At 41.2% G+C, this 232,742-nt stretch overlaps 34 protein-coding genes and 2 long non-coding RNA genes across 47 annotated transcripts; 23 read left to right on the plus strand and 13 right to left on the minus strand.

Moving 5' to 3' along the window:
- The first annotated feature begins 3,715 nt into the window (after positions 1–3,715).
- On the plus strand, positions 3,716–5,714 carry LOC102703769 (BAG family molecular chaperone regulator 1-like). The gene is made up of 2 exons (XM_006652364.2): positions 3,716–3,971; positions 5,114–5,714. The coding sequence occupies exons 1-2, from the start codon at positions 3,716–3,718 to the stop codon at positions 5,341–5,343; spliced, it is 486 nt and encodes a 161-aa protein (XP_006652427.1). The 3' UTR covers positions 5,344–5,714.
- Positions 5,715–7,407: 1,693 nt separating this feature from the next.
- On the plus strand, positions 7,408–14,686 carry LOC102711697 (kelch domain-containing protein 4). The gene is made up of 20 exons (XM_040522973.1): positions 7,408–7,587; positions 7,849–7,935; positions 8,770–8,838; positions 8,984–9,116; positions 9,211–9,257; positions 9,689–9,775; positions 9,872–9,933; positions 10,213–10,255; positions 10,352–10,432; positions 10,850–10,969; positions 11,104–11,209; positions 11,345–11,408; positions 11,941–11,983; positions 12,240–12,455; positions 12,533–12,694; positions 12,849–12,974; positions 13,583–13,735; positions 13,918–14,004; positions 14,109–14,177; positions 14,262–14,686. Exons 1-20 carry the CDS (start codon positions 7,456–7,458, stop codon positions 14,364–14,366), a joined length of 1,992 nt encoding a protein of 663 aa, XP_040378907.1. The 5' UTR covers positions 7,408–7,455; the 3' UTR covers positions 14,367–14,686.
- A 2,906-nt stretch (positions 14,687–17,592) lies between these two features.
- LOC102711972 (very-long-chain 3-oxoacyl-CoA reductase 1-like) lies at positions 17,593–20,424 on the plus strand. The gene is made up of 3 exons (XM_006653474.3): positions 17,593–18,250; positions 19,147–19,216; positions 19,951–20,424. The coding sequence occupies exons 1-3, from the start codon at positions 17,622–17,624 to the stop codon at positions 20,206–20,208; spliced, it is 957 nt and encodes a 318-aa protein (XP_006653537.2). The 5' UTR covers positions 17,593–17,621; the 3' UTR covers positions 20,209–20,424.
- Positions 20,425–21,151: 727 nt separating this feature from the next.
- On the plus strand, positions 21,152–23,902 carry LOC121054138 (kelch repeat-containing protein 3-like). The gene is made up of 8 exons (XM_040522974.1): positions 21,152–21,200; positions 21,457–21,672; positions 21,750–21,911; positions 22,066–22,191; positions 22,800–22,952; positions 23,135–23,221; positions 23,326–23,394; positions 23,479–23,902. Exons 2-8 carry the CDS (start codon positions 21,529–21,531, stop codon positions 23,581–23,583), a joined length of 846 nt encoding a protein of 281 aa, XP_040378908.1. The 5' UTR covers positions 21,152–21,200; positions 21,457–21,528; the 3' UTR covers positions 23,584–23,902.
- A 2,861-nt stretch (positions 23,903–26,763) lies between these two features.
- On the plus strand, positions 26,764–29,658 carry LOC102712253 (very-long-chain 3-oxoacyl-CoA reductase 1-like). Its single transcript, XM_006653475.3, has 3 exons — positions 26,764–27,484; positions 28,381–28,450; positions 29,185–29,658. The coding sequence occupies exons 1-3, from the start codon at positions 26,856–26,858 to the stop codon at positions 29,440–29,442; spliced, it is 957 nt and encodes a 318-aa protein (XP_006653538.2). The 5' UTR covers positions 26,764–26,855; the 3' UTR covers positions 29,443–29,658.
- Positions 29,659–31,584: 1,926 nt separating this feature from the next.
- Positions 31,585–37,761, plus strand: LOC102704049. The gene is made up of 6 exons (XM_006652365.3): positions 31,585–31,748; positions 31,831–31,898; positions 32,590–33,010; positions 33,301–36,609; positions 36,755–36,815; positions 37,263–37,761. Exons 1-6 carry the CDS (start codon positions 31,619–31,621, stop codon positions 37,402–37,404), a joined length of 4,131 nt encoding a protein of 1,376 aa, XP_006652428.2. The 5' UTR covers positions 31,585–31,618; the 3' UTR covers positions 37,405–37,761.
- A 424-nt stretch (positions 37,762–38,185) lies between these two features.
- On the minus strand, positions 38,186–42,693 carry LOC102704328 (uncharacterized membrane protein At3g27390-like). 3 transcript variants are annotated; one of them, XM_006652366.2, is made up of 10 exons: positions 41,871–42,693; positions 40,861–40,969; positions 40,573–40,765; positions 40,370–40,506; positions 39,795–40,083; positions 39,523–39,629; positions 39,297–39,444; positions 38,890–39,088; positions 38,574–38,814; positions 38,186–38,461 (listed from the first exon to the last, which is right to left on the minus strand). In XM_006652366.2, the coding sequence occupies exons 1-10, from the start codon at positions 41,962–41,964 to the stop codon at positions 38,212–38,214; spliced, it is 1,767 nt and encodes a 588-aa protein (XP_006652429.1). In that variant the 5' UTR covers positions 41,965–42,693; the 3' UTR covers positions 38,186–38,211. The 3 variants fall into 3 exon arrangements, with proteins under 3 accessions (XP_006652429.1, XP_015692058.1, XP_015692057.1); XM_015836572.1 differs by having other exon boundaries at positions 39,363–39,444; positions 40,370–40,765; XM_015836571.1 differs by having other exon boundaries at positions 40,370–40,765.
- A 2,767-nt stretch (positions 42,694–45,460) lies between these two features.
- LOC121054288 lies at positions 45,461–46,101 on the minus strand. Its single transcript, XR_005811694.1, has 3 exons — positions 45,993–46,101; positions 45,876–45,922; positions 45,461–45,697 (listed from the first exon to the last, which is right to left on the minus strand). It is a non-coding gene; the product is annotated as an uncharacterized LOC121054288 (long non-coding RNA).
- Positions 46,102–46,292: 191 nt separating this feature from the next.
- Positions 46,293–48,371, minus strand: LOC107304026. Its single transcript, XR_005811695.1, has 3 exons — positions 48,161–48,371; positions 47,849–47,935; positions 46,293–46,356 (listed from the first exon to the last, which is right to left on the minus strand). It is a non-coding gene; the product is annotated as an uncharacterized LOC107304026 (long non-coding RNA).
- Positions 48,372–48,678: 307 nt separating this feature from the next.
- LOC121054198 (putative F-box/FBD/LRR-repeat protein At5g56810) lies at positions 48,679–50,678 on the plus strand. The gene is made up of 5 exons (XM_040523222.1): positions 48,679–48,708; positions 49,104–49,767; positions 50,054–50,064; positions 50,161–50,317; positions 50,665–50,678. The coding sequence occupies exons 1-5, from the start codon at positions 48,679–48,681 to the stop codon at positions 50,676–50,678; spliced, it is 876 nt and encodes a 291-aa protein (XP_040379156.1).
- A 3,557-nt stretch (positions 50,679–54,235) lies between these two features.
- Positions 54,236–62,131, plus strand: LOC102712805 (anaphase-promoting complex subunit 2). The gene is made up of 17 exons (XM_040523026.1): positions 54,236–54,524; positions 55,293–55,382; positions 55,745–55,976; positions 56,952–57,229; positions 57,345–57,416; positions 57,835–58,076; positions 58,430–58,846; positions 58,941–59,142; positions 59,261–59,375; positions 59,461–59,546; positions 59,722–59,841; positions 59,914–60,002; positions 60,063–60,144; positions 60,865–61,056; positions 61,174–61,242; positions 61,332–61,500; positions 61,578–62,131. Exons 1-16 carry the CDS (start codon positions 54,342–54,344, stop codon positions 61,452–61,454), a joined length of 2,592 nt encoding a protein of 863 aa, XP_040378960.1. The 5' UTR covers positions 54,236–54,341; the 3' UTR covers positions 61,455–61,500; positions 61,578–62,131.
- A 53-nt stretch (positions 62,132–62,184) lies between these two features.
- Positions 62,185–65,773, minus strand: LOC102713076 (elongator complex protein 3). The gene is made up of 9 exons (XM_006653478.3): positions 65,225–65,773; positions 64,698–64,767; positions 64,413–64,585; positions 64,103–64,277; positions 63,805–63,971; positions 63,472–63,691; positions 63,281–63,385; positions 62,865–63,017; positions 62,185–62,440 (listed from the first exon to the last, which is right to left on the minus strand). The coding sequence occupies exons 1-9, from the start codon at positions 65,719–65,721 to the stop codon at positions 62,282–62,284; spliced, it is 1,719 nt and encodes a 572-aa protein (XP_006653541.3). The 5' UTR covers positions 65,722–65,773; the 3' UTR covers positions 62,185–62,281.
- Positions 65,774–65,949: 176 nt separating this feature from the next.
- LOC102704606 (26S proteasome non-ATPase regulatory subunit 6) lies at positions 65,950–68,744 on the plus strand. Its single transcript, XM_006652367.1, has 8 exons — positions 65,950–66,214; positions 66,357–66,471; positions 67,096–67,186; positions 67,283–67,428; positions 67,524–67,743; positions 67,818–67,926; positions 68,058–68,226; positions 68,306–68,744. The coding sequence occupies exons 1-8, from the start codon at positions 66,070–66,072 to the stop codon at positions 68,478–68,480; spliced, it is 1,170 nt and encodes a 389-aa protein (XP_006652430.1). The 5' UTR covers positions 65,950–66,069; the 3' UTR covers positions 68,481–68,744.
- A 295-nt stretch (positions 68,745–69,039) lies between these two features.
- On the minus strand, positions 69,040–72,828 carry LOC102704882 (serine/threonine protein phosphatase 2A 57 kDa regulatory subunit B' theta isoform-like). Its single transcript, XM_006652368.3, has 2 exons — positions 71,042–72,828; positions 69,040–69,688 (listed from the first exon to the last, which is right to left on the minus strand). Exons 1-2 carry the CDS (start codon positions 72,212–72,214, stop codon positions 69,338–69,340), a joined length of 1,524 nt encoding a protein of 507 aa, XP_006652431.1. The 5' UTR covers positions 72,215–72,828; the 3' UTR covers positions 69,040–69,337.
- Positions 72,829–76,686: 3,858 nt separating this feature from the next.
- Positions 76,687–80,688, plus strand: LOC102713354 (plant UBX domain-containing protein 1). 2 transcript variants are annotated; one of them, XM_006653479.3, is made up of 8 exons: positions 76,693–76,904; positions 78,056–78,164; positions 78,252–78,320; positions 78,437–78,510; positions 78,611–78,740; positions 79,039–79,143; positions 79,502–79,712; positions 80,311–80,688. In XM_006653479.3, exons 1-8 carry the CDS (start codon positions 76,764–76,766, stop codon positions 80,312–80,314), a joined length of 843 nt encoding a protein of 280 aa, XP_006653542.1. In that variant the 5' UTR covers positions 76,693–76,763; the 3' UTR covers positions 80,315–80,688. The 2 variants fall into 2 exon arrangements, with proteins under 2 accessions (XP_015691713.1, XP_006653542.1); XM_015836227.2 differs by lacking the exon at positions 80,311–80,688 and having other exon boundaries at positions 76,687–76,904; positions 79,502–79,716.
- A 3,868-nt stretch (positions 80,689–84,556) lies between these two features.
- On the plus strand, positions 84,557–90,754 carry LOC102705153 (glucose-6-phosphate 1-dehydrogenase, cytoplasmic isoform). Of its 2 annotated transcripts, none has more exons than XM_006652369.3 (16): positions 84,557–84,669; positions 85,853–86,068; positions 86,417–86,502; positions 86,796–86,844; positions 86,914–87,094; positions 87,262–87,410; positions 87,496–87,564; positions 87,897–87,955; positions 88,452–88,488; positions 88,658–88,729; positions 88,881–89,028; positions 89,166–89,261; positions 89,753–89,823; positions 89,960–90,075; positions 90,218–90,263; positions 90,381–90,754. In XM_006652369.3, the coding sequence occupies exons 2-16, from the start codon at positions 85,892–85,894 to the stop codon at positions 90,549–90,551; spliced, it is 1,527 nt and encodes a 508-aa protein (XP_006652432.1). In that variant the 5' UTR covers positions 84,557–84,669; positions 85,853–85,891; the 3' UTR covers positions 90,552–90,754. The 2 variants fall into 2 exon arrangements, with proteins under 2 accessions (XP_006652432.1, XP_040378864.1); XM_040522930.1 differs by lacking the exon at positions 84,557–84,669 and adding an exon at positions 84,775–84,795.
- On the minus strand, positions 89,750–93,218 carry LOC102705426 (cytosolic Fe-S cluster assembly factor NBP35-like). Its single transcript, XM_015836590.2, has 3 exons — positions 93,091–93,218; positions 92,883–92,984; positions 89,750–92,051 (listed from the first exon to the last, which is right to left on the minus strand). The coding sequence occupies exon 3, from the start codon at positions 92,026–92,028 to the stop codon at positions 91,156–91,158; it is 873 nt and encodes a 290-aa protein (XP_015692076.1). The 5' UTR covers positions 92,029–92,051; positions 92,883–92,984; positions 93,091–93,218; the 3' UTR covers positions 89,750–91,155.
- A 1,676-nt stretch (positions 93,219–94,894) lies between these two features.
- Positions 94,895–97,629, plus strand: LOC102713626. Its single transcript, XM_006653480.3, has 2 exons — positions 94,895–95,136; positions 96,425–97,629. Exons 1-2 carry the CDS (start codon positions 94,908–94,910, stop codon positions 97,384–97,386), a joined length of 1,191 nt encoding a protein of 396 aa, XP_006653543.2. The 5' UTR covers positions 94,895–94,907; the 3' UTR covers positions 97,387–97,629.
- Positions 97,630–98,457: 828 nt separating this feature from the next.
- On the minus strand, positions 98,458–101,972 carry LOC102705712 (F-box protein SKIP14). The gene is made up of 3 exons (XM_006652370.3): positions 100,316–101,972; positions 98,791–99,529; positions 98,458–98,695 (listed from the first exon to the last, which is right to left on the minus strand). Exons 1-2 carry the CDS (start codon positions 101,195–101,197, stop codon positions 99,050–99,052), a joined length of 1,362 nt encoding a protein of 453 aa, XP_006652433.1. The 5' UTR covers positions 101,198–101,972; the 3' UTR covers positions 98,458–98,695; positions 98,791–99,049.
- Positions 101,973–109,260: 7,288 nt separating this feature from the next.
- LOC102713902 (trihelix transcription factor GT-1-like) lies at positions 109,261–113,236 on the plus strand. The gene is made up of 5 exons (XM_006653481.3): positions 109,261–109,896; positions 110,475–110,513; positions 110,880–111,008; positions 111,430–111,657; positions 112,619–113,236. The coding sequence occupies exons 1-5, from the start codon at positions 109,368–109,370 to the stop codon at positions 112,822–112,824; spliced, it is 1,131 nt and encodes a 376-aa protein (XP_006653544.2). The 5' UTR covers positions 109,261–109,367; the 3' UTR covers positions 112,825–113,236.
- A 445-nt stretch (positions 113,237–113,681) lies between these two features.
- On the minus strand, positions 113,682–115,079 carry LOC102705998 (mitotic spindle checkpoint protein MAD2). The gene is made up of 6 exons (XM_006652371.3): positions 114,854–115,079; positions 114,720–114,735; positions 114,418–114,548; positions 114,094–114,318; positions 113,890–114,011; positions 113,682–113,772 (listed from the first exon to the last, which is right to left on the minus strand). Exons 1-6 carry the CDS (start codon positions 114,924–114,926, stop codon positions 113,716–113,718), a joined length of 624 nt encoding a protein of 207 aa, XP_006652434.1. The 5' UTR covers positions 114,927–115,079; the 3' UTR covers positions 113,682–113,715.
- Positions 115,080–117,286: 2,207 nt separating this feature from the next.
- On the plus strand, positions 117,287–120,991 carry LOC102706275 (glyceraldehyde-3-phosphate dehydrogenase 2, cytosolic). The gene is made up of 12 exons (XM_006652372.2): positions 117,287–117,370; positions 117,465–117,488; positions 117,586–117,686; positions 118,253–118,368; positions 118,453–118,552; positions 118,657–118,803; positions 118,925–118,985; positions 119,070–119,167; positions 119,788–119,930; positions 120,046–120,129; positions 120,210–120,299; positions 120,615–120,991. The coding sequence occupies exons 1-12, from the start codon at positions 117,367–117,369 to the stop codon at positions 120,658–120,660; spliced, it is 1,014 nt and encodes a 337-aa protein (XP_006652435.1). The 5' UTR covers positions 117,287–117,366; the 3' UTR covers positions 120,661–120,991.
- A 2,249-nt stretch (positions 120,992–123,240) lies between these two features.
- On the plus strand, positions 123,241–125,715 carry LOC102714179. The gene is made up of 3 exons (XM_015836556.2): positions 123,241–123,637; positions 124,359–124,750; positions 124,833–125,715. The coding sequence occupies exons 1-3, from the start codon at positions 123,376–123,378 to the stop codon at positions 124,902–124,904; spliced, it is 726 nt and encodes a 241-aa protein (XP_015692042.1). The 5' UTR covers positions 123,241–123,375; the 3' UTR covers positions 124,905–125,715.
- A 2,195-nt stretch (positions 125,716–127,910) lies between these two features.
- Positions 127,911–134,786, plus strand: LOC102714732 (ATP-dependent DNA helicase Q-like 5). Its single transcript, XM_040522966.1, has 21 exons — positions 127,911–128,900; positions 128,972–129,091; positions 129,171–129,224; positions 129,479–129,591; positions 129,785–129,997; positions 130,107–130,185; positions 130,282–130,335; positions 130,407–130,481; positions 130,581–130,634; positions 130,768–130,907; positions 130,985–131,111; positions 131,743–131,841; positions 132,084–132,139; positions 132,228–132,330; positions 133,105–133,233; positions 133,475–133,653; positions 133,779–133,803; positions 133,888–134,003; positions 134,092–134,282; positions 134,382–134,459; positions 134,559–134,786. The coding sequence occupies exons 1-19, from the start codon at positions 127,971–127,973 to the stop codon at positions 134,174–134,176; spliced, it is 2,751 nt and encodes a 916-aa protein (XP_040378900.1). The 5' UTR covers positions 127,911–127,970; the 3' UTR covers positions 134,177–134,282; positions 134,382–134,459; positions 134,559–134,786.
- A 4,637-nt stretch (positions 134,787–139,423) lies between these two features.
- On the plus strand, positions 139,424–143,531 carry LOC102706556 (uncharacterized membrane protein YuiD-like). Of its 2 annotated transcripts, XM_040523294.1 has the most exons (6): positions 139,448–139,690; positions 141,068–141,224; positions 141,732–141,782; positions 142,361–142,453; positions 142,960–143,045; positions 143,193–143,531. In XM_040523294.1, exons 1-5 carry the CDS (start codon positions 139,590–139,592, stop codon positions 143,026–143,028), a joined length of 471 nt encoding a protein of 156 aa, XP_040379228.1. In that variant the 5' UTR covers positions 139,448–139,589; the 3' UTR covers positions 143,029–143,045; positions 143,193–143,531. The 2 variants fall into 2 exon arrangements, with proteins under 2 accessions (XP_040379227.1, XP_040379228.1); XM_040523293.1 differs by having other exon boundaries at positions 139,424–139,690; positions 142,960–143,325.
- Positions 143,532–144,447: 916 nt separating this feature from the next.
- LOC102715015 (malate synthase) lies at positions 144,448–146,672 on the minus strand. The gene is made up of 4 exons (XM_040523693.1): positions 146,232–146,672; positions 145,804–146,129; positions 145,392–145,722; positions 144,448–145,318 (listed from the first exon to the last, which is right to left on the minus strand). Exons 1-4 carry the CDS (start codon positions 146,607–146,609, stop codon positions 144,641–144,643), a joined length of 1,713 nt encoding a protein of 570 aa, XP_040379627.1. The 5' UTR covers positions 146,610–146,672; the 3' UTR covers positions 144,448–144,640.
- Positions 146,673–151,024: 4,352 nt separating this feature from the next.
- On the plus strand, positions 151,025–156,035 carry LOC102706835 (kelch repeat-containing protein At3g27220-like). Its single transcript, XM_040522920.1, has 7 exons — positions 151,025–151,388; positions 152,283–152,462; positions 153,145–153,374; positions 153,549–153,719; positions 154,139–154,244; positions 154,605–154,811; positions 155,167–156,035. Exons 1-7 carry the CDS (start codon positions 151,167–151,169, stop codon positions 155,329–155,331), a joined length of 1,281 nt encoding a protein of 426 aa, XP_040378854.1. The 5' UTR covers positions 151,025–151,166; the 3' UTR covers positions 155,332–156,035.
- Positions 156,036–161,323: 5,288 nt separating this feature from the next.
- LOC102715300 (probable inactive receptor kinase At1g27190) lies at positions 161,324–163,623 on the plus strand. Its single transcript, XM_006653484.2, has one exon. The coding sequence runs from the start codon at positions 161,380–161,382 to the stop codon at positions 163,258–163,260; it is 1,881 nt and encodes a 626-aa protein (XP_006653547.2). The 5' UTR covers positions 161,324–161,379; the 3' UTR covers positions 163,261–163,623.
- Positions 163,624–167,393: 3,770 nt separating this feature from the next.
- Positions 167,394–170,305, minus strand: LOC102715577 (DNA-directed RNA polymerases II and IV subunit 5A-like). The gene is made up of 4 exons (XM_040523778.1): positions 169,980–170,305; positions 169,676–169,855; positions 169,450–169,563; positions 167,394–168,013 (listed from the first exon to the last, which is right to left on the minus strand). Exons 1-4 carry the CDS (start codon positions 170,175–170,177, stop codon positions 167,888–167,890), a joined length of 618 nt encoding a protein of 205 aa, XP_040379712.1. The 5' UTR covers positions 170,178–170,305; the 3' UTR covers positions 167,394–167,887.
- Positions 170,306–177,713: 7,408 nt separating this feature from the next.
- On the plus strand, positions 177,714–183,596 carry LOC102707112 (cyclin-dependent kinase G-2). Of its 3 annotated transcripts, XR_423421.3 has the most exons (9): positions 177,714–179,503; positions 179,594–179,722; positions 179,835–179,970; positions 180,125–180,213; positions 180,313–180,424; positions 180,515–180,621; positions 180,705–180,882; positions 180,955–181,334; positions 182,695–183,596. XR_423421.3 is itself a non-coding variant. In XM_006652375.3 (7 exons), exons 1-7 carry the CDS (start codon positions 178,041–178,043, stop codon positions 180,799–180,801), a joined length of 2,133 nt encoding a protein of 710 aa, XP_006652438.1. In that variant the 5' UTR covers positions 177,714–178,040; the 3' UTR covers positions 180,802–181,206. The 3 variants fall into 3 exon arrangements, 2 of the variants coding, with proteins under 2 accessions (XP_006652438.1, XP_015692066.1); XM_006652375.3 differs by lacking the exon at positions 182,695–183,596 and having other exon boundaries at positions 180,705–181,206; XM_015836580.2 differs by lacking the exons at positions 180,313–180,424; positions 180,515–180,621; positions 180,705–180,882; positions 180,955–181,334; positions 182,695–183,596 and having other exon boundaries at positions 180,059–180,150.
- Positions 183,597–186,282: 2,686 nt separating this feature from the next.
- Positions 186,283–191,876, plus strand: LOC102716127 (sister chromatid cohesion 1 protein 2). Of its 3 annotated transcripts, XM_040523322.1 has the most exons (15): positions 186,283–186,419; positions 187,455–187,878; positions 187,966–188,009; positions 188,082–188,128; positions 188,435–188,499; positions 188,586–188,714; positions 188,804–188,941; positions 189,053–189,294; positions 189,388–189,571; positions 190,034–190,170; positions 190,253–190,662; positions 190,799–190,835; positions 190,928–190,952; positions 191,035–191,167; positions 191,452–191,876. In XM_040523322.1, exons 1-15 carry the CDS (start codon positions 186,293–186,295, stop codon positions 191,563–191,565), a joined length of 2,256 nt encoding a protein of 751 aa, XP_040379256.1. In that variant the 5' UTR covers positions 186,283–186,292; the 3' UTR covers positions 191,566–191,876. The 3 variants fall into 3 exon arrangements, with proteins under 3 accessions (XP_040379256.1, XP_040379254.1, XP_040379255.1); XM_040523320.1 differs by having other exon boundaries at positions 186,291–186,419; positions 187,966–188,128; XM_040523321.1 differs by having other exon boundaries at positions 186,291–186,419; positions 187,966–188,128; positions 189,056–189,294.
- A 647-nt stretch (positions 191,877–192,523) lies between these two features.
- Positions 192,524–194,794, plus strand: LOC102716408 (pentatricopeptide repeat-containing protein At4g38010-like). Its single transcript, XM_006653487.3, has one exon. It carries the CDS (start codon positions 192,657–192,659, stop codon positions 194,436–194,438), a length of 1,782 nt encoding a protein of 593 aa, XP_006653550.1. The 5' UTR covers positions 192,524–192,656; the 3' UTR covers positions 194,439–194,794.
- A 138-nt stretch (positions 194,795–194,932) lies between these two features.
- On the minus strand, positions 194,933–197,307 carry LOC102707577 (protein FLOWERING LOCUS T-like). The gene is made up of 4 exons (XM_006652376.3): positions 197,050–197,307; positions 196,287–196,348; positions 196,132–196,172; positions 194,933–195,527 (listed from the first exon to the last, which is right to left on the minus strand). The coding sequence occupies exons 1-4, from the start codon at positions 197,239–197,241 to the stop codon at positions 195,298–195,300; spliced, it is 525 nt and encodes a 174-aa protein (XP_006652439.1). The 5' UTR covers positions 197,242–197,307; the 3' UTR covers positions 194,933–195,297.
- Positions 197,308–201,419: 4,112 nt separating this feature from the next.
- LOC102716965 (pentatricopeptide repeat-containing protein At1g06710, mitochondrial) lies at positions 201,420–206,485 on the minus strand. Of its 2 annotated transcripts, XM_006653488.3 has the most exons (4): positions 203,534–206,485; positions 202,644–202,885; positions 202,337–202,537; positions 201,420–201,684 (listed from the first exon to the last, which is right to left on the minus strand). In XM_006653488.3, the coding sequence occupies exons 1-2, from the start codon at positions 206,417–206,419 to the stop codon at positions 202,844–202,846; spliced, it is 2,928 nt and encodes a 975-aa protein (XP_006653551.3). In that variant the 5' UTR covers positions 206,420–206,485; the 3' UTR covers positions 201,420–201,684; positions 202,337–202,537; positions 202,644–202,843. The 2 variants fall into 2 exon arrangements, with proteins under 2 accessions (XP_006653551.3, XP_040379425.1); XM_040523491.1 differs by having other exon boundaries at positions 201,420–202,537.
- A 93-nt stretch (positions 206,486–206,578) lies between these two features.
- LOC102707861 (uncharacterized protein ycf20) lies at positions 206,579–208,596 on the plus strand. 2 transcript variants are annotated; one of them, XM_015836263.1, is made up of 2 exons: positions 206,579–206,777; positions 207,725–208,596. In XM_015836263.1, exon 2 carries the CDS (start codon positions 207,757–207,759, stop codon positions 208,222–208,224), a length of 468 nt encoding a protein of 155 aa, XP_015691749.1. In that variant the 5' UTR covers positions 206,579–206,777; positions 207,725–207,756; the 3' UTR covers positions 208,225–208,596. The 2 variants fall into 2 exon arrangements, with proteins under 2 accessions (XP_015691749.1, XP_006652440.1); XM_006652377.2 differs by having other exon boundaries at positions 207,737–208,596.
- Positions 208,597–219,133: 10,537 nt separating this feature from the next.
- On the minus strand, positions 219,134–221,028 carry LOC102708147 (serine/threonine-protein kinase OXI1-like). Its single transcript, XM_006652378.3, has 2 exons — positions 220,564–221,028; positions 219,134–220,454 (listed from the first exon to the last, which is right to left on the minus strand). Exons 1-2 carry the CDS (start codon positions 220,995–220,997, stop codon positions 219,500–219,502), a joined length of 1,389 nt encoding a protein of 462 aa, XP_006652441.2. The 5' UTR covers positions 220,998–221,028; the 3' UTR covers positions 219,134–219,499.
- Between the last annotated feature and the right edge of the window lie 11,714 nt (positions 221,029–232,742).

Genomic DNA, 232,742 nt, shown 5'->3' on the forward strand with positions numbered 1-232,742 from the left:
CATAAAGATAACTACACAAAAACCACAAATCTTAAAGGGAAAAGAAACATTTCTAATCCTTAGGAATCCATCTCGCATAGGTATACAACTTATCTCTTACAAATACAAACTCAAACTTTTTAACCTTGAACTATATTCAAATTTAACTCGTCATTCCATACAAATACAACTTATTTCGCATGTAATATGGAAAATTCACCCATGTGCATGGTTCCTAGTATCTCACATGATATATTTGATTGTTTGGATCTCGATTTTCTCCAAGCCTAGTTTCAATCCATCAATGACAATACTCTCAAAGCCTCAAGCCACACATACACAGATAAACCAAAAAAAAAACATATCGCCGAGCACAAGTTATTTCTCAACTTAACTCACATTAACACACAGACAATATATTATATGCGCTCTTATCCATCGAGAATTCAACAAGAAACACAACACAAATCGAAAACTGAAACTGTTTTGAAAACCCCCGATCTAACCGTCAAGTTGGCTGGTGTGATTGGTACCGTTTATCTGGTCGGACCAGTTCACTATACTGAAAAATAATCAAATCAATTGCTCATTACTTATATTTTAAATCAAGACAGTGATGCCACACCAATTTTGCCTGACAACACGGTGTATTTCAGTATCTGTGCTGAAGTCTGAATTCTGAAACTCCCTGCATGTTTTCAGCACGATACCATATACTGCTGCATTTCTGAACCTTTTGCTGTCCATACGACCACACACGCACGAGACTCCACACGCACAATCTACCAGTCCCACCTGCGTGAGCAACGTTCTCTTTGTTATCCTGCACTGGGACCAGGTAAAAAAAAAAAGCTACCCATCCACTGATCCACACCAAACAACTTTACCTAGCCAATCATGCTCTTGAGTCTCAAATTTTTCTTCTGTACCTCTCGTCCTCTCTGAAGAACTCAAGAACATGTATCACATGGGCCTGTGGATCCTCGATGTGTCTGAACATCAACCGCGCGCACGCACGGGATCGACCAGATGAGACGAGCAGAGCAGGCAAGATCGTCGCCACATGCGACGGGGAATCTCAATCCAAGCTAGGGTAGTTGCAGCATGTGGGTTTCAGTCTCTTTCAGAGGCTCATGAAGAACAATGAAGGAGATTCCCAGGCATTCAGGACAAAGAGACCTTGGCATTCTACCTTTGAATTACATCCTGCAGACACACGTCCATTCTGCAATTTTTTCTTCTTCCTTTGGCCGGTGAAGCCTGTTCTCCGGAGCTAATCATGGATCAGGACAGGGTGAGTTGGGGGTGTTCATTGCATCTGGAGGACAGATGTCAGTTTGGTTGATCCATAATTAGGGCTTGTCATCGATTTGATGACTCAGCCGGATGCTTCTTACCTGAAAAAGAATTTGATGGCTGGGCGTTGAATTTCTTTTTTTTTTTTTGAGAAAGCCCGTGCCTTCATAAACCGAAAACAGAATTTTCAGTACAAACGGGTGACTGGATTATATCCAGCACCTCGTCAGCCCACACAGAACACTCGTTTAAACATGAATGAATGAAATAAGTCCAACTATTGGGCTTTTGATCATCTTAATATCTTGATTCCATTTTCTAAAAACCTTAATATCTTGAATAACTGAAGCATCGAATCTTTTCTTTAAAGGAAAAAAGATGAGTGTTTTCAGTTTTCTTATTCTCAATGAATTGATTTTTTTAGCTAGGAGTTCATGAATTGAAACATCTTGCAGTATAGATAGATCACACAAAGAATCTTTTTTTATTGTGTGAAGTACTTATATTAAGGATATTTATTTATTTTTGTGTGTTCATGGCTAACTGTTACTTCGGATTTAAATTTACTCATAGTCATTCCAGTTTCATGATTCTTGATGTTCTAGATAAGATTAAAATTAAACTAATAGAAATTTGACTATAAAAAAAATACTTTGATGACAATAGAACTAGAACATGATGTATAGATTAAGTGTTTTTTTACCATCCTTTAAAAGGTTTCTCTAGGTACCATATTTTTTAGCGTAAAAATTTAATATATTGGGATAAGTACCAGAATTTTGCACTAAAATTTATGTTACTTTAAGATACTTTTTTAAAAATGATAAAAAACTCCATAGATTAATCTTATTAAGTACCCTCACAAAAGCACATATTTACTTATTATATATATATTATAAAGGAAATTATAGTTAAATTTTGAGACTGTATTATACAAAAAATCTAGAATTTCGGAGCAGGAGGGAGCATAGATATAATTTAGTTTTTTTTTTGGTTAGTGCAAGCCAGCCTATGTCAATACGTGTATGATTGTCACACAAGTATCAAAACAGTACACCTGTGTCACGAAAAAGAAGAACCTAATCTATTTCAGATGTTTCAGACAACTCCAAAGCCAAAGCCCTAAATAAACATCCCAAGCCCCTACATATGCCCTTAACCACCACTTCACCCCCCCTACAAACTGGAACCAAAACAAGTATTAGTACTACAACTTTGATTAATAATAACGCTAACAGCAATAATGAGCACACGTACGAAACACATCAAGAACAATCAATCATCAGGCTATGACCTGACCCCCATGATCACCATCCTTTTTTTCTGCCGTGTACAAGCAGGCGCGAGACATAAGCCGGAAAACTTGTGATCAGCCGCCATTAGAATAACCCAAAGTAGGTTCATGGCCTAGCCCCGACCGTCCTAATTATCGTGCTTTGGAAAGGAGATTAAGCTAGCTAGGCAGGCAGGCTAGCATGCCCATGCGTTTTGCCAACTCCCATGTGATTGCATTTGGCATGCCGGATGATTCTTTATCGTGGCATGCAACTCCCAGGCCTTTTCACCCACTTTACCCAGCAATGCACCAACCAGAATGCCAAGCTTCTTTCCGAGTTGTATGGCCACAGAAAATTGACACCAAGTTTGATAGAACCAAGGATCTGAATCTGACTGAATGCCCCCCTGATTTGAAGAGAAAATATAGGAAATTAAGGGATTGGAGTTTTATATGATATTTTTCATATGTGCCCCTTCAAAACACATGATTGCATTTATATTGAATTCTATAAAATTTCTATGGAACACCTCATTCTATACAAGTTTTTTAAAGGAAAGTTAGCATGAGATCTTATATGAACTTTCCTTTAAATTTATATCTCTCCTCTAATTCACGTATTTTTCCTATGATTCATTTAAACATCGTTCCTGCATTTCAGAGGGGGGCGAAATGTTGGACTATAGGATCTTTTAATCTACTGAAAAATGCTGTGAGCTATGTGCATAAGTTCTACTATCATTTTTCATTAACTCGACTACTACATGCCTAATGGTAGAGCTGACGAGGAAGCTGGAGCATTAAATGGGATCCGGGCCCACATGCCAGCCCCCGTGGTTTCGTCTTTCATGGAAGCTGTCGAGCTCTGGCTTTGGTAGCTAGCAGCCTTGCTGCAGCGGCACAAGCTGTTCCATTTTTGGACTTTGCGAGCGATCGTCTGTCCCAGTGTCCCCTCATTGGTGCCTTTGACAAACAGCCGCACGCTTCTAAAGCTTTGTCCTTTTCATCACGCCCCATGACTCCCCTCCTCCTATATATACACCCCCCACCCACCGAGCTCTGCTTCCACGGCACCACCTGCTAAGCTAGCTCCTCCTACTGCCCGCCCGCCATTGCTGCAAGAACCGAGCTTTTTTTCTTTCGAGCGAAGCGACGTCTGTGACAATGGTCAAGCTGAGGTACTCCAAGAGGCTGTTCAGGAGGAGCTCCTCCAAGGGCAGCACTGACAGCAGCAGCAGCAGCGACGGCGATGTCGGTGGCCGGGGCGCCGGCGCCGGCGCGGAGATAGAGTGGGAGGTGAGGCCGGGAGGGATGCTGGTGCAGAAGAGGGACGGGAGAGGGGGCGTGGAGGTGATCGCCGTCAGGGTGGCCACCGGCTTCTCCTGGCACGATGTGTCCATTGGAGCTACCTGCACTTTTGGTGAGTATCATGTTGATTAGCACAGGCTCCTGTTCTTGATCAGACCAAAGTTGCAATATTTATCATCTTTGCAAAGATAAGATAAAAGTTTCTAAGTTTTCATGTCTTTCTCTAGTATACCGTGCATTTTATGGTTGATAGTAGAATGTTGGCATTCAAAAGTTGATTCGGTCATGATTCCTTCCGGGGCTTCTCTCAAGCAGTAACGCACATATTTTTGTGCTAAAGATGCATGAATATTCTCCAAGTTTTTTTTTTCTAAAGCACGATAAAGACTTGAGGACTGAGAGTGGCATGCAGTCATGAACATTGCACAACGCCACTTCTTTTTTCGCAGCTCACTTGTTGGCTTATTGAAGTGTGTAGTACATCAACATGGTTTAGTTTGCACTTTTGCAGAGCAATGCATCAGTAAAGATATGCAACTGCTAGTTCAGTTGCTTTTGGTTATAGATACTGATGATGCTACATGTAGCGTATTGCTAATCTGTTTTAGTTGGAGTTTAGTTTTGTAGCACGACCTAAATGCAAATGCTTAGGCTGTAAGCATTTGCCGCCACTGTTCAGCTTGCCCAGCTCTGACAAGAACTATAAAGCACTCACCTTGTACACACCGACACCCACTCGTTCCACCAAACGCTTCTCCCAAGCGACCCTTGTGAGCTCTTGAGGTTTATTTACCACATAAATATCACATAAGACAAAATGTAGCTATTAACAAAACTTGCAAGGTCAGTCACCAGCTTCATAAATCAAACAAAAATACTGACAAGAGAAGAGCCAGTACCGTGTACTGTCTCACCTTCTCCTTCCCAGCAACTCCACAGAGCCCAGAATACTAGAGGTTATGGTGGGTGCTCTTGCAATAGAAAACACAAAGAATGGCGTGGACATGTCTGAATATTGATCAGAGATGGCGGCCGTCTACCTTCACTGCCAGCACCACATGATGCACATAAGAAGGAACCTGACCTGAACCTTCCTGCATCCTGTTTGCTACTTACAGAAAACATAAGCAAGAACTTAAAAATAAAAATTGCCTGTTCGTTTGTTAGCACAACAGCAGAACAAAAACCTAATTGTCGTGTGCTTCTTTGGAATTGATCATCGGGATGTGACTTGTGATGTTGCATTTTGTGCAGGGGAGCTGAAGGAAGTGGTGTCCATGGTGACAGGGCTGAAGCCCAGGGAGCAGAGGCTGCTGTTCAGGGGGAAGGAGAGGGAGGACGGTGACCACCTCCACATGGTTGGTGTGAGGGACAAGGACAAGGTGCTCCTCCTTGAGGACCCTGCCCTCAAGGACATGAAGCTCCGGGCTGCGCTCGTGGCCCGGGCCGTGCAGAGCCCGTATCAGAATTTTATCCAAGTCTAGACCCAACCTAGCCCAGCCCAGGCTGGTCCAGCCCGGTCCATCTTATCGAGCTAACTGTTAGATCGATCACACACCATCAGCTCTGATCAGGTCTCCAAAACCTTCCTGTTTGGAAGTGACCTGATGCATGGTGATTTTTTTTACTGTTGCTGTTAATCAGCAGTGAGTACCACTCCATGGGAAAGGGCAAAGGGGCCTCTCTCTCGTGTGAGAGCTAGAGTACTGGCCTACCACTCGTTATATGTCCCTAATAGCGTGATTTGTGTCATTTCTAGGTAGTTTGCAATGCTTAATGTGGCTGTTTGTGGGCTCCTTTATGACAGCAGTGTATCTCTGATACGTGGAATGGATCAGTGTCTCATGCATGTAACAATGCACCGTTGTTATCAAGAGATTACTTCTGCTTCTTATCACATCCTCCACGGTAATAATGGAACCATCCTTGAGCTTAAATGATTTAGAGACCTTTTAAGGTGCTTCTTCTTACCTACGGGGTGGTACAAGCTATGGATAAATCATAGACATTGAAGTTTTATTTTTTTATATAGTGATAAATATATTTCTAACTCCTAAAATTAATAAAACATTAATAGCCATAAAAGCCTTCCAAAATAAGCATAAATCCAGATATTACAGATGCAATAAAACTATAATTTCAACTTTTATCGGCTAGGGTGTGTTTAGTTGCTCGTATCGCCCTAGCCTGACCCATCTCTCCCATGCAGGATGAGTGTGGCCTGGCTGTGAGGGTACGCACACACTTGTTTGGTTGCTTGTATTGGATTAGCCTGGCTAGCATGCGATTTTATTTGGTTTCTCGTACGAGAGATATAGTAGATAAGAGATTTTGTTTGGTTTATATGCAAGGGTACATATATATTTTTTCGGTTAATATGACCAATTGATGAAAATGTCCTACTATATAGACAAATTAAAATTTATCAAACCCTAAATTCAGAAAAATCATTATAATATCTTGTATCCCATATAAAATAAATATTATTTTCAGAAAATCATTGGAAAAATCAGGCTAGAGGAGGAGGCAAGAGGCGGCCAACCGACCACCAATGGAGAAGGTGCGGCTGCCCGCGGCGACGGCGACCACGAAGGCCATCAACGGAGGCGGCAACGGCAACCAACAGGGCAGCAGTAGCAGATCTAGCGGCGGCAACCATAGACGAGGGGTGGATCTAAGTGGTGAAGGCGGCAATCGACGGGGCGACGGATCTGGTGACTATTGGCGGAGGGCGCAACCAATGGGGCGACAAATCTAGCAATCGACGAAGCGGATTTGGCGATGGCAATCAGTAGATCTGGTGGCGGCAACCAATGGGTTTGGCAACTGCGCGGCGCGCGGCAGTGGCGACAACCGACGAGGGTGGCGAGGGCAACCTACAGGGTGGCGGCGACTAGGGGCCTATGGTGACCTTGGCATGGTAGCAGCTACCAGCTAGGAATGCCCCGCAGCTACCCGGCCTCTTCTCCAACAACATGTTTGTGACGACGGTGTCAGTGCAACACCACAAAGCCTCGCCAGAACGTATCACCCGCTGTGTCACGTCTTGAGCTTTTCTTAGCTAAAATTAATTAAATAAATTATCGAAAATAATTTGTTTAACTAAGTTCAGAAGAAAAACCTGGTGTAATTAATTAAATTAATTGAAAACTGTTTGAAATATTTTAAAATGTCCCAAAAGCATTTTAAATAATTAACAGGATTTAAATTTAAATTTTAGCAAATAAAATTTTTTTTAATAAACTTAATAAAAATCGAAAAAAAATTAAAGGCAACATTTTTTTCTTTTTCCCTCCTTCCTTTTTTTTTATTTTCCCCTTCTTTTCCTTCCCTCTTTTCTTTTTCTTTTTTCCTTTTTTTCTTTTTCTTTTGCTCCCTTCTCCCCTTCTCCCCTTGGCCCAATCCCTGTCCTCTGTCCCGCCCGGGCCTGCCTAGAGGCCACGGCCCACTCCTTCTCCCCGGCCCGCTCGGCCCAACGTAAAATGTTAGTACTCCCGCACGAGGGTTTTAGATTTAGGCACGCCGCCTCCGCCTCCGGCACCGGCAGGAAGCGAGCGGGTGGAGAGAGAGAGCCGGAAGCCGTCGGCGGAGGAGAGATGGGGAAGAAGCAGAAGAAGCCGGGGAAGGGGAAGGAGAAGACGGAGCGGAAGACGGCCAAGGGCGAGGAGAAGCGCGCCCGCCGCGAGGCCCGGAAGGTCGGCGAGGAGGACGACATCGACGCCATCCTCGTCCGTGCCCCTCCCGCCTCTCTCTCCTGCTCCGCTCCCTCCCTCTCTCCTTTGCGTCAACACCTCTTCCCGCTTGCGTTCTAGTTCGATCACGTTTCTCAAGCGTGCCCATGTGCGGTTTTGCTTGCTCATTACATTCTTCTTCTGGTGACTGAAAAACTAAAAACTGGAAGAATTTTTTCGGCGTTGCCTCGCACCTTTTTTTTCCCATCTGCTGTTGTTGTGCGTCGCTGTTTAGACTTTTGTAAATTTTGCTTTCAGAGGAGCATTCAAAAGGAGGAGGCTAAGAAGAAGGAGGTACATGTGGAGGAGAATGTCCCTGCACCATCTCCCCGGTCTAATTGCTCGGTAGGACATTTTACAGCTTCAAGTGGCAGATAAAGAAGTTGATCTTTCCTTAGTGTTGTGATTATGTAGTTCATGTGGACTAGGTATCATCTCTATCCTTCATGTTTGGGTGCTTAGAATTTATCTAATCCAGTATGATTAATATTGAGGGGAGATGGATTTTCTTTTATGAAATAATTTGATCAAATATGGTCATCTTTTGGTTATACAGAACAGATTGTTTTTCGGTTGAGGAATAGGTGGTGTCAATTTATAATTCTTTACTTCATCGTAAGAGCAAGGTCAAAAGTGAAATAGGTTGCGAGCTCCAATTCTGTACAAATCATTTATAGCTCACTCTGCAGCCTCTGTATGCAATAGCCAGCTATACGGTCATATTAAAATAATGGGATACACCACCGATAGCTCCTGCACAAGCACCCGCTAAGCTCGTTCGTTGGCCAGTAGCTTTGCCTCTTGAACTCATGCCGTTGGCTGTCATTCCTCCCGAGCTCACTTTATCTATCATCGTTACTGATTTCGTCCCTAGGAATGTGCTGTAGCCAAGTGATATATTTGTCGCCCACTTATACTCTCTCCTGCCCTCTCTCCTCCAGCTCTGCACCATGGCCAACATGGTTTCGCTGTCGCCGGTCCAAGCTGGACTATTGTACTTGCTCTAAGTGCTTTTTTCATGGCAAAATTTGTTAAAATATAGATGCTCGTTTTGTTTGTTGGTGTTAATTGTTGTGAAAAGTTTTTGTTGCTCTACAGAGATCCTCCTATAATTGTTAACGTAAAAATAACCTGCATATGACCTTTCAGCTGACCAAGTTAATTTTTTCTGAAATGCAGCTTACAATAAATCCATTGAAAGATACAGAATTGATTATGTATGGAGGAGAGTTCTATAATGGCAGCAAGGTGGGAAACATATCCTCCATGAACTGTACTGCTGATCGAATAAGCTATGCTCATTTAGAGTTCTCTTTTTTCCTAACCTCATTTTAGAAGTTTGAGTACTCATGTATATTATATCTTTTTCCCTTGCCACAATCTGTTTTTGCAGACCTTTGTTTATGGTGATCTTTATCGCTACGATGTAGAGAAAAACGAGTGGAAGTTGGTATCTAGTCCTAACAGTCCTCCTCCACGAAGTGCTCACCAAACAGTCGCCTGGAAGAATAACATATATATGTTTGGTAACATAGCTTAACTTTGGCAAGGCATTCTATGAGTTAAAGTGCCATTTCAGTGTACAAGATTCAGTGTTTGTTATTCTGTGTAATGTTTCAGGTGGGGAATTCACTTCACCAAACCAAGAACGCTTTCATCATTACAAGGTACAAGACTAAGTCTGTCAATCTATTTCTTATGACTGTTTTTAGTTTGTTCTATTGGTACAAGGCATTTGCATAATTCATATATAAGCAGTAACTTCATAAGCAATATATATGGCATGATTTCAATTTTAAACCAAGAGATAGCCAGATAGGTACCGAGACCCATCTTTTGACATAATTATAAGCTGAAATATTACTAATGAAGATTAATTTGCAGTTTTTATGTTATTTATGAGTTAAAATGCTGAGGATGCAGTTTGAATCTGCACATCATTTTTTAAATCCCTGACCCCCTCCCCCCCCCCCCCCCCCCCCCCCCCCCCCCCGCGCTCGCGCTCTTTTCCCTTTCTGATATGGTGCCACTTTTAGATGAGCACATCAGCACATATAAGATGGGCACTCATTACTTCTGGTCTGGTTTTGTACTGTAGGACTTTTGGTCATTAGATCTAAAGACAAATCAGTGGGAGCAAATTCTTGCAAAGGGTTGTCCAAGTGCACGTTCAGGACACAGGATGGTTAGTAGTTTTATGTTAAAACTAGTCAAACTATAATGCTCCCTTAATATTTTCTGTTCTATGAGCAGTACCAAACTGTGTGCTATTTTTTTGCAGGTCCTGTATAAGCACAAGATTGTGCTATTTGGTGGTTTTTATGACACGCTTAGGGAAGTTAGGTTAGTACATTTAATTTTATGTGACTCTGTGACCTGGTAATCTTGTTATTATTAGTGTAACATTTTGATTTGAGCCATGTCTAGAAGTACTGGAGTTATTATGTTCCAACTGCAAGTATACACCTGAAAAATGATGTAGCATTCTTACAGCTGAGCTGAAAGCTGATCATCTACAAAGAATGAACTGGTGTGGCATAGAGTATTTTCTGACAAATAATTCGACATTACTCGATCTGATCTGCATTTGTTATTTTGTTTTGTAATAATGTCCATGTGCAGGTACTACAACGACTTGCATGTTTTTGATTTAGATAATTTCAAGGTGAGTACACCATGTTAATCTTTCGTTTAATGCTGCTAGTAGTAACACGTAAAGCTTTTTAGTTCAATGCACTCACTGGGAATATTGGTATTTTAGTGGGAGGAGATCAAGCCTCGCCCTGGGTGCTTGTGGCCAAGTTCAAGAAGTGGTTTTCAGCTTATTGTATACCAAGATCAGGCATGTCTTTGTTGCTTTGAAGCTAGGACGTTGATACTTTATAAATAGAGTTTAATTCAACTATAAACCAACTTTGCAAATAGTTAATCTGTTAATGTGTCAATTTTTTTTTAATTATTTGCTATTGGAAATCTTCTTATAATTAACCTTCTGATGTGACAAGTAATGCTCTTTAGGCTATCAGTTTACATCACAGTAAGTTGTTTTGCTATGGCATGGTATGATAAGAAAGGACTGTATGTTATATCTATAATTTATATGTGATGGCATTTTGATCACTTGATGTGTGTCTCTTTGTTCAACAAATTCAAGACTTTACTCTGGTAAAACATTTATGGTACAATAACTGACTAGATGTCATTTGTCTATGCCTTGTCTTTGATTACTTGTGTTTACAAGAGTATTAATTTCCTGTAGATATACCTGTACGGTGGATATTTTAAAGAAGTAGTTTCTTCTGACAAAACTGCATCAGAAAAAGGAACAGTTCATGCGGATATGTGGGCTCTTGATCCTCGTACTTGGGAGTGGAATAAGGTCATCTCTTGCAATTTTTGAAATCAAAGTATCAAATTCCATCATGATAGTTTATCAAGTTTTTCTTTAAACCCAGGATATGGCCACTTAGTAGTTTGCATATTAATACCTTTATTCACTTGAATTCTTAATAGGTTAAGAAAACTGGGATGCCACCTGGCCCCAGAGCTGGGTTTTCAATGTGTGTTCACAAGAAAAGGGCTGTTCTTTTTGGTGGTGTGGTAGATATGGAAATTGAAGGTTACTTTCAGCTCAATTTTGCTCTCTGCTAAGATACTTAGGTTATTTTACTGAGTATTTGAAATACACGAAACAAGTTCCTTTTCTGTAGAAGTTCTCAAGGGCTAACTGTAAAGCCCAATTTTGTGATTTCAGGGGATGTCCTTATGAGCATGTTTATGAATGAGCTGTATGGTTTCCAGTTGGACAACCATCGCTGGTATACTTCAATACTCCATTCTAGTTTCTTATATGCAACTTCAATATTATATGTTTTTATGTAACATAGGCTATCTTTATCCCTGCTTATTTTGTTCCTTGCTGTTTTGGTATATTGTTGGAGTGACTTTCTTTGTTACTATTTAACTAGTCAGTCCAACTAACTAATGTAACTTTCCTATTCCAATTCCTAGTATCAGTAAGCTGAAATTTGCAAATTGTTGTTCTTCTAATTAGATTTGGAATTACTTAAGGGTCCAGACATTTCTTGATTAATTGATACTTGTATTTATTTGCTATCTTGTGGTTATCTAGATAACATAACTGCTTTGAGAAATACACAATACTCTTGGGATCCCTTCCAAGCATATTCTTCTGTAACGTTAGTTTTGGTTGAAACTACTGAACCACAACTCACATATTCTCCAATTTTAAACATTGACACTGGTGCATAGATGTGAAATGTTATGCTTTCTATTTAGTTTCACATTTGTGTTTCTTTGTTGAACAGAGTATTTTCATTGCTGTATCAGGTATCCTTTAGAGCTCAGGAAAGACAAGCCTGCTAAAAATAAGGTGATTCCTCAAATGTCATCGTATGACCAGCCATCTCCTGTTTATGGCTTATAGGTTTTAGGTACTAGATACAGAGTATACTCTGCAGTAATCCATTTTGATAATTCGGACACAGACTAGGCTAGATATGGAATGTCTCTTATTTTTTTAATAAGAAGCGCATGTATGATATGTCGACATAGTCACATTGATTATAAAGTAATGCTTGGATCATTCTTAAAGCATGTTACACTGATTTTTTTTTTGTCATGTATAGACAAAGGATATCAAAAGAAAAGAATCATCAAATGATGCAGAAGCTAATCTTGGTAATGATGAGGATGAGACTATGGAGGACTCAGAAACTACTGGTGGACAGTCTGTGCATGGAGTTTCCAATCACTTGACCAAGAGTCTAACCTTAAATAAAGTTGGCTCAGGCAATAACTCTGACATTCTCTCTGATTCAACAACACAAGAAATACTGCCAGAGGTGTTGCAACAGTTCTATTAGATGTTGGCATACATTCTAATGATCTTTTGTTTCTCATTAGCTTTTGCTGCTTACAGGCAGTGAAACCCAGTGGTCGGATCAATGCATGCATGGCTGTAGGGAAAGATACACTCTATTTATATGGAGGAATGATGGAATTGAAAGATAGAGAAATTACTCTTGATGATATGTATTCACTTAATCTTAGCAAACTAGATGAGTGGAAGTGTATCATACCGGTCAGTTGCAGATTGGTCCTTTCCTTTTTGCCATATTGGTATTTAATTAACGGTGCTATTTATTTTAATCAGAGATAGCAGAAAATTATCTGTTATCATTTTCAACTATTCCCATTTGTTTCTGAGCTTATCCATGCTCATCTTTCTTTTGTAGGCATCTGAATCTGAATGGCTAGAAATTTCTGAGGATGAGGATGATGAAGATGAAGGTGATGATGATGATGATGATGACAATGATAGTGGGGGTGACGCTGATCAGACAGATGAAGATGATGAAGAGGTATGCAAGCCCCCTCCCAGTCATTCAATAACCCTTTTTACGAAAGAAAGGTGTTCTTGTTGCTATCTAAATATCTAATATTTCCTCCGTTCCACATTATAAGACTTTCTGGGGTTGTCTAGATTCACATGTGTGCTAATGAATCTAGACACATAAACAAAACATATACATTGATATGTGAATGGATCTAGTCAAATCTAGAAAGTTTTATAATGTGGAACTAAGAGAGTAGCTGATTCGCGTGGGCTAACAAGGTAATTCCTCGCAAAAGTATTCAAGGTTCAGTCACACATGCTTGGAACCATCTGGTAACCCTGTTCACTGGGAATCCTGATGAGATTCATGATTAGATTGTTCTAGACAAAATCTTGCTAAATTCATGTGGGCGAAGACTTTCTGATTCAGGCATGTTTACATTTTCTCTATAAAGTAAAATACAGATTTTTCAGACAAGGCTGTTTTAATAGACTTGATGTGTTCCACAATTTTGCCACAGACAAAATAGTCTCTCTGGCCTGTTCGATTAGAAATTAGGATTTTGACTAAGACGCTGCATGATGGTTCTACGATGTGGTTATTAATTTCTACTGCTAAATCTGTCTTTATAGTCTGATGAAGATGCCGAGAAGAATGTCGATATGTCCAACGCTGTATCTATAATAAAGGGAGAACGTAAGAACCTGCGAAGAAAAGAGAAGCGTGCTCGGATAGATCAAATCCGGGTTATGCTTGGTCTTTCTGATTCTCAAAGGACTCCAATGGTAATGTTGTGATCAACCTTCATTGTTTTATATTTTGGTTATAGATTTGTCTGAAGAATTCCTGACAAAGACATATATAAATTATTTACTAAGAGGAATTTTTGACCGATAATTTGTTACCTACAGGCTTAAAGTTAACAAATAAAACCATATATCACTTATTTCCATGTTTGTACTTTTAGCCAGGAGAGTCACTAAGAGATTTCTACAAGAGAACAGATAGGTACTGGCAAATGGCTGCATACGAACACACCCAACACACTGGAAAGGTTAGTTTCTCCTCTTAAAGTATCCTCATTGCCCATACTGCATTGCATTATGTAGCTTGCAGATTGTATTAGTTCTGTATTTATTCATGCTTGTCTGATGCCAGGAGCTTCGCAAAGATGGTTTTGATCTTGCCGAAACTCGATACAAGGAACTGAAACCCATACTCGACGAGGTAGATTGACATAATGTGCATTCTTTGAAACAAAAATGGTATTCTGTCTTCTACATGTAACTCACTATTATTCGTCCTCTTCAGCTTGCTGTGCTCGAGGCTGAACAGAAGGCTGAGGAAGAGGCTAGTGCTTCGACTAGTTCCAAGAAGGACACAAAGAAAATCAAGCCGAAGAGTGGCATGAGATAAGCTTTGGTTATAAATGAAGTGTGCTTTAGGCCCGCTTTTTCATCTGGGGATTTTTTTTTCCTTGTGATCCCTGATCCATTCGGATGGTCAGCTCTACACAGGGTATATACATTGTATCTGGGCAGATGGGCTTATAATCCATGGTCAAAAATTTCCAATGTAGTTTCAATCCACTCGTAAACATTCAAGAAGAGTTTATACGCAAATTCTATTCATCGTAATTTTACTACAAGCCCGAGTTCTCTGCTGTGTGCAGCGATGGTGTTGGTGTTTGCCCGTTGGCATGCATTCTTTTGTTCCATTATCCTTGTCGCCGTTTCTAAGCCTCGTCATTCATAAGGTGATTGTTTGCCTTTTTCCATTAGCCATATTTACAAAGATTATATATATATATATATATATATATATATATATATATATATATATATATATATATATATATATATATATATATAAAAGGGTGTTTCGGACAAGGGGGCTACATCGAATGTTTGGACACTTATTATAAATAGTAAACGTAGACTATTAATAAAACTCATCTATAATCTTGGACTAATTCGCGAGATGAATCTATTGAGCCTAATTAATGCATGATTAGCCTATGTGATGCTATAGTAAACATGCTCTAATTATGGATTAATTAGGCTTAAAAATTTTGTCTCGTGGATTAGCTCTTATTTATGAAATTAGTTTTTTATTAGTCTATGTTTATTACTTTAAATTAGTGTCTAAACATCCGATGTGACATGGGACTAAAAAATTTAGCTCCATCTAAACAACCCCTTAATCTAAAATTTAAATTTAAGGATAAAAATAAACTACAATAAAAAAAACTTTAAAAAACTTCAAGTCAGTTCTAAATTCGAAGTTAAAATATTTAACTGTTGCCCCATGTGCTCGTGTTATAGTGCAAGCGTCGGAATGTCCTCTTGTACCGTTCGTACGGTGCCGGTGATGGCGTGATGGCGGTGGTTAGCGAGTAGCCGAGCAAACCCATCGTCCAGAGACCAAACGGTTCTCCACGGGTAATCGATGTGTTTTTAAAACTTAAAAACAAATTTTAGTTTGCCTGGTGGATCTGAGTTGATAATAACAGATCATCCGTGAACCAATCCACAGCCATCCCTATTCGGACGAGCGCCGAGTAGCGGTATCCGGCCACGAGGCGAGTTCCGTTTTCGTTGGCACGGAAAGGAAGAGGACGATCGGTTCGACATTTCGATGCGTGATAAAAATGTGATGTTTTGTGCGCGAGCACTGTTGTGGAGTACAAAAGAAAGAAAGCAGGAGGCTTTTGATATGTTCTCAAAAAGAAAAAAGGAGGTTTTTAATACGGTGGCGTGCCTGCCATCTGTGGGACTTTGACCACCCCAATTTACTTCGGCTCATCAAACCTCAACAACCCATAACTGCACCACCTGTCCGCCCAACCGAGCTGGTCCCGGTCCACCACACATCCGTATGGGCCACTCACCCATACATGCATCTCATGTGAGGAGCTGGAACTTGGAACAAGGAGTGTTCGGCCTTTTGCAGTGAGGTGCTCATGGCTGCAGAGCTGAGACAGTAGACTGTTGCTACTCGTATTTTCCATGTTAGACAAGGAGTATTTGCTCTCCTACTATAGCAAACGATTTTGTTCTTTCGAGTTTTTTTTCTAAACTTTGAGTGAAACTAAGGGGTGATTGCTTAACTTTTTAGCGAAAAAACAAATATATTTAGAAAAATAATGAATAAAAATTATATTATGTGTTCTTATCGATGTAAAAGTTAAGATTAAAAAATATACTGTGATGAAAACCCACCAAATTACCTCAAATTTAATGTTTAAAATTTAAATTTTGACTTATTAGCATAAAAAACAAGTGTGCTAGTTTTTCTACGCATACCATAATAGTTTGACAATATACAGTCTCTCCTCATTTTGCATGAGAGATAAAGAGTACAACGCAAGTCCCCATAACATGTGTGGTGAGAAAATGATTGCATGTACAAGCACATGAGAATACAGTATGTATTTATATATTATTAATATTGCATGTCATTGCATAAACAGTACAGAAAAATATATACCGTGCAATTGCGTACACGGGTTTTGAAACTTCTACCTGAAAATTGAAAATTTATGGAGAGATATATTGTGCAGAGTGCATTGCTCGTTTGAAATGTAGGATTTTCGAAACACTGTAAAAGGAAAAATACAATAAAAATATATGGAGAGATATATCGTGCAGAGTGCATTGCTTGTTTGGAATGCATGATTCTCGAATCACTGTAAAAGGAAAAATACAATATTAGAGTGTCCTATCAACCAAAATCCTATAGACGGATAGAAAAACTATGAAAACGACTGCTTGGGTCGAGCACACGAAAAACACATGAATTAAAATTAAAAGAGAGTCATAAAATTTTTGTAAGAGGTTGGACCTCATGTAAAAATCCTCCAAATTTATATATTTTGAGGCATTTCTAAGGAATTTCAAAGAAATTTAGAAGATGCATTCCTTTAGGCCAAAGGGCCATACAGGAATTTTTCTCATAAAATCCAAAGAAGACCGTTTTATAATATAGAACTATATATATATATATATATATAGTTGCCTCAACTTTTTTCAAACGAGGTCTTAAAAAAAACTTTTTCAAACAACAAACATAGTTTTCTAAAAAATAGTAACATAAACCTTAGACCATGAATATTTTAATTTATGTCCCTATCACACATGGAATTTCTATCGCAGAAATCACTTTTTTTCATGATGCACTTCACACACATCTCTATATTTTTATTTTTTAAACCCTTTTAATAAATATAATTTTATTACTAAACCTCTTACTTTTTATCACCACGCAACTCATTCTGCTACGGTGGAAACACGCTCACACATCAACTAATCACCGTGACGTGAACAAATGGTTTCAAAGGTGAAAATATTTAACCGAAAGATTTAGTAATAAAATTATTTATTAAAAATGTTTTAGAAAACAAAAAATTCCCCATCTCCTGATCTCCTCAGCTGTTCCACGGTGGCGTGTCCATTCAGCCGAGGTGGCACGCCAACCCCACCCAACTCTACCCACGGCAGCTGAGCAGCAGGCCGCCTGCCAGCCCGGCCCGCCCTCTCCTCCTCCCCGCCCCGCGCGCGCTATATCTACACTTCGAACAGATCGCGCTTCGCCTCGCCTCCCGTCGCGGCGCACCCCCCCCCCCCCCCCCCCCCCCCGCACGCGCTTCGCTTTGCCGCCGCGGTCTCCGGAATGGACGTGCTGTCGACGCAGCCGGCGTGGGCGCTGGCGCTGGCCGGGGTGGGCCTCCTCGTGGCGGCGGCCGCCTCGGCGCGCCTGGCGAGGTGGCTCTACGCGGCGTTCCTCCGCCCGGGGAAGCCCCTGCGGCGGCGGTACGGGGCGTGGGCGGTCGTGACGGGGGCCACCGACGGCATCGGGCGCGCCATGGCGTTCCGCTTCGCCTCCGTCGGGATGGGCGTCGTGCTCGTCGGCCGCAGCCCCGACAAGCTCGCCGCCGTGTCCGGGGAGATCAGGGAGAGGCACCCCAGGGTCGAGGTCCGCACCTTCGTCCTCGACTTCGCCGCCGAGGGGCTCGCCGCCAAGGTGGAGGCGCTCAGGGACTCCATCCGGGGGCTCGACGTCGGGGTGCTCGTCAACAGCGCCGGCATGTCCTATCCGTACGCGCGCTACTTCCACGAGGTGGACGAGGAACTGATGCGGAACCTCATCCGCCTCAACGTCGAGGCACTCACGCGTGTCACCCACGCCGTTCTCCCTGGCATGGTGGAGCGCAAGCGCGGCGCCATCGTCAACATCGGCTCCGGCGCCTCCTCCATCCTTCCGTCCTACCCGCTCTACAGCATCTACGCCGCCACCAAGGCGTGAGTACTCCTCATTTCTTCACTTTAACTCTTCACTAGTAGTAGTAGCTACTTTTCTCTATATGTTCTTGATTACTACAGTACTACTATACTACAGTTCTTACTTTTTTTAAACGAATTCTTAGTTGTTTTGACATGGACCACAAGAATGGGGACTGGCACAGTTAGAATGATTAAAACCATACTAAACCCCTTTTTCTTTTTTTTGTCGCATGTTCACTAGTTAAATCTATTAGTACATAATTATGCTTTGATATTGTGAGTTAGTGGGCATTATATCCACCAACATTTTAGGAGAAACCTCCAGGAGTTTATATCATAAGCAATTTTACAATTCTTGAGTAGGTACCGAGAGATACTAAAATTTTAATGTAAAATTAAATACCAAGACGTACCTTCTCAAATACTATAAAATTGCTATTATATCATTATATGCCAATCTTATTTACATGTTGATGGAAAACTTGTGGAGGGAGTAGTAGTTGCTTGATCGGTGGCTCTTTGTTTGATAGCGTGTATACGCTGACTTTTCAGCCTCTTTGTGATGTCGATTTTACTTTTGAAAGCAACATATCTATTTAGTTATCCACATGGTTCTCTTTTTTACATGCTTTTATGTGTTCCACTATTTGGAGGATTGATTGCCAAAGTGTTCATGACAGTATGAGAGAACATTTAAAATTTGGAGTGAAGTGTGAATTGAAGACGATACAGTACTTCATCACAGAAAAAGCATCGATATATGTTTTCTTCCATGTGGCCAATCTTGCATAGATATTTGCTTCAGCACAATTGTGTGACACCGAGCTGCAACTGGATATAACTGAATTCAACTTTAAATGGGATCATATGTCAACTTGAGCGATTCATTCAACCGTTGTTTTCAATCTTTTCAGGTATGTTGATCAATTCTCGAGGTGCCTCTATGTTGAGTACAAGAACAAGGGCATCGATGTGCAGTGCCAGGTACGAAATAACCATCCTTGCCGGCTCATGTATTTCTCTAAATTTACCACCCTGCATCTGCTATCCAGTTTTTGATGCATCACAATAAGCCGGTGTTGCTATCAGTACTCTTTTGTGTATGGAGTACTTGAAGTTTCTATAGGACATGTGATAGGTCATTGGCTACCTGAACTATGAGTTTTCTCCATGGCAGGGTTTTGTCGTACTGTCCTAAGTTGCTAACAGAAAAACTTGTACTGAACTGTGCTGTGCTTGCTGGGATGGCTACGGTGATGATGACATAACGTTCCAACAAGAAACTAAAATCTTCATGACTGAAAACTAAATGCACTGCTACTATGCTTTCAATTCTCCAACTGCTCCTAAGGCAAACCAACATTTGCATGTGGAAGAAATTAATGGGCATGGCAACTGGCATGACTTCGGTTTCATAAAAGCAGTAGGAGGATAGGAGAAATTCACATATTGCTATCAGGCAATTTAAAACTAATCTGTTGGCCGACCTCTACCTGTTTTCGTTTTCGCATCGCAGCCTCGCTGTTGCTGTCGGGAATGTTCTTATCTGGCACCATTTAACAACTGTTTTAAGCAATTAGCAGTGCGGTATTGATCAATTATGTCTCAGCTGCTGCATCAGGATCGCAAAATGTTCCACCGTGCATGGTGATCATGCGCGCATGACACACGAACGAGCAGACTGACTGACTGAACGGTGTGTTTTTGCTGATTTTCAGGTACCCCTGTACGCGGCGACGAAGATGGCGTCCATCAAGAAGGCGTCCTTCTTCGCGCCGTCGCCGGAGACGTACGCCCGCGCCGCCGTGCGCTACATCGGGTACGAGCCGAGGTGCACGCCCTACTGGCCGCACGCGGTGCTGTGGTTCCTCATCTCCGCGTTCCCGGAGCCCATCGTCGACAGGTTCCTCCTCAACATGTCCGTCGGCATCCGCAAGAAGGGCCAGGCCAAGGACGCCAGGAAGAAGACGCTGTGACGAACGACAAGAGAATCGAATCGAGTGATACTGTACTTTCTCCTCCGTAGCCTCCAGGCGTTGCGCGTTCACCCGTCTTTTCTTGATTAATTTCTCCTAATCACGGCGACGAACTGATAGTTGGTTTCATGTAAGATTAAGAATTTAAAGGCCATGTGACACGGACTCGATCTGGCTTTTTTTTTTTAAATAAAGCGCTCTTGCCTTTTGCTAACATGGAGCAACTGGTACACCAGAAAACCTGGTGTTTTTTTTTGGCGAGAAAAAGCGAGCAGATTGTCGGACGGACTGATCCGGTAGAAAAACGAAGGCGCGTTGCCCTTCGGTTTTTCCTTCAGTTCACTGCCGGACTTTGGTATGCTGCCCTATCGTTATGGGTTAGGGTTCATAGGGTAAACACCGCCAAGAGAATAGCCGGGCAGCGACGGCTACAAGGGATGAGAGAGGGGCTCTGATTGGGAAAGACTAACTCTGATTCATTGCTTGATTAGATTGACGATACAATAGATAGTGAGACTTAATCCCTAAGTAACAAACTTGATCTAATCTAACTTTACTCTTAATTCTATCTTATCTCCGGTGCTACAGTACCGCGTGTACTGTTTATCCGCCTGGGGGTTGGGCTCATGGGCCTCGATCCCTCGGCTCCTACCTATAACACTACATCCCTCCTTTCGAGCAGCTCACCCTCGAGCTGCAGAACTACTAGATTGACTTATACGACTCTCTAAATAAAACCTAATATAACTTAAACCTTTTACATCTCGACTGGTGACACAACTATAACTAAAAAAATCGGGTGTTGGTGCCAGCCCGCGTCTTCGTGGCAGCTAGAATCGCCGTCTTCGCCTCCGATGACCCCAACAGCTAGATGTGAAATGTTATGCTTTCTATTTAGTTTCACATTTGTGTTTCTTTGTTGAACAGAGTATTTTCATTGCTGTATCAGGTATCCTTTAGAGCTCAGGAAAGACAAGCCTGCTAAAAATAAGGTGATTCCTCAAATGTCATCGTATGACCAGCCATCTCCTGTTTATGGCTTATAGGTTTTAGGTACTAGATACAGAGTATACTCTGCAGTAATCCATTTTGATAATTCGGACACAGACTAGGCTAGATATGGAATGTCTCTTATTTTTTTAATAAGAAGCGCATGTATGATATGTCGACATAGTCACATTGATTATAAAGTAATGCTTGGATCATTCTTAAAGCATGTTACACTGATTTTTTTTTTGTCATGTATAGACAAAGGATATCAAAAGAAAAGAATCATCAAATGATGCAGAAGCTAATCTTGGTAATGATGAGGATGAGACTATGGAGGACTCAGAAACTACTGGTGGACAGTCTGTGCATGGAGTTTCCAATCACTTGACCAAGAGTCTAACCTTAAATAAAGTTGGCTCAGGCAATAACTCTGACATTCTCTCTGATTCAACAACACAAGAAATACTGCCAGAGGTGTTGCAACAGTTCTATTAGATGTTGGCATACATTCTAATGATCTTTTGTTTCTCATTAGCTTTTGCTGCTTACAGGCAGTGAAACCCAGTGGTCGGATCAATGCATGCATGGCTGTAGGGAAAGATACACTCTATTTATATGGAGGAATGATGGAATTGAAAGATAGAGAAATTACTCTTGATGATATGTATTCACTTAATCTTAGCAAACTAGATGAGTGGAAGTGTATCATACCGGTCAGTTGCAGATTGGTCCTTTCCTTTTTGCCATATTGGTATTTAATTAACGGTGCTATTTATTTTAATCAGAGATAGCAGAAAATTATCTGTTATCATTTTCAACTATTCCCATTTGTTTCTGAGCTTATCCATGCTCATCTTTCTTTTGTAGGCATCTGAATCTGAATGGCTAGAAATTTCTGAGGATGAGGATGATGAAGATGAAGGTGATGATGATGATGATGATGACAATGATAGTGGGGGTGACGCTGATCAGACAGATGAAGATGATGAAGAGGTATGCAAGCCCCCTCCCAGTCATTCAATAACCCTTTTTACGAAAGAAAGGTGTTCTTGTTGCTATCTAAATATCTAATATTTCCTCCGTTCCACATTATAAGACTTTCTGGGGTTGTCTAGATTCACATGTGTGCTAATGAATCTAGACACATAAACAAAACATATACATTGATATGTGAATGGATCTAGTCAAATCTAGAAAGTTTTATAATGTGGAACTAAGAGAGTAGCTGATTCGCGTGGGCTAACAAGGTAATTCCTCGCAAAAGTATTCAAGGTTCAGTCACACATGCTTGGAACCATCTGGTAACCCTGTTCACTGGGAATCCTGATGAGATTCATGATTAGATTGTTCTAGACAAAATCTTGCTAAATTCATGTGGGCGAAGACTTTCTGATTCAGGCATGTTTACATTTTCTCTATAAAGTAAAATACAGATTTTTCAGACAAGGCTGTTTTAATAGACTTGATGTGTTCCACAATTTTGCCACAGACAAAATAGTCTCTCTGGCCTGTTCGATTAGAAATTAGGATTTTGACTAAGACGCTGCATGATGGTTCTACGATGTGGTTATTAATTTCTACTGCTAAATCTGTCTTTATAGTCTGATGAAGATGCCGAGAAGAATGTCGATATGTCCAACGCTGTATCTATAATAAAGGGAGAACGTAAGAACCTGCGAAGAAAAGAGAAGCGTGCTCGGATAGATCAAATCCGGGTTATGCTTGGTCTTTCTGATTCTCAAAGGACTCCAATGGTAATGTTGTGATCAACCTTCATTGTTTTATATTTTGGTTATAGATTTGTCTGAAGAATTCCTGACAAAGACATATATAAATTATTTACTAAGAGGAATTTTTGACCGATAATTTGTTACCTACAGGCTTAAAGTTAACAAATAAAACCATATATCACTTATTTCCATGTTTGTACTTTTAGCCAGGAGAGTCACTAAGAGATTTCTACAAGAGAACAGATAGGTACTGGCAAATGGCTGCATACGAACACACCCAACACACTGGAAAGGTTAGTTTCTCCTCTTAAAGTATCCTCATTGCCCATACTGCATTGCATTATGTAGCTTGCAGATTGTATTAGTTCTGTATTTATTCATGCTTGTCTGATGCCAGGAGCTTCGCAAAGATGGTTTTGATCTTGCCGAAACTCGATACAAGGAACTGAAACCCATACTCGACGAGGTAGATTGACATAATGTGCATTCTTTGAAACAAAAATGGTATTCTGTCTTCTACATGTAACTCACTATTATTCGTCCTCTTCAGCTTGCTGTGCTCGAGGCTGAACAGAAGGCTGAGGAAGAGGCTAGTGCTTCGACTAGTTCCAAGAAGGACACAAAGAAAATCAAGCCGAAGAGTGGCATGAGATAAGCTTTGGTTATAAATGAAGTGTGCTTTAGGCCCGCTTTTTCATCTGGGGATTTTTTTTTCCTTGTGATCCCTGATCCATTCGGATGGTCAGCTCTACACAGGGTATATACATTGTATCTGGGCAGATGGGCTTATAATCCATGGTCAAAAATTTCCAATGTAGTTTCAATCCACTCGTAAACATTCAAGAAGAGTTTATACGCAAATTCTATTCATCGTAATTTTACTACAAGCCCGAGTTCTCTGCTGTGTGCAGCGATGGTGTTGGTGTTTGCCCGTTGGCATGCATTCTTTTGTTCCATTATCCTTGTCGCCGTTTCTAAGCCTCGTCATTCATAAGGTGATTGTTTGCCTTTTTCCATTAGCCATATTTACAAAGATTATATATATATATTTATATATATATATATATATATATATATATATATATATATATATATATATATATATATATATATATATATATATAAAAGGGTGTTTCGGACAAGGGGGCTACATCGAATGTTTGGACACTTATTATAAATAGTAAACGTAGACTATTAATAAAACTCATCTATAATCTTGGACTAATTCGCGAGATGAATCTATTGAGCCTAATTAATGCATGATTAGCCTATGTGATGCTATAGTAAACATGCTCTAATTATGGATTAATTAGGCTTAAAAATTTTGTCTCGTGGATTAGCTCTTATTTATGAAATTAGTTTTTTATTAGTCTATGTTTATTACTTTAAATTAGTGTCTAAACATCCGATGTGACATGGGACTAAAAAATTTAGCTCCATCTAAACAACCCCTTAATCTAAAATTTAAATTTAAGGATAAAAATAAACTACAATAAAAAAAACTTTAAAAAACTTCAAGTCAGTTCTAAATTCGAAGTTAAAATATTTAACTGTTGCCCCATGTGCTCGTGTTATAGTGCAAGCGTCGGAATGTCCTCTTGTACCGTTCGTACGGTGCCGGTGATGGCGTGATGGCGGTGGTTAGCGAGTAGCCGAGCAAACCCATCGTCCAGAGACCAAACGGTTCTCCACGGGTAATCGATGTGTTTTTAAAACTTAAAAACAAATTTTAGTTTGCCTGGTGGATCTGAGTTGATAATAACAGATCATCCGTGAACCAATCCACAGCCATCCCTATTCGGACGAGCGCCGAGTAGCGGTATCCGGCCACGAGGCGAGTTCCGTTTTCGTTGGCACGGAAAGGAAGAGGACGATCGGTTCGACATTTCGATGCGTGATAAAAATGTGATGTTTTGTGCGCGAGCACTGTTGTGGAGTACAAAAGAAAGAAAGCAGGAGGCTTTTGATATGTTCTCAAAAAGAAAAAAGGAGGTTTTTAATACGGTGGCGTGCCTGCCATCTGTGGGACTTTGACCACCCCAATTTACTTCGGCTCATCAAACCTCAACAACCCATAACTGCACCACCTGTCCGCCCAACCGAGCTGGTCCCGGTCCACCACACATCCGTATGGGCCACTCACCCATACATGCATCTCATGTGAGGAGCTGGAACTTGGAACAAGGAGTGTTCGGCCTTTTGCAGTGAGGTGCTCATGGCTGCAGAGCTGAGACAGTAGACTGTTGCTACTCGTATTTTCCATGTTAGACAAGGAGTATTTGCTCTCCTACTATAGCAAACGATTTTGTTCTTTCGAGTTTTTTTTCTAAACTTTGAGTGAAACTAAGGGGTGATTGCTTAACTTTTTAGCGAAAAAACAAATATATTTAGAAAAATAATGAATAAAAATTATATTATGTGTTCTTATCGATGTAAAAGTTAAGATTAAAAAATATACTGTGATGAAAACCCACCAAATTACCTCAAATTTAATGTTTAAAATTTAAATTTTGACTTATTAGCATAAAAAACAAGTGTGCTAGTTTTTCTACGCATACCATAATAGTTTGACAATATACAGTCTCTCCTCATTTTGCATGAGAGATAAAGAGTACAACGCAAGTCCCCATAACATGTGTGGTGAGAAAATGATTGCATGTACAAGCACATGAGAATACAGTATGTATTTATATATTATTAATATTGCATGTCATTGCATAAACAGTACAGAAAAATATATACCGTGCAATTGCGTACACGGGTTTTGAAACTTCTACCTGAAAATTGAAAATTTATGGAGAGATATATTGTGCAGAGTGCATTGCTCGTTTGAAATGTAGGATTTTCGAAACACTGTAAAAGGAAAAATACAATAAAAATATATGGAGAGATATATCGTGCAGAGTGCATTGCTTGTTTGGAATGCATGATTCTCGAATCACTGTAAAAGGAAAAATACAATATTAGAGTGTCCTATCAACCAAAATCCTATAGACGGATAGAGAAACTATGAAAACGACTGCTTGGGTCGAGCACACGAAAAACACATGAATTAAAATTAAAAGAGAGTCATAAAATTTTTGTAAGAGGTTGGACCTCATGTAAAAATCCTCCAAATTTATATATTTTGAGGCATTTCTAAGGAATTTCAAAGAAATTTAGAAGATGCATTCCTTTAGGCCAAAGGGCCATACAGGAATTTTTCTCATAAAATCCAAAGAAGACCGTTTTATAATATAGAACTATATATATATATATATATATATAGTTGCCTCAACTTTTTTCAAACGAGGTCTTAAAAAAAACTTTTTCAAACAACAAACATAGTTTTCTAAAAAATAGTAACATAAACCTTAGACCATGAATATTTTAATTTATGTCCCTATCACACATGGAATTTCTATCGCAGAAATCACTTTTTTTCATGATGCACTTCACACACATCTCTATATTTTTATTTTTTAAACCCTTTTAATAAATATAATTTTATTACTAAACCTCTTACTTTTTATCACCACGCAACTCATTCTGCTACGGTGGAAACACGCTCACACATCAACTAATCACCGTGACGTGAACAAATGGTTTCAAAGGTGAAAATATTTAACCGAAAGATTTAGTAATAAAATTATTTATTAAAAATGTTTTAGAAAACAAAAAATTCCCCATCTCCTGATCTCCTCAGCTGTTCCACGGTGGCGTGTCCATTCAGCCGAGGTGGCACGCCAACCCCACCCAACTCTACCCACGGCAGCTGAGCAGCAGGCCGCCTGCCAGCCCGGCCCGCCCTCTCCTCCTCCCCGCCCCGCGCGCGCTATATCTACACTTCGAACAGATCGCGCTTCGCCTCGCCTCCCGTCGCGGCGCACCCCCCCCCCCCCCCCCCCCCCCCCGCACGCGCTTCGCTTTGCCGCCGCGGTCTCCGGAATGGACGTGCTGTCGACGCAGCCGGCGTGGGCGCTGGCGCTGGCCGGGGTGGGCCTCCTCGTGGCGGCGGCCGCCTCGGCGCGCCTGGCGAGGTGGCTCTACGCGGCGTTCCTCCGCCCGGGGAAGCCCCTGCGGCGGCGGTACGGGGCGTGGGCGGTCGTGACGGGGGCCACCGACGGCATCGGGCGCGCCATGGCGTTCCGCTTCGCCTCCGTCGGGATGGGCGTCGTGCTCGTCGGCCGCAGCCCCGACAAGCTCGCCGCCGTGTCCGGGGAGATCAGGGAGAGGCACCCCAGGGTCGAGGTCCGCACCTTCGTCCTCGACTTCGCCGCCGAGGGGCTCGCCGCCAAGGTGGAGGCGCTCAGGGACTCCATCCGGGGGCTCGACGTCGGGGTGCTCGTCAACAGCGCCGGCATGTCCTATCCGTACGCGCGCTACTTCCACGAGGTGGACGAGGAACTGATGCGGAACCTCATCCGCCTCAACGTCGAGGCACTCACGCGTGTCACCCACGCCGTTCTCCCTGGCATGGTGGAGCGCAAGCGCGGCGCCATCGTCAACATCGGCTCCGGCGCCTCCTCCATCCTTCCGTCCTACCCGCTCTACAGCATCTACGCCGCCACCAAGGCGTGAGTACTCCTCATTTCTTCACTTTAACTCTTCACTAGTAGTAGTAGCTACTTTTCTCTATATGTTCTTGATTACTACAGTACTACTATACTACAGTTCTTACTTTTTTTAAACGAATTCTTAGTTGTTTTGACATGGACCACAAGAATGGGGACTGGCACAGTTAGAATGATTAAAACCATACTAAACCCCTTTTTCTTTTTTTTGTCGCATGTTCACTAGTTAAATCTATTAGTACATAATTATGCTTTGATATTGTGAGTTAGTGGGCATTATATCCACCAACATTTTAGGAGAAACCTCCAGGAGTTTATATCATAAGCAATTTTACAATTCTTGAGTAGGTACCGAGAGATACTAAAATTTTAATGTAAAATTAAATACCAAGACGTACCTTCTCAAATACTATAAAATTGCTATTATATCATTATATGCCAATCTTATTTACATGTTGATGGAAAACTTGTGGAGGGAGTAGTAGTTGCTTGATCGGTGGCTCTTTGTTTGATAGCGTGTATACGCTGACTTTTCAGCCTCTTTGTGATGTCGATTTTACTTTTGAAAGCAACATATCTATTTAGTTATCCACATGGTTCTCTTTTTTACATGCTTTTATGTGTTCCACTATTTGGAGGATTGATTGCCAAAGTGTTCATGACAGTATGAGAGAACATTTAAAATTTGGAGTGAAGTGTGAATTGAAGACGATACAGTACTTCATCACAGAAAAAGCATCGATATATGTTTTCTTCCATGTGGCCAATCTTGCATAGATATTTGCTTCAGCACAATTGTGTGACACCGAGCTGCAACTGGATATAACTGAATTCAACTTTAAATGGGATCATATGTCAACTTGAGCGATTCATTCAACCGTTGTTTTCAATCTTTTCAGGTATGTTGATCAATTCTCGAGGTGCCTCTATGTTGAGTACAAGAACAAGGGCATCGATGTGCAGTGCCAGGTACGAAATAACCATCCTTGCCGGCTCATGTATTTCTCTAAATTTACCACCCTGCATCTGCTATCCAGTTTTTGATGCATCACAATAAGCCGGTGTTGCTATCAGTACTCTTTTGTGTATGGAGTACTTGAAGTTTCTATAGGACATGTGATAGGTCATTGGCTACCTGAACTATGAGTTTTCTCCATGGCAGGGTTTTGTCGTACTGTCCTAAGTTGCTAACAGAAAAACTTGTACTGAACTGTGCTGTGCTTGCTGGGATGGCTACGGTGATGATGACATAACGTTCCAACAAGAAACTAAAATCTTCATGACTGAAAACTAAATGCACTGCTACTATGCTTTCAATTCTCCAACTGCTCCTAAGGCAAACCAACATTTGCATGTGGAAGAAATTAATGGGCATGGCAACTGGCATGACTTCGGTTTCATAAAAGCAGTAGGAGGATAGGAGAAATTCACATATTGCTATCAGGCAATTTAAAACTAATCTGTTGGCCGACCTCTACCTGTTTTCGTTTTCGCATCGCAGCCTCGCTGTTGCTGTCGGGAATGTTCTTATCTGGCACCATTTAACAACTGTTTTAAGCAATTAGCAGTGCGGTATTGATCAATTATGTCTCAGCTGCTGCATCAGGATCGCAAAATGTTCCACCGTGCATGGTGATCATGCGCGCATGACACACGAACGAGCAGACTGACTGACTGAACGGTGTGTTTTTGCTGATTTTCAGGTACCCCTGTACGCGGCGACGAAGATGGCGTCCATCAAGAAGGCGTCCTTCTTCGCGCCGTCGCCGGAGACGTACGCCCGCGCCGCCGTGCGCTACATCGGGTACGAGCCGAGGTGCACGCCCTACTGGCCGCACGCGGTGCTGTGGTTCCTCATCTCCGCGTTCCCGGAGCCCATCGTCGACAGGTTCCTCCTCAACATGTCCGTCGGCATCCGCAAGAAGGGCCAGGCCAAGGACGCCAGGAAGAAGACGCTGTGACGAACGACAAGAGAATCGAATCGAGTGATACTGTACTTTCTCCTCCGTAGCCTCCAGGCGTTGCGCGTTCACCCGTCTTTTCTTGATTAATTTCTCCTAATCACGGCGACGAACTGATAGTTGGTTTCATGTAAGATTAAGAATTTAAAGGCCATGTGACACGGACTCGATCTGGCTTTTTTTTTTTAAATAAAGCGCTCTTGCCTTTTGCTAACATGGAGCAACTGGTACACCAGAAAACCTGGTGTTTTTTTTTGGCGAGAAAAAGCGAGCAGATTGTCGGACGGACTGATCCGGTAGAAAAACGAAGGCGCGTTGCCCTTCGGTTTTTCCTTCAGTTCACTGCCGGACTTTGGTATGCTGCCCTATCGTTATGGGTTAGGGTTCATAGGGTAAACACCGCCAAGAGAATAGCCGGGCAGCGACGGCTACAAGGGATGAGAGAGGGGCTCTGATTGGGAAAGACTAACTCTGATTCATTGCTTGATTAGATTGACGATACAATAGATAGTGAGACTTAATCCCTAAGTAACAAACTTGATCTAATCTAACTTTACTCTTAATTCTATCCTATCTCCGGTCTACAGTACCGCGTGTACTGTTTATCCGCCTGGGGGTTGGGCCCATGGGCCTCGATCCCTCGGCTCCTACCTATGACACCTATCCACGCTGTTCTTGAAATTGCTCGGTTGCCCTCAAACTGTAGGTGAAAGGTTGTGATGAAGACCCGTGTTTTTTTCTAGGCTAACGGAGAAATACGTGGATGATTTGTCCCAAACCGTAGGAGTGAGCGACCTCACTCTGCAAGTGTTTCCGGTCGGGGTTGTTAGAGCAAGTTCAATAGTATAGCCAACTACTAGCTCCAAAATTCGTCTATAGTCAATTTAATAGCCAATTCATACGATAGTTACCTACAAAATATCGATACATGGTCTCACATGTCATATATATATTTTGTCTTGGAGTCCGTGTGTAGCTGTTCTCTTTTATCTTTTTAAAATATACTTATAACTTGCTATTGTACCTGCTCTTATTCATGAGTTAACGGATGATAATTTAAATCAAACGTGTCGTGGTCGTCGTATTCTCTGTACACCCTCTTATTCTCCCTTGTATCGAGGCTGAATTTTCAGTTCGACTGGTATTTTAGGCCCAATATCCTCTCAAAATTATTTTTCTAGGTCGCTCTAGGCCCACCCTACTCCTATTTCCTGTTCGACTTATTTTTTTATTTGTAGCAATTTGATTAAAAGTGATTTTAAATCGAAATTTATACTTGTAATCCTTTTTGAAAAAAGTTGTCCCCATTAAAATCATAGCCTTTAAGAGATTCAACGAAATATTTCAATGTCATAAGTTGTACTATGAGAAAGTCTTTCCACCTAGAGTTGTTAAAAAGTCTTGGACTAAAAGTTTATATATGTATTCACCAAATGTGTTTTTCCTTTTTTATTCACGAGGAACCTTCTTATTATGTTTATAGTTTCTAAAATAGAAAGTTTTTAAAACTATATAGAAAGTCATTGGAAATTGTATATATATCCTAATTTCTTGCACCATCTGTTTTTAATACACGATGGTTTTAACTTTTACGTATTTGACCATTGGTCTTATTTTAAAAGATAAACTATGCTTAAAATACACGGAGTAATAAATCAGATCATAAATAAATAATAATTAAGAAAGTTTTTAATAAAATAAATATTTAAATATGTGTTAAAAATTAATGACTGTTATGTATAGACTCCCACTTGTGAATAGAACGCATGCTTACCTATTAACTGTTCTTCTCATTTTCAAACATTAGAGCATCTTCGAGAGACGTGTAAAATTAATTCCTAAAACCGAATTTTGAGAACAAGAATATGTTTCTAATACAAGTTATTTATTTTTTAGATTTTTATTGGAGAAGTGTGTATTTTTATACATAGTATATTTAAGATAATTTTAATATATTGTTTTAGAAAGTAAAATGTTAGTACTCTCCCGGTGATGCTGAATCGACTATTTCTGACCGAGTCTTCAAAGTGCTGTCTAGGTTTTTACGGGTCGGCGAAACCTAATAAAGGAAAAAGAAACAAATAAAGCCAATAAAAGCACCCCTCTCCTCAAAAACCCCACGCCGCTCCGTCTCCCCTTCTCTCTCTCACTGGCGGCGGGGAACGCACCCCCCGCAATGGCCGCCTCGCCGCCGCATGTGCGCTCCGACTGCGGGGAGGCCCCCGTTTCCCTTTTCATCGACACCGACCTCGGCACCCGCTTCGCCCTGCTCGTCGCCGCCGACTCCACCGTGCGCGACCTCAAGTGTACGACCCTCCTCGCTTCTCCTCTCCTCTTCTCGAACCCGCGAGTAACTCGACTGATTCGTGTTTTTCCCTGAGCGCGCAGCGATGGTGGCCGCGGAGCACGCCGTCACCTTCCCCGACATCGGCACCGTCGCCGTGAAGTCCTTCCAGGTCCTAATTCATGGCTTTTGGTCAGCTTTTATTTATTTTCTCCAGCATCGTATCGCGATCCTCGCTTAGATTTAGGATAAGAATATAGTTGGGGATGAGTTTATGTTTCAGGAGCATATATAGTAGAGCATGAGTTCGCATCTCATGGGATCTCTCGATAGAGAATTTGCTGAGTGTTTTTGTACCTGATCAGGTGTTTCAGTCGGTGGGGTAGAAATGGTACTAATGTTTAGGGTATGGTCCCTTTGAGATCAGACAAAGTCCATTTGATTTGTATTTGCTTGGATGTTTAGTGAATTGACTTGTGATCAGCTGGATGCACCCTGCTCTGCTGATCCTGCAATGTGCCCTGCTAGCAAAGGTCCGTGGAGGTCCGTGGGGTTAGCTCTTTCACACGATTCCTCTGTAATGGTTCTTTTGTTTCCATCCCAAGTTCCCAACTTGTGAATTCTAAATGGAGATGTAGTGACTTTTAGTGGAATGGGACACAATTTAGAAATGTATATACTGCATGTCACACAAACTGGTGTTGTTGTAAAATGTTGCATGCTTATATTCTTGAAACGATGTATATTTTGATTCAGACAATAGGGAGCATTATGTTTCCTCACAGTTTTAGACCATACAATAGATTGCATGTGTAATCAAAGGATAGTGCCAAGTTTCTAAAAGTAGTATGAATTTTTACCAGGTGCGACGGAAGGGTGCACTGTATCACCTCTCTGATTTGATGACAATAAGGAGTGCCTTCGCCAAAATCAAGACTGGATGCTTTCTTCATGTTAATATGACAGTGGCAGTGACAGACACTCTCTGCACTTCTTCAATGGAAGATGGAAAAAGATCCAATGAAGGTTTTCCTGGAGTTGAAGTTGATTTTGACAAGGATGTTCATAAGATACCTGCGTCAATATCAAAAAATGCAAATGGTCTGCCTGGGCTGGAAGATTCTAGCATTGCTGGAATGGAAAAGAAAAGGAAAAGGCGTCAACCAGAGGTTAGTAGGGAAGTTGTTTCTACTCAAGAAATGACAAAGCCATCAACTGGAGCAATGGAGGTACCAGGAACCATTGGTCAAGTCCTACTTCATAAAAGCAACCAAGAGCTGCAAGGTAATAAGACCCTAGGATTCTTTCGTGACATGATGCAAATTTTTTTGGAATTCTTTTTTTTGGAGGTACAAGAAAATCGGATACTGTGTGACATCCTTTGTGCTTGCATTAGTCATAATAATTGTAGGATATGGTTAATTTACGAACTATGCATACCATGTCCAGATTTTGGCTTTGATGCATGTCATAGACAAAAAATGTAAGATTGGATTCTTCAAATACATGTATATATTGGCTCACACACTCATCATGCTCAGTTTCCTCATATCCAAAAAAATTCTGTTTCTCAGGTGATGATCCATGTAAAGTTGAATTGACTAGCAGAAACAATAGTGGAGGCCAGGGGACTAAACATATTCAGTTGATGAGTGATGCGCAGGAAACTACTGATCAAGGGATTGGTGATCCTGTTCATAACGAATATAAAGATCTGACCACTGGAGATATGGTTTATTCTTCTGAAGTTGTAGCTGGTGCAGAAAAATCTACACAAGGGAGATGTGATGAAGGTGTTGTTGAAACAAGTAAAATGCAGAAAGCCAACACAAGCAAAAGTATCTTGGAGAACATACAGTCAGCTGGCCTTATTTCTCAACGCAAGAAGCGGAGGAAAGCAAAGAACCCTGTTGACATGGTTTCTCTGGATATTGCTGATCAGTGTGGGACTAAACATGTTCAGCTGATGAGTGATGCTCAGGCAACTCCTGATGTTGTTGCTGATCAAGAGATTGATGATCTTGTACACAAGAAATATAAAGATCCAAACATTGGAGATATGGTCAATTCTTCAGTAATTGTAGCCAGTGCAGAAAAATCTACAAAAGGAAGACATGATGAAGGTGTTGTTGAAACAAGTAAAATGGAGAAAGTCATCACAAGCAAAAGCATAGAGAAGAAGCGGAAGAAAGGAAAGAAGGTTAGTTCTGTTGGCGTGGAGTCTCTGGATATTGCTGGAGAAAAAGATCAGTATGGTACTAAACATGTTCAGTTGGTCAGTGATGCCCAAGTAACTACTGATCCGGTTGCTGATCAAGGGATTGATGATCTTGTACATAAGGAATATAAAGATCCAGCCATGGGAGATATGGTTAGTTCTTCTGAAGCGTTTGCTGGTGCAGGAGAATGTACAAAACCAAGACGTGATGAAAGTGGTGTTGAAACAAGTACGTTCGAGAAACCCAGCACAAGCAAAATCATCTTGGAGAAGACGCAGTCAGCAGGCCATACTTCTCAACAGAAGAAGCACAAGAAAGCAAAGAAGGTTAGTTCTATTGACATAGGGTCCCTGGAGGTTGCTGGAGAAAAAGATGAGTGTAGCCGGTATGGAGAGAATTTAGTCAAATCAGGTAAGTTTGCTACTCAAGGCAAGATTGTCAATGACCCTCTTGATCAACAGATCTTAAGCAATGTGCAATCAGAGGATCCTAATATAATAGAAAATCCATGTGGTGATGGGAGGCAAAAGAAGAAGAAGAAGAAGACAAAACATCAGTCAGAGTCTTCAAAGGGTGCTGATCTTACTCATGATGTGACAAAATCATCTGGATTAATTACAAATGAAATCTCAATACATGCTTCTCCCTTAGATCCAAAGCAAATAATGCCAGCCACAACAGGACAAGGAACAGTTAGTCACAAAAAGAAGTCTGATGTAAGCCTGGATGTAGCAGCAGCAAAAGCGATTGATGAGGTACTGGCAGATTTAAGATCCACTGATAACATAACTGAGGATTTGGATGAACATCAGTTAACAGGACAAGAACACCAAGTCAGCAATGTACTAGGAGTGCATGGAAACACTCTGGGTAAAGGTGGACTTAGTGCAGTGTTACCTCCGAAATATCCAGCGGTGATTCAGTCTGATGCTTCTGCCAGCTCACCTAGTCATAATAAGGACAAAGGAAACCAATTGAAAGTACTGCCAACAGTACATGAATCATCTCATTTTTCAGGTGTACCTGAAGAAAGTGCAAATGCAGAACTAAGAAAATCTGTTTCTTTGAGGCCTTCTGACAACACAAGTGATTATAATAACATTTCAACTGAAAATGTTGTATTGCAAGATGATGACAAAAATAAAACCACTAAACGTCTGAGAAAGAAGATTTCCTTGAAGCACGTCCCTACAGATAATGGTAAAACTATTCAGTCTTTGGATGAGCAAGTTAACCAGGTTGCTACAGAGAATTTAAACAGAGAAAATGCTTCCAAAGCAGATTTGGTTAGAGGAGGTTCTGTAACTGATGGCCCTGCATTTACTGTTGAAAAAATACAGAAGAAAAGCAAGTCTTCCAAGATTCATACGCCTAAAGTCCAGCAGGGTAATCATTCTACACATTTCGAAGATAGCAAATCCACTAAGGACAGCCAGGGCAAATGCATAAGTTATATCGGTGAGAGTGAAACCCATAATAAGGAAACTGCAGAAGGAACTCCAACACAATCACCTGCAGTTCAGGAAGATGCCACAGCTCTCAGAGCTTCTACCCCTAATACTCGAAAGGGAAGAAAGAAATCTTCCAAGACTGAACTTCAGAGTCAGAGTTCTGCTTTGGAGCATGGTTCTGATGTAGATTTGATGAACTTCAAGGCTGAATGTGTTACAGTCAGTCCTGAAAAGTCTGTTGTTGCTGTTGAACCAAATGGAAAAATCAACTTCCTTGACCATTTTAGCCCCAGTGGTGCTGATGACCCATATGTTTCTGCAGAAAGCAAAGAAAACAACAAAGAGGAAACAGTAAGAGAAGTTGAGGATGAAAGTAACAAAAGAAAACCGGATATGCAGTCTCAGATCGTTGGTAGTGCTAAACTAAATGATCTGCTAGAGTCTCATCTTCATATAGAAAAAACTAAACCAACCAATTATTTTCCTGGTGATGTGGGTGTGCCATCTGATTCAACAGAAAATATGGACATAACAAATGGAAATGGGAAGAAAGGCAAGGAGAAGAAGCGGAAGAGGAAATCGGATTTACTCAAGTCTGTTCCACAGAAGGTAGATCCAAACAGTGATCATAAAGACATCAACAGTGGTGTGCATGATTTGCCATTTTCTGTTGCACAGGAAGGAGGAATGGAGCATGACAGTAAAGAGAATAACAATGATGTAATTTGGAACAGTAGTATCCTGACACGGGACCCAAAAGATACCACATTTGATAGCAGTCTTGTAAAGAAGCTTAACCAAAGCAATGTTGGTTCTGATAATCAGGGTCATGAGTGTATGGACAAAGAACAAAGAAAGTACAGGTCTCAGACAAAGCCTCATACTGAGAGTAAAAATGCAGATGGATTAATCAATGGAAGGGCAGATCCAAATTCCAAGTCTATAAAAAATCTTGTTAAGAGCTTTTCCATGAGCCCACCAGCATCGAGTGACAGCACACAGGGCACACCGTCAACTGGTCGCTTTCGACTAGCAGTCCGGAAAGTTCCAAGAAAAAGGTATGAACAAACCAATGGCAAATCCAAAAAATACAAAGGCACTGCTACAATTTTCAATGCGGCCAGCAGTGATGGCTCTGATGATGAATTGCGCACTGTGAGTGCAAAGGCTGCCATTGAAACTTCAGATGATTCATCCACATCCGCTGACTCAGGTGGGATTCAGGGGGGGGGGGGGGGGGGGTGGGAGCAAGAGAAGGCAAAAGTGTGATTAATATGAATTATTTTCAGTCATACCATCTGATATGCTTAGCTCGCTTATGAAAGTGATCTGGTTGATGTCATGATGTGCCTTGACAGGTATTTCATCTGCAGCTCATGATGAAAGTGGTGAACCTGATGACGATGGCAATGCATCACTGTAAGTTCTCTAATTGACAAGGAGAATTATCTTTGATTTATTTGCTGTAATGTAGATGCAGGTCTTCATGTCTGCAGTAGGAATTATGTTTCCTTTGATTTGTTTGTAATGTAGATGATCTAGTACAGATATTGCATGGTACGGAGTTTTGAGGACCATCAACAAACAGAAACTTGTAGGATTTGCAGCTCAATGAGATGCACGCTAGTAAAGGGTCGTCACTCTCTTTTCACTGACATGAGGACCTGCATCTAGCGGCAAATCCTCTTTGGAGTCTCAAATCCTAGACTCCTTTCCACATAGTCGATAGGGGTTTCCAAAATTTTGTAGAATCACCTGATGTATTTCTCATGAGAATCACTTTGAAGAACACTGCTTGTTCCTTCTGGTCTTTGCTCTAGGTGAGGCGCGCTAACACCTTTTATATATTTATTTCCATTTGTTTAGGTCACAGAAATCTCTAAAAGGGAAGCTAGATATTGGCTCCATCCTCAGAGGCTCTTCTAGTTACAAGGCGGCTAAGCAGAAACAAGCAGAGCAATTGGATGACACCGAGGTGCCTGATAGCCAGCCAGTGGACATTTTTTGAGACAATCTGATACTTAAATGAAGAAGCACAGACGCCAGCTTCAGTTTTCCGCTATTTCCATCCAACCTGATATGACAATGAATTGTATGCATGCCCTGGGTTTTGAGCATTATCGCATATTACTAGTAGCTCAACCAGCCTTGGTATCATGGAGGGGAAAGCAAAATGCCCTAGGCCAACGTTATGACTAGGCGGATCTGCTTGTCGATTCTCATGTTACCACACAATTTTGTTGGTTCTTGAAACTTTAAAAGTGTTTTGCCTGATACTACCGTGGCTATTTATGATAGTAGCGCAATGCGCAACTGCTCAGGCTTTGTGTTCTAGTAATACTAATTACAACTCCCAGTTACCTACTGTCTCCCTCTATTTCACAACCTCTATTTCACAATGTAAGACTTTTTAATCTTATCTAAATTCACACACACACACATGGATTGAAGCTCACAAGCGTTTTATAGTCAGGTCTGGTCTGGCACTATTCCATGAACAAACTGGATGTTTTATGCGACTTCATTCAAAAGATCACACGCTGCAATTCTCATCATGCGTCAAAGCATGCATCAAATCAAGTGACAGGCAAGAATAGCCCATCCGGGCGAGTTAGTTTAGGATGAGCGATGTTACATTGCAATTGCACCCCACATTGCTCCAAACATGCAAGAGGCACAGAAGAATGGCAGGGGCAACTCAGAACTGCAGCATCTACTAATCTGTACAAAGCTAGTAACTACAGTGGAAGTTTTTTTTCTTCTTCAGTAGCATGTCCGTACTTTTTTTGAAAAAAAAGCACTACCAGGGATCATATCACGGAGTGCGAGCATATCTTGTCGTCTGTGCTTCTGGATCTTCATCTCTGATGTTTGCTGTCTTCCCCATGGACTTCTGGCTGAGCATTCTGGCAATGCCGCCTTTCAAGCTTTGAGATTGGGACCCATTGGTGGATTGACCACCTCCCATTGTCCTCTCAAGCTCTAACAAGAGTGCCTTTACAAGAGCATCAAAACGGCGCTTCGATGTAGGATATCTTGATATCGACTTTGTGATCCCTTGCAATCTTGAAGCAGAAGAGGAGCAAAAGAATTAGGGAACATCAATCATGGCTATATTGCATGCATGATGCATCAAATAAGAGGTTCAGTTGATGGAGGGAAGGGAGTACCGAGTACCTCCTAGCAAATGCGTCTATTTCAGCCTTTTTTCGCTCATCCAGCGATGGCACATGGGAAAGGCTGCCCTTGGCACGATCAGGATCACCAATCAACAAAACTCGCATTTTGAGATATTCCTCCTCTTCTTCTGTAAAATTCTCAGCTTTAATTTGTTCTTTGATGACCAAAAGAGGGTCAAAGAACCATTCAAAGAGAGTATGTTTAGGCCTATTGTCAGATGTAATCTCAGAGCCATCACCTGCAAGTTTTTTTCAAAGAAAAGGTCATAATAGCCCTCCCAACAGAACAAAATCATTTTTTGCTGTATACTTACTTAAGAGAAGGCCAACAGAATTAGCCTTTGCGGACCGAAGGAGTGCATTAAGGATTACATATGCTGGCAAACCAACATTAAGAACTCCACTGCCAACTTTGCCTGACTTTGTCTCTTCGATGTCTTTCAGTGTTATCACTCCTTTGTTAACCAAATCCTCCCCTTGGTGCTTGCATTCGGCAAATAGGTGGTCTAGCAACTGCATAGCGGAATCATTCAGTTCAGTGTCCTTATTCCATAAGCTCAAATACTGTAGCAGGAAGCATTGCTCATTGAAAAGTAGAAGATCGAATAACCTATCTATTCGAAGCATTGCAAAAAGTAATTTGCGCTCAGAAATTGCGATGCCAATATGCATAATCAATTTTACCAATTCAATGTGCTAACTAACAGCAGTAAAAGATTACCTTGAATGGATTGAAGTCATCGATACTGTTCTTAAAAGATGTAACACGTGCTGGAGGTTTCTTTACCTCTTGCTTCTCCTTGTTGAATGAGGCTGGCCTGGATAAGCTACTACCATGCGAAGAATCTTCTTTCTTCCGATATTTCAACCTAGAGTGTTCAAACATCAGAACCACAAACTTCAATGGTTTAGGATATGGACCAAAGGCTTATGGTTGATACTTATACCTTGGGAAACAAGATCCTGGCGCCATGTCAAGCATGTCATTTGTGTATTCATCAAAGATGGACACAGATGAGACAACATAAGATAAGCCCATCTTAAGGGAGGATTCCTAGCATATCAAGGAGAGTAAGATGACTAGCTAAACATAAGATAAATTAGATTATTGTCACAAGTAGTCAACATATTTGCTATAAATGTTTTCTTTTAGTTACATTAAAAGATTACGCTGTCAACAACATACTTGAAAAGGTAAAACTTTAGCCCACGGTCATACCTGATAAGCCACAACTGCACCATATGCGCCTAAAGGAATACTGGATAGGACAGAGGCGAGAACAGCCCCCACTACAGCAAATGGCCAGAGAAGAATAGCAAGACCCGCGAATGGCACACAAGCTGTCTCCAGAAAAGGTCCCTCTCTACCAATCAAATCTTGGATCAGTCGTTTCCATCCTTTGAAAAGCATCACAGGGCATTTGTAGATGGCAATCAGTGTGAACATTATACCATCCAGTATGAGTCCACATGTAGCAGATAATAAAGCGCCAGGTAAATCAAGCAATCTGAAAGACAGATGTTCTTCATTTTATAGACCATAATTCTTCATGCGAAAAAAAAAATCAGAAATGGCACCTAAATATATAGCATCACATTCCCATTAAAAAGACATAGAATTTGAGGATCCTTTCGCCTTAAAGGGCTATCTGAAATGCTTTTTTTGCTTTTGGTAATGTTGTCTTAACTCAAGTAGAGGTCCATAAGATAAGGAGGAAAGAGGAAACATAATCCAGAAAGGTTTGTGATTTTGAGTAGTAATGGTAAAATACTAAACAAGAACAGGAAGCGTACCTTATCTCGTATGGCCTGTTATCAGGAGGTGCCTGAAGAAGAAGATCATCCGTAATTGAAAAATAGGAGTGGAAAAGCAAATCTTTCACATCCCTGACTATCGTACAGCTTCCAGTGATAGTACTCCATGTTCCATCCTGCAATTTGAGATAATTAGCACATGGAGAACTGTAAAAATAAACATACGGAAAGAAAAATCCTACCACAAAACAATGAACAAATGGCTTTTCTTTCCCTTCTCCAACTGCACCAAACGTTGCCATTATCGGTGCTAGAAAGCCATATACCAATCCAGCTAAGATGCTTCCAGGGATGCCAACTATCAACCATAGGATTAAGATTGCAGTGGCAGCAATAAGGAGCAGAAACTTTACTACAGGCCCTAACAGCTTAGTTCTGTCTTCATGAAAAATCACAGAGAGTATGAGTAATATCCTGATTAGTTACATGAGACTCTGAAATACAGGTATAGAATATCAGGTACACTGTACCTGATAATGCAGTAGTATGTCCAGATCACATGCATGGGCCATAAGCCCAGGATTAGCGCAGATAACCCAATCGCCATAATAAGACATGCCCAAGGGCATATCAAAATACCTTGCGGAAAAATATAATGTGAAATGAGGATTGCACATCAAATTTGAAGAGAATCAAAACAAAGGTGAACACACTCATAGAGACCATAGGTAAGTAGGTAATAACAGAGTAGTATTGTACTATTGCAATTTACTTAATAGTATTTATATAGTGATATCATGCCATTGTTATTACTTCAGAAAATTACACTATTTCAGTCTATTGCGATAATTATTTGTTGAAGTATATTACTGAATTTGCATCCCTGCATGACTAGCTAAGACATTGAACTAAAAGCTCTAAAAAGGGACAATAAATCCAGAAGGCCCTGAAAGAGCAAATCAGAAGCGGGAAAAAAAGGCTCTTCTCCGGCCAGTTTCATGTTGCCATGTACACAGTGCTGCAATAAATCCTTTCAGACTTTCGGTTATCATCTAAAAAATTTCAGCATTTTTGTGTCTTTATTGTGGTTTTGTTCCGTTCACTCTACTTTTTTATTGTTTGGTTAATTGTTCTGGAGGTATGCCAAGCTTGCTTGCAATATTTATTTTCCCCCTTCTAGTATTCATAATTCATGCAAAGCTACCAGTTGCTAGCAAATCCAGCCGAAATTAATCAACATGATTAATTGAAAACACGTCAGTCAGCAAATCATCAAATAATTGCTCATTTTACAAATTAATAATTATCCAAGCCAAGTTAAATTAATCTGGTCCTATCAAAGTCGGAACAGTACAGCTAAAATGATTGTTGTAACTAGATCTTTAACTAGATAGATGCTGCAAGAAAGTGGGGAATCAAGCATCTAAGCATAGACCAACGAAAGGCAACCTCATAATGCCTTCCAAATAAAACATACACATAGATTCAGTTCATCACAAAATTTGCCGAAATGGACCGAGACAGAAGAGCAGCAAATCACCTTTGATGACCCCCAGGATGAGGAGGCCGCAGAAGTAGGGCAAGAACTTGAGGAAGCTCCACAGGGAGACCCAGAACCCACTTGGTGGCTCCATTGTCAGTTCTCTTCAGCCTCCCTTCAAAGTTCAGACCCAACAAACAGGCAAGAGAACCAACACTACTGTAATCCAAACCCACCTAATTCTGAACACCAAAGGAACTTTCAGTGCAACCCAAGATCCTCACAAGCAATCCTCCTTCCTTCCTCCAATCCAAAACACAAGAAAGGCTACCGCATCTTCTCGGGAGGAGGAGGAGGAGAACCAGCAAGGCTCTTCAAGAACCGGCCATCATCCATCCATCCAAGATCAAGGGTTCAGCAAACAGGAAAACCCTGAAGATGGAAGATGGATGGGGCCCAAGAACCAATCCCAGGGGCAAGCAAACGACAACCTAGGTGAAGCTTGCCAGTGGCAGTGCCAGAACAAGACAGGAGGAGTGGGGTCCACCTCCCTGGTGACACACAGGCTGTGCTGTTGGCAGGAGAGAGCTCGGAGAAACCAAAACGAACAGCAGGCAACGAACGGTGGACGGCGGCCAACAGCAACAATGGTGCTGCTGCTGCCAAGAACCAAGAAACGGTGGAAATGATTAGCCCGAGGGAGGAGAAACCGCCATGGGAGGGTCAAGAATCTGATGCTGGAGGCTAGGATGCGGTGAGGAAGAAACGTACGGCGAAACTTAGGCGCGGATTCTTGCTTTTTGGGCGAGATGAGGAGAGGAGGAAGGGATTACGGTGCGGCTGCTGGGTTCTTGGTTGGCTTTTCGCTTTGTTTAGTGGGAGGTTTTCGAGAAGGAGGGAAGACGCGGTTCGCTTTGCAGTTGTGCGGGCGCGACGCGAAGGAGGAGGAGGTGGCGAGTGGCGACCGCTGGGAAGGCACCGCACGGTCGACGCGTGGCAAAAATTAATGGTAAGAGAACTTTATTTTTCATTTTTTCGTAACGTTTGACCGTTTATCTTATTTAAAAATTTATAAAAATTTTCAAAAAACTAGTCACACATAAAAAATTATTGTAAGAACAAAACTATTAATTAAAAAAATTTAAATAAAATAAAGAATCAAAATATTGTATTAAAAAATTAAAAAAGTAATCTTATTTCGGACGGTGGTATGGTAGTACTCGTACTCTATTTACCTGACGGTTCACCCGAATCAATGTCGAAAAAATTCGCTAACAACTGCCACCGATTTGCACCCTCGTTTGGTTTTTTTAATACTATAGGATAAAATTTTAAATTTAAATTTAGGGTTATTTTTATGGTGTTTTACCTTAATTTATTTGGTAGTCTTTTAAATTTTAGGCCGCTAAAAACATATACCTATATACCTAGAAGTTTTATTCCTAAAATATTTTTAGTTTGTAAATACGTTTATCACCACGGATGAACAGCGGATCAAGTATTCGGGTGTCAAGGAGAGTTGTTTTTAAGGTAAAGCTAGTAACGAGCGCTTTTGACAAGGATATAATAGGGTAAAGTTGTGCTTTACTGTCACGCCACGCCTATATAAGTATAAATCATCGGCTTTGTGCTTAATAAATAGTTTTATCGTACTGTGTGTTTGGAAGATAATTTTTTCTTTTTTTCTATGCGCACGCTCGTCGAACTGCTAAACGGTGTACTGCTAAACGGTGTACTGTTTGTAAACAGAAATTATATAAAAGTTGTTCCTAAAAATTAGATTAATTTATTTTTAAAGTTTATAAAAGATAATGTTTAATTAATCGTGTGCTAATTGTTTTTTCGTTTTACATGCGACGATTATACATGTTGTCACCGCTACCTGCGAATGAGCCCTTATGTAACTGCTGCCTGCGAATGAGCTCTTATGTAGCATGCTGGTGCCATAAGCCAATAAAAGCATCTTTAACAGCTCCCTCATCTCACTCTCCAAGTCAAAATTTAGTCATTTTAAATAAAAATCACACTCCAACGGTCTCTTCCTCCCACTCTCCAAACCATCTGGATAGCCAATTTCCTTCCCTCACTAGCCAAAATTAGTCAGCCTACTCTGCTTGCCAAACGTGGACCCACACATAGACCCACCGGTCTATGGTCCTAGTCCTAGGCCAGATCGAGCAGGTCGTAGTTGCCGAGCAAGTCGTCATCGTCGAGCGCGGAGGCCGCCACAGCTGTATCCGGGCGACCGTCGCCACCGCCGCTCCCTTCCCTGTGCTGCGCCGCCTCCTCGCCTGGTCGCGCCGTCGTCTTTCGCCTTCTCGCGGCCGACTGCACCGCCGCCCTCCCCCGCGCTGCGTTCCGCCACCCCACCTGGCCGCGCTGCCCGCCTTTCGTCGCCCCGCCCTACACCGCCTTCCGCCTCTCCGCCGCGCGGCCGCCCGCTCCGACGCCCTTTAGCGCCATCGCCTGCCTCACCGGCTAAGAGGAAGAAAAGGAAAGAAAAAAAAGGAAGTGAAAAAGAAAGGGGGAGAGAAATAGGGAGAGGGAGAGAAAAAAAAGAGGCCCACAGGTAGGGTCCCAACCGCATAGACTCCAAAAAGAGAGGACGGATATAGAGATTGTTGGAATAAAAAAACGAATTTAAGTGACCAAATGAAATAGAAAGTGGCTAAATAGACATTTAGAGAGTCTAATTTTAACTGCCGGTTACACCAACTCGGGACTAACAACTTGGGGAAAGGAAGGAGTTGAGAGTATATATATATATATATATATATTTCATTTCTTCCTGAAACTGCAAAGAGAGAACAGATACCGACCGAGAACGCAACACCGGATTCGCCCGGAGAGGGGAAAAAAAGGAGCGTTTACGAGTTACGACAGCCGCCACTGCTCCTACTTGGCACTGCAAGGCAACCAACCATGTTCTGTACACGATTCCACCACGGCCTACGTGTGACACCCCAGTAACGCTCTAGGATCTCCCCCCGACCACGTTCTTCTCCCTGTTTTTGTGGCGCCGTGCAGTGCGTCTTTGGCTCGTGTTGGCTTCCGCTCCGTGCGACGTCCTCCCACGTTTTCGCCGCGGATGCAGCTAACGAACCCAGCCGTCCGCGCCGCAAGCAGCGAACCCCCAAACAGAACGCACGAGAAAAAGTACGCCGCATTCGCGATACGATCCCACCACGGCGCCATTGCCATCGGCCCGAGCGACGCGGCGAAACATCAAATTCCGGCCCCGCGCGCGGCGCCGTCGTCTCCACGAACGAAAGCAACGGACCGGCGCGGCGACCAATTTTGCAAAGCTACCCGGGAGATCCAAAGAATTATTACCATACCTGTTCGGCCCTCCCTCCCTACGTGATCATCATCTATTCTCCTTTTCTTTTTCTGAGTGGAGAGTGACCCAGGGCTCGTTCGCGAGAGAGAGCACGTACATCGGACAAACGGCTGTTGTCTTTATACATGCATGCAAGCAAACTTAGCTGACGTGTGAAGTACTAGCACGTAATATTCGTTTAGTTCTTTATTATATTATAAGGTGTTTTAATCTTATTAATATTTATTTATACGCTAATGAATTTAAATACCTATACAAACATATATATTAGTACAAGGATAAATCTTGATAATTTTAAAAAGTTCTACGGAAACATGGAACGGAGGGAGCAGTACTCTCCTTGATAACACATTAACACGACACGGTACAAAAATAGCAAGATGCAGATACAGTACAAAGAAAGCCGAGAGGTGACATCGATCCATTCAACGGCAGCGAAGGAGCCAGCAGATACACAAGGTACAACACCATGGATATTGGCTCGTACAACGCGACTTCCCAAGCTGTGGCTGTACAGGAGTCGTCCTGCTCCGTGCCCTTTAGAGTACTACAAAGATAGTCGGTACCTATCTGGCTATTTCTTGGTTTAAAATTAAAAAAAGAACCATGCCAGATATATTGCTCATGAGGTTACTGCTTATATAGTAGTATGAATTATGCAAATGCCTGGTACCAATAGAGCAAACTAAAAATAGTCATAAGAAATAGACTGACAAACTTAGTACCTTGTAATGATGAAAGCGTTCTTGGTTTGGTGAAGTGAATTCCCAACCTGAAACATTACACAGAATAATAAACACTGAATCTTGTACACTAAAATGACATTTTAACTCATAGAATACCTTGCCAAAGTTAAGTTACCAAACATGTATAGGTTATTCTTCCAAGCGACTATTTGGTGAGCACTTCGTGGTGGAGGACTGTTAGGACTAGATACCATCTTCCACTCGTTTTTCTCTACATCACAGCGATAAAGATCATGATAAACAAAGGTCTGCAAAAACAGATTGTGGCAAGGAAAAAAGATATAATATACATGAGTACTCAAACATCTAAAATGAGGATGGGAGAAAAGAGAACTCTAAATGAGCACATCTCATTCGATCAGCAGTAAATCATGGAGGATATGTTTCCCACCTTGCTGCCATTATAGAACTCTCCTCCATACATAATCAATTATGTATCTTTCAATGGATTTATTGTAAGCTGCATTTAAGAAAAAATTAACTTGGCCAGCTGAAAGGTCATATGCAGGTTATTTGTGCGTTAACAATTATAGGAGGATCTCTGTACAACAACAAAAACTTTTCACAACAATTAACACCAACAAACAAACTGAGTATCTATATTTTAACAAAAGTGAAGTGCACCAGCGGTCTCTAAACTTGTATGCATGTGTTATCTAGGTCTCTGAACTCTCAAAATACATTTTTGGATCCTCGAACTTGTCCAGGGGTGTCATATAGGTCCAAACGAGCTCTAACCCGCTCCATCCGCTGACGTGGCATGCCACAGTGACGCCTATGTGTTGGTGGTGTCATGTGTGTCTCACATGTCGGTTTCTCTCTCTTCTCCTTATTCTTCTCGCTCTTCTCGTAGGCGCCACCGTGGCATGCCACATCAGCGGATGGAGCGGGTCGAAACCCGTTTGGACCTATATGACACCCCCGGACAAGTTTGGGGACCCAAAAATATATTTTGAGAGTTCAAGGACCTAGATAACGCATGTATATAAGTTTAGAGACGCTGGTGTACTTCACTCTTTTAACAAATTTTGACCCGAAAAAAGCACTTGGAGCAAGTACAATAGTCCAGCTTGGATCGGCGACAGCAAAACCATGTTGGCCATGGAGGAGAGAGTATAAGTGGGCGACAAACATATCGCTCGGCTACAGCACATTTCTAGGGACGAAATCAGTAACATGATAGATAAAGTGAGCTCGGGAGGAATGACGGCCAACGGCATGAGCTCAAGAGGCAAAGCTACTGGCCAACGAACGAGCTTAGCGGGTGCTTGTGCAGGAGCTACCGTATAGCTGGCTATTGCATACAGAGGCTGCAGAGTGAGCTATAAATGATTTGTACAGAATTGCAGCTCGCAACCTATTTCACTTTTGACCCACCTATTCCTCAACCAAAAAACAATCTGTTCTGTATAACCAAAACAAAAGATGACCATATTTGATCAAATTATTTCATAAAAGAAAACCCATCTCCCCGGCCTCAATATATATTAATCCTACTGGACTATATAAATTCTAAGCACCCAATCATGAAGGATGGAGATGATACCTAGTCCACATGAACTACATAATCACAACAATAAGGAAATATTAACTTCTTTATCTGCCACTTGAGGCCCCCTTTGATTCAAAGGAATTTTATAAAAATTTTAGAGGATTTTATTTCTATAGGAATTTTTCCTACAAAGCCCTTTGAATCAAAGGTCGAAGGAATGAATCCTATAAAATTCCTATGAAATGCATCTTCCTATACAAGTTTTGAAGGAAATTTAACAGGAAGTTGAACCTCATGGAAAAAATCTTTTGAGTCTATCTCTCTCCTCAAATTCATGTGTTTTTCCTATGGTCCAATCAAAAGGTCATTCATATGTTTTTCCTCTATTTTACACTTATATTCGTATCAGAATCCTATATTTTTCCTATTCCTTGCACCCTTAAGCTGTAAAATGTCCTACCGAGCAATTAGACCGGGGAGATGGTGCAGGGACATTCTCCTCCACATGTACCTCCTTCTTCTTAGCCTCCTCCTTTTGAATGCTCCTCTGAAAGCAAAATTTACAAAAGTCTAAACAGCGACGCACAACAACAGCAGAGGGGACAAAAAAAGGTGCGAGGCAACGGCGAAAAAAAAAAAGCTTCCAGTTTTTAGTTTTTCAGTTAATAATGGGTGCCATCACGGATGCTGAACAACAGCAAGCGGGAAGAGGTGTTGACGCAAAGGAGAGAGGGAGGGAGCGGAGCAGGAGAGAGGCGGGAGGAGCACGGACGAGAATGGCGTCGATGTCGTTCTCCTCGCCCACCTTCCGGGCCTCGCGGCGGGCGCGCTTCTCCTCGCCCTCGGCCGTCTTCCGCTCCGCCTTCTCGGTGTCGGAGTCGGAGGCGGCGCGCGCCGGAAACGAGTACACGGACACGGTGCCCGATTCGGTGTCGACTGTCGAGTATGGTTCCGTATACGCTCACTAAATCCGCTATAAATACAGCACACGCCTGCCGTCGGGAGTGTTCGAGATTTCCACACGACTTATTGTCCATCTCTCCGTCGCAAAATAAACCAATTTTTCACTTTTTACCTTCAATTTTTAACTTTTTATCTTATTTAAAATTTTTTTATTGATATTTTTGTTTTTATTAGATGCTAAATTATGAATAGTATTTTATGTGTGATTAATTTTTTTCTAATTTCTTAAAAGATTTTCAAATAAAACGGATAATCAAACGTTTGACACAAACCAGAGAGTTAGTTTTTTTTTGACAGAGATAGTATTGACCTTTTGCGTTTATCCTCATGGCGTCCAGCTACAACACGGAAGCAGAGGCAAGTAATCTATCAGACCAGCCTCTCTTTTTCTCATCCTGTCCTCTGTTTCCATCCGTATGTTCTGTAATATTTTTTTAGTTTATAATATATTTTGATTTTCCCTATATTTGTATATGTACTAAAATAATATGAATATATATATATGGATAATATATGATCTTGAAAAAACATCTTATAGCTTCGATAACGAGATATTTGACTTAGAAAAAAAAATCCAAACTGACTTTTATAAAATGGAGGGAGTAGCTCGGATTGGTTCCTATTTGTTTACCTATACAAAGATTTAAATTTTGCTTCTCCTTGGAGGGATCATATTGCACCTATTGTTATCTCTATAGCTGTAACCATATCATGTCAAGTTCCGAAATAATCATTACTTGATATTACTACAGGATGACGAAACCAATCAGGAAGACATGCTCAGTGAACTTCCCGGTGACATTTTGCTTTGTATATTGGATAGGCTCGAACTGCGTGATGCTGTGAGGACTAGTGCTCTTTCAAGGCGATGGAGGCATCTCCCTGGCCTCCTTTCTAATATCATACTCAATGTTGGGGCATTTGAGCCCACAGATAGTCTCATGTTTACCCTGGATGACGTCGATGACATTGTATTAAGAAGCAACGCAGATACGGTTGAAGAAACAAAAAATATTCTGGCACACAAGAGTACATCTGTAATCAAATTATTGAGTTTGGTATTCTACTTGAGGGAAGGTTTCATAGACATTGCTCACTCCATTAACGATGCAATGGCAAACAGAAGTATTGTCAGCACGAAATTTCAACTATTATCAGGAACGGATCTGAGACAACGTATGGGGGATGACAATCTCATATGTGGAAAATGTTTGTTGTCATTTTTCTATACTTGTCCCCGTGCATTTGGTTGCCTCGAGCACCTCGTCATAAGCAATGCGAGGTTTGGTGATTCAGACATCCCTAATATGCTTAGCACTTGCAAAAAACTTGAGTACCTCTCCCTAATCAGGTGTGACTCTGGATCTCAGCCAGTGTTGCAATTGGAACACCCAACACTTATTCATCTGCGATTTCGTTACTGTGGATTTTAAAGGGTTGATCTCAAGTGTCTTCCAAAACTCACAACTTTGATGGTTCACTATTGGAATGATATAGAGGAAAGTTATCCTCTATCATTGGGTTACGTTCCACTACTTTGGATGCTAAAGCTAGCATGTAAGGGTACAATTCGGCACAAGAATATCCAGCTAAGTGAGTTCCTTGGTAATGCGGCTATAAGTAAAATGCATCTAATTTTGAATCCGGAAGGGTGAGTACAAACTTGCTTTTTTTTTTAAGATAATGGATTAAAAAAACCCAGCCTTGACTTGGGTGAGTACAAACTTGCTATATGCTCTATTTTTCAATAAAGGGGTATATCAAGTTACAAAACTGTGATTTGATTATTTTTCACTTTATATATTGCAGATTTGGATTGAACCAGAACATCCTAAACTATTGGCTGCCAATTTGCAAAATTTGCGGTTTGCTAGTCTTACTAAAATTCATGAAGACTGTGATCTAACTTGGACATTTTTTCTTTTAGAAGCTGCACCTCTGTTGGAAGACCTGCACATAATAGGACGTGTTATTTTCCAAAAATACCAAGTCCCTCATTTTCATATTATATGTCAGTTTCTATTTGTCCCAAGTCAAGACTATTAAAGTTTGATCAAGTTGCAAAATGTAATAACATCTATAGCAGCAAATTAGTAAATCCACGATATAATAGCACTGTAAGGGAATTAATGGTGGAAACTATTTCGTCATTTCCTTTTGTCAAATAAAAAGATATAAACATGGCACCATTCAAAATATAGACTCATAAGTCATAAAAATGGTAACCAATCTACCATCACTTGATTTTACAAGTGAATATTATGTGCTTCAAATTTTGTCTTTTAATATTTTTTTGTGGGACCATGAATGCAGGTGTGGGACCATGAATGCAAAACGCTGGAGTACAGTGAATTATACCAGAAGGAAGGCGATAAATTATTGAAGTGGGAATCATCTCGCAATTTCAAGCACCATAATTTGAATGTACTCAGCATTGTAGGCTTCCAAATTGACGAGAAGTTTATGACATATATAGGACAAGTAGCTGAAATGGCAATTAACTTGGAAGAAATATTACTCGTTGAAAGTGAGTCGTGCCAGTATTGTCAGTTTCGTCCTCTAACGAGATATCCATGCACTGAAGAAGAAAAAGATGTGACAAAGAAACAGATCTGTGAGGGGAGATCCTTGCCAATTAGAATTGGTTTCGGCCATGTAATTGAGTATTGCGACTAAACATATTATTTGTTTCTTTTAATTTAATGTGTGTGGCTTATTAAATTTTATATTAGTCAAATTCATTTTCATAGAACCAATCCAATTAAGCTTTAATTTAATCCATGTTATACATCAAATATAAAGCAAAGTTCACTAATATCATATCGCCAATAAATATTGAAATCAAACTCAATATAGTCCTACAACAGTATGAGAGCGGTTTTGACATGGCCCCTATATGGCTTGTTGACTTGGTCTTTGTCCTCTTTGCCCTATGTAGTATTTGTCATCTTTGTCGTACGTAGCATTGGCGTGACTCTTACGTGGCACCGCAAGGAAAAAAATTAAAATTTAAAAATAAGGCCCATATGATAACATGTTAGCGGTCACAATCCCTCGTTCTTACCCCCACTTAATGAGAAAATTAACCTTTTGCCACTATTACATGGCAGTGGCAACAGATTTGCCACTCCCCTCTCGATCACAAGGCTTGAGAGAAGGATTAAACTGAATATGTAAATAGTGACAAAAAGCACTTCTACTATGCTTGTAAGTGAAAATATGAATTTTTTACCTTAAATTTTGATTTGATTTTGGAGGTTTTTTATCGTAGTTTATTTTTTGACTTTTGCTTTTAGATCCCTAAGAACACTATATAAAAATTTTATTTATAAATTATTTCTTGTTTACAAATATGTTGTTTGGCTTTTTACTTAAAAAACCGTAAAGATACCCCCTACTTTCTCCCCCACATTGTAGTCTCATCGGGCTCACAAATCATGGCGCGTTAGTGAGGACGCAACTGGTGATACGTTCTGGCGAGGCTTGCGATGTTGCACTCACACCGTCATCCCAGACATGTTGTTGGAGAAGAGACCGGGTAGCTGTGGGGCATTCCTAGCTGCTACCATGCCAAGGTCACCACAAGCCCTCCTAGTCGCCACCCCGTTGGTTGCCGTCGCCAAATCTGCCCCGTCAGTCACCTGATTTGTCACCCCGTTGGTTGCACCCCCTTCGCCTGACAGTCGCCAGATCCGCCACCCTGTCGGTTGCCGCCTTCGCCACTTAGATCCACCCCTGTCTATGGCTACCAACTGCTAGATCCGCTACCGTTGCCCCTGTCGGTTGCCGCCGCTGCCTTCGTCGATGGTCGTCGCTGTCGTCAATGGCCATGGTCGTCGCCGCGGGCAACCGTGCCTTCTCCATCGGTGGAAGGTCGGTCGCCTCCTGCCTCCTCCTTCAGCAGATCTAGCAGGAAAGTTATTTTTCCAATGATATTATGAAAATAATATTTATTTTATATGGGATACAAGATACTACAATTATCTTTCTAAATTTAGGGTTTGATAAATTTTAATTTGTCTATATAGTAGGAAAGTTTTCATCAATTGGCCATATTAACCGAAAAAAATATATAGGTACCCTTGCATATGAACCAAACAAAATCTCTCATCTACTATATCTCTCGTACAAGAAACCAAACAAAATCGCATGCTAGCCAGGCTAATCTAATACAAGCAAACAAACAAGCATGTGCATACCCTCACAGCCAGGCCACACTCATCCTGCACGGGAGAGATAGGCCAGGCTAGGGCGATACGAGCAACCAAACATACTCCTAATGGCTATTTATGATAGTAGTGCAATGCGCAAAGGCTTTGTATTCTAGTAATACTTCTTACAACTCCCAGTTACCTACTCACTCCCTCTATTTTACGATGTAAGATCTTGTTAATCTTATCTAAATTCACACACACATATATAGATAGATAAATCTAAGCAAGAGGAGTATTTCTCCGTCCCTCTATTTCACAATGTAAGATTTTTAATTAATCATGTAATAATATATTACTACGTTTTTCATACTGAATAACTAAACCTCACATCTCTCCCACCAAACGCGGCTATAGTCTAGCTTAATTTTTATTTACATCCACCATGCCTATCAGAAAAGAGATTTTGCTATTTTGCCACTGTCAAAAGTGGGCTTCGTCTATTATGCCATCTCTAAATTTGGCTTAGCTAAAATGCCATCTTCAAACATCTCTCTCATTTTATTTGTCATTTCTATATCAAATGGTAATTTCAATAAGATTGTTTTCCCTTTTTATTCAAGATCGGACGATTTTTCCCTTGTGGAGGCCAAAAGGGGATCTGTAGTCCCGGAGAAGAAGCCGATCCCGCGCTTGTCGCCAACGGTCGCGCTCGCTATCGGCCGTCTGTTGGTCACGCAGCCCCCTCTCGCGTCGCCTCCTCCCCTTGCGCTGCCTCCTCCCTCGCGCCGCCGTGCCTGTCACGGAGAAGAAGTCGATCCCGTGCTCGTCGACACCGATCGTGCTCGCTGCCGTTCGTCCGTCGATCACGTCGCCCCCTCTCGCGCCACCTTCTCCCCTCACGGTGCCTCCTCCCTCGCGCCGTCGTGCCTGTCCCGGAGAAGAAGCCGATCGCACGCTCATTGCCGCTCGCTGTCGGCCGTCCGTCGGTCACGTCGCCCCCTCTCACGCCGCCTCCTCTCCTCGCGCTGCCTCCTCCCTCGCGTCGTCGTGCCCGTCCCGAAGAAGAAGCCGATCGCGCTCGTTGTCGGCCGTCCGTTGGTCACGTCGCCTCCTCTCCTTGCGCTGCCTCCTCCCTCGCGCCGTCGTGCCTGTCGGCCGCGCCGCCGCCCGCTCCCTCCTCTCGTGCTGCTCCCTCCGTCACACCGTAGCCCCCTCCCTCGTGCCGCCGGCCGTCTGTCGGTCGCGCCCCTCTCTCCGTCACGCCGCCACCCGCTCCCCCCTCTCGCGTCCTCCCCTCCCCTCGCGTCACCCTTCCCTGCGCCGCCGCTGGTCGCACCACTGTCGAGCCGTCCGTCGGTCGCACCGCCGTCAGTTTCTCATCCCTCAACAGGCTCGTTGGTTCACCGCCGCTATAGCTTAACGCCGGCCATCCCAGGGTCTCTGCCCCTCCTCGCAATAGCAACACCAGCCACAAGGCGAAAGCGTCCTAGATCTTAAAAAAAGAAACTCACTGTAAAGTAGCACCCAATAGATGAAATGACAAAGAAATGAGAGAGATTGTTTAAAGATGTCATATTAGCGAAGCCAAATTTTGGAATGACATAGTAGACGAAACCAGTTTTGTCAGTAGCAAAATAGCAAAAAATCTCATCGGAAAACGACTCACGCGAATACGTAACCAACCACGTTCCGGTTCCATCTCCCAAAGCGCACCGATGCAGGCAGGAGGCAGCGCTCCAATGTTCCAAGCCACTTTTGAGTTTTGAGGCGTCCTTTCCCTCCCTCCTCCAGAGTTACCTCCCCGCGTCGCGCCTCTCGCTCGACCGCGGGCCGGCGATGCAGCTGGACGACGCCGGCGGGGCCCTCGATTCGTGGGCACGCTTCTGCGGCCTCTCCGACGAGCTCTTCGGCGGCGCCGGCGACCTCTCGGCGGGCCCGCGCCTGGCGCCCGTCGTCGCGGACCTCTGCGCCCGCGGCCTCGCCGGGCTGCTCCGGGACCACTTCCTCCGCTCCCTAGAGGTGACGCGACACAGCTTCTCTACCCGCTTTCAAGGAGAAAGCCGCACGCACCTGTTGCTACCGCCGTTGACCGTTGGGGGGGGGGGTGTGCTCTGTTGCACACGGTTGTGGGGACTCCGATCGCGCTGCGCTCCGAGTGTTTGTGAGAATGCCTGCCCCGAATTTGAGACGGTGTAGCGGAGGGGGTGTAGTCTTGGGTTCGAAGACCCTCTCGTGTGCTTGGTCATAGGCGGTCAAGGTTGATTTAACTATGGAAACATGTGCTAATAGGAATAGCTTTCGTTTTTTAAACAATTGCCAATACATCACTTCTCATCTTTCCAGGTTTGTAGTGAACCCTTATCTATCTATGAGGCAAGTAAGAAATAATAAGAGGTGGCCACAATGGCTGGCACAGGGTGGCTGTATGCCAGACAGTCAAAACCTTTTGCAGTTTAGGGGCAAGTATCTATGCTCTAGAGTGTCTAGAGCACTTGCTTTAGTTGTCATTTGAGCATCAGTAATGGCAGAATGCAACAGGTCTTCAGTTGGAGTTTGCAATTGTAATGGCTTGCTGTTTTACTTAATCTTTTTCCTCCTTATTTTTTAGTGGAATTTGTTCTTATGCACATATATAATAGAAGGATCCTGGTCGAAAGATGCCACCTTAGCTGTCGCAATTCTGCTGAGCGCTTAAAGTTCTTTACCTGCGTTCATACTTATGGAATGTTATGCAAAGATTTTTATTTTTACTCTGTTGCGCTATTCAACCTGTCCTTATTGATGCAGGGAATATTTATAAGCAATGCAGTTAAGAAGTTCTGGCAGCAGTTTCATCCTTATTGCAGCTCCTCTGCTGGGGAAAGAATTAAATCCTGTGTGAGTTGCAAAAATAGTTATTATTTGTTTCTTCATACATTTGTTTCAGAGTGTGGGGTTTTATTGCAGAAATGACATCTTGCCTGGTTCATATCCCGAGTACGTCTTTTTTGCATATCAGGACGTAATATCTTGCATATGTTGTATTAAGAAATGAAGTGACATTCTTTGTACTGGAAGATGAAAGCATAAAATCATCCCAGCCATTCAAAAAAAAAATCAATGATACTTTCACTGACTTGTTAATACGGCTGTTTCAAAATCTGAAACTAGTCAATAAAACGTATAGTAAAAATTTTGTTACCTAATTTCTGTTAGTTGATATTTTACAATAGCATGATTTCTTAACTCATGACTTTCAGGTTCAAGAAAACTGGCCTGAGGAAATCTTAGGTAGAGCATTAGAAGACATATGCTTGGAAAAGAGTTATCAGGAAAAATGTGTTCTGGCTCTAGTTCATTGTTTACAATCTTACGAGGATAGGACACCATGCAGAAAATCTAAAGCATTGGATTGTAGCTCCAGCTTAATGCCTAGGTACCAGTTAATGGTATCTTCAGTACTTCTGACAACACTACCCCTGAGCTTTCCTGGTTAGTATCTTAGTCACTACTGTTTATTTGTTAGGAAAAGTCTTGAATCTGACAGAGTCAATACTCTATCTATTATCATGGTTTCCATGTATGAACCTTGTGCAGTGGTTTGTATTTCTCTGGATTGTTCTTTAAAATCATGAATGATAGGATCCATAGCAAAACACAACCAATGTTATATTTAGGTATCAATTTCCTGCTTTGACAACACCTGGCCTGACAATGATCTTTAGACCAGCCTGAGTTCTGACTAAACTGAAGTGTTCTGTTATCTACTATGCGATAGTTCTTTCAAAATTTGTATGTGGCCTTTATGTACAGAGGGGATGATCAATTAGTAGGATTAAATTTTATCAAGATGCACACTGAAGCAAATTCCCCAGCCGATTCTACCTTTATTTTATTTGGCACATTGGAATCAGAAATTTATGGTTTTCCATACTTTGTTCGTTGTATATTTGGTCCTTTGGCCCTGTCATCCAAGGGTGTTGCAGACAAGCCATCTAATTAATCACTCACTGCTAGGGCAATAAGTTAGAATATGGATGAAACCGCAAATTGTTACATTGAGAATTTGAATTGAATTTATTAACCTCTGGGAAAAAGGTCATAGCCATTGGGAAGCATTGGACAATCCATTTTTTCCTCGTGTAGCAGGCATACCATCTTCCACAATATTATAGGGTTTGACCTTCTTTTTTTTTGTTTTTTTAGGTTTCTTTACAGGGTTCCTTGGATTTATAGAGTCATGGATGGATCTCCTGTTTCTTCCCTCTCTAATTAAATCAGTTATTGTAATCCTTTTTTAGTTGCCAGAGCACAGCATGCTTGTTGTCCACTAACACAATTAGTTCAACAACATTACATGATTTGTCATTCTATAGTTAATCTAACTAGAAGCTATTATACTTAACAAGTACAATTTGCTGAAACTTTAATATCGGTAACTTGTAACTTTTTCTATTTGATCTGCAGAGATATTAAATGTTTACTTCAAGAAGAAATTGGAAGAGTTAAATATCCTGATGGCTGGATCTGATGGGAATAATTCATTTGACGATCATGATCTTTCTGAAAGGAACAGTACGTCTGCTTTGCATTCTGAAATGGATATTGATGGTCAAGAACCTGAGATTTCAGAAAGTATAAATTTGGTTAAGAACATTGGAAAAGTCGTTTGTGATCTAAGATATCTTGGTTTTACATCAATGACCGAGGATGCGTACTCATCTGCAATAATCTGGCTTTTAAAGGTCAAAACTCATTTGTTTACCCAAGTACCTAACATATATCACATATGTTATTTTAGTATAGACAATCTTGAATTTCTGCATGTATCCTTATCTGAAGTCTCAACTCATATTGCAGTCTAAAGTTCATGAACTAGCTGGTGATGATTATAGAATTCCTGTACTTGGGTGTGTCAAAAAGTGGATTCAGGTACCCTTTCTTATCCTCATTTGCAGGCATTCCTTCAGAAGCATCATCTCTGTCAATGTCAAATTTATTCTGCATTTCTAGTTTCATATTACACCCACTTAAATAGTTGGGTTTTGTAAGGATAAATTATTCTCTGCACGTTTATCATTTTTTCAGTGCTCATCTTCAAATTGAAATAAGACTTAGTGTTAATCTTATAGAGCCGTCACAGCAATGCATCTATCATGAGCTTGTGAGCCATTCAGAACATTGATTTTTGTCTATTGTTCTTGCGGTTGCTTAATGCCTCTTTTGAACCATTTCTATATGTTCATTGAATTTAGTTTAACAGTAATACAGGATATCTACTATGCCCTTATTTCCATCTGTAAATGGTGTTTAACATAATTTGCTGACAATAATTTCTGGGTCATGCCAGGCCGTTCCTCTTAAATTTTTGCATGCTCTATTGACATATCTGGGGGACTCTGTCGACAATGAAAGTGTATCATCTGGTCTCAAATCACCCTTGGCCTCACGTCCTTCTTCCTTCCCTGGGATTGGTGTTCCTTCAGAAGCCCTAGTGAGATGGCACATGCGCCTTGAGTATTTTGCTTATGAGACCTTGCAAGACCTACGGATTGGCAAACTTTTTGAAATTATAGTTGATTACCCTGAGAGGTATGTCATTATCCACTATATGATGCTGTTGGGCATTAAATGGGCATTGGATATTATTTAATGTTGGGTATTTAAATGTTTACCTGAAGGAGGTCTATATGCATGTAAATTAATTTAGTTATTGCCTTTTTTGTCGTCTCTTTTTATGACCAGCAAATATTTTGCTGTCCATGAATCAAACATATGCATTTCCTTTCATGTGCTATACTATGTTTTTTCATGTTAAGTTTAACCAAGTTTGTTCACATGGGCATCTCAAACTTCTGAGTTGCCTATGATTTTATTCTTCATGATGTATGTGTTCTTAACTGGAGCACAATTTTTAATCTGGATATTTTTGGGCACTGATGAAGCTCTCCTGCCATTGAAGACCTAAAGCAGTGTTTGGAATACACGGGTCAACATTCTAAACTTGTTGACTCATTTATTTCATCATTGAGATATCGCTTGCTGACAGCTGGTGCATCAACCAATGATATATTACACCAATATGTGTCCACTATCAAGGCATTACGGACAATTGACCCCACTGGTGTCTTCTTAGAAGCAGTAGGTGAACCAATTAGGGATTACCTGAGAGGTAGAAAGGACACTATCAAATGCATAGTGACAATGCTCACTGATGGATCTGGTGGAAACACGAATGGAGCAGGCAATGCTGGGGATAATCTTCTGGAAGAATTGAACAGAGATGCAGAAAACCAGGAAAATGTTGATTATGATGACCATACAAACATCGATGAGAAGCAAGCATGGATAAATGCTGAAAGGTATATTTGCTCTTTGTATCTTGAGTTATAAGCAATAATTGCTCCTTTAAGGACATCAATAGAACTGCTATCATTGTGATTTCAACTTTTACAGCTGGGAACCTGATCCTGTGGAGGCAGATCCATTAAAAGGCAGCAGGAATAGAAGGAAAATTGATATCCTTGGACTGATTGTTAGTATAATTGGGTCAAAGGACCAACTAGTCAATGAATATCGTGTAATGCTGGCAGAAAAACTGCTCAACAAATCTGATTTTGATATAGATTCAGATATCCGGACATTGGAACTGCTTAAGGTCGGACTGCTACTTTTGTGACTTGTCTTTGTTGCTACGCCTTCTCTATTTATTTGATTGAATTACATATGATGCATTATTCTTTAGTTGTTACCTCAATTTTTTATTGTTTTGGCAGATTCATTTTGGTGAGAGCAGCATGCAGAAGTGTGAGATTATGCTTAATGACTTGATTGACTCAAAGAGAACCAACTCAAATATTAAAACATCTTTATCAAAGACATCTCAAACTGGTACTGCTTAAAAGGCAACTGCCTGTACAGGCCAAAAGATCAAATGTTATGGCATTTGCATTTAAACTCTATTCTTTTTTCTCAGTAGGAACTGTGCAAGAGGAAACAGAACTGTCTCATGAGATTCTTGACGCAACTATAATGTCATCCAACTTTTGGCCGCCAATTCAGGTATGGTACTAAGCTTTTATCGAAACCATGGTGGTATGCTATCATGCTTAATTTCATGTTCAACCAAGAGTCATATACTTTGTCAATTACTAATTCTCGTTCTTGATTGTTTATTTTACTTGACTTTAGTACAATAATTTATCTTGATTTACTAAATCTCTCAAAACAAATGTAGACAGAAGAACTTACAGTTCCTGCTTCAGTTGATCAGTTGCTGTCTGATTATGCAAAAAGGTTTCATCAGATAAAAACACCTCGTAAGTTACTCTGGAAGAAAAATCTTGGAACTGTCAAGGTTGGTATGCAACTTTAAACTGAATGTGTAGCTATGAAGAATGATTCCTTATGAATTTCTTATCTTCTCCAGCTGGAACTGCAATTCGAGGATAAGAGTATGCAGTTTACTGTAGCTCCTGTTCATGCTGCAATCATAATGCAATTTCAAGAGAAACCAAGGTAAAACTATCATGCTCGATGGTGCTTATTTACTCTTAACTGAAACATCAATTTTTTCAGTTGGACTTCAAAGACACTAGCTACAGCAATCGGAGTACCTGTGGACTCTCTTAGCAGAAGAATAAGTTTCTGGACAAGCAAGGTGTGGAAAATACATACTAGTATGCTGCATTGCCATTAGTACCTTATGAATTCTTTAGTATTTGACCAAATCCTTGTAGCACATTCATGCTTGGCTCCTAACAATGATAGTGTTGGACCCTCAATCGTTTTTATTGTGTTTTTTTTTTTGAGAAAATCTAAAAAATGCCATTGACAAACGTCTAAGTCTAAGAAATGCCATTGACGAATGCGAGTTCTAAGAATTACCATCATACAAACGAATTTGTCTAAGAAATGCCATCACCGTTAGGGTTCCATCCATTTCCGCCGTCAAAAGCACTGTTCATACTAGAGCACTTAACGGAAAAAAGTTGACGGAACCCTAACGGCGATGGTATTTCTTAGACAAATTCGTTTGTACGATGATATTTCTTAGAACTCACACTCGTCGACGGCATTTCTTAGAATTAAGTGTTTGTCAATGGCATTTGTTAAATTTTCTCCTTTTTTTTCAGTGTATGAACTGTGAACACTTTACACTTGTGATAAGATGGACTAGGCAATTTACACTTCATATCTAGAATTGAATTTGCAAGAATTACATAAGTTGTGGTTAACATAATTGGAAAACAGAAATGGATATAGGATACCCTTAAACATGATTTAAACGCCATGTACAAGTATTCCTGAAGATAACTTGTCAATTTTAGTTTGATTAAATACTAGTTTATATTAATCCTGATTTCTTGCTATATTGTAGGGCGTCCTGACAGAATCGGTTGGTCCAGATGCTGATGACCATACGTTTACTATTGTTGATAGCACATCTGATTTTAACAAAAACAGCACTGTGAACCAACTCTGTGAAAGGTTTCAAATGAATGAAGAGGAAGGTGAAAGTTCAATTGCCTCTGTTGAGGAACAACTTAGGAAAGAAATGACAGTTTATCAGGTTTGCTTCTTGAGATCTCAAAATGTGTTGAAAGAAGATGCCTTCGCTAGTTGTGCCATTTCAAAATTCTCCGTACATCAAGTAATAATTCATTTGACTCAATTTGCTGTACTGCAGAAATTCATCATCGGCATGCTAACCAATTTTGGAAGCATGACACTGGATCGGATACACAACACTCTGAAGGCAATATAAATTGGACACTTTCCATTCATCTTCTCGCTATATTAATCTTTGATCCACTCTTTAATTTGTTCCAAAATTGCTTGTTTCAGATGTTCTGCATAGCGGAGCCATCATATGATAAATCACTACAGCAACTTCAGGGTTTTCTTTCTGGCCTAGTGTCAGACGAAAAGCTTGAGATGAGGGATGGATCATACTTGTTAAGAAAGTAGGAGTTATATGGATTACCTTGTTCATCCGTTAGGCTACAGATGGCAGGTAATCAACTAAGCACACAATTATCCGATGGTTACACATTGAATCGGTTCCTAACATGTACTGCAATGTTGTGCCAGGAACTGAAGATTCAAGGCACCGATCTGCGTATTTTACGTAGTGGTGAAGTTATGCACTCGCTGAGTAACTCCTTGCTGAAGAGATGACAATGACGGAAGTACAGAAGCACAGGGAACCCTGAAATTTTCCTTTTCTTCTTTTTGGGTAATGTTTGAAGTTTTTTGTCCAGCCTAGTTTTCAAATTTTGTTAGCAAAAGGACCAATTTGTGAAAAAAGGATCCTGGGTCTGGAGATGACCGAAAGAAAGCTAGCCAGGCTTGGCATCAAATGTGCAGAGCAAATGCCTTTGGCACCCTTCGATCTCGGTTTAGCTTGGTTTAGCTTGCGGCCGTGTGTTCGTCAGTGCGCGCCTTGTATTCTCCCCAAAAGCAGTATTTTCGGGGAAAAAAAACTGCAATGTTGTTGCTCGATCTAATATAATGGAGCAGTAAAAACTGAAACGTGAATTTAGGGGGTCCCTAGAGTGGTTGAGATGAGATGACTGTGGCTTTCCCATCATGTAAATGGAGCTTCAAACAAATAGTATTAAGCAATTTCTGATCCGGCGATTAAAGTGGCGTCTGAGTCGTGATATCTTATGATCAAATGGCATATTACTCATTAATATCAAAAAAAGTTACACAGGCATTTAGACTACATTGTAGGGTTTATAAATTACACGGGTAATGGGCAATGCTGCAGGAATACAAACTACTATATAATATCAGACCAGGCATTTGACCATGTAAGGCCCCTCAAGTTCATAACCCAGTTTACGGTAGTAGTGGCGGGTGCCAACTCCCGATATAACAGCAAGTTTCTTTGAACGATGCTCCTTGCGAGCAATTCTTTCGGCTTCTTCCATCAAAAGAGTACCATAACCCTGTAGTTGAAGACCAAACAGCAAGAAAATCTGATGAACAATCTATATTACTGGGCAATCAAGTTAAAAGGGATAATCTACACATTTGTACCAAAATTGCAAGTCAAAACAGGAGAAATATAATCATCATTCATAGAGCACCACATTTTCTCCACTAATGATAAAGAAATCAGATGACATGCGACAGAATGAACCAAACCAGAATAGCATACTGTTAAAGAAGTTTAGACACTAAGCTTGATTGAAAACAATGACTACAGTAGACCAAGCATGGCAGGGGATCTTATTCTCAGGCATGGCAGAGTCAAAGACAAAAACATATGGAGGTGCTAACTGCTAACTTTGTCACGGCACAGATCTGTTTCCCAAACATGGTACACTAATAAATATGATTTGATGTCTACATGTAAATATTTAGATTCACCTGGTGTTGAAGTTTGTCTGCATCACGGCCATGTACAGGGACTGCCGTTCCATATACATGAAGTTCACGGACAATCGAACACCTCCCTACTAGTTCAGGGCATGTAACATTGCGGCCACATTTACGCAATCGCAGAAGACCAATGAGGATATCCTGTAAAATTTGTAAAATGGCAGACTATGAGTAATGCCACAAAAGATTAAGAAAACATAAGGCCTAGTGTTCAATTCCGTAGAACAGTATCGATCTAATTTTAAAAACAATAAGTACTTCAATGAACAACTGAAACACACAATAGTAAATTCTGGACCGAGATCATAGGCATTGGTCATATTATTTCAAACAGTCTGCTCAGAAATTCTGCATATTTTCAAGTGCCCCCAAATCACATGAATTTGCTGCCAGAATATATATACCTGCTGTGTATCCTCATACGAGAGAAAGGTCTCCCAGCCCTCATTTGCAGCATAGTCGCGCCTGACAAGCTCTACTTCATCAGGCCTAATTTTGTGATGGATATCCTACATAAAGGCAAACACCAAAAGTAATAAGGCACAGATCTAAGTTAAATTACAAGCATGTGAGAGTAACTTCAGTGTTTCCAGACCTGAATTCCTGCCTCACGAGTTCTGACATCTCGGCATTTTAATCCCAAATCTTCCATTCGAGCTAAAGCAAGCTCACGAAGATTACCTTTCTCAACACCAGAAGTAACAAGAGGCATAGGAATATCTCTCTGTACACGGTAAACTCGTGTCCAAGGTGGTACCATAGAGAGAATTCTTGCTACAATATCCACCAGAAGCTCAGGTGGATAGTTTCGGTACCTGCAACACAATAAACATTGGCAATACATCAGTTCCCACTAAAAAATTTAGAGAGCAAACACATCCAATGAACATAAGACTAGCAGTACATAAGTGCTGGATAAAATAAGTACCTGCCAGTTTTCCATAGCTCATAAAGGCCAGTTCCACGAATCACAAGAGTTGGATAAATCTTTAGGCCGTCAGCTCGGAATGCTGGATTTTCAAAAAATTCTCTGAAACTTTCCATATCTCTTTCAACTCCGACATTAGGTAGATCTGGCATCATGTGCGCCACCACCTATCGAAAGGTAATTAAAGGAGGATTAAAATAGTTCAACCACACAAGATAAAACTTAGTTTTATCAAATGTTGCTACTGCTGCAGCAACAAGTTGACTAAAAGAGATTATTAATAATTTAAGGAGACTACCTTAAAACCAGCATCTTTTGCTAAAGAAAAGCAATCAGCGACAGCGGCTACAGTGTGGCCTCTGTTTGTGTCACATGCAACATCCTCGTATGTGCTCTGAACACCAATTTCTAAGCGGGTACATCCATAAGATAGCATCTGGCGCAAATGAGGCCCCAAACAATAATCAGGTCTCCTGGAATTTTGTGGAAACAAAACAGTATTTTAGAACTGAAGCTAATGAAGATGTTTCATGGGGAAACCACACAGAATCACCGAGGAACATAAAACATAAGCATATGGGAAGATTAGATTGTCAAATGACACTTACGTCTCAATTGTCATACCAATACATTTAACTGAACCATGTTCTGAATAACAAACAGCCTCTTCAACATTAGCAGAGGTGTGTCCCGATAAGGCGTCATGAAGATTTCTAATGAAATAATCCCGATAATCAGCTGGTAATGACATGAAAGTCCCACCCATCAATATGAACTCGACCTGCATAGTGCATTCAAAATTATCTTGCACTTATGATAGCATCAAAACATAACAAGAAAGTAAATGAAATTCCTCAAACCAAGCTCCAATGCTCTCAAGGGCAAATACAAACCTTGTCTACACTATGGCCTAGCCTTTTGAGCTGATCTATCCTGCTTCTGGCCTGGACATATGGATTGTACCTACAAGTACAAAGACAGATCAGAAATTTCTAAAGCTGTTAAAATAATGGCATCAAGTTCAAGGGTATAAAAGGCTATATCATTCAACACAACCTGTTGCTATAAAACTGCCAAATCAAAAGGTCACTAGTGGGCATTGGTGTACGTTCTTGTTTCATTAGCTAGTGAACTTTGATCACAGTAATTAACGAGCTGCGCATCATTTGTATACTCAATGGGAATCTCCAAATTCGAAAAAATAACTACCCCATGAATTGTCTGATAAATCATATAATTTTCAGCTGAAACGCAAAGTGGAACATGCATTTTCAACAAATAACAGCATTCTGCCTTCACTTGCAGTTCAGCACGGTTCAAAACAACACTAGAGAAGGCATTGCTACATTGCGCCCAACAGTTCAGCCCATCTCACTGCTGGTAGCATCTGCAAACGTCATAAGACCTTGAGGTAAATCACCTTGCTCGTATGGCGCGCATACTGGTGGGCTCGTAACCAGTGTAGGACTGTGTGCTGTACTCGAAGTCGGAGTCGGGGCCTCCGGGGCAGTACACGCAGATGTTACCCGTGGTGGCGATGTGTGGGCACCGGTGCGGCTTCGACATCACGGCGACCACGGCGATGCCCGACGCCGTGCGCACGGGCTTGGCCCGCAGCCTGGGGAGCAGCGCGGCGCGGTCGGCCTCCGGCACCGCCGCGATCATCTCCACCAGCTTCGGCGCCCGCGCCAGCCCGTACCGCCGGCATGCGGCCGACTTGAGCGCGTTCAGGTCCACGTCCTCCCCGCGCCGCGAGAGCTCCCCCATCGCCGACACGATCTCCGCGATGGCACGCACCCTCGCCTCCTCCTCCGAGAGTCCCGCGGGGAGCACCACGCCCCCTCGCCCCGGCGCCGGCTTCCTCCGCCGCGTCTGCTCGCCGCGGCCGCCTGCCGCGACGGCGACGGCGGTGGCCATCGGAAGAGGGAGAAGGGTTTCCGCGCGAGGGGTTTTGGGTGGCGGCGGCGGCGAGGTCGGAGCTCGGCGCGGTCGGTGTTGCGTTGAGTCGCGCTTTTGCCCTATTACACGTCGACGTGCCAGATCCCAAGCCCCTCGCAGCCGTCGGATCGGTATACGGACGGTTCAGATAAGGCCACGTCGCTTCAGCAACGTAGAGCTCTCCCGGTCTCGAATTATAACATTTTTGGAGGACGAAACTAGCCTTCTTCTCCGTCTTCCTCCTCCTCTCTTCTCCCAATCTCTCTCTTCTTGCGGCGGAAGCAAAGCGAGAAGCGAGGCGACTCTTCTCCGGGAGCCCGCGGCGAGATGGACAGCGTCGTCGGTGAGGAAGGGAAGCAGCAGCCGCACCTGGTGCTGGCGCACAAGCTGTTCCTGCTCTCGCACCAGGACGTCGACGACCTCGCCAAGGTCGACCTCCGCGCCGACGTCCTCGCCGCAGTCAAATCCGATGGTAGCAACCAACAACCCCCCCCCCTCTTCCTCTCGAATCAATGCCCATGGCAGTTTCTGCTGCTTCACTCCTGTTTCTGTATCTCTGTGTGCGTGTGGGAATTTGGTGGTTGATTTGATCTGATCGATGTGCTTGCCTTCAGATATGGCCGCTCTGTACGAGTCGCTGGGGGGCAGCGGCGTGCTGGAGACGGACCCCGCCCTGCTCGCGGAGATGCGCGCCAGGATCGAGGAGGAGATCCGGAAGCTCGACGAGAAGTGAGTAGATCTCGCCTGTTCACCTTTTCCTGCTCGATTTATCAGTCTAGATTCTAGGGTTTCATAGAAATCACTGGAGTTCACGCATCTAGGACAGTGACCGTGCTGTTCGCTATATGCCACCGATAATTTCTCCCCGCTTATGAAACCCGCTAATTTCTTACTTGCGTTTCTAGTCTGTAATTGTTCAGCGCGCTTCATTCGCTTTAGCTGTTTCTGAACATCAACTTGAAACTCTCCTCTGTTCTCTGACAAGATGTACCAAATGAGATTTGCCTTTTGGTATTAAGGGCTTGTAGAGTTGTGATCAATTAATTAGTGTTATCTGATCTAACCAACTTTAGATTAGAATGTGAACATAAATGTGGAATGATGTTAAATAGAAAATTGATGCCTACATGGACATAAATGCTATCAAGGAAGCATTTCAGTTTAAGCCGTCAGGGTTTTTGTAAACACATTTTGCTCAAAGCCTCATTTTTTGTGCTTTCAAAGTATAGCTTTCTGCTCTTGTATATGTGAGTTACCATTTTTGCTTGGGAGTCTTATTCTTGACTCTTGAGTCTAATCAGAACTGTCCAGTTATTATCTTCCTTTTGTTGAAATCACCCTTTATACCTGAAGGATTGCTGATGCTGAAGATAATTTGGGTGAGAGTGAAGTGCGTGAAGCTCATCTAGCCAAATCATTGTATTTCATAAGGGTTGGGGAGAAGGTAATATGTTATGTGCCTTTGACATTATCCCCCAGGGTGTCATCATATTACATTACAGAGCTATCCTGTCATAAATCTTAATAACTGAAATTTCAGGAGAAAGCACTGGAACAGCTTAAGGTTACTGAAGGAAAAACGGTAGCTGTTGGGCAAAAGATGGACCTTGTTTTCCACACTTTACAGATTGGCTTTTTCTATATGGATTTTGATCTGATCTCTAAGTCTATAGACAAGGCCAAGAAGTAAGCTTGAATTCTTTCAGTTTAGTAATTTAATGTTCTGCTTGTTTTTGCATTATGATGTCTAATACTGAGCAAAATTGTTTTCTGGATCAAAGACTGTTCGAAGAGGGTGGTGATTGGGAGAGGAAGAATAGATTGAAAGTATATGAAGGCTTATACTGCATGGCCACTAGAAACTTCAAGAAAGCTGCAAGCTTATTTTTGGATTCAATTTCAACTTTCACAACCTATGAGTTGTTCCCTTATGATACATTCATCTTCTACACGGTTCTTACAAGTGTTATCTCATTGGATCGTGTATCCCTGAAGCAAAAGGTATCGATGCATACTTTCCCATGCATGTCTACTTTATTTGCTTGAATCTCCATTGAACAAAAGGATCTTCGCAGGTCGTAGATGCACCTGAGATCCTGGCTGTAATTGGCAAAGTACCTCACCTGTCTGAGTTTCTCAACTCCCTCTACAATTGCCAGTACAAGTCCTTTTTTGCTGCATTCTGTGAGTAACAAAACCACATTATTTTGCCATGTTTAACATCCACTGTTTTGATCAGTAATGCTCATACAGTCTTGATAGGTTAGTATCTTTGAATTTCTTATTCGTTAATCATGTTTCCTATTTGTTTTCAGCTGGCTTGACAGAGCAGATCAAGTTAGACCGTTACCTACAGCCTCATTTTCGTTACTACATGCGTGAAGTGCGCACTGTTGTCTATTCACAATTCCTCGAATCCTACAAGAGTGTGACGATGGAAGCAATGGCATCTGCATTTGGCGTGACAGTCGATTTCATAGACCTGTAAGTGCCATCGCCTATGTTCCGTAGCTGTGATTCTGGCATGTCATATGATGATCGCTAACCTTTTCCTCCAATCCAGGGAGTTGTCACGCTTCATTGCTGCTGGAAAGCTCCACTGCAAGATCGATAAGGTTGCTGGTGTGTTGGAGACGAACCGGCCTGATGCCAGAAATGCTTTCTACCAGGCAACCATCAAGCAAGGGGACTTTCTGCTGAACCGCATCCAGAAGCTATCACGAGTCATTGACCTGTAGGCGTTGTTAGTGTTGAATCCGTGCCTTGCCAAAGTCTGCTCGAGCTTATTTGCTTTGGTCCCAGAGGGGACTACGAATAGTACTTGACTTTGCGTTTGAAATTGGTTGCGAGGAAGGAGAGTTTAGCACAATCAGCGTTTTATCTGAGAATTTGAGCTTATGTAACCTAATTATATGAATCGATGGAAATTCTCCATTGTTTCTAGACTTTCTTCTGTGATGAATCCATGCATTCATTTCATCTCGGTGATCATTTGTGCTGCCATCTCAAATCTTCTAGTCTTTTGCTCGGTCCCTCTTTTACAAATTTTCTTTAACAAGATCACAAATGCTAGCTGCTTGGTTATTCAACTTTCTTTAACAAGAACTAGCTGTGCTTCGAAGCTAAACCACAAACGAAGAACTGTGCTAAGGAAAGACAACGAACAGCTAAACAAATACCAGAAAACATTCATCTCAGAATGATTGGTAAAGCCTAACTCAAAACACAACGATTACTGCGTTATAAATATTCATCTCAGAATGACTGCTAAAGCCTAACACAAAACGCCACAATTGTTGCCATTACAGTATGCTGCCCAACTGTGTATCCGCAATAGAAACCCAACACTGTTTATTCAACTATATGATAGTTCTGATTAATGTGACTACACATATGGCAAAGCTCTCGGAAATTCTTCTGTATGTGTACATTTTTCATCATGCAGTTCTCAGGAAACCAAAGACATCCTACCCGCCTAGAACAGGGGGGGAACCAACTCACCAACAAAAAATTTTCAACACTAAAATCACAAACCAAGTTCCAGAGAATCGCACATGGGTCAAAGGATTGCACGACTGTAATTGGTATCGGTATTCTAGCCAGCTGCATGATTGCATTTGCCATTGGGCGTGCCCACAGGGTTGTCGGATCTGGGGACAGCCGCCTCCTCTAAGCGCTTCCATAAAGATTCTCGCTTTGAATTAGATTCTTCCTGCTTGAGTTCATCGTCGTTAAACTTCTGCGTGCACTCCCCGAAAAATGCAGAATCATGATCTGAGAAGATCTTGCGAACATTCAATGTCAGGCTTCTCACAGCTTGGTTCCAGTGACCCCTGGCATTCCTCTCAAGTGCAGGGAAAATGATGGGTAATATCACCTTGTAATTCTGCTTAATTAAGTTCTCAATGTGGTCATTGTTCCATAGAAACAGTGCCCGCTCTGCCACCTAGGAATACAGGAGCAAAAGAAAATGGTAAGCCAAGACTATATAAGTTTCTAAAAAAACATTTATTATTCAATAAGTTTTTCAGATGCCACTAAGTACTTTAGACATCTAATGACAGGAAATGTTTAATAAACTACATAAATGCTTCAGCAAATCACATAAAACTAGGCAAAACCACCAGACCAACATGATAGATATAAAATTCCATTTCAAGACAGTAGATAGCACCGAGCAAGTGAGTATTTTTGCTAGATGAACTGCAGTATTTACATAGCAAACTAGCAATAAAAGGAAGGAAACCCTGAATACAAGTCCAAGACCTGTTCCTGGCATGATTTGCAAAGGAATTATAGATTACAAATAACTAATACTAATAGATGATTTTAGTAAGACGATATGTTTCTTGTAAAGCAGACACATTATACCTTCCTAAGGCAGGATAAGAATCTGCTAAAAACAAACATAACTAATCCAATAAATACAAACCAAAACAAAAGGGGCAACAAGAAGTTACACCATTTTGATAGACATACATAATTTGAGTTATTTGGATGATATATTTCCTTTTTAGCCCAACACCACCAAGTTCTAGTTTTGGTGACTTAGTATCTATATTCAGGTAAAATCAACAGCTTGCAATTGATAATCAAAATTTCCACAGTACAAAATCTCTTTCTAATCTTGTATTGAATTATGGATTGGCATGCAAAATTCATTCCTTTCTAGAGGAGAATATGAGACTCCTGAAGGAAACATATAGCTAAATTTGCAATTCACAGATTAATCAGGGGATGGACATTGGCATGGTAGCAGGATAGCTATAAACAGGAGGTTTCATGCCATTACAATGATTACCAAGGATATATAACTTTGATTAATAAGGGACTTCAAGTAAAAACAACAAAGTGGCTGGTGTAAAATAGAAATAATATAAATTGGTGCCATGCTGGTGTTTAAAAAGCCCTAACCCCTACCTATTATGTAAAATTTCAACCTACCCAGTACCAATAGGATTTCTTAAGAAAACAAATGCTAAAATTGTATGTAGAACATCTTGGTGCTTTTTTTTACACATAATCCAGATTAGCATATGTCAGTTCCATGGTGTGCCAAAAAAGGTAGGTGAACGCCATAGTTTGCACAGAGTATCAATACTGATTTTCTTTTTTCACACTGAATGAGAAAATTATAGTAATATCATCTGTGCAAAAGATTAATGTGGGATACACAATAATGGAATAAAGAAACTAAAGAGGTAAGTTCATATAATTTTGACTGTGAGAAAAAAGAAGAGGATTTGAAGTCAAAATGAATTTGAATTTTGGAACTTGAATCTTGGAATGAGAGATTTACCTGGAAATGTGAGCTATTCATGCTACGGGCAATCTGACGGAAGAGTGGAACCATGCATCTTTGGAATTCTGCAGGCTGTGTTGCCTCCAAAACCTCTTCCAGTTCACCTAAGAACATCACCTCCTTCGAACTATTTGTCACAGGCCAATATTTCAGCAAGCCCCTAATAACAGTGTCAGCAAGTTTGCAGTCCTTCTCAACAAACTGCGTGATGCAGTATGATAATTGCTGATGGTACATTGAGACACACTTTGGCTTGTGAAGTGGGATCAGTGCACGGATAAGGAACAGTTTGTGTTCTTCTTTAAGTGGAAGAGCAAAACCATTAATTATGCTTCCCAAGATCTCCAACAGCTCTGCGATACCATTATGCTTCTCTGTTTCAAATATAAACCTGTAGAAAATGTTGTTGATTGCTTTCCTGATGAAAGGGCGGTGCACCATGAATTTACCATATATGCGATGGAGGATCGTCTTTAAATAATCCCTTTCCCTGGGGTCTTCAGAGTCAAAAAGATCTAGTAGCCTAAGAATGAAGGAATGATCTATGTATCTCTTAGCCAGCTTCGCATCTGTCTCCTGTGATGCTACAAACCTCAAGAAAACCTCATAAACTATTTGTAAATGTGACCATGCTGGGTCCATTAGAGGCTCCTCCTCCTCCAGATCAACTCCTTCGATAGCCTTGTTCTCACGAGGGGTGGGGCTGGAGCTCCGAAACAAGTTAATTGACACCATCTTGGTAATCTCTGACATGACGGCTTCAGAGAACTTGCCATTTGCAGAAGTGACATAATCAACAAGTTCCATAAGCGTCTGGCGCTTTGTCTCCTTTTCCTTCAAATTCTTTGTCGGATCTGTGAAATCGTACACAGCACAGCACAGGTTCACCTTCTTGACAAATAAATTCTGCTTCTCCGAGGCCGGCACATCCTTGAACGCCGGCAGCGGCTCATTGGAGTGATACACCACACTCCCATTCATCATCAGATTGGAAGCCGGCCCAGCTGGCACCACATACTCCCCATTTCCGCTCCTCTTGTTCCCTTGCTCCACGCTCCTGGCAACGCTGTATGAATTCGACGGTTCATTGCCGTTCGGCCCAGCAACATCGCGGCTATCGCCGTTCTTCCCTGGCTTCCTTGGCAGGCGGCCAAGGATCTGCTTGATCATCTTCCCCCACAGCTAACCAAAACCCTAGCAATATCCCGCCTCCACAAATCAGCCACAGGAACAAGCAGGGATCTAGACTCACCCACAAACACAAGATCTCCAACCTGGCGAATCCACCACCCAGCCAAGACCCCGGCGCCTCCCAACCCAATCAACACGCCCAGATCATTTGAGCCAGCACGAGCCAGACCTGGTCCAGGAGGAGCCACTCCACCGCCCGGGCCTCATCGGATCAGGCGACGGCAGCGACGCCCCCATCGCCCCACCCCACCGCTCCCAGCAGAACAAAAAAAAAAATCCAATCTTTCCGCTCCCCGCACAGCCAAATCCAGGATCCAAGAACCTGCCGGCACCAGGAACAACCGCCGCCAACGCGAATGACCAGATCGGGGAGGAGGTGGGAGGAGGGCGCGTAGCAGCAGCAGCAAAGAGGAAACCTTTTTCTTTTCTTGGCTGGACGGCGAGCGAGAGCGCTCTCCACCTCCCTTTTTCTCTCCTCCTCCTCCTCTGGATTTGAGAGGCCTTGAGGTCCCCAAAAGTAGCAAAGCAGTAAAAAAAAAATTTCGCGCTTGCGCCGCAGCGAAGGAGAGGAGGATGGCGAGAAGGGAAGACGAGAGGAGAGGAGAGGAGAGGAGAGGCTAGAGCAGCAGCAGCAGTATTCTACTGCAACTATCCTGGGGTTGAGCTGCAATTAGGTGGTGTTTAGTTCTCAAAATTTTTTGGTAAAAACATCACATTAAATATTTGATCGGATGTTAGAAAGGGTTTTCGGACACGAATGAAAAAACGAATTTCACGGCTAGCCTAGAAACCGCGAGACGAATCTTTTGAGTCTAATTAATCCGTCATTAGCATATGTTGGTTACGGTAGCACTTATGGCTAATCATGGACTAATTAGGCTTAAAAGATTCGTCTCAAGATTTCTTGCATAACTGTGTAATTAGTTTTTTGGTTCATCTATGTTTAATGCTTTGTCTAAAAATTGATGTGATGTTTTTAGAAAAAAATTTTAGAAACTAAACAAGACCTTAATTACTCTCGCAGCTGCTGTCCCTTCGCCATCTTCTGCATGTTTTGGCCTCCCCACAGAGAACCTTCATGGATGTGAGTGCACTGGTGCTAGACTGACTGGCTCAAAAGTCACTCCTTTTTTGTTTCTTTTTTTCCTCTCTCAATCTTCTACTCTACTGCTGCTACTGATTGGTTTTTGTTGTTTTCATTAGGGTCTAATCTTTTTTTAGAGAGGGAAATGGAATGGAAGGAATGATAATTGGAATTGTATGTAAGCTTACTAGAGAAAAAAGTGTATAATGTACCGAAACATTTGGATTGGATAAGCCAGCATACTGAAGTGGCTTTGGAGATGTGGTGTCAGTGGTACTTGATGCCGATTTTAAAGTTGTCCCCAGTTGTGTCTTGATGTACGGTACTACTTGTAGTGCCCTCTTTGCTTGTACCTGAACCATCCAGGAGTACACCATACGTTGCTGAATACTCAAATCATTCTTTGTAGTTTTTTTTTTGTTAGAGATAATTGCATTCCTAATTTGTGTAAGCTACGGTGCTCTATTAGATGTTACCCCAAGGAAAATGGTCAGTCAGCAACTCAGCATTCAGCACTAGCAAGGCCAAGTCCGAAGTAATGACAGTAGTATTATATCTTTGCATAGTATAAATCTGGATAGAGAAGGGCACTGTTGGTTGGTGATTAATAATCAAATGCTTGTATATTGCATTACTAATACTAATCATGCCAGGCCAATTAGTGTAGTAGCAGGCACGCCAATAAATGCACCTGACCTAAGCTGTCTACCAAATCGATACATTCTGTCGGCGCCAACGACTCGTTTTTAACAGCCAGCAATGCACAAAATTATGGACAATTTAGGTGACAATAGTGTTCGAGGCCCGGGACCTGTCAGCAATCTATCAAGCCAGAAATACACACAGTACACCATAATTTCGGCAATTTAGTAGTACTAGTAGGTGAAGCTGTGCATACGGTCTTTGCAGTTCAGGGTCAGTTTTTTTTTCCTCTCTGATTTGTGCATTCTAACGTACTCTTACGAAAAATAGTTTAGGTCCCATGAATTTCCTCTTGTATTCTAAGGAGACATTGATGGACAGTGGAATCGTTGCTCGCACGGTGGAGTAAGTGCGCCAAGTTGCCCATTTTTGGTTTTTTTCATGAAAAAGCCAAAACATTGTATTTATAAAAAATAAAATATAAATAAAACTTATATATATATATATTCTTATTAATGTAACGGAAAAAATTAAAAAGATAAATTATGGTGAGAAAACTCCAAAACCAACTCCAACTTTAAATTTGAAAATTTAAAATTTAGCTTACAAGTATAAGCGAAAAGGTGGGTGTATATTCTTTTGAGATATACTGGTTGTATTGTTTCTCAAAATTATTCTTACTTTTTTCTCAGCTTTTGCATATATGTTTCCTGAATTGTTAAAATAACTTAAAATCCGCATTAGTCCACTGTGTACTCTTGGTAGAACAACAGTCCTACACAAGTAGCATCACCGCTTATTGTAAAAGATTTAACTCGAGAATACCATGGTCGAAGCAACCAGCTTTATTAGCAGATCCTCACTCGCCTAAACTTAACTTTTTAAGAGAGTACTGAACCACCAATATAAATCTATTTTTAAATTACATGGACCTAAATCGCACTATTATTATGCTTCTAACGGGCTAAGATGTTATGTCATGGCGGATAACAATGTCGATGATGGAAGTGTACATGTTGTGATCGTCATCTTCAGAGATATTAAGGTCAAAGATATTTTGATGCAAATGGATAGATGCCCTCTAGTCCACGACATATGACTCGGCGTCATCTTTTATTTTTCCTTTAGAAAAGCATATATTTATGAATAAAAAATAATTTTTAAATAAAACTTTATATATGTTCTGGTGATCTAAAAGCAATAGCTGGAAAATAAATTAAGATGAACAAACTCTAAAATCAACTATAAATTTAAGCTTGAAAATTTAATTTTTGATTTAGAAGTAAAAGTGAAAAGATTACTCCGGTCGTTTCTTTCTCCAGTCATAAATTCACGGTGAAAGGCAGGAATGTGAATGTTAAATGGTTCTTGGGGATTGACCTCTGATGCGCCAAATGGCTGGCATTGTACAAGTACATTCCCAAAATGCATTTCAAATAAAGGGTTGTTTAGTTTGCAAAAACATCACATCAAAACTTTAAACACACATTTGAAGTATTAAACTTAGTCTAATTACAAAACAAATTTCAGATTCCGCCTGTGAACCGCGAGACGAATCTTTTGAGTCTAATTAATCCGTCATTAGCACATATTGGTTACTGTAGCGCTTATGGCTAATCACGTCATAATTAGACTTAAAAGATTCGTCTCACTATTTTCTCTATAAATGTGTAATTAGTTTTAATGTTTATATATATTTAATGCTTTATTTAGATGTTCAAAGATTCGATGTGATGTTTTTGGGAAAAAATTTAGAAACTAAATAAGTTATCAGTTTACATTGTCCCCGAGCACTTCAGATAGAGACAATTCACATCCCGACAAGTTTATGGACTTGGAAGAACGAGGTTAAATTCAAAGGACTCTTGATGTGCATGGCACGAAAAAATGTATGAATATGAAAATCCGGAAGATAAATGTTAAACATAGAAAAAGGTTGTGGAAATAACTGTTTGAAAGGGTGTCGAAAATCCATAGGAAAATAATATCAGGAAGTGCACAATACCTGCCACCTTGCTTTGGATTATCATCAGTATGTGTTATTTGAATTTGGTTTGTCATTTACCTTGATCCCAGGCTTGCTTATCAGAAAAATTGGAGTAGATGTTTCTTTCATAATGTGTTCCTCCCACGAAAAAAATTCAATGGGAAAATTTCCTTCAACTTTCCGCACCTACATCCCATGAATCAAAGGATGCTACGGTACTGAATCTTATAAAAACTAGGTTCCTATGTTTTTCACGTGAAATTCCGGTGAATTAAAGGAGGACTAAATGTTGTTTTAGTGTCCCTGCATCCTAAAATAAGATCAATGATATCTGTATTGTTTGTACTAATATAATTTTATCTTTGAGCAAAAACAAACGCACTAGAAGTTAGAGGATTGAAATTTGATAAAGCAAAAGATATTAGCTTTTTTTATATTTGTATGTGTAGGATGTTAGATAAATGATTTTCTTGCGACAATGGGATTACGTAGTACTCTCTACTATTCATATAATATGTCTTTTTAATATGATCTAAATTTATATGCTTAGATTTATTAATATTTATATAAATTTAAAGGACACTGGAAAATTATATAGCGAAACGGAGAGAGCATCCTGTAGTGCAAAACTTCAGTATTCTCTGTCACTACGGACGTGTGGGTCCCACTTTCCAGTCTCGGCGCCGGCTTCCCGTACCCGCTCGCCTATATATGCGGAGCCGGACCCTGAACCCGCAACCCGCTCCGCTTCTTCGCCGCCCCCTTCGCTCGCATCGCGCAACAAGACGGGGAAAAAAAAAGTACTAGTGGCCACCATGGAAGCCGAGCGCCCCAACCACCACCAGATCACGCACGCCTCCTCTTCCACCATTTGCCCGCTCCGCCGGAAGCGAGGAGGAGACGAGGAGCTGCGGCCCATGGATCTCGACGCGGCCGCCGCGGGGTCGCGCCCCACGGTTCGTCCGCCTTCTTCTCTTCCTCGCCCCTACTTCCCCTTTCTTGCGTTTCCTGCACCCCGAGTTCTTCTGGTTTCTTGGACTTGTGCCCTTTTTTCTTTTCTTTTTTTCTGGTTCGCGGGTTCTTGGGTTGGGCAGGAGGATTTCTTGGGAGGGGAGGGGAGGGGAGGGGAGTTCCTGGGGTTTTGTGCCCGGGATCGGGAGGAGGAGGTGCCTCTCCGGATTCTTTGCTTTCGGGGGTTAGCTAGGGCTTATTCGCCTCGCTGTATGGTTAAGGAGGAGTATTTTGTGGTTGGTTAGTGGAAAATGCGTTGCGCGAGAAATTGGAGATTCTTTGCTTATTCGCCTGCGTGATCGGGTGATTTGGGAATCCATGGTTTTCTTTGACCTAGGTGTTACCGCCATGGATTGGAGATGGGGTTGTTCTTTCTAATGTCAAAACAGGGCTCCCATTATAGGCTGGCAGCATTATGAGGAATGAGCCTTAGGGAAGCAGTAGTAGTGCAATTTAGCGAACATTTGTCAGCTATTGAAACGAAAGATTAGCAGCTGAACCCTAGCGTAGTTAGCATTGTTAACATTTGTGTGTAGTGCTGCCTGGGTGTGTGGACATCAATGGCCAAGAGAAGTTTGGCTGGCATTGGCAGCTTCATCTACACAAAGCTGTTTCTTTTGTTACAACTTCTTGTTCGTCATGCCTATGGTTGGCACAGAAACAGTGCTGTACCTTGGTCAAGGTTTGGAGGGCGGCCATCAGGAGTTCTGCAAAGTAGCGTAATAGCTTCAAACTACATGGCATTCAATTGCTCTTGACTGCATTTGTACTTATTTCTGATAAGAGATGCTTGATTATTGACAAGTTCATACCCTTCCATGTGCACGGCAATTTCATAACTTACCAGAAACCTCCTATAGATATGTGTGGATTCACCGATATAAATACCTATAGCAAGTGTTGCTTCACATTGAACCTTGCTACAAAATGCATTGAAATAATCTTGTTGGCTCTATTGTCCATGTCAGATAGGTTTTGGTGCTGTACCGGCTGTTCGATAATTGTCCATGAATGAATTTTCTTCTTTTTCATAAGTTAACATGAGTTATCCGCAACTGTAACAAAAGTCTAACTGATGCATTTTTTTGGCCAATAGTCCCAGGACAAGCTGAAAGCATTGGCTTATGAGTACGGTCATGAGTTTCGAATTTTTTCAAGTGCAACATTTGAGTCAACGACTAGCAACTTGCCTGCAGCAGATCAGGGTACAATATACTTTTTGCTTTTTGTTTACAAAAACCTCTCTATCTTTATGGTTGTTGTGTTCTGATGCTAAAACATGGATCACGCAGAGGAAGATGATGACTTTTATGAGCTTCAGCCTGCTGACTATTTCAACTTGGTTTCGAACAGATTAGCAGGTTACTTATATTGACACTTACTATTGTTTGGGAACTTAGCATCTGTGTAGCACTGTCCAAATTGTACTAGTTTTCCTTTATTGTGGCATTATTCAAACCAATGACACTTACGGCAGAACAATCGAAAGTTTTGAAGACTCGTAAAATGCGGGAAGCAGAACTTGCGGCCCAACGAGCAAAGATAAAAAAAGTAAGATATAATTCACATTGCTCTATTCTCTCTATTTGGTGTTCCTTTTTGAATCTAATTTGGGATAGTATCTATTTTGTCACAACTTTCTTAACTGTAGACAGTAATGAGGGTGCGATTCCCTGATGGATACATACTTGAGGCCGATTTTCATCCGTCAGAAACAGTTCAAAGTCTGATGGGTCTTCTTAAGAAAGTTCTCTCTAGACCAGACCTGCCATTTTATCTATGTAAGTCCACTTGCTTGTGAGTTGCTAATGTATAGCTTAAACAGTACTCCCCGTTTGAAAATAAGGCTTATTAGCTTTTTACACAATCACCAACCTTATTGTTTGACTATTAGTTTATTTTATAATATTACCAACAACTATAAAATTAACATTGTATGGAAATATTTTTCCATATTTCCAAATACACACAAAACACATATAGTTTAAGATCATTTGAGTGAAATTTTCATACATCCTCCGTAATCATATCTTAGAGATCTGCCTGTTATAATTTTGTAATCATCTAATTCCACTGCAGATACAGTTCCACCAAAGAAGCGGATACAGGACACTTCAATGGATTTCTACACAGCTGGTTTTATTCCTGGGGCTAATGTCTTCTTCTCTTATGATTTACCAGCAGGTATAAATGTCTTACATACTCCCTCCGTTTCATATTATAAATCATTTTGGGTTTGTAAAAGAATGTAGCAGCATTTCCAACAGAACAAATATACTATAAAACTATGTTCAATGGTGGATTTAATGAAACTAATTTGATGTTGTAGATATTACTACTTTTTCCTATAAATCACCATTGAATGAAACTAATCTGGTGTTGTAGATATTACTACCTTTTCCTATAAATTTGGTCAAACTTGATTTATAGTATGAAACGGTGGGAGCAAGTTATAACTACTACCATTTTTTTGTTCCCTGGGGCTAATACCAGTTAGGCATCCTGACATTTCCCCTTTTCTCCCCTATTGAATCACATGCAGGTTCAGAGTTAAATACAGACAGTGTAAAATCAGAACCTTATCTCAGTGAAGAAATTCGGATGCTGGATGGACTATCAATTGTCCAAGAACCTGTTCACCAACCAATTGATTCTAATGCGAACTATTCTTCTGCTCATCAATCTGATGTGTTTCAATCAGATTTTGCGCCGCCAACAAATAAGAAACCAGCTAAACCAAAGTGGTTCAAAAGGTAGACTTGCTTTTAGCGCCATACTTAGGAAAGAGTGAATTTTATCCATTGCTATGTTATGCAAAGCTAAGTGCTACTTTTTTCTTCTTTTTTTTGGTTCGAATTTATCTGTAGAGTTCTGTATTACATTACACTTCTGAATTCTCTGTATGGGGATTATTTAGAATAAGAATCTACATGTAGATACTTGTGAACTTATCACATCCTTCAGGGTACTAAAGAGTAAATCTTGATCTTTCAGCAATTTGTTATTGTACTCCAATAGTAACAAACCCCTGTTCAAGCAGCAACAAACCTAGTGTATATATGATGACTGAATCGCCTGTCACAGTCTGTAACACCATCATGTCATTACTTCAAGATGCGCATACCATGTTTGTCATGAAGCTTTGTTGAATAATTATTCTCGCTCTCGACCAAAAAAAAAGATTAATGTACATTTGAGAAAGTCAGTTGCAGTTTCAACTTGTGCATGCATTTTATGATATGTACCACCGAAGCCTTTGTGATACTGTTGCTTGCTTGGATTATACATTACTGGTATAGCAATCTTGCTGAACCATGAATGTTAATTGATGGATTCATGTACACCTTGCAGGTGATGAGGTGAGACAAGTCAGAGCGTCAAGAATGTACCGCCAGAGAGGACTGATGTAGGGAAAAGAGTGAAAGCATGAAAATAATGGGTGCTGTTGGTTTCCTTAATGGATATACATTGTAAAATGGCATTTTTTTTCCCAAAGAAATGGCCTAGTTCTGCAGAACGGAATGATTTGTACATCTGACAGCACTTGCGTTACACTTCGTTGCTAACAAAACCTCCTTTTCCTGAGTGTAAATATGACGTTTGGTTACTTTGTTGGTGTCCTTTTAGCACATTTACCAGAGTACGCCATACCTGAAAAATTGTCTCTTTTTTTTGAGATGACTGAAAATATTTTCGACAGTGACTCATGCGCATGTGATTGTTTCTGCAGTGATACCCTATATTAACACGAAAGGAGAGCTCATAAAGCATGCTCATGACTGATTTTAATTGCTATCATTGCTTGTAACTTGTGCAACTGAAGTCTTGCGAAATGGCCATTGACCCCACCGAAAGCATACTCTTGTCACTTGTGCATCACTTGCACCATTATATTGTGTCACGTTGCTTTCTTGCGTCAATTTTCTCAGCGACTAGTTTGTCGTTGTTTTCAGCAGCCGCCTGGTGGCCGTGGGTCAGCAAGATATTGTGTGATGATTACGACAATGGATCGTCTAATTGTGTTTTCTCCTTGAATACTGCCCCCTTTGCGCTGTGCCTAGCTGGGAGTGGATGCTTTTGACATCACGACATATGCACAATCCTATGCTTGGAATATGAGGTCCAATTGCAGAACATGTGAGTTGTACTGCTACAGATTCAATTCATATATGGAATTCGACATTCATGTGATCTAACAGGAGTCGTATGTCCCATTTGCTAGAGCTCTAGCTCTCAGATTATATAAGAGTTGGAGCTGTATCAAAAACTGACTTGGGCTGCGTTCGGCGGCTTGTTTAAAAAATGATATTAGATTGGTACATGATCAATTAATTATTAACTATAAAAAATTAGAAAAATAGATTAATTTTAATTTTTAAAATAACTTTCTTATAGAAAATTTTCGCACAAAATATATCGTTTAGTAGTTGAGGATGCGTGGGAGCGAAAAGCGAGAGAATTTAGGAATAAGAAGAGGGCAAGCGAACAGGGCCTTGATCTACTTTGAAGAGGGAAGAACCACAGGAGCAGCAGCCACGTTTTCTTTGGCTGAGAAGTGGAGTTGATCTGATGTCCTTTTGTTGCCTTGTGTCTCCTTTACTAGCCCTTCTTGGGCCCATTTTTCTTATGGTGAAACTGAAACTAACGCAGCTGCAAACTCGCAACAAAATAAAGGTCACGGTTTGCTGTAGAAGAAGATTTCACCCTATCCGAATTCCTTCGATTTCGTCCATGACCTATCGATCTGTAGCTCTCTTTGTGGTGGCAAACTGAGTTTGGCATCTAGTGATTACTGATAAATGAGGTTTGATGTGGCCATGTGGAAGTTAAGATGTTAAGAACGTCCAACCACCAACAGGCCCAGCAACTTCATGAGCTGTGTGTACTACTGCTCCTTGCCCAGATTACCTCTAAAAAATTTGCTGTAGGACATCGTAGTATCGTGGTACTCAGGTACGAAGCTAAACATTTCTCCAGCTCTTTGCCCCAACCAAAAAAAATTCTCCAGCTCTTTGACTTAACAATGTATTCTTGTGTGGAGATTTGACCTTAAAAGAACTACTTGGAGACTATGGTGAGATAAAGTCTGAATACTGTGATCACTTTACTGCAGAATGCGTGCTGATTCGTTTGTGATATTTTTTCAGAGGTTGATTGGTAGGATAGCAACCGGTTAGATACACTGACTCCTCCCCGTTTTCCAAGTCGTGGTCAGACGCATGGAACGCCTGCTTGGACCGAATTTGCTCCAGCGACGGCGACTCATCTGCAAATAGTAATGCCTGAATTCTGAAGCTCTGAGCCATCCACAATGTAATTACGTCGTCAGAGAAATAAACCAACTTCTTGCTCTGCTTTCTTCAGAGAATTCTGCTGCGGTGATTCTTGTCTAATTCAGTCTTCACAAGAAAAAAAAAAGGAAGGGTCAGCGTTGCAATTCTGTTCGTCAGAAGAACGTCTTACAGCTGATCGCCGGACCAGAATACATCAATTCAGCGGTTGTAACTCATAAACAAGTTGGCAAATTGTGAATAAAATTCAAGCCCCGGAGCTCTGTTCATCCACATGCAGACCAGATCGATCTTTTGGCTCAGTCGACAACGCACAAAGAAGGGTATCTCTATCTATCTTTCTCTGCACACGTGACCCACAACACCTGACACTTTTGTCATCTGGAAGGAGAAGAACTCGTCTGAAAAAAAAAACCGAATTGCTGCTAACTCTGAAGAACCTACTATCTCCTTACACCACACAGTACATCACATCACATGGGTTTAGGATGATTGCTGTGGCTCGAGGGCTTTAGATCTGAATCAGTCCAGTCTTCAGTGTGCTGGTGCTGCTACAAGCCAGCAGGCTGCACGGAGATCTGCGTGATGGAATGGTGAGGCCGAGATGCGGCCACCAGGTGCGAAACAGCAATACTACCAAAACCGAAAGAACTCGTTACGTGTAATATTTGCGGTGATCATGTTCACGTGAGGACATAGCGAGCAAGATGATGATAGCTTGTTCAAAGAAAAAAAAATCTATATATATGTTTGTAATTTCCGAGACAACGGTAAGGGTTAGGAAAGGATCAAACCATGAAATTCACTTGTACTAAGAAAGACAGTGCCAACGATGATGGCAATGGCAACCGTAGTTTCATGTACTAGAAAACATGGATCAAACCCATCTGATTTGACGTGCTGTACTACAAGTTGTGGTTAACCCATCCAATCGAACAAAGACTGGCAAGTAGTAGTAAACGCAGACCGGTCCATTTCGTAATAGGAACGAGATGGGAAAGCAACCACTAAATCGGCATCAATCGTGGATATTTTTCTTCCATACATGATGCCATGATGCCGACTCTGCGTTCTTTTAACTCTTTCTTCCCTGTTGTTTCGTTTCTATGCGAATATTTTTCAAACTATAAAATGGTATAATGTTTTATGAAAAAATTATATAGGAAAATTTTTCTAAAAATTATGCCAACCCATTTTCAAGTTTTTATAACTAACAATTAATTAATTATATGCTAATATGTTGCTATATTTTTCACTCCAGTTTTCAACCCCAACAAAGAACTATCTGCTACGAACGTTTACATTTCAAATGAATTTAGCAAGGAAGAATGAACCGTTTTCTTTTTTCTCATAGCAAGAAATGAAATCCCTTTAAAATGAATTTAGCAATCAAGGGAGAATGAGATAAGTCGTCGTTGCTTTGGACTTTCAACCCCAGCTACGAGAATCTGTTTAGCAATCCACGGCTCAAAACATTTATGCGTGATTTGCGCTCGACTAAAATGTACGACACATGGACATGTCTCTTGCCACGCTGACATTGTAAACAGTGGAAAGAAGAAACCTGTTGCCCTTCACTCTTCACCTAACCAAACACTGATACCAACCAAGTTTAAACTTTAACCGTTCTCTTTTTCGAAAAATAATTAGTTTGGTAGTTACTAAACTAAAATAATCTTACCTCACAACATTACTAATATTTGGTAATTCAAGAAAGTTCCACTCATAAAACTATGCAAAAATTTGGTAATATGCTACTCATTAATAAATAAGAAATAGTTAACACTGTTGAAAATACTTATATTTTTAATATAAAATTTAAGTTCAAAATAATTATATTTTGAATATAGGGAGTAATTCGTTGGACTATTTGAGTTAAAGATTTTAGATTAAGTGGTAGCCGACAGAAGTTTCCTCCCTAAGGTTCTATTCGGTTTGAAGAAATTTTAACACATAGAAATATAAAAAGTGGATGAATAGAAATATATAGCAACATTTAATTTATAGAAATTTTTCTAAAAGGTTTGAGCAGATGAAAAATTTTCATAGAAAAGGAAAGTTTTATTTGGCTTTTATATCGTTCCTAGTAATCGAATGACTTCCAACCAAATAGAATATTTAGTACCTTAATCCATTGTTTGTGGCCAAATTTCTCGTAGCAACAGCGCGGTGAGCGCAACATTTGCAGATAAGACCCTGTTTTAACCTGGTACTACAAATTTACATGCGAAGTTTTTTTCACGGTTGGTGGCACCCCGACCCGCACGGTGGAAAGGTTGGTAGGTAGTGGACAGGTGGATTTGCAAGCAGCAGCAGCAGCCGCCGCGGTATAAAACGGCGGAGCGGCCGGTCTCCACCGTCCTCTCCACCCCGCTCTCCGGCTTGCTCCCGCGCGAGCCCCGCCGCCCCGCCGCCGTCGGTCAGTACTGCCCTCCACCTGATCGCTGCTGCGTAGTCACCTTTTCCTTTTTCTTTTGTTGCTGTTGGTGATTCTTCTTCTTCTTTTTTGCTTCGGCGAGAACTCCGAGGTTTCTTGGGCCTGCAGGTTCGTCGCGGTATTCTCACTATCGCAAGGAAAGCTCTTGTCGTTGCGTCAGTTGGGGATCTTTAGTTTGGCGTCGGTTTTGTGTTAGCGCTTTCTTGGGTTCTTTTTAGGAATTTCCTCTTATTTTTTTGCCTCAAAATTGCGAGCGTTTCTGCGATGCGTCGCGTTGCACGTGCTTGTGTTGGGCTTTGTTTCGGGCGCGGATCTCGTGCTTAGCTCATGATGCCCTTTCATGGCAGCATGGTGGGTTTGGGTGGAGTGATTTGTGGTTAAGCTTAAGCTTGAGTTTTTCTCATATGGGTTCTCGGCTAGGATTCTGGAACTAATCAATTTCTCCTGCTTTTTGGGGAGTCTTTTCCTCGCCGGCTGTTTCGCTGGGCTGTTTTCTGTTGGGAAATGGTGGATCTTTCTTGTGAAAAATGTTCTGCCTTTTTCATTTCTAGTTCTAGAATTATGCTAGCTGCCTTTTTCACGGTAAGTGAGTTTAATTAGGACAAATCCCAGATTTATTAATAAGAGCCGCAATCCTAAAAGTTGTCCAAATTGAAAGTCAGCTATGACTAATTCTGCTGAAAAACGAGTGTTGTTAGGTTGCAAACGGTACCAAAAGGAAAATCTATATCCACTCTCACTTTTGTCAAATTTAATTTTTAATAGTCTGTGTTGGAGTTGGTTAGTGATTTCTTGACTGCACACGGAGTGTATCATGTGATTGGATGCTGCTATGTTGACCTTTTATCATTGTTGGTGGCTGGAGAGATGAGTTAATAGTTATCAGAAATGTTTGGTCTGATCCATTACAATTAGTTCACCTAAGTGGCAAAAATTTAAGTGTGATATCTAACCTTGTCTTGTTCGGTTTTGGGATACTACACTGCTACAGTGCAATAGCTTTAAATTGGTAATGAATAGAGCAAGCCTAGTCAAGCAAGATATATTCGTTCGACTAGCCAATTGTACTTGTCGTTGGATGTTCCATTTCAATGAGGTGTACGAAATTGCTTAGGGTGTGTTCAGACAGTCTTGAGATTGACTGCATTTTTTCTCACCTGGTCAGGTATATCGCTGAAGGAATTAGAGCACCGCCCTATTTATCATGTCAGGAGGATCAGCTGAATCTTCACCGTCATCAAGACGAAGCAGCTTTAATTCTTTATCAAGAGATCTCGAACTTCCTTCAGAGCATGGCTGTCTCTCTGTTATTGTCCTCGGGGCTTCTGGAGACCTAGCCAAGAAGAAAACTTTCCCAGCACTTTTCCATCTTTTTGCACAGGTAATTTGACTGAGTCCTGACAGTAATTAGCTGTTGCATGTACAATTTGCAAAAGCTACATTGCGGAAAGAACAATTGACTGCACATTCATCTGAGGCATTCCAGAGCAAAGATTCAGTACTCATACTTGATCACAAGTATAAGCTCGAAGACCTGTACTTTTTTTTTTCTTCCCAGAACAGTAGATGTAGGACACAATTGAAAAGACTGCTGGAAAACTGCAGATCAAGCTTTTTTATCCAGCAAGCTGTTTTACGATTCACTCATATCTTAGTCTTTACAGACATACAAAATGTGCAGTGCTACAATTCCCAGGTTTTTGTTGATATTCATGTACATATGTTACAGGGATTTTTACAATCAGGTGAAGTGCATATATTTGGGTATGCGAGATCAAATCTTTCTGATGATGGGTTAAGGGAACGCATTCGTGGGTATGGTTTCTAAAGGCTGGGTTTTTGTACATCTTGGCATATTGCACTGTACTTAGACATTTTTAACCTCTTTTAAACATATATTAGCCACTGAATTTGAATGCTATACTGAGGATGGTTGCAAATAAAAGCATGTGCTACTCTAAGTAGGGTCAAGACGTACTAAAAACAAATGCCATGTTATCTGAAATACATTGTATATTGTACGAAATGTGGTGGCAATTTCCTGTGGTATAAGAAGTTCAATCATCCATCTTGCACAAATTTATGCATTTTTTTGTATATTGCTACAGATACCTTAAAGGAGCCTCAGAAGAACATCTCTCAGACTTTTTGCAACATGTGAGTTGTTTGTAATGTAACCACAATTTTGTGATGCGCACACATCATTATGATAAATTTCTACTGCAGATAAAATATGTCAGTGGTTCATATGACAGTGGAGAAGGATTTGATAAATTGAACAAGGAAATTTTGGAGTATGAGATGTCAAACAAATCAGAAAACTCTCGCAGGCTCTTTTATTTGGCATTGCCTCCATCTGTTTACCCTTCAGTCTGCAAAATGATCAGAAAATATTGCATGAATCCATGTAAAGTTTCTTTGCTCTCCCATGTGTTATTCTTTTTGGAGTTTGCAGAATCCATGGACTTTATTTGGATGAAAGCAATGAAATAATAAAGTTAGTGGAAAAATCAGGTAATTTCAGAAGCATTTCTTCACCAAGATTCATTTTGTTTGCATATGCATTGCTTTCAGCTGGATGGACTAGAGTCATTGTTGAGAAGCCATTTGGAAAGGACTTGGACTCTGCAGAAGAATTAAGTGCCCAACTTGGGGAGCTATTCGACGAAAATCAACTCTATAGAATTGATCACTACTTGGGAAAAGAGTTGGTCCAAAACCTGGTAATGACTATAATATTGTCAAGAATATGGGATAATTTCCTTTGAACACTTGACTAACTACTTTCGGAATAATCTCATTTCACAGCTTGTGCTTCGTTTTGCCAATCGCTTGTTCTTGCCTCTTTGGAACCGTGACAATATTGATAATATACAGGTAAGATGGTTAATAGTTGGTACTTAGCAATAGGCAGCTTATAGGTTATGATTTAAGAAATCCAATCCGTATGAACTGCAGCTACTGCATCATGTAGGAGAAATATTTTGTAGTCCCTCTTAGCAGTTGGTTGCTGGACTTCTTTGTGATTTTTGGCAGAAAGTTGCCATGTCCTACTGGCTAGTGTTATAATTTATCATTGTCTGAATGGTCTGACTGAATCTAAGAAACTAAAAATATAGGTATTTTTCATTTGTACATTTTAAACATTATACTACCAACAATATGGCATACCATAGTAGCTGCAATTTATAATCAATCCAATCCTGCAGATTGTATTCAGGGAGGACTTTGGGACTGACGGGCGTGGTGGATATTTTGATCAATATGGGTATGTAGAAATATTATACTACATTAGAGTTTTTTTATTAATTAGGTTTTCTGTCATAAAATCATAACCGTACAGGTCATAAGTGTACATATCTTATGCAGTATTTCTATTAAGGAAGCTAAGATTTCATGAAATTTGGAAATATTTAAATTCTTTAGTAATTCTTATTATTCAAGAGGAGCATACTCTGCATTTCAAAGTGTGAAAATGCACATTTTGCTTTATCAAGTTTGCAAGACAATGTGGAAATTATAATTTTGCAGTAACAGAAGTGTGCAGTACTGAAGAAGAGAGTGTAGTACTGTGCTACCGCATTCTCTTTGTATAAGCATCTCCTGCTATGAGTTAACAACATAACATTTAATGTTAATGTATACTGGACCACACTTTTCTTCTTTTTTGCATAATTGTTTACTGGTCAAACATGTTTACACGTCTCAATGTGTACCCTCATTGTTTGCCACAGGAGTATCTAACTTCTCTCTTGTTGCTGCAGAATCATTCGTGATATCATCCAGAACCATCTGTTACAGGTAAGTATTATTAATATATGCCAGCATTCCATATGATATTATTTTCATAGTTTTTTGATGAATTATATATGGTCAAGTAGTACATGATAAATTCCCTGATGATGAGAACAGCGTCTTTTGGAGTTAACTGTTCCAATAACAATTTAATTTATTGTTGCTTCTTCTTCAGGTTTTCTGTTTGGTTGCAATGGAAAAACCTGTCTCTCTTAAGCCTGAGCACATTAGAGATGAGAAAGTCAAGGTACTCTATTCTCTACATGTCAATACTCAATACCATATTGCAGCTTGCCAATTCTTTGTTGTAGTTTGATTTCGTCTGAACAAGGGTTCAATCCTTATGTTTTAGTTCGTTTGTTTAGTGCTAAGTAAAACCAGTTACCTGTTAATGCCAGGTTCTGCAGTCCGTGAACCCTATAAAGCATGATGAGGTTGTCCTTGGACAATATGAGGGCTACAAGGATGACCCCACAGTTCCAGATGACTCAAACACCCCGACTTTTGCATCTGTTGTGCTTCGGGTGCACAATGAAAGATGGGAGGGTATGTCTTCATCCATATTTCTACGCATCAGATTTCCGGAGAAGGACAACATTGATTCCTTTTCACTTCAGGTTGTCTTTCAGTGGACCATATTTCTTCATTCTAAATTTTAATTGCTGAATGTTCATATCGTGCAGGTGTTCCTTTCATTCTTAAAGCTGGTAAAGCATTAAGCTCAAGGAAAGCAGAAGTTCGTGTGCAGTTCAAGGATGTTCCTGGTGACATTTTTAAATGTATGTGCTATAAGCTATTGTCGTGGTGTGCTCAGCCCTTTCATACAATTTCATACAATTGTCATTTCCTAATTATGTTTATATGAACAACTAAGGGTGCCTTAATGCCTCTGATAAGTAAGCAGTAGAAAGCTATGGTCTCTTTCAGAAAAAAATGGCATTCAATCTGAAACTACCAAAATAGCAGCTGAAGTTTCATTGGTGAAGCAGAATGGGTAGAACAGTATCCATGCATTGATGTGGAAGCTGAGAAAGCATTTAATTTGCTCTGAATTAATTCACTGAGATATTATTTATGTCTTTAGGAAGTCTATTGTTTACAAAGCAGAAAGCTAGATAAACGTGTACAATTGAAGTTCACTGTATTGCCTTCTATTTTTAAGTGGTGCAAATGTAGATTTCTTTTTGTTCCTTTTCGACCAATATGTTATTTTTTCGGTCTAAACTAAAATTTTGGGTCTAATGTTTGAACTAAATATATCTTGGTGAAGGTAAAAGGCAAGGTAGAAATGAGTTCGTCATACGTCTCCAGCCATCAGAAGCCATGTACATGAAACTTACTGTAAGTTAAGCTATCTGTGTAATATCTAATACTCCTTGTCTCCTTGGCTCCAAAAATACTTCCCTACTTCAGTGAAATTTGATCACATTTTTGAGTGTTTGTGATACAATATTAACTAGTGCATGAATTTTTCCAGGTCAAGAAACCTGGATTAGAGATGGCCACTGAGCAGAGTGAACTTGATCTATCATATGGGATGCGATACCAAAATGTCAAAATTCCAGAGGCATATGAACGGCTCATATTGGATACGTGCGTATCATCCTTCTGATTGTTCAAATTTTCCCTCTTTAAAAAGATCCCCTTTTTTTTCCAATTCATCGTCAACACATACGATTCGGCACATTTTATGCCTTGTGACCATATGCATTGATTAGTACCCATATTTCTACAGGATAAGAGGAGACCAGCAGCACTTCGTTCGCCGAGATGAGCTAAAGGTTTATCACCCTGCATATCTAAAGCCCTGAGGAGAAACCTCAAACCTGACTTGTATTTCGGAGCCCTTCTTCCATTTCCATTTCTCCCTAACATGGTCCATCATCCCCGTTTTTCAGGCTGCTTGGCAGATCTTCACGCCCCTGTTGCACGACATCGACGCAGGCAGGCTGAAGGCTATTCCATACCAACCTGGCAGCCGAGGCCCCAAGGAAGCTGATGAACTGAGTGAGAAAGTTGGGTACATGCAGACCCACGGCTACATATGGATACCACCCACCCTTGCATAGACAATGTCAGAGATAGTATTGTTTAGCTAGGTAAAAGGAGCCTATGCCTGTTTATTTAGATGGAGAGTGCCTGCTGTTATTGCGGATATGATGATGTTGCGTGTGTTCACGATACCACCTGACTACCTGGCGCTATAATAATATTCTGCTTCCTGAGTATGCCAACTGCTGCTATGTGAAATAAAAATGCATATTTGCGTGCTGACATTGGTGTTGGATGCCCGTATGACAGTGCTGAGTTCATAAATTGTGACCACTGCATTTGCATGATAAGCTGATAGCAATACATCACATTGAAGTCTTGTATAAAATGCCAATGAAAGATGATGAAGTAGATGAGTTGATTCTGATCAGAGAAGGATACAGAACAGATTGATCATCTTGACAAATATTCTCCACACTTGAAGGTGACTTTAAGTTCAAACGCAAATGCAGAGCAAGCACTAAATTGTTTCTACAGATATTGAATTTGTTTCCACCAAGTTACGAAACAGCACGCCAATATTTGGCCAAAGTAAAAAATTTTGGCAAAGTTAGGATAGCGTGTTACTCATATGGCTAAAGCTATTAGCATAACTTCACGGCCATGAGTCATATCATATCTTCACTGCTTCTTGACCAGCTTCTTGATTATGCTTTTAAGAGCGGGAGCACTTGCACTGCATTTTTGATCGGTGAAGCACGATCTACCTTCCTCTGCCGCCTTGCAGAGCTGGGGATCCATGGGAACCTTGCCAAGAAAAGGGACCTCCATTTCCTGGCACATCTTCTCAGCACCACCCTTACTGCTATCGAAGACCTCACTGCATGCCACAACAGATAAAAGCTCTGGAGCTTTCTCCTTGATATAATTCAGTGCCCACTCTGTGGCATCTGTCTCTCCCACCTCACTTGGCTTCACGAATTTCATATCTGAAAATGCCTGCCTCAAGCCACTCATGTTCTCAACGACTCCCAAGACTGGAACGCCAACCTTCTTGCAAAAGTTTATCTCCTTCTTCACGTCAATCAGAGAAACTTGCTGCGGCGTGGTCACAATGATTGCCCCATCAATTCCTGCGATCTGGAGGTACTGCACAATTGAAATATGTTCATCAGATGTTCCTGGAGGTGCATCCACCACAAGATAGTCAATCTCCCCCCAATCAACATCCTTCAAGAATTGTTTGATGAGTCCATTCTTGCGAGGACCTCTCCATATAACAGCATCATCTGGGTTGGGCAGCATGAATCCAATTGACATGACACCTAGGTTGGACTCAACATACACCGGAGACCAACCAAGATTGCTTTGATGGATATCCTGGCCTTCAAGGCCTAACATTTTTGGGATGCTAGGACCGCAAATGTCTATGTCAAGAAGTCCAACTTGATAGTCCATCTCAGCAAGGGCAAATGAGAGCTGGGCTGAAAATGTACTCTTCCCAACACCACCCTTTCCAGACAGTACCAGTATCTTGTGTTTCACGGTATTCATTCGCTCAATGATGGCAAGCAGATCTGCAAATAAAATGCCCCAGTTATAAGTTCGTTTCCCTGAGAATAAATATTATGGTTAAGGATAACAAATTCATAATCACTTGGTGAAAGGAGCCAAGGATAGAACATACATCATACAGTAGGAAATTAATTCAGATAAAGAATTCACAAATTAAAACTATAGTTGCATATGTGTAATGGGACCTGAAAGTTCATACAACAACATTAATTAAGGTGCACCCACAATTCACAATTGTCAGATATAAAGTTTAACTTTATGTGTAGATGTATCAAAAAACTAAGAGCATTAATAAGTGCTTCTAAGACTCGATCATTTAAATAGGTATAGAACATCTTTCCATTGATCAGATTGACTTGGAGTGCAGATGTTACAAATACAATCATGATCACGATTCACAAATGTCAGATATAAAGTTTAACCAACTTAAGCTTTAATGTGTCAACAAATTTGAATTTGTCAGAGAACTAATGTTCTTTTCATACAATCATACTACACATTTTCCCTTCTTCAAATTAATCGATTTTACTACAGCAACTTATACCCGCGGAAAGCATGTGACTATGCTATAGATGAGCTAATGACTACCAAACTGTGATATTTCCTGCACACAACTGACACAAGGTTCCAAGGGATGCTCACACGAGTGCAGGCCGTATGTTCTACTAAATTCACACTCGATTGCAGCAAAATCAAACTTAAAAAAAAAAGGCATGGACTCGACATACCACAGAGCAAAGCATGCATACAGCGATCAACCATCAACCGCCAAATCACAAGGAGATTAGATAGGAATCGAAACAACAGCGAGCACTAGGCAGTGTATTACATACCGGGGTCAGGGCCCTTGGGCGCGGTGGCGCAGATCTGCTAGTTGGGGCACCCGGCGCACGCGTCCGCCTTCCCCGCCGACTCCGACTGCGTCCCCGGGCAATCTGCGGCGGCGAAACCCCACCCGAGAAAAAAAAAACAGTCAACAAAAATAACCTCAAAAACCCCTCGAAAACGAGGAACCTAAGCAACCAGAGCGGCTGTCCCTACGGTCGTTGGCGTTCTCCGGAACGTCGCCGCCGCCGTTCTCCATTGCCTCCGATCGATTGCTCCCTCCGTCCCCTTGCTGCTGCGGTGCGAACTCGCAGAAGCTGCTCGTGAGATTGCTGGAGGTTTTAGGTGCGGATTTTTCGTGTTTGTTTTTGGAGGCGTGGCTAAGCAAGCAAGAAACCCTTGGGGGCTGACTTGTAGGAGGATCCCAGCCGTTCGTGTTCGATCGGACGGTCTAGCGTGGTTTCCGAGGAGAGTTTGGCAACTGCATCCTTGGGTCAGGTGGACGAATTTAATAATTTGACATTCTGAGGACAGAGATGGCGCACGAACGGGTTGAGAGTTGACTAGAGGAAAAGAACGATGCGGTGTTTAGTTGTCAAAGTTTTTTTAAAAAATATCACATCGAACGTTTGATTGGTTGTCGAACGGGGTTTTTAGACACAAATGAAAAAACGAATTTCACAGCTAGCTTAGAAACTGTGAGACGAATCTTTTGAGCCTAATTAATCCATCATTAGCACAAGTTGATTACTGTAGCACTTATGACTAATCATGGACTAATTAGGCTCAAAAGATTCGTCTCAAGATTTATTCCATAACTGTATAATTAGTTTTTTGATTCATCTATGTTTAATGTTTTATTTAGGTGTCCAAAAATTTGATGTGATGTTTTTGAAAAAATATTTTAGGAACTAGCCTGTGCAGCTGAATTAATTTGTTATTGCCTTGTCGTTTTTCCAGTTTTCACATATAATATTTTGACTCTTCTTTAAAATTATGATTAATAATTTTTTTTGTTACTAGATGGAATTTTATACGTGACTAATTTTTATAAATTTTTATAAATTTTTAAATAAGACGAATGGTCAAAGTATTAAACATAGAAATTGAAAAATAAAGTTATTATGGAACCAAGATAATACTGTATTACGGAGTACATCTTACTACCATGTAGACATGGAATTCCATCAATAATGGTAAGTTAATTATCATTATAGTGTTATACTGTACTATATCTATTCGTCCTTTTATAGGTGTTTTTTCTAAAACCGAACTTGACAACATAAATATTTAAAAGGTTTGTGATGATTTATAAGGAGTAGCCAGTGGGGATGAGTCCTTCTTGGTTGGTTTTGTTGCGGCTATGGTTATTTGCATAGTTATAGCCTTATAGCTATTGATAACAATTGTATATCTCAACGAAATCAACATGCTATACTTGTCCTAAAATAAGTAAAATTAGTATTGGGTAGCATACGTTCTAGCATTAATTATGAATTTGAAAAATTGCTAGTATTTTTCATATTTATATTATTAGGATATATCTCATCCAGTGGTAGGTTTATTTATTTTGGAAAGAAGTGATTATGTGAATGCAACAATCAAGTCACCTAGGAATAATTTAACTTGATCAAGTTGGTTTATATATATTTTTTTTCTTTTGAAAACTGAATCATTGGTGTCGCTCACTCGCTTGGTCATATTTGACAAAAAGAAAAGCATTGAGCGTTTGGTAAAAACAAATGGGAAAAAAGAAAAATGTAGGGTGTTGATTTTAAAAGTTTGTGTTCAGTACAATCTCCGTCCCCAAAATTATAATGTAACGTTTACCAATTTCCCCTTTTACAAATAGTTAGAAAGAAGTTAATTCTTTTTCGATTAAGGGAGTATAAGTGAAATAACGAAGAATTAGTGGACTAGATTGGAAAAAGCAAACAATCTCCTGGACCTAGTCCTGTATCGTTCCTTCTATTTATCCCCCCAATCAAAAGCGCCGTGTTGCGCTAAGCCGTAACGTGGAAGCAGGGGGCAGAATGAGAGCGGCGGTAAGCGCACCGCCTCCCCACAGCTGCTACTCCCGCCGCCGCGCCACTCTACTGGACGCGCGCCATGTGCTCGACCATATGCCGCAGAGGCGCGCGCCGCCCCGGGCCGCCGGCCTGCGCGCCCCGTCGGCGTCCGCATCCGCATCCGCGGCCACCCGGAGGCCGCCGCCGCAGCCGCGCGTGGCCGTGCGCGCCGCCGCCTGCCCCGCCGCTTCAGGTACTGGGAAGTGGAGGAGCCTTTTTCTTGGTTGCTCTCGCTCGTAGCCATAAGATTTGGGTGCGGTCCTATATGGTTTCTGTTTAGCTCTGTTCGTGCCTGCGGCGCAGCGTGGTTATTAGATGGTCTTGGTCATTGGGTTCAGTGATTGTTTGAGCCTGTTGAAGTACTGGAGAGGGGGTTAGGGTAGGGCAGTGTCTTTTTGGTCCCACTAAGTGGGAGGTGAACGCTTAAGAATTGCGTGAAGCTTTGGGGAGCTTGCAACTCTGAAGTAGACTACGAAATGAAACCAAATGATTGTTCTGCTGACCATTAGCTTACATGGTACATTTCGGTTAATTGAATCTTGTATTGTTGCACTGGGGGCAAGGACACTCCCTAGCACTTATTTTGAGACTAAGGAATTTTGGGAGAGAAAAGGGTATATGAAGGGATAAGGAGGAATGCGAAGGCTTATAAGATTTCAATGGTCTCAATGAGCTGAAATTTCGTTTTCTGATTCCTGCTTGCCTTCAGCAAATTGTTCAAATTGTCCTGCTAATTCATATCATGAGCAGCTGTGCTTATAAATGCTTCGGCTTTAGTTTCATCTTATCATCAGGACCACACCTGAATTAATTGTTTAAATAGTATATATGAGGCTTGGACTCATGTTAAATACAGACTGAAGTATGTCCCACCTATACAATTTGAAATACACATAGATAAAAGAGGCAGGAGACAGGTATCTCTTGATCAAACTGTAAATGTAATCTTTCACCCTCTTTTTTTCGCTTCTGCTTATGCTTATAAACCAAAATTTGAATTTTCAACTTTTAGTTTGATTTGGGAGTTTCTTTATCGTAGTTTATTTTTCAACATTGGCTTTTAGATCGCTAAGAACATTTATATAAAAGTTTTATTCACAAATTATTTTTCGTTTATAAAAAGCCAAACGAACACCCCGTTTGTTTTCTGGGATTAAGGCTATTTTCAAGTTTTCGTTTTTCAGCTTCCAGGAGTTTGCTTCCTTGTAGTATGCTCCAATGCTTGAGAAGCTGGGATTCTCTTTCTTAAATTTAGCCCAGATTTTACTTGCTCCAAGCAAGTCTGCTTCCTAAAATCAAGCAAGGAATAAACCCTTGCTAGTTGCCTGCAGTATTCTTTTGTGGTCAAAGAATAACTTTGTCATGTATGGTACATTCAGAGGTTAACCATTCTTGTTGAGCACTTCTTGTATGCTTTCTCAGCTATGCTATATTTATCCAGAATGCACCATCATTTCGCATGTTGTCTAACCATTGCGCAGTTCATTATTTGTTCAGGACACTCCTTCCAATTCCAACAGCCTTTCGCTCAACACCTCGTGTGCGCCTAAACTCACCTTCATTCTTGCCATCAAGACGAAATTTTGAAGGCTATATTCCTCAGAGCTGCTCAGGTCCATCATTGCAGATCTATAGCCGGTCATCCCTGCTATCTCTCTCACCGTCTTCAGCTCTGATGGTGTCCTCCCAGCTCTCCTCTTCTGACGTTGCTCAACGGTCAGAGGAATGGTTTGCTCTCCGCAAGGACAAGCTCACCACAAGCACCTTCAGCACTGCCTTGGGCTTCTGGGCTGGCAATAGGCGGTCAGAGCTGTGGAATGAGAAAGTTTTTGGATCAACAGAAATCAAGTTGGAGGATGCAGCGAGGTCTGCCATGAACTGGGGTACGGTAAATGAAAGTGTAGCTATAGAGCAGTACACAAGCATCACTGGACGCTTGGTAGGCTCCCTTGGCTTCGCAGTGCACACTGAGGCCAATTCTGGGTGGCTCGGAGCTTCACCTGATGGCGTTCTGGGGTGTGACCCAGACGGTGGGATCCTAGAAGTCAAGTGTCCATTCAACAAGGGTAAGCCTGAGCTCGCTCTGCCATGGCGTGCTATGCCATACTACTACATGCCGCAGGTGCAGGGCCTGATGGAGATAATGGACAGAGACTGGGTCGAACTCTACTGTTGGACTCCCAACGGAAGCAGCCTGTTCCGAGTGCCCCGAGATCGTGGGTACTGGGAGCTCATCCATGAAGTCCTTCGTGATTTCTGGTGGGGGAATGTGATGCCAGCAAGGGAGCTGGTGCTGGTTGGTAAGGAGGCCGAAGCTAGATCGTTTGAGCCACAGCCCAAGCACCGGCTGACAAACCTGGTGCTATTTAAAAGCAGGAAGCTGGCTTCTGAAGCCAAGTTGTTGTGCAAGGATATTGGCGGCCATGTAGAATTCTTCCCATGAGTTCTGCCAATGGCTGTACAAGTGTATTCTGATTATTCTTTCAATCAAAAATATTGAATGATTAGTTCTCAAACCGTTGGTGTTTTACTGTGGTTGGAGCATACAAAATGCTCCGTGATACGTCTTGTGATAGTTCTACATGTTCTTAGATTTTCATACTTGAAACAGGTGGCAATGAATTAGGCAGACATGCCGATTAGCCAAACAAAGGCGAAAATACAGTTTGCTTTTCTTCCCTGTGGGCTTGGGCTATAACTTAAGTCAACATGACAAACTGAACTCTGGTTTTCTTTTCTTTCATTTGCCAATTGTAATGGTTGAGTTGGCCTTTTTTCTTTCTTTCCCTTCACGCGAAGCAGCAGCAATAATCCGACAGGTGTTGCTTGCTTCCATGGTATTCCTATCCTGGACGACGAAACTGGTTTGCAACTCGATGCCAGTTGCTTCTCAACTCTCACGGATCCTTTGTTCTTGCCTTGCATGTGGGACAAGCAAGCTAACCCGAGTGCCTGACCATGGTAGTCGGGCGATACATCACTCAAGAGGCAGGTCCGGGCGGGCCCAACGTGGTCAAAACCATTTGGTATCTGACCTTTTCAGCCTTCAGGTCATCGCCTGATTGACCAGTAACCCGTGTACTCAGCACGGTTAATTGCAGCCAGTTTTCTGATTATAGTTCTGAGAGGCAAGGGCGTTCTCGTGATGGGTTGTGTGAGGTGCGACCGGGCTTAACCACTGGTCCACTGCATTGTCAAGCAGTGGTTTTCCTATATTTGGAAAGTGGGCAACGAGAATCCCCTGTTTTCCGCACATTTCACTCTTTCCCCATTCTTAAGAGAAGAAAAAAGAGGTTCTCATCGCGCCTACATGAGCAGATCTCATGGTACTCAAGAATTCCTTCAGGGCATCACAGTAAAGCGCAAAGAAAACGAGGGGGAACAAACTACACAACCTTCTGCATACCACTATATATTTGACAACTTGACATGTTCGGATGACAATAAAACCCAGCCATGCAGCCATAAACCCATAGTAATTCAAAACATTTTACAGGGCAATTGCAAGCAAAAGTTAGGTTAGAAGTCATTTATTTCACAGCAAGTAGTTGTAAATTACAAGGCAGTGTGACAACGTTTTCATAGCCAACATGGCACGCATGTACAAGGTTAATTACAGGAGTCAATCTCTTTATTTGCTCGGGAGAGAGGAGAGCAGTTCATCTTCGATCCTAGCAATTCCATGAACATCAGCAGCAACTTCACCACTAACGTAAGTTCAGACTGTACTTTCACTTTTAAACTGCAAATCCCTGTAAACCATAAACCAAGATAGGAAATGAGCTCTCTCACATGATACTAATTTAAATGGGATGTATAGCATTCAACGAAATCAGGCAACACTCACCTCAGAAGATATCCCCAGTCAGACGATAGTAGTTAGACAATCTTTTTTTGTTTTCTGAACCAAACTAACTACTCTTTTTGTTCTTTTTCTTGCAAGAAGCATATGTAGAATGCTAGGATGGCTGAACCTTCAAGAATAACAAACTATTCCCTTTTTTTATTTTTTTTCTCAGTAGAATGATATGCTAAGATGGCTTGCATTACAGCATTCCATGCTGTTTTCTGTTAGCAGAGGCAGAGTATTCTTTAAAGGCAAACCCCTATTTCATCGGGGGAAATGAATCCTTATTCTCTAGACAAGTAGGGCAAACCCAGTCCAGACAAAATGACTCCTTGAATGCTAACTTGTCTACACACCTCCCACACTTGTAACATCTCAGGATGCAAACAGTACAACCTTTGCAATTACCAGATTTTCTGTCATCACATCCTTCATCTGGGCAATCATAAACAAGTTTGTAGTTCTGACAAATAGGGCACATCTCAATATCAAGAGCATATCCATCATTGCAATCTGATAAAAACCGATTAGCATGCAAGAATCTTGGCCCCCGGCTATGCACCTCCTGCATCTTGTCCGTGCTCAACAAGGATAATAACTCTTCATATTGCTCCTTTTGTAAACTGAAGAGTGTTCCAACTCTGAGGTGCTTAATACCAACAACTGCTTTCGTATTAAATGACTTGAGGTTGGAAATTATACCATCTAAAGTTAACCGTGGGCAGCCCAAAATGTTCAACTGTTCGAAAAAAGATTGTGTTAAATGAAAAAAAATCATATCAAATTAGAAGTAGCAGACGAACATGTATGTCAAATTAGAATGATACTGACAAACACGTACAACGAATCCACAGGACTTATGGCAAAAGGTTTTTTTTAGTGATGCTCCAACTATGAAAAAGAACTAAAACAATAATAAATAACTTGAACAAATCACGGTTCAGAACTTGGTTCAGCGCTATTCAGCAACTTTCACCACCAAGTTACAGGTCATAGAAAACAAAGTTCAATATATTTGAAATCACACTGCAAATTTTGGTCAGCTATAGGTGTAATCCAGAAGTATCAATGCAAATATCTGAACCACAATTGAGTCTCACTTTCATGTATTACTAGAAAAACATTTAATCAACAGTTCTATTTGTATAATCTGTATCAAAGATATTGCAGACCATGCAAACTGCCAAATTGTCTCATCAAACTAGTTTCACTTTGGGAATATTATCTAGCAGGCATACAGACAAGTGAATAGTTCATAGCAGTTTTATAAAAGAAAATATAGCGTACGGATAGAGGATCACTAGAGAAACAATGGATAGCCTGCAAAACTACAATGCAAGTTTCCTTGTCCATAACAGCAACAAACTAACAGTATTATAAGGTCATTAAGGATATAAGATTGTAAACATTAACATTGGATTGATGGGAGCATGCCAAGATCAAAAGTATATTAGTATAAGTGCAATACTTGAGGAAGTTGAATTGATCTAAGAAATACTTTCATGAGAATACAAGTAATACTAACCTTTGTTAATCTTGGATTACTTTCTAACACGGCCTTCAGCCCCTGATCTGTGATTTTTACACAGTTCGCAATACTTAGACACTGCAAAGTATCTGGGCACTTTCGTGTCAGGTGTAGAAGACCAGCATCAGAAATTCTCTCGCATAATTTCTCTTCAATGTGGATGGACTTCCACAGTAAGGGCTCATTTCTGACAGCCAGATGCAATGTCTTGCACACCATCTCAACAGAGAGGATGTCACGAAGGCCAAGATAGCCAAGAGCAAAAGTCATTCCTTCATGTGGAACACCTCCCTCCTGGAGAGGGCCAGTTTCAACTGCATCGCAGCACACCAATGCAGCATTTCCAGAGGTAGATGGGTTCTCCACGAACCCAAAAGAATCATCAGCATCTTCTGTGATAGAAGGGTTCTCCACGAACCCAGAAGAATCATTTTCACCAGCAGAAAGGCCTCCGAAGCACAAGGGGCCCTCAAAAACACCCCGATAGCCACCAAACTGCATCTCTGGCGATAGAACAAAAGCCTGATTCAAGTAATAACTCAGGTCGGCAAAAACAGCATCACTGCTGTCGTCTCCAAAACGCCCAGCGCTGGACATGACTGTGAGGTCGTCAATGCAACTGGCGATCGCTGCGGTGAACGTGGTCTCCAGGTTCATGCCAAAGGGGTCGGTAGGCAAGAGATCCACAGGGTCGAACTCCTCTTCCTCCTCCAGCCCCAGCTCAAACTCCAGTTCATCCCACCACAGAGAGTTCACACCACAGGAGGACAGCGGCGAGGCTTCCTCCGACCAGCACCCACACCCGCGCATCATGCCAGCGCAGTCCTCGTTCACCAGGAACGAGTTGTTGAAAGAGCATGACGAATAATTCAGCGCCATAGCCTCCAAAATCTCCTCCACTCTCCCTTTCTTTTTTTCCCTCTTTTTTTGTTTTTTTCACCTAATTTTTACACAGAGAATGGTAGAACAAAAAAATAACCCTAGATCTCCCCAAGAGAACCCTCCGTTCCTGATCCGGGCCGACAAAAAAATTCCCCTAGGACCAAAAACTTCACCGAGCAATCTCGATCATGGATCCCAAGCCAATCCAATACCAGAGAAACCAGGGCCCCCGATACACCACCTCAATCTCCCCCCAAACCGAAACCCCCAACACCAACACCCCCAACTCCCCCACAATCAGAACCAAACACAGCCCGGCGAACCACGCGTCCACGCCCGCAGATCACCAACAACAAAGTCTTCCCCCACGAAATCCCCCCTACCGAAACCAGCAGCGGTGGCGAGGAACCAAGGATCCTCGGAACCACACCGGCAGGGAAGGCTCCTCGCGACGGACGGGGGAGTGGGTAGGTAGATAGATAGGCCGGATACACACCTTCGAATGCCGCGGCGGCGGCGGCGGCGGTGGGATGGGTGGTACTGAGAGGGAGGCGAGGCGGATGGGGGGCAAACCCTAGGCGGTGGGCAATAGCCGGAGCCTCGAGGTGGAGAAGGAGGACGAAGAAGACGAAGAGGAGGAGGGCGTCGATGGTGCGGTGATGGTATGGTGGTGGTGGTGGCGTGGGGGTTCCGCGGAAATCCCGAAGCCTCCTCTGCCTTCTTCCCCTTTGGCCTTCCGCGCCGCGCGACGAGGGGGAGGGGAGGGGAGGGGAGGGGGAGGTGAAGAGAGAGAGAGGGGTGGGGAAGGGAGGGGAGGGGAGATGCTGGCTGCTCGAGCTGGTGGGGGCGGCTGGCTGGCTGGCTGGCTAAGGTGAGGCTCTCTCTTCTCTCTCTCTCCCTCTCGTTAGCGGTTTCGTGGGGGTTTTTCTTTGCCTCCGCCCGTCTCTCCCGTGCCGCCGTGCGTGGGTGCGGGCGAGAGTGCAGGGGCTTTCCGGCAAAAACTGCCTGCCCGACTCTCTCCCTCTCCCTTTGAACGGTCCTGCGGAATGCGCGGCTCAAGGATTGGTTTACCGTTTTGACTTGGTAAATAGTATCTAGATTTGATATCTTTATAGGTCATGTGTATAAATGCAGTGGAGGATATTAATCCGGGATGAAAAAAATGGTCAGATTGAAAAAATGTTACTATGTATATTTAGATATTTTAAGTTCAAGATAGCCTGCATAAGATGTATGCAAGTTTATTTGCCATGGCTACTCCGTGGTGACGGTACAAATATTATTTTGGCTTATAGTTACAGCTCGTACAACAACAAATGAATCATGTTTAGCTTAAAAAAAAGACAGACAATATATTTACGAGCGAAAATATTTATGAATAAAATTTATATATATATTCTTAGCAATTTAAAAGCAAATGCTAAAAAAAACTACAATGAAAAAACTCCAAAGTTGACTCATAATTTAATGTTGACAATTTAATTTTTATTAATACAGAAGCGAAAAAGGTGGTAATAAAAGGGATCCAAGGTGAGTCACTATTGATACATTAGGGGTAATGGGATGAGAAAACACAAATAAAATATAACAAAATCTTCTAAATGTTCATATGATTAAGATTACTATTGCTATTCCAAAGACGATTATCAAGTATTGAAACAACTATATGAAATATAAAGAAAGAAATATATCGTGCTTTATGGCACTATCAATGTTTTTGATTTCTATAGACATAATTACCTTGATACGTACGTCTAAATATGACGTGACAAATGAGTTAACGAGAAATGAGAAAAGTCCAAATAAACCGATCATATTCAAAGAGCTATCAACAGTGACAACTACTCCCTCTGCCCCATAATATATGGGATTCTGACTATTTATTAATAATTTTTGACCATTCGTCTTATTCAAAAATTTAGTGCAAATATAAAAATTTATAAGTAATACTTAAACTACTTTTAATAATAAAGAAAATAAATAATACTTTAATTTTTTTAATAAGACGAGTGGTCAAATATTGCAAATAAAAGTCAAAATACCTTATATAATCTAGGACGGAGGTAGTATTAAATCCAACCCAAAGAAAGCACTCCCACTGTCTAACAATGTAAGGATGTTTGGAATTTATCTAAAGATATTAAGGTTGTGCATTGTTGGGTGTTGGAAACTCTTACCCCGCCACAAAAAACAAAGCAACATATTAGTGCATGAGATTAGCTAAGTGTTAAAAGCCTTGAAAATGGATTAATATGTATTTTCAAAATTGACTTTTTTATATTTTTTTAAAAAATATACTGTTTAGTGATTCGGTAAATATACACTCGGAAAACGAGAGAGTAGAAGTTAGAAGGTTGTTGTTGAACACGCCCTAAGATTGAGAAAAAAAAGGATTACGACCGACGCAGATAGGAGAAGTATGTGAGAAAATAAAATAATAGGTGGTCGTGATTGGTACGACGTACTTATATTTTTAGACAAAAATTATACTCTATATGTCTTTATATATTTAGACGAGTGAGTATACAGAGAGTTAGAGACAAGCCAGAAGTCTTGTCCATTGCATTATTACAGATATAATGGTCCTACACAAATACAAGCATTTATTATATTTCTTTTTCTTATACGAAAACGACCCTAAAAACATCATGCCGGTGTCTGAGATAAAATTAAAGGATTTAAAAATTATATGGTTTTTATAGCTATTTGAGGATATAAATAATTTAACTGTTGCAAATGCAAAGTTAAAATTTGTCATAGAAAAATTGCAGGAGCAACTTTTATAGTTTATTTTTTGTTACTAGACCTATCTTTTAGAAGTACGGAGTGTAATGGAAAAAGAAGGCAGCCTGTATTGTGAAGGTTAAATGCACTCTCCCCTGTCTCAAGACAATAACCGTGGGGCTTGCTCTTAGCGTTTTCTCAGATAAATTGAGCATTTCTCGGAAACTTGAGGACTCCGCTACAAAAACACGAAGCACCTTGCGCCCCACGGAAGCACACACGGGGCACGGAAAGGCCTATCCATCCACTGACAAGGCGGGGCCACGGCTGATGTAACCTTCCTACCTCTCCCACTCCCACGCGTGCAGGCACGATCCAAGGATCCAAGGCCCCAGCGTGCCGCAACGCAACGCAAGCAGGCAGGGCATTGATTCGCGACGGATGGATAGATAAATGGATCAGCGGATGGCAGGACGGAGGTTGTTGGCCGCTGGCCACCACGCACCACCTACGCGTGTCCCGCCCCGCCCGCACACGTGGCCGCCCGCCCGGCCCCGGCCGCGGCCGCCACAGTGGGGGGTGTGGCCGTCGCGCCAGATAAAAGGGCTAGTTACTGCGTGCGTGCCCGTACCGCGGCGGCGCGGCTCACGGGCGACGTGGTGGAACGTCTACAGCTAACCTCTCGCGTCGCGCTGGATGAATCGGATACATCGAGCGGCCAACCTAAAACAGAAATTACCGAAAATCCAATACATACTAATCATCTAATTTTTATACATATATATTAATTAATATGATATATTTTAGTAAGAATTAAATAATTTATCCGAGATCCGAGGACCCTTCCAAGCGGCGAACCTAAAACAGAAATTACCGAAAATCCAATACATACTAATTATCTAATTTTTATACATATACACTAATTAATATGATATAATTTAGTAAGAATTAAATAATTTATCTGATGTCCGAGGACCCTGCAAGGGTGAATATAGGTTCGCCAGTGGATACATCACACCTCGACGGCGGCTCAGCTTTGATTCATTCGTGGCGCGCATCTGGCTAGCTAGCTACAGATCGAAGCCGTCGAGGTCGCACGAAAACGGGACGCATCGAGGCCGTGGAAAACGTGGTGGCGCGTGCCTTTCTACGGGGATCTTTTATCGGTCGCGGTCGCGGGAGGCAGAAGCTGAGATTATCCATCTCTATTTATCTATTCAAAGCCGAGATTATCTCCGTTCCGTGTGTAGCAGTAGAATGATGCAGGGGGCGGTGGTGCAGGCTTACGTGCAGCGGAGAATGGATTCCTTCCCTTGCTCTCGCCTCTCGGTGCACAGTGGCTCGCGGCAACCGGAGAGAGAACCCAAACCCTTCTTCTTATGCGGTGGATAATGGATTCCCGATTCCCTTCGTTGCAAAGCACGCTACGGCGGACAACTTTTTTCGCCGCCCACTCGCCATCGATCCGCGGTGGTAGGCGCTGACGCACGCACGCGCGCGCGCGGCTTGGCCGACACGAAAGGCTAGGCTTTCCCCGCGCGCGCGCGCGCTGGCACGCAGGAGCAGAAGCCAGGTCGCCGTGCGCCGAGGGCGAGGCGGTGACGAGTGCCGTTTTGGCGGGTACTCCACCGTCTCCCGCGTAGTGTCAAACCAGATCCAGAGGGAAGAAAGGATCAGCCAGCGTAAAAGTTGTTTTTCTTTTTAATTTCCCGGTCGTCACCGCCTATTGCTGGCCTGCCCGGCTGCCGCTGCTTCCGGCGCAGGCAAAGGCGGTGGGCTGTGCTGCGCGTCGAAGCTTCCGGCGCAAACGGATCAGGGTAGAACAGAACGTTTCGTACTGTTGTACACGTTTGGGCGTTTGGTTACCTACCACTGTTTGTTTCGTTTCGTTCCCGTTTTGTGACCAGGTCGACCATACGGTACATGCCATCGCTGTTTTTTTTAAACGAATGAAACTAGATAGCAGTAAGAGGAGATGTAATCGGTTGGCTAGGCAGGCAAACGTACGTGCAACAAAGAAAGGTTCAGCTTCAACCTCTTTTTCCTTGGACACGAAGATGCACTATTAGTTATCCGGTATAAATTACAATAATGTATTTAGGGTTACTTTGAAATGCATGATTTTACAAGATTTACTGCTCGTTTGGAACCCACTGAAACAGGAAAAGCTGAAATATAAGAATGCATGCATAGTTTTACTGTTTCAATTTTTCCAAGAGGTTAAGTAAATGAAAAGAATTTCAATTTATCCCACTTGTATGAAATTAAATTATCTATTGGTTTTTCATATTTCATTCCTACAAACTAAATAGCTTTCACATAAATTAATTATTATAAATCCAATCCTTTAATTTTATTCTCCAAACTAGATTGATATGAAAGTCCATCGGTTTTAAGTGAGGCATGAATGAGGCATGATTTGTTTCTACTAAGAATTATTATAATCTATATTATTGAGAAGCTAAATTATTATAAATTTGAGTAGAATAATCGACGAGTTGTTTGGTTCTTTGGATTATCATAGGCCTAAAAATGGGTTTGAAAAGCTAGTCTAAAATGCCCTGAACTATTCAAGGGTAGCAGAGTGGGTCTTTAGGTGTTGCTTGTTTCCAATTATTATAGATTAAATTATATAATGGACAACGAAGTGGTTAATTACGTTAAAGTGAATGATAATAGTGGGTCTTGAGCTACCCAATAATTTAAAAAATATCTATGGAGTACCCTATCAGATTATAGTGTTATATGCTATAGATTATAATAAGTTGTCATAGTAATCTAATTATCTATCTCAAATTATTTGTGTAATGTATATTACACTAATTATAAGCTAAAACAAATTGGGCCTTAGTCACCCAATATTAAAAAACACAAATTGGGAAGCTTACTATATTATACTAATATGAGTTCTATTATAATAAGCTATCACATATAAATTATTTGTTTGTTTCAAATTACTCGTAATATTAGGTCTTATTTGTTTCCACTTTGAATTAAAATTATTGTAATCTACATTATTAAACAGGTTATTGTAAGATAGATTATTGTAAGCTGAATTAGTTAATGGATGGTAAGTTGTGTAATTATTTGAAATACCTAGTGATAGTCGGTATTTAGCCACCCATGTTGCCAGAAAAAAAACTTTGTTGGACCTTATCATATTGCAATATTCTAGGCTAATTATAACAAGCCGTCAAAGTAATATGATCATTTGTTTCGTGTTATTTAATGTAATTCAGATCATAATAATTATAAATGGAGATAAACAGGGCCCAAGTAGAAGACATGTGCCGGTGTGAGCGTGACTATGGTTCTGTTCTTTTAATGAAAGATAAAGTTTTTGATTTTTAATAGCTATTTAATATAAAACTGAAAATATATTCAACAAAATTAAGATGATAAATTTATATATAATTATTTAAAAATACACCGTTTAAATATGTGCAAAAGCTGACAAATTTCTGTGAGACCTGTGGACCATGGACCCAGCCCGGTTGAGCAAAAGAACGGGGACTCTTTCCTCGTGCAATTTTTGATGGGCATGATCATTATTAGTCCACGCTGGTCACGGTCGAGACGGGCCGAACAGACTGAGCGTCATTGGGCCGTCAAGTTAGGAACGCCGGATACACTAGCCACTGCTGTTGTTCCGATGCATAAATGGCGTGTTCTCTCAGATCTGGTTCGAAGAAACGTCAGGCTCTTCAGATTGAGCCAACAGCGTGTGCAAACTTGTGGGCCTTGTTTCAGATTTGGAATAAATTGAAAACACTATATTAATTTCTATTCTGATATTTGATGTTTTCGTGTTAAAATTAGATCTGCTTACCTAGGACTTAATCTTGATACCAATCCATAATCAAAGTCGAATTGTGAGCCTGTTAACAAATATTTTCTTTTCAAACTTTGACGAAACAATGACATGCTCTTACATCAATACATTGGTTCTCCAGGCACTTCACTCCCAGAGTTTGACGTGGTCAGAATTTGAAACTTACTGTGGACATTTTTATTGTAACTTAATTTTTAACGTTACTTTTTAAATTGCTAATAACACATATAAAAATTTTACTCCTATTTTCCATGGTTAATAATCGGCTATAGTCCAAACGACATGACACTTAATTTCTAACTGATCAGTACGATCTTTGCTCGTGCAGTTCGGTGGCAAACTCGGTTGTATTATCATGACAATCTAGTTTTGAATCTGTTGTGCATTGAGCAATGAATTTGGGATCATCTTTTCGCTTTTTAAATGAAAATATAAAACATCTTTTCAAATAAATAATTTATAGGTAAAACTTTTATATATATGCTTTTAGTCATCTAAAAGACAATAAAATAAACCGCAATAAAAAAAATCCTAAAATTAACTTTAAAATTAAGATCAAACATTTAAATTTTGGCTTATAAGTATAAGCGAAAACAAAAAGATAGGGAAGACGATGTTTACCGCATTTCATATATTTTGCCACGTGGCATGAGACTCACACTTTAGAATGAGTGTATTTTTGTCGAATTTACAACCCATATATCATGTTAGGTTTATAATCATGCATGACACCAGTCTGACATAGTCCATGCCTTTGTTCCTTGTTTGATGCTACATTTATTTCAAAATAACATTATATGGAGGGAAACTATGGAATGACATATATCGTTTCAGAATAGGATAAACCTGGTATACGTATATCTGCTTTGATATCTAGTTATCAATCTATCATGTTCATAGGATACCATTTTTAGCTCTAAATCATATTTGACATACTCTATTTATCTCAAAATAAATTCATCTTTGAGCCATCTCTATATCAGATTTTATAAAAGTACAAAATAAATGTATTAGAACGGTATAAGTGAAGAAAATATACATTATAATTTGATAGAGTAAATTGTATTACTCCCTCCGTTTCATGATGTAAGATGTTTGACTTTTTTGTTTGCCATGTTTGATCATTTGTCTTATTCAAAAAATTATAGAAATATCATTTGTTTTCCTTGTGGCATACTTTATTATTAGAAAAAATTTAAGCACAACTTTTTATTTTTTATATTTATACTAAATTTTTAAATAAGATGAATGGTCAAATGTTACATAAAAAGTTAAACATTTTGCGTTATGAAATGGGTAGCGTGGACTTTTTTCCTTTTGGATTGGTATGCGTGGCCCATGCGAAAAATGAAGTTATTTTGCCGTAATAGGAACTCGGTACATTTGGGTTTGGCCTGGCTTACTAGTCATTTCGGGCCATGATCTGGGCAGACCGGGCCGGGCCCGAGCGTCAGTGAGCCGTGGTACTCGCCTCGCCCCGATTCTCCTCGTCTCCGCTCCCCACTGCTGCCACCACCGCTCCGGTCCGGTCACCCCCCTCTCATCGGCGGCCGCCCTCTCGCATCGCACGCAGTGCCACTCCCCCGAGCCCCCGCGCCGGCCGCCGCTGCCATGCTCCTCTCCGGACCGTCGCCGCAGCAGCCCACCCCGCCGCTGCTCCTCCCGGAGAGCAGCGGCGAGGACGGCGGCCACGACTCCTCCTCCCGCGCGGCGGCGTCGGTGGGCGGCGGCGGCGGCGGCCCCAAGAAGCGCGCCGAGACGTGGGTGCAGGACGAGACCCTCTGCCTCATCGCGCTGCGCCGGGAGATGGACTCCCACTTCAACACCTCCAAGTCCAACAAGCACCTCTGGGAGGCCATCTCGGGGAGGATGCGGGAGCAGGGCTACGACCGCTCCCCGACCATGTGCACCGACAAGTGGCGGAACCTGCTCAAGGAGTTCAAAAAGGCGCGCAGCCACTCGCGGGGCGGGGCCGGCGCCGTGGGCGCCGGCGGGAATTGCCCCGCCAAGATGGCGTGCTACAAGGAGATCGACGACTTGCTCAAGCGCCGCGGGAAGCCGGCCGGTGGCCATGTGAAAAGCCCCACGGTCACCTCCAACTCCAAGATCGATTCCTACCTGCAATTCACGGCGGACAAGGGTATGCCTCAGTCTTCTGATCAAAACGGGCATCCCTTGCCTGATGTGTCGAATATAGTCACTTTAACTACTGGTCTGAGTAGCATGTGGATAAGTTTACAACTTTAAATCTCGTTCAATGGCCATGGATGAGCTGTTAATCAAGCTATACAATAACAATTTTTCCTCCCCTCAACACTAATCACTAGTTAATCAAGCTGTCAGAAGTACACAAATTACTTTCTGTGTAGTTCATTGGCTGAGTAATGGCATATGTTTGTGTAATTGTAAGTTAGTCTGTTTAACATTACTGAGCCACATGTTGTAAGAAAATTCAGTTCTGATTGCTAAGTTAAGGTTCTATTTGCAGTAAGTCTGTGGCTCTGTTGAGTTTTGAGTTATGCATCTATGTCCATGCGAGTATGCACTATGCAGGCATGGTTTTCACAATTGAGGGGTGTAAAATAAACAATGTTGATGTTAGTGTGGAAAACTGAAAATTAAACTTCAGCACTATTGTCATTGTTCATGCTTATACTTGTCTTCTGCTATTTTGACCTTTGTTTTTTCATGGACTAATATTCTGACCCTTCTATCTAGGTTTTGAAGATGCTAACATTCCTTTTGGCCCTGTTGAAGGTATTGAATGTCATTCACATGCAATAATTTTTGTATATGCTATGGCCTTTTACTTGCTTGGCTCAATTGTTTTGACATAGCAAGTTTCATATAAAGTCATCTGTGGTCTAGTCGTTTTCCATTTTTACATCAAACATCAAAAATTATCTTTTAGTCACTTCAGTGGTCAATTTTTGAATTTTGAATTTATTATATTCCCTTTCTAAGCATCGGATTGGCTCTATTCATGGGAATCGGTACAAAAATGCTTATATTGTGGTACAAACTTTGAATCCTAGAAATGCTTACATATTGGGACGGAGGAAGTACATATTAATGCATCTGATGTAGTTTACTCTGACTCCTTTGCCTTTTTCTGTTTTGCAGCAAATGGCAGATCCTTGCTAAGCGTCGAAGATCGACTAGAGCCTGACAGTCATCCACTTGCGTTAACAGCTGATGCAGTTGCAACCAACGGTGTGAATCCATGGAACTGGAGAGACACCTCTACCAACGGTATTAATCCAAACACACTAAAAGCGATAATATTCTGGACTTCTATGGCAGTGGAATTGGAAATATTGCTGTTTGGTGTGGCTTATGAACTTGATTTAGCTTTCATTGGATGGTATTTGTTTTGATTGCATGAACTTCTTGTTCCTTTGAGAAATAGTAATGTGAAATGGTTCGTAAATCACTGAACTTAACTAACTGTTGATCCTGAAATATGGAGCAGCTGTTGGCTCTCTTTTTCCTTCTCGCTGTTATTGTTTCAATTTGTTTCTACCCATACAACTACAGACTCCACATTCTTTATTTTTTACAGAAGCTATAAGTTAATGACTGCAGCTGATACTAAAACTCTATATTTTTTGTGTTAATTATTTTGTGGAACTTTGTTTTATGTTGTATTTGTTGGGAAATGTGCCTCATACAGGTGGAGATAATCAGGTTACTTTTGGTGGGAGAGTGATTTTAGTCAAGTGGGGTGATTACACTAAAAGAATTGGTATTGATGGTACTGCGGAAGCAATTAAAGAAGCCATCAAATCGGCATTTGGTCTAAGAACAAGGCGGGCTTTTTGGCTTGAAGATGAGGATGAGGTTGTCCGTTCATTGGACAGGGATATGCCAGTTGGAACATACACACTTCATCTTGATAACGGTAATTGTACAATGTTCTCTGCGTGGGAGTAAGATTTTTATTTTCTTCAGAACTAGAAATATCATAGTATATTATTTTTGTAAGCAGCGGATAGTTCTATGATAACGACAACTTTTTTTTTGTTGCTGCTGCTGTTGTGTGTGTGTTGGTGGGGGTGGGGGTGGGGGGGATTGTTATTTCCCACAACAAAGGCAACACAATACGTTCCAGCATATCTAGTTTAGGACAAACATTAGGACCATTTGTAAGGCTTTGCGATTTCAGAAAGTCTTTTTCAGTTTGTTTATGACTGTGTTAGTGCAATTTGTCCCTACCCAACCAAGGAATGAAAGCAAGCAACCATGTGAACATTGAATTCTTGTTTTAGTTTTCTTCTGGCCTTCTGGTTGACCTAACTAGTTCATGTTGGTTGTCTGTGCAGCTTTGTGTCCTTGTTGCTAATTTCTGTCGAAATATTGTTTGTTAACTGTTCCTGGTTTGATGAAAACATTGTACCGGGACTATTTGTATAATAGTGATACATGCTGGTCAGCATTTACTTTTGGGTGACACCAGTCATGAATGACACTCTTAAGTAGAAGCAAACTTCAAAACTCTAATAGTAATACACTTCTCAATTTATTAATATGTTGTTTTCATTACCAAATAAGAATTAGTGTGTGGTGAAGTTCATTTTTTAACTCTACTGAAGGTTGTTGTTCATCAACCCCTACACCCTTCCATACCAAATATCGTCATTTTAAACCTCTCAACAATTTCCTAAATGCAGGTCATTTTGGAATTTCTAAGTGCTTTTTCTTCTTTTTTCTCCTTCCATGTTTGCCTTCCCCGGTAAATGCTAAAAATGATGTGTTTTCGAATGTAATATAAATGAAGGACAGCAAGGTTGAGATAGAATGGTTTTGATCTAGTCACTACTGAAGGGTGTGATCCAAGCTCATTCTGCGTTCAATGTTTGCAGGGATGACCATCAAGCTATATATGTTTGAAAATGATGAAGTCCGGACGGAAGATAAAACATTCTACACTGAAGAGGACTTTCGAGATTTTCTCTCACGGCGTGGTTGGACACTGCTTAGGGAGTATTCAGGCTACAGAATTGCTGATACTCTTGACGACCTTCGCCCTGGTGTGATTTACGAGGGGATGCGATCACTTGGTGATTGATTGGTAACCTTGCCTGACCAAGGCATATACTATATGTCCAAAGTAGATATCATCTTTGAATGCAATCTGAAGCCAAGCAGAGTCCCTGGTTATTGTAAAATTAGCTATTGGCATCTTGGCCTAAGCTAGTTTCAAATGTCCATGCAGAGAAAGGAGAAAAAGTTATACTGGATATACAATGGTTACCCTAAGTAAATAGCCTTGGAACTTGAAAATTGGAAATATGATCATTCATCAAGGTGCAAGCTCTCTGAAGATCCAAATTTCCAATGTGGGTTGGCTGAGCACAAAAATTACAGCTTAAATGAGCTGTAGTTACTGCCAACAGTTCCTGGGGTCCCTCTGATTTGTGTAAATGTAGCTGTTTAGCATCTTGATGTAAGATTCCTATGTGTTACTCCTGCTGATGCAGAACCGTAATTCATTCATTAGATATGTAATTTGCCTGGACATCGGAGGAGGTCTGACAAAAGTAGTACTCCGTGTATAGCAGCCTTGGAGCAAAAGTGCAATGCGTCCTGAGATTGAAGGTTGGCAGGCAAAGTACAAAATTACTCGACAAAATACGGTTTTCACAGTTTCACAGAGCATCACTTCGCACCTTGAATCTTACTGCAGGACTCTGAAAGCGCGAGGTGAAATAGATGATTGAACACGATAATCAGTCGATGCATTCGCTCAGAGGAAATTTTCAATCCAGATTTCAAATGCACGCAAAGCAAAGCAGCGATACACAGTCGATTCTCCCAAAGGAAGAGCAGCAGCAGAGCAGAGTTCGTCAGTCAGTCAGTGGCTAGGCGTAGATGAACGAACGATTCACACAAGCATCACGCCTTTAGCTTAGCCAGCAGCGTTCTCCTCGCCTCGTGGCAGCTCCGCTCCTCTCTACTACTACTCCTCGTCCCACTCGTCGACCTTGTAGGAGACGAGCGTGTCCACCTTGTGAATCTGCCATGGCAAGAACCCGCGCCGCTGTCAGCAACATGAAGCAAAAAAAAAAAAAAAAAAACGGCAAGGGAGCATGAATGGAGCGGAGCTGATGCTAGTGTCTTTTTCTTTTTTCACCTTGGTATCGAAAGAATGCAGCTTCACCATCTGCGGGTTGTCGATGAGCTTGGCGTCGCTCTCCACCCAGGTGAAGGGCACGGCGACGTCCGTGTCGGTGTACGCCAGCACGTCGAAAATGCCTGCCCGGTCGACCGCAGAGCGGAGCAGGTCAGTACGCCGACGGAATCGACGCGAGAGAGGTTGGTGGTGGCGGTGGCTTACATGGCTCGTCGAGGCAGGGGAGGTAGGTGATGCAGGAGGCGACCTGGCGCATGATGGCCTGGATCTCCCGCATGATCTCCTTGTCGCTCTTCTCCTTGATCACGCCCTTGTCGACGACCTCCGGGTCGGTCTGGATGCTGAAGTTCCAGCGCTCCAGCACCTCGGAGGTGGCCTTGCTCATGATGACCAGCACGATCCTCTGCAGCTTCCCGGCCTCCAGCCACTCTGTGCGGCAAGCAGAACCCCCCCCCCCCCAAGAATCAAAAAGATCAATCAGCGGCAATGCAAAGACCCAACCGGGGGGCTAGCGTTCCTTGTCTGAACCTGAGAGCTGGGTGTTGAGGTTGGCGATGAAGGTCTTGACCCCTTCGTCCTGCGTGAGCAGCATGGTGAGGCCGTACTTCTTCACCTTGGTGAAGCTCTCCTCCGGGTACACCCCGCGGTTGTACAGGATGCTGCGCCCACCAACCAAAAGAACACAAACACACACGATGGATCAAAAAAAGAGAGAGAGAGAGAAACAATCCTGAAACTGCATCGGCCTTTTTTTTTTGACAAAAGAAATGAAGAAAAAGCGTCGGCGACAGCGGCGCCGTCGATCCGGCACCCCAGCCGCGAGCGCGCACCTGTTCGCCGCGTAGCCTGCAATACCCACGAGAGAAGCACTCGATCAAACACCTGCTGCTGCTGGGCGTACGGGGGCGACCCAGCTGACGAGGACGAACTAAACGGAGGTCGGAGCGGGCGGGGATCGACTCACCGAAGAACTCGCTGACGATGGCGGCGGAGCCCCGCAGCGTGATGATGTCCTTGGATGCCGTCCTCGACGCCATCTCCTCTCCCCCCACCGGGGCTCCTGGTCTCCCTCGCCTCCTTAACTGCGGCGGCGGTGGCGGCGGCAGAGGCAACAACGGCTAGTGGAGTGGATCGGCTGCGGCGCTTGGGAACTTGGGTCGTTTTTTTTTTCTTTCTCGGGAGCGTTTGGGTCGTGCGGTGCGGGGGTGGAGGAGGCCACGAGGGGCGGAGTTTTTAAAGGTGGGCCGGACCGGCGCTCCCAACGGTCGTGTGGGAGGGTGGGCCAGTGGGCTTCCGGTGGCGCGATTCGCCCGAGCCGGGGCGCTCTCCTTTTTTGTTTTTCCTCTCGTTGAAGTTGTATGGTACTGGCACGGCGATGTGTTCTTTTGAAGATTACGAATAAAAGATAAAAGGTTATCTGATTTGTGCTAAGTATTTAATAATATAGACGATAGTATAAATTAATATAAATTTAAAAATATACTTTATAAATATGACATAATGAACTTCTCGATATAATTTTTTTAAAAATATATAATCTTTAGCAGTTCTGAAAGTGAACACGTAAAAGTCGAGAAAAAATCTTAGAAATTTCTACCCTAAAGAACACAACCGATCGTATCTCTTATGTTCAGTGTCGTATCTAGTATTTTATTATGGGTGGTCCAACTTACATAAATTTTTTTATTATCACAAATATAACATACAATATGTGATAGAAAAATAAAGTTTATCTTAATTACATTTTGCATAAGTTAATAAATGATATTTCTTTCTATTTTTATTATATATATAGATAGATAGAGAGTGGCTTAAGCTGCGATTTTGATGGTTCCAGGACCACCATCTAGATTCGCTATATTTATCTATTAGTGTTATTAGCAATAAAACGATAATTTATGAGTAATGCTTTTATGCGCTTGTCTATAGGGACACATATTGTGAGATAAACTTTGTTTGAAAAAACCATAAAATTGTGAATTGTGGATTAAGCGTGGGGAGGGAGGGAGTGTTACTGCCGCCAACGGGCCCATTGCCCAGAGCGATCAAAAAATTTTTTTTGTGATTATTATTAGAGTTTTAAAATCTAGAGATGAAACTATACAGTGACAAAAAAAAACGAAAATAAACTCTTACATTCAGTTCCAGACTTTAAACTTTTACCATTGATTATAAGTTAACAAGCAAACAAATGATAAGCTGGGCTTATCTGGCCACATAAGCTGCAAAAATAATCTTCGATAAAATGACCAAAAGTAAATCTGAATGGTTTTTGAAAGCTTTGTGAAGTACTATGATTTTAAACTTAGAACGACGTGTCTAAAACCATTAATTAGTATTTTGTAATTACCTTTTTTATTTGAAACTAATTTGAATATAATTTACATTTATTTTGATTATGTTTTTTGGGAAGCGAATTATATCAAGAGTAAGTTTTATTTGAAACTTTAGGTATAACCTTTTGTTCTATAAAAATGATGGTTTTCAGTCACTGGTTAAAGGTTTGGAGAAATTTTCCATAGGACCCTCGAAGTTCACGCATTTGTTGCAAGATACCAAAGTTCTTTTTTATCTTTAGATCGTTAAGAGTATGCATATAAATTTTTATTTAAAAAATATTTTTTATTTGTAATATACCGTTTGGCTTTTCCCATGAAACATATAGACAATCGTCCCTACCTATTCTTCTCATTTGCTAATAATGGTCAATGCTAATATACTATCATCATATGTATGGTAATGTATTATTACGTTACTACCTTTAGGTCAATAATTCATATCGGTTTGGGGAAAAGTGTGATCATTTTATAATTTTAAATATTAACTTTTAAATTATTTAGTTTAAAGTAATTTAATAAAATTGAAAATGTATGTATTTTTGATTTAATAGAAAATCATAGTTAAAGATACATTCTGAAAATCGTGTTATCATTTGAAATGATAATAATTATAAAATTAGATGAGATCGTCCGTTGAAAAATGAATTTATACCTTTCTAATTCAAAACTAGTTCCAATATATTTCTTGATAAGGAAGAGGAGAGATCTTGAATGACATAATATATTTCTTGATCAGAATGACAAGAGATCTCCAATGACTGATAATTAATTTTGATTATACTGTATCGATCTTCTTGGGGAGGAAGCCATATTGCTCCTTTCGTGGGCCCCAAATCCAGCAGCGGTCCAACGTTTCTCCCCCACCCACAGGAACCTTCTGGAAACCCACGCCCTCCTCCTGACGGGCGACGTGGCGCATCCTCCTCCGTCCAATGTCCCCCTCCCGATTCAATCCGACGGCCCCGATCCGATCCCTAGGACCGCGGGCACAGCGCCCTGGTTCCTCCGGCGAGCCCAGCTCTATATAAAGGCGAGCAGCCCAACTGGCACCACCCATTCCTCGCGTCGCATCGCACTCTGCATCCCATCCCTGTCTCTCTCTCTCGCACGGTCTCGCTTTGTTCAGATCGAAATCGAAATGGGTAACTCCGCCATCTGATACCGATCTCGATCTGTTCTTCCGTTCTGATGAATGGAGTGATTTGTGCTGATCTGTATTTTTTTGCGGTTCTGCAGCGAAGATCAAGATCGGGATCAACGGTGAGTACGGCCCCGTTTCCAGATCTGTGTGTTGGGCCGTGTTTTTTTTGCGGTTTTGGAGGGACTTTTGATGGTGTTTTTGGGTGGTGGGTTGTAGGATTCGGAAGGATCGGGAGGCTCGTGGCCCGGGTTGCCCTGCAGAGCGACGATGTCGAGCTCGTCGCCGTCAACGACCCCTTCATCACCACTGACTACATGGTATCGCTCCTGCCTTGCATTGATCTATCTATCAGTTTGTGGGTAGATGTGAGCGGATGGTTGTTTTCTTCCAGATCTACTCCCCTTTTTAGTTAGTAGTTGGTTTCAGGGTTTAGGAGGTTATCACAATTTGTTAGTGTGGTTTTGACTGGCTTTACACCAGTATATTTATCTATACACAGTTTTCTGTTGGTGTGTATTATATTCTCGTGGTAATTAGATCTGTGGGTTGGATTTGAATAGGAATATTAATGTGTCAATCAGTCGATCGGATAGTCGTTGATTTGTTTCTTAAGATGCATTTACACAGACAAACAAAATCATGTGACTGTACTAGCTGGCAGCTGCTGGCCTGCTGCAATGTTGTGCTGCAACTGTACTGCGTTGCTTCGTCGAAGTGATACTGTTTATTTGAGATGTGTTGCCATACCATATTCACTTATTTGTCCCTAGTTTGTTTTGGCTTGATGGTTAAATGTCTAGTTTTTTACATTTCATCTTAGGAGTGATCCAATCATCTAGGCGATATGGTTTGGTCATAACTTGTTTGTTCCCATTTCCTGCAGACTTACATGTTCAAGTATGACACTGTGCACGGCCAGTGGAAGCATCACGAGGTTAAGGTGAAGGACTCAAAGACCCTTCTCTTTGGTGAGAAGGAGGTCACCGTGTTTGGCTGCAGGTTTGTCAATTTTAACTCCGCACTGTTGCCTGATGTTACCATGATCAGCATACCATATCGCTGAAGCTTAATTTCTCTGTGCAGGAACCCTGAGGAGATCCCCTGGGGTGAGACTGGTGCTGAGTTTGTTGTGGAGTCCACTGGTGTTTTCACTGACAAGGACAAGGCTGCTGCTCACCTGAAGGTATTTTCTGGGAAATTCAACATGTTGCTGTTGGATTGCGTGGTATCGTTACAATCCATAAGAAGAATGATGCTCATGGTCTCTTGTGTGTTTAAAATTTACAGGGTGGTGCTAAGAAGGTTGTCATCTCTGCTCCCAGCAAGGATGCTCCCATGTTTGTTGTTGGTGTCAATGAGAATGAGTACAAGCCTGACATCAACATTGTGTCCAACGCTAGCTGCACCACCAACTGCCTTGCTCCACTTGCCAAGGTGTGTTCTGTGTTCCTCACTCAGTTTTCACATGCCTGCAGTTATAAATTGTGCTGCAATGCAAAATATTGGTCACTTCTGCCATGTGAAGCTTTGTCCTAATTAGATCGTCTGCCTGCAGGTTATCAATGACAGATTTGGCATTGTTGAGGGTTTGATGACAACTGTCCATGCAATCACTGGTACGATTGTGAAATACTTTTGACATTCTTCAACGTTGACTTTCAGCTTCACATTTCTTTAATGTTATACTGTTATTCATACAGCCACTCAGAAGACTGTTGATGGACCCTCGGCCAAGGACTGGAGGGGTGGAAGGGCTGCCAGTTTCAACATCATCCCAAGCAGCACTGGAGCTGCAAAGGTGAACATTAGATTTAATTATCATACTGTATGCTATGGATCAGCATCCATGATTATTCCTGTCTGTACATATTAGGTGCATTAGTTAGTAATGAATTTTGTTAAGACTAAATGCTGAAGATAAGACAACGCTTTGTTAACTTTCTTCCAGTTGGTGGGTTCAACTTCTGTTAACATCAACAGTGATTTGCTGAGGATCTCTTTGAATGCATTTGTCACATGTATCTTGTCACTTGTATGTTTCATAATATCTATTTAACATCTGTTGTCTTTTCTATGTCAAACAAAACGTTTGAACGCAGTATTTACTTTCTGTCAAAGATTAAGCTACAGCTTCATATCATAAACAGTTCAAGTTACTTCTTTTGTTCCAACTGTACCAACGAACTATTACATATAGCAGCTGTACCAATTAACCATTCCATATAGCTTCTGTCCCAAACGCTTCGTTGTTTGTATCCTGTTTTCCTTCAGCATAGTCTCTGGAAGTGCAGCCCTTTGTGTCTAAGTTGTAAATTCAAAAGCTGAACTCATATTTTAAGAATTTTGTATTTAGATTTGTATAGCCTTTTGCCATTATGCTAATCCTGTTTTGGGGAATTGTTGCTTAAAACTTGTTAGGCTGTCGGCAAAGTGCTTCCTGCTCTCAATGGAAAGTTGACTGGTATGGCTTTCCGTGTTCCAACTGTGGACGTCTCTGTCGTTGATTTGACTGTCAGGCTTGAGAAGGCAGCTTCGTACGATCAGATCAAGGCAGCTATCAAGTAAGTGCAGTGTAGAAAGTAGAAGTGCCCTTGCGGAAAGTGAATAGATCATCATACTGGGTTATACCAGCGCATCAATACTAAGGTTAGCATTGACATCTGTTCTATTTTCCAGGGAGGAGTCTGAGGGGAAACTCAAGGGAATTTTGGGTTATGTTGAGGAGGACCTTGTTTCCACAGACTTCCAGGGAGATAACAGGTTTGGCTGTTTATATTCATCTTATATTTTGATACTGGGTTACTCGACGCCCCTGACCTCTTTAGCTGTGTGTAAAACAGGTCAAGCATCTTTGATGCGAAGGCTGGTATTGCTCTCAATGACAACTTTGTTAAGCTTGTGTCCTGGTATGACAACGAGTGGGGATACAGGTAAGCATTGCAATGTGCATTATATGCGATTCCATGCTGATTGCGTGATTGATTCGTAGTTCATATGCTAAATCAGTAAAAAGTTTTTTCGGTATTGTCCTTAGATCCCTACATTTATGCTAGATTTCTGCTGAACTAGATTACTTTGTCAAGTTGCTTATCATCTTATGTAGATGGCATCCCTGATCACAAGGCTACTTGGACTTTCTTAGAGAATGCTGTATTGTCACTCCGTAGATCGCTCAAGTGCTGAAGACTCGTTCTTTGTTCAGATATTTTTCGTATATTAACCCAGTTATTTTTTTTCAATTTCAGCACTCGCGTTGTTGACCTTATCCGTCACATGTACAAGAGCCAATAGATCGCTCAAGAGTTGAAGACTCGAGTCTTTCGTATGAAATGGAGTTACAGAGAACTCCTGAAAATAAGTCGGACCTTCTCCGAGCTATTAGAGCTTTTGTTAGCGTATGCTGCTTGTTATTTTCCCATTGTTTTCTGTAAAACTCGGTGTAAGGTTAACTTGTACTTTATCTTAGTGCTTTATAATATTTGTTTTTGAATTTGAAAATTTACTGGTGTTTGGTGAGAAGCCCTTGAAGGGTGAGATGGCTGCACTGTGGAATGTTAGTACTCCGTAACTCGGTTTACGTTCACTGGATTTAGATTTGAGAAGGTTAGCACTTAAACAGTCACGGAAGTGTGTTAGCTTAGTTCGTTCCAGTTTCTCTGTTTGGTTTCAGTCGGTTTGTCTGTCCCAATTTCATCTATAGTCAATCTAATAGCTGATACCTATAAAATATCAATACATTGTTTTATATATTATATAAATATTTTATTTTGAAACCCGTGTACAGCTGGTTACAAATTAGTAGTCCATATTTTTTATCTCTTTAAAATATGTTTGTAGCTGGTTTATATAGCCTGCAATTGTTATGCTCTTATGACTTTGGGTAAATAAACAGTTGGAGTAAACTATAGAATAAATATAACAAATAAAACATGATTAGTTGTGCGGCTTTTTCTAGCAAGTGCATTACAGTCCATAGGAAATATGTATAGATAAGTCTTGAGATGAACCATAAAGAGTTTCCTATAAGAGTAGTAAACATTTATTTATCTATTACATTTTAATAAAAATTATTGTAAAAACTATTTAGAAGATTCTGTATAGTTATCTAAAGCGATAATTCAAAATTTGATAGAGTAAATTAGACTTGTTAGTTGCAAATGAATACATACCCACCCTTATAATCTGATTCTGATGGCTCCCGTTCGATAAGTCTGAAAGGAAAATTAGTTCTGGGCTTATAGCAATAAGCTATAAATCTGAAGGTCGAAAATACCTTCAGTAGAGCAACCCGGCTCACTCTAAGGTTTAGTATTACTTTTCTCAAAACATCATATCGGATCTTTAAATATTTAAACGAAGCACTAAATATACATAAACATTAAAACTAATTGTACAGTTATGAAGGAAATCACGAGACAAATCTTTTGAGCCTAATTAGGACTTGATTAGTCATAAGTGCTACAGTGACCAATATGTGTTAATGATGGATTAATTAGACTAAAAAAATCCGTCTTATGGTTTTTAGGTAGAATCTGAAATTTGTTTTTTTATTCGTGTCCAAAAACCCTTTCTAAAATCTGATCAAACGTTCGACGTGACCTTTTTATCAAAAGTTTTTGCCAACTAAACACCACCTAAGTTCCTAACTTTGGCTATATTGGCTGTCCAACGTATAGTCAAATTGTCATGTCGTCTTACTTTTATCAACATTACACTTATTATTTATAATATATTCTTATAAACTTAATTGATTATTATGAATGACATGCTGCATTGATATGGGTGCGATTGTATAAAGTGGTACATGCACTCATGTATAACCATGGTCAGATATACAGTTACAGTTCGTTTGTTTTTTATATCGATACAATTCTGTTGCAAAGGTTTTGTTTTCAAAATTTCGACGTATACCATTATCGTTTTCATCTCTATATTTGAATTATTTGTAAACAGAGGATACCAATCAAATGTCATATGGAAATGGAACCAACAATACTACTGAGTACCTGCTTCCCTAATCCCCCCCGGGGAGGGGGGGGGGGGGGGTAATATTTTCAGTAAAAAACAAATTAAACAAACAATAATATATAAATAAAAATTTTATATACATGTATTTAATGATTTAAAATAAAAACTAGAACATATGTTGGGATGATTTCTCTAAACACAACTTCAAAATTAAGATTAAAAATTTAAATTTTAGTTTATAAGAAAAACGGAAAACAAGGTGCAATCATGTTTTCCCCTCGATGCTAAGTTCTCTTCGAACCTGTTTAGCAAATTTTAGGGATTGTTTAGATGCTGCTAAATTTTTTAGTCCCATGTCATATCGGATGTTTGGACACTAATTTGAAGTGTTAAATATAGACTAATCAAAAAACTAATTTCATAAATGAGAGCTAATCTGCTAGACGAATTTTTTAAGCCTAATTAATCCATAATTAGCAAATGTTTACTGTAGCATCACATAGGCTAATTATGGATTAATTAGGCTCATTAGATTCGTCTCGCAAATTAGTTCAAGATTATGCATGGGTTTTATTTATAAATTACGTTTACTATTTATAATAAATGTCCAAACATCCAATGTGACTAGGGCTAAAGTTTAGCCCCTAGAAACAAACACCCTCTTAGAGCATCTCCAATAAGTCCTTTAAATTGATCAATTTGCTAAATATAGAAGATTTGAGGTTAAAACTGTAATCCGACAGAATCGGCTTCTTCCTCCCCCTGAATTTCTCGGTCGCCATTCTCCGCCCCGCGCTAGTCAAGTTTGGTGATTCGACATGGATCGCTATCACTCTCCCGCGCGTGCGTTTTGCCTGTTTCCCGCGGCCTCACGCGCCTCCCGTGTCTCGTTCGCGCCTATTTCCTCATTCCCGTGCCCAGCAATCTTCCCACACACGTCGTTCATCTGTTTCCCCACCTCGCCCTCCTCCTGCCATTCTCTGAATTGATGTGCCCAAGCACAGATTCGCCGTAGGTTCCAGCCCTGCCGGAGTCGCCATGTACCAACCACCGCTGCATCATCATTCTTCGACGACAGGTCAGGCAGAGGTAGGCAGTGATGTTGCTGGATGGTCATCTCCTATGCCTCAAACTGCGCTAGGAAGGACAGATCCACAGGCCAATCGTTTGGAGGGAGGATTGGATCACGCCGGTGTCGGACTGATGCGCCATCGCGTGGTTCCTCCTACACACTTCGATGGCCGGATGCCAGAAGAACCGTTCGAACCTGAACTAGTTGATGTGGATGAGGTCGGCAGTGGTGAGTACTTTTGTGATTGCTATTTCTTGATTCTGTCCGGTGCTATGTGCAATGTTCATGCAACGTCTTCTTGTTTCTGTAGACTGTAGAGTAATTTGGTCCTTCATGACTAGCATTCTGTTATGAGGAAACGTAATATGTGAGCACATAATCTTGATTATGTTGTCACAGTGATTGCTTTAGTAATTGATAGTCAATTAAATATTTACTATTTTCAGTCTATACATTACACTGTTAAATTAAGTATTCACTATTAACCTAGCTTAAGTAATTGCAGTATATGAGCTGTTAAATTAGGTATTCACTATTAAATTAGGTTCGTTTATTGGCACCAATGTTCACTTTACATCAGAATTTTGTACTAGTAGAAGTAAATTTTGATTCAGTACATGAAAGATCATGTAGACTAGACATGAACTAACTTCTGGAGGCTGGTTGTTCCAATATGCAAGGAGTGCTATGTAAAGCTAACTAGCTACCGAGCATCAATAGTGTGGTCTGATTAATTAGCATACATGTCTGGTGATAAAAAGTGAGCATCATCTGGTAACTAAAATTCAGTATCGTCATGCAGTGTGCAGTGTTAAATTCAGTAATGGTAGCATACAGTGTTAAATTCAGATAAGGCCAACATTCAGTAATGACAATCTGGTAGCTTATTTTGCTCTATATTTTTCAGCATTTAGTAATGTCAAATGGATGCTATTTATTTGTCTAACAGGTTCTGTTGACTATTTCACAAACCTCCTAGTGAATGACCAAGAATATAATGATCTGACACCTCCTAGTCATACAAACAATGATGATGTACCTGGAGCATCCAAAGGATCTCAGAAAAGAACCAAAAATTTCAGAGATGAGGAGGACAGACTTCTTGTGTCAGCTTGGCTTAATATTAGCATGGATCCTATTAAGGGAAGTGATCAACCACTAGGGACATATTGGAGAAGAATCCATCATTATTTTCATGCTAACAAGACATTCGAGTCAGACCGTACACATGGTTCGTTAATGAACCGTTGGGGTGTGATTCAACATGATGTGAATCTTTTTTGTGGATGTCTGTCAAAGATTGAGGCAAGAAACCAGAGTGGTTGTTCAGTTGATGACAAGGTTAGAAAGGAAACTTTGTCATGTATGTTCTTTTGTGACCTCTTCATATTCATGAACATTTTTTTGTGTGCGTTATCTATAGATTGCAAGTGCATGTGCAATGTTCAAGGCTGAAGATAGTAAGAACAAGAATTTTGCCTACATGCATTGCTGAAAAATCCTAAAGGACAAGCCCAAATGGGTGGCGTGGAAGAAGCATCGTGCTGCTAAAAAAACAGCAAGTAATAACCAGAAGCAGAAGACAGTGTTAAATTCATCTCCTGCTTCTGCCCCTGCTGGAGGTGCTGGACATGCTGAAATTACAAAAAATGCTTCAAGACCTGAAGGAAAGAAGAAAGAGAAGCAGAAGGTACGTCAACGTTCGACCATCGAAGCAGTGGACTATCTCGTGGACAAGATGAAAGAAGCTGATGTTGAGAAAGACTTGAAGAAAGCTGAGAGGTGGGAGAGAGCCTTTGATTTGCAGGAAGAGAAGATGAAATTGGATAGAGAAAAATTTGAGTTGCAAAGGGAGTTAGAAGAGGAGAGAATTCTTTGTCTTGATTTGAGCACTATGACCGACCAATAGAAGCAATTCTACGAAGGGCGCCAGAATGACATTCTTGCAAGACGTTTCGGTTGCTAGAGCGGATGTTAGTGAAGTTCAGTTTATTTTGAGCAGTGGTTGGCTATGAAACTAGTATAGTTTCCTTTAATTCAATTAGTGACCTATGAAACAAATTCGCTGAGTGCTTATTCATTCAGTATCTTTTTGGGATGATTATTATGTTCCGTAGTGTTTTAACCTGAAGAACTCTTTCTTTGCAGCTTCCTACATTTGATTATCTCTTTTTGTCATATTGGGTGCCTGTAGCACTAATGCCACTTGTGAATCTACTGAACTTCACCAATGGTCACGCCAATAAAATCTAAAATAACAATGTATTATTTGTACCAATCTGTATAGTAAATGATCAAACTTAAATTATGACAAAACCTCTTATGCCATCATGTTCCAGTGCTTCATATTAAATTGAGCTCATAAAATATGATTACACTAATCAATCTCATATAAATTTGAATGGTTGTGCCACAAGTGCTCGATTAGGTTTGCCTGAAGTCGACCGTGGGTCTCCTTGTCCTTGATCTTCTTGTAATTTTGAATGAAAGCATCAAGTTCCGGTACTTCATCGTGAGAAACTGTCACATTTTCTCCCCTGTCATCATAGTTGCAATCATATTCATTATCGTGTTCATCTCTCTCGTCCTCGATAATCATGTTATGCATTATGATGCAAGCCATCATAATATTTTCAAGTGTGTCTTCATCTCACAAACGAGCCGGTCCACGAACAATAGCAAAGCGGGATTGTAGAACCCCAAATGCTCGTTCAACATCTTTTCTACATGCTTTTTGTGCTTTGGCAAAATATTTCTTCTTATTACCTTGTGGCTCTGGAATGGTCTTCACAAAAGTGGCCCATGACGGATATATACCATCTGCTAGATAATAGCCCATGGAATAATCATTTTCATTGATGTTGTAATTAACTTGTGGACCTTCCCCCTCAGCAAGCCTTGCAAATATAGGCAATATGTGAAGAACGTTGACGTCATTGTGAGAACCAGGCATTTCAAAGAATGCATGCCATATCCACAAATCTTTCGAAGCAACTGCTTCTAGTATAATTGTAGGCTCCTTCTTATGACCCCTGTACATGCCATGCAGTCGGACAATTTTTCCAACTCCAATGCATACAATATATGGACCCAAGCATACCAGGAAAACCTCTACTCGCTCCAATTTTAAGTAATCTAGCAGTATCTTGTTCATTAGGCAATCTCATGTACTCTGTTCCAAAGACCTCAATAACAGCTACAACAAACTTTCTCAAAGCTTCCAGAGCAGTACTCTCACCAATACGAATGTACTCATCCAAAGCATCAGCCGCTCCTCCATAAGCTAACATCCGAAACGCCGCAACGACCTTCTGCAAACAAGATAATCCTAGAGTACCGCTGCATTTCTCTTTTGCACGAAATAGTTGTCATGTTCCTCAACAGCATTCATTATACGCAAAAAAACATGTCGCCTCATCCGAAACCTATATCACGACACAATAAAATTATTTAGTCACACTGAAATACAAGGAACACAAAAATTCAATAAAACACGGTACAAAACATACATACCTCCGTCTAAAAAGCTTTGGTCCAAAGGTAGGATTGTCCGAGAAATAATCTTTAAAAAGAAGGTTGTGCCACATCAGTCTGTCATGATCAACTACGTCATGTCCCTCGATAGAACCTATTCGACCTGGATGATTAAGTGAATCCTCAACTAGTATGTGTGCGGCAACACGAAAAACTTTCTGCTCATCATCCGAAGAGGAATGCATCAATTCATCCATTACAAACTGATTGAATTCATCATCTAAATCCATACTTTAGAAGTTGATTTTCCCTATAAAACAGATCAACCAAGTAACAATTCATACAAAACGTTGGCATGAAAGACAATTCAAAATGTACGTAACTTGGACATACCTTGTCGCGGGCAGGCAATATGGCGTCGTCAGCATGAATCCATTGTAAGGCGATCACTGGCGTCCAGCTATTACCAAGGCGTCGTCCTGTGATTCAATCACCCAGGCAATCATCGGCGTCTAGCTTACGTATATGTGATTTTCAATTGGCCAGGCGATTGAGCTTGTTCTGTTCATACGCGGCGGCGGCGGCGGCTGCTATCCGATCCGTATTTTGTTTGCTGATTGGATTAAAGAAAAGGAATATGACGTGGAGTAGGTTTTAAAATATGGAGAGTCAACATTTATCTGTTCTGTTGGTCTTGTCCATAGTTTTAGGATGTTTTATTTTTTTAGAAAGAGGTACCAACACTAAATTTAGCTAATTGGATAAAATTTCTGTTAGAGATGCTCTTAGCACTACCTTCATTTTATATTGTAAAATTTTATAATATATTAGATTTATTATTTTCGATCCATATACACGATATTTATATATGTTTTAATTTTGTTTGACGTTGGTTCGTAATATAAATAAAGACGGAGGTAGTAGCATACGTATAGATCGAAAGAGCAGAGACGCCAACCGCCGCACCGTAGCGAGCTTGCGCGCCAATATTTTCTTTGTTTTCTCAAATCTCCCTCCAATTCCTTCCTCTTACTCCTTCCTCGTCGGCCGGCCCGCGCCACAAGCTCAGCAGCCGCCGCCTCCGGAGATGTACTCCCCGCCCCACGCCGCCGACTCCGACTCCGAGGGCTCCCTCCTGTCCGACGTCTCCGCCTCCCCGCCACGCCGCCGCTCGCCGCCTCGCCCATCTCCGCCTGCGCCACCGCCCAAGCGCCGTCCTAGGCCCGCCCCTACCCCTACCCCTACCCCAGCGCCCAAGCCCAAGGTCAAGCGCACGCCGTCCGCTGTCCCCGCCCCGCCGCCTGCGATCCGGGCCGCCGCGCTCTCCGACCCGCATGGACTCGCCGCGCGCATTGCCGCCGGCCCCGCTGTTACCGCGGCGTCCAGCACGGTCTCCTCCTCGTCTTTCCGCCGTCTCGTCCAGTCGCGCAACCCCTCCTTCGATCCGTCCACCGCCTTCACGGCTCCAGCCGCTGCCCCCTCCGAGGTGCCAAGCGCCGCGCCATGCCTGGCCCCGGCCACCGAAGCGCCGCCGCAGGCCAGGCCCAAGCGGATGCACCCCAATTCAGTGTCGGAGGTACCCGCCGCGACGGCGGCGGAGCAGCCGAAGCGGCCAAGAGGGGGATCCGAGGGCAACTTCGTGCGGCTCAACATCAACGGGTACGGCCGGAAGAGGACTTTCAAGAATGCGCAGGCCAGGCGCTCGACGAAATACCGCTCCTGGCGGCGGCAACGCGCCGCCGGTGCAGTACCACGGGCCCAGGGCGACGAAGAAGGGGAGTTTGTGGCGGAGGCCCTGCTGGAACGGGAGAAGAAGGCAGCTAGCGATAGTGTTTTGGAGGCTGTCGAGAGTGTGAGAGAGGACCCATCGGAGCAAAATCTCCAGAGCTTGCTGAAGGCAGCATATGGGTTCGATTCGTTCCGTGATGGGCAGCTTGAGGCGATCCAGAATGTTGTTGCAGGGGAGTCAACAATGCTTGTGCTGCCCACTGGTGCTGGCAAATCGCTATGCTATCAGGTGTGCTGCAAAATCTGAGCCATTGAGTTTGTATTGGTCAGTGCTGAAAAGTTGATGATGCTGTTTTTCAGGTGCCTGCTATGATTTTGCCTGGACTGACACTGGTGGTGAGTCCACTCCTTTCCTTGATGATTGATCAATTGAGGAAGCTCCCTGCATTTCTACCAGGCGGTCTTCTTGGTAGCAGTCAGGTAAAGGCAAAATGTTTACAGTGCTGCTAGTTCTATTCATTCTTATTTTGACTATTGCAACATTATTTCATTTGTCCAGACGTCTGATGAGTTTCATGATACGCTACAAAGGCTGCGTGCAGGGGAAATAAAGGTACAATTTCCTTAATCCCATTCCTGTGTAGTATAAGCATTCTCCAGTGACTACAGCCTTGATGTTGCCTTATCTAGATAACATTTCCTGACTAGATTTATCATTTCTTTAAATTTGGTTTTTTCCATTGCTGAGTAATCGGAACATTTATAACAGGAGGAACCAATGTGTTTTTGTATGCTTCAACATTTTGCTCTAGCGCTATTGGCATGCAATTTGCTTGGCGTGCTGATTTTTTTTTCTATTTGAATTAGGTGCTTTTTGTTTCCCCTGAGAGATTCTTGAACGAAGAATTTCTCTTGATATTCAGGGACACACTACCAATATCTCTTGTGGCGATTGATGAAGCCCATTGCATTTCTGAATGGTGAGCTTACTTAAAAACACATGATACTTCCTTACAGTTGGTGGTACCGCGTTTTTACTATTTGCTCACATCATTTTTGTGATACAGTCTGTTAATTTCTCCTTTGTTTTCTTTTCCTAGTTTATTATGCATTTGCAGGTGTAGTGTTAGAAAACTTTCTAAGTTTATATCTTAATCCTGATTGGATGTACAGGTCACATAATTTCAGACCTTCATATCTGAGGCTTCGAGCATCACTGCTTCGGAGAAAGCTGAACGTTCAATGTATTCTTGCAATGACTGCAACTGCAACAACCCAAACCTTGGAGGAGATAATGAATGCCTTGGAAATACCATCTGGTAATCTCATCCAAATGTCTCAAATAAGGGAAAACCTACAGCTGTCTATCAGCACAAGTGATAACAGGCATGCCGCTTTTCTTCACACTCTTGAACTCAACAATGCCAATTTAATATGTGTTTGCATGTGAAAGGAGGTATACTACCTGGTTTTAACAGAATTTATACATATGCAGACTAAAGGATTTGATTTTGTTACTGAAGTCTTCCCCTTTTGTTGACATGAAAAGTATTATTGTCTATTGCAAGTTTCAGGTCAGTTTTTTCCCCTAGAGATGGTCCACACTCTATGTGCCTAAATTTGAATGCAGTATGTGAAGTATTGACCCCTTCTTTAATTGTTGTAAACAGGCAGAAACTGATTTTGTCTCGAAGTACTTGTGTGATAACAACATTACTTCCAAGGTTGACATTGATCTTTAGCTTGCTAGAAAGTTGTTGCGCCTATTTTAATTGCATATTCTATTGTTCTATAGAGCTATCATAGTGGACTTCTGATGAAGAACAGGAGCCGTGTACAGGAGCTCTTTTGCTCTAACAAAATAAGAGTGGTATATTGTTGCTTTTCTAGTTCTTTGCCATGACCTTTTGCTATCAATGTGTTATGTTGGACTAGATGTCTAACATTGTTTTCCCATCCCTGAGTAAAGGTTGTTGCAACTGTGGCATTTGGCATGGGTCTTGATAAGAGTGACGTCGAAGGGGTATGTATATACATACATTATATATTCAATCTGCGGAATAGAATAAAAATGAAAAGCACATGTTTCTAGCTCATAACATCAAGCATAACTAAATTATGTTAATGGACTGAGTCAAGCATTCTACCCTTAAAAGGTGATTCACTATAGCCTGCCAGAAAGCTTAGAAGAATACATCCAGGAAACTGGCCGTGCTGGGAGGGATGGACGGTTATCACACTGTCATCTACTTCTTGATTCAGCGACATTCTATAAAATCCGTAGTCTTTCACACAGGTGAATATTTTTCCTAATCTACATGCTGTTTGCCACACTTTTTCTATAATTTGACCCTGAGAACACTTTCTTGGCAGTGATGGTGTTGATGGATATGCAATGAGCAAATTTCTTTACCAGATATTTTCCTCTGAAAACACAACAGGATGTATTTGTTCCTTGGTTAAAGAGTTGACCTCACGCAAGTTTGATATAAAGGAAGAGGTTTGCATCTGCTTTTCTGGCCAGCATGCACCTAGTTTCTTATGCCATATAACTCATCTTACCACCTACATAGGCCTAGCTGGCCTGCACTATGTTATACTGAACGAGTCCAATGGATACCAATCTTTTTGGTACATCTGGTTGATGTCTGTTTGCTGTGCTCTGTAAGAATTGCAACTCCACTAAATTTTATTTCTGAGGTTAAATGATGACTTTACCTGTATTAGTAGGTAAGCTATCTAGCTTTCAATTTTTCATAACATCATAGAAAGATCTTGCAGTATCCTGTCCCAAGCATATTCCAGCGTTTAATTTGTGGCAGCTGTTTCCACATGCTATTAATCTTGTAATTGTTATTCAGTAAAGCCACATTGTCACTCCACGTAATGGGAATCAAATATAGTTCATATGGATGCTCATGAATACTACAAAAGAATACCATTTTATAGTCTGTTCTACGAAGCCGTTAAATAGTGTTCTTAATCCAGCCTTCCTTCTCCTATCTTCTGCATTTACTTTTTTTACACCTATCTCAAAGCCGTTTAGTTCCTAACTAACTGGAAACTTAAATAGTCCTGCGGCAAACTTTCTGATTCATTGACCTTCTCTTCTTATTTTTCTGACAATGCAGGTGCTTTTGACAATTCTCACTCAGCTGGAAATTGGTGATCAGCAATACATCCGATTACTTCCTCAGTTCAGTGTTACCTGCACATTGTATTTTCACAAGGTACATCACATGCTTTTCTAGTGATCAGAACCTCTTTTGACGTGTCTATAAAGTAATAAAGAGTTTGGTTGACATGCTCTTTTGATGATCTCGGTGTCTGTAGCAATGAGTGTTCTTAATTGTTCAGGAGATATCATCAGTTAGACACTCAGTACCATGGCTTACCCTCACTTGAAAAATTAGATGGACTTACCATGTTCACTTTTATTTTGTCAAGCTAATATTCGTTTACATTGATGCAGACATCACCACAACTGCTTGCTGACAAGGATATACTAATTAGATCGGTTTTAAATAGGTATAATACCACCAGGTTTTGTTTCCAAATTTTTCTCGAACCTGCTACACATATCTAATACCAATGCTGAATTCATGGAAAAAAGCAGATCAGAGATGAAGGATGGACATTATATCTTTGACACACCAAGAATTGCTAATGATCTGAAGATCACTATGAATGAAGTATTTGACCACCTGCATAAATTAAAGGTTTGCCTGAACCTAGTAATCATTTTAGTAGCCCTTTTTTTTTTCTGAATTTGCTAGAATGTTGGGGAAACTCTTTTAAACCCTCGAAGAGATATCACTCATTTCTTGCATGTCATCTATATGGTTATCAAAATTTTTTGATAAGATAGATTAATTTGTGATATATCACTACACAAACATGCAAGATCAAATTTGATTTCTACAAGTTGCAACAAAAAAAAAAGACTCTGAATATGCTTATAGTAACCAGAGTTTAATTTGTTGTTTTTGTTACAACTTATAGATGTCGAATTTAAACATACATGTTTGTGGAGTGATACATCACATATTAATCCATGTTGTTAAATATTTTATAATTATTTGGATGACATACAAAAACGAGGGAACATCCCCTCAAGAGATTAGAGTCCATTTCTGGAATGCTGTTTGAATTACATCATCTGTTGCAATTATTTTTAGAGAAAGGACAGGAGCTCTGCCTGGTGTGTTAAAAGCATCATCTGTTGCAAGAATAACAACTTGTTGCTAGTTGCTATGTCACATGCTAAACTAACCTTATTATCAACTTGTTAACATCCAGTTGCTTGCATATGTTCTAGCAGCCTCTTGCTCTAACAGTTGTCTTAGACTTGGTTATTGCTGTCCCTATGCAGAATTAAGTATTCTAAGCTTGTTGCTTGGTTGTGAGAACCATTGCCCATTTTTCTTCTTTGATCGTGTTGCAAATATGTATATGTTGAAGCCTTGAACTTTCTATCTTCCTCTGTTAATTAGTTTTCAGGAGAAGTTTCATTTGAATTGAAAGACCCTGCCTACTGTTATGTGATCTTGTGGAGGCCAGATGACGTCAATGCTCTTTCAACAAATCTCACGAAATGGCTTTCTGAAGTTGAGAGCTCAAAGGTGCTTCTTAAGTTTCCTTCTGAATATTCATTTCTCTTCATATTGTAACCACTGATCTTCAGTGCACAAGTTATGATTTCTTTTTTTGAGGATAATAGTTTGTTATATAAATGAATGACAGTTTGGTCTTAGGACTGCTATAAAAATGATCTTAGTTATTTTCAGCAAGAAAACAAATTCAATGAAAGTAGAGTGAAAATAAGTCGGATGTACTGATTCCTGGAGCTTTCTGTTTAAACAGATCAGGAAATTAGATGCTATGTTTGCTCTTGCAAACTTTGCTGTAAATGGGTGTAAAAGGACTGGTGGATGCACTGGTTCCCAGCACACTCCGTGCATTCAAAAGAAGATTATGGAATACTTCAGCAAGGGTGACGGCACATCAGAGAGTGGTTGCAGCACTCAGTTGCAGAAGAGCAGGTTTCTGGTTTCTTTGAGCCTTTTTCCAGATAGAACTTAAGAGAGCATAACTTTGCCATTTGTTTCTTGTTATGTTTCAATCTAAAAATTTCTGTGACTGAAACATTTTATTTGACATTTTGCAGCCCATTCTTGCAAGCCGATATAAAGGTAAGTACTAATGATGAGGATACATTTCCCTTGTGATTTTGTATTAGTGCAATAGTTCTGAATATATCTCCACCATACTGCTAGGTGTTTATTCAAAGCAACTCATTCGCAAAATTCACCCCGAGAGCTGTTGCAAGGATCATGCACGGCATCTCGAGCCCTGCTTTCCCGTCTGCCACTTGGTCCAAAAATCACTTCTGGTCTGTTTATCTGTCTGCCTTTTATGATAGATATTCATACATTTCCGCTTCTGCTTATTTACCTGACGGACTGAATGTATGTTTACAGGGGACGTTATGTGGAGGTTGATTTTCCGTTGGTCATGGAAGCAGCCAAAGCTGAGCTGGTTAAACTTGTTGGAAAAGGAGAATAGTCTTAGTACCTGGCGATCAAGAACAGCTCTTGCCCAGCTACCTGTACATACTCGCATGCTTGCAAGTGACTGCAGCCACCAAATCAAATATAGACATCTAAAAGAGGTCTGCGCCCACTGCACTGTTTGTACTACAGTCCCGGGCGTCCATTGTCGTACGCTTGACAGTTGACGCTGATTGCAATTTTTCCCTCATCTCTTACAGGCCGTAAAGAAGACATTGCTGCTCTACAGACTACAGCAAGCATCCTTCTGCAGCAAAAGACCCAAGATTTGCCTCAAGGTGAAATCAGCAATGGTTTCTCATCAAGCTGGCTAAGATATTTGGTACGATTCAACCATTTAACTGAGATTGCTAGCACTGGGGAATACATTTCTGTAGCTTGCCTCAAGGTGAAATCTACAGAAAGGTACGATTCAATATGGAGCAAGAATGGAGTGTCGCGGAAGTAACAGTCAGAAAGCAGAACCATTCTTCTACAGAAAACACTGCTCCATATCTGTTCTTTTTCACTGCCCTTTTTGATTCAAAAAGGGAATAAAAAGGTAGGCCATCTTCTAGTTTTTTCATGAAAAATGCGAAACGATATATTTATAAATAAAACTTTTAAACATGTGCTCTTAGCAATCTAAAAACAAATGCTGAAAAATGACAATCCTAAAATCATCTTTAAATTTAATGTTAAAAATTTAAATTTAAATTATAAATATAAGCATAAGTGAAAAGATAAAGATAAAATTTTTTTAATCATCCGTTTGAAGATAGACGTCCGGCACTCATGACAAACCTCGTACAAAATACTACCTTCGTAGCCGTTGACTTTTTTATACATGTTTGACTAGTTGACTTATTTAAAAAATTTACATAATTATTAATTAGTTTTATATTATTTCATTTATTGTTAAATATATTTTTATGCATATATATATAGCTTTACATATTTTACATAAAAATTTAAATAAGACGAATAGTCAAACTATATTAAAAAGTCAACGGCGTTAAATATTTAGAAGAAGTATGGGGTTGTTTAGATGGGGCTAAACTTTTTAGCCTCATATCACATCGGATGTTTTTACACTAATTTGAAGTATTAAACTTAGACTAATAAAAAAACTAATTTCATAAATAAGAGCTAATTCATGAGATGAATTTTTTAAGCCTAATTAATTCATATTAGAGCATGTTTACTGTAGCATTACATAGACTAATTGTGTATTAATTAGGCTCAATAGATTCGTCTTGCGAATTAGTCCAAGATTATGAATGAGTTTTATTAATAATTTATGTTTACTATAATAATAATAATAATAATAATAATAATAATAATAATAATAATAATAATAATAATAATAATCTATATCTATATCTATACTATTATAAAAAAGAATAATGACTCTGCCTATACCTTTCGTCTGTCGTTTCGGCGTCTAACCACGGCCGAGTCGGTCACCGATCGCCGCGGCGTCTGTTTTCGCCGTTTTGTCATCCGTGTTTTATCGTGTTGTATTAATCTATAAATAAATATCGCGCTCAACTACGGCTCTGTGTCCTGGTGGAAGAGGTGTTGGTCTCATACGAGATGTGGGTTCGATCCCCGTTGAGATATTTTGTATTTTAACTTCTTTTTCCAGCGGTAGCCATCCGTTTCTCCGTGTGCGTGCACATCGTCAATCAGTAAAGTGAGTCAATTTACCTTTATTTATTTTTTAGAAAAACTGAAATTGTAAATTTGATTTTTTGCAATAGCTTCAGGGTTCTGCTTTTTTAAAAAACAAACCAAACAGATATTTCGCCTAAACCGAACTTAAAAATCCACATTCAATTCATATCCGTTTTGATTTTACCGTTATAGAATTGCATAATTTATTTTTCAAACTTATTTTCAAAGTTTATTTTAGTGCGCACAATTAAAATTAACTTCACGCAATGTAACACATGTGCATTTTTGTTTTATATATATAACTATTATAAAAATTAAAAGTGATTCTACGTGACTTCTGTTGCAGATGTCAAAAATAAGCAAATAAAGCTTGTTAGCTCATATGGTTAGAGTGATGTCCGTTATATAAAAAAACATCAGTTTTATGTTCTTTATCTACGTAAGTATTTTTTTATGTTTCTTTACACATTCTCATTTTTTTGTATTTTGTATTTTTTACATTTTCTCATTTTTATGCGTTTTTCTACACAATCTCTTTTTTTGTGTTTTTCTACATATAATTATTTATGTAGAAACTTTTCATATGTTTTCTACTCATTCTCATTTTTATGTGTTTTTCTATATAATTTGATTTTTTTTGTGTTTTCTCTACTCAAATTTTAATTTGGTTGCATCAAATAAAAATTTAAAGGGAGTAGTAATTAGAGGAATTGGTTGAAAATCATATAACAGGGTTCAATGTAGCATCTCAAACCAACTATATATGATTACAATTTACTATTCATAACTTGATATTTAATTATTTTTATAATTTATTTAATCTAAATAATTAAAATTAACTTGACTTGGTGTAACGCACTGGTATTTTTCTAGTAATAATAATAATAAGTGTCTAAATATTTGATGAGATAATAGGTTAAACTTTAGCCCTTGTTTCAAACCGACCCTATATCTGTTTAGAAATTGAAGTAGGACTGGACGGTAATGTGCGCGCGCGCGCTTCGTCCTATTCGGCGGCCTCTCGCTAAACTTGCGCGCAGCTAGCTTCACGTGGGCTCGCGCTGGCGCTCGCTCTAGGAGACGGGGCATGCCGCATGCGGTACGTACCGGGACCTGGCGCGTCGGAGTGATTGCTCGTGGCCCCGTGGGCTCGTCGGTTCGCTGGATCTGAACCGTGGTGGGGTGGATGATTGCTTGTTTCATTCTGTCACCCGATGTTCTCCTTTCGGTTTAGGTTTGTAAGCTAAAATTTAATTTTTTATCTTAAATTTAAAGTAGATTTTAATTTTTTTAATAAAGTTGATTTTTTATATTGATTTTTATATGGTTAAGAATATTTATAAACTATTTTTTGTTTGTAAATATGTCAATGTACTTTTTTTTATGTAAAAGTTAAACGATCACCTTGTAGCTGCTGCTGTAGCTGACCCTACGTCTAAACTCTAAGAGGTTATTTTTTTTCTTGTTGAAGGTCATCTTTTATATATATAATCTTAGTGATCATGATGTTAAGATTGAAAAATAAATAACGATAAAAAACTTTAAATTTAACGTTAAAAATTTAAATTTTAGCTTATGAATATAAACAAAAAAAATAAAAGATGTGCATACCGAGGAAGGTTGTGATTCTTGCAACTAGCTTATTCATAGTTCTTTTCTTAATTTGACATATATGTTTTTTGAACTATTAATCATTTTTTTAAAATACATATTCAAGCATAAAAAAAAGTAGTTAACAAAAATCCAAAAAAAAATCGTCTTATATCTTATTTCCACACCATCACCGTCTGTGTGCGGTGAGGCGAACCATGGGCGGCCACCTAAACGATGAGCTAGCCAGGATGGCACGACAATGCGTGCTTTAGCCGTAGGCCATGTGTTAGCACTTAGCAGCAGTTTAATGTTGCGATTTAAAACCACCGAAAACGAAGCCAACCGTGTTGGGTTTTTGCCTTCAAGTCTGAAGAGAACTGCTAGATCTACAACAACGTGTCGTGTAGCCCCCAATATGGAATATTCGGCGGCTCCAACCTGGCGGCTCGAAGCATATTCAGCCCCCGCACACCCGACACGCAACGAGGGCCGCCTGCCCAACAAGGTAATCATCTCGCTTTTTTATAGCAACTATAATAAGTGATATAAATTAATTTAAAAATTATTATGTTAAACTTATGTTTATGTGGGTGAGAAAATAGAAGAGAAAAAATAGACTAGATATTTATATATATATTTATAGCTATCGGTAGTATGGACTTTAAAATACTTTGTATATAAAAAATGTGATATGTAATAGTAATGCAGTAGATGTAGATGTCTATGAATTAACTTTTTTTTAGCTCTTGATGATATGTTATTCTTATCTAATAGTAATCTCTTCTATTGACACATTCTCCTGCTCCTATCGTCGTACGTGCTAATGTCTAGGAAAGTTTCTTGCACAGTGCACATTGTTTCTTTGCAGATTATACCATCTTTTGGAAACATGTAAATTGTACTCTTTAAACAGTATTGATTAGAGTCACGAAGCCGAAGAGACTAGCTCTAATTTTTATTTATTTATTTATTTTAACCATTTCATGCATCTCCACTCTTTTATTGCTGGAGCTTAATTGTTTGGCTTACCTACAGTTACAAAAAGATATGCGTTGAAACTGGAGCATGTCAAACATACCCCATGTGTAGTCCCTTTTGTGTATGCATCCGTCTTAAAATAAATCGTCTTAAAATAAATGAATTTTTAAGTTTTTGGAAAGAATTTTTGACTCTTCGTTTTATTTAAATTTTTTTATGATTAATATTTTTATTGATATTATATGATAAAATATGAATAGTATTTTACATGTGACTAATTTTTTTAATTTTTAATAAATTTTTTAAATAAGACGTATGGTCAAATGCTTAATCAAGAAAACTCAGAAATCTTTTTTTTGGATGGGGTAGTAATTATAAAACATCGCACTCTTTCAATGAGTTCTTGCAAAAAATAATTGATCTAAGAACTCCTTAGGTTTTCCAAAAGAACAGTTCGACTTGCAAAAAAAAAAAAATCTTGAAACCTCCCTTTGAAACGAGGCTTACATACATGTCACAACCTTTTGGAAAAAAAATGAGTACACACTCTAAACTAAATTTATACATATTCTAGAACAGTACATTTGCAATAAGAGGTGTATTGGTCTACAATATTACGGTTGTGCAAATAAACCGTAGTTTAGCTCATTAGGTTTCCTGTGGTGCAACCTATCAATTTGGGCTTAACGTTTATATTTATTACATATGTCATGTTTGTAACTGATTAAGTATTTATGGTTGTTATTTTTTCATGTTAAACAACATGCATATGATTTGAATGTGATAGTCTAATTATCTGTAGGTATTTATATGGATAGACTATACATTCATATGTATACGGGTGTCCATGTTTTAGAAAAAGAACAGCTGCATAATAAATGTGTACATTCCATACTTATTACAGGAATATTCGCTCTAGATATTTGATGACGATTGACGAGTGAAAAAGAAAAAGAAAAAAAAACAACCGGGGAAGCACGAACAACCTACTAGGAAAGAAAAACTCGCAAACAATTCATTAAACCCCCGGAGCCAGAAGCCTCCCCTCCTCTCCTCTCCTCTCTTCGCCGCTCTCGTTGCTTCCTCGCGGGGAGTTCGACTTCGAAACCCCCTCCCCCTCCCCTCCGCTGACTTCGAGGAGGAGGAGAAGGCGAAAGCGAAGGCTCCCGCGCGCCGCGGAGATGAGCACCGACGCCGCCGCCACCGCCGTGGTGAACTACCCGCTCGTCGCGGCGCTCGTGGCGTTCGCGCTCGCGCAGTCCTCCAAGTTCTTCACCACCTGGTGAGTTTCGAGTTGGCCGCCCTTGGCCCCCAACACCCCACCACCCTCTCCTCTTATGCCCTCTGCGCCGCCCGCCCGCCCGCCCGGTGGCCGCGCCCCTCCACGCGGCTGCTCCTTTGCGCTGTCAGTTTGATCCCTGGTGGTGTTGGCAAGGCGTTAGCATTGCGTAATCGGTACTACGAACCGTGTGGCCTCGTGATTGCGGGTTGTGGTTATGGGTTGGCGGCGGAAGCAAGGGGGGCGAGCTGGAGAATTGAGATTCGAGGGATACGACGAGCTGAGGCATGCTAGATTTGTTTGTTCCTGGCATGGTTTGGATTGTAGTAAGTCCGTAGATCGTCGGAGGTTACACAGATCCTATTTGACTATTTCTGTGTTTTGCCGAGTTTCGATAGCGTGGTCTGCGTCAACCTGCCTCTCTAAAGAGGTAAACCGCTTTTATCAGGATACTTTTCTCTATGAGAGCCGAAATTCTAAATCCAGCATGATGTGAATGTCGGACGGCTGTTGTAGTGCCGTTGCACGATGCAAAATTATCTTACTTGTTTTTTGGTACGTTTTGTCGTGAACAACTAGTTGAGAGCATTGCTTGAGCGTCGTTAATAACGGGGTGTTTTGCTACTATCCTACTACTATAATCTGAGAACATTTGAGTGCCATCTGGACTTTTTATGGGGTAATTTGATACATTTTTATGAGTCATGTTGGTTCTACTTTCAGGCAAGAGCTGTTCAGATCTCTTGCAAATAGCAATTTTATTGAATTTATAATTAATTAAAGTAAGCATGGTCTTCCTTGATACTACTGGAAGATTTAAGACACTAACTGGTATCTGTTATGGGGTATCAGACATGAAATAGGCCTATTTTTGTATTTAAATATCAAATATCTCACATTTGTGCTGCACAATACAATATGCTGTGTTGCACAAGTTTTTTCTGAAATCACATGATGTTCATCAAAGACGCAAACACAAATACACATTGAATTGACATCAGGATATGATCTTTTGTTTTCGAACTGGAGAAGATCTACATTTCAAATTTCATGAAGGATGGAGAGGAAAAGGTGCTTTAGAAATGAGTAGAGTAAGGAATGAAACAAGAACAGTATATTTGAGGACTACATACAACCCCGTGAAAGCTTTGCCAGCCTGTAGAAATTTAGAGAATACGCAGTATTTTGCTTTTTCTTAAATTATTACTGTCTTCAATCTGAATTTGAGAAGGGACAACAAAAATCTTGAACACCAGTAATCTGCATTTTAACACGTCAGAAAAGAACAGGGCAATACCATAATAATGTTTATCGGTTCCCTATTGTATTATCAAAATTCATAAATAATTACTTCATCATTGATTAACTGATTTGATGTAGGTTTAAAGAGAAGCGTTGGGATGCCAGGCAACTTATAGCTTCTGGGGGGATGCCATCATCCCACTCAGCCACAGTGACAGCACTTGCAGTGGCCATAGGAATCCAAGAAGGCTATCGTAGCGCCACCTTTGCAACTTCAGTAATTATTGCATGTGTGGTGAGTAGATGCTCTTGATTCTTGATTTTTATTTTTTTTCTTAGCTGCTTCTGTTGCATGATTATGGTATTATAGAGGAGAATATGAGACAATTCTGCATTCATTGCTTTAAGTTCACATAAGTAGATGCTCTTCTGCATATATAAAGTACTTTGCAGTTTGCACATTGTTATTTAGATGGGGTATTTATGTGTTTATTCCACTAACTTGCCATCATCTCATTTTTGTCATTTGATATGGTCTAAGCCTACATGTAAACGAGATAGTTTAGTGACATGAATGGAATTTCAAATGAAAAATTAAATCTCATATACACCACTGAACTCTATTTGGGTTTGCTCCTGTAAATCTCGAAGCTACCTTTTCGAATTCATTTCCATGACAATATCCATTGCCTCCGCTTCATTGAACAGTTCTATGTAGTCGGGAAATGCAAATATCTTGTTTTTCGTAAAATGTTTATGTTTGCATTATTATTTTTTCTTATTTTCTGTAACTTGTTTGTAGGTGATGCATGACGCCTTTGGAGTTCGCTTACATGCTGGAAAGCAGGCAGAGGTTGTCTTTCTCATCCTGAAAGGTTTAAGCCTTCTGTTTAAATAGGATATAATAGAATGGGAGAATTTTGCGTAGCAGCTTCTGATTATATCTCATGGACTAATAAAAAGAATTTGACTATATATAGATGGAATGTAGATTTTTGACATGCAATGCTGTTTGTTGCGCTAATAAGTCACCTTTAATCTTCTGGTCTTTGAACTTTTTTTTGTTAGGCTAATAAATTTGATATTCTTGTTGGATCAATATTTTGGCCTGAATTCATGGACCTTTTCACTTTTACAGAAAGAAGAAATTTAGATAATGACAATTGTATATTTCAGTTCTGTTTGGCCTGAACTCTTTAACTTTCACTTTTATGCGGACGAGAAACTCAGATAATGACCAACTGTATTTTGAAGTGTGAAATGACCTTTTCTTGCAAGAAATGGTCTTCTTCTTTTGGTCACTCCACCGTCAATGTTGATTTTAGATTTGGATAGTCCAGTGAAGAAGTGCAACCTGAATTATATGCTCTGTTGTAAATTCCACAACATTAAAGCCAGAGCATACTAATATTGTTGATGCAAATCTTTCAGGTATTGAATCAAATTGTGTATGAGCTACCAGAAGAGCATCCACTATCAGAGACAAAGCCACTGCGTGAAATTCTTGGACACACAGTTCCTCAGGTTAGCTTGGTTTGCATCTGTTGTTATTTAGCTATTGTGGCCTTGTAAGTATAAACTGATATTCAAAACAGAAAGAACAGTAGGAAGATCTATTAGGCATATAGGAAGATACTAGATATGCCTTGTAGAACCTTTATATATGTGAGTCTTGAAAATCTCATGGGTATGATACAAACTAATTATTATTAACATGCACTTAAAACCTCTCTAAAAAATAAACTTACAGTTAATGCATAAGACATCTTACAGATACATTATCTATTTCACTCTTTTTTTAGGATATGCAAGAGAATTGTGCATTGTTTCATTGAAAGAAGATTAGAATGCGCCTGTGGTTGGATGTGGCCTAGCATTTTTACATCCTTTCTACTACCATTCTCACATCTGCTGATTGGACATTTCTTTTGATTGACGTATTTATATACCTTTTTATCAGAATCATCGCTAGATATATGTTATATTCTTGTAATCTAAATGTATTTTCTTTCTTTTTTGTTTAATGTCAGGTTGTGGCTGGTTGCATCCTTGGAATCCTCATAGCTGTTGTTATGCGCTTAGCTTTATGGAGTTCCTAGACATGCATTGCTCTTAGGTATTTGCTACAATTGATCACCTCATTTCGCATCTCTGGTGGGTGGTGAAGTATGAAAACTGAAATCACCTCTTGGATGTGATTTGTACAAATGTTCAGTTTTATGGCTATACTAAAGTTCCTAACCGGTCTATATCTGCGTTGTAGGAGGTAGGTTGTAGCTCAATTGGTGCTGTACATCGTAGAAATTTACTGGAAGCTCATGTGATCAAACCCTTGTTATACAACTGGCAGTGGTCATGCCATCAGCTTTGCTTTCTGGCACGTATTGATATTTTAAGCTGTACTGCATTACTGTTCTTAGGTTACTACTTAGTACGGTGTCGTGCTTTTTAGATCGAATCCATACAAATGTCTCAAATTTGTTCCTGGGCAGTAGCATACATGCGCATGCTGTTCTACTGTCGTTCATAGTTCATACTACCTGTTTTCCTCTGAAATGCTTCTTTTCTCTCGGTGAACCTGATATATTTGATACTATTTCAGAACTTTTGGTGCTAACAAACAGGAACTATTCTCTGTTTTACACAAATCAAATAAAAATGTTGACTTAATAAGTACTCTCTTCAGTTCCATAATTCTTTTTTTTGGATAATGCCTGGTTAAACTTTTAAATTTTTGACTATTAATAATTTTAAAAATATGGAGTTTAAAATTATGAGAATATGTAAATATGTACAGATGAGTCATAAATTGTACTTCAATAAAAGTATTTATTTATTTATTGTATACGGTCATAAATATAGAAGACCATGTCATTATATTATCTAAGTGGCTGTTTGGATTTTGTCACATCAGATGTTTGGACGTTAATTATGAGTATTAAATTTAGACAGATAACAAACTAATTGTATAAATAAAGACTATTTTATTAGACAAAATTTTTAAACCTAATTAATCAATGATTAGCAAATGTTTATTGTAGCATCACGTTCGTTAATCATGGACTAATTAGGCTTAATAGATTCGTCTCGTGAAATAGTACAGAGTATGGACTTGTAAAAAGCACGGAATACAAAAGCACGGAGGATTCAAACGAGCCCTAAAACTACCAAAATTATCAAACTGGAGTTAGTATAGATGTGCACACCATCATTAGAAAACAGCAATGTACTTGGGGAAGTTATGGGGAGATAGTTAGGTGGTCATTGTTTGGTTTTTAAGGAAAAGGTGAAACAACATATTTGTAACTAAAACTTTTATATATGTATTCTCGACGGTCTAAAAATAAATAATAAAAAAATCCTTAAATCAACATCAAATTTATGGTTTTTGCTTACTAGTATAAACAAAACCGAAAAGATGAGATTGTTAACCTTCTTAACCTTCTATCAGTATGTTCTATTACTCTCTCCGTTTCATATTGCTATAATATGTTTTGGTTTTATCAAAATTAATCAATGAATTAATATTAATGTTTTATATATTTGTCAATATTTATTAGCACTCATCGGAATTCACGGGAATAAGAACTGGGGTAATATCAAACATGAAGCCTCGTCCTTGTTACATGCAGCTACAGCTAGACAACGAGGACATTATTCTGGAACTGGTACATGTGTATGGTGGCATGGCATCGTGTTCTGCTCAGGTTCTCAGAGTTTGCATGTTGACGATGCTCCGGGGTGGTGCACCACGATGAGGTTGTACGCGTCGAGCGTGAGGAAGTCGTCCAGCTCCGGCGCGGTGCACTGCCGGCTGAACATCCTGCCGGCCTCCGCGTACCGGCCGTGCCGGAACCTCTCGGCGCCGACCTCCGCCTCCACCCTCGCCATCTCCTCCTCCACGACGCGCGCGAGCAGCTCGGGCGTCGCGCGGACCTCCACGCCGCCGGCGTCGAGCGCCGCGCCATGGCGGAGCCACTGCCAGTTCTGCACGCGGCTGATCTCCGCCGTGGCGGCGTCCTCCATCAGGTTGTAGAGCGGCACGGAGCCGGAGCCGGACAGCCACGCCGCGAGGTACTGCACGCCGACGCGGGTGTTGTGGCGCAGGCCCTCCACCGTGCGCGCACCTCGCGGCGGCTGGAGCAGGTCCTCCTCCGTGATGGCGAAGGCGTCGCCGGTGTTCCCCGCGGTGGCGGCGGCGGTGTCGATCTGGTTCGGCCTCCCGCCGAGGTGGCCCTCGAACACCTCCCGGATCGCCGGGATGAGCCCCGGGTGCGCCGCCCACGTCCCGTCGTGCCCGGCGCGCACCTCCCGCAGCTTGTCCTTGCGCACCAGCTCCAGCGCCGCCTCGTTCGCCGCCGCGTCGTCCTTGATCGGAATCTGCGCTGCCTGCAAGCACCACGACATCATCAGCAAGGCCAATCATCGCCGGCGTGGGGGAGGGAATCGCGAGCTCTCTGACCATGCCGCCCATGGCGTGGACGCCGCGGCGGTGGCAGGTGCGGATGAGGAGGAGGGAGTAGGAGCGCATAAAGTGCTGGGCCATGCCGACGAGGGCGCGGTCGGGGAGGAGGCGGTCGGGGCGGGCGCGGAACGTCTTGACGTAGCTGAAGATGTAGTCCCAGCGGCCGCAGTTGAGCCCCGCCGAGTGCTCCCGCAGCTCGTGCAGGATCTCCTCCATCTGGAACACCGCCGGCAGCGTCTCCACCAGCACCGTCGCCCTGATGCTCCCCCTCCCTATCCCCGCCTCCTTCTCCGCCCTCTCGAACACGCCCTTCCATATCCTCGCCTCCCTGCACGCCCTCGGATCACCACGAGCTGCTGTGTGCGAGTGTCACGTACTGTGCGCCATGGATGGATGGGTGTGTACCTACCTCGAGTGCTCCATCTTGGGGAGGTAGAAGAAGGGGCCGAAGCCGGCGCCCTGGCCGGCGCGGAAGGCGGCGTGGTTGTGGAAGAAGTAGAGGCCGAAGTCGAGGAGGCAGCCGATGGCCGGCTCGCCGTCGATGAGGACGTGCGCCTCGGGGAGGTGCCAGCCGCGGGGGCGGACGAAGAGCGTCGCGGGCCGGTCGCCGAGCCTGTAGTCCCGGCCGCGCGCCGCGTCGCGGAAGGTGATCGTGCCGGCCACCGCGTCGCGCAGGTTCACCTGCCCGCGCATCAGGTTCTCCCACGTCGGCGACAGCGCGTCCTCGAAGTCAGCCTAGCAACCCACACGCACGCACACACACGCCACGCCTCGTCACGATGATCCCACTACGTACGACGCGCGCCGGTCGAGCAGTGTTGCAGCGGGTCTGCTTACCATGAAGACCTTGGCGCCGGAGTTGAGGGCGTTGATGACCATCTTGCGCGGCTCGGCGGGGCCGGTGATCTCCACGGTGCGGTCGGCGACGGCCCGCGGCACGGGCGCGCACGCCCAGTCGCCGTCGCGGACGGGCCTCGTCGCCGGGTCGAACCGGGGCAGCTCGCCGGCGTCGTACCGCCGCTGGGCCTCCCGCCGGCGCTCCATGGCGTACCGGACGGCGCCGCGGAACTCGCGCTGCAGTCCGGCCACGAAGGCCAGCGCGTCGCTCGTGAGGATTGCCGCGAACTCCGGGTCGTACCGGCCGCGGATGTCCACGCCCTCCGGCGCGTCGTACGACGGCGGCGCTGCCGCGTTGCTGCTGGTGGCGGCGGCCATGGAGGCGTCGAGTGTTCGTCCGAGCACTGATCGAGCCGAGTGTGAGTAGAAATGGGGAGTGGTGCAGCTGGGCGAGGGAGAGTGCGCTTCCTTCGGTGATCATGGAGGAGATTTATATGCGAGAGGTAGTGTAAGATTTGAACACGATTAAAGTTTTGTCATTTTTCTCGCAAGAATTCAAGATCGCACTAGCTAGTTTTGTACAGTACCACTCAAGTGGACTGTGTGGAAATCTCGTAATTTTGCTAGACAACACGATGCTAAATTTTGCACAGACGCTAATATTTTTTGCACGATCATACAACTCGCACATGTGCCTTTCTTATCCTTATAGTTAATGTCAAAGCATCTGGCTAAATTTTCAGAAGAGTAACACCATAGAGTTTGCTTTGTAAGGGTTGTGAATCAAGAAGTGCTCCAGCATCCAGGTTTATAAACACAACTGAAGCCTCACCAAAGACGAAAACAAGGCCACGCTCCGTTGCTAAGCAGCTTGATTAATGGGCCTTATCGCACTACGTGGTTGTTTCATGAGAAACCTAAGAAGGCTGCCTTTGCCTGTGTGTACCTGGTAGCGCTTTGCTTTTATCCACCGATGAAGCGCGAGATTCGACCGCCTTGTTTTCTGAGTTTTTTTTTCTTTCAGAATTTTTTTCGGCTTTTACATCCGTGCTTCTTAAAAAGATCATATATATATACTATAAAAAATTTACACTATTATCTTTTTTAAATAGATTTTTAAATATACATAATTTAATTATGTCATTTACATAATTAAATAGTTATAAGAGTAAAAAAATCTTTTATTTTCCATCTTTGGACACAGCCAAACCTAGGATCGCGGATGAGACGAATGACGGTGCAGCACCAGCACCAGCGTGCATGGAAACATCGTATCATCTTTTCGCTCCCGATTATACTTATAAACCAAAATTTAAATTTATATTCTTAAATTTAGAATTAATTTTGAAGTTTTTTATAATTTATTTTTTTAAGTCTTTGCTTTTACACAATAAAAGCATATAAATATTTATTTCTAAGTTATTTTTCGTTAACAAAATGTGTGATTCTATGAACCAAACGATAGTGAGACGAAGGTGGTTGCGATAAGGCAGGCCGGCCAGGCAAGCAAGCTGCGCCGCGTCATACCGATCAGCTCGATCGATCGCGTGTGTGCATGGGCTCTTACGTATACGTACCGAGAAAGAAGAGCGCGAGAGTGGCTCCAACGGCAGCCATTTGGCCGCTTCTGCCTTCTGCTGTTTCTCTCCTTATCCACGCTCCATACTTGCCATTGAGGAGTGCCGTGCCGTGCCGCCGTGCCAACCTGCATGAGAATTCGATGTATCTCTTCCAGCCGGTTAGACCAAAAAAAAAATGAAAAACACTGAAGGTTTTAAATATCTGGCTAGCTGCCACAGTCTCCCACTTTAGCCCATCCTTATTAGACTTTACTTATACTTACGGTATCTCTAAAAAATGTCTAAAATTGATCACTAAAACTGAATTTTAAGAGTTAAGGTAGAAAAATGGTTATCATTAGACCCATATATTATAGACACATAAGAACCCATGTGACATAAATAATAGGTGATAAATCTGTTATCAACTATTTTTAAGAGTAACGAAAAAGTTAAATGCCACACCGGCGTGTCGTTGCGCATGTACGATTCGATATGATCGCGCATGCACGCAGGCTCCGGCCTCTAGCCTCTGGGCTTTAGATGCCGGACGGACAGCGAGCCGTTGGGCCGGGCAAACCTTCTGTGCCAATGGGCTTGGATGCGGAGGAAAAGTTTCGGCTGGCCGGGCCATATGTGTACGTCGTGCACTTTCTCAGTTCAGTTGGTGGCTAAAATGCCTTTTCTTCCGCATCTAAAATTCCTTGGCAGCTTGATGGCATCGCTCTAAAAAAATGCCAAAATCCTATATTAAAAATGATTGGTAAAGTATTTCAAAAACCTATACACTCGGTAATATCCCTATATTACGTTTTAATAATTTCTTTATTTTGCTTCTTTCAACTTTTATTTTGGAACATGTTCGATTTTATCTCTGTCGGTGTAATTTAAATATGCTAGGGAGGGACAGGTGAAGACTGAGGTATGAGGTCATCAGCTTGATGATGCCGTGGCACATATTACAACTCTTCCTCCAGCAATATAAGAACTTTGTATAGGTTTTTTCTTTAAGATTAAGGTTGGTATATAGAATGGTTGAGGTAGGAAGAAAAGGGGGAGAGTTAAATAAGACATGGTTTGTGATCGATGAGATTGGAAGATAGGTAAATACATTCTTAGGGATTCTTTGAATGCATGATTCTCAAAACGCATGGATAGGGAAAATACCTGATTGGAGCCTATCACTCTAAATCCTATGTATTGAATAAACATATGAAAAATTATAGAATAACCATTTGTATTGAGCATAAGAAAAATGTAGTAGGAATTAGAAGTGAGAAACCAACACAAATGAATGTTTATATGATATTGAACTTCATGTTGAAAATATTCCAAAATTCATACGTTTCGAGACATTATTAAGGAAATTTAAAAGAATTAGAAAGAGATGCTCCGTTGTTCCAAAGGTCATATATGTTTTTTTCCATAGGAATTTAACACTTCAAAATTCCTCCAAATTTTCTTTGTTTTAAAGGATCCCTTATATTTCGAACAAATTACAAGCTCTCGATCCTTATGTTTTTCAGTTTTTGGATGCAGTGGACAGGAGATCGAGCAGTGGCAGCGAGGCTAATGTTATCACAGTAGGAACGTGACTTGAAAGTGCAAACCCGAATGAATCAAGTGCATGAACCTACTTAGTGATGATGACAACGATGTAATCCGGGGCGATTGTTTGACTTTTTCTACAAACGGCATGTCTGTAAATAAAAAATAATCTATAATAATACTTTTATATGTATATTCTTAGCGATATAAAAATCAATATTGAAAATAAAATACGATAAAAAATCTCAAAATCAACTTTAAAAGTTAAAATTTCAATTTTGGGTTATATGTATAAATAGAGGTGAAAAAAATAAGATGGTTAGGTTAATGGTGGCTACGTACTTGGTTGTTTTACATAACCTCGTCGCAGGGAGAAGTAGGTTGCATTCACTCATTGTTCGACAGTGCCTACGACCCTTCTAAGAATGGCTATCTACCTCACGCTCTCGAGAAATTTGCTATAATGCCATTAATGGTGGGTTTCGTCTGTTATGCCATTTCGGATTTGAGTTTCTCCAAAATATCATTATCACCTTTTTTTTTTTATCATTTCTCTATTTGCTGCAACTTTGCATTGGATTTCTTTTTTTTAATTCAATCTTGGACTGTTTTGCCCCCGTGACTAGTGAGTGCATCACCGAACACGACAAGATAGGCCTTTCGATTGACAGTGGTGTGGAACTGCTCAAGCAACGACGTCAGTGTGTGGACCTTGCCGAGCGAGTACACGTAAAGAGCGTGTTCTTTTGCTGGTGCATGGTCGACCATTGTGTGACATAGCCAAAGGTGAGCGCGCACCACCACAGCTCGTTATGGACCTGCACGATGTCCTTGTATATGACCATCGTCTCTGCGACATAGGCGAGGCGGTGCTTACTATCGCCCCACCTTCGCGTTTGAAGTGGTTGAGGATCAACATCACGCGTGGTTGGCTCCTGTCACCTCCGGCGGCGGTGCTCCACCGCGACCACATCCGCAGCAGCAGCGTTGCACCACGGTCTTCTGAAAAATAATATCAAAATAAGGTGTTTGAGTCCGGTCATATATTTATTACAAACCAAAATACAAATACATAGAACAAATAAACCAGAGTTATAAATGCATCAATACACCACTCAAGCATCATTGTAGGGGCTCCAATAATACTTGGGTAGTTTAAAGAATTTACATCAATCACAGTATGATTATAAAATTTAAGTTAGGGTTTTGTGTTTCCTCCGTAGTCAAATTTGCATGGTGAATTGAGTATGTACTCGGTCAATGGGCGAATGACACAAATACCATTTCACCAAAAAGTCCTAAATCGATTTTTTAGGACAAGTGAAGACATTTAAGCGTGTTGCACCAATTTGAGAATAAATATTTTTTGCAAAAACCAAAGCTAAAAGTGACATTACAGTGAAACCATTTCAAGAATAGCATAATACTCCCTCTATCCTATAATATAAGATATAAGGTATTTTAACTCTAAACTCTGTTCCAAAATATGAGGTACTGTATGATACTAATGCAACGCATCTATCGACTCTTATATTGTTTTATTCTTCAACCATTAACTTTCGTATTACCGTATTCCCCACCTATTAACTAATGCGTAGTACCTTTTATAAACTATTGTTAATTATTTATTTATAAAAAATACGTGCTCCTTATGATATGGGACGGAGTAGAGCAGCAATTTTGCCCCAATTTCTCCCTCACCGTCTCACTTCGAAACACTCCTCGCCTCGCCGAGAAAATCGGAGATTTGGGCCATCGGTTCGGCGTTAATGCCACCGACAGACTCCACTCCTCACAGCCGCCGCCGCGTCATCTGACCACCCCGCCGATGGCGAGACCGGCGGCGGCGGCGGTGCCGAAGGCGCCCCCTTCGAAGCACCTGATGGCGCTCGCCGTCGTCGCCATCCTCGGCCTCGTCCTTGTCGCCGACTTCCTCTGGGCCTCCTCCTCTTCCTCCCCCTCTTCGCCCGCCGCCGCCGCCGCCGCCTGGTCCTCCAGGCTCGATCTCCCCGCCCGCCCCGCCGCCCCCGTGCCGTCCTTGGTGGATAAGGTGATATGCTTCCCCATCTCACGCACACTCGGTTGCTGCCTCCACTGCCCTTCAAGTGTAGTGTTCTGTGTAGTACAGGAGTCGCGCGCGATTAGTGGGATCTGATCAGAATTAGGTGCATATGCGTGTTTTGATTGGAAACGGTAGACCAAATTATGGTCGATCGGTATCTTCCCCTCGACACAAATGACCTGCTTAATCAGCTGTAGTTTAGGCATAGACGTTGGTAGTAGGTTGATTGCTTCCTGAGGGATCTGGGTATAGTGATCAACTGTACCGCATGATTGCTACTTCTTAGTGGAGGAAGAAATTGATCATGCATTCATGCCTGCAACTTCTGGTTGAGCTTTCAGAGTGAAGAGCTGTTTGCGAACTGTAATGTTTAGGAGAACTGCCTGCAAAATCTTTGCGTGTCTTTCAATTAACATAGACATAGAAGAGCTATTTGATCTATGGATAGAAGCAGCAAACTCATGCTAAATCATGAACATTTTCACCATTTGGTGGAGCTAACTGACTTTCATTCTGATCTTATGCCGGATGAAACTAAAACTACAAAGAAAAAAATAGCCTATTTTGCTAGACTGCCAGTTTTTGTCTATCTACGCTATCCAGCCTTCGTACCATCTACTGTAGTATCTCCGTTCTACCCATCTCAGAGTACGCTTAGCTTTATGTATGGTATCTTAGTTGTGTATATACCACATGAATTTGGCAATACTGTTGTAAACAATGTAAAAACTTATGCATTTCATTCGAATATCTTTTACCTTCTCATTAGTTCTATTATATATAATATAATGGCTTATACTATTAAGACTGTATAATTTTGTTTGTATGGCATTTTCAAGCTGACCTTTTATTAAGTAATCAGTTTCTTATTTTCTTGTGCAGAAAACAAAGGGAAAAGTATCTGTAGGTTCCATGGACATCAATGCAACCTTTGCAGATTTGCCGGCATCAGAGCTAGAATGGGAGGAGATGGCTGAAGCACCTGTGCCACGTTTGGATGGTGCTGCTATGCAGATTAAGAATCTCTTATATGTTTTTGCTGGATATGGTACCATTAACCATGTGAGAAAAAAATACATATTATCTTTTATATCCAGTTATGTTTTATGTTCTTTTTTCCTTCTATTTTATAAAATCTCTAATTTGCTGAAGAACAGCATATAACATGTAACATCTTTACTTGGGGAGTAGGGGCTACATTAACATATTCTACTTGTTCCTTTTCAGCAATCAACAACCTAGAACTCTAATTGGACATTTGGTTTTGGATCAGTCAAGTTTGCTACTTGCATCATGATTTTAGTTAAAGATCAATTCACATTATATTTCAATGTTTTTATAAATGATCAATGCTCCATAGCCTCATTTGCTACAGTTTCCGATCAACTGTGCCAGCATAAATCTATATGTGCATATGACATTAAGCTGAACAACATGAATGAAATTTGTGGAAAGTTCATCTGTTATTGTTTCAATTATTCAGTCCAACCGTGATGTTCCTTAGTAAAATACAATAGCACTTAGAATCTTAGGTATGTTGGTTAACAAGATCCCATATAATTTTTGTGGACTGAAAATTTAAGATGAAATGTGTTTTCTACATATTTAATTTTTCTGGACTGAAAATTTAAGATGAAAGCTGATTTCGTTGATACTTCTTTCTACAACAGACTTTGCCATGAATTAATTCAAGATGCCACCAAGTTTATCATTTTTAACCTTTTCCAATGTTTTCCATGTACAGGTGCATTCCCATGTGGATATTTACAATTTCTCAGATAATACATGGGGTGGGAGGTTTGATATGCCAAAGGAAATGGCTCATTCACATTTGGGGATGGTTACAGATGGAAGATTTATTTATGCGGTAACAGGACAATATGGTCCGCAATGTAGGGGACCTACTGCTCGAAACTTTGTTCTGGACACTGCAACAAAAGAATGGCATGATTTGCCTCCATTGCCAGTTCCTAGGTACAAAGAGTGTTGTATTTAGACATTGTTGTACTTGCATGGTCACCCCCCTCCCAAGAAAAATCTTACTACTACTTTTGAAGTTTGGATATTTGGTCAGCTTTTATGCTGTCGAGGAACAAGAAATCTTGTTTTGAGCCCCTATTTGTTCTTAATCCTAAATCTATTGTTCAGATATGCTCCAGCCACACAACTTTGGAGAGGCAGGCTTCATGTGATGGGTGGCAGCAAGGAGGATAGGCACGAACCTGGACTTGAGCATTGGAGCCTTGCTGTAAAGGATGGGAAAGCTCTGGAGAGCGAGTGGAGGAGTGAAATACCAATCCCACGTGGCGGCCCTCATAGGTCTATACGGTTCCCCATCCCTATGATTTGTGTTGGTGTCATTTATTCATTTTCATTGGAAAGTAATGTTGTTATATACCTAAAGGGTCCTTCTGTTTAGCATCTGGTGTATCCAGACTTTTATGATGCTCCTGTCAATATGTATGCTTCCAAGCTATTTCATTTACCAATTATCTAAATTAAAACTAGGTCTGACCAGAAATCTGTTTGCATGGCATACAAAGAAATTCCCATGTGCCATACATGATAGTGCTTCCATGCTTTCACCCTCGGTTTCTCTTGACCAGTCTTTAAAGCACATTTCAAAGGGTAACTAGTTTAAAAACACCCTTGGATTTGCTTTAATATTTGTAATATGTTTCTGAGAACAGTACTGCTGTTAGCATAGCAACTTAATCATGATTTTCTCTTGCTACCAGGGCCTGTGTTGTTGCTAATGACAAGCTACTCGTCATTGGTGGCCAAGAAGGGGATTTTATGGCCAAACCTGGATCTCCTATATTTAAATGTGTTAGAAGAAGTGAGGTATGCTGATATGTAGCTCAATCACTATAAATGCTAGTTTTTGCACACTGTATAGGAATTTGTACATTTTGAAATTCGACAAGAATCCATTTCTGGCAGTAGCAAACACAGTCAAAACAACTTAGCATGCTATCAATTACTTTTAACAATGAATAGTGGAAGTTTGGTTTAGCTGAAGGCAGTGATGCACGATGCATTACCCAATATATGGTGATTTAAATTTTTAATCTGAACTTTTAACCTGTTTTGGCACATCGTGAATGTTACACTTCTAGAGACCTATATTCATTGTTTTCTTGTAACTTTTGGATTCCCACTTCTATTGAATATTCTAGTCATTTTAATCTTCTGCCTATGCAGGTGGTCTACAGCAATGTATACATGCTTGATGATCAAATGAAGTGGAAAGAACTTCCACCTATGCCAAAGCCAGATTCGCATATAGAGTTTGCTTGGGTGAATGTCAACAATTCTCTCATTATTGCTGGAGGAACGACAGAAAAGCACCCAATAACCAAAAAAATGGTCTTAGTTGGTGAAGTGTTTCGGTTCAACTTGAACACACTGGTACACACCATTCCTTGCTCTTTCATTCAGATCAAACATTTCAATAGTGATAGCAAATGAGCGAATGTGACAGGAAACGTCACCTATTGACTGCTTGTTGTTTATTTGTTTGTTTGTTTGTCCTTTGGTGGTTTAGATGATTATTGGGCACTCTTCTGTTTATAAGCACATAAACCTGATACACCTTTTCAGCATAAAATATATCCATAAAACGTTATAAAGCCAGGAATTGAATGTAAATTAGTAGAATGTAAACATGGTGAAAAGGGAACTTTGGAAAATACACACTGCATATTTCACAAATTTCCTTGGCTTGTCAACTTTCTATTGCTACTAAAACTACATTTGCATACAGGAATGGACCGTTATTGGGCGGTTACCTTTCCGAATCAAGACCACTTTGGTAGGATACTGGGATGGCTGGTTGTATTTCACTTCTGGGCAACGAGACAAAGGACCGAAGGATCCATCTCCTAAGAAGGTTGTAGGGTGTATGTGGAGAACTAAGTTGCACCTGTGAGATTTTTAGGAGTACTGACATGACCATGGACTAAGCCATTCTTTATGCATTCTTTTGGGTACATAACTGTTTCATTCCCCTATGGTGGGCGAGTTGTTTATTGTCATACGAATTGGCTGGCTTTGTTGTGCATTGTCACATCATGCCACTAGTCTGTTGTATGCTTACCTTTTTAGTTATATCATAGAATGACTAACTTTTACACAATTTTGTACAGAGGTAGTTTCATCTTCTATGCAGTGATTGGAGTGTGACAGATATATTTACACTTTTGTCACTCTAGCTTAGCAATACCGGTATCCTGTGGGCTTTGATTGTCGAAGCATTCTTACTGTTACTTATAAACTGCTTACATAATTCAGTTTGAAAACCATCATCAGTAGAGTCTGCAGTAACCTATCTACTAGATGATAGACCATATTAGTATCCTACAAACATCAACTTGGTCTTTGACTCTTGAGTTATTCTGGCAGTTGACTTCAGCTCTCTCAACGTAACACCTGTGACATGCTCTCCGTGAATGTAAGTGATTGTTCTCTGATACCTGGTACGTTATACCCGTGTTTAACTTTAATAAAGCATGCTGGATGGTTCGGTCATTGTGATTTGTGACCTAATGTTTCTGTTAGATTCCACGTCATCTGTTCTCCCAAGACTTGTTTGTGCCACAGATTGTTTCAACTTGTTACTGTTGATGACCACAGAACCCCATTGTCATGAATATTTTTGCACAGGACCATCTACCGTGGTCATGGTAAAGCAGACCATATCCGGAGGACAGCTACTGCTGATCTTATATGGCATGCACTTGGTTTCCTGCCTTTTGCCAATCGTTTCCTCTCGTGTTAGAGCATCTCCAAGATATATCTAAAATTGATCCCTAAAACTAAAATTTGAGAATTAAGTAAGAAAATATATCACTAACAGGTTTATAAAAGCATTCCTAATACTTACACATGTCTAAAATTAAATAACTTGTGTCCTAAATTTGGGGCAATAAATTTTATGGCAAATATTTTTTAGATGAACCCGATACAAACTTTTGAAAAACAAAATATTAGCATACTTGGAGATGTTCTTCCCATTTGTTAGTATTTGAGGCTCTCATCCCCCAGTAGTCTAGCACTCGAATATTTTTTTTATTTTTAAAATATTTTTAATAAGTAATTTCATTATTAAACATCGAAGGTAAATATTTTCGTTGTATGAACATTTTTCTTCGAGGTTTAGTAATAAAATTATTTATTAAAAATGTTTTAAAAATAAAAAGTTCACAGCACTCATGGCTCCTGCTGCATAGAGCTTTCCCAGATGTTTCAGCCTTTCAACAGGCACGCACACAGTGGGGTCATTGTTTGTTTGTTTGTTTCGACGTATTTGCAAGTGAAAAAATAATTTATAAATAATATTTTTATATTTTTAGTGATCTAAAAGTAAATGCTAGAAATAAAATGTGATAAAACAATTTAAAATAAATTCTAAATTTATGGTTGAAATTTAAAAGTTGGCTTCTAAGCCTAAAGCAAAAGTATAAAGATGAAATGCTACTCCTACTCTGTAGCGTGCATAAGCCAATTATGGGTCTGTTTGGGAAGCTTTAGCTTCTTAGAAATAGCTGCTTGGTAGTTAGCTTCTGAGAATCTGGAAAAGCTCTTAAACCCAGTTTCTCCAGCTTCTGAATTCTCAGTTTATTTTCTAGAAGCTATACCTACAGATTCTTAGAAGCTATGGATCGTTTGGGGCAGTTTCCAATAAAAACAGCTTTTGGAAAAAGCGGTAACTGGGAGAAGCTCCCTCAAACAGGCCATATATATCCCACAAACTAAATAGTGTCTCTACAGTGCTTTCGTTATCCAGCTAAAATGTAGTCTAATCATGCAATGAAGTGTCACTGTTAGGCTCACAAACAGTCCATTTTTTATATAGTCATTTCCTCGTCTAGCCTAATGTAGTCATAATCATGCAACAAAATGTCATTGTTGGCCTCACCTTTTCTTCTCTATAAATGCTTTAGGCATCACAAGGCACATAATAAGCAGTTAATCACACAGGCACATCAATTGGCGATAGTTTCCTCAGAAAAATCAATTGCTAACAGCTTCATCTTAATTACTCCGTACTAAGTAATTAAGCCCCATGCCGTGCCATTTGGGGGCTAAAGTGTCACCTTCTCTTTCGGTGTTTCCTTTGAAACGGTAAAAGTTGCTGCTATAACGAAGCTGCAGCTGTGTTCTCTTCGGATTATAAAATATTATTTGTTTTTTATAATAGTTATTTAATAGTGTAAACAATAAAATTAACTATTATAGAGTTAAAAAACTATTTTTAAAAAAGTAATAGAATGCGTGCATATAAAAGACGAGAAAAAATTCAAGAAAAATCTAGATTAAAGAGCGCAGGCGCCACGGCCAAAAGCAACGTCCCGATCAGACGGTGAGAAAATCCCCAGCAAATCGCAGAAATTTCACGTGACAGCCCATCTCTCCCTCGGCCGCATGCTCATGAGATGACAGACGCACGGCACATCGCTGGTGCTTGGACTCGAAGCCTGATGAGATATCGGAGTGAAGGAAGCTTCTTTCGTTTATTACAGCATGTCTCTGTCCCTCCCCGGCCCCTCGCTCAAGCTGTTATAGAATTTGTCATTGGACTCTGGTTAGGGGCCAAGGTAGGGTTCCATGTTCTTGTTCAGCTGTTCCCTTACAAAGTATAGTCTTGGACGATGGATGGTTGGTTGGTTGGACACCTTTACTGAAGTAAACAATCAGAATTAGTTTTTTTTTAGCAATAGCTTACGAATATATGTGGACGTAAATATAAAAGTTTAGAGATGGACACGTGTATTAATAAAATTAGTGGAATTAAATGGAAAAAGTTTGTGATCGATTGGTTAGAAGAGAGAGTAGATGGAAAATTTCGATAGTAGAAGTTTGTGATTAGTTAATTGAGAATATATGCGTATAAATTATATTTTATGACAAAAGGAGTATAATAACCTTTGAATCTTAAGTTATTCCGTTGAGCTTGAACTTTTGAACCACGTTAAAGAGTAGAAATGTAAAAATCTAATAGTAACATATATAGGAAACCAGCCTTTCAACGGATCCAATAAAGATCTCAACTAAACTAAACTACCACTAACATTTTTTTTATACGGAAGGAAGCTAAAATGGAACCTAAACCACTGCTGCTCCAACTTTGGTGAACACCCACGGAGTATTGCCAAAAGTTAGTGGGGGGGGGGGGGGGGGGGGTGGAGGGCCCAATTCGGCAAATTCGCCGGCCGAAAAATCCGTGCAGTAGAGAGGTCGCCGCGGACGACGCGTGCGTGGACGGGCGCAGCGGCGAGACACCGGCGCGCGTCGTCTGCCCCGGTTCCGCGTTGCCGGCGCGTCGGCTTGCTTCGGCTATTGCAAAGCTAGCTAGCTGGCTCGTGCCCTCAAGCCTTGAGCAATCACGTTGTCAAGAGGGGGTTAGTTGCCTGTAACGAGAAACACAGGTTATACTACTTTATAGGTTGGCAAAGTTCCCTTTTTAAGGATTTTTTTGAATATGTCAAATATATATACTCACTCGGTATAAAAACAATATAAGGAGTAGATTTCAGGAGATCACTGGGGGAGTTTTGCCCCCACGTCACAAAACCATACAATTAACCAATTTAGCTTGGTACTATAGCAAACTAAAATGATTGATGTTAGGTAGTTGCAATTTATATACGATGTGTCAAATAACTTATAAATTTCGTATAATTTTACATGTAATTTTATCACTCATGTTTGGTTAAAAGTGTGCTTTTATAAAACTATAAGTCCATAATGCATGTAGTATTTGTCACACGCTAGAAAACCTATGTATTTTTTAAAAAATATATACACAATACCCATGGTTTTGTTCATAAAAGTATAATTATAAGAATATAATAAAATCAATTTTATATTTAAGTCAAATAGCCTAACAGAATATTGTAGTGTAATAGAATAGTCCCTCTAGTGCAAAAGCTTATTTTGGTACAAAGGAAGTAATTACCTGTTGAAACCCAATCATAATAAAACATAATGTATTATATATATTTCATATCAAGAGAGGATTAAATAAGAGAAGATGTTACAACATCACAAAAGTGATAAATAAAAGACCTAACAAAATAGAATAGAGATGCTCTATGTATTGGATTATGACAAGCTATACGGGTAGGCGAACATAGCCACGATATTGAACAACTTCATTCATACAAACATATTGAACAACTTCACTCATACAAACCTATGTACAAGTATCGACCACCGTCTTCATTCTTTTGACGGGACAGTAAACCAGCATCGCTAAACAAGTCGCAACCTATACCCTAAAGTGAGCATACCAACTAGATCATTGGTAGCCTAATAGATAGGCACTTCTATATCATCGTAAGAAAAGTCACAAACCATGTAGCTTGAAAGACTATTTCAAGAAAACCTAAAAACTATTTTATTATGATGAGAAATGGATCATTTCTCCTTGCCACCGGTGACAAGCTAAGATAAAGGAAGAAAGAAGAGTACAGTACTACGCGGTCTCACGGGGAAGGCCCCTACTACGGCCAAATCGATGGTCATGACTAACAACGATACACACCATTTTATTTGCTCCGAAGGATTTTAGCACTTGGCTAAGGTCATGAAGTTCAACGCTATATTTACTTGAATATTTGTATACATCCTTATATGTTATCTAAGAAATTAACGTTATATAAAAAGTTACACAATGGTCCTTAAAAATAGGAAAAGAGAGACTTAAACTTCTTCCTACAGAGACACCTCAAAAGAATATGGTAGTTATGAATTGATTAAAATGAGCACCGATAATAGTGTCCAACACCCTTTGGAATAAGAGTTTTGCTCAATTAGAACGGTAACGAATATATTCCAGATTCTCGGCTATTGTTATCTCACCCAGAGCACACAATCAACACTTCTGAAAATTAAGAGGATGGTACGCTTTATTCCATAAATGTTGGATAATGAAGAAAAAATAGCTAAACCAAGTAAAGAAAAAGAGTCCTCATTTATACTGACTATAAATCATGCAATGGCTATGTGCCTTGCCAGATAACTTGAGGATAAAACTAATAAAACTCTAACCATAGTTCATACCCTACGGATGAGATGCACCGTGACCATCCAATTTAGATGCACATCCACTTTCTCAAAGAGCTCTTGCTCATTTAGGCTCTAGCTTATAAGTTGTAGGTTAGTATTGAGTTTTACGATGTTATTTTCAGAATTAATATAGGCGGTTCTTTTTCTAACTTATCTTTGGGTTTTTATTATCATGGCATAAAAAAATCCTACCAAAAAATTATTTATTGCGTCAATCATATAACTTCGTCAATCCTGTCCCAAACCAAAATAACTCACAAATCATAAATGTGTATCTTGCATTAATGATCTTTATAAGCGCTAATTTTTACTCAGCTCGGACTTAATTTAATGACACGGTGGAAAGGAGACGCATCCACATTCCATAAGATCTAGCTGCACAAATTTTACGTCATGATTAAAAACCCTTTATTATTGTTATACTACTCTTACATCATAGACCACACGTTCCTCGAAATTCAACGGATAAGAGAGAAAATAACAACCAAAAACCAATGGACTCATTGTTTGACTAATAATAATAATAATAATAAACTAAGCAGTATATTAGCAATTAGAATATAATTTATAAATATTATTTTACTTATAAAACAGTAATATAAACGAAGATAAAAAATCTAAAATCAACTTAAAATAAGCTACAAAATTGCAAAAAAAGATAAGACCACGCGCGTCTCGCGCTTACTGTCACTGACGACAGGTCACCCCACCCACTGTGGCTCGGTCACCACGCCCCCAATCTTTTCACCCCGGCGCAGTGGCGCAAGCCCAACCCAACCCAACCCAACCCCACCAAAAACCACACCACCCCACCCTCTCTCCCTCTCTCCCCATCATCCGCTCCACCCCCGCACCCCGGTCTTCCCCACCTGGTCAAACCACTCCCCCCACCCCCACCACCACCACCATGCCTCCCTCGCCGCCGCCTCGCCTCCCGCTCCTCGCCGTCGCCGTGCTCCTCGCCGCCGCGGCGGCGGCGACGGCGGAGGCGCAGTCGGCGACGCCGAAGGAGGACGACGTGCGGTGCCTGCGCGGGGTGAAGAAGAGCCTCCGCGACCCGGACGGGCGGCTCTCGTCGTGGACCTTCGACAACCTCTCCTCGAGCGCGGTCTGCTCCTACAGCGGCGTCACGTGCTGGAACCCGCAGGAGCTGCGCATCATCCAGCTCTCGCTGGCGGGCTTCGGCCTCCAGGGCAGCATCCCCTCCGACCTGCAGTTCTGCAGCGGCGCCACCACGCTCGACCTCTCGGGGAACGCGCTGGAGGGGCAAATCCCGTCCACGCTCTGCGACTGGATCCCGTTCGTCGTCAACCTCGACCTCTCCGGGAACCAGCTGTCCGGCCCGCTCCCCAGCGAGCTCGCCAACTGCCGCTTCGTCAACTCGCTCAAGCTCTCCGGCAACTCCTTCTCCGGCCAGATCCCCGACTCCCTGGGGCGGCTGGACCGCCTCAAGTCGCTCGACCTCTCCAACAACAGGCTCGACGGCCAGATCCCGGCTCCGCTCGCCACCTTCGGCAAGGAGTCCTTCGCCGGTAACAAGGGCCTGTGCGGCCGCCCTGTGTCCTCGCGCTGCGGCCGCCCGCTGGGAGGCGCCGGCCTCGGCATCGTCATCGCCGCGGGGGTCTTCGGAGCGGCCGCGTCGCTGCTCCTCGCCTTCTTTTTCTGGCGATGCACCGGGAAGAGCAAGGGCGGGCGCCGCCGCCGCGGGGGCAGCGAGTCCGGCGGGGGTTCTGCCGAGGACGGGAGCTGGTGGACGGAGCGGCTGCGTGCGGCGCACAACCGCCTGGCTCCCGTCTCGCTGTTCCAGAAGCCGATCGTCAAGGTCAAGCTCGCCGACCTGATGTCAGCCACCCAGGACTTCAGCACAGGCCACATCGTGGTGGCCGGGAGCTCACGGGCAGGGACAGCGTACCGCGCCGTGCTCCGTGATGGCTCCGCTCTGACGGTGAAGCGGCTGCACTCGTGCCCGCTGTCGGAGAAGGCTTTCCGGGCAGAGATGGGAAGGGTTGGGCAGCTGAGACACCCTAACATCGTGCCGCTGCTGGGGTTCTGTGTTGTCGAGGATGAGCGGCTTCTTGTGTACAAGCATATGGAGAGCGGGGCTCTTTCTTCAGTGTTGAAGGAGCCGGGGGAGGCACCGTTGGATTGGGCGACACGACTCAGGATTGCCGTCGGGGCGGCGCGCGGTCTTGCATGGCTGCACCATGGGTTCCAAGTTCCACAAATTCACCAGAACCTGAGCTCAAGTGCTGTGCTTCTGGATGAGGACTATGAAGCTCGGATCACAGATGTTGGGCTCACGAGACTGGTCCGGATGGCACCAGGCGAGGGTGGAGATACAAGCCCCTTCCTGAATGGGGACTTTGGGGAGTATGGGTATGTCGCCCCAGAGTGCGCAAGCAATCCAGTTGCTACCATGAAGGGTGATGTGTATGCATTTGGTGTGATACTGTTTGAGCTTGTGAGCGGGCAGGAGGCTGCAACTGTCACGAGTGATGCGGCAGGTGAAGGATTCAAGGGTACATTGGTGGATTGGATAAATCAGCTTAAAGCTTCCGGTCGGATTGGTGATGTTGTTCACAAGTCATTGTGTGGGAATGGCCATGATTCAGAGATCGATGAGTTTGTGAAGATAGCTTTTGCCTGTATCATGGTTCGCCCGAGGGAGAGGCTCTCAATGTACAAGGTTTACCACTCTCTGAAGAGCATTGGACAGGGTCGTGATGTCTCAGAGCAGTTTGATGAGTTTCCACTGGCCTATAACAAGGATGAATCAGATACCATGTAACTGATGGTGGTGCTCTTGCTTGGTACTGTGAACCCCTTGGTCAGGCTCAATGGTTGCTTTTTGTGTAGTCCTGCTACTTGAATTGATGAAGAGCATGCTGAGGCAACCATATTGGCATGATAATTATTGCTGGATGATCAGTTGGAGCCTTGCCTCATCTCCTGTTGAGATAATCGTGTAAGCTGTAAGATTTAGTCTGTATTGTCTTTTACATCATTGCTAGCGCTTGTAGCATCTCTCTTTATGTCTAAATTCTGATATGACCTTCCTTCTTGGAACAACCTTCATCCTCCTCAATCTCCTAAGAACAATGTTGGCATTGAAAGAAATATTAATCTTTGACCAATTTATCTTAAATTTACAGGAATGTTTCAATCTGTCATGTATTTGAAACTGTTTTCAAGTGCATGTCATATTGTCATATCATTTATCTTCTCTCTGTGAATTTTATTGATATTACTCTGTCTGTATCCCACTTAAACCGTGCTTTATAAACATGATTTGTCAAAGTTTCTATTAGGGACGCCCTGATCAGTTCGTATTTTTTCAATTTTGGTGTCAAAATCTGTATACTGTATAGCATAATCTGGTCTTAATACTTGTCAACCTTGGACCATCTACCTGTGGTCTCTACTCTATATTCTGACCTCACATTTGAAGCATTACGATTGGAAAATGTCACCTTCAGCATCACTTTAGCCAATTTTCTAATTTGGTTGTGTACCGGTATCTTGAGTCCTATCTAGTTGTCTTACTTGATGTATTGTATGCTTTCGTTGATTTGAAAGTCAGCTCTTTGGTGGCAAAGAACAATTATGAATTCCCTTGCACATGCCATTTCACAATAATTGTCGCCATCATGGTACAATCATAAATTTGACCTTACCAGTGGCAGTAGTGAATGTTAACTCATTTCCTTGACCACTTCATGCTAAGATATTACTCCTACTACACAGTTAAGAAGATGATGTGTGAAGAAGCGACTCTACATAGATAGAATTAAGGCATTCACAGTCACCATAGAATTAAATGAGTTATCATATATGATAGAAGATAATGTGATAGATGAGTAAATGAAGAGAGAAACTATCTATCACCCCATCTTTTTGCTTCCGCTTATGTTTATAAGCCAAAATTAGAATTTCAACCTTTTTGTTGATTTTAGAGTTTTTTTCACTAAAGTTTATTTTTTTAGTCTTATCATTTAGATCGCTAAGAATATGTATATAAAGTTTTATTTATAAATTATCTTTCGTTTGTAAATATATTGTTTGATTTTTTCATCACCAAGACATTTTCACACCATATCTAAGATATAACGAGAGATAAGTAATAGTAAATTTAAATATGTATTATTAAAGTTTGCATTATAGCAGTGATGTCTAGTGTTAATATTTTTTGACATAAATAATATAGAAATCATAACTTATATCTAGTGCTAGGATTGCTATCAGGGGCTGTTTAGTTCTTTTTTTTAAAAAGAAAAACATCGCATCGAATTTTTGGACATCTAAATAAAACATTAAATATATATAAATATTAAAACTAATTACACAGTTATTGAGGAAATAGCGAGACGAATCTTTTAAGTCTAATTAGAACGTGATTAGCCATAAGTGCTACAGTAACCAACATGTGCTAATGATGAATTAATTAGATTCAAAAGATTCGTCTCGCGGTTTTCAGGTGGAATATGAAATTTGTTTTGTAATTAGACTAAATTTAATACTTTAAATATGTGTTTAAAGTTTTGATTCGATGTTTTTGCAAAAAAAATTTACAAGCTAATAAGCCCCTTAGATGGAGAGGTGAAGAAACGAGCCGTACCTTGCAACCCTGGTCGAATCATGTGCTTAGCTGGTGGCTGCAGTTATTGTACTGGACTGCCAGTGGCGGCTTTGTCCAGATTTGCATGAGCATATGCTGCACAGAGGAAAATGCTGCGAGATCAAGACAAAAAAACGCGGCTGCACCATCTTTCTTTTATTTACCAAAGTTGCTGCCACTAATCAAGCAAACATGTCTTAGCCTAATTACCTACCCTCCAATCCATCTCGATTTGCTCACTGTCAAGTCTCTGGATTGACAGCGGCTACCACGCTTATACTATCTGCAAGCTTGATTTGCGTGGTGTTGTGTGTTTGTTTTAAGTTGTACTAACAACATACTAGCAGCACCGATTTGCTGGAGGTGGGCTCAACGGATGTCATCTGCAGATCGGCTGCTGCTGCTGCTGCGATGATGATGATGGTGATTGGGCCTTTGTCTGATAATGATAGAGCAGCATTTGGCCTGTCAGGACCTACATGGTTCTCAACTTCTCATCGTTTCTCAAGGGCGAGAGGACAGTGGAGATTTTTTGTTCCCCCTCTTTTCCACATATTACAACTGAGAATGTGGTTATGTGGCCATGAATTATCTCGTTTTTCTCTTTCGAACGACAGTCAGTCGCTTGCCGTGGGTTACCCTCGTTTTTCCGCCGGTTTAGCTGCTTTCCCCGGTGAGTGTCTGGTCGACCAACGACGTTGATCCCCTCGGCAGATTTTGGCCTTGGAATCTGAGAGTATTCTCGCTGCCAGATCGGTCCGAATCTCTGCTAGTCACCATAGCTGCAACTTCATATGCAGCAGCATTAACCATCATCCGCCGAAAACTACAACACAAGATTACTGTAGCAAAAAGTACTGTGATCTCATGCCATCTTAGAGCAAATTCAATAGTATAGCCAACTACTAGCTCAAATTTCTCTATTGCCAATCTAATAGCCCATTCATACAATAGTTACCTATAAAATATCAATACATGGTCCCACATGTCATACATACATTTTGTTTTAGAGCTCGTGTGTCGTACATACATTTTGTCTTAGAGCCCGTGTGTAACTGGCTATAAATTAATAGCTCATCTCTTATCTCTCTCCTCTCTTTATCTCTTTAAAATATATTTATAGCAGACTTATAGCCTGCTATTTTACCTGCTCTTAAGCTGCAGTCATTACAGAATTTGGAGCGAGTGGTGCTCAACAACGGCCATGACCAGTCCAAAAGTCGCTGGGCGCATGTCGCCGTCGCACGCTTGCTCGCCGCGGTTCCCATCGTTGACCGACTTGGCCGAGCCGCGAGCGAGTTAGGCTTTTTAGCATGCAGCCAGCCACAGCCAGCGACTAGTTTATGTCCTGCCAATTCTTGACGTGTTGTGCCCGTAACAGGACTGCAGAAACGTTGAAAAGCTGTAGATTTTTCTTACTGCAGTAGAGATGACGTTGTGGGGCTATATTAAAAATAATTTGTGAATAAAAAATTTACATATATATATTTTTAGCGATTTAAAAGTCAAGGCTAGAAGACCAAAATCAATTTTAATTTAAGACTAAAAATTTAAATTTTGACATATAAATATAAGCAGAACCGAAAAGACGACAATGGTCGAGAAATCTGGAACTTTTAGATTACTCTTCCTCCGCAGGCGAGAGGCAATTTAAAGCCAGTGATTTGGAACACAGATGTGATGCTATATCTGGGACTTAGAACACAGATTTGATGCTATAGTATCTCCAAAAACTGGATAAACTTTACTAGCCAGATGATCTTACCTAGCTAGTTATATTTCTTATATATTTCAAGAGACTATCTAAATCCTATTGTCGCTAATTAATATTTTATATGAGTCGTAACAGTAAATGAGTATAAAGGATAGCTAGTTACTTTGGCTAACAAAACTTAGTAGCTAGCCCATTTAGCTAATGGAATGCCTAGTTTAGACAATAGCTAGTTTCTTATAGATGCGGTTGTTTGCTAGATTAGCCAAAATCTAAGATAACTAGGGTCTGTTCAGTAAGCTTTAGATTTTAATAAGTTAAAATTGTTGCTTGATAGTCAGCTTCTGAGAATCTACAAAAGCCCCTAAATACAGCTTCTGGATTCTTAAGTTGTGAATCGTTTAGAACAATTTCTAACACAGCTTCTGAATTCTTAGTTCATTTTCTAGAATCCATAACTATAGATTCTCAGAAGTTGTGAATCGTTTAGAACAATTTCTGACAAAAACAACTTTTGAAAAAAACTATAGCTAGGAAAAGCTCCCCCTGACCTCCTGGGGGCTGCAAAGCTCCAAATCACTCTAGCCAGCTCGTTTGATACAATCCGTTGAAGGTGAAACACAGATTGCATTGCTCCTGGTGTAGTTTACTGTGTTAGCCATACAAGATCCGTCCAACCGACAAGAAATCCATGCTACAGATATATGCACATCCCATGTTCCCTCATGCTTTCATATCAGCTGCTCTATTGCACATGCGGCAAACAATGGTCCCGGAAGGCATGCTTATGGCATTTTTCAATCAAACAAACATCATATACGGGCAAGAAGGGTGAAACGGATTGCCCCAATCAACCATTCAGATAGCCACGAATGATCTAGTGCGTGAAATGGAACACGGCTTAATAACCCTACGTCTATTGCTAACAACGCTATGTCCAACAAGCTCTAAAACAAGAGAAACAAGACAATTCAGTACTTCTGTTACTTGCCAACAAGAATGTTCTGCTACAGGAATGAACTAGCAACAGAGGCATATTTCCACTGGTAATATTCGCTGCATAGGTCCAGGTGTGAAATGTAGTGAAGCTCACACAACATAGCGGTAGGTCACATATCTTCCGGCGGTCTCGCTGTTTCGGATGATCTTTACAACTTGCCCACGCTTCATGCCATAGTATCTTGCTATTGGATCAGTAATTTGAATCCGGGGGAGCTGTATTCAAATACAAGTTAAACATCGTATAAACAGAATGTGTTGCTGCAGTAAAGTTTACAGAGACATCGGCAAGTGAAGTCAATTATATGTAACCAGGTTTAAAGTATCTACATAATTTTGAGGGCTCCATCAAAATTTGAGGGATGTATTACATGCCAGGAAAGAGAGTAACCAGCACTGGTCAAATGCGGCTTCTTATTCCCTTCAAGTTAAACTCAATGTATTGCAAGTACATAAAAAAATGTTATGCCATGAAAATAGAGAGTTAGTTAGATCAGCATCCTCAGCACATCAGGTCCATTTACATACTTGGCATTATCCACCATGGTGCACACCATACTAAAGAATTACATGCAGCAGGGTATGTCAACGACCCGCTTGAGTATTGATCATGGTAATTTCTTAAAAGGGGCAACCTCTTTAGTGTTAAGATCTGAAAGCATCAAGTTTGAAGCAGATATTAAGAGTATTTTTGTTAATGGTCCAGCAATGCTGGCATTGATATTCTATTAGCTTATGCTGCTACAACCTCAGAATACATATTCTCAACATTTGGACTGCATTGCCACAAGCTCCTTGGACGTGGAGAGGTGGCGCCTTTAAGTCTAAAACAAGGATCATTTGTCATTTATCGTGATTGTCTACTAAAGAGAGATAGAAACCTTGGTCTCCTAAACAACAGCCTACCACATTTTATCGAACAAGCTATCTTAAAACTAACATGAACAGTCACATTGTAACCAAGCTGGAGTAAATAATAATATGTTAAAACTATAATTCATGAAACAATGACTTAAAACTTCACTACAAACAGTTCTGTTTTTTTATTGCAGGACAAAGTTCAAACAGGATATACACCTAGATTTACTTATCTTGACAATAAGCAAAAAAAAAAAGGGTAAATGACAAAGCAACCATGGAGTTTGGTTTAAACTTAAAATGTACACCCAGCGCTTCAAATACTTGCACTAACAATTTTATTTGTTTTGTAATATTGGATGTCAGATAAACATGTAGCTTTGTTTTTTTTATATAGATTGCCTACAGCAAGGGGCTAGAATACCTGTGCAGTAATGTGTTAACTAGCGTGCGGCAAATATCAAACTTTGAACGCAGTAACATGTGAAATGAAGGGATCATATAAGGAAATTTCCTCAACAATAACCAAAAGTCATTTGCCTAGTCTACAACAGGTATCAGGGAAACTTGTGAGGTGTTTGATGGAGGCATGCACTACGCAATGTACCCAAGCTGAAAATCAGCCATAGTTCACTGATAATTGTCCAAAATACTAACCATATCTTTTATGTGTGCAGATATCAACAAAGGAATGAAACATTGACAACACCACAACAAAGGAATGAAACATTGACAACATCATGCTCAAATTGATTTGAGCAATACGCCTGAAAAGCTAAGGTCTCTTTTCGTACCTGAGTTTCTTTCACGGTGTATCGCTCCAGCAGCGTCTTCTTCTGCTCAGGCGTCAGGAGCTCGTGCTCTGGCACTAGAGTATGGTGCTTAATGTTCACAAGTAGTTCCGCTTCCTGCGCAACAAGTGGCACCTTCGACATTAATCTCTGCTCTCCACAGTCCACAGCGGCGTGAATCAATGGAGATACAATAACGAGGCGGGCGAAAGTGGCAAGAGTGCGCAACCTGGAAGACCTCGAGGTGGTACTTCTGGGAGACCTCCTGCACGGCGCTGCGGGCGAACGCGCTGAGCGCCTGCTGCACGACGAGGATGCCGTTGAAGACGCTCTCCTGTTTCATCCTATCCACGTAGTTCCTGATCGTCTTCACCCCGGGCTTGGGGTCCTTGGGGAAGAAGACGTAGATCTACGAGATGAAGCAAACAGAAACCACGGCGACGCTTAGTCACAGCTCACACGGCGGGGGCGCCCGCCGGCCGTCAGAAAACAGAGTCCGCGGCGGCGGCGGCTGGGCGAGGACGGAGCCGTACCTGGTCGGCGGTGTCGCCCTTCCTGCTGCAATAGATGACGAGGTTCTCGCGGTTGACGGGGTCCCCGTAGCGGCCGACGAAGTCGGGCCTGGACATGTCGATGTCCTTGTCCATCACGAGGTAGCCGCGGTCCTGCAGCATCTGCATCACCGTGCGGCGGATGCGGAACAGCCGGCTCGTCTCCTCCTCCGACGCCATCTATCTCCCCCTCCCGCCGCCGGGTTTTTGCTGGGGTTTTGGGTGGGCGCCGCGCCGGCAGGGGGGAAGGTGGATGGTAGCACGGCGGGTAGGGTTTGGATGTTTTGGGGGAAGAGAGCTCGCGGCTCGCCGGCGCGGAGGTAATGGAGGAGTTTGGGTGAGGTCGGTTCGGTCGGCTCCGTTGGTGGGCCGAGCAAAGCATAAGTCCAATTGGAATATGTGTTGGGTTAAAAGGACTGTAATACTTTTAAGTTTCTTAACACAAAGCCCCAAAATAATACGTAAAATTAAATGGTAAGTTAGAGGGGAGATGACAGTAGATATAATGATCCACCCCTACTATATTATTCAGACCATGTAGTCTATATGGATGAGACCCACCATATGTGACATTAGTTGTAGCAAACATCACAATACTTATGGATAAAATAGAAAAATAAAATGGGTTCCAAATGAGAAACATGTGAGAGCATTTATTTTTAGGTGCAGCTCAAATGGTATGGATTACTTTAGTCACTAATGCTATAATGATTACGTATAAAGTTGACCCTTATAAAGACATTTATTGTATAATGAGTACTTTTGTAGTATATCGTGGATGCCCTTATTCAAGGGGTAACCTCTATAAAATATCAAATAGTAAAAGAGAAATAAAAAAATGTACCGACTAATCAACGATTGAAATTAGCGTACTACATCTAATGTAGAGGTGATGTATTGTATTAGTCACCTCTTAATTAATGAATTGATTACATGAACAGAACTAGACGTGACATCTATTTCTGCTATAAAACTTGCTCCAAGACCTTTTTTGGCAGCCCTCCTGTCGTCATCTCGCTCTAAGATAAGATAGACGCTAAGATAAGAGAGATGCAGGGGGAGGAGAAGGGGAGAAGAAGAGAGAGGATAGATAATGTCATGGGCTCTCGGCGTTGTCACGACCCTGGATCATCAGGCGCTGCAACCATGCTATGTGATATGTGATCAGAGGATGGAGATCGACACCATGGGTCTGCACACCCTCCTTCGATTTTTTTTATTTTTTAAACCTTTTTTAAAAAATAATTTTATTACTAAACCTCCAGGGAAAATATTTTTAAATCTGAACCTTTTGGCCATGCCACCAATAATGTGTTACGTCTCGACCTCCTGAAACCCTAGGAAAATCGTGGAAGATAGAATACGAGAAACGTAATAGAAAGAACAGAACGAGAGACAGAATTTCAGAGTGAGAGAGATGTTCCATTAGTTTCTGGAAGGTTCAACAACGTTCAAACCATCTCCCTACACTCTGCCGACCTTATATAGCAATATGCCAATAGGTCTCTCTCCCAGCTCACTCATGGGCCGGCCATTTACCGGGCCCATGTTGACTCGTCGTATTTGACGTTAGATCGGCGTGCTCTCGTCGATCTCCTGAGTTCAGTGTGCATGACATTCTCCCTTCCTTCAAGTGAAGCTTGTCCCCAAGCTTCTATTGTTGGAAAACGATGTCGCAGCTCGTATTGATTTTCCCAAGTAATCACTTGTGTATCTGGTCCGGACCAGTGAACTTGAACCTGAGGCACCATCTTGGATCCTTTGTGAACCATGCGATGATCCAAAACTTGATAGGGTTCCACAGCGGCTGTACCGTCAGATGACAGTGTAGGCAGGCTAGGAGACACTGATTGTCCAGGAGCAAGTGCCTTCTTGAGTTGAGATACATGAACCACCGGATAAATAAGACTAGTTGCTGGTAGATCCAACCGATATGCCACTGACCCCACCTTGGCCAAAATCTGAAATGGTCCATAGAAACGAAAGGATAATTTGCGATTTGCTCTTGTTACCACAGATTGCTGAACAAATGGCTGCAACTTAAAATAAACCCAATCGCCCACTGTGAAAGAACGCTCAGACCGATGTTGATCAGCTTGTTGTTTCATGCGAAGTTGAGCACGCGTCAAATGCTCCTTGATTAAATGCTGCATTGCCTTTCTGTCCTGAAGCCATTTAGATAAGTCAGCTGATAGAGATACAGCTGCATCTGTTAAGCCAAAATACCGAGGTTTGTGTCCGTATAACACTTCAAATGGAGACGCTTGCAGAGCTGAATGATATGAGGTATTATACCAAAATTCTGCTAAAGCCAACCAACGACTCCACTGAGATGGACAAGCATGCACAAAGCAACGCAAAAATGTCTCCAAACACTGATTAACACGCTCGGTTTGCCCATCGGTTTGTGGATGATAAGAAGAACTCATTCTCAATTGAGTACTTGTCAGTCTGAATAATCATGTCCGCAAGTTACTGGTAAAAATCCGATCACGATCAGATATTAAAGACTATGGTAAACCATGTAGCCGATATATGTGTTGCATATAAATGCTTGCAACCTCCAAAGCCGTAAAAGGATGAGTCAAACTGATGAAATGAGCATATTTAGAGAATTTGTCCACCACCACTAATATGCAATTAGAAGCTTTAGATTTGGGCAAACCTTCAATAAAGTCCAGTGAGACCATTTGCCAAGCATGATCAGGTATTGGTAATGGTTGCAACAGCCCTGGATACTTAGTGTGTTCAGATTTAGCCCACTGACAAATATCACAAGCTTTCACAAAAGCTTCCACAGACTTCTGTAATGCAGGCCAAGCAAAAAGTTGTTTAACTCGCTAATAAGTCACTCATATACCAGAATGCCCCCCGACAGCGACAGTGTGCAAATTAGCCAATAATTTGTTCTGTAACAACACATTGTGGCCAATCCAAATTCTTTTATGGAAGTAAAGCACACCATTTATGAGAGAAAATCCCGGAATAGCCTGAGCATTGAGACTAAGTTTCTGAAGTTTGGTCTGTGAATCATCATCCTGGTTATATCCCTCAATCACCTCCTGTAGCCAATCTGGCACACAAACTGATACCGCAGTCAATTCAGAAACTGTTGGACAACGAGATAATGCATTTGCAGCCTTGTTATCTAATCTTTTGCGATAAACAATCTTGTACCTGAGACCCAACAATTTCGTCATTGCTTTCTGTTGCCATGGAGACGATAATCGTTGCTTTGTTAAAAAGGATAGACTGCGATGATCCGTCCTGATAACAAATTCGTCATGCTGTAAATAGGGGCGCCATTGTTCCACAGCCAACATAATTGCCAAACTTTCCTTCTCATAAGTAGATAAACCTTGGTGCCGCGAACCCAGAGCTCGACTAAGAAAAGCAATTGGATGATGATCCTGCATCAATACCGCACCAATCCCTTTGTCTGAAGCATCAGTCTCTACCACAAACGTTTTCTGAAAATCTGGCAGAGCCAAAACAGGTGTTGAAATGAGAGCTTGTTTCAAATGTTGAAACGCATCTTCATGAACCTGATGCCACTGAAACACCTGCCCTTTCCGCAACAAATTAGTAAGTACTTTACTGATAATGTCGTAATGACACACAAATTTGCGATAATATCCTGTTAACCCCAAAAAGCTTCTCAACTCTTTAACTGAAGTTGGAGTGGGCCAGTTTTTGACAGACTGAACTTTGTCTTCTTCGGTAGCCACTCCATCAGGGCAAATGATGTGACCTAGATAAGATAATCTCTGTTGAGCAAAGGAACACTTACTGAATTTGACCTTCAATTGATGGTCCTGTAATAGTTGAAACACTAGTTTTAAATGATCCACATGGTCTTCCAAAGTCTTACTGTATATGAGTATATCATCCACAAATACCAATACACATCTGCGCAATAAGGTAGCAAACACACTGTTCATGACTCCCTGAAATGTAGCGGGTGCACTGGTGAGGCCGAAAGGAATAACTCTGAATTCATAATGACCACTATGAGTCTTGAATGCAGTCTTGTGTTCATCTTGCACTTGCATACGAATCTGATGATATCCAGACCGTAAGTCCAATTTGGTGAACCAATGGGATCCTGCCAACTCATCCAACAATTCATCTATGATTGGTAAAGGATATTTGTTCTTAATTGTAATGGCATTCAAATGTATGTAATCCACACAAAAGCGTCATGTATCATCTTTTTTCTTGACCAGCAAAACCAGAGAAGAGAATGGACTACTACTGGGTTGAATTATTCCCTTATCCAACATTTCTTTCACTTGTGATTCAATTTCATCCTTTTGAGTAGGAGTATATCTATAAGGTCTGATATTAACCGGTTGGGCTCCAGGTATGAGTGGTATGGTGTGATCATACTGTCTAGGTGGTGGTAAACCTTTCGGTTCTTGGAAGACTGCCTCAAATTCTTTCAGCACATCCTGTACTTCTGAAGGTACTGTTTCATCTACAGTCAATTGGGCTGACTCCCACAATTGAACCAAATGTGAGTTTGCAATTGGTGTATTTGATTAACAGTAACAACCTTGCACTGTGTTAGTTCAGGAACAATACCTTGCAAGTTGAGCGTCCCATCTGATTTCGAAAGAGCTAACTTCTTATGAGCCCAATCAATACTCATGGGACTGTGTTGAGATAACCAGTCCATGCCCAGAATCATGTCATATCCACCTAGAGAAATCACTCGGAGATTTGTGGTGAATACATGCCCCTGAGTGCTCCACTCACATTGAGGTATTGCAGACTGACACTCCATTATCTCACCATTTGCCACCTTTACTTTGACTGGGTGGGCTAAAGGCTCTACTCCAGGTATTTTTGTTGCAATTTCATAGCTAAGGAAACTGACAGTGCTGCCTAAGTCCACTAAAATCAAGATTTCTAATCCTTGAATCTGTCCCAGCAGCCTGATAGTTCCCTCGGTTTCAGATCCCTGAACAGCTTGAACTGAAAGTGCCAACAATTCAGACTCAGAATGTGTGTTTTCTGTGACTGCATCTGGTTGTTCTTCTACTTCTTGCTCCTGTAACAGCAGGAAGAGATCTTGAACTGCATGTAATTGGACTGCACTTGCACATTTATGGCTTGGTGACCATTTTTCAGCACACACATAACATAATCCTTGAGCTCTTCGATAAGCCTTAAGTGCCTGGATTTTATCAGAAAGTGCTCTAGCCTTTGTTGTTTCCGTCACTCGCGTGGCTCCTCGGTCCACTGCCTGAGTAAGACTTCCAGCACCACTATTCTTCACTGATGGTACTTGGAACTAATATGCTCCTTTAGTGCTAATTCTTGCATAGCCACCTGGATCTCCTTTCCGAAACTCTCTATTGGGTTCAGTCTCCAATAATTCTTCCTGAACTAAAGCCAATGATAGAGCCGTCTCCAATTCTCGGGGTCTATGCCTTAACACATCATGTCTGATTTCTTTCTTCAGACCAGCCGTGAATTTATGTGTCAGATACATTATATTCACACCAGGATCATATATCAACAATTGATTCATCAATTCATCAAAACTTTCATAGAACTCTGTGACTGAACCATTTTGCTTAATGGTATCCATCTGACGAATCAACTGTTGATGTTGATCCCTGTCAAACTTCTGCACCACTGCCCCACAGAACGAATTCCATTCTGGAAACTTCAAATGAGCTTGTGAAGACCTCAACCATGATGACGCTCTGCCCCTGAAATAAATGGTTGCAACTCGCACCCACAATCCAGGGAAAGTGTTGCAAACATCAAAGTAATGCTCACATCGCATCCTCCAATCAAACGAATTTGTGCCATTGAAAATTGGAAAATCCAATTTAGGAATTCGGTGATTGTACTGTCGTCCCATCGATTCCCCACTCACAAAACCAGAACCCTGCACACTCTGAGGCGTATACAATATCTCTGGAGCAAATTCCTGGCCGAAACCCCCACGATCCGAAACATGAGGTGGTCCCAGAACCGATGCGCCCACTAGAACATGAAACAACCGATTTCCCCCTAGAGAATGAACCGGGCGAACGGAGTGGGGTACCTGCTGCGGTGGTGGCTGCGGCTGCTGCTGCTGTTTGAGCAAATTCTCCACTGCATCCTGGAGTTCATCCACGCGCCTCTCAATAACCGGCTTCCATAACTCGATAACCGACTTGACCCCAAGTATCTCCTGCTTGGTGTCAGGACGAATCCGATCCTCCATCTCGTCCAGTCGCTAAAGCACGGTGCAGAGTTGATCTTCCATAGCCGCACTTCGCACGTCGAACCGCGTACGGAAGCTAGGTTTCTCCAGGACAATTAGCTCTGATACCAAAATGTTACGTCTCGACCTCCTGAAACCCTAGGAAAATCGTGGAAGATAGAATACGAGAAACGTAATACGAAGAACAGAACAAGAGAGACAGAATTTCAGAGTGAGAGAGATGTTTCATTAGTTTCTGGAAGGTTCAACAACGTTCAAACCTTCTCCCTACACTCTGCCGACCTTATATAGCAATATGCCAATAGGTCTCTCTCCCAGCTCACTCATGGGCCGGCCATTTACGGCCCATGTTGACTCATTGTATCTGACGTTAGATCGGCGTGCTCTCGTCGATCTCCTAAGTTCAGTGTTCTCTTCAGTGTGCATGACACAATGGCGTGGCAAGATAACGCTGCCACGCAGCCTTTTCGGCGTCACGTGGCGTGATAGTCTTGCCACGCCTGGTAAGACAATGCTACCACGCGATCGACAATGGTGTGGTAAGCCGTTTGGCCACGCCAATATCGGTGGTGTGGGCAAAAGATTTGTGTGGTGGAAATATTTTCCCCGAAGGTTTAGTAATAAAATTATTTCTTAAAATATTTTAAAAATAAAAAAATTTCTCTCCTTCGAGGGACAATGTCTTCCACAAGGCTTGCATTGATAGGTGACTCCGCGAGAAATATGCCAGTCGATCAAGCTACCGTGCCGCTCCCTGGGGAAGCCGTCGTTGAGGCGACTAGAAGCGAACGATCAGCTAGCACCGAGAGCTTTTCGTGAGTTATTGAAGGTATCATTGGATGTTGCATACTACTACATAAAATAAATATTGTTACAATAAAACTCATTACTATTGCTAATGCCAGTAAAGCTCTTTGCTCTGCCAACAATTTGCTGGTAGTATTTAGTTGATCTATCGGTGAATGCTTTTACTGACTAACCTGTGACCTTTGAGATCCTTCTATTTCTTACAATTAGTGTGGCAACCCAACATAAAGATAAATAAATGATGACTACTGTTGTACTACCATATGTGTGTTAACCATGTCGGTGTTGTATTGAGTTAAAGATAAGTTTAGGCAAATTGAAGTGATATATGTCATCTTGCTCCTGGATCATTAAACAACTTGTTTTTGCTCTGGAAGGAGCGAAACTACAAATCTGAGAAGCCGGCCAGCGGGCGATTAGAGCACAGCTGCCATTGCCAGTCTCGTGATATGTTGTGTGGAGTTGTATGGTAACATTGGTACTATGGTATACTACTAGTATCTGAGATATTCCTGCTTTCAAAATAGGCCCAGCCCAACTCTGCCGGCCCAGACCGCCGCAAGCACGAGATGGCCAGAGTCACTGTCACGATGGCCCCACCTGTCACCCGCACGAGGTCCACGCTTGCTTGGGGAGCGCGGATTTCCCGGCTTCGACAAAAGGGAGAAGCCAGAAGCCGACTCGAAACAACGCGAAGCGGCGCCCAACTCGCTTCCGTTCCCATCTCTTCCCCCCTCGGCAGCCGCCCTCTCGCCTCCTCCCTCCGCCGCCGCCGCCGCCGCCGCCGCCGCCTCGTCCGCAGCCGAAACGAGCAGCCGGCTGCCCGGCCGGATCCCACGCGGCCCGCTCGATTCGAGGTCAGATCCAAGCACCTGCCCTCCCAGGTCCGAATCGCGCCGAATTTTTTTCTAGGTTTTGGTACGGATCTAGGGTTTGGCTTGCCGTGGGAAATTTTCGGGGGGGAATTCCGTCGAATTTCTCTCGGCTTCCACGGTTTGGTTGGATTCCCGCTCATGGCCGCTGGGCGCCACGGAGGATACAGGGACTACGAGGCAAGGGAGCGGGAGCTCGACGCGGAGGCTTCCAGGAGGAGCAAGGAGCAGCAGCACCACCACCACCACCACCTGAGCGGCCGCCACCATCGCGGCGACGCCGAGCCCCGCCGCGACGCGGACCGGCGCCGTGACGGTGGTCGCAGCAGGGGCGGCAGGGAGTTGTCCAACGGGTACAGCCACCGCCGCTCTCCGCCTCCCAGGAGCCGACTCTCAGGGAGGCTCGGGGATCGCGAGCCTGGCGAAGTGCTGAGCGGTAGTGGGTCAGATGACTCTGGCGGGAGGACCCATAGAGCGAGGGAGAATGGTGTATCAACTTCTAGTAGGGATGGTGAATTGGTGGCGGCTGCAGCAGCCCAGTCGCCGAGCAAGAAAAGGAAATTCTCACCGATTATATGGGATAGGGATAGCCCAAAGCCAATGCATTCTGATGTAGCAAAGGGCAAGAAGGCACTGGAATCTGTGCCAACCGAGCTTCCTCCCCCACCTCCTCTACCTCCGCAGGATCACACCCCTGAGAGGTTGGCTGTGGAGAGGTCGCCGATGGATATGGAGCTTGCCGTTGCTGCTGAGAGCACTGAGCAGTTTCAGGAGCATGAGCAGAGTAGAGTGATGGAGGAAGAAGAGGAGTACTCAACAATGAGGAACATATCAACTTCAAGGTGGGCTGGAGCTAATGATGATGAGGAAGAAGGAGCACCACAGAGTAAGAAGAAAAGTTCATCACCTGCGGGTTCTGCTGAGTTGGGGCAGAGGAAGAAGGCTACTAGCCCAGAACTTGGTGAGGTTGTGGCCAGTGATGTCTCTGGAGGGAGGACAATGTCAAGGTCGTCTGATTCTGGGAGATTGGGTGCTGATGAGAATGATGATTTGGAAGTAGATAAAGATGACTATATGGATGTTGACAGAGAGGATGCTGGTAATAGTGATGTTGCAAATCAGCAGTCAGATACGGATTCAGAGTATGAATTGCGTCGATCCGAAACACCAGAGCCTGTGAAGCCACCACACAGATGTATAAATATGCTTCAAGGTTGCAGAAGTGTTGATGAGTTTGAGAGGCTTAACAAGATCAACGAGGGCACTTATGGTGTTGTATACAGGGCAAGGGATAAGAAGACTGGCGAGATTGTTGCGCTGAAGAAGGTCAAAATGGAGAAAGAGAGAGAAGGTTTCCCATTAACATCACTTAGGGAGATAAACATCCTTTTGTCTTTTCATCATCCTTCAATTGTTGATGTTAAGGAAGTAGTAGTTGGTAGTAGCCTAGATAGTATTTTTATGGTAATGGAGTACATGGAACATGATCTTAAGGGTGTCATGGAGGCAATGAAGCAGCCATATAGCCAAAGTGAGGTCAAATGCCTTATGCTCCAGCTGTTGGAGGGTGTGAAGTATCTTCATGACAATTGGGTGCTTCATAGGTATCTAATGATTGACACTCTATTTTTGTTTGTCATGTATCCGCAAATCTATTCTGATGCTTTCTGTATACTGATATGCCATTTTACCAGGGATCTGAAGACCTCGAATCTTTTGCTGAATAACCGCGGTGAGTTGAAAATATGTGATTTTGGGCTATCTCGTCAATATGGAAGTCCATTAAAACCTTACACTCAATTGGTTGTGACTTTGTGGTACAGGTAGGCAATCGGCAAACATCAGATTCCTCACCAGTGTTTTGGCTTGCCCTTAATTTTCATTGTGAGCTCTGTTAATCAACCCAACTCACCCTTTTGCTCCTTCTGGCTACAGGGCACCAGAACTATTATTAGGAACAAAGGAATATTCTACTGCTATTGATATGTGGTCTGTGGGTTGCATAATGGCAGAGCTTTTAGCCAAAGAACCATTGTTTAATGGGAAAACTGAGTTTGAACAGCTAGATAAGGTATTTGTTTTGAGTTGTGCTTTTGCATCCATGAAGTTACTATAATTTTGTTCAGAGGTCTCATGTTGTATTTGCTTTCTTGCTGCAGATACCTATAAACCTTGATATGTACTATATTTGATCATATCTCATGGTGAAGCTACTTTTATTGCAGATATTTAGAACACTTGGCACACCTAATGAGAAGATATGGCCTGGCTATGCCAAATTGCCGGGTGTCAAAGTAAATTTCGTCAAACAACCGTAAGTCTCCATGTATACATACCTGATGTTTTTCTGATAGAGTATATATGCCATGTGATGAAATCCTACTTTCCTGATTCCTATTTTTGATCTTGTCAGGTACAACCGGTTAAGAGATAAGTTCCCTGCTGCATCATTTTCTGGTCGTCCAATTCTGTCTGAAGCTGGTTTTGATCTATTAAATAATCTTCTAACATATGATCCTGAGAAGGTAATGTGCTAATGCAATTGTTTTTTCATGACCTATTGTGCATTCATACTTGAGCGCTCCAGCCTGAGCACACCTGTTTTTGCCTTACAGCGTTTATCAGCAGATGCTGCTTTGCAGCATGAGTGGTTCCGTGAAGTTCCTCTACCTAAATCGAAGGATTTCATGCCAACATTCCCTGCTCTAAATGAATTGGACAGGTACTTCTTGGCAACCATTTGTTCTCCTTGCCGTGTTCCTTAAATATGTACGCCTCACACAGTAAAATTTATCTCCCATACAGGCGTACCAAACGTTATTTGAAGAGTCCTGACCCTCTAGAAGAGCAACGGCTGAAAGAACTACAAGGGAACATTGGCAATCGTGGTCTTTTTGGCTGAAGCTATAGCAACTTTTTTGGGCACTGTTCATCCTGACTGTCGTGCTTCATTCTGAATCTTTGAGGTCAGATACACTCTGAGGTGAGATGTGTCATGGACATGAAGTATCACACATCTTGGTGTCTACCAGCAACTGATAGTGTTCTTTAGCAGGCTTGGTGCTGTTTTAAGTTGATAGGTTTGTCCCTGGCCCATCATAGAAACTTTGTTGCAGGATTAACTCCAACCAGATTGATCATAAAAGCAAATCTAATCTGCCTGCATCGTAAGGTGTGGCGTGTTGGCTTTTATTGGTTAACAGCAGTTTCACCTTTGGAACTGTATGTAAAATATTTCCAGATTGGTACGTTGTAAACAAAGTTCAGTGCGTTGGATTTAAAATAAGAATATTCTATCATTTTGTTTTTGTATATTTTCCTGGTGCCTTTGCTTTTGATCTTTCCGTTTTGTTTGCAAGACACAAGAGAAGCGAAGGGGAAGGATGCCTTTTGCTTTTCACCAAGAAATCAATGGACAGTAATACAACTTGAAAGGTAAATATATTCAAAAGTCATTTACCTCGAGTGATGTATTGCTGACTAAAACTGATGAGCGCACATTCAAAAGATCAGTTGTGCTGGAAGGTCATTGTTGACGATTTTGTGTTCTCCTTTTAAAAACAACGCTATCCACAGTCTGGAAAAACACATAATGTTCCTATATTGATAACTCCAGATTCTAAAAGAAATAAAAAAGGATGTAATGATTAAAGAACAGAAAAAAAAAGAAAAACAGAGGAAATACAGTTTCTGGATGGATGTATTCTTGCTGGTATCTACACAATTTATTCAAAACAATGCTGGTATATAACTAAGTAACTGGTGTTTCGATATCCACCACTCAAGAGAGCTGTTCGACGCTATATTTTCACTCCTGTCTGACTATGTAACAATCAACTGTAGGATGCCATGAAAGGAAAAAAATATGTTTCTTTGTGGTTACTGTTTATAAGGACGTAGTTTATTATGCATGTCAATTTAAGAATGCATATGTGCTCTGCAAGCAAATTCTGAACTCGAAGCATGTTTTAATGCCTGTTTGGCAGTTAACTTCCATTTCCACTTCCATAAATTGAAGGGAAAACTTCAATGTCTTTTCATGTTACTCGTTATACGTGGTGAACTCTTCGATGTGTTGATTACTGCCTCCTTGCCTGTGTTATTCATGCATTATGTGCATCAATTATCTACAAATAATATTATTGGGTTCTTGTTCTGTAACCTTCCAAGCTTAATGGTTTTCAATCTATTGGGGAACAAGTTCGTCTCATTAGTTTTGTCACTCTTATGACCGCAAAAAGGGTCAATTTCCGTTATCTAAATGATAATGGGGTTGATTTGTCCAAGTAAGCGCAGCTGTAAATATTAGTAGTTGCAGTGACATGAGGTATGAATGATGAAAACAAAGTGAAGATATCTTGCAATTTTTAAGCAACACGATTGACCTTAGACTTGTTGGACATATGCTAGTTAACTATTACCTCATTCACATTATAATTTTATATTATAAGATGTTCTGATCCTCCTTAGATTCAGATGGATGCTAAGATTCAGATGGATGCTAATGAATCTTGACACGTATAAAACATATTCGTTAATCCATAGATGAATCTAGGTATGGCCAATAGGGCCAAAACATATTATAATATGAAACGGAGGGAGTAATAAATATAAGCTTGTTTACCTACTATCAGAGCGTTCTTTGAGTAATTGCTTTGATGCTCTGTGAACTGGTGGCTGACCCTATGCTGAGTCATTATGTGCTTTGCATTATGGTGATAACTTAAATGCTGCTGATGTGCTTGGAGAGTTATTTGAACTCACTACAGCTGTTCTGTCTGTGACACGTCTGCAGCGTAAGCTGTGGCTGCTTCAAGATAGGAAGCCTGATGGTCCTCAGCTTGTTGTACCTAAGTGACTAAATTTTGTGGAAGGTCTTCAGGAGAGTTCACCAGTTACTGTAGTGAACCATAGTGGTCACTGGTCAGTCTACTACCCTATCTTGTCTATTAATGCACATATCATAATTCGGATTGATTTGGGGGCCACTCATCCATTTATTGCGGAGGTTATGCTTTCATCAAACAGAAGTTGTCATTCTCTTCATGAAAAACATTCTGTTTTCCCTACAACCTTGCCTTGGCATTTGATGCAGACATAGTGTACATGAACATGTAATTGGCAGTGCGAAATTTGATTTATGAGAATAGTGGAGCAGATAACTCAGAACTTTGATCATGCCGTATTTACTTTACCTACTTTGATTAGCTCTAGATGGAGCCGCAGAACTTGAAATGCATAACTCTATTATTGTGTTTATCCTCGTTTTCTGGGGATATGGTTTCAACTTCATTAGTTTTAAGCAGCTTGTGCTGCAATAGGGAGGGGTGCTCTTCTGCTCAATGCACGTGGATTTACCGCGGGGGGATGTTGCGGTCATACCATGATAGAGTTATCACATGCTTACAAGTTGTTGCTAAAACGACAAGGCCGTAAGTATTCAATCTATGTTGCTAGCTCAAGACGCTGTTATGGATACCATCGTTGATCGTTAGGTGTAGTTTCGCCTGGTTTGGTGCACATTAGCCTTATATCAGGCCTTATGCAAAACCACTGTAACTTATACTAATGTGCTAGCCTTATGCATTAAGTCATGCTGATGTTTGCATCACTGTTTCCACTCGATTTCTTTTGGTAATCGTGCAACAGTTCTCTCGCACGTGTCCATCTTGCCGATCACTTGAGTTTTTTGGATTTATCCAGCACCTGTTTCCTTCCTTGGTTTTGTTACCCGTGATCATTATTTTTCTACTATCGTGGCTTATGATCCAACCGGCATTGCCTGCTCGAATGGGCATCCGAGGCCTGCATTTGCTATGGGAGTCGCAGCCGGGTCTATGTACGGAAGAACAAGGAAGCAGCACATAAATGTGTTTATCGTTTCTTCAGTTGTTAAGTGTGGTGTAGCGCACCGTATTATGTACTGTTTTTCTCAACCCCCATTGTACGTTTATCAATGTCAATGCTTGTTGTAAACATGGTACTATTGCTGTATAAGAGTAGTACATGAAACTACTATCTCCGTTCTGAAATAAGATCATTTTTTTTCCGTGTTCAAATAGTTGACCATTCGTCTTATTTAAAAAAATTATATAAAAATTTAAAAAAATAGTAAAGTAGTATGTAAGCAGTGTCTCCTCAACAGCGGAGCAAAAGGGTACCATATATGTAAACATGGGGTACTATTGCCGAGAGTTCGCGAACCCACAGAGAATAGTATGCACACCGAGTCACCGACCGGGTTCAGTGAATGAGCTGGTCGCATCGTAGTTCGTAGAGCCAACGTGTAAACGAGCAGATGGTCCTCGCTGGAAGGCTTAACGGCGGTAATAATAAACTACTCTGGTCACTTGATGGGTCGGTACAAGGAATGGTTATCCATGTGTGGAAGTAGCCCAGACACGCCTAGTGCCTTCCATAGCGGCCTCGGGTTGAGTGCCCCTGCCTCATCCAAATTACTGTCCAGGGTTTTCCAGAGGTGAAATTACTGTCCAGGGTTTGCTGGAAATTGTACTAGCACAATGCCACTATAATGTATAGATACACGTTCAAAATTATGTTACTCAAATGTTATAGCGATACTTCTAATATCGCTCTAATGGTTAGTCGGTCTTTATATTGTCATCTTAAATACCAAATCTAAGGTGTGAAGTACTTTTTTTTAAAGTAATACTAATACACCTTTTAACTCTTGAAATATTAGAGCATCGCGCTTCACCAACGTACACAAATATCACTTTTACATTGACAGGAGGTTTGATTTTAACCATCTCCAATAATCATGCTATAAACCTAACCACTTTTCACGTGCAAGCAACTAGATAAAGATCACACAGAATGTTTATATTAGCCACGATTTTTTGCTGTGATGTAGAGATATATAAACCACAATCATGTCTCAACGGTACAAAACACCACGTCTATATCTTTTGCTTTTAACAAGCCAACATTTAAAATTTTAACCTTAAATATAAAGTTATTTTTTATTTTTTTAATCATAGTTTATTTATCATCTTGGCTTTTAGATTTACAAGAACATATATATAATTTTATTCATAAATTATTTTTTATTTGTAAATATGTCATTTATTTTTTTCATTACCATTCACTTGCAATGCAACATGAAAAAATATTATTTTATAAAAGTAAGAAATGGCTATGGTTTCTCGTGTGGTACCAGCAGCCTCGCTGCACCAGGATAGCCGAGGCGGCAAAAGTCGTATGTAGACTTTATTTCTCCCTTTGGATAGCATAAGTTCTCGTGAATCCAGAATCAATATAGTTGAGTTATTTATAATTAACAATGTCCATATATATATATATATATATATATATGGGAAAATGTGTGAAGTTTGTGATTGGAAGAGACATGTTAGTATGTTGCCATGGCACTCTAAGGCTCCGTTTAGTTCCCAAAAACTTTTCTTAAAAAACATTACGTTGAATCTTTGGACATCAAAATAAAGCATTAAATATACATACACATTAAAACTAATTACATAGTTACGGGGAAATCGTGAGACGAATATTTTGAGCCTAATTAGAGTGTGATTAACCATAAGTGCTACAGTAACTAACATGTACTTAATGATAGATTAATTAGACTCAAAAGATTCGAATCTAAAATTTATTTAGTAATTAGACTACGATTAATATTTTAAATGTGCGTCTTAACGATTTGATACGATGTTTTTAAACTAAACAAGGCCTAATATTTCAACCGCAGTGATCGCTGTTGTCGTTGGATTTTTTCCTGTCATAATTCTCCAACGTTCGTATAAATGAATTCCCGTTCAAAAAGCGAAAGCAGTAACACAAATCCAAAACTGACCGCAAGCAAAAATTTCTCAGAATACACAAATTAACCGGTAGCTACATTTTTTTTTGCAAGATGTTGTTCATAATCACTTGCTCCTTTTATAGTATAGACTCTAGTTTATCCTTTTTTATCAGGAGAAACCAACAACACAAATCCAGAACAAATCATAAAAAAGGAGGGTTTTTTTTTAAAAAAACACGCGAAATTACCGGAGGATTAAAACGAGCAAATTACCACGTCTCAATTCTCAAACGCGAGGGCATCTCCGCCATTTCCCCGACCGCCCCAACCGTTTCTTCTCCTCCTTCCCCTTGAAGCCTCACTTCCGCTCTCTCTCTCTCTCTCCTCCCTTCCCCCTCCCCTGCTTCTCCCTTGCCGTTCGTCTCGCTCGCTTCCCTCCCCTCCCAAGGAAGGGAGCGCAACCGGAGAAACCCCGAGCCGGCGGGCTCCCTCGGCTGCCTGCGTCTTCGTCCGTAGCCGGCGGAGGGGGGGCGCCTGGGATAACTGCCCGCGCGGGCGGGCGCTTGCATTGGCCCGGCGGGCCTCACGCACGTCGAGGGCGGCGGCGTCGGGGATGTCTTGCTCCAAGGCGCTGCTGTCGAAGAAGGGGGTGCTGGGGCCGGTTTGGGTGGCGGCGGTCAGCGGCGTGGCGGCGCTCAGCCGGGACCAGGTCGTCCGCACCAACATCTTCGCCTGCATTGGTAAGCAATGCGGATGCCACTCCGCCTCCTCGTCCTCGGCTCTATGCAAATATGCTATGCGAGAGAGAGAGAGAGAGAGAGAGAGAGAGAGAGAGAGAGAGAGAGAGAGAGAGAGAGAGAGAGAGAGAGAAAAGTGTCCTTTTTGTGGGTTTATCTCGAATTTGCAGTTTAGGTGGGAGCAGTGGAACAGTGTGGGAGGCGAGGTGGGAGAGGGTTTATGCGGGGCTTTAGGTTGTAAAAACGAAGCAGAACATGTGAGTGGAATCTCGCAGGAAAAAGGGGGAAATTTGAGAGGATTACTTTGCTCTCGATTCGAGTGGCATCGGTTGTCTTATACTGTTGTGGTACTCGTTGCTGCAATCTGATTTTTCATGTGAGTTATAGTGGGTACTGCATACCGAAGAACACTCCCCTTTTTAGGTTTGTGTGGAACGGAGGACAGCATTGCCCACAAATTTGTTGCAGAGCTTCCTTGAGGTGAAAGGAAAAGGTAGCACCTTGGCTGTTATAACATATATGGACCTAGGTATTGGTTTCTGGATGGTGGAGGGCTTTGTAATTTGTAGATGGCTTGGGTTTAGGGTTTTTGTATACTGAGGGTTTTACATATGGTTCTATTAATAAGGCCCAAGCATATACCCGATATTCGGGTGCAAACCAGAAATAGCTTGTAATTGCTACTTACTATTAATAAGGCCCAAGCATATACCCGATATTCGGGTGCCAAACCAGAAATAGCTTGTATCGCAACTTAGTATTGACAGGTGACCAGGTGTTACTTAATAGCATTAAACAGGTCTAGTAATGTTGTAAATATAGTTTGGACTAACCCATAATGGAATTGCAGGTGTCAGTGTGGATCTCAATTAGTCAGAATAACAAGGGAACTTCTATATCCGTAGCATATGAAACAAATTAGAACAGTACATGCGCTTGTGACGTTGATAGGGCTTTCCTTTTCTATATTGATTTATTTTCAGTATTATTTCTGTAGTATGCTTGTAACACTTGCACATTTCCTGTCACTCCTGGCAGATAAGATTTTGCCTGATGATGATGACAGAACCACGTACAGAGTATTGGGACTGCTTCTTCTTGGCATTGCTAGGATTTATTCCAAGAAAGTGGAATACCTCTGCCATGAGTGCAATGAGCTTGTCGGATCATATGGATCAACACATTGCACTGAACTAAGTATCTCAACTCGAGGAGCAACGGATAGAGTTTCAAAGCAAGTGAAGAAACCTGTTCGTCCAAGAAGATTAGCTGTAAGACAAGATGATGCTTACAAGGTAAACGAAACTACGCGAGCTGTGAGAACAACTAGAGCAGAAACAAGAACTACTTCACAAACATCAGCTGAAGTTCGCGAAGCATGCACTACAGATGACCTTCCAGTTTTCACAATACCCAAAAGATTTGAGCTTGACTCCTTCGATTTGGGGATTCCTGAAGATAGGTAACAACTTATGGTCCTATACTATTTTTATTAGCTTGTTGCTTAAAATGTGGTTTCTGAGCTGTTCTTTTTAAACTTCCTTCATAGGGATGATGACGAGGAGGAGAATCATCACCAATTGCCACATCGAGGTAGCAATGCTGTGATTGATGTTACCACTGCTAAGAAACCATTTTGTTTACGCCCTGTATTCTTTTGTATAGATACCCTGTTGGAAGATGAGCCTCATCATACATCCTGTTTGTATGAGGTACACTACTCCCTCCCGTACTGTCCACACCACTTACCAACACATGCATGCATACATGATGAGATTTCTTTGATAACCTCTGGAACGAATTAATGGAAAAACTAGCCAATGGTATGCTGACTAGATAAGTAGCACTTGTCACTTGCCAAGCGTTTTAGGGATTAGTTTTATAAATTGTCCTAATAAGATGGGGTTCCATTTTTTTTCTGTGTTATTTACAAATAATTCCACATAACTGCTACTCCTTTTGTTTCCATATATTATCTATTTGGGAAACTAAAACTTGAGTTTGGTCCAATGGAACAGTCTTATAAGACGGTGACCTGCTCATATGCTGATCTAGACTCTGCTTGCATTATGCCAGTACGCATGTAAGTATAGATTTTACTATCTCAAAGTCTCAATGATACTTAAAAATATTATCTGCACCGATTTTCTAAATGAAACTTCGATGCAGCACTATCCCAACTGAAATTATCAGTGCCATTAGTGAAGTCAACAGTCTTCTATGCTTGAGTAACATTGGTGGTGAACCTGAAAAGGATAACCAGAATGCTGATTCTGCTTGCTTTACACCAGTGAAGGAGTAAGTATTTGAGATGTTGCATTTCTCTCTTCACAGCTTAAGAGTACATGCTTTTCCTCTGGTGCTGATGATATTTTTTTCTTGAACAGTATTCTTCCACCGGAGATGGTGGATACGATGGCAAAAGTAAATGATCCTTCAGATAAAAGCATAAGGGGGAAAAAACCTCAAAGAGAATTGAATAAGGATGACAATGAGGATTCTGCTTGTCACATCCCTTTGCCAGGGTAAGTAAATGTTACCTTTTACCATCCTATGTTATTGTCATAGCTAATAGTTTGCTTTCAACATTTTTGTGAAAAATAGTGCATTGATACTGATCATACTTACTGGCACAGAAGTAAGGAAGCACAGATATCTGAAAACATTGTGGAGAATGCAACTTTCCCGACTCATGATGCAAATTGTCCGACAATTGAAGAGTCAGAAAATGGGTTACTGCAAGTAACTAACACAAACCCATCATGTAATGGTGTTGAGGAACCTGAGTCTCTTGAAACACCAACTTTACGCTGTAAGACAAAGCAAATCAATGAGTTGTCACCTTCCACTCCAGAGCCCATGACAGAGGGTGCAACAGGTTTATTTTTTATTTTTTGGTAAAAATTCTCTTCCTTTTGGGGTCATTATCATACTTAATTTTGTGACGTGTGGGCTTCACTGACTTATTCAGGGCTACCCTACTCTCCTAAATTTATGGTTACCACACCAGCTAAAAAGGAGAAGAGCCGGGTCACTAAAAAACGAAGAAGGGGATTATACAATAAAGATTATATCCCAACAGATAGAGACAAACGGCAGGTTCGAAGAAGAGGAACAAGGGCATTGTTTGATGGAAACATTGTTCTACCAAATAAGTATAGCTTCAGCTTACAAGCTCTTCCATCTGTGCATTACCTATTCCTTCTTGCTCTTGTAGGCATTCTAGAAACTGGTTTGGCTAACTTGTACTCGTCTTATCAGCTTAAGCAGGGATTTAGGTTTCTGTGATGAATCTGAGTTCCCGCTTGTTTTTTTTTTTTTGCAAAGATATTTAAGCCAAGGTAGAGAACCAAGATGCTTGGTTGGCTGGCTATTAGTTTTTTCATGTTGTCCACTGGGATTCAAACCCTGAACACAGGGGTGCTCTCTCATGATGTCCTTTTCCCATATTCACTTTTTTTTTGTTCAGGGGCTTGGGTTATGTGTTGGCTAACTTGGCTGCATTATACTATTTTTAATGTGATCATGTAGTATAAGTTAAATATTGTTTTTTCAATGTGTGGTCCTTCCATATTGTAAATTGCTAATGTTTTGGGATTTTTTCCTCGCTGCTGTAGAACTTTGAGAAAACTAATAGAGGATGCAAGTGATCTAGTGCATCGGAGAAGGAAGGCACCTCACACTTATCTTGATACCTGGAAGGAGGACAAAATTAGTTCTCTGCCAGTTACTTTCATGGATCCATTGATTCTGTGTAAGTTTTCATCCATACTAGATGCAGTTAGTGATGGAGGCCTTCATAATCAACTCAAGAGGGGCCATTTTTATTTTCACAGGTCCCACTTCAGTGTACTTTAAATACACTATTACATCAGATACACCCAAAAGTTCATGCAGTGAGCCAGTTAAATCAAGAAGGCGCCTTTCGTGGGAGCCTTCTGAATCCAACCATATCTGCAGTGATGCTCAAAATGTAGAAGGTGAAAGTATTCCAGATGAACCAAGAAAAAGAAAATTGGATGAACTAACAAACAGTGTTCAGGTGACTGTTGGGTGTTACACTGAAAATGTACAGTATCAAGATGATGATTGTAGATTTAATGAAGATACAGTTAAGGAAAATGATTTCTCAATCAGAGGACATGAATCTCATTCAACAGAACCTCAAGAGAGATTGTATGCACCAAAAAGTAATGATCCACTGCTCAATGAAGCATTGTGTGCTGCTATAGATAATATAGATGAGGTAAACACTGTCTACATTACTCTTTTATAAGATTCTTTTGAAAATATTTGGTTCTGTTGTGCAAAATGCCGTGCAAACAATTCATTATTAATTCCTCTTCTATGCAAATGAATCATTTGGGAATTGCATTTGGCAGGGTATTCATATGGATGAACAACATCCTAGAGATGAAGGTACTCTTTTAACCCTATACTAGTTTTTTGCTTATTCTGTACATTAGATGTTTGTTTTTGTCAAGCTCTACTCACATTGTTATTTTGCCCAGGTTTGCTGCGTTCAACAAGAACAAGGTGACTAATGTCTCCTGCTTTTTTCCATTCTTTTCTTCATGCTGTCGTTAATCTAAAACATTCTGTAAATGCACTTATTTAGGACTGTGGCAAGTTACTTGCATCAACTACTCGTGGACCAGAAATGCCAGCAAGGGAACGACTCTGTATGCCTTAGTCAAGCACTCAAAGGAACGAAAAGAAAAACTTCAGCAAGATTCTTCTACGAAACTCTGGTACATTTTCTGTACTTAATAATTCTTGGATAGTATCTGCGTGAGTTTTTTGTTGCTTTTTCACTGGAAAATGACTGATCTTGAGGATCCCACCTTGATATTACTGACCATTTTCACTCTATGCAAGAACAGTCTTCCTGCAAATTAAATATGCAAGCATTTTGTATGTTCCATTCTGTTTATCAGAACTCAAAAGCTATTTGTATCTTGCGTATTTTCAATTCCTATTGAGACATTTGTTTGGGCCTTATAGCAATTTCTACTGTCTGTTCTCTCTTTTGCAGATTCTGAAGAGTGGTGGTCTAATAAAAGTCAACCAAGAGCAGCCTTATGAGGATATCATGGTCTCAGCGACTCCGCAGCTCGAGGAGGCATTGCGGAGTAGTGATAAGAAATGACTTAACTAACTCAACATGCTCCTTATTAGTTTTCGGAAAAAGGATCTGTGCAGCGTTTCACCTCTTTATATGTTCTGTAGCATGTTTCTGATGGTCAGTCAAATGTATATACTTAGTTTGGCGTTAGATGGTTAGGAAAAGTAGAGATGTTGGTTATTTCGCCTTTTGCCCTTTAGATGGATAGCTTAGTGATGTAAGTTAAATAATAACAGCTCCCCTTTAGATGGATAGCTTAGTAACTTAATGATAACGGCTGTAAATTGCAGTTTCTAGTCAGTTGTTGAATCCATGTTCTTTTCAGAGCTTTTGATCGTGGGTGTTTCGTTCAGTTGTAATCTGTGAGGTTGCTATGATCTTGAAATGAAGCAGCTGGAAACAATTTGTGAAGCCCTATGTTTTGGAAGCAAACCCATGAAGATCTGAAGATGCTGTAGTAAGGTAATCGTTTTGCCCTGGTGGTTCGGAGCCGAGCCGTCAAAGCAGTAGCAGCCCCTTACAGTCCACGGAGTCGACGACATTCCTGGAGCTTCTCATAGTATAATTGATAGCAATTAAAAGGCCTTCTTCCACAAAATTCCGGCAGAGCAGGAAGCAATCTCAATTATCAACCGTACGATCTAATCATAGATGTTTCATAATTCATATATGGCTCTACCTATGTGGTTGTCGACAATTTTTAGAACAAAATCTTTCAAATGTAAAACTCTAGATCAATTACGATGTAATTAAATTGCTATAGCAATTCTGTCGCTTTAGAATTGCTATCGAATCTGGTCCAAAAAATGTTTTTGCTCTTTACAAAATTAGGATAGCTACCATTCAGATTTCAGAGCGATCCATCCAAGACTCGTCTTCTGGTGGAGCGCATGCGACGAAGCGATACTGGGCCGTTGGATCAACCATTAGCGGTTCAGATGGCACGAGAAACGCCTCTCCCTCCCACCTTTTCTTCCTCAGCTCCGTTTCCCTCCCTCACCGGCGTACGCGCCGCCGCGCCGCCGCGCATCACGGTGGTCTCGCCGTGACTGGCTGCTCGGTGCCCGTCTCATCATGAGCTTCGAGCGCAGCTCTGAGATCCCGCTCCCACTCCAATGCCGGGCTCCTCCCTTCGGGGCCTCCTCGCGTCACCGGCACCTCTCCCGGAGCGCTCGCTCCTCGCGGCCCACGCCCTCCTGACCACGTCCGGCCTCGCCGCGGACACCGCGCTCCTCGCGCACTTCGCCAGGCACCTCGCCTCCGCGCGGGGGCGCCAGGGCGACCGCTCCTACTCCGCCTTCCGCGCGCTGCTCCTCCTCCGCCCCCGCTGCGCCCACCCGTTCAACGCTCTCATCTCCCACCTCACCCACGCAGGCGACCCCTCCGCCGCGTTCCGCGCCTTCGCGCTCCTCCTGGCGTCCAGCGCGGGCGCGGGCCCGCGGCACGACGGGTACACGCTCCCCGCGGCGCTCAAGGCGTGCGCGCGGCTGGGTAGACTCCGGGAGGGCAGCCAGGCGCACACGGTCGCGGAGAAAGCCGGCTTCCTGGGGCGCATTCCTGTACAGAACGCGCTGGTCATGTTATATGGTGCCTGCGGCCAGCCTGGCGATGCGAGGAGGGTGTTCGACGAAATGACCGAGCGGGACGTCGTGTCATGGACCGCGCTATTGTCTGTGTTCACCAGGGGAGGTATGTTTGCGGAGGCTCTCGAGGTCCTTCGTGAGATGGACGTTACACCGAACGAGGGGACACTGGCGAGCACACTTGTTGCTTGTGGAAGACTGGGTATGGCACATGCTGGGAAGGCGGTGCATGGATGGTATGTCAAGAGGGAGAAGGAGCTGAGCCCGATTGTTGGTAATGCTCTGTTAGATATGTATGTCAAGTGTGAGAAACTGGATCTTGCAAGGAGGGTATTTGACATGCTTTTGGCGAGGGACATTGTTTCATGGACGGTTATGATTAGTGGTTCGGTGCAGTGCAAGCGCTCTAGTGAGGCATTGGAGTTGTTCAATGCGATGCAGACATCAGGTGTGAAGCCAGACAAGGTTGTTCTTTCCACTGTCCTCTCAGCCTGTGCGAGCTTGGGCGCGCTGGAGTCTGGTAGGTGGGTTCATGAGTACATAGAACGGAAGGGCATTGAGTGGGATGTGCATGTGGGGACTTCAGTTGTTGATATGTACGTGAAGTGTGGATGCTTAGACACTGCTGTTTCCATCTTCCAAAAGATGCCCCTCAAGAATGTTTCTTCCTGGAATGCATTGATCAATGGGTTTGCATTGCATGGCCGTGGCAGGGAGGCTCTTGACTGCTTTGACAGGATGGTTGCGTCAGGTTTGCACCCCAATGAGGTCACTTTTATAACTGTCCTCGGCGCATGTTGCCACTCTGGTTTAGTGCAAAAAGGTCGTCAGTTGTTTGAGTTGATGACAAAGTCATACAAGCTCTCAGTTTGGGAAGAGCATTATGGTTGCATGGTTGATCTTCTAGGGAGAGCTGGGCTCATCCAGGAAGCATATGATGTAATTAAGGCCATGCCTATGAGACCTTCTGTGCTCACATGGGGAGCCCTACTAAGTGCATGCCAAGCTCATGGATGGATAGATTTCTCGCAGCAGATTCTTACTCGTGTCCATGAGTTGGAGCCCTCTGGTAATGGGGTTTATGTCCTTCTCTCCAATGTATATGCAGTGAGTGATAGATGGGCAGATGTGAGGAAGGTGAGAGGGTTCATGAATGAGAAAGGCATGCAGAAGGAACCGGGATCCAGTGTGATTGAGGTGAATGGAAAGACCTGTGAATTCTTAGTTGGACAACAGAACCATCTGTATATGGATGATGTTTGTGCAATGCTTTCTGTGCTAATGAAACAAATATATCTGAATGGTTCTTCATGACCAAACATATTGTGAGATACTTAAAGTTGGTCCTAACGACTAGGTGATTGATTTGGTTGGTTTATTGTGTTCTGCTGAGATCACTTGGTTACTTGTGTTTCATTTGGACGAATGATGATCAATGCTTAAATCTTGGATTGGTTACTATGTTTTCCTTTTCACTATTTGCTGTTCCTACGCTAATGTGAGAATTTGTGGTACTAAAGCTGGGCAGTAAGTGGTCTACAAATAAAGAGTCAGATCAGATATGCCTAACAGTGAATGCCAGCTACTATTACAATGTTAGAGCCTGGGCATGATAAATGGTGAATCTCCAACAAGTCATTGCCATATATTGAGACTGATAAATGGTGAATCTCCAACAAGTCATTGATCTGACTGGCAAATGGACTAATGGAGGAATAGACCTGACACTTATAAGCCATTGCCATATATTGGGACTGCAGTTTCCACTATGCACAATATTGCACCAATAGTTATGTGAAGTTCTCTGGAAGGGTAAAGCTCTTTTTTAAAAGAACATGAGATAATATTAGTTGCATTCTTCTATGATGCACACAATTTGTTGCATAATAGATGCTTTTGAACACGACAGGGACAATATTTGTTGAGTGCAGAATCATTAGGATTTCCTTGCTGAAGAACCATATAAAGTGTTCCCCGAGATGAGATTTGAAGCTAAATTCATTTATAAAGCACCTTATTTAGTGCCTGGATACGTATCAAAGGTAATAATTTTAAATTGAAGATACATTAAAAGGTCCACCATTTACCATCGCTTTGCGATGTGCCTGACCTCATTCATCTTCTCTCATTTAATACATCCTTTTCTTGTAGAGGACTACGAATGTTCCTGATTTTATCTAATGTACCGTCTTCCTCCACATCCATTCTCCCTCTGGCAATTGAAGAACACTGCTGCCACAGGAGGTCCAAGATTATATAGCGCAGAAAAATCTCTTGTATTGAAATTTGGTCTCCATCCTGGTGCATAGATGGTCTGTTGTACAGATTGGCGAAATAGTATAAAGACAAAACGATGTATTCCTGCAGTTGGTTTTGGGTTTTCATAGCTGACAACTTCATTTCCTGTAATAAAAAAATGTTAAAACATGTTAAAGTCGGTTCATATGAGTATTGCTCTCAGCCTTTCAAGCTTAAAGTGATACTTTCTCCTTCCCAAAATAAGTTCATCTTCATAGTTCAATTTTGAACTAGAAAGATGAATTTATTTTGGGATGGAGGAAATATATATGAAGTATGGACATCCATCAGTCAAGTTTAGGTTAAAAAATAATGTAGGGATGGTCAATTTGGGCTCAGTTAAAGTATCAGACAAATTCACATTGTTTTATTTTTAGAGATAGTACAATCAGATCGGAAAAGTGCAGGAAACTTAGTTCAAAGAAATTATTTCCATCGGCTGATGTTGAAGCCAGGATGATTTGCTGTTTATCATCCGTAATCCAGGTACAATATTGACGTACCATTTTTGTTCAGATTTACTTTATATTTAAGTTCTTATAGTTTCTTATTAGTGTTTCTTATATGTAATTACGAATACACTTCCTTGTTTTTTTTATTATTATCTGGTTATCTGGACCAGTACGATGTATATTTGCTTTAGAATCTTAGACGACTTGAAGCCATCAAAACACTAAATTCAGAAAGGAAAAGAATAGGAAGAACCCACCATAGCTGGCATTTGCTGATTCTGGAATGTCTGTCACCAACCTGTTAAATGCATATAACCATAAGAATAGCTTTTGATTTTGCATTTGTTACGTCACACAAGTGGAGAAGTAAAATTGTATTCATCAATTAATTATGAAATGTTTCAGATCTTACCAATGAAGGTATTCTCTTTTTGTTGGGTTGCTTGGACTTGGCGAGTCAGGATCCACCATCACCTAATAGCAAGTTAACATTTTACTCTTATGGATTCTTTTAGTTAAATTAAACATTGTCATACCAAACAGACGATGAAAACTGTGGGTATACGTTCTACGAACTGTGCATCTTGTTTACTTGTGTTCCACTAAGATTATGTACCATTACTTTCTTAACTAACACAACTTGGTTACAATGGTCTACATAATTGATGCTTTCAGAGAAAATTAGCTTTCTATAACACTGTTTTTTTGTTAGTTGAATGGTTGTGCCACTACTAATGTATCTTCATAATTCCAGCAATGGAGAGTTATTTAATGCATCTGATCTAATGATTCAGATTCCTATTCTTCATGGTTGACGTGCATAATTTTGATCCATGCCCAGCATTCAAAGATGCAGGTATATGCGCTGACCTATCAAAAGCAAGCACAATATCTTTGTTTACGCAAAATAAAGAAATAGAGGTGCAAAGGTCTTTTTCAATCCACACAGATGAGCTTGTACAACTTACGGAAAGCTGAGAATCTTTGCTTTCATTTTTCTATGAGATAATACTAAAAACAGTTGAAGTGAATAGACCCACAAAGCACATGCTACACAGTTGAATGGAGCTCGTGTAATAAGCAAAAATGTTTTTTTAATCTTGGGTTAGATGCCAAAAATATGCCTTATGAACTCAATACTGTTCAATGCAGTAACGAGGTAGTGATGGACTTACCAGAGTGTAAAGGTTTCTCATGTCACGCCCAGCAATTTCAATCCTTGGTTCATTTGCTACCTGTGACGGTTTGAGCTCAGACCCATTTGTTAATTCCTTGTTGTTGTATAGGACTTTCAGTGATGCTGATTTGTTAAATGGGTCTAAGATATCCCCAACAACATGTCCTACAACAAGTGGGTCCCTTGACATGGCTAGAGAAGATTGATAATCTTCAGGAGCCAAGCAAGAAGAGGTTGTGCAGTAGAGAAGCTAACTTGGAAATGTGAACTTGGGTGAACTGATGAGTGCAGGTATGTGCCCTATATATACCCGCAATCTAGGTGCTGAAGGTATTCATGATATCAGGAGTTGCTAGCTCCAGAAGACTTGGAATCTTAACTTTAAAGTGTAGGCAGGTGTACAGTATTATATTGGTTGCTATCACTGGAAATATTGTGGTTTGTCCACTCTCGTAGCCTACATAAAAATAAGGAGTGTTGATTGCTATTCCACATCGATGAATAAAATCTGCTGACCACTCTCACTTATTCCCTATATCTGCTACCCTAGACATGATACGCTCCTGCTGAAAAGCAGATTGCCTTTGGACTTGTCTTTTAGATTGACACCTCACGTTTTTCATTCCCAACAAGAACTTTCCGTAACTCTTCCTCAGTAAGAGTTGTAAGAAAATGGGATAAGAGCATGGATAATAATATAGCCAATAAGCTGGCTATAAGACTCCTTGTAGTCTTCTTATAGCCCACTCATATAATGGTTAGCTCTTTATCTTTAATGCAGGACTCACATGTCTGTCTCACATGCTATCTTGGTTCTTGTGTCTGAGTTGGCTATAAGCTTATAGCCAGCTTTTTCTCTCTCTCCTCCCTTCTCTCTTCCATATCAGCATTTAGTTGGCTTATAGCCTGCTATTATACTTGTTCTAAGTAAGCATCAGCGCCCTTGTAGGCCAATACTTGCCAAGGTTCTATATTTCTATCACCTTACTATAGACAACTACAAGTTAGGGCATACATACTATTTGACTGCATTGCAGTGAGGGCCATTTCTTAATATAAATTACGAATGTGGTTTCTTGAGCATGATTGGTTGGGAATATTGGACTGCAACGATAAAAAGTGCTATATTATTTTCTTGACACTTGTTCATTGTCTTCTTCCAAAACAATAATTTCTGTCTCCCTTTATAGTTATTTTATCAAGTAGATGCTTGATAAGAAAATTAGTGGTACAGCTGTGTGGTTTTATTTCAATGTATGCCGACATCTAGAATTCAGAATCAAGTTTTTGTCATTCAAAGATTATAAACCAGGGTGGTTGCTTAGATAATGATGACAAGATGGCAGATTAGCTTTATTTGATTTTCAACATTCTGTTATTCACTGCTCTGCAAGTATGTCTATATAAAGTTCTAAATATATTAGTCCTATTCTTTATCTATCAAGCAAGATTTAGCTTGAAGGACTAAAATAACCTTCTTTTGAAACAGCATTTGCATGTTTTAAACTGTCACAATGTCTGCTCTAGTTGTGACAAAATTTGGAAATCAACTTTTCCTTTTATCTGCATAATAGATGGTGCACTCAATTATAAATCAATCTGCCATTTTTGGTCCAGAAATTTTACCCTTCCCTATGTCTCACCCCATCTTTTGTGCTATGCACTCCTATAAATTAAAGCATAGCTATCTAAGACAGCAGCAGTCCTGGCCACATTCCAAGGGATGTAGACCTAGAATCATTTTATGAGTTGCTTAAGTTTCATATTGCCAAACTGAATATCTATACTCACTTGTGCAGCTGTTCTCAAGATTCAAACTTCCACATGAAACTCTGAGATTCAAATGCTCCTGATTGTGACATACAGCAGCATGTTCTCTGTACATTTGTATTTTTCCAGTTTTCCTGATCGAATATGATCTCTGACAAATAGGTCAGAATGCAGTTTCTAACGAATACTCCCAGGGGAGTGCATTTGCCTTTTGAAATGTCTGCCGCTCTATCCTCCTTACTTTCTGACAGAATATGGTTTGTGTTATACAATGTCCTAATCTTCTTATCATAACAGGAATATGCCAGCAGAGCTGATGGACTCTATATAAAGTGGACACAGAAAGCGGAGATAGATAAGGCAAGGCCTACTACATTTATTCTTGACCAACAGGGGCCCGTGGAATCCCATTTTATTCCTGTAAGTCGCACCATAGATTTTATGTCAATCACGCCCCTTTCTGATAGTATGTTCTCACCTTCAGAACGTAGGCCTTGAGCTGCACCGAGGATGCCACTGTGGTTTCTCAGGCCTTCTTCTGGCACTTGTTTCAGAAACTGGAGAGCAGAGCTCACCCTCTCGTCTTATGAACCAAAACTCCGGGAAGGTAATTCCGACAAACTGCTAATGCTAATTACCAGGTTTCTCTCGATGGATTTCATATGTGGTCATGGCACTTTAGGGAGGCTGGTGGAGCAGGAAGGGCAAAGAGCTCAGTTACGTGGATGAAGCGAACGTCAGGTTGGAGGAATTCATGCCCGAACTGTCGCTGGCATGATAATCTTGACTGGAGAACAAGGCAGAGAACAATGCACCATCCCCCTTCACGTGGGCGCATCCCATTCGTCGCGTGATCGACAGGACTTGCAGAGGGCAGTGGTCCTCTCCGGGTCGCCGGCGCCGGATTCTTGAAATGGACAGGCTTTCTCTGAAGGCTACAAAAATTTCCAGGGAACATTCGTGAGACAAAAAAAAAAAAAAATCTGCCGGAAATGGCAACATGATTGTGCTGCTGCTCTCGATCGCTGTCACCATCATCCAGTTGTTGAGGCCAAATGTACTGCAAACCTCCTTCTGTCATATTGGTCCTTTGGGTCAGAAAGCAACACCACCAACGTTGGTCTTTTAGATCAGAAAGCAACGGAAAGACTGCCCTTCGGATCAGAAAGCAACATCTGGTGCGTGTTTTCAGAATTCAGATCAAATGTATGCATCGAGGAGTCTTGCTTCATGAGTATTTCTTCTCCAGCACTGTGCAGTTGGCTTGTATGCTGGTATGGCGTGAGAGGTTGGTACATTCGATGGATATCAGGCCAAGGCTACCGTGTGTATATATCTGATGATGACTAGCATCAGTTAGCCCAGGTAAGCTACGCATACGGCATATCGCATGTTATAGTCTCATGTCCTCATCTAATGTATCATGATCACATCCAATCCAATTTTTCATCAAGTTATATCCTAATTCTCGTCAACTCCGTCTCCGTCGATGTAGAATTGCAGATGGATATATATGAAGCAAGTTGGAACCAACCGGCCGAAATTTTAAAGACCAGCAGGCGCACACGGCGATCTGTTTACCTTTTGTTATTCTGCAACGCGTTCGTATTGCGGCTGACACTTTAAGGTGATGTATCTGGATCAGTGATCACATCAAGAAAACAGTTGCGAAGTCAAAAGAGAGGAGCAGCTTTGCTTGGGAAGAATTTATGCCTCGTCGAATAAGACAGGAGTTTGTAGGATGCAGAATCTATGCCTCTGGAAGAATTCGATGGGTAAAAAATAGGTAATGTCTGTAGATGAAATGCTGCCATATTTTTCACAATACTGGACATCAACGGGGAAACTGAATAACTAAATCCTGCAACATGCGTGCAATGTTTATTTGAAACTTCTGAATATCCTGAAAATACGATTCAACCATGTAAAAAATATCGATTTTTACGGATTATGGATGCCCATTTTTTCTTACGGAATTTTCTTATCAACAGCTCCGGCATTTTTATGTATCGAGGATAACGTACAGGTTCAGAAATGATGACGTTCTCTGTAGGTATCTAATGGATAGGAAATCTTACATTGTCAACTAAGCCTTTATTTTTCTCGCTGTCGACTCAGCATATTTCCCAGCAACGTGCTGGAGACTCATCATCAGCAAAGAATAGTTGACATTCATCAGCTAGAGATTTCATGTGTTTGACAAAAGTTGAGTTTGAGTTGCAGCAAAACAAAATAGTACACTGCCCCCCAAATAGCAAGACTTAAAATTGCGTGTCCGAAAGTATAGCCTTCCTGGAGTAATGTTCGATAAAAATATTTGATGAACTAATCTTGAAACACTACGCACAACACCGCCCATAGCTCAGTACGTCTGCATCATGATCGGCCCAAAGATCTTGTGCGAACATGATAATGTTCATGAACCACACATAGTGCTTTGGGAGCTCACAAGTTGATCAATAAATATTTTTATGAATCTGTGATGCAACAGGCGCTTGGTATAATCCATTAATTTCCTCAAAATTATCTACTAGTAGTACATAACAGTTATTAGACTGCATTTATGCCAGCACCAAGAAAGCATATCCTAATAACGCAGAGTTTTTTTTTTCTAACTTGTCATTTTCATTCAATGGTATGAATTCACTCTCTTTCGGATCTACAAAGATATGTTCATTGGAAATTATACAACAATCCAGGTAAAAAAAAATACAGCAATTATTTAACAGTAATGTACATTTAGCAGTAAATATATTCAGAAAATTTTCTTCAACTCTAATGATTTCCAAGTTTACCAAAAAGGACGCGTCCTGACTATTCCTTGCAACGGTGAGTCACATATGCTTTAGTTCCACCGTCTCAACTGCAAATTCAAAGCAAAAAAGATCAGAATTCTGCACAGATGCAAGGTTTTCAGAAAACCTTCACATTCTCATGTTTTGTCCCGTACGAGATAATAAATGCACAATCGCATGAAAGGAAACATGAACCACAATACTTGATTGATCCAATATCCAATAACGGCCATGCAGAGCTTTCTAATAACAAGGTAACCGTCCAATACAGCAAACTGTTGTATATGCTAGTCTTGCAGACACTGCAGCTGCAGGTAGATCTTAGAGATGGAAAGAATATGGTTGTATGCCAAAACTAATTATACTTTAGAAACAGGTTGCAGTAAAAAATGTGGTGCTTGATTTCCGAAAATCAGTAGGAGGCCACAAACTAATGTTAAGAATGGTATATAGTCTGGAGACCTTATGACAATGCTCCCTACTGTGAAGCCTGCTGGATCAAATACGCAAGCTACCAGCATAGCGTGGCATGGAAAGACAGCTGATGAACAATCAAGTTCTTAGCACAACTGAACAGGACCGAAGTCTGAAACATGCTGATATCAATAAGGACAAATGGATCACTACAATATAATTTCAATGGATATTATCAGTTCAAATATCATTTGAATAATCATTAAAAATGAAAGGAACATAAGGCTGATAGTATATCTTCATTACTCTATCATTGGAGAAGAAATTGAAGGAAGTAGAAGGCTATATCATTAATTTGATGAATAAAGGATTATGAAGCTTCAAAAATTATCTTCACACAGTATGCCTTTTGTATAACCATTGTTGTCTTATATACAAAGATTGGTCTTGATAACCATAGAGACATTTCTTTGTGGCTTTGCCCATCCGAAGATAATTGGCTGTTCCCTAAATGAAATAAAAGGAAAAAATATGGGTCAGAAATTACAAGGGCAAAGGTGTTAATCAACCTAATAAATTGTCTGCCTTTATTTACAAAATGAAGTTTACGTACATCATACAGATTTTCGTACAGGTCTTCTTTGGTCCAATGTTATTCCATGGACTCAGCTCTTTTTCTCAAGTTGTCATGAATTGCACTTCAGTTATCTGGGTCACATCTTACAGCAGTCTTGAGATGCATGAGCATGACTCCTTAGGTGCAAATGTTATCATTAATTTGTATGATTTATGATGCAGCAAGACAACACAGCTCTAGCCTCCATGAAACGATTTGTTGCCCTGCCAATTCACACCCTGGTCCAATATCCAATATTAAGTAGTGGTACAACACAAATCACCCAAAGTAAAAAAACTAAAGAAGAAACATATCATAGAATAGAGCACAAAATGAGAAACATCATATTAACAGTAAAATGGTGGAAGCCATTTACAGATAATACTGTACTGACACTCTTATGTAAGGATTTAAGATTCAGAGTGGTGAACCAAACTTGAAGAGTGTAATTGTGTACATATGTTGCACCAAACCCTTACCCAAACAACTACAATATAAAGAAAGATATTTAAGCAGACCACTATTACTGAATCAAGTTCAATTCTCTATTATAAGAAATAACAACAATAATGTGAAATGGTATTTCAGGCTACAGCTGCTCGATAAATGGTTGATAGCTTACAGGCATATTTCATAGATAATACTCTAATTTAATAGATAATTATACTTGAAGTAATGAATGGAACTTATTCCCCAGAACCAAAGTTGCTATAAGTATTTCCACATTACAACTGTCTTGAGATTACTCTGTGAAAGAACTAAATGAATCCCCTAAGTCAATATGTGATCCAAAATTCTTGTCATAAGCCCATAATCAACAACAATAGCAGCAAGGGTAAATAGAATTATAGAAATATTTGAGTGGTATATGCAATTAGTAGACTAACCTCATGACATATGGCATAGCACAACTGGAGGGCTTCGTTCCACTTTTTTACTTCAATTAATCCCTTTATGAGGCAAACAAAGACACTTAACTCAGGTACAAGGCCTCGCTTTGTCATTTCACTATACAATCGAAATGCTTCTTCAACTTGAGATGCTAAACAGAGTGCCTGGATCAATGAGGCATACATGGCATTATCAATTTTTACGGGTGACGGAACTTCCATCATCTCTTTGTGCAACTCCATAGCTATCTCCAGTCTGCCAGCCTTGGAGAAACAATCAACCAGCATCCCATAAACAGGAGCAATCGGCACTGTGGCATATGATCCCATCTCCTCCAAAATACCAAGAGAAGCGATAAAGCTCTTGCTGAAACCTTGAATTGCACATCGGTATCCTTGTAGGTACTTTGGCCAGTAAGTCTGCTTCATTTCACCAAGCAGTAAACGAGCCTTATCCAAAAGACCAGCAGCACACAAGTGGTTTATCAGAACTCTGTACGTAACATAATTGGGAGAACACCCTTTTCTGCTCATTTGTGTAAAAAGGTCAAGACTCAGATCAATCTTACCAGCTTTCCCCAATCCATCTATAAGAGCAGTGTAAGTTACAACATTTGGACTGCATCCTTTCTCTTCCATCAATGACAGAAGCTTTAGGGCTTTGTCATTTTCACCTATTCTACAAAGACCATCGATCATAGCTGTGTAAGTAACAACATTAGGAGAACAAGAATCCTTTAACATCTGGGAGAGAACTTTCATCGCAAGATCAAGTCTTCCATCCTTGAACATCCTGTCAATCAAAGAGGTGTATGTATGTACACTAGGAAGGTACCCACACTTTGTCATCTGCAGAAATACCTCCTGAGCGCTGTCAATTTTTCCAGCTTTGCAAAAGCCATCAATAAGAGCATCATACACAATGTGATTGGGCTCGCAACCAGAAGATAACATAGCATCTAATAATTCATGAGCATGGGTCACTTTGTGAGCTTTGCACAAGCCATCTACTAGTGCACCATAGGTGACAACATTTGGAGTAATTGAGTCTCTGTTCTCACATGGAAAGTAAAAATCAGATTCTGCGCTATCAGAAGTTCCAATTAATTTGGCATAAACATCAAAAGCCTTTCTGATGTTGCCTGCTTTGCAGAAGCCATCTACCAATGCACCATAAGTAACATCATTTGGACGACAACCAGCATCAACCATTCGGTGAAATATATCATTAGCCTGAGGTACCTGCTTAGCTTTTAGGTAAGCATGAATAAGTGCAGTATATGTCACCACGGTTGGGGAGCAACCCACACTCCTCATCTCCTCAAACCAACACTGGGCTTGTTCAATGAGTCCAGCTTTACAAAAGCTGTCGATCAAAATTGTGTATGTATACACATCAGGAGTTACACCAACCATCTTCATCTCTTGGAACAGAAGGAAAGCTTTCTCTACCTTAGTAGCATGGCAGAGAAAAGTGATCACCTTAGAGTATGTACTTGTATCAGGGACAAAACCTTTCCTCATCATCTCCTTTATAAGCTGAAATGCCTTGTCAAACTTCCTGACACCACAAAGGCATCGAGCAAAATTGGCAACATTAACCTTATTAAGAATACAATTAGCAGCCAGCATCTCTCCATAAATTTTCTCAGCTAAATCCAGCAAATCAGGTTTCGGTAATTTCTCCTGACCACAAATACTTCCAATAAAAATATTGTATACAACATAACCAGGAGGGCAACCACAGGTAGTCATCCTCTTCAAAAGTTTATATGCATATGCATAATCCTTAGCATTGCAATACCAATGCACAAGGGAAGTAAACAAGGATGGATTTGGATTGCAGCCCTCGGTCATCATCATGTTAATGATCCTCTTGCACCAGCCAAGCTCCTTCTTTTTCAAAAATCCTGAGAGCAACGTCCTATACGTGACCACATTTGGAATACATGAGTTGCATCGCATCCTATGGAGGAATGACATGGCCTCGTCAAAATATGATGCCTCCATCAGCCCGCTGATCATATGCGTGCATAACACTGTGTCAAGCTTGAAATCCTCCTTCTCTATCATGTCTAGTGCATCCATCCACCGCCCCTCTTTGCAAAGTGCATGCGCAAAGCACCCTACGGTGAACCGGTCCATGAAGAACCCTGATTCAGACATCTCCTTCTGAACCCGGAACCCCAGGTCAACCTGTCCCACGCTCGAAAGCACCTGGATCAGAGCATTGTATGTCACTTTTGATGGCCTGTACCCAAAGTCCTTCAGCCTCCCAAGCTCCTCCAGAGCCTCGCCCCACATCCCTCGGCGGCAGCATTGCCGCACTAGCACATTGAGCAATCTGCCGAGCACCTCGCGGTCCTCTTCCCCAATCTCCCTCAGCAGCCTCTCGGCGGCCCTGGCGCGGCCGTCAAAGCCCAGTACACTGGCCAGAGCGTCGTAGCAGGCGCCGGTGTGGCTGTACCCGACCTGCCGCTCGGCCCAGAGGAAGAACCTCGCGCAGAGCTCCGGGGCGCGCACCGCCCCGAGAACCGCCACCACGACGGAGTCCGTCAGGAACTCGCGGTACCGCCGGAGCACCCGCTCCGCCCTGCCGTCGAAGTCGGCGCCGAAGGCTCGGATCGCCTTGGAGATCAGCACGGCCTCCGGGGGCGGGAGGGCGGCGACGGGGATGGCAGGGGCGGGCTCCTGGAGAAACGCGAAGTCTCCGGGGCCGAGGCGGGGCTGGGGTGGCTGCGGCGGGGCGGGTGGCTCGACGAGGCCGAGCAGGTGGTGGTCGTCGGAGGAGGAGGAGCCGGCGGCGGCGTGGGAGGACGAGGAGCAGGCGCGGCGCAGGGAGGCGCGTAGTGCTTCTACCGCCGCCGCGCGGCGGCCGATCATGGAGCGGCGTCGTGGGCAGCGGTGGCGGTGGCGGTGGCGGGGAGGCCTGGAGCTCCGTCCATGGAGGTTTTGGGGAGGCGATTAAACCCTAGCGAGGGAGGGGTACTCCCGTAAATAGCTCCACATGCTGTCGGTGGAGCCCAGTGTCAGTGACTCAGAAGGAGAAGAGTGGCAACTGCGCCACACCTCCCTCATCTCTCCTCGGTCTCGCACCGTCCCCCTCGCCGGCTCGTCGCGGCGGCAGGCGGAGGCGGCTCAGCCCTCGCGCCCTGGCTTCTTCCATCGACGGCCGCCGGCAAGCTCCACGGCGCCAGCTTCCCCAGCCGGCCAGCCAGCCCTTTATCAAGACTGCAAGGAGGTGGGAATTCTGTAATGGATCCTTTCTCAATTTCACCGATCTGTGTGCCCCATTTTCGGTTGATGTGAACTGAATTGGTCATTGAAGCAATCATAGAGTTCGAAATTTGAAAAAAAAATGAGGAGAAAAAAAAGAAGACGACGGTAGATTTAGATTCTTTTGACCGATAAATTCTTAATGTAATTTTTTTGCGGTTCATACGAAACAATTTTTTGAACTCCGAACACCTGGCTGCAAAATCCTGCATCCGCCACCGCTCGCAGGTCGCTTGCTCTGTTGAATTTGAAGAACTTTTAAGTCTGTCAGAGACAATTGCTCCAATGGTACTTCTGTGTGGTGCGTACGGACTGAAGTAGTTAAGTGTTTACAAATTATCTGTGTTAAGCATGTTCCCTGTGCTATGGGAGGTGCCACATCCTAGGGAAGTTGTAAGTGCCTAGTAGTTTGCATATCTGTAAACGGTGATGGTGTGCTCTGCTGCAGGTTTGAGCCAAAGTTACTGCATGAATGCTTTAGGGTTGAGGTTGAGATACAGATAACCTTGAAAAGCTAGGACTTGGTGACATTTTAAGTAAGTCGTGAACTCGTGAACCACAATACTATATAGTGTATAATGCCATTGGCGAACAATAAACTATTCCCATGGTTGGATGCTTGATGGCCATGTGATGGCAAAGTGTTTCCACTATATGGAACTTGGAATGGTGGGCAGGCTAGTGCATCCCTTCAGCTTGGCTTTGAGGCATATTGTAGAATTACCATTTATGGAATTATCATTATTTTCGTCATCTGTTCCTTATGATAATGTTTAGTGTATCTGTTAGTTGTTGTGTTCACTATTTCTACTATTTTGTTTCTTTCTTGACTTATCTACTTTTGTCGGCGAACTTTTCCTCTCACACAACAACAAAATCCCTAACTGTGTATCTTTTTTTTTTTATTGAAAGTTTTATTTTCAGGCAGTGATAGGCACTTTTCAATGGCATGTGCTTCAAAAACCATTCCAATTGGTTTTGCCAACTGTGGTATTTATGGAGAGACAAGGCTACTCTCACCAAGCTACAAAAACTACCCAAGGAGATTCTCTTATAAATTTCTCAAAGTTCGTGCAGTACAGGGAAATGATGGCCGTCGAAGGTTAGTTGACATAATCCGAATCATCCCTGAACTCTCAAGAAACTATTTCAGAAGCCGGTCAAGGAGAGCTCTTTTTGGTGGTATATCACTTCTGGGTGGCTTTTATGTGGCGCAAACAATATCTCTTTCTTTTGGAGCATTGGGTGTGAACGATGTTATAGCAGCAGTTGTGTGTGTCCTGCTGACTGAATATGTAACTAAGTTTTACTACAGCCGGCCTAAGGTTACCTTCCCATTTGCTCTCCTCAACAACTTCAAGATGGGTTTCACATATGGCCTGTTTATTGATGCCTTCAAGCTTGCTAGCTGAACTGAAATTCTACCTACTGGTGCTTTACATGGTCTTGAATCTTGAGAAATGGCAATATGGTGAAGAAATAGCATGCCCTTATGATTTGATTATTGGGACGAGGGATCTATAGTTCTGTGGTTTTACTCCTGAGCTTTGTTCTCTTATGAGAAGGTAGGCTTGTTGCCGGTATAGTTTTCGAGTTGGTGGATAGTTTTTCATGGATTGGCCCACTTGTGCTATCCTGTAGTGTGATGATGCTACATATTTCTTTTGAGATTTCTGATTACATGTGATTGAAATCCGGTGTGTACATATGCACATTTCAAGCTATCTAATACTGATCATCTCATGAAAAGCTATGTAATTTCTAGTGGAACTTTATTCAGATTAGTTCATTTTACTGGAAAGCCTGTACCCTGCTAATTTCCTGCAACTGGAACAATGTCAGGCTGTTTTACACCTGAATGCACCAAGCTGTTACACCATCTGTCCTTGATTACCCATATGCATATTTCATTGTATATCAAAGATGCATATAATATATTAGCATTTTCTGTGCTCTGTTAAAACCTGCTGTGCGACGAGCTGATCCCATTATTAGCAACTAGAAGTACAACATGCTTCTTCTTTTGAAATTCTGCAACATATGGCGTAGTAATAGTACGAAACTTGGGTCAAGTGTGATGCCTGAATCCACAAAGATATGGCCAGAAGAATAATCTGTTGTACAGATGTGGACGCCAGAAACCAAGCATTTCTCTTCAACTCTTGTTACCCTGACCTGATCCAAACTTTGTCAAACTCATGTCATGAGTTTATCCTGTTGATGTGGCTCATCAAACTTCCATACTTACTGGTATTTTCGTTTGACGCACATGGTCTATCGTAATCGCTCAGTGTGGCACCTGATATTTTAATACTCCTGGATAACTGCCGGGTGATTGTATTGCACTGTATTCTCAAAGTAATAATGTAATATCTTCAGCTATATGCATCAAAGTACCAATGGCCATATACAGATTATCTTCTGTACGTCTTCATAATACAGGCTATCTTTTGCCTTCATAAAACATTACCGCTGGTACGTGTGGTTGCCAACACTGTCCTGATGTTTATGCTGTTCTGTGATTTCTTCGCAGGGTAAAAATCTCTATGATTCGTCTTACAGACTTGATACTGTAAAGCTCAAAGCGTGTGCCCTCCGGTGATGATGTTGCTTTCCCGTATCTGTGCTGTGAACTGTATGTCTGTATCGTTAATACAAGCCTGTATCTTTGCTATTTGCCCTCTTATTAATCTTCCTGAATGCCTTTTGTTTTCGGAGAGAGAGAGAGAGAGAGAGTTTGTAGCTATATTGCTCGTACTTAAAAACTCAATTGCATAGCTCTTTTTGCTGTTTTGTGAGAGCTCGTGGAGTCTGCCAAATGATGGCCCAGCAAAGCTAGGCTAGCTGATGGAACTCTCAAGCCCATCCAAATATGGATTGCAAAGGATATTCATGGTCTAGCTAGGCCCATTTTTATGTTTGATCCCTGCCTATTTGACCCAAATCACTGGTTTCCCCTGGTGAGCACAGCACAGCTCAGCTGCTTGCAAATTTGCACAGGTTAGGAATGTCAAGAGCATACTAGAGAAGGCGTCGTTGGGGTTTAAAGAAGTTATCGAGTTATCTCGTATTTGAATATAAACCGATAGAGCTAATATTCTCGTCAAGAAAACCAACGCGGGGTTTAGCCTAATCAAACCTTGGTCTCAGTTGGGAGCAGAAACCGATTTAGATTATTTATCTTTTCAGTCTCTGGATATCATAATTGTTTTACAACCCTGATCATTAGCAGTAGTATAGTAAATTTTAATACTGATAATAGAATTCATATATCAACGAGTAAGATCACCCTTACTAGTGATAATACATTAATTAATACTGGTATCTTAACAATAAAGAGTAGGGGCCACTGTATGATAGCCAGTGACGAGTTTAGTAGCTAAGGATATGTTTGTTTTGCTGTATAACTTCTGGCCTAGCTCATATCGAGTTTAGCCAAATGATCCTGTTCTGTACCAGTATTGCTGTTGTATTTCAACCGCTTATACTTGTGCTTATAAGTTAAAATTTGAATTTTTAACTTTAAATTTAAAGTTGATTTGGGTTTTTTTTACGAAGTTTATTTTTTAGCCTTGTTTGTTAGATTTATAATAATATGTATATAAATGTATTATTCACAAATTATTTTTGTTTGTCAACATGTCATTTGTTTTTTTAAAGAAAAAACAAAGAATCACCCCTTTGACTCTTTGTATTTGGTTGGGTCGACTACTTCTATAAATTGTAGGATTGCACGTATCTAAGCTAGTCTAAGTTTTTGAAGCTAGTAACTATTTTGGCTCACATTGGTAAGCCTCGTGATAAACAAATCCTGACTTAAGTATGTACCAGGCAAGACCATGCGTTGCCTTTTTTTTTTTTTGCATGGTGAGGGACGAACCATAGCCCTTAATTACACACATGATGATATTACACGCGCCAAGTCATGCGGATGTTACACACACGATACGAAATACACAAACTAGCTATACGTAGTTAAGAGTGTGAAAGGAACGCCCGAATTTTTCCCCTTGTTTCTCAAAAGAGACGATTTTATGCGGTCATCGCACCAACTTGACGTTGATTTGAGCTAGGTCAGTCCTCGTTTGGAATCGGGTACGCATCACAGTCAGATCACATCATAAAAAAAAATGACATTAACAGCCTATGTGTATGGGCAGAATCTAGGCGGAGGGCGAAGGATGCGTATGGCCCCTCCAAACCCTAACGGTGAATTGAGAGCCATTTTGGATACTCCAAACTTATTTTAGTACCTGTCTCATCAAATATTAAGAGACTAATTAGAAGTATTAAATATAGGTTATTAATAAAACTCACCCCATACTCTTGGACTATTTCACGAGACGAATCTATTGAGTCTAATTAGTCCATGATTGCAAATGTGATGCTACAGTAAATATTTGCTAATCGTGGATTAATTAAGCTTAAACATTTTGTCTAATGAAATATTCTTTATTTATGCAATTAGTTTTATATCAGTTTATTATTAATACTCCTAATTAACGTCCAAACATCCGATGTGACAAAGAACTTAATAAAAGTCTCTGGATTCAAACAGCCCGAGCCATTCGTCGCCTGTTGATGAGCTCATCTAATTGCGAGAAATCTTTCCAAAAGCATGAAACAGACGAAGCTAACCATCTTTAAGAGTACTGCTCTTTCAGAGTTAATTTCAGTTCTAGCAAACAATTATTTTCCGAGACAAATCTAAACACCCCGTTATACAGATTCATCTCGGAGATGGATTGTTTTGGTATACCGGGAGGAGCAATCCAAATCTCCATGCGCTGCGGGTAGGATATAAAGAAAACCAGCTGAACTTTCACTAACGATAGATATGCAACAGAAGGAAAAAGAAAAAGTAAGCTCGGGAGACAGAATTAGCGTCATCTTTTCACTGTGTTTATGCTTATAAGTCAAAATATAGATTTTAATATTAAATTTGAGGATAATTTTAGAATTTTTATTCTATTTTTTATTTTTTTACTTTTACCTGATTAAAAACACGTGTATAAAAGTTTTATCAATAAACTACTTCTCATAAATATATAGTTTTAACTTTTTGGGCCAAAAAAGTCTCGAGGTTCTAGACGGACAAGGACCAAGATTTCAATCGGAAACACGTTTACGCGAGAAAAGGACCTCCAAAGCAAAAGGAAAAGCAGCTTCAACGTAACACCGTTTCATGCATGCATGGTCGAGAGACACGTACTGGTGAAATGGCGCCGAATTGTGACAGCAGCACAGGCAGCCGCGAGCTCCCGTACCGTGTGCATCCTTTGCTGACTTGAGACGGCTTCGACAGATGGAGAGACGTGTACGTGTGGGGTGCGCGGTGTAATGCGACACACGTGATGACGTCGATCCCGTCGGCGCCTGCCACGTACGATCGACCCAGCGTTTCGGCACAGGTACACGCCCGAGAAAAAAGAAGGAAAAGTAGTTACCAAAACCCCAACGGTGTCACTCTCTAATTAGTTAGTTTAAAATTCTACATATAATTATTTTGTTGTAAATATCTCTTAATTCAATATAGTGTGGATTTTTTATCATTGCTCGCATATTCTCGTAGTTATTATCTGTACTTTTTATAAATTAGCATATCTCATACTTAACTGTTAATATATTTATGAAGTCTAATATCAGTCGAGTTTGATTTGGTAGTGGCATATGTGAGGTTATAGCCACGAGAACGTGTGAGCAGCAATGGTTATTTACAACCAAAGTGAATTAGGAGGTGGTATTTGTAATTTGCGAGTTAAGGGTATTTGAAAATTTTCAAACACACACACTTTCGAAAACCAAAACTATTCGATTCGGATCGAGGCGTAGGTGACTAATTTCATTCTCACACGAAACTATTCGGGGACCATGCATATACAATTAGATCTGTATGATCTCTACTCTATCAAATTCTCGAAATAAACTAAACTAGTAAGATTCCCATGTATTAAAACATACCCATATGACTAGTAAGAAACTACGTAGGTTTACAACACTTATAAAAATGATATATCCGCATCCCTAGAATAAGATTATGTTTAGCTTGTCCCAAAATAAGCTCATTCTGGTGTAATCATCGCACTATAGTTTGTGAAAGCAATGAATAAATCTACTGTGAATAGATAAAGTAGGGGATAATTATATTAACATTTGATAAGTGAAGGATATGCTAGTAGTTTCGCTTTTATATCGGTAGGTGTGGAATAAGTAAAAAATAAAGTTATTTTTGGATAGAGTGAGTAAATTGCTAAACATCGCTTCTAAGAGTGAAAATCCTTAAATATTCCCCTTCCATCGTTACACGTGCACTCCCCAACCTCTACTCCATAGAAGAAAAAAATGGACTATTAGATAAAGCGATTGCTATATTTAGTCCATCCTCAATTATACGGACCTATATAAGGCCTAGAAGTTAGATATATAAGTGGTAAATTATTGATGACACAACTCTATTAGTGCGCAAAAACTTAAATACCCTTAGGCTGAGGAAGGAGGGATGACCCAATCTTTTGTATGGACACTTCCTCTAACATACTTCCTACTATGACTCACTGATATGTAAGACCTATATTTTGTTGGATCTAGGTGACAGTGAACATGTAAAATGAAGTAACTTCATCAAATCCAATAGATGATGGTTTGGCTTTTTTTCATATTACATGCTGACGAAAAATAATTTGGACCCCGTATATGTGGCCAATTATTTCTACAGTTATTTTTTTTTGAGAGAATTTCTACTGTTACATGGAATATGTAGATAGATTAATATTTATGGAGTTGTCATCATATAAACTCTTATCTAATAAAGATATATAAAAGATACATGACTACGTAGGTCGTGTTTAGCATCGAGAGAGGTAAGGTAAGTTACCCCGCACGAAAAATACAGTAGTAGATTAGTACATGATTAATTAATTATTAATTATAAAAAATATAAAATCAATTAATTTGATTTGCAAAGTAACTGTCTTAAATTTTCGTAAAAAATACACCATTCAATAGTTTAAAAAAGTAAGAGTGAAAACCAATGGAATCAGCCGAACTCAGTCTACGTGCTCCGTATTTGTTCGGCTGCCATCGTCAGTACGTACGACACATCCGCCTACCCTTGTAGAAGTTGCGGCGCTATTCAATTCGCGTAGCTGTGGTTAGCAATTCTGTCTCTCGAATATTCCACGGACGACCGTCCGCATACATCAGGGACCTGCCTGCTGCGAAGGATTGACCTCCCTCTGTCGCCTTGCACACCAAGCAATTAGCGAGCTTCCGCGCAGGTAACCACACCTTGCTTTGCAAGGAAATTACTTGTTTTACGCTGCTGACAAGGAAAGAAAAATACAAGCTCGTGTTGGTGGTCGATCATTCTTTAGCTTCTCAGATGTTGTCATGTTTGAACGGTTCAAATTTAGGTGGTGTTTAGATTGAGAAAATTTTTAGAAAAAGTGTCACGTCAAATGTTTGACCGGATGTCGGAAGGGGTTTTCGGACACGAATAAAAAAACGAATTTCACGGTTAGCCTATAAACTGCGACACGAATTTTTTGAACCTGATTAATCCGTCATTAGCACATGTTGGTTACTATAGCACTTATGGCTAATCATGGGCTAATTAGACTCAAAAGATTCATCAAAAGATTTCTTTCGTAACTGTGCAATTAGTTTTTTTATTCATCTATATTTAATGTTTTATTTAAGTGTCAAAAATCTGATGGGATGTTTTTGAAAAAAAAATTTAGGAACTAAACAAGGCCAATGACGAGAAGAGAGGATTGCGAGTGGTATCGTACGTACTTACGCTGCTAGCCAGTACTGTATGTTCCACCACATGATTCACATGGGAAATACTCCAAGTTTCAGGTTACTAGCGCTATCAGGGAAACTGTACACGTTTAGGCCCCTTATTTCTCTTCCCAATTGTAGTGGTTGTACTTTCATGATATTCTCGTTTCAAAATACATGGCTATTTTGCTACGCTAAAATAAAATTTTTGATCAATAATTATTTTATTGAGTATAATATGCATGACTTAAAATTGACTATATTAAATTTGTATTAGAACGAACTTTCTTATGATTATTTTTTCTCACAAACAATATATTAATAAATTATTTTTTGTTAAAACGTTATATTAAGATAAATAGGACCTATATTTTATAACAGAGAGAGTACTCGGATGATCCTATGTGTTCCAATAAATCAGTCATTTTGTAGCATTTTTTGTCGAGAGAGAAATATCGATCGGCCAGTCTTACCAGTACGTGTGAGGCCATGACTAGTAGGCTGCATATTGATCGGTAATAACGCGGGGTTTAGCTTTCTAATTCTACCCAACGGGGGATTGAAATTGTCGGTAGCAGAGCAGGGACAAGAGAGGGACCTGCCCCTACCACAAAAACAACCGGAGAAAAGCTCTTCAGTCGCCTGCACGACCTGCGGTAGGCGCTCCAGCTCCTCACCGTTTTTCGGCCGGGCGCGAGAAGAGACCAGGGAGACGCGACTGACGCGTTGAGATTTGCGAAATTGGATAGTCCAAGAAGTACTCCGTCTGTTTCATAGTTGACTTTTTTTTACTCGTAACGTTTGTCCATTTGTCTTATTTAAAAATTATGAAAATATTATTTATTTGCTTGTGATTTATTTTATTATCAAAAGAATTTTAAGCATGACTTATCATTTTTTATATCTGTACTAAATTTTCGAATAAGACGAATGGTCCAAACAAAAAATCAAACATCTTGTATTACGAAACGGAGGTAGTAACTGATTTGAATATTTTATAATGATAGAAAGTGCTATAGGAAGTAGAGCGTAAGATTTCTTCATTCTAATATCAGGTAGAAATGCGTGGCATTTTCCAGAATTTCGGATGAAAAATACGAAAATAGAAAAAAAAGACAATTTCCATTCCCGAACGTTACAAAATAAGAACAAGATATTCTAAAAAAACAATAAGTGGTATAGTATGACTTAGAAACTCCATTGTAATCTATAAATTCCTTAATATTTTTAATCTTATAAACTATACTATGTGTCTCCGCAAATTGAAGTTTAATAGTCTGTCGTCCTTGTCCACAGAACATTTTTGGGTCGATTGTTTAGCTTATTTTGAACAAAAACTAAACTGTGTATTTATAAATAAAAAATATTTTTTGAATAAAAAATTATATACTTGTTATTAGCGATCTAAAAATAAAGTCTAAAAATAAACTATGATGAAAAAATTCTAAAGTAGAATCGAAAAGATGGGGTGATAATCCAAAGTAGCAAACTTAGGTGACAAATCATCCATTTTATTCACAAAAACCATATGCTTGTCACACAATCAAACAATCAACTACAGCATTTCCCAGGTGAATCCCGGATCTATACGCAAGGATTGCCCGGAGGTTTGGCCGCCACCCCGCCACAAGAGGATATAGCTGATGTTGCCGTGCACTCCTTTTGCACGCTGATTCCAGCATAAAGCACCATTTATAATAACCTCTCTTCCCGCATCCCCGGGTTCCAAACAGCGAATAATCGCCAGAAAATGCAGGTGCGCGCGGTAGCACACACGACACGTACGCACGAGCAGGACGAAGGAAGCAAACTTGGCACGGTAAAACGTCTCGAATGCAGATGCATCCAAGCATCCAACGCCGTGGCAATGGCATCGGTGCGGGCAAGAAAGAATAGTTGGTGGCCTCGGAGAGGACCTATTCGATTCCACATCGATCTCCTTCAGTACCCTCTCCCGTCCCACTCGCACCCAAGGGCGGCACATCGCCACATATATATGCTAACCCCACCTAAAGCAACAAACTGACCTAACCCACCCGGCCCCGTCAATCTCGACGTGCTGCGTTAGCAGGTCGAACCCCAATTTTAGGGTGCGTTTGTTTTACTGCATTTGAGATGAGCCAGGTTGACAAGATACAAGATTTCTTTGCTTGGTTAGCTGCGTGTAAGTATGAAGTCTCGCTCATCACATGCATTAGACATAGCTCAGCCAGACTCCTAGGAAACGAGAGCAACATCCGTTTCTATCCAACCTGACTGGAGTGCAACTAGATTAGCACCATCATTAAGGAGTCATTAGTGTAGATTATGTGATATTAGTGTATATAAATTTATATTAAGAATAGATATGACACATTATCTATTAAACTATGTTTCTAAAAATTAAAAAAATTATTGATATTTTTTCACATCAATACTACTTATGCAAGATCTCCAACCCAACCCACCAAACAACATCTAAGCAAATACATACACCATACACCAAGCAAGCAACCAAACAAACCTCAGTTGCATTTCACTATCCTGGCTTAGCTTATCCAACCTGTTTTGCTTGAGCCTGGTTGCATACGTCATAACAACCAAACACACCCTTAGCTGCCCTCGGCGTCGCTCACGCTGCCCCCGACACCCGACGGTGTTTGACCCATTGAGCGGAAGCTGTAGCACTTAGGTAAAGCGGCGATAATACAAACAATATATTTATAAATAGAAAATAATTTATATATAAAACTTTTATATATGTAGTTTCAGTGACTTAAAAATTAAGGCTAAAAATAAGTTTTAATAAAAAACCTAAAATTAATTTAAAATTAAAAATTAAAAATTAAAATTAAATTTATAAATATAGACAGAAATGAAAATACTCGGATGAAAATGATTCATCCAACGGGAGGAGCAGCCAAATTACGACGCCACCAACCGCGCGGTCGCGGCACGTGAGGCGGCGCAGTCACCGCTTAGAGCAAGTTAAACAGTATAGCCTACTACTGGCTAGAGACAATTAGTCAATCTAATAGTTAATTTATACAATAGTTACATATAAAATATTAGTATATAATCTCGCATGTCATATATACTGTGTCCTGGAGTCCGTGGGTAACTGACTATAAATTAGTAGTCCATCTCTCTTCTCTCTTCTCTCTAAAATATACTTATAGCTGACTTATAGCCTACTATTATAACTGCTCTTACCGCTGCTCCGAAAGACTTGGGCCGGGCGGATCGCTCACTGCAGTACGATGTCAGTAATTAATGGAAGCCCGATCGGAATGCATTCAAGCTCACGCATTTGGTACAGCAGTGGCCGGTGAGTGGAGCTGGAGCGGGAGCTGCAGCTGACTGGATCGGAGATGAGGGAGACAGTGGTTGGCCAAGTGGGTGCCCCTGATCCCCCCCGGAGTCCTGAAAACTCTCAGTCTTTCACTGTGCGGGCAGCTCAACCCATATGTCAGTCACATGGAGCACTGGTGTCCCGGAGCGATTTACTACAGTAGAACTAGCATTCTGCAGGAATAAAAGGAGGTTATGTAAGGGCTCATTTCGGATTACAGGTTTTTATAAGATTTTGGAAGGAATGTTGTTATGAGGTTTTGGAAGGAATATAGTTTATTAGAATTTTTTTTCTTTTCCTACATTCGGGTTGCAAAAATCAATAAATTCCTTTCTCATCAATTGCACATAAAACTTACATAAAAGAATCCATCAACTTCAGACTCATATTTCTTTTATTTTCCACGTTCCTATACCCTTCTTGTAGTAGTACATTAGAAAGACATATGGGTGATTGTTGGCATTTTTACAACATATTTGTAAATAAAACTTTTATATAGGTATTATTAGATATCCAAAAGTCAATGCTGAAAAAATAAACTTGCGTAAAAAATTCTAAAATTAACTTTAAATTTAAGGGTAAAAATAAATTTTAGTATATAAATATAAGCAGATACGAAAGATGATGGTGATATCTTCTTTATTCATGTGAAAACATTTTCATAGAATCACATTGAAAGGCAGTATAAGCTTGCTTTATTGCGTTGGTACATCTCAGAGGGTGTTTGGGACAATAGACTAAACTTTAGTCTCTTGTCCCATCGAATGCTTAAACAACTTATATAAACACTTATTATAAATAGTAAACATATACTATTAATAAAACTCATCCATAATCTTAGACTAATCCGCGAGACGAATCTATTGAGCCTAATTAATCCATAATAGCCTATATGATGCTACAGTGAACATGCTCTAATTATGGATTAATTAGACTTAAAAAATTTGTCACGCAAATTAGCTCTTATTTATATAATTAGTTTTATAATTAGTCTACTTAATTAATATTTATAATAAGCATCCAAACATTCGATGTGATATGGGCTAAAAAGTTTATCACCGTCCAAACACCCCCTCATTTATAGCGCAAGAGCAGTTCAAAGCATTACTGCTAAGAGAATGTTACAGAAAATGAACAAAATCATGACCATTTTTGTTAACCCCACCACAAAGTACATGGTGTCCATGGCTACCCAAAGGAAATGGACGAACATAAAACATGAATGCACAGATAATAATTAGGCATTTTTTCTGTTCATTATTCATTATGTACACTCTTCAGTAATCCCCTAGCTTGGACAGGGAATTCCGGAAATGTATCCAACCAAAAAGAAAATAAAAGGGAAAAGGAGAAAATACTATACAGACTGTACTCCATTAAACACAAGAGCAAAGTCGATTTATGTACTCCACCGCGCCGTACTACTTTCTCCTAATTATGTCTAATAATATAGCCCATCTAATAATAAGGACCACCATAACAATTCTAGTCCACTGAAAAAAACAAAATAGCTATGCATTTTTCTTTTCGAAATAAAAGAGAGAGAACACTAAAAAGAACTCAATAGATGTAGCTCAGAAAAATACGGCTAAATCGCCATCTTTGGACGGATCTCTCAACTGCTCGTCGCCGGCGGCTCCACCTTCCTCCGGCAAAGGCTTTTCCGCCACCCCCGGCACGGCCCCGCCGTCATTGGCCGCGAACACCTCCTGGACGACCTTCTCGACGTCGAGCACCTCGCCGTCGTCCTCGTTGTCCGGTGGTGGCGGGATGAACGGCGGGCGCGCCACGCGGAGGATGCGGTCCCAGTCGACGCCGTTGAAGAACGGGTGCGCCTTGATCCCGCGCGCACCGATACGCTTCTCAGGTTCCTTCTCCAGGAGGCGGGCGATGAGGTCGCGCAGTGGCGTCTTCTCGCCGACGAGCTCTGGCTGCTTGGAAAGGACGCGGTAGAACGTCTCCTTCCTGTTCAGTCCCCGGAACGGCGTGCGGCCGTAGAGCATCTCGTAGAGCACCACGCCCAGACCCCACCAGTCCACGGAGAAGTCGTGTCCGCTACCGGAGATGATCTCCGGCGCCACGTAGTCCTCTGTGCCTACGAACGAGTTCGATTTCGCTGGCGTCCGCGTGCCAGCGGCGGTGGAGGACGCAGTGGTAGTGGTCGAAGACGACGACGAGGAGGATGAGGCCGTGCGCGAGGTTGAAGTTGGCGACGGCGAGTCCGCCGACGAGGCCGGCTTCGTGGCGCCAACCGAACGAAACGGAAAGCACAAGGCCGCTCCCGGAAGCCTCTTGGACTTCGCGCGTTTCGGGGACGGTGAACTAGGCGGAGGCTCCGGCATGGAATCAGCTGGCGCCGCGTCCTCCTCCTCCGGCGGCGGCGTCGGGAGCCTCGTGGAGAGGTCGAAGTCGACGAGCATGATGTGGCCGCTGTCCTGTATCAAGACGTTCTCTGGCTTGAGGTCGCGGTACACGATGCCGAGGCTGTGCAGATACTCGAGCGCCAGCACCAGCTCCGCCGCGTAGAAGCTGCAATCAGAAGCAAGGATCAAGGGCGAGGCGTCAGTTAGACCATTCGTGTGGGTGGGTGGGGGCATGCGCGAGATGCGGTGATGGCCAAACGGAGCCACGCGCGTACCGGATGACGGAGTCAGAGAACATCTTCTCGGTCTGGCGGCGCCGGAGAGCGTTGAGGTCTCCCCCGCCGCACCGGTCGATGGCGAACCCAACGACGGCGTCGGTGGCGAGGACGCCGCGGAGGGAAGGGAGCAGCGGGTGGCGCAGCGACATGAGCACGTCCCGCTCGAACCAGATCCGCCTGTGCCCATCCCCGCCGCCGCTCCCCGCCTTCCTGTGCCGCGCCGCCTCCCGCGAGACCGCCTTGAGCGCCATGGACGAGGAGACGCCGCCCGCTCCTCCTCCTTCCTCCTCCTCCCCCGCCGCGGGCACGACGTGGAACACGACGCCCTTGGCGCCACGGCCGAGCATGGACACCGCCCTGAGGTCCCCGAGGCTGAGCTGCCGCGGCAACGCCGGGTCCGGCGGCGCCATCGCCGCCGCCGCCGCCGTCATGGCGAGGGACGATCAACCAACCGCCGGAGGGGCAGTGGGGTCGGTGCGAGAAGGGAGGGGCGGGGGGGGGGGGGGGGGAGCAGGGGGGGAGGGAGGGAGCGTGAGATGGGGATTAGTTGCGGTTTGATTCGCTTCGAGGGGGGATTTATGCGGCCGCGGCTTCCTTGGGGACGAAGAAGGCGCGAGAGGCACGCGCCGCACGGTCACGGGCTCACGGCGTGTGCGGTGCGCCGGAGAATTTTTAATTTTTTGTTGTTGAAATTTATGGGGTGTTTAGCCGGTGAAACGAAAATTTTTGCATGTCACATTAAACGTTGACCGGATGTCAAAAGGAGTTTTCGGACACGAATAAAAAAACGAATTTCACAGCTAGCGTGAAATCTATGAGACGAATCTTTTGAGCCTAATTAATCTGTCATTAGCATATGTAGATTACTGTAGCACTTATGGCTAATCCTGTACTAATTAGGCTTAAAAGATTTGTCTCACGATTCCTCACATAACTTTATAATTAGTTTTTCTATTTAATACTTTATTTAGATATTTAAAAATTTGATGTAATGTTTTTAGATGAAAATTTTTAGAAACTAAACGGGGCCTTATGGTGTGTTACGGTTTGGGGGGCTTTGCGCCGTGTCGCGTAGACTGCGAAGAGCCGAAGAGTAACTTTTTTATAAAAAAAATTCTTTGTTTCGGAATAGAAAAGGGGAGGAAATGGGGGGAAATCGAGTGGATTTCGTCGGGTCTACCTGGGACTGCGGTTTTTGGGCATCGTCTTGCGCTGATTTTGTTGGTCTGTACGGCTTCTGGAAGTGACCGTTTGGTCAGAACCGAGACTACTGTACAGTGGTTACAACTCCAGAACTCCGGCTGCGTTTTTTTTTCCTATCTTTCTGCTCTTGGTTTTTCTTTGACTTTAGCACGTTATGTTTTTTAAATCATATAAATATTTTTAATTAGAATTTTACTTTTTATTGATAAATTTATTATTTATATTATTAAATAATTATCAAACAATTAGATGATATTTTTCTCGTTTCATTAATAAAGGAACACATCCGATCATTTGTAACTGTGAACAACGAACCTCGGTTTTAGAGCAAGTATAATAGTAGACTATAAACTAGTCATAGCTAATGTAAAGTAGATATGGAAGAAAAAACAAGTGAGATTAACTCTCACGCAATAGCTAGCTTTATACATATCCTAAGAAAATTGCATAGGTGAGAGAAAAAATAGAGACAACATTACGGTCAATCTATTATGTAGTATGTGTTGATTTTAATGTGAACTTAAGGCATACCGCCTGAAGGAGCCTCAGGTCTCAGCTCATGAGGTCACCGGTAGGCCGCACACCTCTCAACCGAGTGTGATCTTAGCTGAACCTAAAAAAATAAATTTAAATAATCGTTAAATATCATACAAACTATATCCCCTATTTGTAGTGTGCTTAGGATACTGGAGTTTCACGGAGCTTCACGGAGCCGCACGAGACCACATTCTTGTAGCCACATCAACTCTGATAAGATATGGTCACTAGCTACATCATTGCATTGGACATAACCATAAGGCAGGTTTGAAACAAATGTTTCTTTTAAGGCTCCTAACTGTCATAGACCATAATTTGAACCTCTAAATTTAATTTTAGAGTTGTTTTTAATTTTTTTATCCTAGTTTATTTTATAATTATTGCTTTTAAGTTGATGTGGATTGTATATAAAAGTTTAGATATAAATTACTTTCATTGGCAAATCAGTTATTTCATTTTGTTTCCTCGAATAAACGAAACGATGAGAGCCTGATTTCTATTCCTTTCAAATTCAGTGTCTTCTTTTATGTCGTGGATTTGTAAAGGTTCCTATTAATTTAACAACTACAATGGTTTATGATAATATTGTCCCAGATCAAGGAGAAGTGTCAAATCCTCCACTTCCACGAAAAAATATCCAACTGAGCTAAAGAAAAGGTTACGCGATCCAAACAGCCCTTTTTATTTTTGAATTCTTTTTAGTTTTCCAATATGTACTTCTACCACATTCCTGAGTTTTTTTGCTATGTTTTTGTTCACCTGTTTCAAAGAATGTCCTCGGCCCCGTTCGGCAAGGGGCATAAGTGACACATAAAACGTAATAATAGATTAATATATGATTAATTAATTATTAATTATTAAAAATATAAAATAGATTAATATGATTTTTAAAATAACTTTTTTATAGAATTTTTTTTTGCAAAAGATATCGTTTAACAGTTCGAGAATCCATGAAAAACGAGGGTGACCTAATTAACTTATAGGGAGGACCGAACGCGGCCCTAGTTTATTTTTGAAAGTTGAATCTAAAATGTTGTGACTGATCGGCAAGCACAAGAGGCTACCCTGCTGCTTGAATTAGCCATTTTCCAACTTCAACCCAATGGCCTCGGAAAGAGTATGGTGAAAACTATAATAAGAATGCCACTAAATTTTTAGAACATGAACACAAAATGGATCGACAATACCAATATCTGATTATCTAATAAATCTGTACCACACAAGGGTAAGATGGTAATCTTACATTAAGAAGGAGAGAGGCGTCATTCACACTGATCGATTTGTCTTGCGTGTGAGTATGCTTCTCTATCTACTGAGCACACGTGAAGCTATGTCATCATCAATCAACACCTTACTAAGTACTGTCCCTATTTCAAAATATAATTATTTTCATGTTATTTAGTATGTATAGATTAATTATCCTATTTTTTCTTATACTTATAAACTAAAATTTAAATATTCAACTTTTTGAGTAGATTTGGGGTTTTTATCGTAGTTTATTTTTCAGTGATGGCTTTTAGATCACTAGGAGCACATATAATTTTTTATTTGTAAATGTATCGTTTAGCCTTTTCTCTCAGTGAAGCCAGATAAACATCAGTGGTTAATTATAAAATTTTGAATTGATTAGGTTCTCTTTCTAAGTATCTGGCTCTGGAATCATTAGAACAATTGAATACTTCCATTGTGATATAAAATTTGAATTATAAAATTACTTATTTTTAAAACGGGAGAGTAGCAATAAACTACTAGAGAACCCTTTTTTTTTCTAACTGAGATTTGCATGTAGTGTTATCATTGGGCATTTAGTTAATTTTTCGTGTGTTTCTTGCGCAGCAAAATGCCTTTGTTTCTCAAAAACAATAGAGGCAACAGACCTGCCGTTTGGTCCAAAATACCATAACTGAGATTTGCATGTAGTGTTTTCATTGGGCATTTAGTTAATTTTTCGTGTGTTTCTTGCGCAGCAAAATACCTTTGTTTCTCAAAAACAATAGAGGCAACAAACCTGCCCTTTGGTCCAAAATACCATTTGCTTTAAGGGGCTGTTTGTTTAGAGGGGCTACTCTATAAGTCCCTATGTTTTAGTCTTTTTTACTCCTAAAATACCAAACAGAAGCGACTAAAACTATCTAGGTCCATAAGTTCCTAGGGAAGATGCTAAAAGAGATTAAAGGTCTATAATATACATGCTCTACCACTTTAGGTCTATCGTTATATGTGTGTTATATACTATTAAGTAGGTCATTTAATAAGATTTTAGTCTTTTTTAGTCTCTCCAAACAAACAGGGTAGGATTAAGATGGACTTATGTTTTACTCTTAGGACTAATTTTTAGTCCTAGAACTTATAGAAACAAACGTCACCTAAGGGGCTGTTTAGTTCCCAAAAATTTTCACCTAAAAACATCATATCGAATCTTTGGACATCTAAATAGAGTATTAAACATAGATAAAACGAAAAACTAATTGTACAGTTACGTGAGAAATCGCGAGACGGATTTTCGAGCCTAATTAGTACGTGATTAGCCATATGTGCTACAGTAACCCACATGTGCTAATGACGGGTTAATTAGGCTCAAAAGATTCGTCTCGTGGTTTACAGACCAGCCGTGAAATTTATTTTTTCATTCGTGTCCGAAAACCCCTTCCAACATCCGGTCAAACGTCTGACATGATATGCAAAAATTTTCATTTCACAACATATCCGTATCCTGCAGACCATTGCCTGCTTCGGTGCCTTCAGCGAAATTCCAACATCCACGGAGAGCAAAATAATCCCCAATAAGTTCTGAACAGTGCTGGAAGAAAAATGGGAGAAAGAAAAATGCACACGTCCCATAAGTTCAGTTTCTTGTTGGTTGGCTTCAAAAATCTGTTGGTATATTTATGATCTGATAGGAACAGCTTGACCGAACCAATTAAGCAGATCAAGCCTCGCTAACCCTCATTTCAGACTAGAAAGAAGCAGGTGCCAAATTGGCCACGGTCGCTTGTATTTGGTGGCCTGTGGATACAGATTGAAGTTGGATGTCATGCATCTCAGCATTACTACGGCCTTGTTTAGGAGTAGTACTTGTTATGTTCATAAATATTTGTCACTAAATTTTCTATTGATGACTAAAACATGTATGCTCATGTAACCAACGATACATTTTATATCGTTGCAAAGAAAATGTGCTTTGTACTTTCGCTGATTTAATTGTACATGTAAATGATTTTGTAACAAACAGCTTGTTGGTGGGTACTGAGTACGTGCAGGCGACCAGCACGGTAGTACTCCCACGTATATGGCCTTGCCTTAAAGCGAATGGGTATTCAGAATTTTTAGCAATGCCCGCGTTGCACTTTCCGTGAAGTGTCAAGCATAGAAGCATCTGTTACGCTCGGTTGCATATTATAACATATCATAATTATCTCTATATTTAAATAGTGTTAATAAATCTAAATACACATATAAAATATATCTAGATATAATAAAAACATATTGTAACATGAAGCGGAAGAAGTACAAAAGTAGAGAAACTCTTCGTTTCACAATATAAGACGTTCTAGCCTTGTCTAAATTCATATGAATGCTAATAAATAAATATATATATATTCATCAACTGATGAATTTAGACAAGGCTAAAAAATCTTATAATATAAAACGGATGTAGTAAATTTAAGAGCTATGCACCTCTTCACTGTGTAACATTGAGAAAGAGTGCCAGCAGATCCATGATTTAAAGGCTAGGGACGTGAATTCAAATAATTGTTTTTTCCACTAAAATAAATAGGCCCTTACCATGTAACCAAATAAACAATTAAACATCACTCCAGATTTCTACGCATTATTAAAAAACCAAAATAAACACAACTTTTGCGTCGAAAGGACTGCGTCGTGCCTATTGTGCGTCAGAGATGAGGCAAGATTACGCAGATACATACTGTATTCCGTTGTGGGTTGGTGGCTCTGTTCGATGGAGACTAAAAAGGTTTTTTTTTTAATTTTCGTTTCGCCATGTTGCCATGTTGAGGAGTAGAAGTAACTAATCTGCTAAAGAGAGTGATGCGATATAATTCAGCTGAAAAATTATCAATTTATGGTCCATATCGGTCAGCGCCACTGACATTATCCCTCTTTATTTTACTCACTGAAAGACAAGTTGTTGTGCTGTACAATATAGGACAATGCTGCGTGATCACCAGATGGTCCGAAAGCAGTTTAGTGCCTCTCATCTGCCAGAATATCCGATCTGAGTGTGATTGCATTTTTAATTGTCCTCGTAAACAAAATTAAAACAGGGCATATTCCTGGCAGGAAAAAATAAATAAAAGAGCAAAAAGTTGGTTTGGTACTTATTTTATAACTCGTGTACTTGGGTTCTTTCCTCAGCACAAAAAAGGAGGGAAACATGGATTCTTCGTGATTAAAAAATATTCTAGTTTTTCATTTCGATCAGGTGACAAAGATCACATTATCATGATGGCCTTTACAATATTGGTGATATCACTTTCTGCTCGGTCAAATTATTCCCTAAAGCACTGATCGTGTGCCTAACAAAATAAATTATAAATTACAAAAGGTAATTATAAGTGGAAAAGTGCCAACTTTTTGCTACTACATTGGCAAGACAATGTACACTCCTCCGGAAGTGGCGACTAAAGCTTCACTTTACCCCCATCAGTGTACACTCCCCTTTCCTGGCCCGCCTATCCCTGAATTTCTTTTAGCTATTGCGCTTGTGTGTCCAGCAGATTAAACAGTAGCAACTCCATGGCTTAAATAGTTGACGCACTGATTGCAGTACTACTACAACATTATACATGTGACAGCTTCATCTCCCCACAAGCCGATAGTGTTTAGAGATGTTTCAGAAAAGAAGGTACAGATCACTTGAAACTTGAAGCTTTTCCGAGATTTTTTTTGGGGGTAATGATTAAGTCGTTGAATTGGGTCGCAACAACACTTAAATCGGTGCTTTCTTTAGCTAACCCTAACCAATCTTTTGGCCGGGGAGGCGAGGATGGGCTCGTGACAAACGCTAGACTAGACATTTACAAAAGTAGAGGAGGGTAAAAGAGAAGACAGGAGGCGTCTGCGTTCGGGCTGGCTATCCTATACATCGGAAACACAATTGTGGAGATGGAAAGCGACCCTTCCTTCTCAAAATGGATGCAGCCACCTCAGCCTTTCCATGAATGACAAGGACTTGTCATTGCCTCATTGGCCATCAGAGTGCATGGTGATCCCATTTCTCTGTCCCCCCTTTTCCCCCTCTGGTGATCATCGATTGTGCATGCAGAATTGTTGTACAGCTGAACATGTGAATAGCAACCTCAAATGAATGAAAACTCAAAAAAGGGCATCCTGCAGTGTGGAATTTGTGGGTGGCAATATTGAACACACCAAGGGTGAGCAGGTGAACTTGACTCCATATATGTTTGTGCAGCCAAGGTAGCCAAACCATGGCAGGTTTCCTCTTTCTCCCCTTCATAGCATACTGCCGCACCGTGTCAGCAGGCACCGATCTCCACACCCCAAACGTAGTACTCGTCTCCGAAGGGCGCGTTCGAAGCTGACAGCACGTAAAACAAAAAAAAGTCATTTGTATTAATTGAGTATTAGCTTTTGTAAACTTGAAAAATGAGTTAATCTGATTCTTTTAAACAACTTTTATATAATTTTTTTAAAAAAATACACTATTTAACAGTTTGAAAAATATACGCATAGAAAAATGAGAAAAATTTACCTCCTTTGTCAGTTGCGAACGGGCCCGAAGTCCACCATAACTGCAGCAACCTGCCCTGCCCTGCCCTGCCCCATCTCGCGCAGGAGAAAAAGCAAGCGGACGAAGGCGACTCGAGCGAGCCCACAGCCACAGGGCCACCACCAAACCACCACTGTTATGCTGCCCCCCACAACCAACCGTGGTGGGGACGAGACGACACGGCCAAACGTTCGGTTGAGACGCTGCCCCGGCGCGCGCGATATTCCCCCCCTGGGTGTGCCCCCGCGCCCGCCCGCGTGGTTCGGCTAAGCCAGCCAGCCAGCGAGGCGTGCGTGCGTGCGCACGGGGAGAGGAGAGCCAGAGGCTTACGGGTTCCATTGATTGGCCGCTCGCCCGCCTACGGCTTTGGAGGCGTTGATTAGGCGGTTTGGATTGATCCGGGAGAGCGACAGGGAGCTCGACCGGCTAAACTCCTCTCCCCCTCTCTCTCTCCCCTCCTGGCGAAGTGGCGATGGATGGTCGGGGGTACGTGGCCGGTTTGGTTGGCGCCGGCGATGGCAGCGGCGCGCGAGCGCGGGTCCTCTCGTGGATTTTTTGCGTGACGGTGCGGATCGGATTATTCGGTCTCGGAGAGCGCGGGCGCGCGTCCGTGCCGTCCTTCTCGTTGTGCAGCGGGCGTGACGGTGTGTCCGTTTCGCGTCCCTGCGGATCGCCTCGCGTCACTGCAGGATTTCGCCACGCTAGGGACGTGACTCCGTGAGCGAGTGACTGACACTCGGACTGCGTTGAAATTGAGATTTTGAACGGTAGTAACTGATTGGTCGGACCGTCGGAGGAATGTATGGACCACCGACCCTGTTAACTTTGAGGGTAAAAAACTTGTTCGGTTTGTGCGCGTCTCATTCTCTATTGTTATCTTAGAGCAAGTATAATAGTAGGCTATAAGTCAGCTATAAGTATATTTCAAAGAGATAAAGAGGAGAGAAAAGAAATAGGCTACTAAGACATAATGTGTATGACACGTGAGGCATAGTATTATATGTTTTATAGGTAGCTATTGTATAAAATGTCTATTAGATTGAGCATAGATGAATTGAAGCTAGTAGTTGGCTATACTATTGAACTTGTTCTTATCATGTATTCTCTCTGTTCCAAAATAAATAAATTTAAAATAAAAAGATATATTCATGATATCATGAATCTGGACAGATCCTATGTTAAAATTCATTTATGTAACATTCAGGAATAAATTTGTTTATATTGAGATATAGGGAGTAATACGAATAAAATTTAGGAGATATACATATGAAGTCAACACATGGAATTTTCGAATGATCATATCATTAATCATCTACGGGACTTCGATATGATGCTAAAAAACTAACCATAGATTACAGAAGCTGGGGTGGAGACAGGAGTGAGAGCAGTTGGGGGCTTGGGTTGGGGCTCGAGGCCTAAACTTAGGTCCACGATGATCTCAAATCGCAATGAAACCCCTACCAGCATGTGATAAATATGTCGAGACATAAAGCTCCAACAGGAAAGCATTACTGATCAGCTCTAGACACTGGCCCGTTCCGGCCGGCTCCATAGATGCACATGTTTAGAAGAGTTAACAGCAGGCAAAGGGGGAGGACAAGCTGTATATATGTACTTAGTTTTTCACACTGTAGCTGTACCGTACGTCCAGCTAGAGGTCATCAATGCCCAAGCGTCGTTTCCTGCTTCCGCGAAGCCCTGGTGCACCGCTGTCTTTGGCACGAATGCACGATGCATTTAGTGGCCCAACCAGTATCTGCAAGTCCATGTTCCAGGTAAGTAGCATCAAGTAATAATAATGCAAGACTAAGGGGTTGTTTAGTTTGTAAAATTTTTTTGCAAAAACATCACATCAAGTTTTTAAACATATATTTGAAGTATTAAACATAGTACAAAACAAATTTCAGATTTCGCCTGAAAACCGCGAGACAAATCTTTTGAGTCTAATTAATCCGTCATTACCATATGTTGGTTACTGTAGCACTTATGACTAATCATGCACTAATTACTCTTTAAAAAATTCGTCTCGCGATTTCTTACATAACTGTGCAATTAGTTTTTTGGTTCATCTATATTTAATACTTTATTTAGATGTTTAAAGATTCGATGTGATAATTTTTGTGAAACTTTTTAAAAACTAAATAAGACCTAAGCTAATGCCTGGCCACGATTGTCGTCATATCACTTCTAACAATTAAGTTCTAAGCGATTGCTCACTTCTATATACTACATCTATCTTATAATAACTTTATTTTTCGATTTCTTTATCCAAAGTTTGACCATTCATCTTATTTAAAAAATTTACACAAAAACATAAAAAAAAATAGTCACATATATTATTCATGTTTTATCATCTGGTAACAATAAAAATATTAATCACACAAAAAAATCAAATAAGACATAGAGTCAAAGTATTATATCTAAAAGCTAAAAAAAATCTAATTTCGGAACGGACGGGACGGAGGTAGTATCAAGTTCGAAGCGATTGCGTGCGTGCGTGCGTGTTTGGGTGACAAGGATTAATGCGTGTGTCCGGATTAGCTTATGTGGTTAGCACCAGATGGTATTCATTAGCAGGCTAACCGACAGGATTGCGGTTAAGCTGGTAGCAACGTGGGAGGCAATTAAAGTAACAAGAATCTGTGCTGTTTACTGTCACTACTTTTTTTAAAAAACCAAACCAAACCGGCAAGATGATCTGCCGATTTATTTCATATAAGCAGGGGAAAAGACAAGATAATATTAAAAAACAAAAAAAAACAACTCTTGACGAGATAAGTTTTGCCAAACGATTGAGGCCAACAAAAACGACAAAGCTAAGCTCTCCATAAAACGATGAAATAGATCATTTGTGAAAGCGTATCGTCATTGTCAGTCGTCTAAACAACATGACAACTTTGACTTTACAGCAAACATGAATGTCGTCAATCCTATTGTTATGATGGATAACTAGCTCTAACTATAAAAGGTGGGCATTATATTAGCCGAAACCACCAGAGCAGCATATTCTACACATGGTCGATGCCAGCGTACTAGCGGGAGACTGCATTGTGTCATAGTTACTGAGCTTCATTGCACCCCCCAAACAACAAAGCAGCTCCAACTCCACAAAGCAAAAAAAAAAAAAGACAAACAAAGAGACCTACTCAATTGCTAACAGAACACAGAAAGCTAAGGAGACAAGGCCACATCAAACCTACTAAACCTGCACAATAGCTAAGTCAACATACAAGGGCACTAGCGACCATTGCTGCATGAGATAGTTCTCTGAAGCGACGCTCCAAGGGGGACACGACGTGAAATGCCATCACTACTTGTTCAAAATAGAACAAGGTTTTCACTCGGATATTTGGCATGGGTAGAAGGAAATCAGGTCCATAACGACACATCCAAGATATATAGTGGCACCCACGAGTGTCACCGTTGCGAGACAACCAATGGTTAGGGTAGATTTTCACGCACGGTTACCCCTCCATCCTTATGGAACCAAATCGTACAAAATGGTGGACATCATCGGTCATCGACATCACTCATTCGGTTTCCTCGCCACCAACCAAGCTGTTATGTGCTCATTGCTGGCCCCAAAACCAAGCTTGATACGAGCAGATTCGAGCCACGAGTTTTAAGCTTTTTGTCCACCCATAGTTCCCACCACCTCCACCTTTCGTTTACCCCTCTAACTAGATCTGACCGAAGGGGTAATGAATCCTAGGGGTAATGAATCCTCGCACTACAACCTCGAGTTTGGTCATCCCCGTCTTCCACCACCATCTGGCTTTGTCATCCGCCACCTCCTAGCCCCATGCCCTTCCATGTGTCCCCCATCCTTCGGGGTCACAACCTCATCGGGAACGCCGTGTAGCTATTGTTCTTGCTGCCGCACGAGCTTGTCGTCGAGTTGCTCAAGGGGTGGCGGTAGTCGCTGACGTATTCACACTCTTACTACTCGAACCCAATTTAAAATATAGGCCATATTTAGTTCCCAAAAATTTTTCCCCAAAAACATCACATCAAATCTTTGGACACATAAATAGAGCATTAAACATAGATGAAACGAAAAATTAATTGCACAGTTATGTGAGAAATCGTGAGACTAATCTTTTAAGTCTAATTAGTCCATGATTAGCCATAAGTGCTACGGTAACCCACATACGCTAATGAGGGATTAATTAGGCTCAAAAAATTGTCTCGCAGTTTCTAGGCAAACCATGAAATTCGTTTTTTCATTCGTGTCTAAAACCCCTTCCGACATCCGATCAAACGTCTGATGTGACACTAAAAATTTTTATTTCCCCAACTAAACACCCTCGTATTTTCACATGGATCACTAAAACATATTGTTTCGTGATTAACATATAAATTAATACTTCAAAAATAAACTTGATAGATGGCTTACAACAAGCGGTTTAAACAACGAGCAGAAGATTCTTTTTTTAGACATCTCGTGCCCTGCTTGGCAAGTTTCGTGTTTCAAGGTTGCATACTCGTCATAGTAGTAAAGGTGTGATATTGGCCTCTAAGAATGTATTTAATGAGGAACAAATAATTTGCGACAAAAGTCTGGACATTGAGCATTCTTCACATCCTTGAGGAGGTACCATAAGGGACCACTGTTTTCTACTCCCTCCGTTTCATAATGTAAGATATTTGATTTTGTTGCTTGCAATATTTGATCATTTGTCTT

Source organism: Oryza brachyantha, chromosome 4 (genome assembly GCF_000231095.2).
Source record: "Oryza brachyantha chromosome 4, ObraRS2, whole genome shotgun sequence".
In the NCBI taxonomy this organism is placed as follows: domain Eukaryota; kingdom Viridiplantae; phylum Streptophyta; class Magnoliopsida; order Poales; family Poaceae; genus Oryza; species Oryza brachyantha.

Excerpts from the sequence above, each read along its gene's own strand:
- LOC102703769 (XM_006652364.2), top strand. The coding sequence starts at position 3,716 with ATGGTCAAGCTGAGGTACTCCAAGAGGCTGTTCAGGAGGAGCTCCTCC. Across the intron at positions 3,972-5,113 it reads TGGAGCTACCTGCACTTTTG|GGGAGCTGAAGGAAGTGGTG; the intron begins GTGAGTATCATG and ends CATTTTGTGCAG.
- LOC102711697 (XM_040522973.1), top strand. The coding sequence starts at position 7,456 with ATGGGGAAGAAGCAGAAGAAGCCGGGGAAGGGGAAGGAGAAGACGGAG. Across the intron at positions 10,256-10,351 it reads TTGATTTAGATAATTTCAAG|TGGGAGGAGATCAAGCCTCG; the intron begins GTGAGTACACCA and ends TTGGTATTTTAG. Across the intron at positions 10,433-10,849 it reads TTATTGTATACCAAGATCAG|ATATACCTGTACGGTGGATA; the intron begins GCATGTCTTTGT and ends AATTTCCTGTAG.
- LOC102711972 (XM_006653474.3), top strand. The coding sequence starts at position 17,622 with ATGGACGTGCTGTCGACGCAGCCGGCGTGGGCGCTGGCGCTGGCCGGG. Across the intron at positions 18,251-19,146 it reads ATCTACGCCGCCACCAAGGC|GTATGTTGATCAATTCTCGA; the intron begins GTGAGTACTCCT and ends CAATCTTTTCAG. Across the intron at positions 19,217-19,950 it reads GCATCGATGTGCAGTGCCAG|GTACCCCTGTACGCGGCGAC; the intron begins GTACGAAATAAC and ends GCTGATTTTCAG.
- LOC121054138 (XM_040522974.1), top strand. The coding sequence starts at position 21,529 with ATGGAGGACTCAGAAACTACTGGTGGACAGTCTGTGCATGGAGTTTCC. Across the intron at positions 22,192-22,799 it reads CAGATGAAGATGATGAAGAG|TCTGATGAAGATGCCGAGAA; the intron begins GTATGCAAGCCC and ends CTGTCTTTATAG. Across the intron at positions 23,395-23,478 it reads TGAAACCCATACTCGACGAG|CTTGCTGTGCTCGAGGCTGA; the intron begins GTAGATTGACAT and ends CGTCCTCTTCAG.
- LOC102712253 (XM_006653475.3), top strand. The coding sequence starts at position 26,856 with ATGGACGTGCTGTCGACGCAGCCGGCGTGGGCGCTGGCGCTGGCCGGG. Across the intron at positions 27,485-28,380 it reads ATCTACGCCGCCACCAAGGC|GTATGTTGATCAATTCTCGA; the intron begins GTGAGTACTCCT and ends CAATCTTTTCAG. Across the intron at positions 28,451-29,184 it reads GCATCGATGTGCAGTGCCAG|GTACCCCTGTACGCGGCGAC; the intron begins GTACGAAATAAC and ends GCTGATTTTCAG.
- LOC102704049 (XM_006652365.3), top strand. The coding sequence starts at position 31,619 with ATGGCCGCCTCGCCGCCGCATGTGCGCTCCGACTGCGGGGAGGCCCCC. Across the intron at positions 31,749-31,830 it reads CACCGTGCGCGACCTCAAGT|CGATGGTGGCCGCGGAGCAC; the intron begins GTACGACCCTCC and ends CTGAGCGCGCAG. Across the intron at positions 36,610-36,754 it reads ATCCACATCCGCTGACTCAG|GTATTTCATCTGCAGCTCAT; the intron begins GTGGGATTCAGG and ends GTGCCTTGACAG.
- LOC102704328 (XM_015836571.1), bottom strand. The coding sequence starts at position 41,964 with ATGGAGCCACCAAGTGGGTTCTGGGTCTCCCTGTGGAGCTTCCTCAAG. Across the intron at positions 39,089-39,296 it reads ATGACTTCAATCCATTCAAG|TTGCTAGACCACCTATTTGC; the intron begins GTAATCTTTTAC and ends TCCGCTATGCAG. Across the intron at positions 38,462-38,573 it reads ATAGACGCATTTGCTAGGAG|ATTGCAAGGGATCACAAAGT; the intron begins GTACTCGGTACT and ends TTCTGCTTCAAG.
- LOC121054198 (XM_040523222.1), top strand. The coding sequence starts at position 48,679 with ATGGCGTCCAGCTACAACACGGAAGCAGAG. Across the intron at positions 48,709-49,103 it reads GCTACAACACGGAAGCAGAG|GATGACGAAACCAATCAGGA; the intron begins GCAAGTAATCTA and ends ATATTACTACAG.
- LOC102712805 (XM_040523026.1), top strand. The coding sequence starts at position 54,342 with ATGCAGCTGGACGACGCCGGCGGGGCCCTCGATTCGTGGGCACGCTTC. Across the intron at positions 55,383-55,744 it reads GGGAAAGAATTAAATCCTGT|GTTCAAGAAAACTGGCCTGA; the intron begins GTGAGTTGCAAA and ends CATGACTTTCAG. Across the intron at positions 61,057-61,173 it reads AAGAAATGACAGTTTATCAG|AAATTCATCATCGGCATGCT; the intron begins GTTTGCTTCTTG and ends GCTGTACTGCAG.
- LOC102713076 (XM_006653478.3), bottom strand. The coding sequence starts at position 65,721 with ATGGCCACCGCCGTCGCCGTCGCGGCAGGCGGCCGCGGCGAGCAGACG. Across the intron at positions 63,692-63,804 it reads GAGCTATGGAAAACTGGCAG|GTACCGAAACTATCCACCTG; the intron begins GTACTTATTTTA and ends ATTGTGTTGCAG. Across the intron at positions 62,441-62,864 it reads CAGACAAACTTCAACACCAG|GGTTATGGTACTCTTTTGAT; the intron begins GTGAATCTAAAT and ends CTTCAACTACAG.
- LOC102704606 (XM_006652367.1), top strand. The coding sequence starts at position 66,070 with ATGGACAGCGTCGTCGGTGAGGAAGGGAAGCAGCAGCCGCACCTGGTG. Across the intron at positions 66,472-67,095 it reads ATCCGGAAGCTCGACGAGAA|GATTGCTGATGCTGAAGATA; the intron begins GTGAGTAGATCT and ends TTATACCTGAAG. Across the intron at positions 67,744-67,817 it reads GTGTATCCCTGAAGCAAAAG|GTCGTAGATGCACCTGAGAT; the intron begins GTATCGATGCAT and ends GGATCTTCGCAG.
- LOC102704882 (XM_006652368.3), bottom strand. The coding sequence starts at position 72,214 with ATGATCAAGCAGATCCTTGGCCGCCTGCCAAGGAAGCCAGGGAAGAAC. Across the intron at positions 69,689-71,041 it reads TGAATAGCTCACATTTCCAG|GTGGCAGAGCGGGCACTGTT; the intron begins GTAAATCTCTCA and ends CTGTATTCCTAG.
- LOC102713354 (XM_015836227.2), top strand. The coding sequence starts at position 76,764 with ATGGAAGCCGAGCGCCCCAACCACCACCAGATCACGCACGCCTCCTCT. Across the intron at positions 78,165-78,251 it reads CTTGCCTGCAGCAGATCAGG|AGGAAGATGATGACTTTTAT; the intron begins GTACAATATACT and ends TGGATCACGCAG. Across the intron at positions 78,511-78,610 it reads AACGAGCAAAGATAAAAAAA|ACAGTAATGAGGGTGCGATT; the intron begins GTAAGATATAAT and ends TCTTAACTGTAG.
- LOC102705153 (XM_006652369.3), top strand. The coding sequence starts at position 85,892 with ATGTCAGGAGGATCAGCTGAATCTTCACCGTCATCAAGACGAAGCAGC. Across the intron at positions 87,095-87,261 it reads AAAATATTGCATGAATCCAT|CTGGATGGACTAGAGTCATT; the intron begins GTAAAGTTTCTT and ends CATTGCTTTCAG. Across the intron at positions 87,565-87,896 it reads ACAATATTGATAATATACAG|ATTGTATTCAGGGAGGACTT; the intron begins GTAAGATGGTTA and ends CCAATCCTGCAG.
- LOC102705426 (XM_015836590.2), bottom strand. The coding sequence starts at position 92,028 with ATGAATACCGTGAAACACAAGATACTGGTACTGTCTGGAAAGGGTGGT.
- LOC102713626 (XM_006653480.3), top strand. The coding sequence starts at position 94,908 with ATGAGAGCGGCGGTAAGCGCACCGCCTCCCCACAGCTGCTACTCCCGC. Across the intron at positions 95,137-96,424 it reads CGCCTGCCCCGCCGCTTCAG|TTCATTATTTGTTCAGGACA; the intron begins GTACTGGGAAGT and ends ACCATTGCGCAG.
- LOC102705712 (XM_006652370.3), bottom strand. The coding sequence starts at position 101,197 with ATGGCGCTGAATTATTCGTCATGCTCTTTCAACAACTCGTTCCTGGTG. Across the intron at positions 99,530-100,315 it reads GTAATCCAAGATTAACAAAG|TTGAACATTTTGGGCTGCCC; the intron begins GTTAGTATTACT and ends TTTTTCGAACAG.
- LOC102713902 (XM_006653481.3), top strand. The coding sequence starts at position 109,368 with ATGCTCCTCTCCGGACCGTCGCCGCAGCAGCCCACCCCGCCGCTGCTC. Across the intron at positions 109,897-110,474 it reads GCAATTCACGGCGGACAAGG|GTTTTGAAGATGCTAACATT; the intron begins GTATGCCTCAGT and ends CCTTCTATCTAG. Across the intron at positions 111,009-111,429 it reads GAGAGACACCTCTACCAACG|GTGGAGATAATCAGGTTACT; the intron begins GTATTAATCCAA and ends TGCCTCATACAG.
- LOC102705998 (XM_006652371.3), bottom strand. The coding sequence starts at position 114,926 with ATGGCGTCGAGGACGGCATCCAAGGACATCATCACGCTGCGGGGCTCC. Across the intron at positions 114,319-114,417 it reads CCTCAACACCCAGCTCTCAG|AGTGGCTGGAGGCCGGGAAG; the intron begins GTTCAGACAAGG and ends CTTGCCGCACAG. Across the intron at positions 114,012-114,093 it reads CCCCTGCCTCGACGAGCCAT|GCATTTTCGACGTGCTGGCG; the intron begins GTAAGCCACCGC and ends TCGACCGGGCAG.
- LOC102706275 (XM_006652372.2), top strand. Across the intron at positions 118,369-118,452 it reads GTCACCGTGTTTGGCTGCAG|GAACCCTGAGGAGATCCCCT; the intron begins GTTTGTCAATTT and ends TTCTCTGTGCAG. Across the intron at positions 118,553-118,656 it reads AGGCTGCTGCTCACCTGAAG|GGTGGTGCTAAGAAGGTTGT; the intron begins GTATTTTCTGGG and ends TAAAATTTACAG.
- LOC102714179 (XM_015836556.2), top strand. The coding sequence starts at position 123,376 with ATGTACCAACCACCGCTGCATCATCATTCTTCGACGACAGGTCAGGCA. Across the intron at positions 123,638-124,358 it reads TGTGGATGAGGTCGGCAGTG|GTTCTGTTGACTATTTCACA; the intron begins GTGAGTACTTTT and ends TTTGTCTAACAG. Across the intron at positions 124,751-124,832 it reads GTTGTTCAGTTGATGACAAG|ATTGCAAGTGCATGTGCAAT; the intron begins GTTAGAAAGGAA and ends CGTTATCTATAG.
- LOC102714732 (XM_040522966.1), top strand. The coding sequence starts at position 127,971 with ATGTACTCCCCGCCCCACGCCGCCGACTCCGACTCCGAGGGCTCCCTC. Across the intron at positions 129,592-129,784 it reads GCCCATTGCATTTCTGAATG|GTCACATAATTTCAGACCTT; the intron begins GTGAGCTTACTT and ends TTGGATGTACAG. Across the intron at positions 131,842-132,083 it reads GCACATTGTATTTTCACAAG|ACATCACCACAACTGCTTGC; the intron begins GTACATCACATG and ends ACATTGATGCAG.
- LOC102706556 (XM_040523293.1), top strand. The coding sequence starts at position 139,590 with ATGAGCACCGACGCCGCCGCCACCGCCGTGGTGAACTACCCGCTCGTC. Across the intron at positions 141,225-141,731 it reads CAGTAATTATTGCATGTGTG|GTGATGCATGACGCCTTTGG; the intron begins GTGAGTAGATGC and ends ACTTGTTTGTAG. Across the intron at positions 142,454-142,959 it reads TTGGACACACAGTTCCTCAG|GTTGTGGCTGGTTGCATCCT; the intron begins GTTAGCTTGGTT and ends GTTTAATGTCAG.
- LOC102715015 (XM_040523693.1), bottom strand. The coding sequence starts at position 146,609 with ATGGCCGCCGCCACCAGCAGCAACGCGGCAGCGCCGCCGTCGTACGAC. Across the intron at positions 146,130-146,231 it reads CCGGCGCCAAGGTCTTCATG|GCTGACTTCGAGGACGCGCT; the intron begins GTAAGCAGACCC and ends GTGGGTTGCTAG. Across the intron at positions 145,723-145,803 it reads CCCAAGATGGAGCACTCGAG|GGAGGCGAGGATATGGAAGG; the intron begins GTAGGTACACAC and ends GAGGGCGTGCAG.
- LOC102706835 (XM_040522920.1), top strand. The coding sequence starts at position 151,167 with ATGGCGAGACCGGCGGCGGCGGCGGTGCCGAAGGCGCCCCCTTCGAAG. Across the intron at positions 152,463-153,144 it reads GATATGGTACCATTAACCAT|GTGCATTCCCATGTGGATAT; the intron begins GTGAGAAAAAAA and ends TTCCATGTACAG. Across the intron at positions 154,245-154,604 it reads AATGTGTTAGAAGAAGTGAG|GTGGTCTACAGCAATGTATA; the intron begins GTATGCTGATAT and ends CTGCCTATGCAG.
- LOC102715300 (XM_006653484.2), top strand. The coding sequence starts at position 161,380 with ATGCCTCCCTCGCCGCCGCCTCGCCTCCCGCTCCTCGCCGTCGCCGTG.
- LOC102715577 (XM_040523778.1), bottom strand. The coding sequence starts at position 170,177 with ATGGCGTCGGAGGAGGAGACGAGCCGGCTGTTCCGCATCCGCCGCACG. Across the intron at positions 169,564-169,675 it reads ACCACCTCGAGGTCTTCCAG|GAAGCGGAACTACTTGTGAA; the intron begins GTTGCGCACTCT and ends CTTGTTGCGCAG. Across the intron at positions 168,014-169,449 it reads ACACCGTGAAAGAAACTCAG|CTCCCCCGGATTCAAATTAC; the intron begins GTACGAAAAGAG and ends ATTTGAATACAG.
- LOC102707112 (XM_006652375.3), top strand. The coding sequence starts at position 178,041 with ATGGCCGCTGGGCGCCACGGAGGATACAGGGACTACGAGGCAAGGGAG. Across the intron at positions 179,504-179,593 it reads GACAATTGGGTGCTTCATAG|GGATCTGAAGACCTCGAATC; the intron begins GTATCTAATGAT and ends CCATTTTACCAG. Across the intron at positions 179,723-179,834 it reads GTTGTGACTTTGTGGTACAG|GGCACCAGAACTATTATTAG; the intron begins GTAGGCAATCGG and ends TTCTGGCTACAG.
- LOC102716127 (XM_040523320.1), top strand. The coding sequence starts at position 186,293 with ATGTCTTGCTCCAAGGCGCTGCTGTCGAAGAAGGGGGTGCTGGGGCCG. Across the intron at positions 188,715-188,803 it reads TGCTTTACACCAGTGAAGGA|TATTCTTCCACCGGAGATGG; the intron begins GTAAGTATTTGA and ends TTTCTTGAACAG. Across the intron at positions 191,168-191,451 it reads GATTCTTCTACGAAACTCTG|ATTCTGAAGAGTGGTGGTCT; the intron begins GTACATTTTCTG and ends TCTCTTTTGCAG.
- LOC102716408 (XM_006653487.3), top strand. The coding sequence starts at position 192,657 with ATGCCGGGCTCCTCCCTTCGGGGCCTCCTCGCGTCACCGGCACCTCTC.
- LOC102707577 (XM_006652376.3), bottom strand. The coding sequence starts at position 197,241 with ATGTCAAGGGACCCACTTGTTGTAGGACATGTTGTTGGGGATATCTTA. Across the intron at positions 196,349-197,049 it reads TGAGAAACCTTTACACTCTG|GTGATGGTGGATCCTGACTC; the intron begins GTAAGTCCATCA and ends ACTTGCTATTAG. Across the intron at positions 196,173-196,286 it reads AAAAGAGAATACCTTCATTG|GTTGGTGACAGACATTCCAG; the intron begins GTAAGATCTGAA and ends TGCATTTAACAG.
- LOC102716965 (XM_006653488.3), bottom strand. The coding sequence starts at position 206,419 with ATGATCGGCCGCCGCGCGGCGGCGGTAGAAGCACTACGCGCCTCCCTG. Across the intron at positions 202,886-203,533 it reads GCTATGCCATATGTCATGAG|GGTGTGAATTGGCAGGGCAA; the intron begins GTTAGTCTACTA and ends ATATTGGACCAG.
- LOC102707861 (XM_015836263.1), top strand. The coding sequence starts at position 207,757 with ATGGCATGTGCTTCAAAAACCATTCCAATTGGTTTTGCCAACTGTGGT.
- LOC102708147 (XM_006652378.3), bottom strand. The coding sequence starts at position 220,997 with ATGACGGCGGCGGCGGCGGCGATGGCGCCGCCGGACCCGGCGTTGCCG. Across the intron at positions 220,455-220,563 it reads TTCTCTGACTCCGTCATCCG|CTTCTACGCGGCGGAGCTGG; the intron begins GTACGCGCGTGG and ends TTCTGATTGCAG.